The sequence below is a fragment of the Hyperolius riggenbachi genome, chromosome 2 (assembly GCF_040937935.1).
Source record: "Hyperolius riggenbachi isolate aHypRig1 chromosome 2, aHypRig1.pri, whole genome shotgun sequence".
Taxonomy (NCBI): domain Eukaryota; kingdom Metazoa; phylum Chordata; class Amphibia; order Anura; family Hyperoliidae; genus Hyperolius; species Hyperolius riggenbachi.
This window is the reverse complement of record NC_090647.1, coordinates 518,945,162-519,233,519: the sequence shown is the minus strand read 5'-3', so window position 1 is coordinate 519,233,519 and position 288,358 is coordinate 518,945,162. Positions and strand designations below refer to the sequence as shown.

Sequence of the window (288,358 nt, the reverse complement as noted above, 5' to 3'; positions counted from 1 at the left end):
GGCTCTGTGTGACTAACACACTCTGCTTAGCTGAGCCTATTAGAAGCTGGTTAGTTTGTTTGTAAACACTGCCTAAAACTGGCAATTACAAGCCAGGTTTGCAGCAGAGAATGGCAGAAACAGCACAGAGGGGACCAGGAGCACATAATGAATAGAATGGTATGCTTTTTATTGTAAGAATTTCAGAGTACAGATTCTCTTTAAATCACACCAGTGAATTCCATCATACAAATATTTGTTTATTGATATGCAGTCTGTTCAGGATTTGTACAAATGTGTTGCCTCTTACCCCCAGTTGTGTGCTCCTTCCTATAATTGCCTGATGAAGCGGGTTTGACCTGCGAAACGCGTTGCGACCTTATTTGGAGTATACCAATAAATGTCCCTTTTGTGAATACACAGTTGTTGTGTCTGCTTGTGGGAGGTGAGTCCACCACTGCCTCCTAAGCAATAATTTTAAAACTTTTAAATATTGTTTTTATCCTTTTGGCGCCTCTGTTCTCTACCATAATACGTATTCAGTATTTTGTGTTTTTTTCTTTTCTAAAAAAAATCAATAAAAGTCCCCTGTTATATTCTGTCCATCTGTCCCCAGGCCCACACACACGTATTGACTGTAAAAATCAGCGCACTTTCTCCACCTTGAAATTTTGTGCATACAACATGTCTGGCAGGGGTCATGGGTGTGGCAGGAGAGGGAGTAGTGCCATTGCCTCCGCCACTTCTGGGACTAGTCCACGGCCAGGGAGAGAGCGTTCAGCTGTAGGGGGTGCAGCAGAGAGCCGTCTATCAGCAGCACAGCCTGGGCCGAGTCAGCCGACACCGGTGGCACCCATTTTCTGACCACTTTAGTCTGCTTTAGTCCTCCTCCTGCTTCCGCTGAGTTTCACCACCAGGGTCCACGGATGCATCTAATTTTTGGGGCAGCATTATCATACTGTGGTACCACCAGTGAGGTGCCATGGTCATTCTGTGCTGCCTTGCTGACCACTGTAGTCCTCCTGCTGCCGCTGAGGCTCTAATCAGTAATTGTAATCAATGATAGACTTTCCTGAGTTTCGTAAGTACTTAGCTACTATTAAAAACAAATTACATCCATTTTTGTAATTAAAATGACTGTTTCTGTAGAAAACACGAAATTGCGAAATTTTGCGTTAAACACGAATTTGCGCTGAAACGTGAAATTATGTGATGAAATTCCGAATTACTGTTTGCGTAGCAATTACAAAATTTGTGATGTAGTGGCAAAATTTGCGTCCGTAATTACAGAAACACGAAATTACGCATATTTCGGCTCAACACTACTAGCATGTGTATGAGACGGTGTATCCGGATTTTGATACTGCCGTGGCCGGATTTACTCTAATTCATGATCTGGGTTAATCAAGCAACACTGATATTAGGTACAACTTTTGATCTGAGTAGTATTTAGTTAACCAGACTTTCTTCTACACTTTCTTCTTCTATGCAGTCTTTTACTTTCAATGCAAAAGCTCAAAGTCCTAAAATAATAACATAAAGTCTTATCCATCTGTAACACTAACAGTGACAGATGTACATTTAATTAGACTGATGTACTCAGGGTAAAATAAATTACGGATCCCAGACCAAATTAATCTGGTATTATATGCATAAAATAGTTCTATTTTCTGTAATTTCCAGTCCCCAAAAAAGGACGTGTTTGAATTATTCACAATATTGGCATGTTAGGAACATGTGCCTTCCTTATAACTGTAACTAATGCTAATGCTTTCCAGAGAAGCTGAGTAATTTATTTTAATCAAAACAAGGAGAAGACGGCTGAAAGCAAATCGACAAACTACATTGCCGAGATACACACAAGAGATGAGCAAGTGTTTCGTGCAAAATCAATTTTGTAGCCAAACTGCCATTACAGGGGAGGTGAAAGTGAAATGAAATTGGTACATTTTTATTCAGCTTTCTTTGTCAAAAATTATAGCTGTGAGGGATCTTTTAACCCCTTCCCTACTAAGGGTTTTTTCCCCTTCTGTACCATAGCAATTTTCACCTGTAAGCACTCCTCCCATTTATTCACCAATAACTTTATAGCTACTTATCACAATTAAATGATCTATAGCTTGTTTTTTTTCACCAGCAATTAAGTTTTTTGGGGTTGTACATTTTGCTAAGAATTATTTTATTCTACGAGCAGTTTAATGGGAATTGTAAGAAAAAAAATAATTATTTCTCTATTTTCGGCTATAATAGTTGTTAAATAAAATGTTCTATTGTAGATAAAATCCACACATTATATTTGCCAATTTGCCCCAGTTATTGCAATGTTTAAAATATTCCCGAGTACTAAGTATGGTGACAAAATTTTTATTTGGAAATAAATGTGTATTTTTTTCTGTTTTGCGTCCATCACTAATTACAAGCCCATAATTGCGAAAATAACAGTAATACACCCTCAAGACATAGATATTTAAAAAAGTTGTATCCCTAAGGTAACTATTTATGTATTTTTTTTTACTGCCTTTTTTTTTTAAATGCAAATATTTAATTTCAGTAACTATGGGAGAGTCGTGGAGGTAAGGGGTTAATTTTAATGGCATGTGCATGTTTGTTTATTTTAAAAAAATGTATGTAGGTGTAATTTTACTATTTGGCCACAAGATGTCCTCACACCTTTTCTTCCTGTGCGTACTCTTAGTACATGAACAGGAAGTAATACGTGTATGTGTTACTTTGTTTGCTACAATGACCGCAGGCATTTCATTGATGTTGGTAATCATTGAAATGGGGACTTAGATCAATGAGTAGGAACTTCATTCCCATTCACTGATCTTCACATTAACAGGCCGCGATGAAACCACACACAATAGCGAGTGCAAGGTGCACGCAGCGGCTGTCCAATTCAAAATAGAATATCTATGTCCCTGGGCAGGAACTGAAGTCCCGCGGGATGTAGATACACTGTCTCAAATTACATAAGTGGTTAAAGTGGGTTAGTATAGGCAAGCTTGCTACACATGCTACTGTGCAATAGCTGCTAGTAGATCTACTTGTTTTACAAGTGGTTGTTTTTAACATCATTCAAATCTATTTAGTTGACCAACTGCTATCAAATATTAAAATGGACCTGAACTCAGAACTTCCTTTCTGCTCTAAAAGATAAGCAACACAATAATAACCTTTAAAGAAAAGAATCTATTTGTTACAGCTAATACAACTCCTGCAATACATCTGCAGTGTTTCTACTTCCTGCTTTCATGCAAGCAGACATAGGGTTAACATCCTGCATTTACAAATTAGCTGCTCTGCCATGGCAGCCAGCTGACACAGCTAAGAGATCAAATTACAGTTGTGATTATTCACAGATGAGGGGGAATTAAACAGGCTAAATGTCCTTAATACACAGATACAACACTTTTTTCTTGATTTTTCATCAACATCACACTGTAGATGCAAAATTCATATTAAAAATAGAAAAAGATAGTGACTATGGCCTCAATTCACTAAGATCATGCTGGAGATAATAAGGCAAGTAAGAGAGTTATCTTATCTCTTCATTCCTTACGTTACCTCTTCTGTAGTTAATTTACCTCCTCTGTAGTTAATTTACCTCCTCTGTAGTTAATTTACCTCCTCTGTAGTTAAGTTATCTCCTCTGTAGTTATTTTCACATGCAGTTAATGAACAGCCTGTCTTTAACTCTGAAGTTATTTTAAGGATTAAAGAGTTAACTTAAAGACAGAAGAGTTAACTTTAGGTTTGCCTGAGGTAAAATGTTTCCTGAATACTACATGCCTTATCACCATGGTAACAACTCTAGAAGAGTTATTAAAGACAGGAGATAAGCTTAGTGAATTGACGCCTATGTAATTTATTTTAAAGCTATTTCTAATGAAAGAAGACTAATATACCATCTAAACTCAGAACTTCCTCTCTGCTATAAAACAATTAGGCACAGCATGATAACCTTTAGGGCAAAAATAAAATCTTCATTAAAATTCCCTCATTACAATTCACAGAAATCCTGAAAAAACTGCTCAGACTTTATCCAGTTAATATTTCAAATTTTTATTCCTAATTGTTGTCATTTTTCTGTATTCATTAGAAAATAAATGATTAAAAATAATTTGTCTAAGCACTTTTTTAGAGTATCCTCTGCAAAAAATCCTGCCTTACGGGGAGAAGATTACCATAACTCTTTTTACTAATAAATATTGTTATATCTAGTGAGGTTGTCAAAATAACCTTTTTCTTTTCTATAGAGCTAGCTAGAGTTAGAATTGTGTCTTGGCTAATGCAAAGTGGTGGCAGCTTACTTAATTTCTATACAAGATCGCAGTTTTGATTGTACATACAATTGATATTGTCATGAAAAGAAGCATCAGTTCGGCACTAGCATTCCATGTGTAGCAAAAGAAGCTTTAATAAATCCGGCTTTAAAACATCAGAAGTAACGTGCATCACAAATACATACAGTTCCTACTCGATCTTGTATAGCTGTGGGGTGAAGTGGGAGTGGTAGTTAGCCTGATGACCGTTTCGCTCTATTGAGCTTCTTCAGAGGCTCCGTGAACGTGGATACACGTTGATACACGTAGAATGCTAGTGCCGAACTGTTGCTTCTTTTCATGATGGCTAATTGGCTATATTAAGTGTTGCTTCTGAGTTCTGAGCACGCATTGGGAACGTGTTGGCTATACCTGATCAGGTCCTCCAGAAATACATTGAATTACCCCATTCTGCATGCACTAGCAATTGTAGTGCCTGTTGCTGTTTTTTTGTTACATAATTGAACAATTGATATTGTACTCTGTGTGAGCTCACAAACTAATCCAGAAGGTTACTTTGTATGCAGTGCTGAATTCCTTCAGAATACCCTCAGTGCCTGAGGACTGAATTGTAATCTATGACAAAGGTAAAAGGAATTGGAGGGTGACATTACAGTGGCTGACACATACAGCCATGCAGGACAAGCACAACGTGTGTAGAGTGGACAAAGCATTCACCCTTGAGCTCTGACCAGAACTAAGAACAGAGGCTACACTGGGCAGCATGGTAGCATAGTGGTTAGCACTCTTGCCTTGCATCACTGGGTCCCCAAATTCAAATCCCAGCTAGGACAACATCTGCAAGGAGTTTATATGTTCTCCCCATGTCTATATGCATTTCTCTGGGTACTCTGGTTTCCTCCAACATCCCAAAAAACATACAAATAATTGACTTAAATTGGCCTAGACTACGATACATACACTACACAATACATACATAGACAATATGACTATGGTAGGGACTAGATTGTGCGCCCCTCTGAAGGACAGTTAAGTGACAAGACAATACACTCTGTACAGCGTAGTGATGAGCCTAATGACCTAATTATGATTATACGAAATGCTGCATAATTTGCAAAATTACGATTATGGCCGTAATCAAAAATGCGAAATTTTGCATTTATGCGAAATTTTATAATTACGATAATTTTTCGTAACTATGGTCATTTTTGTAACGGAAACAAAAAGGAATTTTGGATTTAATACGGAAATTTGGCCATTCCCTAAATTGTGTTCCAAGTTCAGAGCTGAGTCCTAATACATTTAAAGCGGATCCGAGATGAAAAACTAACTATAACAAGTAACTTGTCTATATATCTTATCTAAAGTTTAGATGGTTTACACAGCAAATCTAGCTGCAAACAGTTTTAATAGAATATGATTATTTATTTCTGTGATACGACAGCAGCCATGTTGTTTGTAAACATTACACAGAGGCAGGCTTATCTGCATCTTGAGCCATCAGCCTAATCCTCTCTCCTCCCCTCTGCCTCTGAAATCAATGGCTAGTAACACCTCCCTCTCCTCCTGCCCAGACTGAGCTCCCATCAGCCCTTGCTACTGCCAAGGCTCTCTGAAGACCTGTGGGCGCGGCTTTTTTAGTTTTTAGGGAATTAGAGTATTAAAACAAAAACAAAAAAGTATTTGGCTTGAGGAATGCAGTATATACAATAGGAAAGGAACACAATTATGCAATGTGTAAAAGTTCACTTCGGATCCACTTGAAAGTGACAACACATGCAGGGACCTTTGCATTATCAGATATTGCAAGGCCCAAAACCTGTGTCTCAGCATGCATGACCGCTAAGTGCACCTTGGCAAAGAGCACCTGTCTTAGAAGTGGCTGCAGGTAGAGCCTCCTGATTCATGTAAAGCGACAGCACGGGCAGATAGATACTGCAAGGTCCAAATCACTAAATAATACTAGAACAATATCAATACAAAGGCAGCATGGAGGCAAACTGCCCTATAAGGGCCGGGGTCTGGGGACCTTACAGATTACGCAAGCATGCATAGCTTTTACATTTTGTCTCACCTCAGGTGTACTTCAATGATTAACAACAGAAGAAAAATGAAAGAAGAAACAAAAGGCTCCTTCTTTTGATGATGTTTTCCTTCCAGTATTTGAAAGGCGCACTGTACTGCTTACTGCCAACACACAATACAGATTAGCTCCAAAGGCTTTCTGATAATTCTTGTTGCAAGAAAGATAACATTGTTTCTACTTGGCAGGTGTATTGAAATGTATGATTTCAAATAAGCCAACTAAAAGAATAAAAAAGACTGATTGGGAAATCTAATTACACTATAGAAAGCGCAGCAGATTTGTATTGCACTGTTATTTTTCCTCTGTGGTTTACACGTATTATTTCATTTTTATAGTTTTTTCTTTCTTTCCTTTTGTTTCTAAATTCTTTTGCAGGGAAACTTAAAAGGAACAGCACAAGGGTATATGAGCACTGATGGGTTTTTAAGGCCAACTCCATCTGAATCAGTTTTCTTTGGGGTCTCACAGGAACCTCTTCGCAGAATTGTCAATATCTCCTTTCCCCTGCTACTGAATATATTACAGATGCTTATGATGTAAAGTCTGTTTCAAAGCAAAGGATGTGCAGCTAAATAGCTGCAAATTACCACCTTCTAAAAAAAAACAAAAAAAAAAACAATGCAAAATCCAATTCCCTTCTTAAAGTAGGACACCAGTTAGTGTGGGATAAAGCTCTGACATAACATTCAGTTAAACATTTTGTCCGACTTTTTTTTTTGTTACCCATACAGTTCTCATATTTGTTTTTGCATAAGAAATATCATCTGTTTACATATTACAAGTTTACAAAGTACAGTTTATCTTCTCAGAAAGCTGCAATTGCATTTTATTGCATAGCTGCTGTATTTATATATTATAAATTATCTAGTGACCATTTCTTGCTTCTTCTGTTAGCATGCGATTGAGATACAGCATGGGTAGGAATATTTACTAATTGTGGCTGATAATAAAATGTAATTAAAAGAAAATGTAATCACTTTCTCAGCATTAGAAACAAGCTTTCTACTCAAGAAGCAAATGTTGTGGTTAACTGTTTGAATGCTATTCTGCTACCAATTTTTATGGTAGTATGTTTTATGCCGTAAATAGTCTTTTACAGCAAAGAAGATATGCTGAGTTTCATACAACTTTAATGACAGTGCACACACACACACAAAAATTCCAACTTTTTGAGATAAGAAACAGGGACATGTTAACCTCTTGAGGACCGCAGTGTTAAACTCCCCTAAAGGCCAGGCCATTTTGCTTAAAAAGGGCCACTGCAGCTTTAAGACCTCGTTGCAGGGCCGCACAACTCAGCACACAAGTGACTCCCACAATTTTCTCCCCACCAACAGAGCTCTCTGTTGGTGGGGTCTGATCGCTCCCCCAGTGTTTGGTGTTTTTATATAAATATTTATTGTATTTATTTTGTAATAAATGTCCTTATTTTTTTCTCCCAAACCGCCCTCCCTCCCCTCGCCAGCCAATTACTGTGATCGGTTGTCATAGGCCTCAGCCTATGACAGCTGACCACCTCTGATCCCCTGGAGGGGACAGCCGTGTCACACATACTAGCTAGCCTAGTGCTAGCTAAAGCTTTTACAAGCGTGCAATCTGTTAAAATTATATTGGGGGACTCTGAGGCTGCAAAACCTCCTGAGCGGGGTAACCCCTTAAGGTTCCTGACAATTTTGGCATACCAGCTGTGTTGCTTTTCATACATAAATAACTTGTTATTACCTATGCCATCACAGTGATACATATTTTGATTTTTTTTCAAGATATCCTAGGCTTTCTTAGGGCAAAGGCGTAGCTGTAGGGGGGAAGGGGGATATGTGTCCTCGGGCACAGCCCGGTGAGGTTGCTCATGGCCGCTGCAGCCCCATGTGCATGAGAGGTGGCTCGCTGACTGCCCAAAGTGCCCCTGCTTCTCTTCCTCTCTCCGTCTGGATATGAGTGCCGAAGCATTAACAGCAGCAGAAAACGTGGGGCACATCTGGCTATCTAAAGGGGGCACGCTGGATATCTATAGGGAGGCACATCTGGCTATCTAAAAGGGGAAAGGGGGCACATATGGCTATCTATAGGGAGAAGGAGGGACATCTGACTATCTAACTTATGTTTGAACAAGATGGGCGTATGTCTTTTTTCAACCCAAATAACTATGTAAACAACATTTGACTCCACCCATAACCATGACCAAATACTGATGTGTGGCCACACTAATTTTGTCAAGAGGGGGGGGGGTGCAAAAACTGTCTTTGCCTCCGGACACTGAAAACCCTAGCTACACCTCTATTTTAGGGTAATATAATTTTTTTAAGTATTATTTAATTTCACTAGCAATTTATCAAGAAAAATTAGGCTTAAACGCAAAAATTACACTTTTTTTTATGTTTCCCCTTCCTAACTTTCACATAGCAAGAGCCACAGTCTTAAAACACCTCAAAATTCATTATTTGGCTTGTTCCAGTTAAAACAATACCATACATGCCATATGTCATCGCTAGTCGGGCATGTAGTTCACCATTATAACCAGCCTATGTGTCTGTATCAACTGCATGGAATCGCTAGAGTGCGCAGTTTGGGGACTGCAGTGCTGTATAGATGCATTGCTAGGCAACAACATTTCAATGCATCTATACAGCGTTGATTCCCCGAGCTGTCGCCATAGTGATTACATCCCATCGCTATGGGTGGCAGCCATTACGGGTGTCTATACATCTTAAGGGCAAGTATAGGTGACACAAGGGGTTAATCAGTTTATTTTTTTAACACTTTATTCAGGGCAGGTCCTAGACTTTTTTGCTGCCTGAGGCAAACCTGTGAGGATGCGCGCCCCTTCTCGATTTGGAATGATCGCACAGCATCCGACAATTGATTTATTTAATTCAAATGAAACACTGCTGCTCTCCTGCCTCCCTTCTCCTCATTCACCGTCAGACCCCTCCCACAGCACAACAAGCTGCTTTTCTCCAATGATGACCTCTTCCCCTCACTCACAGTACAAAAATGTTGCCCCTGTAATCTCTGCGCCTGATGCAAGTGTTTCACCTTGCTTCATAACAGAACCGGCCCTGACTATATTTTATTATTTTACACTGTCACTTTTAATTGTTTTTTTTTTTTTTTTTCTTTAAGTGAATGACTGCTGCTAGCAGCAAACATTCACAATGGGATTAGTGCACAAGCTCATACACGTGCACGAATTTCACTTCCAGGAACAAACAATGTAACAAATTTGAATGTAAGACCACATGTGGTTAAAAAACATTGTTCTCAAAAACGACATGACAACGGGGGTCTTGCTATTAACTGCAAAAGTCGGAATGGAATTATGCGAAAATTACGCAAAATTACAGTTCTTGATTACATTTCCAAACAAAATGAATTACAAATTTTCCCCAAATTTCACATTATGATATTGCATCATAATTGGGCATTACATTGCGAAATTACAATTATGGAACATTTTTGTTCATCACTGCGTGATGATATGTCTTGTACAGGTTGATGTTTCTGTAATTTATCATGTTTGTTTTATGTTCAGTTTGGATGTCAGCTATTGCAATAGAGATCATATATTGGTGCGCTGCTTCAGGTTTTTCTTTGTGTGTTGTTCTAGACAAAATTATTATTGTTGTTGCTATACTTCTTACTTACCGTATTCTTAAAGGGACTCAGAGTTCTAGCAAATAGAAAAATGTATATATACCCGGGGCTTCCTCCAGCCCCATATGCTCCAATCGCTGCCACACTGCTGTCCTCAGTCCTCTGCAGTGCCGGTACCAGGTCCCCGCATTTCTTTCAGTCGGCTTCAGTCTACACAGAAGAAGTGTGCTCTTTGAGTATCTCTCCAGCAGCTGCTGGAGAGATACGTAGAGGGCGCACTTCTCTTACGTCAGACTGGCTCCGACTGACAGAACCCGGAACTGGCGCTGCAGCAGACTGAGGACGGGAGCGTGGAGCAATCGGAGTGTATGGGACTGGAGAAAGCCTCAGTTATGTAAAAATCTTTCTATTTGCTAGAGCTCTGGTACACTTTAAAAAACACATTTTTTGCAGTTCATATACACATAGTTGGGTAAATAAATGTATACACAGTTCATGCTGCATAGCACAAATACATATGCAAATGGCAGTTGTGTATTATGCACTGTTGTAGGAGACTGAACACATTGAGCAGTGACTGAAAACAATAGGGGTACAAATCACTTACGTGTTAGTACACTGTTGAGTTGGGCGCAAGGTGAGCCAAAAGACGGCTCTCCCTGCTGCCGCTAAATTCCACTGCAGCGTTAAATACTATTCCCCCTCTGAAACTTTGCAACTCCTCCCCAGTGGCGTTAAATACTATTCCCTCTTTTAAATCACCACAACTCCTCCCCAACAGCATTAACCATTTCAGCCTGTGGGGATTTTTCACCTTATGCATCAGAGCAATTTTCACCTCCCATTCATTCGCCAATAACTTTATCACTAATTATCACAATATCACAATGAATTGATCTATATCTTGTTTTTTCAACCACCAATTAGACTTTCTTTGGGTAGTACATTTTGCTAAAAATTATTTTTTTATAAATGCGTTTTAACAGGAATATTAAGGAAATAATGGATAAAAAATTCATTATTTCTCAGTTTTCAGCCATTCTAGCTTTAAAACAATACATGCTACCATAATTAAAACCTATGTATTGTATTTGCCCATTTGTCTTGGTTATTACACCATTTAAATGATGTCCCTATCACAATGTATGGCACCAATATTTTATTTGGAAATTAAAGGTGAATTTTTTTCAGATTTGCGTCCATCACTATTTACAAGCTTATAATTTAAAAAATGTTCGAAATATACTCTCTTTACATGCATATATACAAAGTTCAGACCCTTAGGTAACTATTTATGTTTTGTTTTTGTTTTTTTTATTTGTATTTGTATTTTGTATTTGTATTTTTTTTTTCATTAAAAATTTTATTTCGGTAATTTTTGGTGTGGTAGGTAAACAGTTAATTTTAAATAATATAATATAGGTTTATTTCATTAAAAAGTGGATGTAGATGTAGTATTACTATTTGGCCACAAGATGGCCACTGGGAGCATTTTCTCTTTTTTCTCTCGCTTCCAGGATGTACTAGAAAGACGGAGATTTTTTTTTTTGTCAGAAAGACTGTGGTTTTTGAAAAGAAACCGTCAGTCTTTCTAGCAGGCACTTAGATGAATGGGAATTATATTCCCATTCATTGGTCGCTGGGCTAACTGGAGGCACCACGTGCATGCGCGGGAGCGCCACGGCACAGCAGCAGCTGCCTGGACGTGAGCTTCACGTCCAGGTGGCATAAATGGTTAATTACCATTCCCCCTCCGAGTCGTCGCAACTCAAGGGAGGTGTAATTTGGGTTCCGGTAATCGCCGGTGCCCCAAATTACTCTTACGCGCCTCATTCAGCATAACATTGTTGTCATGGGGGTGCCTGGTTTTGGTGAATGGCACTCACCTGCTTCAGTTAGGACCCTGCTTTTACAAGCTTATTAAAACTCTATAGTAGCCATCATTTATACTCAACGCTAGTCTATAAAATAATTATATGTAATTTGCTCCTAAAATGATTAAAAATCCCTTCTCAAGCTCTTACGAGGGTGGTTAATACAGAATACCAAAACACTGTGTTTTGCTTGGAGCTCGTACTAATGTGATTATTTCAGGTCTTTTTTTTATCATTGACTCCATTTCTCTTTCAAGGTATGACCGTTGTGTGCTTACAGGTAAGGCAATTTACCGCTTCAGTGAGACAGTTGAACAAAATGTAAAAACTAATTTTTAATGAATATGCTTTGCCGCTAAGCCTAAAGAGTTTTCTTCTTTGAATATCTGAAATGTTAAAACAACAATGAATATTAGCCCAGGCTGATTGCCAAATGAAATTCCTAATTATATTCCCCAAATGTTAATGTGTGGAGAAACTATCGCAAACTAACTTAATGCATAACAGACAAGCAGATGTTCCGAAAAACATACTGGTCGATAAAGCTGTCAAATTGTTTTTTAAATATTTTTCACTTTTAATGTCTCAATATTGTCATCATTTTAAATGTCTAGGTTTTGCTACACAATGAAGAATAGAGGCTTTTTTTCTATCGTTTGTGATTGGATTTAGAGATGGCTCGAACCTACGATTTTAGGTTCGCAAACCTCGAACGCGAAATTCCGCAAAAGTTTGCGAACATGCAAACTTTGCGAACCGCAATAGACTTCAATGGGCAGACGAACTTTCAAAACTACAAACACTATTTCTGGCCACAAAAGTGATAAAAAAGATGTTTCAAGGGGTCTAAAACCTGGAGAGGGGCACGGTGGTGTAGGATATAGAGATGGCTCGAATCTCCGATTTTGGTTCATGAACCTTGAATGTGAACCTTCGCCAAAAGTTCGGGCCGCGCGAACTTTCGCGAACCACAATAGACTTCAATGGGGAGGCGAACTTTGAAAACTAGAAACATTTATGCTGGCCACAAAAGTGATGGAAAAGATGTTTTAAGGGGTCTAACATCTGAGTTTTTGCATGGAGGAGTGGGATACACACCAAAAGTCCTGGGGAAAAATCTGGATTTGATGCACAACAGCGTTTTAAGGGCAAAAATCACATTGCATGCTAAATTGGAGGCCTAAAGTGCTTTAAAACATCTTACATGTATATACATCAATCAGGGAGTGTAATTAGAGTACTGCTTCACACTGACAAACCAAACTCACTGTGTAACGCACCGCAAACAGCTGTTTGTGTAGTGATGGCCGTGCTGGACTGGTGCGCACCATGGCGAGAGTGGAGGCTAGTGTTGGGCGAACAGTGTTCGCCACTGTTCGGGTTCTGCAGAACATCACCCTGTTCGGGTGATGTTCGAGTTCGGCCGAACACCTGACGGTGCTCGGCCAAACCGTTCGGCCACATGGCCGAACTAAGAGCGCATGGCCGAACGTTCCCCGAACGTTCGGCTAGCGCTGTGATTGGCCGAACGGGTCACGTGGTTCGGACCCGAACGCGCTCTGATTGGCCGAACGGTCACGTGGTTCGGGTAAATAAATACCCGAACCACGTCATATCTCCGCCATTTGTCTGTGGGTTTAGCTTTGGGTAGGCAGGCAGGGTAGTTCGCGCTCCAGCCACGCTAGCCAGGGTCCCCCCCAGTCATTGTGTGTCGCAGCTGGGAACAGTAGTACACCGCTCGCTCAGCCACACTATATATAGCATTGTTTACTGCCACTGTGTACCTCGCTCAGCCACACTATATAGCATTCTGTGTACTGTTCTGTGTCTGCTGGGAACAGTAGTACACCGCTCGTTCAGCCACACTATATAGCATTCTGTGTACTGTTCTGTGTCTGCTGGGAACAGTAGTACACCGCTCGTTCAGCCACACTATATAGCATTCTGTGTACTGTTCTGTGTCTGCTGGGAATAGTGGTACACCGCTCGTTCAGCCACACTATATAGCATTCTGTGTACTGTTCTGTGTCTGCTGGGAACAGTAGTACACCGCTCGTTCAGCCACACTATATAGCATTCTGTGTACTGTTCTGTGTCTGCTGGGAACAGTAGTACACCGCTCGTTCAGCCACACTATATAGCATTCTGTGTACTGTTCTGTGTCTGCTGGGAATAGTGGTACACCGCTCGTTCAGCCACACTATATAGCATTCTGTGTACTGTTCTGTGTCTGCTGGGAACAGTAGTACACCGCTCGTTCAGCCACACTATATAGCATTCTGTGTACTGTTCTGTGTCTGCTGGGAATAGTGGTACACCGCTCGTTCAGCCACACTATATAGCATTCTGTGTACTGTTCTGTGTCTGCTGGGAACAGTAGTACACCGCTCGTTCAGCCACACTATATAGCATTCTGTGTACTGTTCTGTGTCTGCTGGGAATAGTGGTACACCGCTCGTTCAGCCACACTATATAGCATTCTGTGTACTGTTCTGTGTCTGCTGGGAACAGTAGTACACCGCTCGTTCAGCCACACTATATAGCATTCTGTGTACTGTTCTGTGTCTGCTGGGAATAGTGGTACACCGCTCGTTCAGCCACACTATATAGCATTCTGTGTACTGTTCTGTGTCTGCTGGGAACAGTAGTACACCGCTCGTTCAGCCACACTATATAGCATTCTGTGTACAGTTCTGTGTCTGCTGGGAATAGTGGTACACCGCTCGTTCAGCCACACTATATAGCATTCTGTGTACTGTTCTGTGTCTGCTGGGAATAGTGGTACACCGCTCACCCGCCACTGTATAGCATTGTGCACTGTGTCGCTGCTGGGAATAGTGGTACACCGCTCACCCGTCACTGTATAGCATTGTGCTCTGTGTCGCTGCTGGGAATAGTGGTACTGTATAGCATTTCTGTACTGCCACTGTACTGCTGCCAGTCAGCGTGTACTGTAAGGATAAGTGAAATGAGGAAGAAATCCGGTGAAAGAGGGAGGGGCAAGGGAAGAGGTGTTTCCCCTGACGGTTCACGTACAGGCCACAGGGGAGCACCCAAGAAAACCCACTCAATACCGCCCATGTTGTCCAGGACAACAACCCTCACAAATCCAAAAGAACAGGACCAGATAATTACTTGGATGACCTCTCAAGCGTCCAGCAGTGGGTTAAGCAGCACCAGCACATCACGCACGAGGTCCGAGTCCTCAGCCAGTTACAAGGAGCCAGTGGGCACAAAGCTGACACAACCGGCAGCGACACCACGCACACAACTGCCAGATAACCAGTCCGATGAATTACCTCAGGACACAATGGGGTATTCGCAGGAGCTATTCCCAGCCCAACAAACTTCCACCTTTCAAAGGTCAATGGAGGAACAGCCAGAAATGTTGTGCCTGGATTCACAACCGTTAACTGTGGGAAATGCACCGCGCACTGAAATACAAGGCGAGTCCGAAGAGGACTCGGAAACCCAAATCCCAGAGCAATTTGGGCAGGAGGGGTTGCAATTGCAGGAGGTCGGCCGACAAGATCTGGAAGACGACGTTGGAGTGTGCTGCGCAGAGGTTGTTGTGGGGAGCTCTACTCCACGGCGGCGGCCCACAATGACATATGACGAGTTTGAGGAGATGGAAGAGGAGGGTATGGACAATGTGGACAGAGACCCAGATTTTGTTTGTGAACGAGAACATCGCCGTCGTAGCAGCAGCACAGATGAGTCTGTTGAAGAACCCACTGCTGCACGAGCTCACCTTGTGCCACAAGGTAGGCGGCGCGCAATTTCAGGCACCACAAGCGTGGAAGTTCAAGTGAGAGGCAAAAGAGGAGCAAACAGAAATCGCCAGCAAGGAGGCAGGTGCTCCAAAGTCTGGGCTTTCTTTGAAGACTGCACTGAGGATGTTACCATGGCGATTTGCAAGGTGTGCAAGACCCGCCTGAGCAGGGGGAAAAGTATTAACAACCTCTCCACCACCAGCATGAGCCGTCACATGCTATCCAAACATCCCACTCTTTGGGCAAACGCGTCAGGACAGGGTACCAGAAACAACACTGCCTCCCTTGGGTTCACCAGACCCGCCTCAGCAGCAGCAGTAGCCCAGCCATTGCGTGGTTCACAACATTCACAAACATCAGACGACGCTGACACTGTCACTTTCCGGAGTAGTGCTCTTGAGGTCTCCCAGTGTTCTTCAAACACAACAACCAACAGCCCTTCCGTGTGCAGCGCTACGGTTCAGTTGTCTGTGTCGGAGATGTTTGAGCGCAAGAGGAAATTGCCAGCAAATGACCCCCGGGCCGTGGCAGTAACAGCCAGCATAGCCAAGCTTCTGGCCTGCGAAATGCTGCCATATCGATTGGTGGAGACAAACAGCTTCAAGGGCATGATGTCAGTGGCCATCCCACGTTACGTGGTTCCCAGCCGCTACCACTTTGCACGCTCTGCAGTGCCTGAGTTGCATGAGCACGTGGTCAGCAAAATAACCCGAAGCTTGAAGAATGCCGTTGCCTGCAAGGTTCACCTCACCACTGACACCTGGACGAGTGCGTTCGGCCAGGGTCGATACATCTCCCTTACCGCGCACTGGATGAACCTTGTGGAGCCTGGCAGCGATTCCTCACCTGCTACGGCACGGGTGTTGCCCACGCCACAAACAGCTGCACCGCCGTCCCTCACACTGGATAACAGCAGCACCTACCTCTCTGACTCCTTCTCCTCCAACGCATCTCAAAGCTGTACCTCATCCGGAAACGCTAACCCAGCAGCAGTAGGATCGTGGAAGCAGTGCAGCACAGCTGTTGGCATGCGTCAGCAAGCGTTGCTGAAGCTAATCTGCCTTGGGGATAAGCAGCACACAGGGGAGGAAATTTGGAAGGGAATAAAGGAACAGACGGATTTGTGGCTGGCACCGCTGGACCTGAAACCGGGCATGGTTGTGTGTGATAATGGGAGTAATCTCATTCGCGCTTTAAGGTTGGCTAAGCTGACACACATCCCTTGCCTGGCGCACGTGATGAACCTAGTAGTTCAGCGGTTCCTGAGGACATACCCAGGCGTGGCCGATCTTCTGTTGAAGGTGCGTCGAGTGGCCAAACATTGTAGAACTTCCAGTACTGCTTCGGGGGCACTCGCCAAGATGCAGGAGCGCTTCAATCTCCCCCACCATCGCTTGCTGTGTGATGTCCCTACGCGCTGGAATTCTACGCTGCACATGCTAGCCCGCTTTTGCGAGCAGAAGAGTGCAGTGGTCCAGTACATGACGGCGCAGTACCGAGGCGCATCCGGCCAGCTGCCAAGCTTCTGTGGATCCGATTGGGCCAACATGTTGGACCTCTGCCAAGTCCTCCAAAATTTTGAGCAATCCACGTTGCTTGTGAGCAGTGACAACTCTTCAGTCAGCATTACCATACCACTGCTGTGTTTACTGAAGAGGTCGATGTTAAAAATCAAGGAAACAGCTGTCATGATGCAACTGGGGGAATCTGAAGGAGAAAACGATCAGCGTGATGGTACCAACATCAGGCCATCCGCCTCAGGGAACGCTGGCCCCAGCAGCTATGACGAAGAAGAGGAGGAGGAACAGCTGGAGTTGGAGCAGGAGTTTCATGCCACCACTGACGAGGGCCAGAGCGGTGCACGTTGGACTTCCACAATTCAACGCGAATGGTCAGCAGAAGCAGACCAGGAGGAAGGTGACGACTATGATGCATCACAACAACTATCACAACGCTCACAAGAGGATGATGAGGATTCTGGTAGGACTCTGGCACACATGGCTCAATTCATGCTAGACTGCATTGAACGTGACCCACGCATTGTGCGCATTCTGGACAACACCAATTACTGGGTTTATACCCTTCTGGATCCACGGTACAAACACAATGTTCCAAAACTGCTTGAAGAAAGAGTCAGACAGGTCAAAATGGAAGAATACCAGCAGGCCCTTGTGGAGACTTTAGAGAGGAGATTGACATCCTCCCCCTCCTCTAGCCAGTTGTACGCAGACAGACTGACTTCCGCAAACCCAGGACGACCAGGAGGGCAGCAAACAACGCAAGCCGCAGCTAGTACCCAAAAGGGAATGGTATCGGCAGTGTCCTTGGAGTGGGAAAATTTTCTGACACCCATGCAGCAGCAGCCCACTGAACAGCAAGCGTGCAGATCCACCTCCAACACCGATCGCCTGGAGAAGATGGTCAAGGACTACATGTCAGATGACGTAGCTGTGTCTAACAATCCATCTGCACCCTTCAACTATTGGGTATCGAAGCTAGACACCTGGCACGAACTGGCAATGTACGCAATAGAGGTGCTGGCTTGCCCGGCAGCCAGCGTTATGTCGGAACGCTGTTTCAGTGCTGCCGGAGGCATCGTCACAGATCGGCGTATCCGCCTCTCCACAGAAAATGCAGACCGTCTGACTCAAATTAAAATGAATCAATCCTGGATTGGAAACGACTATGCAACACTCCAGGACCCCAACCAAGTAACATGACCAATGAACATCTGGGATGGTTTAGCGTTTCCGGTCCCTGTTTATTGAACCTCTCATCTGTATTACACTTATGACTGCATGGCGGCAAAAAGCATTGCTATATCCGCACGCTTTTTGTCCTCATGCAAGGCCTGTGTTGTTGTGTCTCAAAAAGCTTGGCCTTCTCCTCCTGCGCCTGCTCCTGTTCCATCACGTCTGCTGCTGCTGGGTTAGCATTTCCAGTCCCTGTTTATTGAACCTCTCATCTGTATTACATTTATGACTGCATGGCGGCAAAAAGCATTGCTATATCCGCACGCTTTTTGTCCTCATGCAAGGCCTGGGTTGCGTCTCAAAAAGCGTGGCCTTCTCCTCCTGCGCCTCCTCCTGTTCCATCATGTGTGCTGCTGCTGGGTTAGCGTTTCCAGTCCCTGTTTATTGAACCTCTCATCTGTATTACATTTATGACTGCATGGCGGCAAAAAGCATTGCTATATCCGCACGCTTTTTGTCCTCATGCAAGGCCTGGGTTGTTGTGTCTCAAAGCGTGGCCTTCTCCTCCTGCGCCTCCTCCTGTTCCATCACGTGTGCTCTGTGCTGCTGCTGGGTTAGCGTTACCGGTCCCTGTTTATGGAACCTCTTCTCTTTATTACATTTATGACTGCATGGCGGCAAAAAGCATTGCTGCTATATCCGCACGCTTCTTGTCCTCATGCAAGGCCTGGGTTGTTGTGTCTCAAAAAGCGTGGCCTTCTCCTCCTGCGCCTCCTCCTGTTCCATCACGTGTGCTGCTGCTGCTGCTGGGTTAGCGTTACCGGTCCCTGTTTATTGAACCTCTTATCTTTATTACATTTATGACTGCCTGGCGGTAAAAACCATGTTACCTGTGCAAAGAAACATGACATTTTCAGCATTTAAAAGACAATTTTTCCTTTGAAACTTTACAATCAATTTTCTCAAAAACTATAAGCTCTTTTTGCTAAAATTTTTTTCCTCTTGTACCCACTCCCAAGGTGCACATACCCTGTAAATTTGGGGTATGTAGCATGTAAGGAGGCTTTACAAAGCACAAAAGTTCGGGTCCCCATTGACTTCCATTATGTTCGGAGTTCGGGTCGAACACCCGAACATCGCGGCCATGTTCGGCCTGTTCGGCCCGAACCCGAACATCTAGATGTTCGCCCAACACTAGTGGAGGCCATGGTGGTTTTCAAGCCCATATGGTCGCCGGGCTGAGGTAGCTCAATGACAGAACAACAGTGACTGTCCAGCTGATCAAATTTTGGTTTGTCCACAATGAAGCAATGACCTTATTATCTTGGGTGTGCCCCCCCATTCATTGCTTCATTGTGATACGCAAGCCTCTTCACGGCGGCAAGGTAACAATCACGAAGGGGAATTGACACATGTACATGCCTTTTATTTTGTTGTTGCAGCTGCAGTGCAGCCAGAAAATTAGGCAGGCATGTACACGCACCAGAAAAATTATTATAGCGGCTGCTGCTAGCAGTGGCCTTAAAAATTCAGGAATCCGCCTGGAGTCCTGGACCCTGTTGGTGGTGGTGGAGAAGGCATTCAAGCGGCCTGCAAGCAGAGATGCTGTGTGGGGACCGACGTAGTCTTGGGGCAGGCAGTCACACGGCGTGCAGGCAGAGATGCTGTGTGTGGGGACTGACTTAGTCTTCGGGCAGGCCTGACCGTGCTTTGCAGACCAGGCATCCGTGGTCAGATGGACCCTTGACCCAACGCTGTGTGCCAGAGATGTCACCACTTGCCTTTCAACATCGCGGTACAGTTTAGGTATTGCCTTTTTTGAGAAATAATTGCGGCCTGGTATCTTCCACTGCGGTGTGTGGCTTTGCTTTTGTGTGCTGCTTTTCCTCAGATGGTCATCCTATTGCAGTTTGTGCTTTGTAATCATGTGCCTTCGTAAGGTAGTTGTCCCTGCGCGGATCTTGGTCTTTCCATGGCTCAATTTTCAGTGGCAGAGAGCACAGATGGCATTGCTCTAATCTGAGGAAGACACACAAAAAAATTTCCACACCGCTGAGCCCTGTGATGATGGCACTTTGGTGATGGCTGCCTACGGAATGTTAAGTGTGGTGCCAGAATCAGAGCAGGAGGAGGAAGATATGTCACACTTCCGTGCAGAAGCTGAGAATGATGAGGTCTGTGTTAACCTTCCTGGCGGTAACCCCGAACTATGTACTAACTAAGCCGCGCAGGAGGTTTTCTCAGGCCCTGCTGGGCCGATTTGAGTAATTTTTTTTTTGCTGAACGCAGCTAGCACTTTGCTAGCTGCGTCAGCACTTCGATCGCCGCTGCCCCGCACTCGATCACCGCTATCCGCGTCGCAACACAGCCCTCCCCCCCCTAGACCCCTGCGCTGCCTGAACTATCAGCGCCAGGCAGCGGCAAGGGGTGGATCGGGACTCCCTTAGACGTCACGACGTCCATGACGTCGGTGACGTCATCCCGCCCCGTCGCCATGGCGACGGGGGAAGCCCTCCAGGAAGTCCCGTTCTTTGAATGGGATTTCCTGATCGCCTATCGCCGGAGGCGATCGGCGGGGCTGGGGGGATGCCGCTATCATGTAGCGAGCCTTAGGCTCGCTACATGATTTAAAAAAAAAAATCAAAAAAACGGCTGCGCTGCCCCCTGGCGGTTTTTAATATACCGCCAGGAGGGTTAAATAGTCAACTATGTCCTGACAATATTGGGGGTTGATGGCAGGTGCCTTCTTCTGAACCTTCTGAGCCTTCTTCTGAACACTGTACTTTGGTCGAGGGCCGCACAAAATCACGACAGCGCAACCTCAAACAGAGCTGTCAGGTGGCCTGCCTCTGGCTCTGCCTCTTGTTTTGTCCATATTGGGGGGATGAAGTGAAAGGTATGTGCAATGACGCAAAAGTGACTGCTGGTACAACAATGTGCGGTTACACAGTTGCAGTGAACAGGTTGCAGTGACTGCTAGTACAACAATGTGCGGTTACACAGGTGCAGTGAACAGGTTGCAGTGACTTGGTACAATAATGTGCGGTTACACATGTGCAGTTAACAGATATGCACGGACTGGTATATGAAACAGCTTGCGGTCACACAGGTGCAGTGAACAGGTATGCAGTGACTGGTATTACAAATGTGCAGCTGTCACACACACACAGGTACCGTGAACAGGTGCAGTAACTGGTGGTATAGAACACTGCGTGCGCTCATGTACCTGTAGGTAGGTAGGTGCACTGAACAGGTGGGTATGCAGTGATTGGTATTACAAATGTTCAGCTGTCACACACACAGGTACCGTGAACAGGTTCAGCGACTGGTGGTGGTATACAAAACTGCGTGCGCTCACGTAGGTAGGTAGGTAGGTGCACTGAACAGGTGGGTATGCAGTGATTGGTATTACAAATGTGCAGCTGTCACACACACACACACACACACACACACACAGGTACCGTGAACAGGTGCAGCGAATGGTGGTGGTATATAAAACTGCGTGAGCTCACGTAGGTAGGTAGGTAGGTGCACTGAACAGGTGGGTATGCAGTGATTGGTATTACAAATGTGCAGCTTTCACACATACAGGTAGTCACTGAATGTGCTGGGCCTGGCAGAGGCACAGTAGGAATGACTGGACTGACAGGGCTGTATATGCAACACAAGTGTCTGTGGGACACACACAAAAAAAAAATATAGATCTCAAGAACAACATTAGCTCTCAAAAGAGCTGTTAAGGGTTGAGGAGTGCATGAAAGCAATTGCATGATTGCAATTCCAAAGCATGAAAGGAATTGCAATCACATTCCTCAGGGGAAAACAGCCCTAAAGGGGCACTATTTAGGCTAGTTGCACAGGAACATATGGACAACCAGTAACAAAATAAGTGGTATAGAGGTACACCTGACCTGATGGAGAAGTAGTTAAAAGAACTAAAAATGAAAAAAGCACATAAGTACATTTACTTACCGCCCGTGTGCAAAGTGGTTAGTATAATGAGGAGGAAAGCTTAATTGCACCAAACAACATGTTTTGTGGGTCTGTGCATGTTTCCTCAGATACAGTGCTTAAACCGGTTTCATCATAGGCCACTTACATGCAAAACCATAAACATCAATTGCTAAGGTAATTTCCTCAAGAAATCCAATTTTTATCTTATTGATTACAATACAATACAATAACATTTCTATAGCGCTTCTCTCCCATAGGACTCAAGGGGCTTGATTCACAAAACTATGCTAGCTGTTAGCACGGCTGTTACCACAGCTTTGCACGTGTTTTCAAAAAAAGGTTATCGCACAAAAAAAAAATTGTGCGTTAACGTTCACGCGATAACGCAAATTTATTGCACGAACGTGACCATTTTTGTGCACAATAACCGTTATCACGTGAAATTTTGCACGAAGCACTTTTCACAGTGTGCTAACAGTTAGCACTGTTTTGTGAATCAAGCCCAAAGCGTTTAGGCTCTCTCAGATTCAGTAGTTGGTAGTAGGATGAAGTATTCACACAACAAAAGTTATATATCTGCAAATGCCAAATTGAACATGTGGGTTTTCAGTCTAGATTTAAACACGTCCAGGGATGGAGCTGTCCTGATCTGCTGAGGTAAGGAGTTCCAAACCGTACGGTAGGAGCAGCATGACAGAAAGCTCTGGGACCAAAAGTTCTAAAATTATTAGAACCTGTGAACCTGAGATTGCAGGGTTTATTACGCAGCTGTAACATTTTATTTAGTGATTTAAATCTAAGTAGGCTGATCTTGAATAGGACCCTCCATTTTATAGGTAGCAAATGAAGGAAGTGCAGGACTGCCGTTATGTGGCAGTGATGGGGTTGGTTGGTTAACAGTCTGGTAGTCTGGCAGCAGTATTCTGTATCAGCTCTAAGTGGTACAAGTCCTTTTTTGGAAGGCCAGTGTAGAGAGCATTGCAGTAGTCCAGTTGGGATGTAATGAAGACATGAAGTAAGGTTGGTAGATCTTCTGGGGGGATGAGGTGCTTGATTTTTGCAATGTTCTGATCTGAGGGCAGCACATGACAACAAAACACCTTAACTTGCAGTCTTCACCACTGAGAATAGGAGGCACGGATCTACACAGTTCTGATCATGTGCGTAGTCAATAAGATAAAAATTGGATTTCCTGACGAAATTACCTTATCGATTGATGATGTATATGGTTTTGCATGTAAGTGACCTATGATATGTGTGTGTGTGTGTGTGTGTGTGTGTGTGTATGTATATATATATATATATAGGTATATAGGTATATATATATATATATATATATATATATATATATATATATATATATATATATATATATATATATATATATATATATATATATATATATATATATATATATATATATATATATATATATATATATATAGGTATATATGTATATATATATATATATATATATATATAGGTATATATGTATATATATATATATATATATATATATGTATATATATATATATATTATTTTTTTTGTTTCTTGTTTTTTGTTTGTGTTTATAAGTGACCTATGATGGTATAAATGTGTAGGTTGATCAAAGAACACCCTGGAGTAAAAAAAGAACACAGAGGCAATGGGTGCCCCAATGGAGTAGTAAGTAACAACAATGAGTAGGATTAAGTAATAGATGGTGGTACTCAAAAAAGAGAGTTGCAAATGAGCGACCGACCACTGAAGGCAAATGACGATGAACGAATCCGACTCCACTCGGGTGTCTAGATGAACTGGACTTGGTCGCTCTCTAGTTAAAAGATTCCAGATGGTTGTTGTAAGGGCTAGCGGACCCGCTGCCAGTATGCATGTGGCAGCGGGCTCTGCTTCCCAGGCTCTCATCTCTGCTGTGCCGCTGAGCGGGGCAGTGCGGACGGCGGAGTCCGCATGCTCGGCGGACTCCGCCATGCAGTTGCTTCCTGTGGGGTCTCCTTCACCGGCCCTCAGTCTTCGCATGACGCGCGCGAGGAGGCGGGATCTTTATGCCTCTAGACGGGGAGTCAACTGACCAGGCCGGTCAGCTGACTCCGGCTCTGGAGCGGCGCTGGGCAGCTCTTTGGCTACATATAGGACTTGCTTGTCAGTAGCAAGTTGTCTGCTGTCGTAAATACATCCGTGTTAGCGCTCAGACCTTAGTTCAGTTCCCTGGTGTTGATGCTAAGGATTTCACACCTTAGTTTAGGATTGTATTTGATATTGTATCCATGTTTTGACTCTGGCTATCCCTGACTATTCTCTGTGCTAATCGCTATTGTACCTCTGCCTATCTGATTCTTGTTGCCGATCCTGCCTGTTTACCGACTCTGCTCTTGCCTTCAGTTCCTGTACTGCTGCCGCCTTCTCTGTTGCCGAAACTTTGCTTGTCTGACCTTCCTCCTGTCAGTGGAACGTCTCCCACTGGAGGGTTATCTCTAAGGCTTGCCTCTCCGAGACGCCTGCCCTAGCAGACGATTACTGCTAGTGGCTGAGATTCCTCGTTTCTGCCTGGTTTGAGGATCTCACGCTCGGGGTTCCCACTTTCAGAGGTAACCACACCTCTGAGGAATCGCCGGGTGGTGGATATTTCCACGGTCTTGTGTATTATTTACTGTATTTATTGTCTTTACTGTTTAGGTGTCCAGAGGTTAGTCACACTTGTATTATTGGTGATTCTGCAGATCATCAATAATCAGGTTACATCTGTATTCTTGGTGATACTGCAGATCATCAACAATCAGATTCTCTCTGTTCACTGACACCGATCCTGACAGTTGTAGAAGTAGTAAACACTTAACCAAATAGAACAACCCTCCCAAGGGAGGGTGGGTAACACAAGAGGGGGGCAAGGGGCACCCAATGGGTAATAAAACTGTGTTACAAACAGCTAAAATAGAAAAGATGAGGTATTAGATAATAGATAGTAATTATTAAAAGTTTATTATCTGTTATACAAATGTGTCGTCTTTTGAGGAAAGCTACCTTATCTTTTCTATTTTAGCTTTTTTTTAAACAAAGTTTTATTACCCTTTGGGCACCTCTTTCCTCCTTGTCTATGATGGTATAACACCCCTGTTTCAGGTACTGTACCTGACAAAGTAAGCACAGACCTGTAAAACGTGTTGACAACAATTAGTATAAGAACGTTAAAGATCTGCATCAACTTTGTAAAACGCGCGCTGTTTATGGAAATGTTTTTAAGTCCCACATGGACAAAATGCTGTGTGGCCGCTACAGCCCACTGCTTCAGATGAGTGCCTGTTTACGGGCCAGCCAGCAACTCATGGGCGGCTCGTAGAAAGGCACTCACCCAAAACAGTGGGCTGAAGCAGCCACACAGCCTTTTGTCCATGTAGGACTTTTAATGTTTTCAATAAACAGAGTGTTAGCATGGATCTTTCAAGTTCTTATTATCATTGTTGGCATGGATATATTAAAAAGAAACAGCTACTACCCAATAATATAATGCATGACTGCGCAACAGTCAAAAAGGCCCTCAGCGATAGAAATAGCTTTTATTAAATTGCTGTTAGAAATGTTCTTACACATATATAATATAATAAAAAGCAGCAAAGGTGCAGGAAAAATGTACTGCTGTCCCCTGTGCTGCTTTTAATTACATCATGTATAAGTAGGAGAATTTTTAACAGCAGTTTAATAAAAGTTACATTTTATTGCTGAGGGCTTTTGGTTGTCAAACAGTCACAGGTTATCTGGTTAATTTCCCAGATCAGCATGCCAGTGGTTTTGCTTTTGTACTACTCAACAAAAGTCAACAATGTTGTTCTTTCACCTAACATTCCTTAATGAGAATATGTATTTTCATTTTCAAAAATTGCCACAAGCACAGATGGGTGCTGTACAACTTTTTATTAAAACATGATATTCCATTTCAAACTGTAGCCAGTTAGGAATTCTCAGAGACTAATAATAAGCTGAAATTGCTTATCTTTGCAACCTTGACATTTGTAACCTCTGAACATTATTTGGCTGTTCACACCTTCATGTTTGCAGACTCCAGAGGCACCAGCAACTTCAAATACATGTTTGCTGCTTTGTAATGGCATTTTAGCAGCTGCTCTCTAATTTCAGTGGGCTTGATTCACTAAGATAAATAGCATGCCTTATCAGAGTTAGCATGCCTTATCAGAGTAGCACAGGAGCGCTACACACTTATGCCTGCTAATTGGCAATGATGAGAGCTCCACTCGTCCTGCCGTGAGCCCCTGCGGGTCCAATTGCTTTACAGGACATTATCCCTGCACGTTAATTGGCCCAATAGGCTGCCTGTTATTTGACAGGAAACTTCACAGATGGCCTATTGGGCCAATCAAAGTGCGGAGATAAAATTTAAAATGAATGGACCCACAGGGGCTCAGGGCAGGATGAGTGGAGCTCTCATCATTGCCGATTAGCAGGCATAAGTTCGTAGCACTCGCTATGCTACTCTGATAAAGTTGTGTCAACTCTGATAAGGTGTGGCAACTCTGGTAAGGCATGCTATTTGTCTTAGTGGATCAAACCCAATGCATTTGTGTGGCAGAAACCTTCCTCCTGTTGCCTTTATCTGCACAAATCCGTGTGTGCTTTGAGTCTCTTAAGTTTTCTTGAAATAGCAAAGGTTTTCTTGTTCAAGGTATGCAATTATTTTATGTTTTTCTGTGATCGCACATGTGATATACTGTGTGTTCTGGCACCTTTCTCTCATGGCAATCATACATTTTGTTAAAGTGAACCTGAGATGTATTGAAAGCAAGATTTCATACTTACATGGGGCTTCCTCCAGCCACATGAGGGGTTCGTTCACAGTTAAGTGGGAATCGCACGATTCCCGCTCACCGCAAACCGCTAGCGTTTTTTTTAAAACATCTAGCCCATTTAATCCTATGGCAGTGTTCTCACTACTGCAATCACGGCATTTTGTGGTTAGCGTTAACCACAAATGCGTTACATGCAGCGTTTTTAGGTTGATTCCTGAGCAATCACGATTTACATGTATAGAACCACTAATCACAATCGCTTCCAAAATGCTACAGTGTCCAGTGATTTTTCCACGTTAATCGCTAGCGTTTCGCGTTTTTAGATGTGAACGGAGCCTTAGCCTGATCTGTCCATCGCCACGATCTTCCACCTTCTGGATCCTCAGCTACAGTCACAGTAACTTCAGCCAGTCGGGGCTTACTGCGCATGTGTGGCCTGGCTGCATGAGCCCCCCCGTTGTGCTCCCGTGGCCGGGAGTGTTCTGCACTGCTCATGCGCCAGCTGGCCCTGACTGGTCGATGTTAGTGAGACCAGGGGCGTAACAATAGCCCATGCAAGGGATGCAGGCACAGGGGGGCCCCGGGCCTGGTTGGGGGACACCCAGGGAAATTTGCAGTGGAAGGAGAGGGGTACAGCACAGGAGAGGGGGCAGTGGGCACACAGCGGTGCACGGTGGGCACACAGAGCTCACTTCAGAGCATTTGGCTCCCCCCTCCAGAAATTATGGCAGTGGGACAGCGGGTGGGAAACACACCTCTGACTTTCACGTTCCAGATGGTGACAGAGCTCTGTATGCCTATATCTTCTATGTCTCCACTGCTGTTGACTCTACTTCCAGCCAGCAGCGTTGGAGACATACAAGATGCAGGCACGCAGGGGGGTGGGGTGTCATCCAAAGTTCCCCAGGAGGGCCCAGTGATTTCTAGTTACACCTCTGACCGGGACCATATCGGAGGATCCAGAAGATGGAGGACGGTGGTGAGGGAGTAATCAGGCTGAAGGCAGCTGGAAGAACCCCTAGGTATATATACATTTTTTCTTTCAGGTCATCTCAGGTACACTTTAAGCAAATTCATTCTGCAGTAGGTCTTTTGTGAGATTGGACCAGACATGCTTACTTTTATGTCTCACACACAGCTATGAACCCTTGTATGCCAACCCATCATCCTGTTGCCACTTCACTGGTTGTCCTCGGTTGGACCTTGATAGATAGTAATTACTGCATACTAGGAACAACCCACAAAACCTATTTTTTTTGAGAGGCTCTGACCCAGTCATCTAATCGATCACAGTTTGATCCATGTCACAATTACTAAATTCCTTATATTTGCCCAATTTTCCTGATTTGGACGCATCATCTTCATGAACTGGAAATTCACTTGCTGCCTAATAAATCCTATTTATTGACAGGTGCCCTTGTAATGAGATAATCACTTCCCCTATTCACTCCATCTATCAGTGGTTTTTATGTTGTGGCCAGAAAATGTAATCTGCCGGCAGCTCAGTGTGCATGAATCCGATCAATGACCATCTGCATTAAAAATTAAGTACTACGCTAATTCCAACCTGCTGACTTTAGGGTACCTTCAGAAAAAATGGTATCGTAATACAATTTAATCAACATCTTCTTTTTCTACTTATATATGCCATCAGGCCACATTAAGAGAAATGAATGTTTTGCTGGAGCAGTTGCAGCAGGATTTGAGAGGCAAATAAGGTCAACATTGTATTTAGTTCTTTTTCTACTCTAGTTTAGAGTTTTTTTGTTTTTTCATTCCAAACCTGTTGACCATATTTTAACTTCTTGAAAACGTTTATTCCATGTTTCCGTGGGTAAACAAGTAATTTTTTCTCCTCCGAGATATTAAGCATTTCAGCCTATTGCTCTATGCAGTTTATAACTCCCCAATTGTTCCCTATGTATACATAACATTTACATGTTATTAGCTTTGTGTTTTCTCAAGAGATCAACAAAATATTGTTCTGTGTATTCCTCAGCTTCTACTATAATTATGTATGTTGCCTTGAGTCAGAAAGAATGGATGGACTCCAGCGCTCTTCAAGTCAAGCTTCCTTTATACAAGCCATGAAGCACAGGTACAACAAATGCCCCTACAGTCTACAGCAGTTTCTCATGCTCTTCACTCCTCCTCAGGACACATGGGGGCTGCCAATCACAGCTCACACTCCACAGGTATCTAACTGCCACACCTCCTCAACAGAGGGTGAGGGGAGGAAGAACAAAGGAGGGGATACAAATGTAATACATTTTTATAATCCTAACCCAGACAATCACTTAAAAAAAAAATTGGCCTCATCTCTCTCATTGAAACTCAGATTCCCCAGTGCATTGGTACATGAAATCATCAAGACTTCTCTCTTAGAAGTTCATCATCTCTCGATCCACCTCTGTTATCATTTTCCACTATCTCCAGTCCAGCAAAAGAGAGACAACCAGCATGGCCCATGTGGGTCATCCTTGCTTGTTCAATCAAGTGGAAAGCTCCTACACCACTTTTGATAGATCTCTTATTCTGGGGGAAAGGCTTCTTTAAAGAGACACTGAAGCGAAAAAAAAATGATGATATTATGATTTGTATGTGTAGTACAGCTAAGAAAAAAAACATTAAGGTCAGATACATCAGTCTAATTGTTTCCAGTACAGGAAGAGTTGAGAAACTCCAGTTGTTATCTCTATGCAAAAAAGCTATTAAGCTCTCCAACTAACTTAAGGTGCCCATACACTCGTCAGATTGGCAGCAGATAGATAAGAAATGCATCTGATGATCTATCTGATGCGTTTTTAGAACATTTTTTACCAGGATAGAATTCCAATAGATTTCAGTTTGAAATCTATTGAAATTCGATCTGATGGCATTATTTTGCCATCAGATTTCCATTAAGGCCAATGCAAACTGATAAGCAATCTCATCAGATCGACCTAAATTTTCCACCCTGCAAGTTCGATGGAAATCCATCGAAATCGATCGAAATCGGCCGTCGATCGGTCGATTGGCCAACCGATTTGCGATCGATCGATCGATCGGGATCAATCGGTCGGCCAGAAAATCGGCTGAGTGTATGGGCTGCTTTAGTCGTGGAGAGGGCTGTTATCTGACTTTTATTATCTCAACTGTAATTGAACTGTTTACTTTTCCTCTGGCAGAGGAGAGTTCATTACTTCACAGACTGCTCTGAAAGACTAATTTTGAATGCTGAGTGTTGTGTAATCTGCACATATTATAGAGTGATGCAATGTTAGAAAAAACACTATATACCTGAAAATAAAAATATGAGAATATTTTCTTTGCTGCTAATCTTCTAGTAATTATTCATAGTACACAACCAATTCATTATATCATATATTTTTTTCGCTTCAGTGTCTCTTTAAAGGCTTAACCTTTTTCCTGAATAGAATATCATCCACAAAGACACAACGCACAATATACAATGTATTTTGTACGGCAGCGAATTAATTGCTGGATTTTGCAGGTAATCCCACCTATCTGAACACTATTCCCTTTCGATACGGAGTAGCAAGCGCCACAACGTCCACTACAAATATTGCCTTTCATTGTTTATTTGTAGCAGAAATGAGATGAAAAACTAACTATAGCAAGTAACTTGTCTATATATCTTATCTAACATTTAGATGGTTTACACAGTAAATCTAGCTGCACACAGCTTCAACAGTATATGATTATTTCTTCCTGTGATACAAAGAGAGCAGCCATATTCTGCTTGTCATTACACAGGCAAGCTGTTCTGCATCTCCACCCCTCAGCCTGTAAAAACTCCACTCCTCTCACCCTCTCTCCACCCCTCTCCGCCCCCTTACCTCTATAATGTGCATGCTTCAGCAAAAGCCTCCTCCTCCCCAGGCTGAGCTCCCATGAGCACTTGCAGCAGGGGACTCAGAATGCCTAGGTGCTGGAGGAGCTGGGGGCGTGGATACATTCATTTACATCAGGCCCGGATTAACTTTGCTGGAGCCTATAGGCACGGATGTCTTGGCACCCTAGAATTCGCCCTCCATGAACCAACGAACACACACTGAACCACGCCGCAAGTGGGCTGGCTGGCCCTGCTGTCACTTCTCCCTTACTTCCCTTGCCCATCACAGGTGGCTACAGGAGGTGTCCCTTAGCATAAGGTATCCAGAAGAACCCTCAGCATTAAGTAGCTAAAAGGCGCCCTCAACTGATGGGAGATCTCGTCAGTGGAATGCCAAGAGCTGGGTGAGAAACCTCACATTTATGCTCCGCTAGGGACTCTGCATAGGGAAGGAGGGTAGGGAACGCTGGAGTAGGGGAATGAGCTGCCTTTCCATCACCAGGCGCCTGTAGGCACGTGCCTACAGTGCCTTATGGTAAATCCGGCCCTGTTTATATGCAATTAGGTAATAAATAAAATTAAAAAAAGCATTTGGGGGAAGAATGCCCTATAAACTATATGTAAGGGGCAGAAAGCAGCAAAAGTGTGTCTTTTATCCACTTTAACAAATTGCCCAAATCCACATTGACTTTCTTACCTACATCACTATGTACTAGTACTTTTCTAATGGTTTCCCCCCTTTGAAAGCTATCCCTGGGGGGCTACAATGGCCACCCTTGTTAGTAGATGCCACTGATTTCGAATGGCTTGTCGGATCCTTTCAGAGGGTGGGGAATAATCAGACAAAATTAAATCTGCATTCTTTGGAACATTTTCTTTTACTTTCCTAACTGACAACTGTTCTCTAGGTACCTCCCGAGCTCTAGCAAGAGCTCTTAGGATTGAGCCCCATTCATAACCTCTATTCTTCAGACGTTCACGTAACTCCTCCGCCTGTATTTCAAATCTAGGTTACTCTCTTGTTATTTCTTTTAAGTCATAAAAATCGACCGTACGGGATAGCATCCTTGACATCCAAACCAGGGGCGTGACAATAGACCCTGCAAGGGATGCAGCAACAGGGGGGCCCTGTGGGTGGAGAAGTTTATTTTCCCTGTCCTGAGAGACTGACATCTAAGGGCACTTTCTGCTTCTGCACAATTGTTCTAATGACTGCTTCTGCTCAGCAACTGATAAGTAATAATACAACGTTTTGTAGACAAAGATTTGCATACAGTCCCTATTCAGTGTGCAGCAGGCTCTTGTGTACAGTGCCCATCCCCCAACCTCTCTACCCCTTCCCAAGTGCTCTGTACTGTAGTGATGGTGGAGAAGTCTGCAGAGCCAGTTCTGCTCCATCAGAGGTGGAGAGAGTGAGTGTAATAAGCTGAGGCTGGGAGCACTCTCATCTGTTGGTTTTCTGTGTGCGGTTTCTGCACACCATGGCCTCGATTCATCATTGTCTTTGAGATAATTTTTTCCAGTTTGTTAAATTACCGAATTCGAAGTTTAGCGATTTCTAGTTGTATTCATCAAGGTTTTTCGGCATTCGGTGTGAATTCGATAACAATTCGGTAAACATTCGGTAACGTGTCGATATTTCCATTTTACAGTGGTAATTTAACACAAGGCCATAAGATTCCCATGGAATTGTGGGTAAAAGGCAGTCCTTTGAGCACTACGTAGCAACATTCTGAATAGGGCGTAACACCTGGACCAGGATTCTGGAAGTGGTTGGGACAATCCCACAATTTGATAGGAGCCTTTTCTAAAAAAATATAGTGCAGCTAGCAAAATTAGTTAACCCTGGCACTGCCTGTGTTCTCTTACAAGATGATTCAAGAGAAATGCAGATGTCGTGTTATAGCAAATAAATCTATTCTCTTACAAATTGATCTGGTTCTAGACCTTATTCTTGCCCTTCTGCACCTTTGAATCTCTCTCGGCTGATACATAACCACTTCAAATGGCTCCATCTTCTCTGTCAGCAATGATCTGACAGGAATAACGACAGAGCAGTGAAGGAGATAACTAATCCTAAATGTAACACTAAACCACGCCCACTTTCTTTTTCATGAATTGCACTTTCTTCCGTTTTAGCGAATCGTTAACGAATGTCCGCTAACAGCTGTAGATAACTTTGATGAATCCTGAAATGAAGTTAACAAATTTGGTATTTTACCAAACTGTTGTTAACAAATTTGCTAAGTGTTGATGAATCGAGGCCCATGTGTGTCTGTATGTGTGAAAACATCACAGGAGCTAATGTAATTGACTGCTGTCTCTTTTTGTCTGCATGGGGGAAACACATTCAAGTGCGCAAAAGCCAATTGAATAACAATGGTTTTGGAGGGGGGGGGGAGCATCCCAAGTTTTGCAGGGGGGGTGGGGGGGCAGTGATTTCTAGTTACGCCCCTGAACCAAACTATTGGTTGTGGTATTCTTTCTATACCCCTTAGTAACCACCAAATAGGCCTCATTTATCACTCTTAGGTCCAGGCACTCCACTTCCCAGTCCCCAAAGTAAGACATGAACTCTACATTTTTTTTTGGGTTGGAATTGAAAAATTGAAAATGTTACCTAGTCTCTGAAACTTTTTATTCATGTTTCCGTGTGTAAACAAGTAATTTTTTTTTCTCAGAGATATTAAGCATTTCAGCCTATAGCTCTATGCAGTTAATAACCCCCCAATTGTTCCCTATGTACACATAAAATCTACATGTTATTAGCTTTGTGTTTTCTCAAGAGATCAACAAAATATTGTTCTGTGTACGCCTCAGCTTCTACTATAATTATGTATGTTGCCGACCACCATATACTGTATGGTAAACAACCTTTTGTTTTCTATTTATAGGGTCATTGCATAACAAGTATACAAGTTACTGGTGCATAGTGCATAAATTGCATTAGTCTTTGTCACGCTTTACTGTTAGTCTACTGTTTGTGTTTCCAAGCGGGACTATGGTCATATTCTATGATGAAACATTTTTACAGTGAAGTGTATTACTAAGTGATGGTGAATAGAGAACATCTGTGCTCCACTATAACCTCAAGCCCACTCATTGCCTGCTTTGTAAGGTATAAAAGTTGGAATTGATTTGTTGGTGTTCTTGTTGTGGAATTGTTTACTGGCCAACTTAAAGAGACTCTGTAACAAAATTTTCATCAATATTTCTTCTATCCTATAAGTTCCTATACCTGTTCTAATGTGGTCTGGCTTACTGCAGCCTTTCCTACTTGCACAGTGACTGTATTATCTCTGTTATATGATCTAATCTTCTCTCCTCTGTCGGCTCTGTCGGGCTGAGGCACTCAGACTGGAATGTGCAGGGCTGCTTGTGATTGGATAGAAGCTATACATACCCTCTCCAGGCCCCCTGCAGGCTCTGTGACTCACACACTCTGCTTATGTGAGCCTATCACAAGCTGGTTAGTTTGTTTGTAAACACTGCCTAAAACTGGCAATTACAAGCCAGGTCTGCAGCAGGGAGTGGCAGAAACAGCACAGAGGGGCCCAGGAGAACATAATGAATAGAATGGTATGCTTTTTGTTGTAAGAATTTTAGAGTACAGATTCTCTTTAAAGAGGAACTGTAGCGAAAATAACATAATGAATAAAATTGCTTATTTTTTATAATATTCATTTATAAATTATTTAGTCAGTGCTTGCCCATTATAAAATCTTTATTCTCCCTGATTTACATTGTGAAATTGTTCACTGGTGGTGACATATTTAGTTCTGCCAGGTGGTTTGTACGGAATGTTCGTTACTGAGAGTTTTATGCATAGAGAGATATCGCTTGCTTGACAGTTGGAAAAAAATACTTTATTTCCCATAATGCAGTGAGGTTCAGACAGCAAACTGTCAGGACCTTGGTCATGACATCTACACTGACCACATAAGGGGACAAAGGAACAGCCAATTTCCCCCTATATGGTCAGTGCATGACATCACACCGTAGGAGGGGTTTCATCACAATATCAGCCATACAGGCCCCCTTGATGATCTAATCGAAAACATGGTAAAGATTTCTCATGCGAAAGGATGTATTAGCTACTGATTGGAATGAAGTTCAATTCTTAAAGTTCCTATAGAAAGTGCCCAAAAGATTCATCAGCTTCTCTTATCAAATTGTGTAAAGATGTGTTTATAGAAAAGATACCCCTGGAACCCTGAGATGTAGTTATAGAGCCATGGGCCTTACTAACACCCCCTATTCCCCAGTCCTGCATGTTTAATAATTTAATAATACAGACCACCAACATTAGCTTACTATAAAGCAGTGAAAAAGGAATAGTTTGCAAAAGATTACCAATGTTCAAAGCAGATACAGAGGTGGTCAAACTACTATATATCAAACAAAAATCTAATGTATCATCCGGAGGAGGGTCCAATGGGCACCTTTTAGGTCTAGGGGACCTGGTAGCGAGGCCAGATTTATACTTTTTGTTCCCCTAGGCCATGTATGCTGAGACCTTACATTAATGTGCAGCAATACCCCTCCAAGCCCTCTCTTTCATGCATTTCATTCAAGTATAGTAGCCCCTCTCTTTCATTCAGTTCCCTTGGGCATCAGCTTCCCTTTTTCATGTGTTGGTCCCCATTTCATCCTCCTCTTTCATATGTAGCAACCCCTATATAATTTACAGGTGTCCGCCCATTGGGCTGCAGCAACCCAAGGCCCTGGCCTTTGTGACCTTTCCTAAAATCCAGCCCTGCCTGGTACCAAAGGAATCTCTGCATTCGCTATTGCTCCATTAGTGCTGATTCCTTGTCCTTGATTCAAAAAACTGTGGTAAGATTAACCAGCAGGTAGTGCACAACACTTTTACCATTACTACGCAATGCTCAATTAACTTAGGTAATGAAGATCACACCAGTAAAGCAACTTGCACTATACTACACATGGTAGGAATGGTAATATTTCTCTGCTCTGCCTGCACATTGAAATCTTACCACAGTACACTGGGCCCATAGAGTGTGCATAATGTGTGTTAGTGTGTGCATAGTGTGTGATTGTGTGAACACAGGAGTCTGAGCGAGTGAGCGTACTTTGGCATTGCTGAGTGGATATCATTGTGTCATATACAAGGACATCAGACAGTGTATAGACAAAGTAGTAATTAGAGATGGCCAGAACTGTTCGCCGGCGGGCAGTATTCTGTGAACATAGGCTGTTCGCATTTGCAGTGATTTGAATAGCAAACATTTGGCATGCCTAAGCATTATCATTGAGCTAAACCATAACCCCTTACCTCACAGTCAGCAGACACATGGCAGCTAATCAGCTAGCATCCCTTCCTGGACCCCCCACTCCCTATCAAAAAGCAGTAGCGGTGGCCATATTGGATCAATGCTCTGCTGGCTGATGGCTGTTAGTGAGAGCAGGGTCAGACTTGCTGCAGATAGGTAGGGAAAGCATTAGCTGGGCCTGTGTTTTTGTTCCTCACTTGCTGTGAAAGCACTTCAAACAGCCCTATTGAGGGATAGTACATCAGTCTCCTGTGGTTCTTTTGTGTGTGACACTCCACAGCTCACTGACACCCAGAGCTGTGTGCACACTACTGCTGTTGCCTCATTTTGTTGCAGGCCCAGAACCACTCCAGTGCATTATTATTTCACTGTATTCTGATAGTACTATTGCGTTTCTCTGTTTGTGACACGCCACAGGCCACTGACACCCAGAGCTGTGCATAATGGGATTCCTGCCCTTTAGGGATTAAAAATCCGACTTTGCGTTAACTCCGTAATTTTTGTTGAGACTTTCGGCATGGATCCCCCTCTGGCATGCCACAGTCTAGGTGATGGACGGTCCCACAACTTTTTCATCACTTTTGCAGCCATAAACAGTTTTTGTTGGTTTTAAAATTTGTCTGCCCATTTAAGTCTATTGCAGTTCGTGAACAGTTTTCGGAAGTTCGCGTTCGCTGTTCGCTAACAAAAAATTCTATGTTCGCAACATCTCTAGTAGTGATGCATGCATTTCTGTGTACAGTGCAGCGCTGTGGCATTCAGTCTAGTTCAATGGGGTCTGCTGGTGGGGTGGATGGGAGGGATAAGTTGTTAAGGTATTAGTCAGATACATCATAAGCAGTCATCCTCTAGGTCCACAGTGTGGAAAGAGCTTTAACTATCTGTATAGGGATAAATACCCTGTGGAGTTAAATTCTTGTATTCTGACCTCTTTGAGTTCTCTTGGCTAACATTTCATCATCACAGGCTGGCTGGCAGTAGCAAGAGAAGACGAGCCTTAGAGAATATGGAATATGAAACATGGCAGCTTTTCCATGAGAGAAGTGACCTTTGTCTCTTGAGTACAGAAACTGGACTGTGATCAGCCTGGGAGAGAAGACTGGGGAATTACACTTATACAGAGATGATCAATTAACAAAAACAACTACAAAAAATGTATACATAATATAGACATGGATGTGATTTCAATGTAATTTTAAACAGAAGAACGAACCTGAAACACCAACAACCAATCATTGTCAGAGAATACCAAAAATCTTTATTAGGCACTGGTCCCTTAATAAAGCAAATTAAAACATACAGCAGCAAGCAGCAAACAGGATTGTCCTACTGACATTTAAAGGAGTACTGTAGGGGGATGGGGGAAAAAAGAGTTGAACTTACCTGAGGCTTCTAATGGTCACCCACAGATGTCCTGTGCCCACGCAGCCACTCACCAATGCTCCGGTCCCCACCTCTGGTTCACCTCTGAAAATTCCACCTTTAAACTCGGAAAACCACTGCGCCTGTGCGGCCTTGTCCTTGCTCCCGCTGACGTCCCCAGGAGCGTAGTGCGCAGGTGCAGACTGTACTGGGCTTGCACAATGCACTCCTGGTGACGTCAGCGGGAGAGAGGATGCAGCCACGCTGGCACCGTGGTTTTCCAACTTTAAAGTCACAAATTCTGGAAGTGAATCGGAGTATCGGTGAGTGGCTGCGTGAGCACAGGATGTCTGCGGGGGACCATTAGAAGCCCCGGGTAAGTTCAACTCTTTTTTCCCCTACCCACCTAAAGAACTCCTTTAAATCACTACATAATCTAGGCCCTGGATACATGAAAGAAATGTTGCAGCTGCAAAGCAATCCCTGCACTCTCAGATCCACAGGTTCTAATAATCTAGTCATACCCAGAGTCCACCTGAAAACTTTTGGTCCCAGAGCCTTCTGTCATGCCGCTCCTACACTGTGGAACTCCTTACCTCAGCAGATCTGAACAGCTCCATCTCTCGATGTGATTAAATCCAGACTGAAAATCAACCTGTTCAGTTTTGCATTTAAGGAAATAAAATGTTATCCTCTGTTTCAATACTTCATGCTACTGCCAATCACTGGATCTGAGAGAGCCAAGGTGCTTTGAGTCCTATGCGAGAACCCGCTATGGAAATGTTATTGTTATTGTTAATACAATAATGTCAATCACATGAATATACTAAATAAACCTGAAAGAAGGATGCTGCAGCATAACCTGTGTAATCTGTAATAGAGCATACATCAAAATTCAATGCAGAATAAGAACCCACTTACCCAGGGATCAATGTCAGCTGTCCGTCCAGTAGCAGCCCGCTACACCTGTTTCAGGCGTACTGCAGCACTGCTGCTTCTTCGGAGCGCAAATCATTCTGACTTCCTTGTAAATTTCATGCAGCTTGAAACTGGACCAATGAGATGCGCTTCCTGACAATTTTGATTGCCCAAATTTAAATCTATATACCATTTGCATTAAGTTATAACTACTTTGATCTCATTCACAAAGCTTGCATTATAAATGGTTATTCAAAGAAAAGGTTTGCCTCAGTAGAGGAATACACTGGAGTGATGCACATTTCATTCTGAAATCTATTGGAAACATGTTCTTAGTGTGTGGCACACATCAGATAGATTCCTGTCAGATTGGACTTGACAGGCATCTGCCAGAAATCTATCTGATGATCGAATCTGCTGCAAATCTATAAGTGTATGGCCACCTTAAAGAGACACTGAAGCGAAAAAAAGTATGATATAATGATTTGTATGTGTAGTACAGCTAAGAATTAACACATATAAGGTGGCCATACACTGGTCGATGTGCCATTAGATCGACCAGCTGACAGATCCCTATCTGATCGAATCTGATCAGAGAGGGATCGTATGGCTGCCTTTACTGCAAACAGATTGTGAATCGATTTCAGCCTGAAACCGATTCACCATCTGCTGAGCTGCTCCTGCCGCCTGCCCCCCCCCCCCCCTCCCCGTATACATTACCTGATGCTGGCTCCCGGGCATCTTCTCCGCATTGCACGGCTCTGTTCCGGCTCCATCCCAGCGCTTCCTGTGTTACTCCGTGACCAGGAAGTTCAAATAGAGCGCCCTCTATTTGAACTTCCTGGTCACTGCAGTGACACAGGAAGCGCCGGGATGGATGGAGCCGGAACAGAGCCGTACAGTGCCGAGAAGACGCGTGGGAGCCAGCCTCAGGTAATGTATACTTGATCGGATCGGCCGCCGCTAGCGACGCGCACTTTACCCGCGGGCGATCGAGGGTAATTTCCCGCACGGCGCGATCGATGGACCGATCCGATTTCGGGAGGAAATCGGATTGGCGGCTGCGTTTACCGTGAACGATTGGCAGCAGATTCGATCCCAGGATTGAATCTGCTGTCGAAACGGCCGCGAATCGAGCCAGTGTATGGCCTGCTTAAGATCAGATACATCAGTCTAATTGTTTCCAGTACAGGAAGAGTTAAGAAACTCCAGTTGTTATCTCTATGCAAAAAAGTCATTAAGCTCTATGACTTTCAATGTCATGGAGAGGGCTGTTTTCTGACTTTTATTATCTCAACTGTTCCTGAACTATTTACTTTTTCTCTGCCAGAGGAGAGGTCATTAGTTCACAGACTGCTCTGAAAGAATCATTTTGAATGCTGAGTGTTGTGTAATCTGCACATATTATAGATTGATGCAATGTTATAAAAAACACTATATACCTGAAAATAGAAATATGAGAATATTTCCTTTGCTGCTAATCTTCTAGTAATTATTCATAGTACACAACCAATTCACTGTATCATATTTTGTTTTTTGCTTCAGTGTCTCTTTAAGGCAAGCTTCTTTAGTGAGTTAACACTGAAAAAACCATCAATGTGTGGAGGTAAGTTTTCTCTTGTCTTATTATCTCCAGCCTGATCTTAGTGAATTGAGGCCCTGGAATATGTGCAGGTTTAGGATGGTGTTTTTTTAGTTTTTTTGTTTGTTTTTTTCTGGTTGGACTTTCAACCAAACTAACTATGTAACGATAAAAAATGAATAAAATGCATAGTAAATGTGACTTTTTCCCAAATCCAAACAGCAAAACTAATAGTAGTAATAATAGTCACCCTCTTTATTCATTTGTTTCAGCGATTTTATTATATGTTCCTCATGAAACCTACAATCCGCATATCATTCATTTTCTCTACACAATATACTCTTCTTCTAGGTTCAAAACACGTCTGGAAATTACACTTTAAACATGGTGATTCCCTGCAGCCTTTATATTGAACAGACTTGCAAAATTATAATGCCAAATCACCTACTACAAATATTTATGATAAAATAATGCTGAACAAACTTAGCAACAAATGAAGTATAAATTAAAAATAAAGAAATAAAAAAAACCCGAAACCTTCATAAAAATGCCACTTGCACAGAACGGTCTGGCAGGCTTAAAGTTCATGTTCATTATATATTAATTTCTGAGCCAGCTCATAGACTAGAATATTGTAATTATCCATGATATAGACAATGCTTGTGTCATACAATGAAGTTAATGAATACTAAACTCATACCTAATTCATACCTAAGTGAGCATATTATAATTTCAATAACTCCTGTGTTTATATTGGGAAAATTACAATAAAGGAGCTTACTACAGGCAATTATACACGGCTGGTCTTAGAATGAATGTAAATGACACCGAGCTGTCAAGGCTGCATGTGAAATGGGGCTGCTATACTCACAAAAAAAACAAATTGTGCAACAAAGGGGAAGTCAAAGTGGAAATGAGTCTTCATTATGAACTAATTAAGCATTATCTGATGCATGTAGTAAGAACACTGAGATTTTAACGTTTTTACAATCATTTTTATAAGATACCAGTAAACCTCTGAATCTCAAAAGAATTGCGCTCCACACTAAACCACCACTAACACTAAGCTGCCACCCACAACTGTGATGCCCATCAGGGATGGTCGTAACCAACCAACTTCGCTACACTGGAACTACGCGTAGTTTTATGCAATTACGCTTCGCCAAACTACAGCTTTGAAATCAAATATTCACTTCGTATGCATTTTGTAGACTACGTGTTAAAATACACAATTACGCGTAGTGCGAAGCGTACTGTATGCGGATGCTTATGCCCGTTTGCAGAAAATTTAATGCATGAATTCCTCTTTAAATGCTTATACCTGGAACTCTTCTATGCGTACATTCCCTTTCCAATGCGTAAATTGCATACAATCGCACGCAGAAAATTAGACACGAGTAACGCATTCGTAGTTCACTACGCAATACACATGGTAACTACGCATAGCGGGCGTAAGCTACGCGTAGCGGTACTTTGCTACGAGTAAATTCGTGAGCGTAGTTTTAAAACTTCACCTACGAACTACGATGCGTAGATGCGAACTACGATGCGTAAATTTGTATTTTCTGGCGTATTTTCTGCTCATCCCTGATGCCCATACTTAAGTATGCACAGACGCAGACTGCGACACTAAACTGCTGCCCACACTAAGCTGCCGCCCTCAACAGCACTGTCCACACTAAGCTGTCACCCACACTAAGCTTCCGCCCACAACACCACTGTCCACACTAAGTTGCTGCCCACACTAAGCCACCGCCCACAAATGCGCCGCCCACATTAAGGCCTCTTTTAACTGATGCCTTTTAACTTTCCTTAGCAGTGCATTGTGAAAAAGGTTTCAGTTTTTTAGTGTACATTGAGAAAGAGGCCATAGGGACAGGTCCTTTTGGTGGGCTCTTACAGCAGTGTTGCACCTTATAGTCATAATGTTATTATGGCTATAGCGGCGAAGCAGGAATTTCAATGTGATTTGGGCTGGACTCCAAATAACTTGTCGCTCCGAGTAGCTACAACTCAGAGGGGTAATAGTATTTGGCCCACCTTGTACCCAACTGACTGAGTGACGATCTAAAAAACAGGGTATGTGTGAAACATGGACATTGCCTTGCACATCACCTATCCTTCCAGTTATAACTGACAGTAACTGTTTTAGTGTAAAAGGACCCTAAGCCCTAACCCAAAGGTCCCATGCACAGTTATAATCTTCAGTTAGTATATAAGATAATTCTCCATTAGTGATGGGCAACTTTCATCCATGCAGTTCACCAGGTGAGTCATAAACACACTAAGGGCTTGGTCACACCACAAGAGCTTTTCTAAGTGCTTTGTGATTTGAAAAGCTCCTGCTAATGTTATCCCATGTGTCTGTTCACACTGGAGCGATGTGATTTTGTAAAAATCCCCCATAGCATTGCATTAGCAAGAGCTTTTTGAATCTCTAGCACTTAAAAAGCTCTTGCAGTATGAAACAGCCCTAAGGCCCATTTGTGGACTAGCCTGTTTGCAGACAGGTTTATCCCGATGTGAACACACATTTGTGCTCAAACTTATTTATTATTGTGAGAGAACGCGGAAAAGCCGCCGCGTGTGCTGCTGAGGAGGCGGTGGATTCCACGTCCAATGCGGCGGTTTGCACGCGGCTGGTAACAGGGCAGAACGCGGAAAAGCCGCCGCATGCAACAACAGTAAGGCAGCTGGTTCCGCGTCCAGCACGGCGGTTTGCACGCGGCAGCATGTGTCTGGTGTGGCTGAGTCTGTTAGTGCACACAGGCTAAGAAATACGCGTGCGCGCGCTGAGAGGCAGAACTCTTATACTGGGCAAGGAGAGATCAGCTGATCACGCCGATCAGCTGACTCCAGAGCAGGTTACTATTGGTTGATCAATTAGGGGTGGTGCCGGAGAGCACTACTTCATATATAGTTACTGCTGGCCAGTCTCAAGTTGTCTGCCGTTGCGAACACTATGTGGAAGCACTCAGACCTTAGTCAGATCCAACAGTGTGTTTGAACCAGGTGGAGCTGGGAATTCACACTGAGCCAGATTACTTGTACTGTTATTCTGTTTATGCTTAGACTAGTTCCAGGGTGTAGAGACCACGGACCTCACACCCAGACTAGGGAACTTGTGTTATCTATCTGTTATACTTCAGACTAGTTCCAGGGTGTAGAGACCACGGACCTCACACCCAGACTAGGGAACTTGCGTTATCATCTGTTATACTTCAGACTAGTTCCAGGGTGTAGAGACCACGGACCTCACACCCAGACTAGGGAACTTGCGTTATCAATCTGTTATACTTCAGACTAGTTCCAGGGTGTAGAGACCACGGACCTCACACCAGACTAGGGAACTTGTGTTATTCTTCAGACTAGTTCCAGGATGTAGAGACCAAGGACCTCACACCCAGACTAGGCATTGTTGATATCTGTTATGACTTACTGCTTTCCTGACTATCCCTTTGATCTCTGATTCGGTACCTCGCATATCTGATATTCCGTTGCCAGACCCTGCTTGCCTTGGATACCGAATCAGCCTTCTGTCTTTATACTTTATCTGTCCGTGTGTTGCCGACCAGGCATGCCCGACCTCGAGAGCTATCTCTCCTCTTAAGAGATAGTCTCCAGATCAGATAGTGACATCCACCTTCAGGTGTCACTCACTCTCTGGTCCTTCCTATCTCCAGCCTGACTTCACCCCTTGGAGAGTCTCAGGCTGCTGGAAGGTTCCTGTGCCCTCAAGAGCAGTATTCCTTTACTGCCTATGATCATCTTCTCAGCAGGTGCATTACTCAAAGTACTACTGTTACACCAAACACTCACATACCTATAGGTGTCCAGAGGTTAGCAATATATCTGTATTATTGGTGATTCTGCAGATCATCAATAATCAGGTATATATCTGCATTCTTGGTGATACTGCAGATCACCAATAATCAGATTCTCTCTGTGTGCTGACACCGATCATTACAATTATAAATACAAATAAATATGGAAATTTTAACTACCATGTTGTTTAGTGTTCAAAATAGCACATACATGAAAAAAATATAACAATAAAATATGCACTCCCTTTATTAATGAACATAGCAAGTGAACACATAATAATAATAATAATAATAATAATAATAATAATAATAATAATAATAATTAATGTTCCACTTAAAACAAACATAAGTTTAAAGAAAATCTGTAACTTCATAAAACACTTGGAGAAAAAAAAACATACTCCCGGGTTCTGTGTTTCTGGCTGGTTCCATCTGCTTTATTTTTTACGCTCTTCGCTGTGATTTTCAGTTTTTATTTCATTTTTATTTGTCTGTTCTTTACTGGCAAGGTGGCCACATTCTCGGAACCACTTCCGTGCACTTTCTTGAAGAGCTGTGCACGAGTGGACATTGAGTACTGAGCATGCCTTTATGTCTTCTTAGGCCCAGAGGGACCAGCAATGGGAGGAGAGAGGGTAGATACGACTAGCAAAGGACAGAGAGACAGACAGAGAAGCTCAGACTCTTCCTGCCTGTGAGGACCTGACTTTTATGTTGGCAGTAGCTGCAGTAACAAATGCAACCATCACAAAGGTATTTCAGTCTTAAAAGCACATACCTCTCAACTACTGCACAAAAAAATGACTTCAAGTACCCCATAAGCAAATAATTCTTCAGAATTGTGTTTATTTTAAAACTACAACTGTATATTTGTTATAAAGAAAAAAGAAAAAGTGAAATACAGGTTGACACTGCTGCTGTTTGCTTTTTAATTCAAATCACCTTGCATACATGCATACATAATCAATATTCAGTGGCATAAATGTAGCATAGTATAAAAAATAGTCTCTTAGCATTTGGCATCAGACACTGTTAGCATCAGACACTGTCTCGTATTGACCCGAGGAAGCGGGAGGGTACCGTGAAATGTGTTGTCGTTTTATTGGTGTCTAACTAAAAAAATCTTAACCTCTTATCATGAGGTAAGACTATTTTTATGTTATTTACCTCCACTCACTACACACTGTATCACAATTGGGGTGCCTCCTCCCATCCTGCAGTATAAACATTAGTGCACATATCAGCTGTGGTGGATGGATAAGGTGCGCTGGGTGCAGGTCACTGATTAGCCCTGATTAGCCCTATGGCCACTTCACACTATTGGCACTTCTATGGAGGATGTATATTTGTTATATTTCATGCATTTCTGATATAATCAAATACATTTTTAACTATGTTGTTATGTTAAGTGTTAAAGTCAGGGCCGGCCCGCCCATGAGGCGGGGTGAAACCTTTGCCTCAGGCGGCACTTCTGGGGGGGTGGCACCCGCCCCGTGGGTGTGGGGGGGCCGCCCGAGCTGGAGAGGATAGCGGGCAGGAAGGGGGTATTGTGCCTAGCGGTGGGGAGGGGGGTCGGACCCCCCCTCCCTCGCCTGGGTCCCCCGTCCTCCGCTCCCCTCCTGCTTTAAAGAGTTACGTCGCTGGCTGCATTGTAAGAGGCAACGGGCGGGGATCACTTACCTCTTCAACAATTTTTTCAAAATTTGCCTCAGGCGGCAAAAAGTCTAGGGCCGGCCCTGGTTAAAGTGGATCCAAGATGAAAAATTAACTATAACAAGTAACTTGTCTATACATCTTATCTAAAGTTTAGACAGTTTACACAGCATATCTAGCTGTAAACAGCTTCAAAAGTTTATGATTATTAATTCTAGTGATACAATGAGGGCAGCCATGTTCTAATTGTCACATTGTCACAGGCTGGAGATGCTATCAGCTTGCCTGTGTTTAAATTCAGTCCCCTCTCCTCCTCCCTCCTCCCCTCTGCCTCTGAAATCAATGGCTAGTAACCTCCTCCTCTTCCTGCCCAGACTGAGCTCCCATAAGCCCTTGCCACAGTGCCAAGGCACAAAAGGAGCTGTGGGCGAGGCTTTTTTAGTTTATAGGGAATGCCCTATAAACTATATGAAAGGAACACAATTATGCAATGAGTAAAAGTTTATCTCGTATCCACTTAAAACGTAAGTAAATAAAATGTAATACAAAAATACATCTGCATTTTTTTTTATTAATGAACATAACAACTAAATAAGTAATCATGAAAAAAGTTCAAATTTAAATTTTTGTTTGCTTCATAAACTAGAAGTGTATTTATAAGGGAAAAAGTTGGCTGACAAGACATGCAGATATCTTTTGACGGAGAGCTCAGGCAAGGGCATTTTATCGAGGTTTATGGTGTTACTATTCTTCATCTAATGAGACTAAAATGCTTAATTTGTTTTGAGCGGAAAAGCAGGCTGCAGATATCCAATTCTGCAGAGGCTGGTGACTAAGCAAATTGATGCATGCTCCATTGCAAGCAGCAGGCACAAATATCTGTTTTGCATAGGACTGTCTTTCCCTACAAAGAAACTAATGCATGCTTAAGGCACACTTAAATATTCCTCTTTAAACACCCATGGATTTAATTAATCTGGTGTCAACGTTTATTGCCTTTTTAGAATCTATAGTTCTGCCAGCAGACATTTAAATCTTCATCACCATGTTTGTGGGAATACAGCAAATGTAAGCACAAAAATCATTTTCATCGTATCAGAAGCAATAGCAGCAATAGCTACACTGTGTAGGAGAGTTTTATTAAAGAGGAGCTGTAATCCATACTATCTCAGAAAAAAAACACATATATAAGTAGATAAGTACTTGCTCTACTTACTTAACATATGTATTCCACTGTCCATGTTTTGATTTTAGTGATTTTTGTACAGTAAAAAAAGAGAAAATCCTTCTTAGCAATTCCCATTTTAAGTGTAGCTATTTTGAAGCCAGTCCCGATGTCATTTCCTCCCTTACTCTCCTCTGCCTGATTGTGTATGCATTGCCCGTCCTTCACTATAGCAAGCGCATTGTCTCAGCATGAGAAATATTGACCAATCAGAGAGGAACAGAGGTGTGGGTGGAGAAAAGAGGCTTCAGCCAATCAGGCTGCATTAGTTAAGTCTTAAGGGAAGTAGAGAAGCAAAAAAAGGACAACCCAGCATGCCCTGCAACTTCCTTTTTGTGTACCAAATTTTGTGTGTGCCAAATAAGTCAGGTAAACTGGGGAATGATCATTTATCAACAAGAAAAGTAATAGTGATTTTAACTTTTGGATTGCCTGGTTAGCATCCTTATTACTTGTTTACCAGATAAAAATAAAGAATATATTTTAGTTTTTATGCTCAACAGTTATACTTTAACAGCACAGCATGTAAACTGTCCTGTCCTCTGTAGAACATATACACCTTGGGTGTGTAGGACAAATAAATGTGTACATGTAAAAAGGTGCTTCACAACACTCTTAATGTACCCATACATCTAGTGATTTTGGCGGCAGAATGACCAAGAAACTGATCTCTCTTTGATCGAATCTGATCGGAAAGAAATCTGTTGGTCGCCATTAATGGAAGGCCGATTACAGATCGATTTCAGCATGAAATCTTGCTGCAATTGACCTTGTGACACCGCCTCACCACCGCCTCATCTATCTGCTGTCCCCCTAATGGTTTATGCTCCCCGTGCAGGTATACTTTACCTGCCGCCATCTGTGCTGAGTGTCCTCTAGTGATGGGTTCACAAGACTAGTCATGAGTCCATAAGGACTAGAATTCAGGGTTTAAATGAAGCTTAGTTGCCTCAGTTGTGCAGCTGGATGACAAAAGGTTAATTACCCATAAGTCCCTCGTCCTCCCTGCGCTCCCGGCTTGAAGGAGGAAGTGTGCATCGTGAGGTTTACAACGCATCCAATAGGACGAGTGCAAGCTGTTTAAAGCACAGGGAGGACGACGGACTTATGGGTAACTAACCCCTTGTCATCCAGCCACGCAGCTTAGGCAACTAAGCGTCATTTAAATCACGAATTCGAGTCCTTAGGGACTTGTGACTACTCGTGAGCCCATCACTGTTGTCCTCATACTTCTGCATTTATGACCCAACGTGGGTGCTGGTATTATAGCACATGGGACATCACACACGCCCCACGTATTATATGCCGGTAGTCACGAGAGGTTTGAATGCAGAAATAGGGCAGAGACACATCTGCTGACACTGGGCAGATAAAGTATTAATGCATGGATGCCGGGGGGAGGCGGACAGACACATAAAACATTAGGGAGGACAGTGGCACGGGTTTCCTTTGTGTCCGCGATTATCACACGCCATTAGTAGAGCACACCTGATCGAGCATGTCGACCCAAGATCCTCCAGCATTTCCGATCAATACATGCAACCGATTTCTTTTACTGAAACCTCTAAAGCTAGTAGAAAAAGTTGCTGCTCTCGTACAATGCTGGGGGTCGGTGTTTCAAAAATTCCACACAATACTCCTCTTATTCTAAACCTTAGTGGGAGGACAGGGCTACACACCAATATGCAGCAATATACAGCTATAGCAAGAGTTTGTGATGCTTAAACCAGGATCATTTACTTAAAAGTGGTAATCCTGAATAGTTTACTGCATTCTATTATATGTCTTTTCAGTTCCTCTTTGTATAAAATAAACAGATGCTTGACAAGAGCACCTGATTGAAGCAAGCATACAGTTTAAAGGACCACTATCACAAAAAAGTAGGCGTGTGCATGAAAAAGGGCGCCAAGAAGGGCACGGCTGGATAACAAAATGGCGCCGGTGGATAACGAAATCTCAGTAACGATATACATTGTTAACGAAATTGGTTAACCATAAATACAGTTTTAAAACAGATGGGAGTTTATAACGAAAATATATTAACGTTAAAAATCGTAACCTAATTCAACAATACAGCTTAACCCAACCCTACTCTCACACAGAACTGGTGGTGCTTAAAACTAGCCACTTACCTGTAGTGCCTAACCCTAATGACCCACCCCCAGTGGTGCCTAACTCTAAGCACCCCCCTGGTGGTGTCTAACCCTAACCACCCCCCTTGTGATGTTGCCTAACTCTAACTGCCCCAGGTGGTGCCTAAATCTAACCACTCCCCCTGGTGGTGCCTAACCCTAACCCCCCAGTGGTGCCTAACCCTAACCACCCCCCTCGTGGTGTTGCCTAACTCTAACTGCCCCAGGTGGTGCCTAAATCTAACCACTCCCCCTGGTGGTGCCTAACTCTAACCACTCCCTCTGCAGAAACACCTTTTTACACACAGAAACAATAATATCTTTGATAACGTCAAAGTCTGTACATATAAACAACATAATATGAAAAAAACTATAATGTTGCAAGTTTCTAAATTGATAACATACTTCAAAAACTTTAATGTTCTAATGCTGTTAACTATATTTATCGGGCACCCTTTTTTTCTGTGTTTTTTTTTTTTTTTTGCCGTATTAACGATAATTGCATTAGAGTCTATGGTGGTGCCCTTTTCATCCACTAGCTGCTGGCACTCTTTTTTCCTGATTCCAAGTAGGCAGTTAAAGGGAACCAGAGAGGAACGGGGGGTGAAAAAAGGAAAAGATTTCATACATACCTTGGGCTTCTTCAAGCCCCATAAGCCTGAATCACTCCCACGCCGCCATCCTTAGCTTCCTGGATCCGCCGGTACCGAGCCCGTCACTTCCGGCGGACTCGGCCAATTGTTCGCATCACAGGGGCTCCCTCCATACACGTACGCATGCGGCTGCGCAGTAGGCAGCCACATGCGTATCTGTATGGAGAGAGCACCCTGTGATGCGGAGAATTGGCCGCGTCCGCCGGCCGACTCGCCGACTCGCGGCAATGACGGGACCCGGTGGCGGCAGATCCAGGCAGCGGAGGACGGCGGCGTGGGAGCGATCCGTGCGTATGGGGCTGGAGGAAGCCCCAGGTATGTATGTGTCATCCTCTCTGGTTCCCTTTAAAATCTGACAGAACCAACAGGTTTTGGGCCAGTCCATCTCCTCATGGGGGATTTTCAGGATTTTCATTGTTTTCAACAGCATTTCCTGAACAGCAGTTTAACTGCCAAAATAGTAAGATACCAGCCAGCCTCCCTACCTACTTGCATGCTATTTTGTCAGTTAGACTTTGCAACTGCTGTTCAGTAAATGCTGTTGAAAACAAAGAAAATCCTGAGAATCCCCCATGAGGAGATGGACTGGCCCAAAACCTGTTTGTTCTGTCAGATTTTAACTGCCTACTTTTTTCGCGTTAGTGGTCCTTTAAAGAGTGTAGGAGCATTTGACCCATCTATGTTTTTGATTGCGACATCACTCACTGTTTGTCAAAGCCATTCATCACTTTGCTCGTCTGTTGTCTAATCACTTTTCATCAATTGTTTGTCTTTATTCATAATTGAATGCAAACAGATAATTACTTCTTCTCTTCTATTTATCCTAATGTGCGTGCTTTGATGATATCATCTGATACAACATGACATTCTTTTCTCTGAATTTAAAGATTAATCCTGCAGGTCATTTGGCATATATAATACAACATATACATTCGGTAGCTAGTTTGTGCACTGAAGTCTGCATAACGCTGCATAAGGAATGCTGCAAGGGCAATTTAACTGGAAATTATTTAGTGCAATATGGTGCCAGTGAGGCGCATGAAAATCACAGAGCCATCGTTCCGCTGTCACTGCGAAGGAGCGACGATGTGATTCCTGTCTGGGGTCTCATTTATTTAATTGTACTAACCAGTCCTTTTATTTATTTATTTTATAGGGCAGCTTATTATAAGTCTATCTAGCACATAAAAAATAGCGTTGCCAGATCACCAGTTAATATGTTGCGGGAAAAGTGCCTTTCCAGCTTAAAGAGGAACTTCAGCCTAAACAAACATACTGTCATTAAGTTACATTAGTTATGTTAATTAAAATAGATAGGTAATATATGTAATATAATCTCTTACCCACACTGTTTTAAAAGAACAGGCAAATGTTTGATTTCATGAGGGCAGCCATCTTTTTGGTTGAAAGGAGGTGACAGGGAGCATGAGACACAGTTCCAACTGTCCTGTGTCCTGAGCATCTCTCCCAGTTGATAGGCAACGTGATTAACAACTTAGGAAATCCCATCATGCTCTGCACAGCATCAGGGAAAAAAAGGCCAGACTTTTTTTCTTTGATGGGTGGAGCTTAGCTAAAATGCAGCAAAAAATGATGCTTGGCTAAGAAAAACAAGTTCTGATGCTGTGAAACTGTTAAAGAAACCCCAAGCCTTTTCAGTTCTGCTGAGTAGATTTTTAGTCCGGAGGTTCACTTTAAGAAAATGATTATATTGCCATGAATAATACACTGCATCAGGGATGGTCGGAAATGTCGATTTCCAAATTCATGGAAATTTCCCCCAGCGCAGATTACCGATTTCCGAGGAGTCTTTTTTTTTGGGGTGGGGGTCATTTTTTTGTATTCTCTGATTGGCCAAATACTTCTGAGTTGACTCTGAATTCTCGGATTGTTCCAATGCTGAGTTCTGTGATTGGGCTAAAATTACCGAGTTGCAGTAATGGGGTATTTACACAGGTATTCAATTTCCAATTTCCGATCAGAAAGGCAGACATTTCAATGTTCTTGTATTATAAGAAGCAGATTGGTGTGGCACTCCCTTTATGCATGGAAGATCATGTGGGCAGATACTTGGTTATGCAAAGAAACACTCACCGCTTCCGCAGATCCCCTAGAAACTAGATAGCTGCAGACGTGTGCTCCGTTTGGGAACATAGAAGGAAGAACTGTGCAGAAACTCCAAAACAAAGAAGCAGCAACGTGCACCAGCAGTGTCTGTGCTCAGCTTAATTTATTGCCTCTGGTAAAGGCTGTATCAATACAGGGGTGTTACATCAATAAACATATAACTTGTACATGCTGTGCCGCGGTAGCGGGAGTGGGTGCCTCAGGCTCAGGTGGGAACGGCGACGGCCATTTTGCGTCCAACAGGCCGCTTGGCCACGCTGCGTTCCACATTTTCATTTCTGTAAAATCTGAATGAGCATCCCTACACTGCATTATTTTATGAAAGTAGGTGATTGGAGTTCAAGGAAGGGTAGGGGTTGGACTATGTAGATCGGTATCACTATATCCTCTTCACAGAAAAAGAAAAAATTACCTACCAACGCATATAATGCTCCATACAGAAATTCCCAAATAGTACTCTCGTATTAGTAGTTGCTGTTGGTCATCTCCATGGTTTTCATGCTGTGTCACATGGGTAGATTCTCAGCTCAGTTTCATAATAGGTTTATATAGGGATACCTCTTAGGCACTTCCTAAGGGGAACATAAACTAAGAGGAATATGGATGTTTCCTTCTAAACAATGCCAGTTTCCTGGCAGTCATGCTGATCTCCTTGGCTACAGTAGTGGTTGGATCACAGAGCTGAAACAAGCATGCAGCTAATCCAGTCTTACTTCAGCCAGAGCACCTGTTGATGGGTTGTGGCTAAAAGTATTAGAGGCACAGGATCAACAGGAGAGTCAGGCAACTGGTATTATTTTAACCTCTTGAGGACTGCAGTGCTAAACCCCCCTAGTGACCAGGCCATCTTTAGTAAAATAGGCCACTGCAGCTTTAAGGCCAAGTTGCAGGGCCACACAACACAGCACACAAGTGATCCCCCCCCCCTTTTTTTCCCCACCAACAGAGCTCTCTGTTGGTGGGGTCTGATTGCCCCCAGATGTTTGTTTTTTTGTACAAATATTATTATCAGTGTTTCTTTAAATATCTTCCCTCTCTCCCCACAGCCAGCCAATCATGGCGATCGGCTGTCATAGGCTTCTGCCTATGAGAGCCGATCGCTCTCCAGTGTCCCAGTGTCCCCAGTACAGCGCTGCTGCTGATTGCAGCGCTGTACATGTAAATAGACGGCGATTGCCGCTTGGAGACTGGCAATCGCTGTCTATTTACATGTACAGCGCTGCCAAGCAGGAGCTGGCCCCAGGACTTTATGCCGATCGGCGTTAGGCGGTCCTGGGGCTGCCGCCGCGGCCACGCCCATCGGGGTGACGTGCTCGGCAGGAGGTTAAAAAGGAAATCCATATCCTTCTCAGTTTAGGTTCCCTTTTAAAGAGTACTTAAAGATGGGGGTTTGGGGATTCTAAAGGTTAAATACTTACCTGTTGAAATGTAATTCCTCCCGGAAGGTGAGATGAAGGTGAGAGCTCTTTTTTGGCCTGCTCCAGGTCAGCAGCCACATCCAAAACTGGTGACTGTCAAGCTAGGTGCAGGCCATGGCAAAGCAGGAGGAAGTTTACAAATGCTGAAATCTATGCTGACGTCTATGCTGGCATCCTCTGGCTCCCGATGCATGATCAGGAATCGCAGGATGTCAGCATACAGCGTAGGGCCCCTGTCAAGAAGAAGACAGGTCTAGCACTGCCATAGAAACAAAGGAGGCATTTGCCCCAGGGCCCCAGAGCATGTAGATGAAGCAGGCTTTTTCGGCACATGAAGCTCAGTACCGAAAGTAATGTAATGCTGCTCGGGGCACGTAAGGGTAATTTGTGACTCTGGCGGTCCTGGACCCCGAATTACATCTCCATCTGAGTTAAGACAACTTGGAGGGGGAATGTTATTTAACACTGCCTGGGAGTTTTGCCGCAGCATGGAGAGCCATCATTCGGCTCACCCTGTGCCTAACTCATCGGTGATGCATACATACGTACACCCTGTAGGCACCTCCCAAGGTGTCTCCCCCCCAACTTGACTGTGCTCCCTGGGACCCCTGCAATGTCTTCAGCAGAATAGAATCTCCCCTGACCCTGCAGGCTCCTCTATTAGTCCATAGCTCCATGCACCTTTCAACTTCAACCTCGCAAGGGCGCCTCTCCTCCATGACCAGAGGAACCCCTGTGAGGATGAAGACGGGGAGTGAACAGAGCCATGGACCGACAGAGAAAAGCATCTGCTGTGACAGGTGAGATGCTACTTTGCCGAATACATTGCAGGGGCCCTGGGGAGCACAGTTAAGTGGGGGGTTATCTGGGAGGGACAGAAGCCGGCTTGAATCCTGGATGGATATTTTGCTGCAACAAAGGGTATCTAATGCTGTTTTTTGGTCTGGTGTCTGTCAGAGGGGGGGAGCCCAGGTTGTTTATTCCCAGGGGTCCCAATGTTACTTGAACCGGTTCTGGAAGAGGAGACCAGAGATAGCCTGGACTTGATAAATGTAAAAGTTGGGGGTTGTAGTGCATGGGGCCCCTCAATAATCTTCCTGGGGGTCCTGGTACACTCATATTTTTCCCCTGTTATGAGCATGGGAATACAGGGGTTACATTTAAAAAGTTATTGCTGGCTGTGCAATGTACAACCCACTCCAGCGTAAGTATTTTATGATTTGTTTTTTTCCCAAATAATTACTTTGAATTAAATTGTTATTTTTTCTATGTTTGCCTTTGGTTTAACATTACTAATTATTGTAAAATAATCCTTAAAATGAAGCAGCAAATCTGGATGAGCATCTGTTTTATGCTGAAGGATGAAAAAATCTACACTTTATCGTTAGACAATACACAGTTATTGTAAAAGTTTGAAATCATTTGCATCCAGGAGGCAACTGTCTGCATGATAAATGGAAACTATTGACATACAGTAAGCAGGGGGATCAACAAAGCTCATTAGAAAACAGAGAAAACTGAATGTAATGCCATATTGAGTACCAGAGATTAAGAGTTTTAAAAAGTGTGAGCTAATAGAGTCTATGTCCCCTTTGTGTGTAAGAAATGCTTGAGAATGGATATTTAATCATGTATTTAACTGCAACATTCTTATTATACTGTTTGAATAAAAATACTAGCATTCAAAGAAAGTAACTTAAAACACAATAATGTTCCTTCTCTATTTGGCGTATAAATTATTTTGTATTGATAGGTCTGATGATAGTTTAGACACTACACCTAAACATTGACAAATTAAAGGGACTCCGAGCACCTCTCATGGGCATACCTTTAAGCCAGACGACTTCCAACAAAGTCGTGCTATGACCCCTCTGGAGGAGCCTCTTGCAATGGCCATGCAAGGCACTTCCTCTTCCTGCTTCATTCAGTGACGCACTTCTCTAGCAGAGAAGATAGAGGTGACCCGGAAGTTATAACATAGCCAAGATGGCAGCCGCGATATTTAAATTGAAATCAAATGAAAACTATTTAGTGTAGAACGGTGATTCAGGCACCAAATGAAAGAGGATATGCATCTTTAAGTACTTTGCAGTACTGGTCGGAGTCTTAAAGGCATTCCCAGGAGAGGTGCTCGGAGTCTCTTTAAAGTGTAACTGCAGTCACAGAGAGGGGACAATACAGCTTTTTAGAGCTGCCTAGCCAATCAGATCGTGCTTTCCGTGAACTCTAACTAATTAGAATTTTTTCTTATAAAATGAGTATCCAATCATAGGCTTTGAGAAATTCTGAAAGGCCATCTTCAGGAAAACTATCAATTTACCTTTAAAGAGAAACTCCGACCAAGAATTGAACTTTATCCCAATCAGTAGCTGATACCCACTTTTACATGAAAAATATAATGATTTTCACAAACAGACCATCAGGGGGCGCTGTATGACTGATTTTGTGCTGAAACCCCTCCCACAAGAGGCTCTGGTACCGTACGGTACTCTGGGCAAACTGCCACAATGTAACAATGACACACACAGGAAATGGCTGTTTATAGCTGTCTGTTAAAGCCAGAACAGCTACATAATCTGCCCACAGTAACAATGTCACCATGTAATACATGTCAGAATGTGAATCTGGGAGAGGAAAGATTTTACAATGAGCAAACTCTGACTAAATCATGTATACATAATTATTGTAAAAATTAAGCACCTTTTTATATTAAATTATTTTCACTGGAGTTCCTCTTTAAGCTCTGTTTGCTCATATTTCTGTTTTCGAAAGTACCTCTTCGCCTTACTCGTGTGTACAAAGAGTTAAAGTGTATATTAAATTGCAACCACAACACTTTAATGTTCTTAAATTAACAATAAATACTTACCTTTTGTTGATTTTGACTGAAGAATCCCACACCTGTCACACTCCCGTTGCTAACTGCTGAAGTCCTCCCTTCACAGGAAGGTTTCCAGCAGCCTGAGGTCTTATATAGGCAGTGACCTCATCAATATGGCCACCAGGGACCATGTGGGCACAGACGATTCCCGGGAGACTTCATGCTGAAAATAAGCGGGAATAGGCCTGCGGTGTATGGCCAGCCGACAGATCTCTCTGAACAGATCCGATCAGAGAGAGATTTGTCTCTTGGTTGAATCTGCCCATCATCGCTAGATGTATGGCCACCTTTAGTGGATGGGATAGGGATAGAGAGAGTTAACTTTCAGGGAGGAGAGTAGGGTTAGGCATATAGGAGTTGATTCACTATCACTATATCTCCCCTTACTGCGCTCTTAGCGTGCCTTCTCATAGTTAGCATGCCTTCTCAGAGTTAGCGTGTCTTCTCAGAGTTAATGTGCCTGATCAGAGTTAGCGTGCCTTATTAGAGTAGCATAGCGAGCGCTACAAACTCATGTCTGCTAATTGGCAATGACGAGAGCTCCACTCGTCCTGCCCTGAGTCCCTGCGGGCCCAATCACTTTAAAGGACATTATCCCTGCACTTTGATTGGCCCAATAGGCTGACTATCAAGTTTACTGTCAAGTGACAGGCAGCCTATTGAGCCAATCAAAGTGCAGGGCTAAATGAACAAATCCACTGCGCTCAATCAGTCACGATGTCCACACGTTAGATCACCATTGAGTGCTGCTCCAATATTACTCAGGAATCAGAGAAAAAAGACTGGTAAAATACAGAAAAAAGAAAAGAGAGGAGCGTTCTCTGGTGCATTAACCTTTTAATTGTGCTTCTAAGCGCAAGGTGATAAAATAACACTTACAATGTGTATATAAAATCAAAGCTCATCACTAAAATGTAGTACGTCACCGCGTCCTGATGTACATTCGACCGCTGGGTTCACCTCCGTACTATGGCCAGTACTGCGGGGAATCCTGGGATTAAGAAACGCCGGCGGGATCTGGGACACGGAGACTCGGCAGCTGCCCTGCGTCTATTGCGTCATGACGCGTTTCGGCGTTCCACACCTTCGTCAGATGACGCAATGACGCATAGGGCATGGGGAAATAGACGGCTGGTTGCCATGGTGCTCTGGCGGCTACTGTGGCCGCCAGGAGCCAAAATGGACTAGATGCTGCCTGCACGGGCGGGTGTATATCGTTGCTAGGCAGTACAATAATAAACAACTAGTTGCCAAGATGCTCTAACGCTCTGGCGGCGGGGGTGGCCATGTACTACATTTTAGTGATGAGCTTTGATTTTATATACACATTGTAAGTGTTATTTTATCACCTTGTGCTTAGAAGCACAATTAAAAGGTTAATGCACCAGAGAGCGCTCCTCTCTTTTCTTTTTTCTGTATTTTACCAAAGTGCAGGGCTAATGTCCTTTAAAGTGATTGGACCCACAGGGGCTCAGGGCGGGACGGGTGAAGCTCTCGTTATTGCCAATTAGCAGGCATAATTTCGTAGCGCTCGCTATGCTACTCTGATAAGGCACGCTAACTCTGATAAGGCACGCTATAGTGATAGTGAATCAACCCATTAGGAAGGGGCTTGCTTTGGGAGGAGAGTTAGGGTTAGACATCAAGCAGGCCAGTAGTAGAATATTTGTAATAGAACATTTAGCAATAGTGATTATTTTAATAAGAGTCTATTTAAAATGTTTGCACCTATGTGCTTCTTATTTGCTCCCTGCATTATGTTGTCTTACACTGTCAGGTAAAGCAACTGGACCTCTGTTTACAATTACAATTACAGGCATCACATTTGGCTTTCCGGCACTTACCGGCTTTCTTCAGATGAATAAAACTACAGCGTAAGAACTAATCATGTTTGTTTTCTGGTGCAGGAGCTCTGAAGTAGTGCATTAAGCCATACTGGACTGGTGGGGAAAGGATCAGGCAGTTTGTACTTGCAGACAAGTGCCAGACTGTAATCATTGTTCATTTATGCAGAACTTCATCCATAAGTGCCATTAGAAGGGTCAAACAGGGAAGTCAGGCTGGCGTAGTCATCTAAAGCCAATATGCATGTGCATGCAGGCATGACATTATAGACAAATCTGCAAATCACTCTCTAATAATAACCCACTATACCCTTTTAGAACTGACTAATGACTTTAGGAATTTCATTATGTTTGATGCTGGTGGAGTGACCTCTGGCATAGTAAGGTTATCATCAACAAACTCTTAGATGACTGCTGCGGTAATTCAGTTTGACAAGTCAGCTATGTCCGTAATTTTCACTGGGTTATTTTTGGGCAATTCACAAACAATTAGGGACTTGCGAGGGTTAATTGCACATTGCATTGTCATTTGATGTTCTGTGTTTCTCCCAAATAACCAACCTTCTTTGATGCTGCAGCTGGACCTTCATCTGTTGCTTGCAGCATTGATCAGCAGAACGGCGTTGATGTATAAGGTGGCTAGGAGTCATCAAATCAGGATTCATTCCCATGCATGTGTTGCTTTAGCGTGGTGAAGAACATCAGTCAGTGCAGCTTTGTATCTTATGCTTGTAAGATATGGTAGAGCACATCGAGGGTCAGGTTCTTTTGTAACTATAGAACTAGGCTGAATAATTTTAAGCTTAACCATTTACTGGCATCCTGACTTATTAAAAAGTCCTGCTTGAGCCTGTTAGCGGCAACAGGACCTGTTAGCACACAGTCCTCTTCCCCAATCGCTGAATACGGAATCCCAACAGAAACGACGGCGGGAGCGGCGCGCACACGTGTGGAGCAGCGGCGGGAACGCGTGACTTATTAAAACGTCCTGTTGCCGGTAAATGGTTAAGCTTAAAATTATTCAGCCTATTTCTATAGTTACAAAAGAACCTGGCCCTCGATGTGCCATACCATATCTTACAAGCATAAGATACAAAGCAGCACTGACTGATGTTCTTCACCACACTAAGGCAACACATGCATGTGAATGAATCTTGATTTGATGACTCCTAGCCACCTTATACATCAACGCCGTTCTGCTGATCAATGCTGCAAGCAACAGCTGAATGTCCAGCTGCAGCATCAAAGGGTGGTTATTTGGGAGAAACACAGAACATCAAATGACAATGCAATGTGCAATTAACCCCTGTGTCCTCTGGTCCCCTCTGTGGTCGCCCTCTCTGGCCCCCCCCTCTGCCCTGTGGTTGCCCCCTGTGTCCTCTGGTCCCCTCCTGTGCCCTGTGGTTGCCCCCCTGTGTCCTATCAATGCGTGGGAATTTGAAAGCTATGTAGTTTATTTTCACGCTTTTAGACCCTAAAAATCATACCGCTTGATAGATCTGCAGCAGCCTTGCACATTACACATAGAGATGGCCCGAACAGTTCGCCGGCGAGCAGTATTCTGCGAACATCGGCTGTTCGCATTTACGGCGAACAGCGAACATTTGGTGTGTTCGACTTGCCCCCTATAGATATCTAGCCACTGGTACTCTTTGATTGGTTGCTTTATTTTCTCAATACCCATGATCAGCGTGCCGACAACCCTGAGACCCACTCTCACTGAGCGGACTTGTTGAACAGACTGTATAACAATACATAGGAATTTATGGATGGCAAGAGGTCAGGGGATCCTCATTGTTTTTAATTGTTTTTAATCATGATAAACATGAATTGTTATCTGGCACTACTGTGGTTTTGAGTATTATCTTTATTATAGATATGATGGGGACCACTTTTTTTCTCTCATTTGTGAATAGATTGTCTGTGGATCGATGATCCTGGTTCCTAGAAATGATTATTCCTTACAGGGTATGGCTGTCAGTGGATTAGACTAGACAGTGAGTGTTTTGGGCTTGATTTTGGGAAAATAACTTGCCCCCTATACATCATCATTGAGCAAAACTTTGACCCCTTAGGGGGGCGTGGCCTGAACCTAATGGCGTGAGGACGTGCTGCGAGAGAGCTCCCGTCCGCTGGTATCCTGAAACCCACATCTACTGCAGCTAACTATCTCATCTCCACTCACCACACACTCAGCAAGCCTCCGTGTTATATCTGAGTATCAATATGGCTACTCCTCGCCCGTCAGAAGCTCTCCAAAAGCTTCAAAAGTTCCGCCATGAGGATCAAGATGGCGCCGATTCGGCCTCGCAGCCAGCTTCGGATGATGACTCTGTCTCCTCCGCCAGGCAAAAACGCCCAACACTAACTCAAGTCCTGAAAGCTATTACAGCCTGTCAATCAAGCCTTTCTCAAATCACCTCCACTCTTGATGAAGTGAAGACGGACGTCTCCTTCCTCCGGCAGGATCTCCGTAACCTAAAGAGTAAGGTATCGGATGCTGAAGCTAGAATCAGCTCCCTAGAAGACTCCGTCAGACCGCTTCACATAGAAATGGGCAAATCCCAGAAAGGCCTGAAAACAGTCTGTCACGATTGTGGAACTTTCTCCGTGATCAGCGCACAACGCGTGCGCTGACACGGCGGAAATCCTCCACAAACGTATATTTGCAGGCACCCAGCAAAAGGTGCTACGCACCTGTAGAGGGAAATTCCTGTCGGCAGATGGCGCTGGGGAGTGCAGAGGAAACAATCCTCTGTACCTCCACAAGTGCCAGACAGGTATTGTACGAAGCGCAGAACGCAATCGCAAGAGAGGCGATTGCGAATGAGATTGAGCAAAGGGATAGGTTGTATGTGTGTGCGCCAATCCAGTCGCCACCCCGCGACCGCGCACACACAACAGCAGATACGAAATAGGAACGCGATCGCGAGAGGTGCGGTCGCCAGACGTGACACAAGGCAGAACAGAATAGAATACGAGGGTAGCAAAGGCGCAGCAAATACAATAAGGAGATACGGAAAATAACAACCGCTAGCTAACCGCGAACACCGCACTCATTCGCAACAGTGCACGCGGTTATGCGCGATCTCCACGTGATAAGTACAATAGAGACAAGCAGGCCTAACTAACCATAAACAGACAAACATGAAACAGAGGACGCGAGCGCTTGCTTAACGGTTACCTCACCGAGCCTGCAGCAAGCGTAGCGGACAAGACAGACACACGAAAAACAGGAACTAGGCAGAAAGGATCCACCGCTCTTCCGCCAGGGCAAGTGTGATCCAAGCAGGAACACAGATCAGAAAGATCCACAGCCGCTAATGCTAGCGGCTAGTGCGATCTAAACAAGACAGAGCGATTCGCTATCAACCACCGCTGGTGACAGCGCAATCGCGACAGACAAGACAGAACAGAAGGATCCCCAGCGCTCGCAAAAAGTAGCTAGCGCGATCCCAGGAGACAGAACAGAAGGATCCCCAGCGCTAGCAAAAAGTAGCTAGCGCGATCCCAGGAGACAGAACAGAAGAGATAGCTGGTAGCAACCGCTGCACCAGCTATACTCCAAGAACAGAGATCAGAACCATTTCCTGTCAACCACCATAGGGACAGGACAATGGAAAACAGACAAGACAAGACAGAACAGGCAATACAGATAATACAACCTGACTGGGCTAGCAGGGGAGCCTAAAGCAACCCCCAGGAATTAACTATACTAGATAGCAATGGCTGACACTCCAGCAGTGTCCATCAGGAACAGAGCATGAAAGGGAAATGTCCAGCAAAGCATTCTGGGAAACATAAAGCTCTTATAGTGCCAGTCATCAAAGAAGGCAGGTAGGGGATTTGCATAACGAATGTATGCAAATTCCCCAGCAAGAGAACAGACCAGAAACTTGCAATGGAAAGACAGGTCTCTGTTCCAGAGACCTGCAGCCCACAGACTAGAGGAATGGACAAACAGCTGTCTGCCTGTGCAGCCAGCTGAGCGGATCATCACACAGTCATAGACCAGCAAGAGGACCAAGAAAACCGGCAACGCCGCTCGAACATACGAATTGTGGGCCTCCCCGAAAAGGCAGAGGGAAGTGATCCCGAGAAATTCACGGAAACTCTCCTAACATCCATCTTCAGCGTGGACACCTTTTCTAAAGCCTTTATAGTGGAGCGGGCCCACAGAATATCTCCTAAGATCCCTCCACCGGGGGCTCCTCCGCGTACATTCATATTTAAACTCCTGAACTACCGCGACAGGGATACCGTCCTGAGGGCTGCCAGGGCCAAAGAGTCGATTGCTTATGAGAACACCGTGATATCTTTCTACCCGGACTTCTCTTTGGAGGTCCAGAAGCAACGCGCCAAGTTTGCCACGGCTAAAAGGAAGCTGAGAGATGTCCAACTTTCCTACGCCATGCTCTACCCTGCAAAACTCCGGATTGCGGATAAGGGTAAAGTACACTTCTTTACCGAGCCTGAAGATATAATCCGCTGGCTTGAAAACCGCCCTAAGAACGCGGGTTCAGCTTCACCGGAATAATGAGGTCAGAGCCGGGACAAGGTCCTTCAGCACCCAAGGCTGAGACAGCAAAGTGCGCCCCTCCATCCCTCCCACCCCAGCTGTCACACACAGATTGCTATTAGATAAATAGGTGCCCCAGAGCCCCCAACCTCCCCAACACCTTAATCTCTAGTTATCTGGCTTGCAGTCACTGTCATGTATCCCCTTTTCTTATTTCTTTCTGCTTTAAACACAATTGGGAATGACAGCTGAATGAGTTGTGCGCCCCCTCCTTCACTGCGCCCTGAGGCTGGAGCCTCTCCAGCCTCTGCCTCGGCCCGGCCCTGAATGAGGTACTGTAATCTTTTATTGGTTTTTGCACCAGATCCCCACCTGGGAATACACTAGCCCATATCCCCCCTCTACTCATCCAGGCCCTGCGTACATATTCCCCATTGGTTTCCCCCGTCACAACAGGTAGCCATGTTTTCTCCTCTGCTGCGTCACTACCCTTTGCTATTTTCTGAAGATGGATTCTACAGACTCCTGGAAGGTAACAACTCCTGCTCAGGGATCCCCCTGAACTTAACTACATATCATGTTGGGTACATGGGTCTCCGACTCGTACCAGCGCCCAGTAACGGGAGGTTGTTTGGACTATCTTTCCGTCTACATTATACTGTGAACTAACACTATGTCACTACAGGAGTCTGTCACCAGGTCTACATGGTATGCAAGAATGGAACCCATCGAGACATCCTCTCTCCATGCTTGTGGGTAATTTTGATGCCGGAGACTGAATATTACATACTTAGACCCGGATACCCATACATGGCTACCTCTAAACTGTACGTTATTACCTTTAAATGATGCACGTAATCCACCTATATCTCTACCTCTATTAAGTGTGTTAAAGAAGAAATCCTGTATAACAATATGGTGTAACTTGTGTCAATACCCCCTGCTCTTTTATTTTACTTTTATAAAAGTTACCCAGTCTGCAGTTACATAATATGGTCGGGACTCACCTGCAGTGTTCCGCCACAACCCCACATTATTAAGAATCCGTGCACCTTTGTGCTCACTATCTAGACCTTAGTGTAAATAAACGTGTCTGACTAGCCGTGATGCTCCAGCTCGTTTATCCCATACCGTTGTACTGTTGGGTATAAGGTTCCACATGTCGGTTGCTGTGGAACAGGGTGTTTTGTTGGGATGGCAGCCACGTTGGCAGCTGAGTTATGTTAATTGCATTAACCACACTTGTGTTTACAATTTACTGTACTCCATACACTTGGTCTCATACATCCTTCCAACCTACCTACATATATCTCCCCTCTCCCTGAAATATAAATGGCAACCAATGATAGAAATGTTAAAATAATATGTTGGAATACACGTGGTCTCAATGATCACATTAAACGCTCTCTGGTCATGAACTTCATGAGGAAACAAAGACCAGATATACTGGCACTCCTTGAAACTCACATTACAGGCAATAAGACCAAAGCCCTTGAGAGGGGATGGGTCGGTAAAGCTTTTCATTCATCATTTTCCCAATACTCTTGTGGTGTCTCCCTGTTGATCAGTCGCACCCTCCCATTCCTTCCTCTGAAGGTTAGGACAGATCAGTACGGAAGATTTATCTTTGTCCATGGTCTTTTGGACAATAAACGTATAAACCTGTTGGCCTTCTACATCCCTCCTCCGTATTCGTCTGTCTTGCTTAGAGAGGGAATACAGATTACAACTAAACTCCCTACCTGTCCAAATATCTGGATGGGAGACTTTAACTCTTTATGTGACCCTGCCATAGATAAATTTCCACCCGCCCCTTCAAGAAAAACTCCGTTTGTTAATTTGCTCTCTGAAAATGCACTGTATGACGCATGGAGATATTTCCACCCATCCACTAGACGACAATTTACATGCTTCTCTGCCTCATATAACGTCTTATCCAGACTCGACTACTTCTTAGTTTCAGCTAATGTGCTCCCCCTAGTGAGTTCTACGGGCACACTACCAAGAATCACCTCTGACCACTCTCCAATTTATATTCTCATCCAGTGGTAAGATACCCCCAAATATTTCCTATGGAAATTACACCCCTTTTGGTTATCGCTGTTTACCTCGGAGGAATGGCTAATTGACAAACTACAAACCTTTTTACTCATTCATAGAGACACTGAAGACCACTCTCTTACCTGGGACAGCTTTAAGGCCCACTTGAGAGGTCTCTTGATCAGTGCAGTTTCCCATCTTAAAAAAGAAACTAATGCAACTATATCCTCACTCCAAAACCAAATTCCAATCCTTGAACAAAACTATCAGGCGGACTCCTCCGGGGTGAACTTTGATGCATGGAAAGGAGCACAAGCTCGGCTAACAGATATCCTTACAGAGAAGGTCCGGGCAAAAAACTTCTTCCATAAACAATCATTCTATGAACAAGGTGAAAAAACGGGTACAATACTTGCCAGGATGGCCCGGGATATCCCGACCATCAGGGATTCTGCTGGCACTCTCCTCACTGGTTCTTCAGTAATAAATAATAGATTTGCTGAATATTTTAAAGATTTATACTCCGCAAAATCCCTCTTCAGTCAGAATGAAGCAGAGATTTTCCTATCAGAAATCGACCTCCCCAGACTTGCTCCAGAACACAGGGAAATGCTCGAGGGCCCTATTACACTTGAAGATATAGAAACCGCCATTCACTCACTCCCCAAATGGCAAAGCCTCAGGACTAGATGGCCTCCCAGGCGAAATCTATAAAAGATTCGCCGAAATTATAGCTCCGCACCTACTCCAGACATTTGAATATGCATTCAAAGAAGGTATACTCCCTACCTCCATGAGGACAGCCTTAATTATCTTACTAGCCAAACCAGGCAAAGATGCTACTCTTTGTGACTCATATAGACCCATTTCCCTGCTGCCACAAGATGTTAAAATCTTAGCCAAAATTCGGGCTAACAGGTTAAATCAGGTAATACTTACCCTTATCCACAATGATCAGACAGGCTTTATGCCGGGGAAAAAGACTTCTCTAAACATTAGACGCCTATTCGCAAACCTACAGGCATCCCACATAAACAAAGGTCAAAGGGTGGTGGTGTCCCTGGAACGCCGCCAAGGCATTCGATGCTGTTGAATGGCCCTTCCTTCTTGCTACATTGGCACGTTTTGGCTTTGGGGACAACTTTATTAATTGGGTTCGTATTCTATATAACCAGCCAATGGCCCAAGTCTGCTCTAACTCTACCTTCTCAGCTCCCTTCTTAATAAACAGAGGAACTAGACAGGGCTGTCCTCTATCCCCACTGCTGTACGCCTTATCTGCTGAGCCTCTGGCTTGCAAAATTAGATCTGACCCTAGAATCAAAGGCCTATGTATAGGTAGTATTGAAGAAAAAATAAGCCAGTATGCTGACGATACCATTCTTTTTTTAGCTGACCCTAATGAATCCCTGCAAACTGCGTTTGACCTAATAAGCGAGATGGGTTGTTATTCAGGGCTTTCCGTGAACTGGAGTAAGTCTGCTATTTTGGGCTTGGACAATCCCAAAGTCTCGGCTTCCCCCCTGCCCTGCCCGCTGCAAATTGTCACATCATTTACATATCTAGGGGTGATTGTAACAGTAGACCCTCAATTATACTACCAAAACAATATTGCTCCTCTTCTGTCCCTGACCCAATCTAAAATATCAGCCTGGACTAGACTCCCACTCTCGGTAGCTGGACGTGTCAACCTAATAAAGATGGTCCTATTCCCCAAAATTCTGTACATAATTCACAATTCTCCAATTTATATCCTTATGCCTTTTTTCAAAAAACTTAGGTCACTGTTCCTCTCCCTGGTCTGGGGTAGGTCTAGAGCCAGGCTGAGATATAGTATCCTGCACTGCCCGACCTCCTTGGGAGGTCTGGCACTTCCAGACCCATACCTATACTACATTGCCTCCCAACTGGAACATATTGCTTACTGGTTTGTCTCTAACTCTCTACAACCCCCCGAATTATTAGGCTTTTCTCCCACCTCCATCTCCAATAATTTACCCTTTGCTCTACTAAAAGATAGCCTCACTGCTAACTCCCCCAACAATACAATACTTATTCAGGCTTCCAGGATATGGCAGGCGGCGAATAAAATGATTCCCTCCCTCAGTAGAGAATTCCACACCCCCCTCTGGCACAATCCCCAGTTACCTGAACTAAATCATTTAGATAACACTAACCTCTGGTCTACCAAAGGTATCCAATACTTAGGCCAAATTCTTCACAACACCAATTTCATTCCTTATCAAACCCTCCAAGAACACTTTGATCTTCCTCCCATATGCCAATACATGTACATGCAACTTCAACATGCCATCAAAGCACAATTTCCTTCTGGCCTGCCCTTAACCAATACTTCCCTGATCATGGAAACTCTCAAAGATGGCCCTATGAAACACCAAATAGGCATAGTATACTCCCTGTTATTGGAGTATCGCTCTGCCCACACAATAAAGGAATCTTTATCCAAGTGGACCCGAATTGGGGTTCAACTGGACGAGGAGGAATGGGAAGACTGCCTCTCTACTCCTAAACAGATCTCTCCATGTGTTAGTGAGCGTCTCACACAAATTTATACCCTACACCAAAGTTACTTAACTCCCTCCCAACTTCTAAAATTCTCCCCCTCTGCATCAGCGTTGTGCCCTAAATGCCAAGCATTAAACCCTTCCTTTCTCCACCTCATTTGGCAATGCCCACCCATTGCAGACTTCTGGAAGCAAGTCACAGATTTTCTGCATGATTTAATGGGGTCCCCAGTAGACCCAGACATCAAAACTTGTATACTTAATCTCCTACATGAAGATACACCGAAATTTGATAAAATTTTGATTATGGAATCCTTATTTGCGGCCAAACAATGTATCACCTTCAGGTGGCTATCCCCAATCCTCCCTACACTGGAAGCCTGGAAATCCAGAGTCCGCAAACACTTACCTTTTAAAAAACTGGTTTATTCCCATAGAAAATGCCCCAACAAATTCCACCAAGTTTGGGACAAATGGTTAAACTCTTGATCTCACACTTCTAAGTCCACACAAAACCCGTTGTGTCTATGGGTTATATGTTACCCTAGGTAATGTCAGAAGTTTTTTAGACTTGGTTTTTGTTACCTTGAACTACTCTAACTTAATGTGAAGACCACCTACGTTGTACACTGTGTATTGTTTCTCTTTCTTTATTGCCAATACTTAATCCGTATAAATTCTCCCTTGTCTGTATACTTGTACCTGTATTTTATATTGTACCAACCTTTTCTATCAATAAACACCTTTGGTTGATGAAAAAAAAAAAAAACTTTGACCCCTTACCTCACAGTCAGCAGACACATGGCAGCCAATCAGCTAGCACCCCTTCCTGGACCCCCCATCCCCCGATCAAAAAGCAGTTGTGGTGGACATATTGGATTAATTCTCTGCTGGCTGCTGACTGTTAGTGAGAGCAGGGTCAGACTTGCGGCAGAGAGGTAGGGAAAGTATTAGCGTGTTCCTTACTTGCTGTGAAAGCACCCCAAACAGGCCTTTTCAGGGCTAGCACACCGGTCTCCTGTGTTTTTTTGTGTGTGACATTCCACAGACCACTGACACCCAGAGCTGTGTGCACACTACTGCTGTTGCCTCATTAATTTGCAGACACAGAACCACTCCAATGCATTATTATTTCACTGTATTCTGATAGTACTGTTGTATCTCTCTATGTGAGACACTCCACAGCCCACTGATATATACCTGATTACATGGTGATCTGCAGAATCACCTATAATGCAGATATACAAGAGCTGATGTGGCAACCAATAGCAATGAGTGTTAGATAAGGTATAGTGCTTGGTGCAACAATAGTACTGATTGGTATGACTATGTGGGCACTAACAGTACCAGACCCCTCACCAGAGACTAGGGCCCTCTGGTGAGAGTAGAGAGGTCAGACTAACAGAGTTTGGCAACAGGCTGGCAGATACGGTACAAAGTCAGAAAGCAAAGGCAAGAAGGTTATAACAGGCTGAGTCGGCAACAAGATCAGATGGGCAGAAGTACAGAATCACTGAGAGTAAGAATAGTCAGAACGAGCAAGAGTCATAAACAGATAATACAATATTCAATTATAATTATGGCTATCAAACAATCCTATCACTGTGTGAAATCCCTGGTTTCCTCCTGGATCAAAGCACACTGGATCTATCTAAGGTCTGAGCGCTAACACAAAGTATTCGCAACAGCAGACAAAGAGCAACTCACAGCTCTCTGCCTTTATGCTGACAGGGACTCTCCAAGCCCTGCCCAACTAGCCAGACCAATCAGCGGCGAGAAGCGCTCCCTGTGACGTCAGCCGACCCGCAGGTCAGCTGACCCGCCTTCGGGAAGCGTAAAGGTCCCGTCGCTGGGCACGCGCACGTGTAGCTCTGAGCCTGTGTGCTGACGAGAGCCCTGTGCGTGGCGTGCGACCCAGCTGAGCGGCGGGGATGGCGGCGGCGGTCATGCTGCTTTCCGTGATCGCCGCTGCTTCCTCCAGCCCCTGGCAGCTTATGTGTCCCTCGCCGCAGTTGCGCTCCCGTCCGGTGGCCCGGGGTGCTCTCCATTGCAGCAGTTGACCTGGCAAGGTGCTGACCTTCTGAGCCTGCACGAGTTCACGGCCCTGCCGCTCGTGGCCGTGTTCCCACAGCTGGGAAAAATTCCGTGCAGGCACAGAGGCTGACGACCCCTTCAGGTCGGCTGCTGTAATGGAGGGGACCCTGTTTCCCCGGATGGGAGCAGAGTTGCGGCGATGGACACATACGTTTCCAGGAGCTAGAGGAAGCTCCAGGTGCTTTTTTTTTTTTTTTTTTTAAACACCCCGGATTTACCCTTTAACTACAGTAGGAACAAACTCTACAAATCTAAAAATATTTGCAGTTTTCAGTAGATATTTGTCTTGTTTCATAAAAAAGGTTAAAAGCAGAGATGACAATGAAATATAAAAAATACAAAAATAAAGAGTGACAGGAACATAATTCCTTTCTGCAATGCAATAAACTGAATTTAGATTGAGAATAAACACACGGTACAAGTGAAATGCTTGGCAAGCCCATTCAGCAGAATGACAACTGACAAGAGAAAAAAAAATAAGTTACCAGTGGAATAAAAGAACTAAGAAGCTTTCAAGATAGTTAGTTTCTAGGTGCCAACATCTGAAGAAAAGTGATCTTTAAATGTAACTAGCAGCAGGAGGTAAATTGCCTGTTTCTGAAGGGTCTGTACACTATGGATGCTGGTCGGTTCAGCTTTTCAATGCGCTTGGCCAAGAGTTCCAAGACATTATCTTTGAGAACATTTCTTGGCAAAACTTAGCAGAGAACATGCTGTTCCTAACAGTGTCCTTTGGCAAGTTAATTCACATGGTCAGTTAGACAAGGAAGAAGTTGTTCATTGCTCTTACAGAACTTAATATAAAATATGTGTACCTTTATGAGGTCAACTTTTTTAAAGGCTGAAAAGAACATACTTTCCAAGTATAGCAATGTAAAGTTTTCAAAGGTCGTGCAATCCTATATTGTTAATGTAGAAAAGCTAAATCTACCCTATAATATCAGGAAACATGATCAAAATAACAATTTTGCTAGAGTGGCCAAAATCGACTGCATCGCAAAATGTAACCAACCAATACTTTGTGCCGTTCTCATTTATCTGCAGTTATGTTTAGCTACATTCTCAACTCTGTGCACTTGAAAAGTTTAGTATACTGATTCTTACTTGGCTTGCAGTTTCTGTGCAGTTCTATGGGCATTGCTGATTTAGGTCTGTTTTAAAACACAGGCATCTCAATCCTGTTAATGCCAATAACAACAGTTATATTCTACACAATCATCATCACCAAACACCAGAGGAAAGTTGAAAACCTTACAAAAACAAACAGAAAAACACTGTGTTAACCAACTTTCTTTAAAGGAAACCAGAGCTCACATAACTAAAAAGATTTATACATACCTGGGGCTTCCTCCAGCCCCATCCGCTCGGAACACTCCTACGACGCTGTCCTCCGATGTCTGCAGCTCCGGTACTGGGTCCTGCCACTTCCCACCAGTCGGAGCCAGTCTGAGATAAAAGAAGTGCGCCCTCCACGTATCTCTCCAGCAGCTGTTGGAGAGATACGCAAAGAGCGCACTTCTCCTGCGTAGACTGGAGCCGACTGACAGAAGTGTGGGGGCCCGGTAGAGGAGCTGCAGACATCGGAGGAAGGTGGTGTAGGAGCGATCTGAGCAGATGGGGCTGGAGGAAGCCCCAGGTATGTATAAATCTTTTTAGTTATGTGAGCACTGGTACACTTTAAATTTCACCTGAACTGGAATAAAAAAATGGGGATTTTAACTTAGCTGAGGCTTCTTCCAGCCCTCACTTGCCTACTAGTCCATCAGGTTCCTCGGCATCCTTTGGGTCCCCTCTGTTGTGTAGCTGCAAGCTCTGAAAGATCCTGGACTAGAACTCTACTATGCATTCATGGTCCTGTCCATGCACCCTTCTGGATTCTGCTCTCATTGAAGAATGAATCACACATATGCAGAACACTCTGTCCTGTTCACAAAAGTGTGATTGAGAAAGGCATGTGGACAGGACTACTCAAGCCCCGTAGTCACGGCTCGAGTTGCAGTGCTGGAAAAAGCCCCAGGTAAGTTAAAATCCCACTTTTTTTTATTCAGTTCAGGTATCCTTTAACTGCATGTTCAGTTGTGAAAGTTACTTTGCATGTATCTCAGCTGTAACTGAAATGGGAGGGATTTCATTCAATTGTGCATATGCAGAATCCACATCTCTTTTCTATTTAGTTATTTTATGTGTCTTTTTAGTAAAACCTGGAAACTGGCCCTGCAAAAACCGCACCACAAGGAATTAGAGTACAATCATTATAGACATGTTGTTGAATCATGACAAGAACCTCCTTCCTGTTTTAAAAAGAAAATCAGTGAACTTTTCGCCAAACTTAATGATTTTGATTCTGTAAGCCTGGTGCAACCCTTCTTAAAGCAACTACAGGATGAGGTCACCAAGGTGGAACAAAAAACCACTGAGGGTAAAAAGACCAAATTATTGAGAGATCGAGGGGATTACACAACGGGCCAAGCCTTCAGGTGGAAACATGGGGGCAACAGGAAAGGGAAAAGATACAGGAAGAAATATCCCAGGCACCCGAAACCAGATCAACCCACCCCCCGCCCCACAGGGACACCAGGCATCCCCACTTACACCTCGGCCTCAGAAACGAGTACTGATTTTTTAGAATCGGACAGCGAGGTGGAAGGAGGAGGAGGAGGGGGGGTCGGGCCTATCAAAGGAAGAGGCTTAGGGGGCATCAGGGACCTGAAGAGAAAACGTTACGAAGGGAATCACGAGACAACAGCACTGTAGATGCCCTGAAGATCATTAATTTAACCTCAGTAGAACTTTCTTCTTCTGAGCAAACAGTTTTGGCCAGGGGATTGACTTTCTCATCCACCAAAAAGATCGATATTTTTGAAACCATCAAGGACCTGTACCTTTTCTGCCGAAGACTTACATTGAAAAGGATGTAACACAATGATTCCACCACGCCACAGATGAGGGATTTGATCAATTTGCCAGACGCTGTTGACAGACAGGTATTCCAAGATCTCATGGAATTGCTTGATGAAAACGAAAATGGGAGTGAATCTGAGCCAGCTGAAAACCGCCGCAAGGGTAAGTTTAGACCTCAATCCTCCTTTCTTCCCAATCTATCCATGTACCCAGCCATAAAAATCTTCTTTGAGTTGGTTTCCAAGGATATTGAAAAGCTTAGGGACATTGGGGGTTGTGGGAATAACCTGACCAGGGATGAGCGGCTAGCCATTACCAATCTATCAAAGCGGGTGGATCTTGTTATTCGTGAGGCCGACAAGGGAGGCAACGTGGTCCTGTGGCCGGTAGAGAGTTACATCAAAGAGGCCAAAAGACAATTGGGCAACTGTCTCCAGATACTACAGGACCCTTCACTCTAACCCGAGTGAGGTCTTTAAAACAAAATTAGACCGCCTACTTGATCAAGGGAAGTCAGCTGGAGTCATTTCACAGAGGGAACATGCTTTTTTAACAGTCAACAAACCAATAACACCGACGTTTTATTTGCTGCCCAAGGTGCACAAAAATAAGGATCAGCCACCAGGTAGACCTATAGTCTCGGGGATTGGGAGTTTAATTGAGAAGAGCTGCTCTTTCATTGATTTCTTTTTGCAGGAACATGTTTGCTCACTTGACTCTTATGTGAGGGACTCTCTGGATTTGATTACTAAATTAAATCATGTTCATATTCCCACAGGCACAATCATGATTTCATTGGACGTTGAGTCATTATACACCAATATAGGACATCATTATGCGGTGGAAGCAGTACGATACTTTTTGTCTTCAACCACGATTTCCAGATCTGAATTCAATGACTTCTTGCTATCACTCCTGGACTATGTGTTAAAACACAATTTCTTCACCTTTGATGGTAGGTTGTACCTACAAGTGCATGGCATCTCTATGGGAGCCAAATGTGCCCCATCAGTGGCTAATCTATTCTTGGGCTGGTGGGAGCGAGAAGTAGTCTGGGGGCCGGGTCTTGAACAATTTCACCCACACATATGGGGCTGGTATCGTTTCATTGATGATATCTTATTGCTCTGGGATGGACCAGAGCCCCTAGCTCTTGAGTTCATCCGGGCACTGGGCGAAAATGATCTCAATATTGTACTTACCTCGCAAATGTCTCCTGAGTCCTTGGACTTCCTGGATCTCCATCTCTCTTTTTCAGGTACAGGACAGATAGAGACCACACTTTATCGGAAGGAAACGGCGGTCAACAGCTTGCTACACTACGATTCATTCCACACTAAAAGTTTGAAAAGCAACATTCCGGTGGGACAGTTTTTAAGACTGAGGAGGAATTGTTCCAATGAGACTGACTTCCAGGCACAATCCATTTTATTGAAGGAGAGGTTCAGGAGCCGGGGTTATCCCAGGCATGTAGTCGAACAGGCATATCAAAGAGCAACCAAGACAAACAGGGAGAGATTACTGTATTCCACGTGAAAGAAATCTAGTGATCTGGTAAGATTCTGTACACCGTACAATAGCAGCTGGAATACACTGAGAGACATAGTTACTAAGCATTGGCCTGTTTTACAAACGGACTCTATCCTAAATAGGTATTTACCAGTGAGACCATCAATCACAACAAAGAGGGCCACTAACCTTAAAGACCGTCTTTGTCAGAGCCACTTCCAGCGGCGACACAGGAGGAGGCCGGCTGTGTGTGGCAGCTTCCCCTGTGGAAGATGCAACATCTGTGAAATGATGATACCCACCAGAGAAGTACAGAGTGACAAAACGAATAAAATATTCAAATTAAGGGATTATATCAACTGCCAATCTGAGGGGGTAATATACTTATTGTGGTGCCCGTGCAACAAACGATATGTGGGACAAACCAAAAACATGCTGAAGAGTCGTATCCAAAAACACATGTCCACCATACGATTAGCCAACCGCGACCATGCTGATGGTAAGCAATTGACTCTGGTGGCTGAACATGCCCTCAAAGCCCATGGTGGCAGCACCCGAGGTTGGAGGGTATGTGGTTTATCTAAGGTGTACCTCTCTTCTAGGGGCGGGGATGTTACTCAGCTTCTTTTGAGGCAGGAGGATCTTTGACCTCGGCACCTTAGCACCGGTAGGTCTCAATGAGGAATTTTCATTCCTTGGTTTTTTACATTAATTGGTTTTCTCTGGAGCACACCTCTCGTCTCCCCCTGTGTTTGCAGTGTGTTTTTCTGTACCCCCTTTCTTAGGGAGGGACACTCAGTGAGTAGGTGACCTCCTTCACTGTGGAGCTCCACCTTTGTGAGTAGGGTGCAGCCCTTTCTATGTTTAGTTGTGCAATGACACTCTATTTTGCACCTTTAACATGTTGTGCATGGGCACTTTACTGATATGGGCACACGCACGTTTTCCCGGTTATTTGATCCCTCTAGATCGTTGGTGAGTTCGATCATTGGGCATTTATCAGTTATAGTAACCTATTGCACCTTAGCATGTGGTTTGTCTATCTGTGTGCACACTCCTTTGTGTGGGGGGTACGTGTTTATCGGCTGCATGTGCGTACCGGAATTGTATTTATCTGTCACTGTCTCCAGTTGGTCTTGGTAAGTTGACCACTGCATTGCTTGTGCACTCAATAATTAGGCCTCATGTACTGTACCTGTATTTCTCAGATGGAGTCACTTAAATGTGATATATCCCTTATGTGCTGATACATCTTCTATGCTGATTTTTAATACAGTTGTGTCTTATCTCTTATTTCTAGATTGATGATCTTTTTCTCCCCCCTTTCTTTTGCCTGTTCTTACGATACGGTTGGGGTCACATGAACTCTTGGCTCACTCAATACCTCTTCTGGCCACCATCTGAAGATCCATCATCTACCTCATTCGTTTCATCTGATTGCTGATCCATTGATTGACAACTGGAACAGAACTTAGTTGTGCATTCATGTGATGGACTGTAGCTCTCTATGGGTCCTGGACATATGGTTGTGTTTTGTACAACTGTCTCATGTACATATGTATATGGATTTGGCACAGTGAATCTGCAGTATCTGTTCTGCCCAGCAGGTGTCAGCAGCACTCCTGCTGTTTATATAGGTGGTGTTATTTATTGTGATACAGTATATTTGTGCTTGCCAGTATTTTATTATTAATAATAATATTTTCTTATATATTTTTTATTTCTGTATGTTTTTGTACTCAGAGCCCCCTGTTTTTGGCTCACCTGTCAGGCAGCCATCTTTTGTGCTAATTTAATGATTCCCTTACAACTATTTTTCTAAACTATATGCAATTTTAATTCTAAATGCCCATTTTTTGATCTTCATCAAGATGGCCGCGGCTCTGGTGGGCGGATACAGGGGCAGGGATGGCCGACCACGTCATACAGTACGTGGAGTCCAGTCCCCATGCGTGGCCACGCACGATTGATCACCCCCGACTCCGCCTTGCCTGCCGCCGCCCCCTTGCGTCACGTTATGTGACTATTTAGCCACTCGGAGAACGGGTGGTTACATGCCCGGAAGAAGCCGCTTGCAGCGGCGAATCGCAATGGCCTCCACACACTAGTCCCTCCGCACAGATGCCTGCCGGTAAGCCTTTCATTCACGGTTGATTCTTCGCATCTTATTTCTTTCACTTGGCCCAATCTGGCCCCTACCACTCTGAATTCCGTTGCATCTCGGACACTGGCACCCATTTCACATCATTTTTCCCTACTCGGTGCACGTCACTTTCACAGGTTGGTTAATTTCCATCCTCGGATCTTCCCTGTATTCACCCCTTCACCTTTATTTTGTTACTGGCTTGCAGCGGTATGATTACATCATAAACAATTTATAATACGCATTTACTACTGCACCACTGAGCATTTACAGTGCAATGTTTGAGGGCATTATCCATTCAGTGTGATTGTTTTTAACTGGTTTTATTGTTGGTATGGTTTGAATAAAGGCTATATATTTTTTGTACTCTAATTCCTTGTGGTGCGGTTTTTGCAGGGCCAGCTTCTTTTTCTTTTTTTTCTCTATATTGCTGCAGCTATGGCCGGCCTTTCTGCACACAATGGTTGTTATATTGCTATATTATAATTACCTGATATTTAATACTAGCCGACCCGCGGCGTAATATACGCCGCATAAGAGGGTAGAGGGCAGGGAGGGGGTATTGGGCACAGCGGTGGGGAGGGGGGTTGGACCCCCCTCAACTGGGTCCCCCATGTGTGCTCTACCTCCAGCTTAAGCTCAGCAGGAACCCCCCTCATCTGGGTCCCCCATGTGCACTCCCCCTCCTGCTTAAGCACAGTAGCAGCCACCACTATTAGTAAGAGGCAGCGGGCGGGGATGACTCACCTCTTCCGTGTTCCATCGTGCGTTCCACTGTTGTCACTTCCTGCAATGCCGCACACTGTATTGGTGTAATTTGCCTTTTTAAAACAGAAGGACATCTGCAATAATTCAGCTATAAGTGAACATTTACGGTTACCCACAATGCACAGCTACTAAATATGCAAATTACCCCTTTTCCTCCTTGATAAGCCAAGCAAGCATTCAGAGCCGCTGGTGTATAGCATGCATATAGCTTTAAATTTTACACAGTCATATCAAACCCACATGTAGACAGTCTGTTTCAGACTTTTGGTCCTCATCAGTACATGGCAGGGATTGATACGGCTGTATGAGATAGGGCTTTGACCAGTACAACAGATTAACCAAGCAGCTCAGGGTGACCCAAACCACTCGGAATGTATAGGGGGATAAAAGGTACCAAAAAGACCTCCTACTAAAAAAAGCAAAGCTTGGTGTAATTTGCCTTCCTAAAACAGAAGGAAATATGCAATAATTCAGCTATAAGTGAACATTTGTGGTTACCCACAATGCACTGCTACTAAATATGCAAATAATTCCTTTTCACCCTTAGTAAGGGCCCGTTTCCACTGTAGCGTTACGAAATCGCCGGCGAATCACCGCAGGCAAATCGCATGCGGGTGCGATTCCGCATGCGTTTTTTGCCGCGATTTCGCATGCGATTTCGCATAGGTAAGGCTGTATGCGATTTTAACCATGTCACTGCCTGTGTGAATTAACATGGGTACCTATGCGAAATCGCATGCGAAATCGCGGCAAAAAACGCATGGGGAAAACGCATGCGATTTCCCTATTAAATACATTGTGTGCGATTCGCCTGCATTCCACACGCAGGCGAATTCTGAGGCCCCTACCCTGCAGATTTTTTCTGCACAGAAAAACGTGCGGGGAAACGCACAAGTGGAAACAGTCCCATCTACTGACTGTGCGGATCCGCATGCGTTGCCCGCATGCGGATTCGCGATAGTGGAAACGGGCCCTAAGCCTAGCAAGCATCCAGAACCACTGGTGTATAGCAAGCCTATAGCTTTAAATTTTACACAGCCATATCAAACCCACATGTGACAGCCTGTTTCAGACTTTTGGTCCTCATCTGTACATGGCAAGGATTGATTAGGCTGTATGAGATAAGGCTTGGACCAGTACAACAGAGAAACCAAGCAGCTCAGGGTGACCCAAACCACTCAGAATGTATAGGGGGATAAAAGGAACCAAAAAGACCTCCTACTAAAAAAATCTAAGCTTGGTGTAATTTGCCTTTTAAAACAGAAGTAACTATGCAATAATTCAGCTATAAGTGAACATTTGTGATTACCCACATTGCACCACTACTAAATATGCAAATCAGTCTTTTTCATCCTTGGTAAGTCAAGCAAGCCTATAGCTTTACGTTTTACACAGTCATATCAAACCCACATGTGATAGTCTGTTTCAGCCATTTGATCTTCATCAGTACATAGCAGGGATTGATAAGGTTGTATGAGATAGGGCTTGGACCAGTACAACAGAGTAACCAAGCAGCTCAGGGTGACCTAAACTACTAAGAATGTATAGGAGGATAAAAGAGACCAAAAACCCCTCCTACTAAAAAAAGCAAAGCTTGGTGTGATTTTCCTTCTTAAAACAGAAGCAAATTTGCAATAATTCAGCTATAAGTGAACATTTGTGTTTACTCACAATGCACTGCTACTGAATATGCACATTATCCCTCTTTGCCCTTGGTTTGATTTGACACTACTTCTTCTTCTTGCTTAGACCAGCCCCTTCTTTTTGCTTGGACCGGCCCTGGGGGCAGGGCACTACTTCTTCTTCTTGCTTGAAGGTTGAGGCACTTACTCTATTATATATATAGATTATTTTCTGATGGTGCTTGTCCACTTTTCCGTTTTGTTTTTAGTAAAACCTGTCTGAAGCCATAGAGATGAAAAATAATGCAATGTGGTCAGCTTTCTGTTGTGTGCACACTCAAAAACCATGTTTTCCAAAGTTAAAGTCGCTGTAAGCGGAAGTTAACCACCCTGGCGTTCTGATTAAATCGCCAGGGTGGCTGCGGGAGGGTTTTTTTTAAATAAAAAAAAAACTATTTCATGCAGCCAACTGAAAGTTGGCTGCATGAAAGCCCACTAGAGGGCGCTCCGGAGGCGATCTTCCGATCGCCTCCGGCGCCCAGAATAAACAAGGAAGGCCGCAATGAGCGGCCTTCCTTGTTTTGCTTATATCGTCGCCATAGCGACGAGCGGAGTGACGTCATCGACGTCAGCCGACGTCCTGACGTCAGCCGCCTCCGATCCAGCCCTTAGCGCTGGCCGGAACTTTTTGTTCCGGCTACGCTGGGCTCAGGCGGCTGGGGGGACCCTCTTTCGCCGCTGCTCGCGGCGAATCGCCGCAGAGCGGCGGCGATCAGGCAGCACACGCGGCTGGCAAAGTGCCGGCTGCGTGTGCTGCTTTTTATTTCATTCAAATCGGCCCAGCAGGGCCTGAGCGGCAGCCGCTGGCGGTGTTGGACGAGCTGAGCTCGTCCAGACCGCTCAGCTGGTTAAAACCTAAATTGACCTGCAGAAACGAACCTCTTGACCTGAAGAAACGGGTGGGTGTCTCTTCTGGGAAACACATTGTCTATTAGTCTAATAAAGTGACTTTTAATCACTTTCTGTTCCCCTGTAGTCCTGTGACTAGTCATGGTAAGCATTGCCTAGCAACCATGGGACTTCTCAGCCCTCCTTACAGCTGCCATCCGCTATTATTATTATTATTTAGTATTTATATAGCGCCAACATCTTACACAGCACTGTACAGAGTATATATTGTCTTGTCACTAACTGTCCATCAGAGGGGCTCACAATCTAATACCTGCTATAGTCTTATGTCTATGTATGTATCGTGTAGCATATGGATGGTAGTCTAGGGCCAATTTAGGGGGGAAGCTAATTAACTTTTCTGTGTGTTTTGGGGATGTGGGAGGAAACCAGAGTGCCCGGGGGAAACCCAGACAGACAGGGGAAGAACATACAAACTCCTTGCAGATGTTGACCTGGCTGGGATTTGAACCGGGGACCCAGCGTTGCAAGGCGAGAGCACTAACCACTATGCCACCGTGCACCGTGGCACTGTGACAGGCTGAAACCTTTCCCTCTGCTGTATATTCTCTCCAAGAAGACCAACGGTCACGTCTTGCTACACCGCACTTCCCTTCCTGTATCCTGGACTCTTTGCTGAGGTCTCTTGCCCACTGCTGACTGGAGAGCCCGGTCACCAGCTGCCCTCTAAGAGGGACACAAGCTGATTTTGGCTGATCCTTACCGAAAGCCACTACAATCCAGGTGAGACCTGTCCTGGATAGGACAGTGTGATTGCTACTTTCTGCCAATTTCAGAGCGCTCTTTTTGTTTGTTTTTAGCCATATTTCCATGAAAGATGTCCACAACCCAAGAACTACTTCCAGAGCAAGGATGCATTGTTGGCATGGGACAGACAGGAGTGCAGAAGCAGGAGGTAGAGAGGTGTGCATCTTTAGCTGCAACAGGTGCCCACTGGGCATCCCCATTGCAGCTGATGGCTCTTTTTTCCTGTTTGGATGTTGACAAGCAGCAACATAACATGCTTAACATGGCACAGCAGAGACCCGGGTAACCTAAGAGTAGCAAAACAGGGGCCGAGGGCATTGTCAGACATGAAGATGCAAGGAACCAGCAAGAAAACAAGCCCTTGCAACTACTCCAGGTACCCTATAAACAGGCATACTTCTTTGATGAAACAGAAAAGTAGTTCCACTTGATCTGTCACTGAACAGATATCAGAGACTTATCATTCTGAACATGGATGTAAAATACTTAGGAATGGACAGAGATTACGTGAGGCCTAAAGCAAGGTATTATTGCCTTCACTTTCGTCTATTGTCTTTTTGGTATGCTGAAGTGGGAGAGTGGTCAGAGAAGAAAGCTGGCAGACAGGCAGTTGCCTAGTTTGCTTTGTGAAGTAATGGTAGTTTTATTGCAGCTGTAAAAGACAGAATAACAACAAAATAACTCTCAAAAACCCAGTGCCCCAAAGTTGACAGCATTAAAGAGACATTGATGCGGAAATAATGTATGTGTAGTACAGCTAAGAAATAAAACATTACAGAGACATAAGTCTAATATTGTTTCCAGTAAGGGAAGAGTGAAGAAACTCCAGTTGTTATCTATGCAAAAGAGCCATTGAGCTCCACGACTTTCAAAGTCGCATAGAGCTCTGTCTTCTGAGGCTGTCAGTCACTGTATTTTTTTTTTTGCTTTCCAGAGGACAATTCAAAAGTTTACTGGTCTGCTCTGTAAAATCATTTAGAATGCTGCGTAGTGCGTAAACTGCAAATATTAGAGAATGATGCAATGTTATAAAAAAATACTATATAACTGAAAATAAAATAATGAGAACATTTTGAAGAACAAAATTCAAGCATGCATTTCAAAAGAGCTACAGTACGGTTTTTTTTTTTCAAGTCAAGCTAGTTGGTAAATTCAATAAATTCAAAAGCCTGCAGAGTTGAACTTTCTACTTCCTTAATGTGGAGAATTCTAATTCAGAATGAAATGGATACACTCAAATGTGCATGTGTAGCCGCTGGTTTTGGTAAGCTCTCGTTATTCTCATGGAGTCCATGCCCAAAATAAATTATGCACAGCTTCGTAAACAGCAGAATTCCCTTTTTGCGCTGCTAAATGGTATTACAACCTATGACAAATCTAATCTCTTGCCTGTCAGCTTAGATTTATTTCACTTATGAAATCCAAGTGTCCACACTTATTCACTGTGTATATATCATATTGTGTTTGCTACTCACAATCCGCTGAAGTGATGAATCAAACACTCTCCGGAGTAGGAAAAGCAATTTTTACTTTCATTTTTTTTCACATTTTAATGCTTTTCTTTATAACCTGGGGATCTTTATTTTGTTTGATTTTTTTTCCAATCTGACCACCTAATATAACCCTAAAACAACTTCATAAAAATATTAAATCAGGACTTCGGAGTTGATCTACCACTGTGTGTGCTGACTTTTAAAGGATACCCGAAGTGACATGTGACATGATGAGATAGACATGTGTATGTACAGTGCCTATCAAACAAATAACTATGCTGTGTTCCTTTTTTTTTCTTTCTCTGCCTGAAATAGTTAAATATCAGGTATGTAAGTGGCTGACTCAGTCCTGACTCAGACAGGAAGTGACTACAGTGTGACCCTCACTGATAAGAAATTCCAACTATTCCAAATAGATAATCTTGCTTATGATAAGAGAAGGTATCAAAATAGTTCTTCTATGTTCATTTACTTAGGTACAATCAGTCTGATTTACTGATGTTCTTCCAGCATGGGGATTGAAATGATTTACAATATATAGCAGCACGGTGGTGTAGTGGTTAATAGTTAGCGCCTTCACCTTGCAACGATGGGTCCCCGGTTTGAATCCCAGCCAGGTCAACACCTGCATGGAGTTTGTATGTTCTCCCTGTGTCTGCGTGGGTTTCCTCTGGGCACTCCGGTTTCCTCCCACATACCATACCAAAAACATACAGATCAGTTAATTAGCTTTCCCCTAAATTGTCCCTAGACTATGACACATGCACTGTCACCTCCGCTCCCCTCCGCTGTCCCGCTCTCGCCGCACAGTGCAGAGGACAACCTCGAGGTCACCCTTACTGCGCCGCTGTCAATCACCGCCATGTTGTCCATGGCTTACTGTGCAGGTGCAGAACTATTTCGCCTGCGCAGTGAGCCGTGGACAACGTGATGGTGATTGACAGCTGTGATTTTTACTTCTTATAACCAATTAGTAGATAGTATCTCAGTCAGAGTTATTCACCAACCTTTGCTCCTCCAACACTTCACCACTGCTTACCCGCCATCATCATAGCTCTAATTCCCTCCTTTGGAAATACACCGCTCCTTATGTGTCCCTCTAAACCTCCACTTACATTTTAAGCCTATTTGGCAGCCCCCTCCTCCCCATGGGCTCTTCTCTGCCACCATATAGACTCAGTGACTCTATACTGCCATATTTATCCCCACATTGCAAATTGCAAACGTTGTTTATTGTTACATCACTATTTTGTATACCATTGTTTAATAATGCAATGCCCTTGCGTAATATTGTTTAATGTTATAATGTCTTCTCTATTTATTGTACAGCTGATGACGTGACCAGGTACAGTTTGTAATGTTAACTCATTACACATAGACAGGTGCACTACAGGAATACTTTAGGACCAGTGCACACCAAAAATTGCTAGCGTAATCGTGAACGCTCTGCACTTTTTGAAGTGATTTTTCAGAGTGATTCTAGGCATGTGTCTATCAACTTTCTAAGCATGCCTAGCGATTTTTGGAGCATTTTGGTGTAGCATTTTTTATTTTTTGTTACAATACAAAAACGCTTGGAAAATTGCTCTGTTCTAGCACTTTTTAGCGCGTTTTTCCACTTTCATATACTTAACATTGAGGCTGAATTGCCTCATAACAGTGCAGAAATGCTGCACAAATAGCTATGCTAATTTATAAAACCTATAAGAATAAGATAGTGGGGCTGCCTTATTTGTCAGTCGGTATCTGATGCAGCTTTTTGTATTGTGAACTGTGGATCTTGCCATTTTACAATTTACTGCACACAAGAGTATTAACCCCCCAGGCGTTCAGTTTCTGTGGGATTTGTGTGCAAAAAGTGATCCATTTTGTTTTCCTAACCCATTCTATCCCCCGTGTGTCCCCTTCTGTCCCTAGTGTGCCGCTTTCTGTCCCCTGTGTGTCCTCCTCTGCCCTGGTTTGTATTCTGCTACCCCTCATTTGTCCTCCACCCCCCACCCCATTTTGTCCTCCACTCCCCCGTCCTTCATGGCTCCCCTAGTTCCGGCTTCTGCTGATCGTGTCATCAGCAGAAGCCGCCACTAGAGGCGCAGTGATGGAGAGGAGACGTCCATGATTGCCCCTGGGGCAGTTGAATAGGTGAGCCGCACCTCAAAGTACAGACAAAGTAAGACAGAAGAGGACTCACTGGGGAGGACATGGAGGACAAATGGGGGGGGGAGCGGAGGACAAAGGGGAGGGGGAAGTGGGGGAAAAATGGGGGGGGGGCAGAGGAGGACACATGGGGGAGCGGTGAGGCTCTGAACTGCAACCCAACACAATGTCGTGCATACCACTTTCAGGGTTTGTTTTTGACCAACACAGTGTCAGGCATACCACTCAGGAGGTTAAAAAACATATATTATTATTATTTAGTATTTATATAGTGCCAACATCTCTAGCAGCATTGCACACAGTATATAGTCTTGTCACTTAACTGTCCCTTGCGGGGGTTTATAATCAAATCCCTACCATAGTCATATGACTATGTATACATCATGTAGTATATACGCTTCTCCTGTACTCACACTGAACCTTGAAACAAGATCAGTTTAATGTAACTGTAAGAGAAATCGACTCTTGCAGCTTATGTAAAAAACCTTTACCAAGTTAGGTCAGAAACAGTTGATAAAATATCATCAGTAATCAGAGTTATAAATGATATCTATGTAATTGAAAACTTTTTTTCAAGGTTGTTGCAAGGGAACTTTGCCTAGGCAACCATCCATGACAAGTTGTATCAAACCATTTATATTTTTTTAAATCTCCTTCGGCTTTTCCCACTCACAGCAAAATTGCCGGCTTATTTTGCGGACAAGCTGATAAACGGCTAGCTCCTTTGCAGTTATGTTCTGCTGTTATCCATACTATTGGTACTTTGTTAGCCTTTTCCTGCTGAGATGATTAGGGAATGGCTTCAGCCTCTGGGGTTTATATCAATGGTATTTTGTACTTTCTTTTGCTTGAATAATACTGACATTTTTTGGGCCTTATCGGTATTGTGATTTTTTTAATAAGTATTGCTATAGGCAGACATGATAGCAAAATTAAAACCCTGTAACATATGAGGAAGGGCCTTTACTGTTCGCTAACATTCTCATAAAGTGTGAAAATGAGCTTCAAAACATGGTCAGGGCCAGAGCTACCATAGGAAAAAATTGCAATTGCCTCAGGGCCCTAGAGCCTGTAGGGGCCCTCAAGGTGTCCCTCCCCCATCTTAACTGTTGCTCCCCAGGGACTCTGCAGAGTCTGTTAAGTTGGGAGGTGATTGGGGGAGGGTCAGCAGCCAGCTCTTGGGCCCAGGAGGAAAATTTGGCTGCAACAAAGGGCCTCTAATGACACTTTTTGGTCGGGGGTGTCTGTTGGGGGGCCCCCTAGGGCCCAATTGTTACTTGAACCGGCCCTGAACATGGTATAAAACAGATTCAAAGGACCTTTAGCATAGGATTGACAGGTGTGCGCCACCACCAGGCCCACACTGGGTTCACACTGCACCCCAGCCCTGCCAAGGACGGCCACAGTGAATCTGATGTAAGGTTTGCTGTGACTATCACATTGTTCCCATCAGTCCACTGGTGCCCATAGTAATAAATAGCATGACATCTATGATAGGTTCAATGTCTTTCTTGCTTCCACAAAGTTGTGCAGGATGAGACTTAACCTTCCATCACTGCAAGGCACAAAACGGTCATCTCAGAACATGTCTAAATGGAGCATATACTTAACATAGGATCCATCAAAGTCCTACTTTGTTACAATAAACTGTAAACATTTTATTGAGCAGTTGTCATTACTAGAAGGTAAGCCAATACCGGCCTTCTCTTTTAAATGGATTTTAATTGTTTCGGTTTTTTTTGGGTGCCTCCAGCTTGTAGAATTCTTGCGCTTGCTTCCACCCCGGGCAGAGGGAAGAGGAAGGGGAGGGGACTGAAGGTTCCTCTCTAAATGGGAAAGGTTATTTGGACAGAGGTTAGGGATTGTACAGGAGGCTGAATTGCTGCCAATCTTTGACTTGTGAAAAAAGCATGCATATACGGGTCAGTACTGTCATGGTTAACCAGCTCCCGACCGCCTAATGCCGATGCGTGGTGGGAGTGTGGCTGCTGGGAGACCGCTTAATGTCAATAGGCATTGAAGTTCGGTGGGAAGGGTTAGCAGGGAACGCGCACTCGCGTGTGCGTTCCATGCTAGTAAACAGAGCAGGGATCCGTCAACAGCCTGCCCGCCATGATTGGAGCTGGCAGGCTGAATCAAATGAAAAAAAGGCTATTTACATTTGTACAGCACTGCTGTCTAGTAGCTCTATTAGTGGCAAGAAGAGGAGGTAAAATTCAATTGGGTTATAAATTGTATGGCCGAGCATTAAATTGTTAAAGTGTCGAAAGGCTGAATTGTAAAAAAAATTGCCTGGTGACTAGTGGTGTATAAACCTCTGGTCTTCAAGTGGTTGAACTAGTTATAGGCATTAGTGTAAACACAGTACAAACATGCTGTCCCTGTAATCTCTGCACCTGATACAAATGTTTCACCTTGCTTTATGAAAGAACCAGCCCTGCTGACACGCGTCTGTATAGGCCAGCCCAGCAATGTCAGCCAAGGGGATTGGGTCCTGATGCCTGACGGGCAACATAAGTCAAAAATGTGTATGCACCAATGGGAACTACAGTGAAAATAATGTAATGAAAAAAAGTGCTTATTTTTTACAATAATTATGTATACATTATTTAGTCAGTGTTTGCCCATTGTAAAATCTTTCATCTCCCTGATTTACATTCTAAAATGTATCACATGGCGACCTCTTTACTGCTGGCAGGTCACTTCTGTGGAAGGAGAAGCTGCTTTTTTGGCAGTTAGAAACAGCTGCAATTTCCCACAGTGCAACAAGGCCCATTGTGATGTCAGTACCTAGGTCATGACATCACACTGTGGGAGGGGTTTCACCACAATATCAGCCATGCAGCGGCCCCTGATGATCCGTTTGAGAAAAGGTAAACATTTCTCATGGGAAAGGGGGTATCAGCTACTGATTGAGATGAAGGTTAATCCTGGGTTACAGTTTCTCTTTAAAGGGAACCTGAAGCAAGAAAAATTATTTAAAATAAACACATGATCTACCTGCAAATGAATATTACATACTTACCTCGCTATCAGTTCCACTCAGAAGCTCACCATTTTCTTCTCACAGTGATCCCTTCCAGTTCTTACAATATTTTGTCAGAACTGAAATATACCAGTTGCTGTCAGTTACAACTGAATGTGCAAGGTAATATCCACGTTTCCCTATGGTTCAAGTGGGTGATATTACAGTTTCCCAATGTGCTGGCCAAGAAGCTGTTATGGGGTAATGGCCTTTTTTAAAATGGAGGATGAAGAAATCTATTGATCACAGTGGACAAACAGGACACAGAAGAGGAGAAAGATATTGAATAGTAGACTACACAGGAGGTAAGTATGACCTGTGTATGGTTATTTTGACTTTTTATTTTCAGTTCAGGTTCTGTTTAAGGAGAAAGAAGTGTACGTCGGAGCCGGGTTTGTTGTTTCCACCTGCTTCCTGTGGTCGGTTGCCGCTCTGCAAACTGCCTTTGTGAGTAGTACAATTACCTTACCTGTTGATATCCCGTATATGAAAACATTGTGCTACTGGCCTCCCATTTTTTTTTCTCCTGTGTCTTTTTCTCTACGGTACTGAGACACCACTACTACTCTATATAGCTAAAGAAATTAGGCATACAAAGGTAGAAATCATCCTTTTTTTTTTTTATTTGGTCACTTTTTAGCAACTTTCTTTAAAGGAGGAACAGCAAAGAAACTTAACAATGCTGGGGGGGGGGGGGGGGGGGGGGGAGTGGGCGGATAAGACTGTAAAAGTGCCTTACCAACAATTAATTTCACAGCCTTGCTATTGGTTTAAGAAAATAAGTGCTGTATTAGGTTAAAAACTGGTGCGCTTTATAGATGAATAGCATCTTTTAAGCCGTTTAAGAGTTTTGGAAGTACAGTAAAGTCAGCAGAAACACATAAGAAGGGCACATAAGGGGAGCTTTGGTTTTCATTTAGACAGGAGGCTGCTAAAGGTAGGATTACGGTTGCATTGTAAATGCAGACAGCCTGATTCCCGAAGAGGGATTGAGAGGAAGCATTCTGTAGATATTATACTGTAACCGAGAGCTTTAAAGAGGCTCCCCACTATTATCCTGGTTTATTGATTTTTACATATACTCGTATCGCTTCTGCAAATTGTATCAACAGACCTTTGGAAACCTTACCACAAAAGAAAAAGGTGACTGGCCTTATATGAAGTAAAAACAGTATTTTTGCAGCAACTATGTTTTTCTACTGAGAAATGCAACTTTGTGAAAGTCACAAGATAAGGTCAGCGATTACTCATGTCTCTGTGTCATGTCATGTTGAATCGAAATACGGTTTTATAAATGTGCAAAAGCATCCTTATACAATCATATTGTACAACTTTTTGAGAGAATACCGCTAGAGATGGTCATTGAGATGCAAATAAGCTACACCTGCTATTGCCGAAATTCTGTTTTGTCCCCACTTTTATTGCCTGATGAAGCGGGCTGGGCTTGCGAAACGCATTGCACTGTTTTTGGGGTACCGTATAATAAATGTATTGATTTATATGAAGACAGGATCTCGTGTCTGCTTTTGGGAGGCAAGCCCACCACTTCCTAAAAGCAATTTTTAAAATGTTATTGACTTTTATCCTGCTGGCGCCTCTGTTCTACATACAAATATCAACTCAAAATTGTTTGCATATCTTTGACCATCCCCAGAGCCTAACACCTCCCCCCTCCCCCCCTTATTACCACTGATCAACAACCTGACACACTTTTGCTAGTATATTCCGGCGTATAAGACGACTGGGCGTATAAGACAACCCCCCATTTTTTTAGTTAAAATATAGGATGTACTCGCTGTATAAGACTACCCCTCTTCCAATGCACGCCAAATTTAAAAAAAAAATCATATACTGGTGCTATGTATAAACAAATACTGGTGCTGTACTGTATGTGGTACCCAGTATATAGCAGTATATAGGCGATTGACTGGTTGGATTGGTCACCTCTCCCTAAGTGCATAGGTCAGCTCTCCTTGTCTACCTGTTTATCAGAGCGGTATGGAAGAATAGATTGTGCTGTGCCCATAAAACACGCCTTTTTCACCCTTCTGGCCCACCCTTGCATTCTATTTACCTCCTTCTCTGCCTCTCAGATCTCACACATGTGCGCCTGTCGGTAACAGGATAGGGCATATCACCCGGCATCAATGATACCCGGCATATAAGACGACCCCTGACTTTTCAAATTATTTTGAAGGGTTAAAAAGTAGTCTTAGATACTTTAAAGGGAGCCTAAAGTGGAAAGAAAAAGTTGATAATTTAACCCACCTGGGACTTCCTCCAGCCCCCTGCAGTCCTTCTAAACCCTTGCTACCATTCCACCTCCTCCGCTTAACAGCAGCACCCCTTTGCATGAATGACCACAAAGACACAGAAGAACTGCAGGGAACTGAAAAAAACCCTAAGTGAATTAAACTGCCAACTTATTTTTCACTTCAGGTTCCCTTTAAGTAAATGTTCATAAGACACTGTACAGTGGGTTGCAAAAGTATTCGGCCCCCTTGAAGTTTTCCACATTTTGACACATTACTGCCACAAACATGCATCAATTTTATTGGAATTCCACGTGAAAGACCAATACAAAGTGGTGTACATGTGAGAAGTGGATCGAAAATCATACATGATTCCAAACATTTTTTTACAAATAAATAACTGCAAAGTGGGGTGTGCGAAATTATTCAGCCCCCTGAGTCAATACTTTGTAGAACCACCTTTTGCTGCAATTACAGCTGCCAGTCTTTTAGGGTATGTCTCTACCAGCTTTGCACATCTAGAGACTGAAATCCTTGCCCATTCTTCTTTGCAAAACAGCTCCAGCTCAGTCAGATTAGATGGACAGCGGTTGTGAACAGCAGTTTTCAGATCTTGCCACAGATTATTGATTGGATTTAGATCTGGACTTTGACTGGGCCATTCTAACACATAGATATGTTTTGCTTTAAACCATTCCATTGTTGCCCTGGCTTTATGTTTAGGGTCATTGTCCTGCTGGAAGGTGAACCTCCGCCCCAGTCTCAAGTCTTTTGCAGTCTCCAAAAAGGTTTTCTTCCAAATTTGCCCTGTACTTGGCTCCATCCATCTTCCCATCAACTCTGACCAGCTTCCCAGTCCCTGCTGAAGAGAAGCACTCCCCGAGCATGATGCTGCCACCACCATATTTGACAGTGGGGATGGTGTGTTCCATTTTGGTCTCATCTGACCAGAGCACCTTCTTCCACATGGTTGCTGTGTCCCCCACATGGCTTGTGGCAAACTGCAAACAGGACTTCTTATGCTTTCTGTTAACAATGCTTTTCTTCTTGCCACTCTTCCATAAAGGCCAACTTTGTACAGTGCATGACTAATAGTTGTCCTATGGACAGAGTCTCCCACCTGAGCTGTAGATCTCTGCAGCTCATCCAGAGTCACCATGGGCCTCTTGACTGCATTTCTGATCAGCGCTCTCCTTGTTCGGCCTGTGAGTTTAGGTGGATGGCCTTGTCATGGTAGGTTTACAGTTGTGCCATACTCCTTCCATTTCTGAATGATCGCTTGAACAGTGCTCCATGGGATGTTCAATGCTTTGGAAATCTTCTTGTAGCCTAAGCCTGCTTTAAATTTCTCAATAACTTGATCCCTGACCTGTCTTGTGTGTTCTTTGGACTTCACAGTGTTGTTGCTCCCAATATTCTCTTGGACAACCCCTGAGGGCCTCACAGAGCACCTGTATTTGTACTGACATTAGATCACACACAGGTGCACTCTAATTAGTCATTAGCACTCATCCGGCAATGTCTATAGGCAACTGACTGCACTCAGATCAAATGGGCCGAATAATTATGCACACACCACTTTGCAGTTATTTATTTGTAAAACATGTTTGGAATCATGTATGATTTTCATTCCACTTCTCATGTGTACAGCACTTTGTGTTGGTCTTTCATGTGGAATTCCAATAAAATTGATTCATGTTTGTGGCAGTAATATGACATAATGTGGAAAACTTTAAGAGGGCCGAATACTTTTGCAACCCACTGTAGATATGATGGGTGTTCATGCAAACTTCCTTTGGAAAATGTTGGAGTCTAAGCTGCACAGCTGATCCTCTGCCTATAACACTTTCTAAACCACTAAAACCAGTATGCAGATCAGGCAACACAACACAATGGGTCATATTAAAAAAAGTGCAGTATATTTTCCGTGCTCATGGAGTGCACAGCAATTTTTCTGTTGCCAAACTCTGGCTCCCAAATTACTTTATAGGCCATAGCCAGAAATGAAGCAACGAGTCTGACAATATCCAGTTAGCCCTTCCTGCTGGAGTTTGGCAACTCTGGTGCCCAAATTACTGTCATTGCCATTAAGGTGTATCCAGTGTTAATTTTACCTAATTACATGCTTTGTTGTAAGACAAGTCACTGTATAATGAAGAAAAAGGTCCACACTGCCCGAAATATCCAAAGCAACAATCTTTACTGTGAATGTATCCAATAAAAGCAACAGCACTCACCAACAGCTTACATGTTTTAGAACAACATGGTCCATAGCATAGCCGGCCTTTGACCTGTGCGACCAGAGCGGTCGCTCAGGGCGCCGGCTTCCAAGGGGGCGCCTAATAGCTGGTTACCTATACTGAGGACACCTACACCTGATTTCCTATACTGGGGCCACTTATAGCTGTCTACCTTTACTGAGGGCACCAACATATGGCTACCTATACTGGAGGCTCCTACGCTTGGCTCCCTATGGGGGCAATGGAGACCTTCAACTGACTTCCTATACTGGGGGCACCTATGCTTGGCAACCTATATTGAGGGCACCTACACGTGAGATCAGGGTGCATTTTTTTTGGGGGGGGGGGCGCACTGCAGCTATAACGCGTGAGGCAAATTGTCGGTGCTGTGCTATCATTCTAAATGGGGGGAGGGGAGGCGGCTAACTGTCCCACTGACTGTTTTTATTAATATTCCTGAAAGGTTCTAGACTTCATTTTTACGTATATTCACGACAATGCACTCTTTCCATCCATTCGTGGTTATTAATAGTATTTTTCCTATTATACATATGTGACGTGTCACAGAGATCTGAGCATTTTGCATGATGTGTCATGACGTCAAAAAAGTTAAGAATCAATGTCCTAGGAGATAATTCAGGAGAAAAGATGAGTTGCATATGGGCCTGTGTGTGTGAGTGCGTGTGTGTGTGCGCATGCGTGAAGAGGATGAAGGGAGGCACAAAAATCCGGTTTCGCTCAGGGCGCTGTGAAACCTAAGGCCGTCCCTGGTCCATAGTCATAGCTCATGCTAATGTCACTTATCCTCAACAATTATACACATAGGCCCTACCCCCGTGGTGTCAAATGGCCCACCCACATAGAAAAAGGAGCCACCCTTAAGTGAAATCCAAGGAGAATCTGAAATGACATCCTCCAGAAAGGCTTGGAAAAAATTAGGGTAAAAAGAGATGTAACTCAAAGAGAACCTGAACTGAAAATAAAAAGTCAAAATAACCATACATAGGTCATACTTACCTGTGTAGTCTACTCCTCAATCTCTTTCTCCTCTCCTGCATCCCATTTGTCCACTGTGATCAATGGATTTCTCTGTCCTCCATTTTAAAAATGGCCATTACCTCCTAAGTGCTTCCTGCTCTGCACACTGTTAAACTGTAATATCACCATAGGGCTGTATGCTGACGACACGATCCTCTACCTTGCTGACCCGGGAACTTCCCTAATTAACGCACTTGCCACTATTGAGGAATCAGGCTACTACTCAGGTCTTAAACTCAATAAATCCAAATCAGTCCTTATGTACATAGATCAAGAGCCAAATGTCACCCAACTTAACATCCAAGAGCTCTCCATTGCTCACTCCTTCAAATATTTAGGTGTAAACATAAGTCTTCCCCCCCATAGGTACTTGCACACAGAAGTTTTCCCTCTGCTGCAACTAGTCCAATCTAAATGTAAAACATGTCCAAGTTGTATCTTTCCATTACAGGCAGAATCAGTCTTGTTAAGATGGTACTGCTACCCAAAATTTTATACATTTTGCACCAATCCCCTATATACATTCCAATGCACTTCTTTAAACGGCTACGCTCTCTCATTTCTACATTCGTGTGGAACAATAAACGTGTTAGAATTAAGCATTCATTACTTATTAACCCCAAAGACATGGGCGGTCTTGCCCTACCGTCAATGCATCACTACTATTTAGCAGCTCAATTACAGCACACAGCCCCCTGGTTTGTGTCAGGCGACCTACACAATTCTGAGGCTCTGGGATACAACCTGGACCATGCCAAAGATAGCGTAGCTTTGGATATGCTCAAAGGAATAAAACACCCCACCCACGCCACTAACACTATTCTAACACAAGCCCACAACATCTGGAAGCGTGTCTCCAAGGTCTACTCACCAAATAAATATGATCCACACACCCCAATATGGGGCAACCCACAGCTTCCAGAGTTTGCTACCATACCAGACCCACACTACTGGAAGAGAGAGGGTATATTTTTCTTGGGACAAATAATTGACCGAGGGAAATTGATATCTATAGAAAATCTCAAAAAACAATTCCCGGCTTTCACCCCTCAGCAATTCCGCTATGCTCATGTAATGATCGCTGCTGCAGCAGCTATTACTGGAAGTAGTAGTGCTGCAGCTCAGGCAGTTCTGATCTATTTCCATGCAAGCTGCATAGCTTTGTCTGTCTTTCCCTGCTGTCAGCTTGTGACTGATTATCATTCACCTGTGTGGGAATCTGCATGTCTGCTCCCATTGGATGACCTCAGTATAAAGATCTGCTTCCTGCAGGGTTTCCTTGGGTTTTCATAGCTTCAGCTTAAGCCTGTCTTGCTGTCGCTTCAGCCCTCGATCGTGTTTCTTGTTCTAAAAGATACTTTGCTGGTCTTTGCATCATATATTGGTTCATTGCCAATATATATGCATACCAGCACGTTTATTATTTTCCTTGTATTTGTGTTACGTTGATACATCAGTGTTGCTGATGTATACGTACACGAACTGTTTATATCCTGTGTGCAGTTAGTCAGCTTTCCAGCACGTTTTGGTAGGTTGTGCGTACCGTGACCACCCGTGCTGAGGTAGTTACCCTGCTCCTGGTTCTGTTTGTGGATTGCGTTCATCTCTGCGAAGAGATAACGAATCCTTCTGAATCCTGTTCTGTTACTGTTTGTGGATTGCGTTCATCTCTGCGAAGAGATAACGAATCCTTCTGAATCCTGTTCTGTTACCGTTTGTGGATTGCGTTCATCTCTGCGAAGAGATAGCGAATCCTTCTGAGTCCTGTTCCCTGTGTTACTCCATTCCTAGTCAGCGTTCCTGCTTATGTCATATATCGGTTCATTGCCGATATATACATATGTTAGTCAGACGTTACAAATAGTTTCATTGATAGCTGTAATTGTAATACGCTAGGAAAACATACTTATTGTATATTTATCTGTGTTACGTTCATCTATCTTAATCCTGCTATTTTCTGACTATCCTGTCCTGTCTTTGTGAGGCACGCCATCGCCGCAGCGCATTGGCTGCCTCATTCCAGTCTGTCTGGTTTTGGACGCTTGCTGTCGCTAAGTGCCGCTAGCTAGCAAGCGTTCATTCTGTCTACCTGTCCTGATCTCCTCAGTTCTGGTTTATGCGCTCAGCGCTACTTTGCGCTGAGACGTTACAACGAAAGCATTGTTTGTGGCTGTCAGATCTGCACTGGCTCTGTGCGCCACAATCTCCTATTGGAGTCAGTCCTCCCCTCCACTATACTAGGGATAGCCTGTTTCCTGGTGCTAGTGTGTGTACCTCCTCCACGCCAGCTCATGCGTTGCATGCTGACTGTGGAGAATACACCACCAAGCCTTACATTATGAAAACCCCATTACCAATCCCCATTGTGGGGGGGGATTCCCAGAAAGTATGACACTGTTAATTATGGTTCCTGTTCCTTTAAGAAATTTGAAGAACTTAGCTCTGAAACAGAAAATGAGTTTTTCTCTGAATGTGCCAGGTTCCTGACCAATCCTGATCTCCAAGCGACTCCTGTTTCAACCTGGGCACTCCAACTAAGTTATATTTTGTTTAAAGGGGAATTATTCCAGTGGGCATTTGATGTTCTCAATCATTCCGATTTGAAAGATAGACCGCTGGAATTTCTAGCGTTTGTGATCCATAACTGGTTGCGCATAGATCCATTGCCTTTTCCTCTTAATGAACTCCTGGCAGCAGGCCAATCAGCTGCTCCTTCAATTGCTTGCAAGAATGAGCAGCAAGCAGAAAGTGTTACTGATAATTTTCCTGCAGCTTTGAATAAATCACCAAAAACCGCAAGGTCAAAGGCAAAACGCAAACGTTCTAAGAAACGTGTCCAATCTGCAGAATCGTTATCCTTAGCGACTGAGACCTATAATGAGATTCTGCCATTAACAGATAATGAAATGCAATTGTCTTTCAGGGGAGTTAAATGGACTTATGAAACTACTAATGAACTTTCCTCCCTGGCTAGGGAAAATAAAGATTTTTGTTTAAAAGAATTATCTGAGTATGATTATGATGAGATATTACAGAGTATTGAACAAATCAACTTATTTGTGAACCAAGGGAAGTTTGCATACACTACAGTTCAACACTTGCTACAGGTATTGGAGATTCTTAAGAATAAGGAATCTGCCAATCACCTGCTAATTAACCCTATACATGTGCCTGCCACAATCATATCTGCAGACTGTGATCAGCCTAAATGTTTCGCTGTTAAGTATGCATGGGATCCTCCATTCGAGAGGGGAGAGATGGAAGCCCTGGTCTGTGAATGGAAGAATGATTCAAGTTCATTTTGTCAATTTTACAGTGCAAAAAGTGAAATGGTATTGAACGCATGCATTAAGTCAGCCTATAACCTAATAGAGGCTGGTGTGTGTAGGTATGACTGTGTGGCTCCTTTGATTGATGTGTGGGAACTGATTTTGGATGATTTTTATGTGACTCCGAATTCGCAAATTTGGCGTTCTGACCCGCCTGCTTCAGCACCTTTGGCTGATTCAGCAGGTGATTCGGAGCTCTTTTTGTGTGAAATTGAAGTTCCTGCAATTCCACCCTGTACCATGGATAACTCAGTGTTACTTCCCAGTAAAACAGAAGCCACTGATACATTCTTAACCTTGCCCTGCGCAAATTTCTCAGCAGAGAATCCAGAGGTCCTGCTGACTTCCGAGTCCAGCCTAGCCAGTTCTCATGACTCTTTGTTTAGTGAAACAGACACCAGAAAAATCTTGCCTGTCTCTGCAAACACTTCTGCAGAAATTACCTGTGTTAATAAAGTTCAACTCCTGTCTGATCCAGCAGATGCCAATAGATGCACTACATCAGTTTCCGAGTCCCAGCAATCCTGTCTAGTAAACTCAGAACCCCAGCATCTGAATTTTCCAATTTTACAAATGAATGGTGATTCAGATGCGCAAACATTGTGTCTTGATCTTCCTGTTTCTACACCTCGCTCTAGTTTCGTGAATAGCTCAGAGCATCTGCTATGTGAACCTGAAATCGCAGAATTATTACCTTGTTCAGAAAATTTTCCAATAAATTTGCCCTGTACCATGAATTGTGCAGTAGATCTCTCCAATGAAACTCAGGTCACAGAATCATTATGCTGTCCAGCAGGTGCTTCCATGGTTTTGCCCTGCAATATGGACTGTTCAGTGATCCTGTCCAGTGAAGCTGTGGTCGCAGAGTCTTATGCTTCACCCAGTACTTTGGATACTTTAAACCCTCTAGCAGAGGAGGCTGAAGCACTGCTTACCTCAGTTGGTGTTGCAGTAATATTCACTTGTCTAGCAGCTGTTTTGGAATTACAGTCTGCTCTAATAAAACTTGATGAATTTCTGCCCAGCAAAGCAGAAGCCATTGAAATATTGTCCTCGTCAGCAAGTGTGTCAGATACCTTGTCCTGTACACAGTCTGATTTAACCAATGTTGTTGAGTCCCTCTCCAGTGTTGTAACAGCCGAGGAACTCCAGCCCTGTCCTCTGAATGTTTCAGAGGTCTTGCCCTGTAACATGGATAATTCTGATTCTCTGGTCAAAATAATAGAAATCTCAGAATTTCAGTCCGGTCTGATGAGTGTTCCTGAAACCCAGCCCTGTATCCTGAAAGATTCTGGTTCTCTGGCCGCTGTGGCAGAGGTTCCAGAGTCCCCTTCCTGTCCAGGGAATTCCTCAGTTTTGCCTAGTCCAGTGGGGGCTGCTGCAATACTGACTTGTTCTGCAGCGCCTCATGAGCTCCAATCCAGTGTATTAAATGAGTCTCTGTCCAGTCCAGAGGTAGTTGTGGAGTCCCTGTCTGGTTCAGTGCATACATCAGAAGATTTGTCCTGTCTTGTTAGTGCCCCTGAATCTGATTTGTTACTGACTTTGCTGGAATCAGCGACATCTAAGTCTGATCCAGCATTCTCGTGTAAAAGTCCAGTAGTTGCGAAGTTTAGTCATGATGATTTTTTTTTGGCCAGTCCTGGTTTTGGTCCTGTCTTGGCTGACCCTGAGGCTCACAGTTCCTTGACATGCCCAGAGGTTTCTCTTGTGCCGGTGTGCCCAGATGTTCTTTGTGTGCCAGAATGCCCAAGTGTGTCTAAGGTGTTAGCGTGCTCTGATGCTTCCTTAGTGGGAACACGTTCTGATATTGCCAGTCTGCCTGCATGCCCAGAGATGGTTCTGGTCCCTGAAAGCCCTGATATTGATGTTTGTCCTTGTGGCCCTGACTCGGGAATTGCCCTAGGTTCCATAGGGGTTCTTGATGGTTCTCCATGTGAGCCTAAGGGGCATTCTGACTTATGGGGATCTCTTTGGAGCTTCAAGGTGTTCTGGGAGGTCTCTGAGAAAACTTGTCCTGGTGCCTTGGACTGGTTCAACAGTGGGTTTTGTGTTGGTAAAGACAGTACCGGTGGGCATTGCAAAGGCTTTGGCGTTTCTGAACGGTTCCTGGAAGGCGGTGGGTATCGCTCAGGGAGTTTCGGAGGGCTTTCTTCTGGAAATCATGGTTCTGATGGGTGTCATACTGGGGCTTGTAGTACTGATGGGCATGGTTCTGTAGGTTCTGGTTCTGATGGGTCCAGTCTTGTGGGGACTGATTCTGGAATTCGGTCTTGCCGGGCTGTCCCGGTCATCATGAATTATCAGTCAGACTGTTTTGTTGGGAATTTCAGTTTTGAAAAGCGTCTGGAATCCGCTTTTAAAGGCGGGGGTACTGTAATGATCGCTGCTGCAGCAGCTATTACTGGAAGTAGTAGTGCTGCAGCTCAGGCAGTTCTGATCTATTTCCATGCAAGCTGCATAGCTTTGTCTGTCTTTCCCTGCTGTCAGCTTGTGACTGATTATCATTCACCTGTGTGGGAATCTGCATGTCTGCTCCCATTGGATGACCTCAGTATAAAGATCTGCTTCCTGCAGGGTTTCCTTGGGTTTTCATAGCTTCAGCTTAAGCCTGTCTTGCTGTCGCTTCAGCCCTCGATCGTGTTTCTTGTTCTAAAAGATACTTTGCTGGTCTTTGCATCATATATTGGTTCATTGCCAATATATATGCATACCAGCACGTTTATTATTTTCCTTGTATTTGTGTTACGTTGATACATCAGTGTTGCTGATGTATACGTACACGAACTGTTTATATCCTGTGTGCAGTTAGTCAGCTTTCCAGCACGTTTTGGTAGGTTGCGCGTACCGTGACCACCCGTGCTGAGGTAGTTACCCTGCTCCTGGTTCTGTTTGTGGATTGCGTTCATCTCTGCGAAGAGATAACGAATCCTTCTGAATCCTGTTCTGTTACTGTTTGTGGATTGCGTTCATCTCTGCGAAGAGATAACGAATCCTTCTGAATCCTGTTCTGTTACCGTTTGTGGATTGCGTTCATCTCTGCGAAGAGATAGCGAATCCTTCTGAGTCCTGTTCCCTGTGTTACTCCATTCCTAGTCAGCGTTCCTGCTTATGTCATATATCGGTGTATTGCCGATATATACATATGTTAGTCAGACGTTACAAATAGTTTCATTGATAGCTGTAATTGTAATACGCTAGGAAAACATACTTATTGTATATTTATCTGTGTTACGTTCATCTATCTTAATCCTGCTATTTTCTGACTATCCTGTCCTGTCTTTGTGAGGCACGCCATCGCCGCAGCGCATTGGCTGCCTCATTCCAGTCTGTCTGGTTTTGGACGCTTGCTGTCGCTAAGTGCCGCTAGCTAGCAAGCGTTCATTCTGTCTACCTGTCCTGATCTCCTCAGTTCTGGTTTATGCGCTCAGCGCTACTTTGCGCTGAGACGTTACAACGAAAGCATTGTTTGTGGCTGTCAGATCTGCACTGGCTCTGTGCGCCACAATCTCCTATTGGAGTCAGTCCTCCCCTCCACTATACTAGGGATAGCCTGTTTCCTGGTGCTAGTGTGTGTACCTCCTCCACGCCAGCTCATGCGTTGCATGCTGACTGTGGAGAATACACCACCAAGCCTTACAGCTCAACTGCTCCAAGCCTTTCGTAGTCAATTTGCAAGCACGTCCGTCTGCATTGCGCCGCATCCTCTCCTAACACTTCTTAAGAAAGGTCCGGCCAAGCACCTTATTGGTGATCTATATAAGGAGATGGTGTTGTACAATGCACTCGACCGCATGGAGCCAGTAAAAGAAAAATGGTTGAAAGACGGGTTGACACTACAAAACGATGATTGGGAAGATGCGTTGGAAGCCCCCCAAAAGGTATCAGTATGCATTAAAGATAGAGCCACCCAGGTATATATTCTGCACCAAGCATACCTCACCCCCAGCAGACTAATTAAATATAAACGTGATACCTCAGATACGTGTCCTAAGTGTAGAGCTCAATCACCTTCATTCTTTCATTTAATATGGCAGTGCCCCCTAATTAAATCCTTCTGGCTACAAGTTGTAAACTTTATGCATGACAAAATGGGCTGCCCAGTAACCCTTGACCCTCACCTATGCGTACTGAGTATTATCTCAGATGAAGGTCTACAACCAAACATTAAAACATTTATGCATGAAGCTCTGTTTGCAGCCAGGCAGGAGATTGCACTTGACTGGCTAGCAACCACATCCCCCACTTTTGCACGGTGGCAGAAGAGGCTAAACAGGGGACTGCCTTACAAAAAACTGGTATACCAGCACAGAGACCGCCTGAAACAGTTTCATTTAATCTGGGACAGATGGAAAGATCAATAATTTTGATATCCAAACAACATCATCATTAGATGTGACATTCCAACGATGCCTTACTGTTAATATAAGTTACACCCACGTACCTCCCAGCTCTCCATCCCCATAGCATGTACCAGCTAGCATGCCCTTAATTGTAAAATGTATCGTATTCGTACACTCAAGTGTACATGCTAGGGCACACTTTTTTATTAATAATGCATCTTTGTAACTCGTTTACATAAGCTTCTGGACATCCATGTAATACTCGCTTGTGTTCGTTTTGCTATGTATCTGTAATGTGAATACATCCATTGCATTGTATACTGTATACCATGTTATACCTGTTTTGACCAATAAAACCTTTCTTTGTTTAAAAAAAAAACTGTAATATCACCCACTTGAGCCATAGGGAAACATGAACTTTACCTTTCACATTCAGTTGTAACTGACAGCAGCTGATATATAACTGACAGCAACTAGTATATTTCAGTTCTGACAAAATCTTGTCAGAACTGGAAGGGATCACTGTAAGAAGAAATGGTGAGCCTCTGACAGGAACTGACTGACTGATGTTAGTATGTAATACTCATTTGCAGCTACGTCATGTGTTTATTTTAAATGACTTTCCTCGCTTCAGGTTCCCTTTAAACCATCAGCAATATACAAAAAACCCCTAAACAGATACAATTGTACATATATAACTTCTTCTATATTAAGATCAAAATGGATAACCACAGATGCTGCCATTTTAAAAAAACATACATGGGGTCAAGACCAGAATCCACCGGGAATTTAATCCCAGGGGGACCTAATACCAAGTCTAAAGATCCACAGGGCTTCTTTACTTAGCAGCTGCCTATATTGATCCCCTCTCCTTCGAGAGGGACAAATCCTTTCCAGATGATGAAATATAATGAGCCAAGAGGCCCGCGATATCGTCCTGATGGACTTGACAAAAATGCTTGGCCTCATTAGAAATATTAGTAGTTTGCCAAGAGGGTGAGTGGTGTTGCTGATTTTATTGGATGAGTCCACAATAAAGAGTGTCACTTGGATATTTGGGGTAAAGTGCAGACTTTTTACTTCACTGTATTACTTGTGGACTGGCTGTCTGTGATCAGGCACTGCCTAGCTCCAGGAGTGAGAATGTTATACCCACACTTGTTTGTTTTGTATGGATCTTTAGTTTGTAAAGTAGTCTGTGATACATTAAACATTATAAGGAAAATTGCAGGCTGCTATGCTTAATGTGTTGTTACTTGACAGCTTTGGTAATTTCTTACAGTAATATAGAAGCAGTAAAGTGTTGTACCGCGTTAGCCATGAGTAAAAGCAAGACGTTTTGAATCAGGATGATACCATTTATTGGCTAACTTAGAGATGGATAAACAGTGAGCTTTCGACTTATAAAAAGCCTTCGTCGGACTGGTTCCTGACCAGAACTGAAAAACACAGCTTATATACACTGACATACAGAGGAGAAACATTCTTTAGCAAACATAAATGTAATTAGATGCCTTAACTGTTACTGAGGAGACTTTCCCAGGCATCCTATCTAAATTGATAAGATCAATAGAATCCTCAACATGACATAAAGCAGACTCTGGTGATGAAGAGACATCGTAAATTCCGAATTCAAATGGTAACTGGCCTGGTTACATGCACCATTAATTCTAAGCTTAAGAGAATTGTGGCATTTAAAGCCAGCACCTGAAAGCAAATAAAATGAATAGTGACAGTGAATTCCATCTTACACAGCATATGGCACAAAAATGAATGAAAAGATAGAAAAATTAAAATTAAAAGAACTGTGGCATTTAAAACCCATCGTACCAGCACAAGAAGTTGGAGTCCTTGTTTAAACCATCTTGTACAGTTTTGAACCAATGTATAAACTTAGTTTCTTGTGTTAGTCTCATGTTTCCCGATTTGAAGCCACCCATTAATACAGTGACGCGAAAATCGCTTAAACTGTGTCCAGGTAAACAAAAGTGTGTTGGTATTGGGAGATCAGTATAATTTGTAATATCCTTTTTCCTGCTGTTAATAGTGGATCTGTGGTGTGTCATGCGATCCCGCAGTGGTTGACTTGTTTCTCCCACATAAATTCCTTTGGGGCATTTTGCACACATGATCAGGTATACCACATTAGATGAGTCGCAGGAAAAGGTGCCTTGTACTTTGTATTCCTGTTGTGTACCCGGTATTAGTATCCTGTCAGTGGAATGGATGTATTCACAGGTCCCACATGTTTTCCCTCGGCAGGGGAATGTTCCATTCTGTTCTTGCCTATTTAAGGCACTCCTCACTATCATCTGCTTAAGATTGGGTGGCTGTCGGAACGCAAGGAGGGGAGGTTCAGGGAATATACTCCCTGAACCTCCCCTCCTTGCGTTCCGACAGCCACCCAATCTTAAGCAGATGATAGTGAGGAGTGCCTTAAATAGGCAAGAACAGAATGGAACATTCCCCTGCCGAGGGAAAACATGTGGGACCTGTGAATACATCCATTCCACTGACAGGATACTAATACCGGGTACACAACAGGAATACAAAGTACAAGGCACCTTTTCCTGCGACTCATCTAATGTGGTATACCTGATCATGTGTGCAAAATGCCCCAAAGGAATTTATGTGGGAGAAACAAGTCAACCACTGCGGGATCGCATGACACACCACAGATCCACTATTAACAGCAGGAAAAAGGATATTACAAATTATACTGATCTCCCAATACCAACACACTTTTGTTTACCTGGACACAGTTTAAGCGATTTTCGCGTCACTGTATTAATGGGTGGCTTCAAATCGGGAAACATGAGACTAACACAAGAAACTAAGTTTATACATTGGTTCAAAACTGTACAAGATGGTTTAAACAAGGACTCCAACTTCTTGTGCTGGTACGATGGGTTTTAAATGCCACAGTTCTTTTAATTTTAATTTTTCTATCTTTTCATTCATTTTTGTGCCATATGCTGTGTAAGATGGAATTCACTGTCACTATTCATTTTATTTGCTTTCAGGTGCTGGCTTTAAATGCCACAATTCTCTTAAGCTTAGAATTAATGGTGCATGTAACCAGGCCAGTTACCATTTGAATTCGGAATTTACGATGTCTCTTCATCACCAGAGTCTGCTTTATGTCATGTTGAGGATTCTATTGATCTTATCAATTTAGATAGGATGCCTGGGAAAGTCTCCTCAGTAACAGTTAAGGCATCTAATTACATTTATGTTTGCTAAAGAATGTTTCTCCTCTGTATGTCAGTGTATATAAGCTGTGTTTTTCAGTTCTGGTCAGGAACCAGTCCGACGAAGGCTTTTTATAAGTCGAAAGCTCACTGTTTATCCATCTCTAAGTTAGCCAATAAATGGTATCATCCTGATTCAAAACTTCTTACAGTAATATATATTACTTTTGTAATTGCATAAAGTATCAATATACTGTAATTACATTTGAATATTTTATTACCAAGGAAACTTGTAACTTATTATTAGTATTACTATTATTATTATTATTATTATTATTATTACTATTGTTGTTGTTTATATCACTGACATCTTCTGCAGTACTTTATCGTATCGAGTCCACCAACTTGTTGGACAATTTTCAAAAGTCCAGCCAGCATTCTCAGTTTCATAAAAGCTCCTAAAATCATAAAATTGGTGTATTTTTTTTAAATAACTATTACTTAAACTCTTATGTGTACAAAGACACTAAATGTGACAACTGGTAAATGAAGACTCAAGCTAACATTGAATATAATAAAATATATATAAAAATATGTAAATATATACCATATAATATCAATAAAAGCTCAATTTCATGCATTTATAGTATGTAATAATACAAATTATAGCTCTAACTGTGCTACAAAGCTTGCACACATACTGTAGCTAGCTAACACACGTGTGTGTGTGTCTGTGTGTGTGTGCGTGCGTGCATGTGTGTGTGTGTGTGTGTGTGTGTGTGTAGGGGTGTGTGTGTGTGTGTGTAGGGGTGTGTGTGTGTGTGTGTGTGTGTGTGAGTGTGTGTGTGTGTGTGTGTGTGTGTGTGCGTAGGTGTAGGTGTGTGTGTGTGTGTGTGTGTGTGTGTGTGTGCGTAGGTGTAGGTGTTTGTGTGTAGGTGTAGGTGTTTGTGTGTGTGTATAGGTGTGTGTGTGTGTGTGTGTGTGTGTATAGGTGTGTGTGTGTGTGTGTGTGTGTGTGTGTGTGTGTGTGTGTGTGTAGGTGTGTGTAGGGGTGTGTGTGTATGTGTATGTGTATGGGTGTCTGCATTACCTGAGTTTTGCAAGGTCATGCATAGCTAAAAGATCCATGCAGTGTTTTCAGGTATGGATTAATGATAGAAATGGATGTACAGTTAAAAGCTCACTATAAGAATGTATGGGTTTATTTGGATGGTTATGGTGGAAGGCCTTGCTTCCGAAGGACTCTGAGTTATCATGCAAAGTGTGGTGTATATTCTGGTGTCTCTAGTGTGTAGTCAGAGGCAGGACTTCTCTCCACCCACTGCCACGCAAGGGCACTTTCTGACAACTGGTGCATTTGCTGACCGAGGTAGAAATAGTGGTCACTGCAGATTTAACCACTTTACCCCCGCCCGTACGACTTTCTCCGTCCCTTTTTCCATCCTTTAACCCCCAGGGACGGAGAAATCCGTACTTTCCGCGCTCCCGCCGCTGCCCGCGCTCCCGCTCGTAAACACGCCACCGCCCACTCGCCCGGAGATCAATGAACGGGAAAATCTATCCCCGTTCGTTGATCTAAGCCCCACAATGATCCGCTGCTCTCCGATGGGCAGCGCGATCATTGTGAGAAAAAACAAACACTCACAGCCTCCTACTACGTCCTGCGAGCGTCCGTAAGGACGCTCGCAGGTCACAATACACAAAAAGTTACTGTTGCCATCTTGTGGCCAAATAGTAAAACTACACCCTAAGCATTTTTTACATAGAAATAAATTAGTGTTACACAAAAAATTAACTCATTACCTCCCACACTCCCCATTTTTTTTTTTGTAATTAAAAAAAAATTCAAAATGTACAATTCAAAAAAATACATAAATAGTTACCTTTGGGACTGAACTTTTTAAATATTTATGTCAAGAGGGTTTAACACTGTTACTTTATAAACTATGGGCTTGTAATTAGGGATGGACGCAAAACTGAAAAAAATGCACCTTTATTTCCAAATAAAATATTGGCACCAAATATTGTGATAGGGACATAGTTTAAACGGTTTTATAACCGGGACAAAAGGGCAAATAAATTTCAGGGGTTTTAATTACAGTAGCATGCATTATTTAAAAACTATAATGGCCGAAAACTGAAAAATAATTAATTTTTTTCCCACATTTTTCCTATTTTCCCATTAAAACACATTTAGAATAAAATAATTATTGGCATAATGTCCCACCTAAAGAAAGCCTAATTGGTGGCGGAAAAAACAAGATATAGTTCATTTCATTGCGATAAGTAATGATAAAGTTATAGACGAATGAATGGAAGGAGCGCTGAAAGGTGAAAATTGCTCTGGTGCTCAGGGGGTAAAACCCCTCAGTGGTGAAGTGGTTAAATAGGGACTGTAGCCAAAAAAAAAAAACATAATGAATAAAATTGTTTTTTTCTTTTTTACAATATATATATTTATACATTATTTAATCAGTGTTCGCTCATTGCAAAATCTTTCCTCTTCCTGATTTACTTACTGAAATGTATTGCAAGCATCAACATATATAGTCCTGTCAAGTGATCTCTGTAGAATGTTCACTTACTGAGAGTTCTAAAGCCAGTAGAAAAGAGCCCTGGTCTCCCAGAATGTTATAGTGGGGAGAATTCTACATAATAAAAAGCCTAGGCTAAACCTGGCAAGAAGGAGTCAGGGGACTACATACCAATATACAGCAATATATAGCTATAAGAAGTGTTTCTGATGTTGTTGAAACCATTATTATTTAGTATTTATATAGTACCAACGTCTTCCACAGTGCTGTACAGAGTAAATATTCCTGTCACTAGGTCTTCTCACTCGAAGGAGCTCACCATCTAATCTCTACCATAGTCTTATGTCAGTTGTAGTCTAGGACAAATTTTATTAGCTGGACGCCAAATAACTTTAATGTAATGTTACAACTTAACTTAAATGTTTTGGGGATGTGGGCAGAAGCCAAAGTGCATGGAGTAAACCCACACAGACACGGCGAGAACATACAAACACCATGAAGATAGTGCTCCAGGATTAAAACCCAGTGCTGAAAGGCAACCATATTTGAATAATTTACTACATTCTATGTAATTATGCTTTCTTTTTAATAATATTATATCATGGATGACTTTGCAATTGAATGCAAAGGGTTAATTACTAGCAATGTTTAATTTTAATAAATAAAAAAACTTAAAAAATAGATAGAAGTATAATAATCAGGCATGGGCTTACGAGTATTCTAACAAATACGTAATTTAAATGAGGCTTAATTGCCACAGCTGTGCGGCAGGGAAACAAGGGGTTATTTACCCATCAGTCCGTCGTACATCATGTGCTCCAAAGAGCTTGCACGCGTTCTATTGCACGCATTACAAGACTCACACCGCGCACTTCCTCCTTCAAGCCGGAAGCTATTAGGAGCGCACGATACATGACGGACTTATGGGTAAATAACCCCTTGTTTCCCCGTCGCACAGCTGCGGCAGTTAAGCCTCATTTAAATCACGTATTCGAGTGCGTACTCGTGAGCCCATGCTTGATAATAATTGCAACTTTTCTTTAAACAAACTTGTAAACTGCAAAGCTCATTTATTTGTATTTGGTAGATTGGGTAGAGACCAGCCTTTTTTTTTTCAAAGTAAATTTTTTTTCCGTCTACAACATGAGTAGCTAAGATTGTATATCAAGGGACAAGGCAACAAAACAATAATACATTTTATGCAGCTCAAATTTTAATATATATGCAAATTGATTTTTAAGTTCCACTTCACATTTCATTTGAGCAAATTATTTATAGGGCATGAACGGAGAAGGGTAAAAATACAGAAATATAAATTTTGTAGGTACAAACATCTTATGTGTACACTGCAATGCATTGTAACATAATTAACAAGAATGTTATAAGAAAACACAATTAATCTTGACTCTTCTTTAATATTTGAATAGTTAAGGTCAAAAAAGTAATCTGGTATTCTGTTAAAGAACATGAATGCGTTCTGTAGAGGTTGAATAGGAGACCTTGATGCATTGGTGTTTTGCTTTACAATATTATTTAAAGCATATATAGTTCAGTAAATAGTGTTCTTTATATTGAGACGCTATACCCTTTGACTGACAGACATGAATTCAATAATAGAATGCATGAATGTAAATCACATGACTCTGGTAACATATAACTCTTCAAATAATATGTAATTTTTGGCCATTGATGCGCACAAAGAAGAAAGTTATCCAGACCAGAACCACACTTGACTCTGAAACAGAAATCCACAGCTCAGAAACTGTCTCATATTGACCTGATGAAGAGGGCAGGTCCAGTAAAACGCGTTTGTCTTTTTATTGGTGTCTAACTATAGAAATCTTAACCCCTTATCACCAGGTATTACTTACCTCTGCTCACGACACATTGTATAAGTTGGAGCGCCTCCTCCCATGTTGCATGAATTTAATAATAGAACACATGAAAGCAAATTGAATGACTGTGGTAATATATAACTCTAACCTAATCTGCAATTTTTGAACACTGATACGCACAAAGAGGAAATTTATTCAGAACCACACTTGACACAGTTTTTGTAAAATCCTAGTAACCCGCACATTCTTCATCGATTTCTGCAGCATCTTTTCGTAGATTCTCTGCATCAGCATGTGAAAAAATGTACTTAAATGACAACTGTAGTGAGAGATATATGGAGGCAGCCATATTAATTTCCTTTTAAGCAACACCAGTTGACTGGCTGTCCTGCTGATCCCCTGCCTCTAATACTTTTAGCCATAGACCCTGAACAAGCATGCAGCAGATCAGGTGTTTCTGACATTATTGTCAGATCTGACAAGATTAGCTGCATTCTTGTTTCTGGCGTTATTCAGACACAACTTCAGCCAAATAGATCAGCAGAGCTGCCAGGCAACTGGAATTGTTAGGCAGCCTCCATAGCCCTATTGCTACAGTTGTCCTTACACATGAGAAAAATACATATCTTACTACATGCATCCCAACCTTTCCCCCCTTCCCTCAGCATATTTCAAAAGCAGCATGGCGGCATAGTGGTTAGCACTCTTTCCTTGCAGTGCTGGGTCCCCACTGTGAATCCCAGCCAGGGCACTATCTGCAAGGAGTTTGTATGTTCTCCCTGTGTTTTTTGTGGGTTTCCACGTCCCGAAAATATACAGAGATGCTAACTGGCTTCCCCTAAATTGGGCTTAGACTATGACACATACACTACATGATACATATATAGACATGGGGGTCTTGGAGTTAAGCATCACCAACGGGGATGTTAGGATTAGGCACCACCAGTTTAGTTTTAGGATTAGGCAGCACCGGGAAGGGGGAGGGGGGGTTCTAGGGGTTGGGTACCACCAGGGGAGGTCCTAGGATTCAGCATTACCAGGGGAGGTCTTAGGCTTAGGAACCACCAGGGGGGGGGGGGGGGTAGGGTTAGGCACCTTGTATTTTTGCAATATGGAAAAAATTCATTAAATCATGAAAAATCATTATTTTTCATGTGAAAAATATGCGGAAAAATCCACAAACTTTGTACAACATGATTTTCAATGGCATTTTCACTCAAAAGTCAAATGTGTTTCAAGAAAAATTGATACAAAAAAATGTGCAGTTTTGCTCAACACTGGTGAGGACGCCAACCAGCATACATTTAATAAAAGCTCTCATTCAAAAAAAAAAAACAGTGCAGGAAATAGTTGTTAATTTAATATCTGTAAAGTTACCAATATTCTACTACTTAATTAATATGGTAACATTTTGGAAATATTTAGCAATATTTTACTATATCGCAGAAAAGGCTGGCAGCCTGGCACCACAACAAAAATGACGAAAGTAAAAATAGCTCTTTATTAAACCATCATTAAAATGACAGCATAGTCAATCTATATATATAATAGAGTAAGTGCCTCAACCTTCAAGCAAGAAGAAGAAGTAGTGCCCTGCCCCCAGGGCCGGTCCAAGCAAGAAGAAGGGGCTGGTCCAAGCAAGAAGAAGAAGTAGTGTCATATCAAACCAAGGGCAAAGAGGGATAATTTGCATATTCAGTAGCAGTGCATTGTGGGTTACCACAAATGTTCACTTATAGCTGAATTATTGCAGATTTGCTTCTGTTTTAAGAAGGACAAATCACACCAAGCTTTGCTTTTTTTTAGTAGGAGGGCTTTTTGGTCTCTTTTATCCTCCTATACATTCTTAGTAGTTTGGGTCACCCTGAGCTGCTTGGTTACTCTGTTGTACTAGTGCAAGCCCTATCTCATACAGCCTTATCAATCCCTGCTATTTACTGATGAGGATCAAATGTCTGAAATAGGCTGTCACATGTGGGTTTGATATGACTGTGTAAAATGTAAAGCTATAGGCTTGCTTGACTTACCAAGGGTGAAAAGGAATAATTTGCATAATTAGCAGTGGTGCAATGTGGGTATTCACAAATGTTCACTTATAGCTGAATTATTGCATAGTTACTTCTGTTTTAAAAAGGCAAATTACACCAAGCTTTGATTTTTTTAGTAGGAGGTCTTTTTGGTCCCTTTTATCCTCCTATACATTCCGAGTGGTTTGGGTCACCCTGAGCTGCTTGGTTACTCTGTTGTACTGGTCCAAGCCCTATCTCATACAGCCATATCAATCCTTGCCATGTACAGATGAGGACCAAAAGTCTGAAACAGGCTGTCACATGTGGGTTTGATATGACTGTGTAAAATTTAAAGCTATATGCTTGCTATACACCAGCGGCTCTGGATGCTTGCTTGACTTACCAAGGAGGAAAAGTGGTAATTTGCATATTTAGTAGCCGTGCATTGTGGGTAACCACAAATGTTCACTTATAGCTGAATTATTGCAGATGTCCTTCTGTTTTAAAAAGGCAAATTACACCAATACAGTGTGCGGCATTGCAGAAAGTGACAACAGTGTAACGCACGATGGAACACGGAAGAGGTGAGTCATCCCCGCCCGCTGCCTCTTACTAATAGTAGTGTCTGCTACTGTGCTTAAAGTGAACCTAAAGTCACTTAAAAAAAACGAGATTAACTCACCTGGGGCTTCCCTCAGACCCCTGCAGACGATCGGTGCCCTCGCAGCTCCGCTCCGATGTCCCAGGACCCGCCGGCGAGCACTTCCGGTTTGGCCGCAATAGCAGCATAGGGGGCGATATACAGGTTGGGAACGCGAACAATCACTCGCGTTCCCATCCCTGTTGGCCGGTGACGGCCAAACCGGAAGTGCTCGCCGGCGGGTCCTGGGACATCGGAGCGGAGCTGCGAGGGCACCGATCGTCTGCAGGGGGCTGAGGGAAGCCCCAGGTGAGTTAATCTCGTTTTTTTTAAGTGACTTTAGGTTCACTTTAAGCAGGAGGGGGAGCGCACCTAGGGGACCCGGGGGAGGGGGGGTTTCCTGCTGAGCTTAAGCTGGAGGTAGAGCACACATGGGGGACCCAGGTGAGGGGGGGTTCCTGCTGAGCTTAAGCTGGAGGTAGAGCACACATGGGGACCCAGTTGAGGAGGGGTCCAACCCCCCTCCCTGCTGCTGTGCCTAATACCCCCCCCCCTGTCCTCTACCCTCTTATGCGGCGTATGCTACGCCGCGGGTCGGCTAGTAAAAAATATTAGGCTCAGGTGGCTGCTATAGCCTTTTCTCAAGCCACTCAGCCCATCAAACATCAAACACTGATCACAGGTTTATATAATGCCATTTCAAATGAATAACCAATCAATTCAAACCTATTGGAACCAATCAGTAACCAGGAACACACAAGAGGACCTGATGGGGAACTATTCAGCAATTTTTGAAATGGCATTATATAAACCTGTGATCAGTGTTTGATGTTTGATGGGCTGAGTGGCTTGAGAAAGAGCTATAGCAGCTCGAAACAGCGGGCTGTCGCCGCCTGAGCCTAATATTTTTTATTGACTATGCTGTCATTTTAATGATGGTTTAATAAAGAGCTATTTTTACTTTCGTCATTTTTGTTGTGGTGCCAGCCTTTTCTGCGATATGACATATGGACCCTGAGGATACTGGGATCTAAGGCTTAGGCACACGAAAATTCCTCCTTATTTGGGAGTGCTCCTCCACTTGCATCTGAGCAATATTTTACTATGACCTAACCTAACCCTATGCACACACAGAGCCCTACTTCTACCAATGCCTAACCCTAAGACCCCCTGGTGAGGCCTTACCCTAAGCCTTCCTAGTGGTGCTTAGCCGTAAAATCCTCCCCTGGTGGTACCTAACCTTAAGACCCCCTTGGTGGTGCATTAAGACTTTAACCCCCCCCCCAATGCCTAACATAACAGTCCCCCCTCCCACCCACTGCTAACACCAACCTCCCCTCCCCCACTGAGGCCTAACACTAAAGACGACTTTCCCCCTATTTGATGGGCCTCCTGGTGAAAAGGCCAACTGATAAAATAGCTATTTGTAGCCGTAGTTTGCATAGTGTGTGGCTATTATTGTTTTTGGAGTCCTTTTCAATGGGACGCATCTTGCGCCATTTTCAACTGTTCCACACCAACCAGGCCATGCTGCCCTGCAGGGTGGTTTTGATTACAGAAGCCTAGCCGAACAGAAATTACAAACGCATCAATGTTTTTCTAAGTCGGACAGATCGCATTTGTATTTTACAGCGGTCTATATGGCTGTTTGCCTAGACGCAGCTTTTAATATGCACTCAATGACAGTGCAATTCCCTCAGCTTGTAAATGCGTGCACACATCTGTCACAGATCTTAAGGTAGGTTTTTTTTTTTTTTTGCTATTAATGAAAGTGGTTAAAGGTTTGGCATTGTCACATATTAGCTGAAACACAGTGTGAATCTGTATCATCTTAGCTACTTCTAAATCTGCCCATTAATGACCTGTCAGACACCAGCCTTCCTCCTGGTAGAAATAGATTACTCTTAAAACTTGATGGCAGGAAACATTCAGGCAATTCATCACGGCTACTTGTGAATCTTAAATTATTTTTAAAAAATCTTTACTCAGATAATCAATGTACTATTACCCTGTTTTGTCATTTATTACCCTCATTATTTATGGCCCACATTGGAGTGAATAGCAGAGCTGAGGGCCGGCAGCGCATTATGTTGAAAATAGTGGAACATGGAATAAACTTTAGCCACTTTGACAAAGCACAGCAGAAGCTGTATAGGGAATTCTCACTCACATCCCCATTGTCAAACTAGTCTAAGATGCCTGACAAGTATACTGAGGGCTGACAGTAACACGAACCCTTATCATGAGATGTTAAAACGCATGCATCATGTTTTTAGCATGTGTGTTTTTATTTGTTTACTATGATAAGCTCTAAAGTATACAATTACTACGGTATGTTTTTTCCCCCTTAATATATTTTTTTTTTAGTTTTTGGATTCATTACAAGCGATACAGTTAAATATCTATACACATATATATTAAACATAACATTAGAAAAGGAAAACCCTTTGTTACCATGGGTGCTCGGATACCCCTTTTCAAAATCCGAATTGATCCGGATCCAGATACCCAGATATCCAGATCCGGATCGGATATCTGAATCCGAACGTTCAGATATCCGAATAGAATCGGATATATCTGAACCCAGTATCCGAGATATCCACCCGGATTCGGATTTCCGGATAGAAAACCCGGAAGTGGCCTTTAAATTGTTTTTTAAAACGTTTTTTAGGGTAAATGAGGTAGCATCATGTTTTTTTTAAAAGGAAACACTAATTGATGATGTGGGGACTTAAAATCCCCCCTCCCCCCAAAAAATGGCTGTTAATCAACATCAAGACTAGGTTCCAGACAGCGGTCGTGCAGCTCACATTGTTTCCAAAGTCCAACCGCACAACTGGGACATGGCAGTTTTTAGCCCAGACACCTCCAAAAAATAATGCAGCAATTGTGTTTTGGGTTAAATATAGGTGGTATTAGCACAGCAGCAGTGGCCTGTGGCACCCTGGTTGTGGGAGCAGTAAAGGCAGCAGGAGCAGGGCAATGCAGCAGCAGCAGGTGTAACATTTGCCAGGAGCATGTCAGACGTGGCTCTTGGCAGTGGCACGTGGCATTTGGCACATGACACACGTGACACGTGCCAAGTGCCACCTGCCAAGTGCCACTTGCCAAGTGGCAAGTGCCAAGTGGCAAGTGCCACGTGCGACGTGCCGAGTGACAGTCAGACAGCAGATGAGAAGACACTAGTGCACACTAACTGTCACACTGGCACTGCTCAGCAGCACAGCAGTTATGTAGTAAGCTAACACAGCACTACTACTACTCTAACAACTAACTAGCACTGACTGCAGTACTACAGTACTAACTACACAATAACACAGTAATCCTATTTCCTAACCTAACCTATAATGTAGCTAAGGCTAGCAGGCCAGCAGGCAGCAGCTGGCCTGGTCTGTGCACAGCACACACACAGACACATAGCAGCTGCCTGCAGCAGCCCTGCAGCACACACTCTGACTGTCACTGAATGAAATCAAGCTAGCTACCTAATAAACAATATAACAATTGTGTAGTGATAGTGAAGGTGTTAATCCCTGAACAGCTTTAGGTTTATCACTGTATACAGCACTTGCTAGGCCAGCAGCACTGGAGCATGCCTCTCAGTGAGCAGTGACAAGAAAGGATGATATTTCTCATCATGACAGCCCTCCTTATTATACAGGGGGACCTGGCCAGGGTTCCTTTCTGTGATTGGGTGTTAGGGCTGGGAGCCCTCTGAATGGCTCAATGAGGTCAGGTGGGGCTGACCAGGGTTCCCTACTGTGATTGGTTGCTAGGGCTTCTGCTGGGATCCCTCTGATAGGCTCAATGAGGTCAGGTGGGGCTGACCAGGGTTCCCTTCTGTGATTGGTTGCTGGGGCTTCTGCTGGGAGCCCTCTCATTGGCTCAATCACGTCATCTCCTTAGTTACAGTATTCGGATTCAGATATCCACCGGATATCCGCGGATATCCGGTTATGCGACCAAATATCGACATAGTGCTAATCGGATTTGGGCCCACTATCCGAATCCGGTCGGATAGTGGAAAAAAGTTTGGATATCTGGGTAATCCGGATATCCGGAATCCAGTTGAGCACCACTGTTTGTTACTACTTAAAGTGTATCTGAGAAGGGGAGGGGGAAAAATTATACATACCTGGGACAGCCAGCCCCCTCCAGGCTTTTCACACCCTCACTAGAGATGGCCCAAACCTCAGATTTTTGGTTCACAAACTTCCGAAAAAGTTTGGTTCACGCAAACTTTCGCAAACCGCAATAGACTTCAATGGGGAGACAAACTTTGAAAACTAGAAACACTTATGCTGGCCCCTTCCAGGGGTCTAACACCTGGAAGGGGGCATGGCGGAGTGGGATAGACGCCAAAAGTCCCGTGGAAAAATCTGGATTTGACGCAAAGCAGCGCTTTAAGGGCAGAAATCACATTGAATGATAAATTGCAGATCTAAAGTGCTTTAAAACATCTTGCATGTGTATACATCAATCAGTGAGTGTAATTAGAGTACTGCTTCACACTGACACACCAAACTCACTGTGTAACGCACCACAAACAGCTGTTTGTGTTGTGACGGCCGTGCTGGACTGGTGCGCACCATGGCGAGATTGCTCTTCCTCAGTGATATCAGGTAATGTCTGTCTGCCTTATCAACTTTCAATGGTTCTTTCTCTAATATTGTTAAAGCTTACATCTATTTTTCTTAAATTACATTTTCTGCTGGCTGTTCAGTACCTGTAACGAGAATCTGTTATGGAGGGCAAGTCTGTCAACGTTAGTGACACTGACCATGGGTAATGGCCAGGGAATCAGGGTTTCAATTCCGGTCTGGAGTGGGAGCCTGAGAACCGGCTACCACCACCACACATCCAAGTAAGGACCCATTTGCTGTATAAGTAATGTACCTGCCCTGACCGTGCTTTGCAGACCAGGCATCTGTGGTCAGATGGGCCCTTGACCCAATGCTGTGTGCCGGAGATGACTCCACTTGCCTTTAATGAGAATGTGTTATGAAGGGCAAGTCTGCCATTCATTCAACTGTGTGAAACTTTCGATGGTACTTTCTCAGTAGCATGGTGACCACGGGTAATGGCCGGGAAATCCCGGTCCGGAGTGGGAGTGTCAAAATTTTAGCGGTTTTATTTATGCAGGAAAAGCTGTCATATGTATAGGTTTTAAGTTTTAATGTTATATGCAAAATTATACTGTAAACTGTAAAGTTAGAGTACTTTTTTAAAATACTGCTCTGTGACATCTCAGCATATTCCAAGCAGAGAAACTCATAATTGGATTATTCTAGTTACAAAAAGCCAGAACATTTTTGTTTATGTTAGTATGTTTGTCTGTGGCCTTGACATTTGAAAGATGCTTCTGTGTAAAGACTGGGAACAAGTTAAACTCACATTACTGCAGTAATTATATATGTACAATTTCTTAATTGTTACACATATATATTATTAATCTAATTCTTAATAATCAATACAGTCCTTCTAAAGAAATAAATAGTTATTGTTAAACCCTATATAATATAATTTAATACTTTGAAATATATTTAAAAGCTGGTGATGCTTTGAGACAGTAAAACGTTCTCGTGAGATTGTTATGATTCTGGAGGGTTGTTGACGTGTTCTAGTCTCAGCTAGCTGATAACACATGATGTTTTGGGAACAGGCCATATAAAAAATATAAAACAAGGAGTTTTCCCAATTAGTTAAAGATGATTCAATTATGCCACCTGGCGGTTTCATAGTCTTATAAAATTAATATTATTAATACAGATTGTTATGAAATGCTGACATCTGCCGGTTGGAGTTATTATATTTATTCATAAAAAAGGCAAATATATAGAACATGATTTTATTATATTGAGATTTAATATGCAATTATTTCTTATATGAGTAATTGTTTTAAGAAGAATTATACAATAACCTTTATATTTAAATAAGTATATTAGAAGCCCTGTGTATTTCAATAAGCATTACATTACTATATCTGTAATTCACAGATTGTTTGGGTCAACATGCCCTATTTCTTGTCTGGGAAAGTACAGACACATTCCAACCTAACTAGCAGAGAACACTTTATCAAAAATGCGTCATGAATGACATTGTTTAGTCTCAATGTCTGGGGCAAAAAAGTCAACCAGCAGACAAGATGGCTGGTGACGTCCATTTTTAATTAACTGCGTCAGAAATGACCCTATATCAAATGTAAAGCACTCCAAATGATGTTAATTCCCACAAGATAAGGTAATTATGGAATTTATAAACAATAATATTATGATTTAGGTATCCAAACATGATAAAGCATTGACACATGGAAGCTTTAGCCAATCAGAACCTGGGAATTAGGGAAATTCCAGATAAGGCAGCCATATTGCATCCAAACACTATAAAAGTAGGAGCTGAAATCTCATAGTTTGCAGAAGCCCAACAATCTCCTGAGAAGACACATGAGGAAGAAGCTACCTTCCTACACGTGGTTCTAGATGCTGAGGAGATGACAGAGAAGGGTTTATATGCTTAATATTCTGGTGATTTACTTTATCAATTTTTCAGCAATACGTTTTGTTAAGATGTTAGCAAGAAGTTTTTTTAGAAGCTATTTTTTATGCTATTTCTTTAAGAAGATTACTACAAGTTTTACACAGCTACTAGATGCACAGCTATTGATACAGATGAGACTATTTTTTATCTTATTCTACATAACACAACTGTTATATTCTTTTTTGAATGTACTTCAAAGCCTTGATGAGATGGAATACTGTTAGAAAGAAACACTACTTGGAACTGTTCATATTTTGTATATATGCTGTATGATAAGCAAATACAATTTTTTATATAAAATCATATACTGAGTGCTCTGATTCATTTCAAGGTACACCGTCAATCTATAATTAGTGTTACAGAGGATTCAGACCCCGCTATGCCGGATTTATATGATAGCAACGTTTTAAAGGCTGGTCCTTTACTGAGTTAGCAATCATGAAAAAGGCAAGAACCGCTCAGGTTTTTGACAGGAGCCTAAGAAACGACTACCCCCACCACACATCCAAGGAAGGCAGCAGGCACGCTGTGGGCAAAGGAGCAGGAATGGCTACCACCACACATCCAAGGAAGGCAGCAGGCACGCTGTGGGTAAAGGAGCAGGAACGGCTACCACACATCCAAGGAAGGCAGCAGGCATGACATGCACGTCCCAAGGTAGTGACCAAAAATAACAATACAGGAGTACTTTCGAGGCCCTGCTGTATATGAGATGAATCAACTTTAAATCCTTTAAATCCTTTAAAGGGAACCAGAGAGGAATGGAGCCTGGAAAATGAAAAAAAGCTTTTATACATACCTGGGGCTTCTACCAGCCCCATAAGCCTGGATCGCTCCCACGCCGCCATCCTCCGCTTCCTGGAACCGCCGTTACCGGGCCCGTCACTTCCGGCGGACGTGGACAATTGTCCGCATCACAGGGGCTCCCTCCATACCCGTACGCATGCGGCTGCGCAGTAGGCAGCCTCATGCGTACTTGTATAGAGGGAGCTCCGTGTGATGCGGCGAATCGGCCGCATCCGCCGGCCGACTGGCCAACTCGCGGCAATGACGGGACCCGGTGGCGGCGGTTCCAGGCAGCAGAGGACGGCGGCGTGGCAGCGATCCGTGCGTATGGGGCTGGAGGAAGCCCCAGGTATGTATAAAACTTTTTTTGAACCCCTCTGGTTCCCTTTAACGAGAATCTGTTATGAAGGGCAAGTCTGCCATGCATTCAAGTGAAAGGTATGCACTGACTGCCAGGTATAATACAATAATACTGTGCAGTCAAAGATGCAGTGAAAGGTATGCAGTGACTTCAAACAGCTGTTTGTGTAGTGATGGCCGTGCTGGACTGGTGCGCACCATGGCGATTGGAGTGTAGGCCGTGGCAGTTTTCAAGCCCATATGGTCGCCGGGCTGTGGTAGCTCAATGATAGAACAACAGTGACTGTCCAGCTGATCAAATTTGGTCTGTCCACGATGGAGCAACAACCTTATTATCTCTTATTATCTTTGGTGTGCCCCCCACCCCCCCCACCCCCACCCCGAGACAATCATATAGCTGTCGGTCATTGCTTCATTTTGATACGCAAGGTAATGATCACGAAGGGGAATTGGCACATGTACATGCCTTCTGTTTTGTTGTTGCAGCTGCAGTGCAGCCAGAAGAATTAGGCAGGCATGTACATGCACCAGAAGAATTAGTATAGCTGCTGCTGCTAGCAGCGGCCTTAAAGATTCAGGAATCCACCTGGAGTCCTGGACCCTGTTGGTGGTGGCAGAGAAGGCAGTCAAGCGGCCTGCAGGCAGAGATGCTGTGTGGGGAGTGACTTAGTCTTGGGGCAGGCAGTCAAACTGCATGCAGGCAGAGATGCTGTGTGTGGGGACTGTCTTTGGGCAGGCATCCGTGGTCAGTTGGACCCTTGACCGAACACTGTGTGCAAGAGATGTCACCACTTGCCTTTCAACATCACGGTAAAGTTTAGGTATCGCCTTTTTTAAGAAAACATTGTGTGATGGTATCTTACACTGCGGTGTGTGGATTTGCTTTTGTGTGCTGCTTTTCCTCAGGTGCTCATTCCATTGCAGTGTGTGCTTTGTAATCATGTGCCTTCATAAGGTAGTTGTCCCTACGCGGGTCTTGGTCTTTCCACGGCTCAATTTTCGGTGGCAGAGAGTACAGATGGCATTGCACTCATCTGAGGCAGACACACAAAAAAATGTCCACACCGCTGAGCCCTGGGGTGATGGCACTTTGGTGGTGGCGGCTGACTGAGCATTAAGTGGGGTGCCAGAATCAGAGCAGGAGGAGGAAGATATGTCACGCTTCCGTGCGGAAGCTGAGAAAGATGAGGTGTTCTGTGTTAAATAGTCAACTATGTCCTGACAATATTGGGGGTTGATGGCACATACCTTCTTCTGAACACTGTACTTTGGTCGAGGGCCGCACAAAATCATGACAGCGCGACCTCAAACAGACCTGCCAGGTGGCCTGCCTCTGCCTTTTGTTTTGTCCATATTGGGGGGGGGGGGGATGAAGTGAAAGGTATGCACTGACTTGACTAATACAATGTGCAGTCACACAGGTGCAGTTAACAGGTATGCACGGAGTGGTATATCACACTGCGTGCACTCACGTAGGTAGGTGGGTGCACTGAACACAACAGGTAGGTATATGCAGTGATGGGTATTATAATGTGCACCTGTCACACACAGACAGGTACCGGACAGGCAAAGTGACACTGCATGCGCTCACGTAGGTAGGTGGATGCACTGAAGTGAACAACAGGTAGGTTTATGCAGTGATGGGTATTACAATGTGCACATGTCACACACAGACAGGTACCAGACAGGCACAGTGACACTGCGTGTGCTCACGTAGGTAGGTGGGTGCACTGAAGTGAACAACAGGTAGTAGGTATATGCAGTGATGGGTATTACAATGTGCACCTCTCACACACACAGGTAGTCACTGAATGTGCTGGGCCTGGCAGTGGCACACACAGTAGGAATTACCAAGGCTGTCTATGCAACACAAGTGTCTGTGGGACACACACACAAAAAAAAATAGATGACAAGAACAAGATTAGCTCTCAAAAGAGCTGTTGAGGGGTGCTTTTTAGCAATAAGAATCAGCAAGGAACAAGCTAAGAAGCCTACAAGAGCCTAACTAAGCTTTCCCTATGTGAGTCTGCACAGCAGCTCTCCCTTCTCTAATTAATACAGGCACACGAGTGAGTGAAAAGCCTGACGCTGCCTGCCTTTTATAAGGGGGGGGAGTGGCTCCAGGAGGGAGTGTAGCCTGATTGGCTACAATGTGCCTGCTGACTGTGATGTAGAGGGTCTAAGTTGACCCTCATGATGCACTATGGGGGTGAACCGAACTTCCGGAAAAGTTTGCAGTTCTCCGCGATCGCGAACCCCGGAAGTTCGCCGGGAACCATTCGCCAGCGAACCGTTTGGGCCATCTCTAACCCTCACTGTCCTCCTCCGACTCCTGGATCTGCTGCAACTAGCTGGGAGTAGTACTGCATAGGCACAGATCTCTTCCGGCCCTGGAAGCGTGATAGAGGCATGTGCAGTATGCCCTGGACCGGAGGACTTTCTGGGACATATTGAAGAAAATCCAGGAGTTGGAGGAGAACAGTGAGGGAGCGATAAGCCTTGACGGGGCTGGAGGAAGCCCCAGGTATGTATAATTTGTCTCTCCCATGCCATCTTAGGTTCTCTTTAACATCTAAAGATTGTCTTTTCTAGAAGTAGAGAGTTGAGCAACAACTAAAATATTCCAAACCAACTTTGACAACTGTCATAAAACTAAGTGAATACAAACAACCTCAACTGAAAGGTGGTTCAAACTGCAGGGACTCAGGCCTTCATGCTACAGTATATGGCTTGGGTATGCAGATAGTAGAGGCACATGAACCAGCGGGAAAGTTGGGGTATAGGTAGTAAGGGAGGGGGTTTATAGGATCTTATTGGAGTTTTCTGTTGTAAGAATTCAAGTTAAGTAATTCATTTTTGACAAATGTAGTGAATTATGAGTTTTCAATTCGGCACATGTGAAATAAACATATTTAGGTGTGTATCTGGAATGTTTTGGTTTTTTTTTATTCAAAAGATAGTGTGACGGAACCGCTTGCTAGACCCCGACCCGGGCCACTCCGTCAAGACAACGCTTCCAGAACCTTAGGAATCAACTCAGCTGCAGGGTGGTACTGGAATAAACCTATGCATTGGGCAGAACCAATGTCATTAAGCAAGCCCGCAAAGAGGCATGAGACAGCACTCTGAACTTCTGTGATTCCAAACAGTAACTCACTTTATTCAGTCAAACAAAACAATTTATACGCTTAACAGCAGAGCCCCCACCTTTGGGAAGGATTGCCCATCCCAACCATGTGGTACTCACTATACAAGGTTAAACAGTTTATAAGACGTTGGGCGTGCTAACTAGGGTGCTAAGTAGTTAGCACGCACCAAGCTAAATCAGTTTGCGTGCTAAGTTTAGCGCTGCTCGGTGCGCGCGAAACATCGCACTGGGTGTGATGAAAATGGCTGGATGCGCCCTAAATGTCACCCCCATGCAACATTGCGATGTTTTGCGCACACGGGGCAGCACTAAACTTGGCGTACGAATGCGAAACTTAACGCGCAAGTGCAAATTACCATGTGCAAAGGATGTTTAGGCATGCTAAGGGGCTTTTTACAAGCGTGCAAACAGCTCAGTTAGCACCGCTTGGTGAATCAAGCCCATGATGTATTGACATTTTATAAAATGCTCTGAGAAATCAGCTGTTTTCAGCATTACTGAATGCGGTATTGCTTGATGAACTGAGGCCATATTCTTTAGAGGCATTATCATAAACAATCCTACAATCCTGGACTTGATTATTTAGAAATTGTCTACTATTGCTACCAGGGCCGGATTTGTACTCTTAACCGCCCAAGGCCACTGTCATCAGGTGCCCCCTTTAATATAGGTAATGAGATGAACCCTCCCCCCTTCCCTTTAGTACAGGTAGCCCAGATGACCCTTCCCTCAGTATAGGTAGCCTGATGAGCCCCACCCCTCCAGTATAATAAGCCAGATAACACCCTTATTCCCTCCCTTTCCCTCTCCCCCCTTCAGTATAGGTAGCCAGCTCGCTTCCACACTGCAGCAGCAATCAGTGTGACTGACCTCTCTGCACATCTCCAGTGCAGAAGCTTCCTCTCCCCCTCCATTTCCATCAGCCACCGTGGTCAGGCACTTGCGCAATCTCCCTACACTGCAGCATTTGCAAGCTTGCAAATGATGCACCAGTTTAGCCTGCTGCCCATCCGCCTTGGCCAAAATCCGGCCCTGATTGCTACCATCACCTGAGTAATATCATGCCGCAGTCAGGATTGATAAGAGAGATGTTAATGAGTGGCTATGTGCTTGCAGTTGAAAAAAAAAAAATTTTCTTCTAATCTCTGCATAAATCCAGGACAACTTGTGTGTATTAAAAAAAAGACAGTTGTCACTGTCACAGAAGTAGGAGGAGTGCTCAAAGGAACCACAATAGGGTCCTTGTTTCAGAAATTCAAAGTAATTAGAAGAGCAAGTTAGGCATGGGAAGTGGGAGTTGGGGGGTTAGGGCGAATTCACACATGAAAGTAGCAATGGTATCGCTTAGGACCCGTTTCCACTAGAAGCGGTGCGATGCGGCTACATAGCCGCACCGCACTGCGGTTGTCCTGATCCCAATGCACGACAGTGGAAAAGTTTCCATTGTGTGCATTGCATGCAAAGCAGTGCCATCTGATAATCTGCAGCATGCTGCAGATTCTCGCATGGCCACATCCGCATGCATCCGCCCACCGTCCCCTCCATACACTTCCGCATCGGGAAATGCGGAAGTGATGCGGACGCCAGCGGAAGTGGTGCGATGAGGCTAGGTAGCTGCACTCGCATCACTTGTCAGTGGAAATGGGTGCATAGCGCTACCTTTTTTTCACGGGTGATCTTACAGCGAATAGTGTGGTAAAATCAATGGACACTCTTGCGATTCCCAACGATCACAATCAGCGCTTGTTTAAACAGTTTACATCCCGCATACAGTATAATCACGTCATTGCAAGTGGCTCCTGAAAGCCACATGACGTGATTATAAGTTGCTGTCATTTAATGAGCACAGCGGGCGTGCTAGCACGCTCCTGGGCTCATTAACCCCCCTCCCCCTAACTACACTACTCTGGCATCCCTTCCCGGGTCTCCGATCCTCCCACCCCCCCCGCCTGATCCTCTGTAATACCCCCTCCCCCTCCATGCTGCGATCGGGCAGCATGGAGGATTACAATGTAACAATATTTACCTGAACTTGTTCCAGCGCCGATCGCAATCCTCTCCCTGTAGTCCCGCTGTCAGCCTCACTATGCTAAGTGAATCGGGTCCCGGCCAGGACCCGATCCGGTCAGCATAGTGAGGCTGCCAGCGGTACTGCAGGGAGGAGATCGTGATCTCCGGTGGAACAAGGTCAGGTAAATATTGTTACATTGCAATCCTCCATGCTGCCCGATCGCAGCATGGAGGGGGAGGGGGGTATTACAGAGGATCGGCAATATCTTAAAGGGCCAACACCCGGCTATCCATGGGGAGGGGGATGCAAATTAAAAGGGGCACAGCTGGCTATAAATGGGGGAGGGGGAGGCATAAAGGGCATACACCTGGCTATGAATGGGGGGGGGGGGGGGGGGTAATAAAAAACACATCTAGCTAACTATGGGGGGGGAGAGATAAACAGGCACATCTGGTTTACTGAAGTGGGGGGGGGGGGTTACAGAGGCACATCAGGGGCTGGAGAAGGGTAACTGGCACATCTGGCCAAGTATGGGGGAGGGGGGGTATAAAGGAGCACATCTTGCTAACTAGGGAGCGGGGAGGATTAAAAAGTGCCACAACAATTAAAAAATCTGCAAAGCCGCAAAATGGAAAAAAATGCACCGTTATTTCCAAATCATATATTGTCGCCATACATTGTACTAGGATCATACTTTAAACCCTGTAATAACCAGGACAAGCCGGCAAATCAAATGTGTAGGTTTAATCTACAGTACCACTTATTATTTTCAAATTATAATTGCTGAAAACTGAGAAATAATTCCTTTTTTCATTTTTTTCCCCTTATTACCATTAAAATCTGTACAAAATTAAATAATTCTAAGCAAAATGTACCACCCAAAAAAAGCCTAATTGGTGGCAAAAAAACAAGGTATAGATCATTTATGTGTGATACGTAGTGATAAAGTTATTGGCTAATGAATGGGAAGAGTGTGAAATGTAGAAAATTGTTCTGTTTTTTTAGGGGGAAAACCCCAGGGACGCGAAGTGGTTAAGCACTGTACCGATATCGGTCAAGAATCGCGGCAAAATGCTGCAGGTGACAAATTTTGCAATTGCCGCTAATCGCGAAACGCCCCAATATAGGCTTATAATTACACCAGTGCTTTAAAAAGTGCTAGCGGTTCAGCAATTAGCGGGAATCACCCGCTAATCGCCGTAGTGTGAGTAGGCCCTAAAGTTTAGGCACCACCAGGGGGGCTTGTAAGCACATTCTCTCTCTATGGCTCCTGATTAGATTCTCTCTCTATGGCTCCTGATTAGAGCTACCCATTCAGTTACCTAATAATAATACTTTCTAGGGCCCACGCATGGCACAAGAACGTGCACTGCTTGCATCTTGCGACTGATACAGGCCATTCGCGCTCGCTCTATACTTTCCTGTAGTGCCATTTTTCACTTCTCACCCTGAAGTCTGGTGGGGCAGGATGGCCAGTCAGACATGATCACCATCTGGCCACTCCTCTCCCCTCGCCTCCCCCATCCTTTTGACCCCCTACCAGCTCTTGTTCCATTCACGGATCATTATAGGTGTGTTTTATGTGAACTGATTGCATAAATATTATTTTTGTTTAGGCTAATTCTCATATTCATTACAAAAATATTGTAAATGTACCAAAAATATTTAGCTTCTGCCTTCATTTGAAATTTAAATGTTCATAATCCTATAAGAAATTATTATTATTATTATTATTATTATTACCGCTTCTGCTGCCGTTGCTGTTGCTACTTAGAATTTCTTAGCTCATAAACATTTCTTTTTGAAGTAATTAAATTCTATAATCTTGATCCAGTAGCAGTTTTGTAGCTTTTTATCTGTAGAATAATACACTTCAAGTAGGTCTACACATAAAAATTTATTTATTTTATCATTAATAAAACTTTCTACCTTTTATACCTTTCAGTTATAATTATCTTTTTTGTTGAGTTAATCATGGTACATAATTCATAGGCCTTCTACTCTGCAAGCCATCGGCGTATTAAGGCTTCGGCAAGGTCTGATATTATGTACTGTACAATGAAATTAAACTGTTCTGATTACCAACAATTACCTAGAACACGTAGGTTCACTTTTAACTGGTACATGACATTTTTCAATTACAAATACCCCATTCCATACCACTTGGTGGCTATTGAAAGGCAACATTCATTCAATCAAGTAGCTAATTTAAGTCAGTCCTTAACTTCAGAACACTTCAATAATGTAAAAAAAAGTGTTTTTGAAAGGGTAGTGAAGTGTTTTAAAATATAACAATAACAGACAATATGTTTTCTTGCGAAGTACATTTTATTTTAGCTCTATAAGCACCAGATGCTTTCAAAAGCAAAACATGTGTGCTCAAATCTATTGACGGTGGTGGAGTGGTTTTCTTAGGTTTCAAAAAAAAAAGTCAACTTTATTATATTTTATATAACCCCTCACCCCACCCCCTACACACACACACACACACACACACACACACACACACACACACACACACACACACACACACACACACACACACACACCCTACACACCTACACGCCTACACATACACACACACACACACACACACACACATACTCTCACACACTCTCTCTCTCACACACACACACACACACACACACCTACACACACACACACACCTACACACACACCTACACACACCTACAAACACACACACACACATTTTATTTTAGCTCCATAAGAAGCACCAGATGCTTTCAAATGCAAAACACGTGTGCTCAAATCTATTGATGGTGGTGGAGTGGTTTTCTTAGGTTTCAAAAAATGTCAACTTTATTTTATTTTATATAATCCCCCACCCCACCCCACCCGACACACACACACACACACACACACACACACACACACGCACACACACACACACACACACACACACACACACACCTACACACACACACACATACTCTCACACACACACACACGCACACACACACACACCTACACACACCTACAGACACACACCTACACATACACATACACACACACATTTTATTTTAGCTCCATAAGCACCAGATGCTTTCAAAAGCAAAACACGTGTGCTCAAATCTATTAATGGTGGTGGAGTGGTTTTCTTAGGTTTTGGTGACTTCAATATACAACACAAAGGAGATCATGTTGAGATGCAGGCTGATACGGTAGCTGCTATCTAATATTCCTAAATATGAGAATCAGAATCATTTATTTTGCCAAGTAGGAATGGGGGTTGTACCCGGAATTGGTTTAGACTCATACAGGTTCTGGAAAGATTGGGGGCCATAATGTCCGAAAGTTAAGAGCCGAGGCTGCCATACTATGGCGCCACCAGTCTCACTTGAAAGTCATCTGTCATCCCTAAGGAGACATGGGGGGAGAGGGACAGAGGCAGTGATGGCTGACGCTGCTGAGGATCCCGATTGCTGACTTCTGGCAGTGTTGGCCAAGGAGTTCCAGTTTAAAAGGTGAAGTAGTGTTAATTTCTGTGGTGGGTCCCGACTCCTGGGTAGCATTCAGCAGAGCTGGTCAAGATAATCTGGCTGTTACAGAAGTGTCCGGCCCTTACTTCCGGTTTAGTGGCTGGCATCATAGAGGGGCTGAACCAGAGGTGTCCCTGCTGCATTGGAGCAGCTGCAGCTTATAGATAGATGGAGCTGGCATCCAGGAAGGCCAAAGGTTTCCCGATTAGCGTGGTGCCGTACCTCAGTGGAGCCCTGGCTTCCTGGGTAGCAACGGTGGACTCCACAAAGCCTGAATCTGCACAGACAATGGACCCAGGCAGCGGCATGGTGGAAAAAACTCTAGGTCCCGGACTCCCCCCCACTAGAGATGTCGCAAACATTAAATTTCCCCTTGGCGAACGCGAACTTCTGGAAAAGTTTGAGTTTGCGCGAACCAGGCGAACCTCCATAGACTTCAATGGGCAGGCCACAAAAGTGATGGAAAACTTGTTTCAAAGAGTCAGGTTTTAATCCCTAAAGGGCAGAAATCACAGTACATTCCCACATTTGAGGAAAAGGGCTGCTTTAAAATGTCTAGAGTGGTAATGTAAGGGTTATGCCCGCTTCACACTGACAGACCAAACTCTGACAGACCACACTCAGCATTTAACGCACCACAAAGAGTTGTTAACAGTTGGGACTCTCAGGACTTAAACGTTAGGCCTCTCAGCCACAATATTTGTGTAGTGGTCACCGTGCTAATGTGCGCATGTTGGCGAGAGTGCAGGCCATGGTGGTTTTCCAGCCCCTATGGTCAGGCTGGGGTAGCTCAATGACAGTAAAGTGACCCAGAAAACAGTGGTTTTGCAGCGTGGGCCCAGTGTTGGCCTAGTAGGCTTTATTGAATGATCACCTGAGGTGACCGAATGTTTTGCCAAAACATATGCAGCCGATTGATCGGATTTGGTCTGTCCACAATGAAGCAATTACCTGTGCTTTTATTTGGAACACAATTCAATATCACTACAAGTGGGCACAGGTGTTGCTCAGTGCCAGTGAGCTCTGTCTGCGCACTATCAGACAGACACTGAAGCCCCATACACATGCTAAACAGCTGTCTCTTATGCAGCACAATTATCAATCAACTTTTGTTGTAAAACAAGTTGAACAACCCAAAAAAAAAGTTGCTTGCAACTGTTGGATTGATGTCTTATCAGTTTTATCAGTTGTGTGAACAATAGCAAGCAACTTTTTTTGGGTTGTTCAACTTGTTTCACAACAAAAGTTGTTTGATAATTGTGCTGCATAAAAGACTGCTGTTGACCCTGTGCATGGGGCTTGAGAATATACTGCAACAGTTCAAACACAATTTAGTGATAATAACAGAGGCCCTGGAGCACTATTGTGCTTGGAGTGGGCACTGGGCACAATAAATGTAATAAAGATAAGTGGTTCAATAAACAGGGACCACGCGGCAACGCTAACCCAGCAGCAGCAGCAGACGTGATGGAACAGGAGGAGGCGCAGGAGGAGAAGGCCACGCTTTGTGAGACACAACAACCCAGGCCTTGCATGAGGACAAGAAGCGTGCGGATAGCATGCTTTGTACCGCCATGCAGTCATAAATGTAATAAAGATAAGAGGTTCCATAAACAGGGACCGGCAACGCTAACCCAGCAGCAGCAGCACATGTGATGGAACAGGAGCAGGCGCAGGAGGAGAAGGCCATGCTTTTTGAGACACAACAACCCAGGCCTTGCATGAGGACAAAAAGCGTGTGCATAGCATGCTTTGTACCGCCATGCAGTCATAAATGTAATAAAGATAAGTGGTTCAATAAACAGGGACCACGCGGCAACGCTAACCCAGCAGCAGCAGACGTGATGGAACAGGAGGAGGCGCAGGAGGAGAAGGCCACGCTTTGTGAGACACAACAACCCAGGCCTTGCATGAGGACAAGAAGCGTGCGGATAGCATGCTTTGTACCACCATGCAGTCATAAATGTAATAAAGATAAGCGGTTCAATAAACAGGGACCACGCGGCAACGCTAACCCAGCAGCAGCAGACATGATGGAACAGGAGGAGGCGCAGGAGGAGAAGGCCACGCTTTGTGAGACACAACAACCCAAGCCTTGCATGAGGACAAGAAGCGTGCGGATAGCATGCTTTGTACCGCCATGCAGTCATAAATGTAATAAAGATAAGTGGTTCAATAAACAGGGACCACGCGGCAACGCTAACCCAGCAGCAGCAGACGTGATGGAACAGGAGGAGGCGCAGGAGGAGAAGGCCATGCTTTTTGAGACACAACAACCCAGGCCTTGCATGAGGACAAAAAGCGTGCGGATATAGCAGCAATGCTTTTTGCCGCCATGCAGTCATAAATGTAATACAGATGAGAGGTTCAATAAACAGGGACCGGAAACGCTACACCATCACAGATGTTCATTGGTCATGTTACTTGGTTGGGGTCCTGGAGTGTTGCGTAGTCATTTCCAATCCAGGATTGATTCATTTTAATTTGAGTCAGACGGTCTGCATTTTCTGTGGAGAGGCGGATACGCCGATCTGTGATGATGCCTCCGGCAGCACTGAAACAGCGTTCTGACATAACGCTGGCTGCCGGGCAAGCCAGCACCTCTATTGTGTACATTGCCAGTTCGTGCCAGGTGTCTAGCTTCGATACCCAATAGTTAAAGGGTGCAGATGGATTGTTCGACACAGCTACGTCATCTGACATGTAGTCCTTGACCATCTTCTCCAGGCGATCGGTGTTGGAGGTGGATCTGCACGCTTGCTGTTCAGTGGGCTGCTGCTGCATGGGTGTCAGAAAATTTTCCCACTCCAAGGACACTGCCGATACCATTCCCTTTTGGGCACTAGCTGCGGCTTGCGTTGTTTGCTGCCCTCCTGGTCGTCCTGGGTTTGCGGAAGTCAGTCTGTCGGCGTACAACTGGCTAGAGGAGGGGGAGGATGTCAATCTTCTCTCTAAAGTCTCCACAAGGGCCTGCTGGTATTCTTCCATTTTGACCTGTCTGACTCTTTCTTCAAGCAGTTTTGGAACATTGTGTTTGTACCGTGGATCCAGAAGGGTATAAACCCAGTAATTGGTGTTGTCCAGAATGCGCACAATGCGTGGGTCACGTTCAATGCAGTCTAGCATGAATTGAGCCATGTGTGCCAGAGTCCTACCAGAATCCTCATCATCCTCTTGTGAGCGTTGTGATAGTTGTTGTGATGCATCATAGTCGTCACCTTCCTCCTGGTCTGCTTCTGCTGACCATTCGCGCTGAATTGTGGAAGTCCAACGTGCACCGCTCTGGCCCTCGTCAGTGGTGGCATGAAATTCCTGCTCCAACTCCAGCTGTTCATCCTCCTCTTCTTCGTCATAGCTGCTGGGGCCAGCGTTCCCTGAGGCGGATGGCCTGATGTTGGTACCATCACGCTGATCGTTTTCTCCTTCAGATTCCCCCAGTTGCATCATGACAGCTGTTTCCTTGATTTTCAACATTGACCTCTTCAGTAAACACAGCAGTGGTATGGTAATGCTGACTGAAGAGTTGTCACTGCTCACAAGCAACGTGGATTGCTCAAAATTTTGGAGGACTTGGCAGAGGTCCAACATGTTGGCCCAATCGGATCCACAGAAGCTTGGCAGCTGTCCGGATGCGCCTCGGTACTGCGCCATCATGTACTGGACCATTGCACTCTTCTGCTCACAAAAGCGGGCTAGCATGTGCAGTGTAGAATTCCAGCGCGTAGGGACATCACACAGCAAGCGATGGTGGGGGAGATTGAAGCGCTCCTGCATCTTGGCGATTGCCCCCGAAGCAGTACTGGAATTTCTACTATGTTTGGCCACTCGACGCACCTTCAACAGAAGATCGGCCACGCCTGGGTATGTCCTCAGGAACCGCTGAACTACTAGGTTCATCACGTGCGCCAGGCAAGGGATGTGTGTCAGCTTAGCCAACCTTAAAGCGCGAATGAGATTACTCCCATTATCACACACAACCATGCCCGGTTTCAGGTCCAGCGGTGCCAGCCACAAATCCGTCTGTTCCTTTATTCCCTTCCAAATTTCCTCCCCTGTGTGCTGCTTATCCCCAAGGCAGATCAGCTTCAGCAACGCTTGCTGACGCATGCCAACAGCTGTGCTGCACTGCTTCCACGATCCTACTGCTGCTGGGTTAGCGTTTCCGGATGAGGTACAGCTTTGAGATGCGTTGGAGGAGAAGGAGTCAGAGAGGTAGGTGCTGCTGTTGTTATCCAGTGGGAGGGACGGCGGTGCAGCTGTTTGCGGCGTGGGCAACACCCGCGCCGTAGCAGGTGAGGAATCGCTGCCAGGCTCCACAAGGTTCACCCAGTGCGCGGTAAGGGAGATGTATCGACCCTGGGCGAACGCACTCGTCCAGGTGTCAGTGGTGAGGTGAACCTTGCAGGCAACGGCATTCTTCAAGCTTCGGGTTATTTTGCTGACCACGTGCTCATGCAACTCAGGCACTGCAGAGCGCGCAAAGTGCTAGCGGCTGGGAACCACGTAACGTGGGATGGCCACTGACATCATGCCCTTGAAGCTGTTTGTCTCCACCACTCGATATGGCAGCATTTCGCAGGCCAGAAGCTTGGCTATGCTGGCTGTTACTGCCACGGCCCGGGGGTCATTTGCTGGCAATTTCCTCTTGCGCTCAAACATCTCCGACACAGACAACTGAACCGTAGCGCTGCACACGGAAGGGCTGTTGGTTGTTGTGTTTGATGAACACTGGGAGACCTCAAGAGCACTACTCCGGAAAGTGACAGTGTCAGCGTCGTCTGATGTTTGTGAATGTTGTGAACCACGCAATGGCTGGGCTACTGCTGCTGCTGAGGCGGGTCTGGTGGTGAGTATGGTGAACCCAAGGGAGGCAGTGTTGCTGGTACCCTGTCCTGACGCGTTTGCCCACAGAGTGGGATGTTTGGATAGCATGTGGCGGCTCATGCTGGTGGTGGAGAGGTTGTTAATACTTTTCCCCCTGCTCAGGCGGGTCTTGCACACCTTGCAAATCGCCATGGTAACATCCTCAGTGCAGTCTTCAAAGAAAGCCCAGACTTTGGAGCACCTGCCTTGCTGGCGATTTCTGTTTGCTCCTCTTTTGCCTCTCACTTGAACTTCCACGCTTGTGGTGCCTGAAATTGCGCGCCGCCTACCTTGTGGCACAAGGCGAACTCGTGCAGCAGTGGGTTCTTCAACAGACTCATCTGTGCTGCTGCTACGACGGCGATGTTCTCGTTCACAAACAAAATCTGGGTCTCTGTCCACATTGTCCATACCCTCCTCTTCCATCTCCTCATACTCGTCATATGTCATTGTGGGGGGCCGCCGCCGTGGAGTAGAGCTCCCCAGAACAACCTCTGCGCAGCTCACTCCAACGTCGTCTTCCAGATCTTGTCGGCCGACCTCCTGCAATTGCAACCCCTCCTGCCCAACTTGCTCTGGGATTTGGGTTTCCGAGTCCTCCTCGGACTCGCCTTGTATTTCAGTGCGCGGTGCATTTCCCACAGTTAATGGTTTTGAATCCGGGCACAACATTTCTGGCTGTTCCTCCATTGACCTTTGAAAGGTGGAAGTTTGTTGGGCTGGGAATATCTCCTGCGAATACCCCATTGTGTCCTGAGGTAATTCATTGGACTGGTTATCTGGCAGTTGTGTGCGTGGTGTCGCTGCCGGTTGTGTCAGCTTTGTGCCCACTGGCTCCTTGTAACTGGCTGAGGACTCGGACCTCGTGCGTGATGTGCTGGTGCTGCTTAACCCACTGCTGGACGCTTGAGAGGTCATCCAAGTAATTATCTGGTCCTGTTCTTTTGGATTTGTGAGGGTTGTTGTCCTGGACAACATGGGCGGTATTGAGTGGGTTTTCTTGGGTGCTCCCCTGTGGCCTGTACGTGAACCGTCAGGGGAAACACCTCTTCCCTTGCCCCTCCCTCTTTCACCGGATTTCTTCCTCATTTCACTTATCCTTACAGTACACGCTGACTGGCAGCAGTACAGTGGCAGTACAGAAATGCTATACAGTACCACTATTCCCAGCAGCGACACAGAGCACAATGCTATACAGTGGCGGGTGAGAGGTGTACCACTATTCCCAGCAGCGACACAGAGCACAATGCTATACAGTGGCGGGTGAGCGGTGTACCACTATTCCCAGCAGCGACACAGAGCACAATGCTATACAGTGGCGGGTGAGCAGTGTACCACTATTCCCAGCAGCCACACAGAGCACAATGCTATACAGTGGCGGGTGAGCGGTGTACTACTATTCCCAGCAGACACAGAGTGGCAGTAAAAAGAATGCTATATAGTGTGGCTGAGCGAGGTACACAGAGTGGCAGTAAACAGAATGCTATATAGTGTGGCTGAGCGAGCGGTGTACTACTATTCCCAGCAGACACAGAACAGTAAACAGAATGCTATATAGTGTGGCTGAGCGAGGTACACAGAGTGGCAGTAAACAGAATGCTATATAGTGTGGCTGAGCGAGCGGTGTACTACTATTCCCAGCAGACACAGAACAGTAAACAGAATGCTATATAGTGTGGCTGAGCGAGGTACACAGAGTGGCAGTAAACAGAATGCTATATAGTGTGGCTGAGCGAGCAGTGTACTACTATTCCCAGCAGACACAGAACAGTAAACAGAATGCTATATAGTGTGGATGAGCGGTGTACCACTATTCCCAGCAGCGACACACAGCACAATGCTTTACAGTGGCGGGTGAGCGGTGTACCACTATTCCCAGCAGCGACACAGAGCACAATGCTATACAGTGGCGGGTGAGCGGTGTACTACTATTCCCAGAAGACACAGAGTGGCAGTAAACAGAATGCTATATAGTGTGGCTGAGCGAGGTACACAGAGTGGCAGTAAACAGAATGCTATATAGTGTGGCTGAGCGAGCGGTGTACTACTATTCCCAGCAGACACAGAACAGTAAGCAGAATGCTATATAGTGTGGCTGAGCGAGGTACACGGAGTGGCAGTAAACAGAATGCTATATAGTGTGGCTGAGCGAGCGGTGTACTACTATTCCCAGCAGACACAGAACAGTAAACAGAATGCTATATAGTGTGGATGAGCGGTGTACCACTATTCCCAGCAGCGACACACAGCACAATGCTATACAGTGGCGGGTGAGCGGTGTACCACTATTCCCAGCAGCGACACAGAGCACAATGCTATACAGTGGCGGGTGAGCGGTGTACTACTATTCCCAGAAGACACAGAGTGGCAGTAAACAGAATGCTATATAGTGTGGCTGAGCGAGGTACACAGAGTGGCAGTAAACAGAATGCTATATAGTGTGGCTGAGCGAGCGGTGTACTACTATTCCCAGCAGACACAGAACAGTAAAGAGAATGCTATATAGTGTGGCTGAGCGGTGTACCACTATTCCCAGCAGCGACACACAGCACAATGCTATACAGTGGCGGGTGAGCGGTGTACCACTATTCCCAGCAGCGACACAGAGCACAATGCTATACAGTGGCGGGTGAGCGGTGTACTACTATTCCCAGAAGGCACAGAGTGGCAGTAAACAGAATGCTATATAGTGTGGCTGAGTGAGGTACACAGAGTGGCAGTAAACAGAATGCTATATAGTGTGGCTGAGCGAGCGGTGTACTACTATTCCCAGCAGACACAGAACAGTAAACAGAATGCTATATAGTGTGGCTGAGCGGTGTACCACTATTCCCAGCAGCGGCACAGAGCACAATGCTATACAGTGGCGGGTGAGCGGTGTACCACTATTCCCAGCAGCGACACAGAGCACAATGCTATACAGTGGCGGGTGAGCGGTGTACCACTATTCCCAGCAGCGACACAGAGCACAATGCTATACAGTGGCGGGTGAGCGGTGTACCACTATTCCCAGAAGACACAGAGTGGCAGTAAACAGAATGCTATATAGTGTGGCTGAGCGAGCGGTGTACTACTATTCCCAGCAGACACAGAACAGTAAACAGAATGCTATATAGTGTGGCTGAGCGAGGTACACAGAGTGGCAGTAAACAGAATGCTATATAGTGTGGCTGAGCGAGCGGTGTACTACTATTCCCAGCAGACACAGAACAGTAAACAGAATGCTATATAGTGTGGCTGAGCGAGGTACACAGAGTGGCAGTAAACAGAATGCTATATAGTGTGGCTGAGCGAGCGGTGTACTACTATTCCCAGCAGTGACACAATGACTGGGGGGACCCTGGCTAGCGTGGCTGGAGCGCGAACTACCCTGCCTGCCTACCCAAAGCTAAACCCACAGACAAATGGCGGAAATATGACGTGGTTCGGGTATTTATTTACCCGAACCACGTGACAGTTCGGCCAATCAGAGCGCGTTCGGGTCCGAACCACGTGACCCGTTCGGCCAATCACAGCGCTAGCCGAACGTTCGGGGAACGTTCGGCCATGCGCTCTTAGTTCGGCCATGCGGCCGAACGGTTTGGCCGAACACCATCAGGTGTTCGGCCGAACTCGAACATCACCCGAACAGGGTGATGTTCTGCAGAACCCGAACAGTGGCGAACACTGTTCGCCCAACACTAGCTGCCATGTGCCTGCTGACTGTGATGTAATGGGTCAAAGTTTAGCCCAATAATGATGTATGGTGGTGGGTCAAATAGCGCCATGTGCTCATGGCGAGAGCGAATAGCTAATCTTCGACGAATACTGCTTGCTGGTGAAGTGTCCGGGACATCTCTACTCCCCACGACCCGCACCAATGTACCAGGCTACACCGGACCATACTGCACACCTTCAGGGGGGGAAACAAAGCAGGGAAAAGGGAAGAAAAACAAGAAAAAGCTAGAATCCCGTGGCCATGGCTGCCAACTAAGGCGCCATCTTCTAGGTATTTCAGCAGCAGCAGGGCTGATTGGCACACTTTCCATGGGAACACCCAGAGAGCTTCCCCCCCTGCACCCTACTTAGTACACCACAGAGGGGATCATGTAAATAAAGTCTAGGAAGCTCAAAATCCTGAAATGTATTAGCTAAAATTGTCAAAATATACAGAGCTAATCTGGAAGGAATTGGATTATTACTGAGTATGAATTTCAGTTTACAAATGTAAATGTGCATTTCATATCTTAAGTAATGTTCATACTTAGGGCTTTAGGTAAATAATATTAATAATATATCTAACAAAGGACTATCAGACTGCTTTTTAACCCTTGAAAATCATCTGAAAAGTCAGGGGTCATCTTATACGCCGGGTGTCATTGATGGTGATACGCCCTATCCTGTTACCAACAGGCGCACATGTGCGAGATCTGAGAGGCAGGGAAGGAGGTAAATATGATACACGGGTGGGCCAGAAGGGGGAAAGAGGCATGTTTTATGGGCATAGCACGATCTATTCTCCCGTACCGCTCTGATAAACAGGTAGACAAGGAGAGCTGACCAATCCACTGAGGGAGAGGGAGAATTGACCAATCCAACCAGTCAATCGCCTATTTACTGTTATATACTTGGTACCACATACAGTACAGCACCAGTATCTGTTCATACATAGCACCAGTATATGATTTTTAAAAAAATGTTATTTGGTGTGCATTGGAAGAGGGGTAGTCTTATACGCAAGTATATCCCAAACTCTATATTTTATCTGGAAAAGTTGGGGGTTTTGACTTATACACCCAGTCGTCTTATACGTCAGAATATACGGTATTTGTTTTAAAATATGGTTTGTATAATGAAGGAATGTGAGCACAAGAAAAATCAGTTTCCAAATGCAGAAAATTCAAAACAACTTTTGAAGTGATATTAACATTTTTTATGGAAATACAATTATCAGCTAAATTGTACCGTTAAACCATTAATTCAATTTAGCTTAATTTTTGTGATTGGTCTGACAAGGCATAATTGACTTGTGTAATTGTGAGGATAATTTGCAATGATATCATAATTTAATTCATTTTTAATAGCTGCTCTATTTTTTCTTTTTTTGTGCTACATGTGATGTGTTAGCTCAGTCTAAATCAAAACGATGCAAATTTACATTATTTTATGAAGAAAAAAATATGTTCACTTTTAGGACTGATGACTCAAACTAGTGGATTATGCATATGAATGTTGGTGCAGAGCACACAGAACAAAAATACATTTTCAATTTTCACCTGGTCTTTGCTGTTGAAACACAACAGTAGGTTAACCTCGCAGAATGCCTAATACTAATGTAATTTTCAACAAAATTATAAAAGCAAAAAACCTTGAAATAAACCTGTAAACAAGTGATCCTGACCCCTACTGCCATACTCACCTTACACTATTATGCACACATACTGTATAAAGTATTGTGACACCTTTTTAAAAAAAATGCTGCCGTCTTAAAGAGAGCCCGAGGTGGAGTTCTAACAATGCTATCTGCAGACAGAGGCTGGCTGGGTCTGCTTATATTGCCCAGCCTCTGTTGCTATCTCAATCCCCCCTAAGTTCCCCCTGCGCTCTGCTGTCCCCCATAAATTACAGCCACGCCGTCAACATGCAGTGTGTTGCAACGGGCTGTGTTTACCTCTGTACTGTCAGTCTCAGCGCTCCCCCACCTCCGGGCCAAATCAGGCCTCAGAGCCATCAAATTTGCCCCTCAAGTGGTTTTCCCACTTTGCATTATGTTTGGCTCACTCTAGACCGCCAGGGAAGCTATATTGGAGGTAAAGCCCTAGATCACCAGAGAAGTCATATAGAGGAGGGAGGGGGAAAACACTAGACACCAGGGAGCTGTATAGGCAAGGGAGGGTGGTCACTAGACCCTGAGGTTGGCCCACGACAATTTCAGCCCACTTTGTATTTCAGTTTGACAATATACTCTAAGGGATCCAGAGCCTCCCCTCCTTTTAAAATGAACCCGAGGTGAACATAAACTGATGAGATAAACAATTGGATCTGTCCTCCTACTCCTAAAAATAAAAGTTTTTTTAGATATCCCATGTTTTTTTTTATCTTTAAACATTTACAAGGTAGATTGAATGTTTTATTTTCTCTGCTCATTAGCAGTCTATTAAGTGTCCCAGTGTTAAAATACATGAAATTATTGACCCTTTTCTATCTCTCCTCTGCCCTCAGAAGTTGTATTCTGCCAGGAAAACTTGTATGGCTTTAATTTGCTTATCGGCGAGGTTTGCTATATTCCCGACAAGGTACTGACAAAAGAGAAGCTGTCACTTGCATGTCTGAAAATGAACTCTTTTAAAATAAAAAAATAAAAACAGCCTGGTTGTTTATATGTGTTGCACTGTACATATACATGTTTACCTCATCTTTATCTCGTGTCACCTTGGGTACACTTTAACCTTCCTGGCAGTAAGCCCGAGCTGAGCTCGGGGTATGCCACTGGAAGGCACCACTCAGGCCCCGCTGGGCCGATTTGCATATTTTTTTTTTTGCTACACGCAGCTAGAACTTTGCTAGCTGCGTGTGCAATCCGATTGCCGCTGCTTCCCGCCGATCCGCCGCTATCTGTCTTACCTCAGCCGCCCCCCACTCCTAGACCCTGTGCACTGCCTGGCCAATCAGTGCCAGGCAACGCTAAGGGGTGGATCGGAGGACGTCGGTGACGTCATCCCTCCCATCGCCATGGCAATGGGGGAAGCCCTCCAGGAGATCCCGTTCTTTGAACGGGATCTCCTGATCTCCTGACCTTGTCTCGCTACATGATATAAAAATTTTTTTTTTTAAACGGCTGTGCTACCCCCTGGCAGATTTTAACAAACCACCGGGAGGGTTAAAGGGATACTGTAGGGGGTCGGGGGAAAATGAGTTGAACTTACCCGTGGCTTGTAATGGTCCCCCGCAGACATCCTGTGCCCGCGCAGCCACTCCCCGATGCTCCGGCCCCGCCTCTGGCTCACTTCTGTAATTTCTGACTTTAAAGTCAGAAAACCCCTGCGCCTGCATTGCCGTGTCCTCGCTTCCCCTGATGTCACCAGGAGCGTACTGCGCAGGCACAGACCATACTGGGCTTGTGCTATACACTCCTGGTGACATCAGCGGGAACGAGGACACGGCAACGCAGGCGCAGGGGTTTTCTGACTTTAAAGTCAGAAATTACAGAAGTGAGCCAGAGGCGGGGCCGGAGCATCGGGGAGTGGCTGCGCGGGCACAGGATGTCTGCGGGGGACCATTATAAGCCACGGGTAAGTTCAACTCATTTTACCCCGACCCCCCTACAGTATTCCTTTAAGTGAGTATCTTACTTTTTTCTAACTTCTAACTATGAGTTTATAAAGTACATAACAGCAATTTTCTCTTCTTTCTTCTTTTTTATTGTACAATATAAATGAAGATGAAAATCTATGACCATTTTTTATATATGCAGAGAATAATAATAGAGTCTTTGTGAACTGATAATGAAACTATTTTTATGGCCTCTCTTTAAACATATTCTTTATAATAAATAATCATACCTTGTCACATATACAATTGCGGCTTCTTCTATAACTGATGCAAAACATTTCATTTAAAGCGGTTTACCCAGGACATGTTTTGAAGCTAACTTTAGTTTTAACACCCAGCACTTAAAAAAAAGAGAAAGAAAGAAAGAAAAAAGAAAATCAATACTGTCTCGTAAAATTGATTGTCTGGTATCAACAGGTTTAATGGAAATGCCAGTAGAAGATTGATCATCTGTGATCATTGGTTGTGAATTTGAGAATGGAGCAACTTGCAATGTGCTGCTGATGTGATGTTATTAAAATGTAAGATGTTCCCAATGAAATCTGCCAGTGGATAAAGGTGTTTTCGCCAGACCAGATGAAAACAGGCCACCAATGAAATCTCAATCGTTTCTCCTGCTGTATTTAAACACACATGGCACTTTTAATGACAAAGGGACTTGTTAACAACATTGTAAATACAATCCTCATTGATCTTCATTTTCTCAAAGGCTGTTCCAACAGCCATAGGCGTCAGAGGGAGGGACAGGTAGCATAGTCAGAATAGGTTACTCAATGCTGCAACCCAAACCAATAGCAGGAGATGGGAGTCAACCAGCTAAACACACGTATCCACCAAGTGTGAGAACTGCATACAGACAAAGGAACAAGGCTGGGTCTCAACCTGGATTTAGGCTTACTGGTCGATTTATTGCAAGTACCAAAGTGCAGAGCACGACATTTTGACCAACGCGGTCTTCCCCAAGCACTTGAGAAAGACTGCATTGGTTGAAATTTCCTGCTCTGTGCCAGGCAGCCTGATCATTGCCTTGCACCCACTCCTGCACAGTTTACCACTGCACACTGTTTTGTTATGCTATTTGGGTTTGTGCTATTGAAGTACAATAAAGGCCTGAATTTTGGACAGTGCCTAGACAATGTATTCCTCCTGTTTGCATGCAGGGATGAGCAGAAACTACGCCAGTGTGAATTTGCGCATCGTAGTTCGCCTCTACGCATCGTAGTTCATAGGTGAAGTTTCAAAACTACGCTTACGAATTTACGCATAGCGAAGTACCGCTATGCATAGCTTACGTCCACTATGTGTAGTTAACATGTGTATTGCGTAGTTAACTATGAATTCGTTACTCGCGTCTAATTTTCCGCGTGCAATCGTATGCTTACAAATGTACGCATTGGAAAGGGGAATGTACGCATAGAAGAGTTCCCGGTATAAGCATCTAAAGAGGAATTAATGCGTAACATTTTCTGCATACGGGCATAAGCATCCGCATACACTACACTTCGCACTACGCGTAATTGCGTAGTTTAACGAGTAGTCTACGAAATGCATACCAAGCAAATATTTGATTTCGAAGCCGTAGTTTGGCGAAGCGTAATTGTGTAAAACTACGCATAGTTGCAGCGTAGCAAAGTTGGCTGACTACGACCATCCCCGTTTACATGTATGTTCAAAGTCACTTTACATAATTTTTCCAAATAAGTCATTCTACTGAAACCCAAAGTTAAAGGCCATGGTGCAGTAAACTTATATTATACATTATCTCCCCTTTATCTTTTCCCAAGAAGTTCAGAATTAGGATGATACCATTTATTTGCTAACTTAGAGGTACATGAAAAGTAAGCTTTCGGCTAATAAGCCTTCTTCAGACTTAGTTCCTGTATAGTAATAAGATGTTAAAACACACAGCTTCTGTTTTTTTTTTTTTTTATTTTATTATTATTACTTATATAGCATTGAAGTACACAGGTAGAAATTAAATAAATAAATTGTGTCTCAATAATTAAGGTTTGGTATATCTTTCTTACCCTCATTTCTACTATTTTTCAAGACTTGATCTTAATAGGTTATTATACAGACAGAAGCCCTGAGGCAACTAGCTTTTTATAATAGTCTAATTGGATTGGATGTTCTCTTGTTTTACCTTCTCAGCACCTAGTCAGTGAAAAAAAAACTAAAAAAAAAACAGTTCACAACAGATCAAAAATGATTTGAAATTGTTTTAATGAAAAAAAAATAAAAATAAATGAAATATGCTGTGGAAATGTTTTATAAATAAAAAAGCAAGGTACTGTGTTTTAAAAAACGTACTGTACACTGTGAGCTCTTGGGTGCAGCGCTTGCTATTGAGTAGGTGAGTAGCAAAGTTTAGCTTAGTGAGTTTCAGTATTACGGTAGTTTGCTTATTTTATGTGCTTACACCCATTTTTTCCATATGTATAGTATGTATGTATAGTACATACAGTATAGGCTACCCTGGACAGACAATGGGGCATATGCATAAAGCTAAGAGCCCACAGCCATTTCACAGATACTTCTGACAGTTGGGTAGTGTGCATTTGCATATCTAGTGTGACCTAGGTAAAGCAGGTTATGCTAATTGCGCAATGCACACTGCCTCTCCCAAATACCATTAAAATTACAGTGTACTCCCTACGCATGCCAGTTTTATCAATGTTTTTGGCTTTGGTATTCTCATTCTGTGTTCTTAGCAGTGCTTGTTCTCACTTCTACAGTCAGTCATATCCACTCATGTCCACTGATGAGACCTCAAGTCAAAATTAATTGTCCTGTTATCCAATCAGTGCCATTGTGTACATCCTCAGGGGTTTACCTCTTACTGAGTACAAAACAGAGATGGATTAGGATGTAATGAGGCCCTAGGCAAGGTAGTAAATTTGGTGGCCCATTGTGGTCCTTTTGGTAAGCTGAAGTGAAAAGAGGTCAAAAGGTGTCAGGTGGGTCACTTTACACCCACTAGGCCCCAGACACCTGCCTAGGGTGTCTGGTGGATTATCCTGCTCTGGAACAAAATGGCAGTGTTTAATTAATAACAGCTCCAAGAATCATCCACATACATTGAAAGGAAGATGATGGCTTTGTGAAAAACATAAAAAAGTGTTTTTTTTTTTTATCTGTGAGGAGTGCTATTACATTACGTAGGGCAGCATGGTGGCGTAGTGGTTAGCGCTCTCGCCTTGCAGCGCTGGGTCCCTGGTTCAAATCCCAGCCAGGTCAACAGCTGCAAGGAGTTTTTATGTTCTCCCTGTGCCTGTGTGGGTTTCCTCCAGGCACTCTGGTTTCCTCTAGTGATGACCCGAACGGTTCGCTGGCGAACTTGTTCTTGGGAACAATGGTGGTTCGCGATCGAATGCAAACTTTATGCGAGTTCATCCCCCGCCCCCTATACTACATCATTGGGCTAAACTTTGACCCTCTACATCACACTCAGCAGACACATGGCAGCCAATCAGGCTGCACTCCGTCCTGGAGCCCCCCCCCCCCCCACCCCCTTATAAAAGGCAGCATCGTCTGCCATTTTCTCACTCTGTGTGCTGCTGCTATTAGAGAGAGAAGGGAGAAAGGTTGCTGCAGAGATAGGGAAAGCTTAGTTAGGCTCTTGTTAGCCTGCTCTTTGCTGATATTTATTGCTAAAAAGCACCCAGAAAACAGCTCTTTTTAGAGTTAACATTCTTGTGATGTGTTTTTTTTTTTTGTGTGTGACCCACTGACACTTACATATACAGCCCTGTCTGTCGCAGCTAATTGCTATACTGTGCAAGGCCCAACACATTCAGTGCCTACCTTTTCACTGCACCACTTGACCTGTGTGACTGCTGCACTGCACATTGTATTTTAATATAAGTCACTGCATACCTTTAACTGCACCTGTGTGACTGACCCCACGCTGTTTTATATACCAGTCTGTACATACCTGTTCACTGCATCTGTGTGTGTGACAGCTGCACATTGTATTGTAATACCAGTCACTGCATACCTGTTCACTGCACCTGTGTGACCGCACACTGTTTTGTATACCAGTCCGTGCATACCTGTTAACTGCACCTGTGTGTGTGACAGCTGCACATTGTATTGTAATACCAGTCACTGCATACCTGTTCACTGCACCTGTGTGACCGCACACTGTTTTGTATACCAGTCCGTGCATACCTGTTAACTGCACCTGTGTGTGTGACAGCTGCACATTGTATTGTAATACCAGTCACTGCATACCTTTTCACTGCACCTGTGTGACTGCACATTGTTATACCCTACCAGCAGTCCCTGCATACCTTTTCACTGCACCTGTGTGACTGCACATTGTTATACCAGCAGTCACTGCATACCTTTCACTGCACCTGTGTGACTGCACATTGTTATACCAACAGTCACAGCATACCTTTTACTGCACCTGTGTGACTTCACATTGTAATATTCAATTCAGTGCATACCTTTCACTTCATCCCCCCAATATGGAAAAATAGGCAGAGGCAGAGCCAAAGGCAGGCTACCCGGCAGGTCTGTTCAAGGTCATGCTGTTGTGATTTCATTTGGCCCTGGACCAAAATACAGTGTTCAGAAGGCACGTGCCATCAACCCCCAAGATTGTCTGGACGTAGTTGACTATTTAACACAGAACACCTCATCTTCCTCAGCCGTGACATATCTTCCTCCTCCTGCTCAGATTCTGGCACCCCAATTAACACTCAGTTGGCAGCAATCAAAGTGCCATCATCCCAGGGCTCAGCGTTGACGACATTTTTGTGTGTGTCTGACTCAGATGATAGCAATGCAATCTGTACTCTATGCCACCAAAAATTGAGCCGTGGAATGGCCAAGACCCACGTAGGGACAACTTCCTTACGACGGCACATGATGAAAAAGCACAAACTGCAATGGGATGGCCACCTGAGGAAAAGCAGCACACAAAAGCAAAGCCACACACCATAGTGGAAAATACCAGGCCGCAATTATTTCTCAAAAAGGGTGATACCCAAACTGTACTGTGATGTTGAAAGGCAAGTGGTGTCATCTCTGGCACACAACGTTGGGTCAAGTGTCCATCTGACCATGCATGCCTGGTCTGCAAAGCACGGTCAGGCCTGCCTGAAGACTAAGTCAGTCCCCACACACAGCATCTCTGCCTGAATGCCATGTGACTGCCTGACCCAAGACTAAGTCGGTTCCCAGTCCCCACACAGCATCTCTGACTGCAGGCTGCTTGACTGCCTTCTCCACCACCACCAACAGGGTCCAGGACTCCAGGTGGATTCCTGAATTTTTAAGGCTGCTGCTAGCAGCGGCCCCTAACAAAAACAATAACAATTTTTTCTGGTGCGTGTACATGCCTGCCTAATTTTTCTGGCTGCACTGCAGCTGAACAACAAAACAAAAGGCATGTACATGTGTCAATTTCCCTTTGTTATCGTTACCTTTCAGCGGTGAAGGGGCTTGCGTATCACAATGGAGCAATGACCGGCTATATGAGTTTGTTGGGTGGCACACCTGACCCAAGATAATAAGGTCATTGCTTCATTGTGGACAGACCAAATTCGATCAGCTGGACAGTCACTGTTGTTCTGTCATTGAGCTACCTCAGCCCGGCGACCATATGGGCTTGAAAACCGCCATGGCCTGCACTCTCGCCATGGTGGGCACTAGTCCAGCATGGCCATCACTACACAAACAGCTGTTTGCCATGTGTTACACAGTGAGTTTGGTCTGTCAGTGTGAAGCAATACACTAATTACACTACCTGATTGATGTATAGACATGCAAGATGTTTTAAAGCACTTTATGCCTCCAATTTAGCATTGCAATGTGCCTCCAATTTAGCATTGCAATGTGATTTCTGCCCTTAAAACCCTGATGTGCGTCAAATCTGTAATTTCCCCGGGGCTTTTGGCATGTATACCACTCTGCCATGCCCCCTCCAGGTGTTAGACCCCGTGAAACATCTTTTCCATCACTTTTGTGGCCAGAATTAGTGTTTGAAGTTTTGAAAGTTTGCCTCCACATTGAAGTCTATTGCGGTTCACAAAGTTTGCGCAAACCCAAACGTTTCCTCCCACATCCCAAAAACATACAAATAAATTAATTGGCTTCCTCCTAAAATTGGCCCTAGACTATGATACATACACTTCACCATACATACATAGACAAAAGACTATGGTAGGGATTAGATCAGCCTTTCTCAAACTTTTTTACCCTGGAGGAACCCTGCAGATAACTTTTGAATCGCAAGGAACCCCTGCAAACAATTTTTTGATCTCGAGGAACCCCAGCATTTAATTAGCAGGAGGCATGGTCTTTAAAAGTATGTGTGGCTGTTTATTTCACTATCTCCTATTACACTGCCACTCATTCTACTGTCTCCTGAGCCCCCAATTTAGTGCTTCTTGTTACAGTACCACCTATTATAATGTGCTCTATTATACTTTTCCCACGATGGGGTAAAATGCCAAGGAACCCCTGCAGAGTGCTCAAGGAACCCTGGGGTTCCTGGGAACCCTTGTTGAGAAAGCCTGGATTAGATTGTGAGCCCCTCTGAGGGACAGGTAAGTGACAAGACAATATATACTCTGTACAGCGCTGCGGAAGATGTCGACGCTGTATAAATACAAAAAATAATAATAATTACTTAGCTGTGATCCTTTATGAAAAACATATGCAACTGATCCGCTTAACTCTAACACATATGCATCATATATCACTCATTAAAAACAACTGAAGCTTTTTGCCATTATTCTAGTTTATATTATTAACGTAAAGTGGCTCAAGAAACCTGAATACTTTTTTTTTCAGATGATATGCTGCAATTATATCGAACACCTAAAGCTAGTTAATGTTGAAAAACTCTTTGAATCTCTCGCTCTTCTCTCTACAAACTCATTGCTTTAATGAGATATGTGGATAATAGCCATTGCTTCCTAGACGAGGTGTTTAAGACTGCTGTGATTACTGTAGCTTTGTAGACAGTCGTTTGGCTTTTTTTTCAAGTTGCCTCTTGATTTCGTTCATGTTCCAAGCTTCCACTAGTCAATATGTAGCAATTTGCTATCACTCACCTGCTAACTTCACTTATTCCCAATAAAACCTTCTCCCTCGCATTCATTAGTTCCGTTGTAGTCTTCATGTCACATTCTGTAAGTTGCCCACATCCAGTGCGCTTCCCTTAACAATCCCCTTCCTGTTCTTTCTCGTGTAAAGCTGTATCTCATTTCCTATGCTCAATTTACCGCACATGACAGCTCACATGTCAGATAAAATAGATCTTTATGTGCATTTAGTATGCATATATGCACGCATTAACTTTTATGGTCTTTGACATTAATCTGTGTTTGACAGCACAGATTCAAGCATTACACTGATTTTTATTTTATTTTTTTTAAATGCCAGAGATATAAGTGTTGCAGGTGTTCTGACGGGGAATTCCCATTTGGATTGTTTACAAACAATTTAACAGTGCCAGAGCTGAGGTCCTGGCTGGGCACACTGTCATGTTGCTAAGCTAATTTCAGCAGTGTGCATCAGTGTGTAATACGCAGTGATATCACCCAGGGCATAGAAAGCACTATAGGATGGGCACACTTATGACCCGCAGCAGTGCATTCTGATAACACATTGGTGCACATGCACAAAATATCGGAAAAGTTACAAATTTAATGTAAAGCGTGTGAACCAATTCGCAGCTTCAATAGAGTTATCCTGTTTGAGATAAGTGCACTGCTTTTGACCTCAGTCAGTAGAACTTGTGCTGTAAATTCTTGGAATGCTTTCATCTCTCTTTACTAGTAGAAAATATATAAACTTAAAGCAGAAGTCCTCTGTCATTGTCTCACATTTCCCCCTAGTGACAAGTGGCCATAAATACACAATACAGAAGTACTAATTAGAAGCAAGAAAATTTAACAAATACGAAATTTAAAAATATGTGCTAAAATAAATTGGCCTGGAGCACTTGCAAATCTCTAAAAAAATTGTCTGCTAAAGGATTAAATAGGTAATGCACATTACGCTACTTGTTTAGCATGGGCTGCTCCTACAACATTTTCCGTATCTAAGTGGTGTGGGTCCTGCTAATAGCGCAATGCACACTACCTTGTCAGCATAATTACTTTTACTAACATTGTTGGGCATTTACTGACGTCTTGTGCATATGTCCCTTTGAGTGCACTTGACTACCCCATTCAAGTGCACTCAAAAGGACATATGCACAAGACGTCAGTGCAAAAGAGAGCAACACAAATGCCATGAATTTCTGTAAAAAAAAGGGGGGGGGGGGCACTTGCATTGTATTACTACACAAAAGTGTGTTCTAAGTCTTTATAATAACATTACTCTCTTTGTTAGTGTATTTATATTGATGTGTGCCCAAAAGGTATCAACATGGGAAGGAAGACATAGACATGGATCTCGATCCTGATAAAGAAAAAAAATTCTAACTTTATTGAAAATGGTCTCTTTAAGTTCCAAACTTCAGGAAATAAACATAAAATGACTAATAACATGGCACCAAACTCCTCAGAAGATCAATATATTTTCCCCAGACAATGTTGGAGGGATTGTGTCTCAATAAGAACACATTTGCACACTTAGGGCTTGATTCACAAAAGACTGCTAACTGTTAGCATGGCCGTTTTCACGCGAATTTTCACGTTTGCGCGCGATCACGAATTTTAAAGCGCAATTAAACGTTTTTGTGTGCAAAATCGTTATCGGTTTCATGCACAAACGATAAAAATTTTGCACGAAAAATTATGTTTGCACGCAAAACCGTTTAATTGCGCGTGAAAATTTGTGATCGCGCGCGAAATCGGCTGTGCTAACAGCACTCTTTTGTGAATCAAGCCCTTAGGGCTTGCTTCACAAAAGAGTGCTAACTGTTAGCACGGCCGTTTTCACGCAAATTTTCAAGTTTGCGCGCGATCACGAATTTTCATGCGCAGCTAAATGTTTTTGCGCACAAACGCACATTTTCACGCGAAAACGGCCGTGCTAACAGTTAACACTCTTTTGTGAATCAAGCCCTTAGTGGGAATGTCCAAGAATGATTCCATATTGGAAAGAGATAGCATCTATGACAAACAAGATATTGGGCTTGATTCACAAAGCGGTGCTAACCTAGTTAGCACGCCTAAAGACTTTTGGGCGTGATAAGCATTGCACTAAGTAGGTTAGCACTGCTTTGAGGGAAAAACTCGCGCGCAAAGTTTTGCGCACAAACTTTTGCACGCGCACCGTCCGGTGTGCGCAAAACGTCGCATAGGGTTTAATGGCGTTGCGCACATAAACATTGCGCGCGAGTTTATTTTATCACGCCTAAACTGAGTTTAGGCGTGAAAATGGGCTTTTCACCAGCGTGCTAACTGTTAGCACGGCTTTGTGACTCAAGCCCATTGTCAACAAACCAATTTTTAAAAATACCATTTCACAGTCTCAGGGAAAATACAACAGTACCATTATTATTTATGTCTGCAAAAGGTTTATTGCCCAGATAGTGAAGGAGCCCGCAAGTCTCTATCACTAGGAATAGTTAATTACTATACAGGCAGTACCCTACTAACAACTCGAGTTACAATTTTTCATACATACAAACAAAATTGTCTCTATGTACAACATATGCAATGCTGTTTTTAATACATATTTTATTATTACATCTTACAGTATTGTATAAACTGTTGCAAGTATTTTAAAACAACCAAAAAACATTGTTTATGCTATATTGTCCAAATCCAGAGTTGTCCAAAAGTAAATCATTTATCCAAGTTTCCCTATTTATAACACATGATTCAACTTACAATCTCCCAGAAAGTAACCTGTTTGTATGTAGGGGACCACCTGTACGCCATACCTTCATAAATGCTGTGAAATCATAAACAAGAGGGGGCATGGCTTGGCGCTGGACTGAGATGGCTGCGTGTTAGAAGAGCTCCTGCTGAGACTCCCATAAACCGGCTGTTCGCTGACTCCTAACATAGCCAAAATGAAGGATAACAAGACTATGCCATCAAGTAAGCAACCCGGAGACACCGGTGCACTCGCCACCAAACAATCAATTGATTGATTGGAAATCGATTCCATCTATTTCCAATCAATCCATTTACGGCTGATTTCAATTTATTTCAATGATCTATCTGACTGGATGGAAAATCTAGGTCGATCTGCTGCTGGCATTGGATCTAATGGTGCAATAATGCATTTAGATCGATTTCCAATAGATTTAATTCTAAAAGCTATTGGAAATCTTTTCTTAGTGTGTGGCACACATCAGATAGATACCTGTCAGATTCGACTTGACAGACATCTGACAGAAATCTATCTGGTGGTCAAATCTGCTGCAAATCTCTAAGTGTATGGCCACCTGTAATTACACAGAAGGGACTTGCGGCGAGAAGCGGCGGGTGATTAGCGGTAGTATGTAAATTGCTAATGGGTGACAGTACAGCTGCATGGGGGACTTCGGTTATTTGTTGCGACCCGACGTGGAGTAATGCTCCCTAACGATTGGTCATTATGCAAAGGAAACCGACAATAGCATTTGACAGTGCTCATGCCATGGCAAGGTGATAAGAAGCTTGCACCTGAAAGCTACTTATCACCTTGAATAGAATCATGCCCAAGGTAAGAATTGTTAGAGTTGCTCCGAGTTGAAGGAGTAGTGATGCAGAACGTGACATGTAGCAGGAAGCAGGGAGTGACGTGGAACAAGACACGGAGCAGGAAGCAGGGAGTGACACGGAACGCAACATGGACCGGGAAGCATGGGAGTGACACGCAACATGGAGCACATCATCTAACAGTGGCGGCATGGGTAAGTTAATCCCCCCTCTCCCGCAGTCAGTGCTGCCTAATTTACATTTTGATTCTAAGTAGCTCCCAGTAGCTATTTGATAAGCACAACCTTACTTGGAATTGAACTGCTTTACAGTGCACAAAACATTAACAAACATTACAAAATTAGTGTGAAAGTACCCTAAGAGTTTGCAGAAGAAGAAAATGTTCTGAATGCTATAAAATTGAGTTTCAGGACTTGAGTGTAGGTGAGGCAGGAAGTTGCGGGGCTTAATACATTAAGAATTAAAGAGACTCTGAAGTGAGATTAAGAATTGCTTTTTACCTTATCGTTTGCCCCGGCTAAAACGTCGATATCCCGCGGCAGAACGAGGGGTCTTTTCCCCCAAATCCTCTCTGTGGTGCCCGGGGAGCACTTCCTGTTGAGGCAGAGCTAATGGCTGTAGCTCTGCCTCTCAGCGCGTCTATCAGCGCTGATCGCCACCTCTCCCCGCCCCTCTCATTCTTCCTTCACTGATAGGGGCGGGGAGAGGCGGAGATCCACTGGCTGATATACGCGCATGGAGGCAGAGCTGCGGCTCATAGCTCTGCCTCCCTGAGCAGCAAAATCCATGACCAAGAAAGTCATGAACTTTGCAGTGGAGGATTTGGGGGTAAAGACACCTCGTTCTGCCGCGGGATAGCGACGTTTTAGCAGGGGCAAACATGCCCATGTTGAATATAAGGTAAAAAGCGATTTTTAATCTCACTTCAGAGTCTCTTTAAGCCTTATTAATTCCATAACAGCATGGGCAGCATTAAGAAACTCCCAAAAAAACTGTAAGTTGAAGGATTTTTCTCCGATCCATGTTGTCCATCAGAGTAGCTTGGAACAGCCACAGGTATAATTTCTCAGAACACTGATGGTGCAAGCATATGGTCTGTATTCAAAAAACCCAGGCAATCAGCCAATGCTGGCAACCTGCTGCACACTATTTCAGCCCACTTTTCCTATAGTTTCTTAAAACAAATGAATGTTAAAAGAATAAAAAAAAACCAAACTATTATAAAAGAGTGGCCTTGGACCACAGGTCCTAATCAATAAGACAGCAAGAAGCAACTAGCAGACAGCGCAGCAAGAAAAGTAGAACTATGGTGAAATAAATCGATAGAACTAAGTGGCGCACAACCTGTTTAGAGCTCCGCTCAGCAATATGCATTACATTACAGCACATTCATGATTTTACTATTATTATTTTTTTCACTCAGAATAAAGATCAATAAAAAGTTGAAAGTCTCATTTTTGTGAAATATAAAACCAACCTGTGGGAAGATAACTACATGGGTTTCTCTCAAGTTGCTCTAAGGATGTATCCCAATATTGCCTCATGTAAATAAAAAGTAACACGTAGATTCATTTTGAAATGGTGATAAGGGCTGTATTAGTCTTCAGCATGCATCTTTTTACATCGTTGAAGGGTCAGGCCCTTTTCACGAGGGGGTGTTTTCATTGTGTCGCAGTACCGCACGGTAATGCTCGGCGATGAAAGTCTATGGGGCCTTTCATACCTGTGCATTGTGATGTGCCCTGGCAGAAGTGATGTTTTTGATGCTTGAGCACTGCAGGCGCATCACTGCACTGTTGGTGTTGGGCATCTTGCACAGAGACATGCAGTGGAGGCTGCCATATTTATTTCCTTTTAACCACTTTACGACTGCCTAAGGCAGGATGGTGGCCGCAGAGTGGCTTCCTCGTTCCTCGATCATTACATATCATGCCACTTAACTGTCCCTCCAAATGGCTCACAATATAGTCCCTATCATAGGCTGAAGCCTATGTATGTATCATGTAGTGTATGCACACAATCTAGGGCTAATTTAAGAGGGGGGGGGGGGGAGTTATTTAAAATAGTTTTTTTTTAATCATTTTTAAATAATAAAAAAATGCAGCAGCAATCAGATACCTCCCAAAAAAACCTCCATTAGGGGGAAGAAAAGGAGGTAAAATTAATTTGGGTGCTAACGTGTATGACCAAGCAATAAACTGTTAAAGTTGTGAAGTGCTGAATTGTAACAAATGGCCTGGTCACTAGGGGGTTATAAACCTCTGGTCCTCAAGAGGTTAAACAATACCAGTTGCCTGGATGTCCTGCTGATCCCTCTGCCTCTAGCATTTAGCCATAGATGCGGAACAAGCATGCAGGTCAAATGTTTCTGACAAAAACTTCACAAGATTGGTTCAGGTGTCTGTTTCAGACACTACAGCAGACAAAGAGAGCATCAGGATGCAGGGTAAGTGGTATAATTTAAAAGGAAATAAGTATGGCACCCTCCATATATCTCTTACTGCAGGCTCTCTTTAATTTATGCAGTCTGTATTTAATTTTTCCTAAAATGAAAAGTGACATGTCCCTTTAAAGAGACACTGAAGCGAAAAAAAAATATGATATAGTGAATTGGTTGTGTACTATGAATAATTACTAGAAGATTAGCAGCAAAGAAAATATTCTCATATTTTTATTTTCAGGTATATAGTGTTTTTTCTAACATTGCATCATTCTATAATATGTGCACATTACACAACACTCAGCATTCAAAATGATTCTTTCAGAGCAGTCTGTGAACTAATGACCTTTCCTCTGGCAGATAAAAAGTAAATAGTTCACTTACAGTTGAGATAATAAAAGTCAGATAACAGCCCACTCCAGGACTTTGAAAGTCGTAGAGCTTAATGGCTTTTTTGTATAGAGATAACAACTGGAGTTTCTTAAATCTTCCTGTACTGGAAACAATTAGACTGATGTATCTGATCTTAATGTTTTATTTGTTAGCTGTACTACACATACAAATCATAATATCATAATTTTTTTTTCGCTTCAGTGTCTCTTTAAATGTGGATTAGTGCGTTGAAAAATAATTGTTCCCATAGAAAACAGATAAAGAATAGATAACAGTGTTTTTTGTCACAGCGCAGTAATTTTTCCTAATAAGCAATATGCTTGTTAGGCAGATTCTCCACGCAACTTATCTCTTCAAACATTCTGTTGACAGCTGAGATATCTGCAGAAAGTTGTGCAGACAGCACATCAACCACAGAGATTTCAACTTTTGCCATTGGATCTAATTAACACTTCAGCACTAAATTCAGACATAATACAATCAGATCAGAATGTGATTTGCAAACATTGGATAAAAGATTAGATGTTGAATGGTTGTAATATATTCCAGCTACCAGCTTGATTATTCCCTAAACACACACACTTTCGTCATCTGAGTGTGCTAAGGAATAATTAGAGTTATCAGCTTTTGATTTGAAAATGAATCACCATGAAAACGGTGTGTGCTTCTTTATTAACAAGGGCTAAGAGTTTAACTTAAAGCGGGATTGTCAGACACAAAATCAAATTCCATTTTTCCACTGCTCTGTGTTTATTGACTAGTCTACATCCTGAACATGCATTGCAAGCATTCCAATATAATCATAAATGTTTCAGCTGCAATGAATCTTATCTCAGTCAGCCTGTCTCTTTTCTCATACATTGCCAGGGACAGGCAAGCTTGTTATCTCCCCTCCCACATTCCTGCTCCACACTGATTGGCTGAGGGCAGTTCAGTGTGACACAAGGCTGAGAAGGAAATACACCTCACCCCACTGCAGAAGCATCTGAAATATGAGCTATGCTGTGCTCGCATGTGTTTACAAAGTAGGCAAGATATGGCAGTATCTAGGAAATAAAAAGAATAAGGTAGGAAATGACATCAGGATTGGCTTCAGTCAGAGGCAGTAAAGATGGAAAATGGCTGGAACAGTTTTCTTTTTATTTACTAAATACAATTCACTGAAATAAAAACATGGACAGTAAAATACATATTTTATGTACGTATGTATCTACTTATATATGTTGTTGTTGTTTTTCCTTGGATAGTATGGCTGTCCCTGCTACTTTAAAGGACCACTATTGGGAAAAAAAATCTAAAATGTAAAATACACGTGTACACATACTTAATTACTTGTAAGCAGTACATTTCTCCCAGTTAGAAATGCACTGTAAATGATTTTTCTCCTATGTCCCTGTTTAACTTCCTAGTTATGAGTTTAACTTAAGGACCGCTATTGTGCAAAATGTTTAAATGTAAAATACACATTTCCACTTTTTGGCAGTTGGTCTAAGCAACTACTGTTCAGTAAGTGCTTTTGAAAAGAAAGTCCTGAGAATCTCCCATGGGGAAATTGACTAGTCCAAAACATGTCAGATCTGGCAGATGTTTACTACCTACTTTAAGTGACAGGAGCATAGGAGAAAAGTAATTTATAGTGCATTTTACTCTAGGAGAAATGCACTAATTATAAGTATATGTACACATTTTACAATTTTTCACAATGGTCCTTTAACGTAAACCACTCATGCCCAGCAAGTAATAAAATGTAGCATATGTGGTATCATTTCAACCGGGAAGTTCCAAAGAATATAGGTTTATACTTTATATTTGTGGAACTTGTTGTCATGTGAACGTTAAGAACGGTGGAAAATGAAAAAAAATGTATTTTCTGCAATTTCGCCTCATTTTCCCTCCAAAATTTTAAAAATAAAATCATTTTTGGAAAAAAAAAATATTACCCAAAGAAAGTCTAGATTGTACTAAAAAACAAAACAAAAGGTATATCACTACGATGGTATGAGTACTTAAAAATGTACTGCTGTATAAAAAGCGACAGTGTCAAAGTATAAAAAATGACAGGTTGAACCGGACCTGAACGTCCAGATACACAACAGCATAATAACCTTTAAACAAAAACATGTCTTTGTTACAGCTGATACAAACGCTGCAATCAATCTGCACAGTTTCTACTTCCCGATTCATGGAAGCAGTCATATTGTAATATCCTGTGCTTTCAAATGAGCTGCCATCTCTGCCGTGGAAGTCATGTGACACAGTGGGGAGATCAAATTACAACTTGTGAATAGACACAAATGAGGGGGAATTAAACAGGCTGAACTCTGTAAATACATACAGGGTGCATTTCTCTGTTTTCCTTCTGTCCTTTGCAAGAGTTCAGTTCCACGTTAAAACCTTGTAACATGAACTGGTTAAATACACATTGAGGGTTATTATAAACATTTTCCATGTGAAAATCCATGTTCTTATGCTTCTTTTCTGCTATATCCTGGGAACTTAAAATATCCCTCTGTGTAAAGATACTAATTAGACTTTTTCTGATTCATTATTTCAGCTAAAGAGGTAAATTCACCTTTTAATGTGATCTAATCCGCTGTCATAATCACCTCAGGTATTAGTAGCTTCAGCTTCATTTATGCACACGCCTAATTATGTAAACGGCATGGTTTTTTTCTCTTTTTTTTTTTACTTTCACTGTACCATCTGAAATAAATACATCTTGTAGACCTCAGCTGTGTGGAAAATCACCAGCTTTTTTCATATTTCATTGCAAGACAAGACAAACAACATTTATATTGTGCTTTTCTCCTGGTGGGAGTCTTGCACAACGTCTCCTGTTGAATAGGCACTGGCTTACTGGACAGGAAGAGCCAAGATTCGAACCCAGGTCTCCTGTGTCAGCGGCAAGAGCCCTTAAAGGACAACCGAGGTGACATGTGACACAATGAGATAGACATGTGTATGTACAGTGCCAAGCACACAAATAACTAGGCTTGTTCCTTTTTTTTTTCTTTCTCTGCCTGAAAAAGTTAAATATTAGGTATGCAAGTGACAGTTTCTGCCCAGGTCGGGGCCGGGTCAGACTGGGTCAGACCAGGGGCGTTGCTAGGATCCTAAGAGATCCGGGGCACTTTTGGCACCCCAGATGAAAAATGGGTGTGGCCATGTAACAGAATGTGGGTGTGGTCATGGGTGGGGCCAAATTTACATGAACGTAACAGTTATCCGAGTAGGCCTGCTCAGCAAAATGTTGGATGAAGCCCCCCTCTCCATTAATACAATAAGTAAATAAATGCAGCATATCACATAAATAGGCAGTGACACTTAAACATAACTAGGCACAGTTACCGGGGCTTCTGTGCTGGCTTTCTGATGGGTGTCCTGGCCTGTTGCCAGGTTGTCTGGCAGTCCAACCATAGCGTCCCCTATACTTTTAGTGGACCCAGCCTATGCTCCCACGGGCCTCCCGTTGAGGTAGCACAACTCTCAGCATTCCCCCACAGTAGAACCACAGCTCCCTGCATGCTCCCATAAAGGCATCACAGCAGCCAGCATGGCACCACAGCACCTAGTAGACCCACAAACAGGGGTTGGACAAAATAATGGAAACACCTTGAAAATCAACAAAATATATTTTAATATGGCGTAGGTCCGCCTTCTGTGGCAATTACAGCCTCAATTCTCTGAGGTATTGATTCATACAAATTGTGAATTGTTTCCAAAGGAATTTGAGCCCATTCCTCAGTTAAAACACCCTCCAGTTCTTTTAGAGACGATGGCGACGGAAATCGACTTCTTACTTGAATCTCTAATAACGACCCTAAATGCTCAATAATGTTGAGGTCTGGGAATTGTGGTGGGCAGATGAGATGCTCAACTTCATTAGAATGTTCCTCGTGCCATTCTTTAACAATTCTAGCTGTATAAATTGGGGCATTATCATCTTGAAAGATGGCATTTCCATCCAGAAACAGTTCTTGAACCATAGGATAAACTTGGTTGCCCAAAATTCCTAAATAGTCTCTGCTGTTGATTCTTCCATGAAGGGAAATCATTGGCCGGTGGATTTCCAAGAAATAGCACCCCAGATCATCACAGAACCCCCGCCATGTTTTACGGTTGGGAGAAGGCAATCTGGATGAAGTGCTTCTTTCGGCTGTCTTCAAACGTACACTTGGCCGGAGGTCAGAAATAAGGTAAATGATGATTCGTCAGAGAAAATCACATTTTCCCACTGCTCGAGGGACCAATTCTAAACGCTTTGAAACATTTGTCTTTGAGAGCTGAGGTTTTCTAATTGCAGTTCTTCCGTGGAATCCAGATTTGTGCAGCTCCCGATGAACAGTTTTTGTGTAAATTGGGTTCTGTAGGCGTTCATTCAGCTCTGCAGTGATTTTAGGAGCCGTGGTCTTGCAAGCTTTTCTAACAATTCGATTTAGAGTCCGAAGGTCTCTCTCAGACAACTTCGACTTTTGACCACAACTGTGCTTTGCTGAAGACATTTTTCCTTCTCTTTCAAAGGCAGTCATTACTTTTGAGACAGTAGCTCTTGAAATGCCAAGCATTCGGGCAGTTTCTGTTACAGTAGCGCCTGCCATACAAGCACCAACAATTTAGCCTCTTTGAAAGTCTGAGAGATCTGCCATTTTTATAAATTATAACCAACTTTGCTTTCAATATCTTTAAAAAAACAATTATTTTAATTAAACATATCAAATAACAAAAATAATAAACAAAAAATAATTGAACATATGTCAAGTTTTGATTGCTTAAAACATGTTCAAAGATTATAATACTGTAACGATCGGTGTCAGCACACAGAGAGAATCTGATTATTGGTGATCTGCTGTATCACCAAGAATACAGATATATACCTGATTATTGATGATCTGCAGACTCACTGATAATCCAAGTATAACTAACCTCTGGACACCTATATAGTGTGAGTGTTTGGTGCAACCGTAATGACTTTGAGTTGGACCATCCGAGGAGCCGGTGATCTTTGGCAGTATGATCGATACCGCCCTCTGGGAAGTGTAAAAAACTTTCCAGCAGCCTGAGACCTCCAAAGGGGTGGAGCCCCTGGTTGACGTAGGAAGGACCTGTGAGTGAGTGACACCTGAAAGGTGGTTGTCACTAGCAGGTCTGGAGACTATCTCTAAAGGAGAGGGATAGCTTTCAAGGTCGGGCAAGCCGGGTCGGCAACACACGGACAGACAAGGTACAGAGACAGACGGCTGATTCGGTATCCAAAGGCAGGCAGGGTTGGCAACAGATAATCAGATATGTGTAGGTACAGAATCAGAAAGCAGAGGGATAGTCAGAAATGCAATAGGTCATAACAGATATCAAAACAATGCCTAGTCTTGGGTGTGAGGTCCGTGGTCTCGACACCCTGGAACTAGTCTGAAGTATAACACAATGAACACAGAGTCCCTAATCTTGGTTGTGAGATCCGTGGTCTCGACACCCTGGAACTAGTCTGAAGTATAACACAATGATACACAGAAGTAATCTGGCTCAGTGTGAATTCCCAGGTCCTCCTGGTTCTAACACACTGTAGGATCTGACTAAGGTCTGAGTGCTTTCACGTAAGTGTTCGCAATGGCAGACAACTTGAGACTGACCAGCAGTGACTGTATATAGAGCGGCGCTCTCCGGCGCCACTCATCAATGATGAACCAATAGTCACTTGCTCTGGGTGCAGTGGTGCCTCTATTGGGCATATTGGGTGTTGTGGTGGAGAAGGGAAAGAAGTCCGGAAGAGGAGATGTCTGCAGAATCTGGAGACCAATGGCTGGAGGTGAGTACTGCTGTCCGCTGCCTGACTGAGGGACATTGGGGGCACCCCAGAATAGATCCGGGGCATGTGCCACTGATCTTTGGGGCTAGCAACGCCCCTGGGTCAGACTATAGCATAACCCTCACTAATAAGAAATTACAACCATAAAACACTTGTTTTTACTGTCAGTAAATGGCATCTGATAGCAGGAAAGAGATACAAAGGGTCAATTATACATACGTCAATGAAGGTGTCTTTGATGAATTTTGAATGAAAAACTTAAAAAAATAGATAAAATAAAACTGTGGGATATCTAAAAAAAAGTCATTTTTAGGAGACTGAGGATAGATAAAATTGTTTTTTCTCATTAGTTTATTTTTTACCTCAGTTGTCCTTTAACCAGTACACTATCCAACTACATTGCACCTAACTATAGTCTAAAATATCTTTGCTACTTTGACGTTTTTATATTTAGCCATAAGGAATAAAAAATATTGACCTCCTGCCACTCTCTCAAGCCCCCCCACGTTGATTTCTCACTAGGCCCAGTGAAAGAGCAGTGATTAAAATGAGTGATTTACAAAAAGTCAGCGGTAGTTTCATTGCTAATTTATAACAGTAGCTAAAGTCCTGACGTACCGGGCTAGGCACTATGGCCTCGGTAAACCTCAGACATCTATTAAAATTGCCTACTGTAAATCCAGCATTTTGCCTAATGGGCCAAGGAATTGGTATGCAGAAGCACGATTAACATTTTTTTTTTAAGTGTTCTGGGTTTTCATTCCCAAATTACACAAGGCAGAGTAATGCTTGATAACGCCTTCATGGTTTCATCTGCAGAGTGTTAATTATTGCGATACTGTAGGAGCCATATAATTAAAGAGGCAACATAATTAAAATAATTTCTGATAGGCTGTTAAAATAACTGAACTTTGCAATCACTTCATTACTTTACAGTGATTTTTTCTGTAAGTATTTCTACAAAATATTACTTATTATAATGTTACTTATTTAAGGTAAACTGAAGGATACAGTATGTAGGGATGCTGAAACACTGCTTCCTACATAATATATTTAAGTGGAACTGAAGTCAGTTTATTTAATATCTATTTGATTTCCTATGAGAGCACAGTTAATAACTTACACAAAAATCATTAATGTTTAAAATGTAAAAATGTATTTTTACTTTCACTAAGTCAAATTTAAAGCTCTGGCCGGCACCCTTTCTGTCCCCAGCTTCTATTGCACCTATTTCAGATGTCAGTAAAATAAATAATACACGCAAAGGTTTGGAGAAGATAAATTATACGGATGCTGTCAGTGATTATACTGTAACTAATAAAGAAATTATATCCAAAATGTATAAGAGTATACATTTTATATTTAAATAAATAAATAACTTGTCAGCAACAGTGCCAACTTGTAGTTATCTGGAATAATAACATATGCTAACACAGTTGTAACTGAAGAATGATTTTAATACTGTACAATAATAAATGGGAGTTCAAAGCCCTTTAAATCCTTGACTCATTCAGCAAAGTTATGAACATGGTTCAAAGTGATAACCCATAAAAACTTCTCGCCAATAAATTTTCAGATCACAGATACATAATGCCACGGGTCATTCTCTGGACTCGTCACCACTGTTGCTATGTATGCTCCATCCAGTATTGAATGAGCCCTGATAAACCCTGATATCAACTTCAGTATTTGAGTCTGCTTTACATCTTTATGACTAGGATTCTTAGCACCTTATGCAGTTTCTTCTGATTACTAAACTAGGACAGTTAGGTATAGTATACAAGGGGATTTGACTTCAGATTATGTTCAGTTACACAAATTCATGTCAGAACTGTACAAGTAAAAGGGATGCTGGATTTCAGCTGAATTCAGATTGAGCTTTAACTGAAGACCAATTTCCGCAAATACTGCTGACTTTTAGCTGAGCTGCAGTTATAAGCATCTACATAAAATATGAAGACCACTAGTAAAATGCCATCCTTATCCCTCTAAGCATTCATTGTCCATCAATGAAGAAGAACAGAAAATAAGTAGGATGCTGATGGATGGGTCTTCCTGGGTTAGAAACATTAGTCAAGTCAGTATACTGACTGAGCACTACCCATCATAAGAAAATCCTCCTTGCAGCATCTCCATTGTCCTGCTTCAAGTAATTGACTGCCAATATATTTATACCTTTTTTCTGGTCTGTCCCTGAGTGCAGGGCCATTTCTTGGGCAGTACGGGCAGGGCCCTGGGCGCAGACCAGCAAGTAGAAGAAGGGGGAGCTCAGGCAGAAGGACATAACCGCTAGGGAGCTGCGTGGTGCAGCCATATTAACTTGACTCTTCCTGGACTGCCTGCATTAGAAGTCAAGTCATCCTCACGTCACCACCACGTGATGACACCTGATGTCCTGTAGTGGTACTGCAGGCATTCAGTGCGCGGCGCCCATGGAGGAGTCGGCTTTCCAGGTTCTCTTCACCTGTGTGTCTTCCTGGTCCCTGCTTCCTCCTGGATGAGCATGTGTAATACATATGTATGTGTAAATACACACACACGCACACACACACAGACACACACACACACACACACAGTCACACACACACACACACACACACACACACACACACACACACACACACACACACACACACAGTCACACACACAGTCACACACACAGTCATACACACACACACACACACACACACAGTCATACACACACAGTCATACACACACAGTCATACACACACAGTCATACACACACAGTCATTCACACACACACACACACACACACACACACACACACACACACACACACACACACACACACACACACACACACACACACACACACACACACACACACACACACACACACACACACACACACACACACACACACACTGTACACACACACACACACAGACACACTTCTCTAACCTATCCTGCATCTCTATCCCTTTGGTGACATATTGTGTTATTTGGGCTCCTGTTGTCTCTTTGCTTCTTTTTTCAAGGTGTACAGCCACACTATCTCTGTTTATAACATAAAGGCTATCATTCATAAAGCATTACCGCATGTGGTAATGCAAAAAAACAGCTGACTTTACTAAGTACTTAGCAAAATGTAAATTCTTAAAGGCAGTTACCGCATGAAAAGATGAAATTCCCGAGCAGTGATGTAAATTACCGACACATGTCAGTAAATGTCAATTCATAAAGATTAGAGCAGGCGGTAATGGCACGGAACATACCGCCTGCTTTCAAGAGGTGATAAGACAGAGATAAGAGCAAAGGTAATGGAGACTCACAAGCAGAAGCAGTGAGGTCTCTCCAGGCAGCAGCAACGAGAGCAGAACAAACAAGGCTTCCCCCAAATACCTTAGGCAGTGTGTTTAACCTTTTGAGTTCCTGCTTTTAAGATGTGTATTTCACATCAGAAAGAATGGCATGTGTAAAGTTTCTTGAAGTTCTTCTACACTGTGGCAAATAAATAGATTGTTTAGAAATTCTAATAGACAGATACAGAGCAGATTCAGGGCAAGCAGATGCAGTATAACAAAACATGCACATCTAAATTGGAGTTGGGATGCCTCTTTTATTGTAATGCTGTCTCTGCCCGGAGAACAGGAATGTAACAATGTTCTAACAATGTTGCCGACAGTTGGGTTTCGGTAAAACACTGTACATCTATCGCACCTGTGAAAATGTTTATGCATTAGCACACAAAAGTCTAAAATACCGAATGCTGTATTTTCCCGACCACATTTTAGACCAGAGATTACCACACATGCTTTTATGAATGATAGCCAAATAATAAAGACAGTAAAAAAAGCAAATTGATCAGCTACGCAGAGCGTTTTCTCAGTTATCTAAATAAAACAAGTCATTATCATCTGAAATTCCTCTTCTTTGTATTCTACATTTTTCCACATTTTAGACAAGTGGCTCAGTATTTTGTGTGATTGATTCAGCAAGTTAAGGTTTAAGGTTATGCAATTTATAGGCTAATTATAGTAGCTTTTGAAACATTAGATTCTTCTTCAGATGCTCAATGGCATACATGGTAAAACACTCTGCTGCTCTATTTATTGGTGTAAACTATAACAATATAGTGACGTGAAGATTGAAGCCTGTGTTCAGACATCTGAGCTTCACTTCTGGCAAGTTGAACCACTATGGAATATTTTGTTTTCAGCTGTAAAGTGAACAGGAACATCACCTGAAGTCCCAAAGTGCTCCGGGGAAGGTGGTTTCAATATATCATAGCCTGAGAGTGTGGGGCTACTTACCACCAATACAGTATGTAGATATATACAAAAACAAGGTTTGTGACCCTAAAGCCAGGATAATTACGGTAAAATGGGTATTCTATTTTTTATGTTCCCACCATCATTAGGGTTCCTCTTTATTTAAATCAACCCCAATGATTAGCAGGCAAAGAGTAGGTTATATGAACTATTAAGTACTTGTATTTAGCTTAGACAGCTGAACTCATCAACAACAGCGCTAAGAAATGATCCCTTGGAGAATTCAGCTGTGAATTACACTTGCTGAAAATGGAGGCTGGAGTTCACATCAGTGTGATTAATAGCTCCCAGTGTAAGGTAGGCTTATCTTGATAGGATTAGTATTATGTGCCTGTCCAGATAAACCCACCCATGCCAGCAGGTGCCCTTAATTACACTGATGTCACAATCGAAAGTCTTTCAAGTATAGCCATGTCACATTGCAGCACTTCTGAAAAGTGCACTGATTTAAAAACAATTTGGGGGGAAAAAAAACCTTTTATTTTTTTCATAAATTGTTTTTTATTAATTTTAGTGAATACAAAGAACCGAGTCTAATTATACAACATAGAATGTAACAAGAGATCTACTGAAACCTCAGTAGGTGGCTTAGAATACAAAACTTAGTTTAAACCAATGCTTAAGGGACAACAGTAAGTGTTGATACATAGATGGTAAATTTCATTTAGCAACTACAGAACAGGTAACCAGTGCTGCTCAACAGGATTCCGGATATCCGGGTAGACTCGGATATCCAAACTTTTTTCAGGTATCCGATTCAGATTCGGATTTCGGATTTTTTTTAAAATCCGGAAAACTATCTGTGGATTGTTTCACCTTTGATCCGGATATCCGCGGATTTCCCACCACCTCTCTCTCTCTCTCTCTCTCTCTCTCTCTCTCTCTCTCTCTCTCTCATTTGGGTTATAATTTGTAGGATGTCAAAAGCCGGCTCACATACATTGGCCTAGCATGAAGCCTAGCATGAAGCCGTCCTAGCATGTTCTATTGTGATATACCCAAGAGAAACATGAGCTTGCTTATTTGCCTTCAGAAAGATCATGTGCCCCCTGGATGATGCTGCCGTAACACACACAGCAAAGGACAGCAATTTGAAGTCTGGAAGATTCCAGGGCAAGGGTGGGAAGGATGAAAAGCTAGGTGGCCATGCAACCATTCCTGATAACCTAAAGCTTACTTGTGTCTTACAACACATTGGCATAAAACTTTACCAAATCCAATGCTCTAATATGGGGAAGCTTCGCTGTTTGCTGTTTTTTTTTTTTTAAGTGTGGTGTCACAGTTCACTCATCTCTTCAACTACAAGAAAGGCCCAGGAGTAGTCAGCTACCGTAATATCTACTTTACAGCAGGGCCCTTATTATACTTTCTCTTACAGGGCTATGGAAACCATTTTCCCCATGCGATAAACCGAGGTGCAAAAAGGAAATGTGTTGTAAGACACAAGTAAGCTTTAGGTTAGCAGGAATGGTTGCATGGCCACCTAGCTTTTCATCCTTCCCACCCGAGCCCTGGAATCTTCCAGACTTCAAATTGCTGCCCTTTGCTGTGTGTGTTACACCAGCATCATCCAGGGGGGCACATGATCTTTCTGAAGGCAAATAAGCAAGCTCATTTTTCTCTTGGGTATATCACAATAGTACATGCTAGGCCAGCTTCATGCTAGGCTTCATGATAGGCTTCATGCTAGGCAGGCTCTAGTGGTATAATGGTGAGCACAGCTGCTTTCAGAGCAGGTGACTTGGGTTTGATTCCTGGCCAATGTATGTGAGCTGGATTTTTACATCCTACAAATTCTAACGAGAGCGAGAGTGAGTGGTGGTGGTATTGTTTTTAGCTTCTAAAATGGTTAAATGATGTTTAAAATCCGGATATCCGAATCCGGCCGGATACTAGGGTTGGATATACGACCTAGATTCGGATTGAAAATGTTTTAATCCAGATATCCGACCCGGATCGGATAGAGGGGTATCCGGACCAGAATTAGTTCCAGATAGTGAAAAGTGGTATCCGAGCAGCACTACAGGTAACTTAATAAAGTCTTTGATCTTAAAGGAGGTCTGTACAGCTCATATGGTAGAGTATATATTACAATAGTATGTATCTTGCTAGTGTTCAATGGTACGCAACTACAGAGGTCTTAGTCTGCTAACTCTATGACTAGGGCTTGAAGTATTTAGGATGGTCAAGTCAGGTGGACATGGGGGGAAGTGTCGGGGGGTTGGGTGGGTAAAGGCTGTTAATGGAGCCATTCTAATCTTTTAAAATTCTTGTTTTATGCAGAGTATATCTGTCAATTGAGGGTTCAGGGATTCAGCAACTTGCTAATGAGGATCAGTTGAAGGATCATTTATCAATCATAAGGTTTTGACCGTTTCTGCATTTCAGTAGATATTGGAAAAAAAAACTTTTAAACAACGGACAGCCTAGAGCCTAGGTAGGTTCTCAAACCACCCAGCACATCATTTGGGGGGTTACTAAAGTTGAGTTTGGGTGTTACTTAAACATAATCCATCAATTAGAGTACATCTGGAAATCTGGATATTAAACACATGGTAAGTTGTGTATATATAAACTTGAAAAAGTACAGTAAAATGACAGAGTTATGATAGTTATAACTAAGCTGCCCACTTTGAGCTCATTTATTATCCACATGGGAAATTTTGGCACAGATTGAAACCAAATAACTGCTCTCCCAGCTCCTGCACAACCTTCGGGCCCACAATGATTACAGGGTTGTACCTGTAATTCGGGCACTGGCTATTGCTGGCAGCCAAACTACTATTTGTTTTTGTTTTACTTATTTGTGTGGTGCCCAGATAAAACTCTAGATGCCCAATTCAGGCACGCAGGGCTAGCAACAAAATGATTGGTGTAGCAATGGGCTGAAATCAGCTGCCTTGGCCCACTTTATGCTCCACACAGTGAGCTGTTGTTAACCACTTCGTCCACAGGTCAGTAGATATACGTCCTCTGGGACTTCATCTAAGCCACAGGTCAGTAGATATACGTCTTGTAGCAGAAGCAGTGCTGTGCAGGATTGGGCTTGCTCCTGTGCACATTTCTGGCACTATCTGATGCAGCACTAATTGGTGAACGGGAATATAAGTTTCCTGAGCTAATGAGATTGATTTATACTATTAAAAATACTTGTATTTTCTCATTTCATAGTGAAAAATACACTCTGTAGCATTATTTCAGAATCAAATATCTTCACCATAAATTGTGACCGGAACATAATCTAAGTTTTGTGATAAGCAGTAAGAATAGCCAAACAAAATTTGTGTTTTTTATCTACAGTAGCACTTTTTATTTTTAAACTGGAATTGGTAAAACTGAAAAATACATGTTTTTTTCTATTTTTTTCTTTGTTTTCCCATTAAAATTCATAGAAAACAAAATAGTTTGAGGGAAAAAATGGCATACAATGAAAGCCTAGTTTGTCTTGAAAAAAACAATATATATTTCATTTCTGTTTCATAAGTAGGGATAAAGTTATTTCTGATTAAATAGGGACATAGCTAAACTGTCAAAACTGCTCTGGTCAATAAGTACAAAACAAGGTCTGGATGCGAAGTGGTTAACAAAGAAGCCACGAATCATGATTTTGTGATATTGTAGAACCGAGTGTTCAAAAAGTTGCGGCAAGAGAGAAAAACATCAGAGAATGCTAATTTTTAGACTTGCTGGAAACTACATACCAAGCAAATTATAAATTTCTGGCGCTCATATCTGCATTTCATTTTCACAATTAAATACAGGGAAAAAAAATAATTGTTGATAGCATATTGTCAAAGGGGTTTTTACAGTCATTGTTCACTATGAAGTCTTGACTCCACCCCCTAGGGACTGGAAAGGAGAGATACCACTGGAGCCAAGAAAACAGAGTACATTAAGTTTCTATGCTAATAAGTTTGGCACAATTGGCAGGTAGTTTGATAGTACTGATATTACACTATTAAAATGCGAGTTTGCTCATGCCAAATTTATCCAAATCCCATCTCTCACACAAACCATTCTAATCCCACTACACCTAACACTAACCCTCATATTCCCAGGTCAACATCTGCAAGGAGTTTGTATGTTCTCCCCATGTCTGTGTGGGTTTCCTCTGGGCACTCTGGTTTCCTACCAAATCCCCAAAAACATAGAGATAAGTTAACTGGATTCCCCTAAAATTGGCCCTAGACTTTGATACATGCACTACACGATACATACATAGACATATGACTCTGTTAGGAACTAGATTGTGAGCCCCTCTGAGGGACGGTTAGTGACAATTCAATATACTCTATACAGCGCTGCATAATATGTTGGCGCTATATACATATTTAAAATAAATACCACTACACCTACCACTAAATTTCCTACCCCTTCACAAAATACTTAATAAATAGTTGGCACTCCAAACTCACTGTAAATGATTTGTTCAATGTTGCGTAATTCCATGAATCCAACCTTTCGAGGTGACATGGCGCCTCTTTATCAAGAAACAACCAAAGCTGGAATATCAATGCTAAGGCATTTCTTTCCATTGTAGCAGGGCCCAGACACACTGGGGTATGATCGTTCATGTAAGAGACAGCAAACGTTCAATCTTTGTAAAAATCAGGCTCCTGCCTGGTTTATTAAATCAGAAATAGTCAGCAAACAAAAATACTGCAATAAGGTAAACAAAACACTGGCTCGACTGAGCAACTAACTGACTCACTGTAATTTCCCTAACTCACTAATAGAGCAGTACAGCAGGTAATAGTCCATTCAATAGTACGCAACTCACATAACAATTTGAACAAGCAGCTTTCCTTTTCCCCAAAGCCTCTGGGCAGAGCTCTGCTCCCTCCAGTGTGTAGGAACACTCTGAGCTACTTCCTGGTCAGGCTAGCTCATCTTTATTCAACAGCATGACCACACCCTGCTTAAGGTAATACCTGGACTGGGCCAGGTGGCCAGGAAACCCACCCACTCTTCCTCTGACCAGCTCCAGGACCCTTCAGCCAGCTCTTAAAAGAGCCCAAAATACAGATTCAAATTCATATTTTTTTTCTCTGGAGCTTTACTTTGCAAGATAAAAGTGAGAAAAGTGATTTTGGAGTGCTGACTGTTTTCTTTAAATATTGAACTGTACATTGGCAGGGTCACAATTTATTTATTTAAGTATTTATATATATAGTGCCAACATATTATGCAGCACTGCACAGAGTATATTGTCTTGTCACTAACTATCCATCAGAGGGGCTCACAGTCTAATCCCAACCATAGTCATATGTCTATGTATGTATTGTGTAGTGTGTGTATTGTAGTCTAGGGCCAATTTTAGGGGGAAGCCAATGAACTTATCTGTATGTTTTTTGTAATGTTGGAGGAAACCGGAGTGCCCTGAGGAAACCCACACAGACACATGGAGAACATACACCTTGGAGATGTTAACCTGGCTGGGTTTTGAACTGGGAAGGTGAGAGCACTAACCACTATGCTACCATGCTGCCCAAATGCACCCTCATTAATGGCCTCTACTATAAGGTGTGTTGTGTGGCTCCAAATCCAATTGCATTATTTGTGGACAAGATTACATTACTGCACCCACTGATCACAGTCCTCAGTCCACATTCCTCAGTCCACATTAAGCAGAAGGATCATCATTTACAGTCCTTTGGTGTAGCAAAGTAAACCCAGTAAGATGGTTTTACACCACTCACCAATCTATGAATCAGGGCGTAACTAGAAATCACTGTGCCACCCTGAAAAACTGCAGTGATAGGGCCCCATCACTACAGTACACAGCACTTGGGGAGGGGTAGAAAGGCTGGGAGTAGAACAGCACTGTACACAAGACTCTGCTGAACACTGAATAGGGACTGTCTACAAATCTACAAGTCTGCAAAACTTTGTATGATTCCTTATCTGTGGCTGAGCAGATGCGGTCATTGGAATAATTGTGCAGAGAGCTGAAAGATTTTTCTCTCCTTGCCCTTAGTTGTCAGTCTCTCAGGATAGGGCCCCCTGTAGCTTCTAGTCCCCCCTGCAGCTGCATCCCTCGCAGGGTCTATTGTTACGCCCCTGCTATGAATATCTATCCACATAACTGCATTGTTTTATTCAAGAAGCAACACACAAGGACCAAAAATACATTTAAGAAACATACTAAAATAATTATAAATTGTAGATTTTAAAGACTCTGGGAAAAAAGTAAAAATAAAAAAAAGTTACATGTTGCACCCATAAATGTGCAAAGCTAAATCAAGATATTGTTATACATTTAGTTATTTATAATGCTATGCCTTGTATTTTTCTGTAAATAAATCAGAAGATTTACACTTTCTGGTGGGATGGCACAAGTAGTTAGTTACTCTTATTTACTTTGTTTAGGATAGCTGCAAAGTGAAATTTACTAGATCAAAGTACCACTATTTAATGATTGTAAAATGTAAAATATGCAGGGGAGGACTGGCCCAGGGGGACGGAGGGCAATTGCCCCCCGGGCCGCCCAAATCTTAAGTAATTAGGGCCAGCCGCTGCTATAGGCAGCGGCCGCAGACACACCACAGGTGACAGGTTCGTAGTGGGGATCGCAACCTCGCACGATATTTCCCGGCAAGTTGAAGTATCCAATCAGAGAAGGGGCTGAGGCGGCCGGCTGTGGTGTGCCCTTGTGCGTGGCTGCGCCTGCGGTGTATGTGAGCAGCACAAGGACACAAATAGCTTAGGTCCTCTCCGGCCCGGTGGGTTGACCCTGCTTGACTTCACCCCCCGCCTGGAGCCATTGCCGCCCGCAACGTGCTGCTGTGCCTGCGGTGTCATCGGAGAGAGCTGTCTCACTCTTCAGCTTTCTGTGCTGGGGGGCCTGGGGGCCTGGAGCTGCAGCTACGTGTGGCTGGCCTGGCTGGAGGAGTCGGACACAGTCCTCCCCTGTGCTGCTGTGCCTGAGGTGTCGTCGGAGTAAGCTGTATCACTCTTCAGCTTTCTGTGCTGGGGGGGCTGGGGCCCTGGAGCTGCGGCTACGAGTGGCTGGCTGTCCTGGCTGGAGGAGTCGGACACTCGGGGGGGGGGGGGGGGGGCTGGGAGTCGGAGATGCCACCTATAGCTGCTTGCTGCTGTGGAGGAGGAGGAGGTGTAGGACTGAGGAGACAGGAGGATAGAGGAGGTCGGGTCCAGGTCGCCAGAGGATAAGGTGGTTTTTATACATTTTGTTTCTGTACTTCTTCTCCCTTCTTGTCACTGAGTTACTCACACTTTGCTGCCTGCCTGCTACTGCTGTCAAATTCAATTCTCTGCCCAGGCCAGTGCCCTCTGAGTTTTTTTTTGTGTGATAATCATCCCCATTCTGACCCTGGCCTGAGGGGGAACGTTTTTTCTTCTTGTGGTGTGATTGGCGGCAGGGGAGGGGGGAGGCAGGCAGTTAGGCACTGTCAAACAGGTAGTTGGAGGGGGGGGGTAGGTGTCAGACAAGAAGTTTGTATGGTGGGTGGGCAGGAGTGGGGTTAGGCATCACCAGGTAGGTAGGTTTGTGTGTGTGTGTGTGTGTGTGGGGGGGGGGGGGGGTTGTTTAAAGGAGTTATCAGGCATTTTTAATGAAATAAGTGCTACTTACCCGGGGCTTCCTCCAGCCCCACGCTCCCAGCATGTCCCTCGCCGCAGCTCTGCAGTCAGCAATTCGCTGCCGTTGCCTCCCAGTCCCCGGCGATGGCACCAGTCCGACCTGGATGACGGCCTGTACTGCGCCTGTGCGAGCAGCACTGTCAATCACATCCACGTGGACCGGAGTGTACTGCGCAGGCGCAGTAGTTCTGCGTCTGCACAGTACGCTCTGGTCCATGTGGCAGTGATTGACAGCGCCGCTCGCACAGGCGCAGTCAGCCTGACGTCATCGCCGGGGGCTGGGAGGCAGCAGCAGCGAACAGCTGACTGCAGAGCTGCGGCGAGGGAAAAAAAGCCTGATAAAAGAAAAAAAGCCTGATAACTCCTTTAAGGCTAGGCATCAGACACAGACAGGTAGATTGTGCGGAGAAATGGGGTTAGGCATCAGGTACATAATGTGTGTGTGTGTGTGTGTGTGTGTGTGTGTGTGTGTGTGTGTGTGTGTGTGTATCTGTGTGTGTGTGTGTGTGTGTGTGTCTGTGTGTGTCTGTGTGTGTGTGTGTGTGTCTGTCTGTGTGTGTGTGTGTCTGTCTGTGTGTGTGTGTGTGTGTGTGTGTGTCTGTGGCTGGGGCTGTTAGTCATCACAATTTGAAGATTTGCACACAAGAAAGATATAGCTTTGGGCTGGGGATGCCGTGAAACGGGCCTCTAGTTTGTGTTGTCCCCCCAGGCCAAAAGGTCCCAGTCCTCCCCTGAAAATATGTTTATATAAACTGTATATTTCTCCCAGAATAAAATGCACTATGCAATACTTTTCTCCTATGCTGCTGCCACTTACAATAGGCTGTAAAAATCTGACAGGTTTTGAACTACGACATTTTCTCAGGGGTGATTCCCAGTATCTTCATTATTCTTTACAAAGGCAATCCCTGGAAAGGATCTATGCAAAGATGTTAGCTATCATTTGTTCAACATTCTTTTTTTTTTTTTTTTCTCTGAATTTTTATAAAAGAAAAGAAAATGTGTTACATAGGATTGCATACATAATATACCACATATAGGTTAAGCCAATTCAATCAGAAGAGCATCACAAAACAATAGTAGCACATTCTCCATATTCAGTTGGCATTCACACATCATCAACATAGAGAATGCAAATCAGGCACTTACTGCATTAAAGAAGAAGATAACATGTAAACACAGGTCATGGATTTCCACATTATTCTGGCAGTTGGAATGAGCAACTGCCATTCAGTAAGTGTTTTTGAAAATAAAGAAAACACCATAGGATGCCTAATGAGCAGATGAATCAGTCCAAAAACTGTCAAATCTGTCAGATTTTTACTGCTTAGGGTAAGAGACAGAAACAAAGGAGAAAAATAATTTATAATGCATTTTAACCCCCTTGCCGGTCCAATTCCCGCCGGCAAGGGGGCAGTGCAGCACTTAAAAAAAAAAAAATAATTTAAATCATGTAGCGAGCCCAGGGCTCGCTACATGATAGCCGCTGAGCAGTGACAGCTCTGCAGCCACTCCGATCGCCTCCGGCGATCGGAGTAAGCAGGAAATCCTGTTTAGAACGGGATTTCCTGCTGGGCTTCCCCGGTCGCCATGGCGACGGGGCGGGATGACGTCACCGACGTCATGGACATCGGGACATCAGAGGGAATCCCGATCCACCCCTCAGCGCTGCCTGGCACTGATTGGCCAGGCTGTGCAAGGGGTCTGGGGGGGGGGGGGGGTCGGCGCGGCGGATAGCAGCGAATCGGCGACGAGCGGCGGCGATCGAATGTTACAATCAGCTAGCAAAGTGCTAGCTTCATGTAACAAAAAAAAAATATGCAAATCAACCCAGCGGGCCTGAGAAATCCTCCTGCGCAGATTACCCTGAGCTGAGCTCGGGATAACTGGCAAGGAGGTTAAACAGTGAAAAATGGACTACTTGTACACATGCATTTTAAATGTTACTTTTTTCGTGATCTAAGGGTCAAAGCTAAGGATTATGGGAAATGTAATCCTGCATCCAACAGGCAGTCGATGCAGGCAGAAGCATCACCCCCACCCAGTAGCCCTGCAGCTCCAAAAGTGGTGCAGGGCCAGTATGATAATGAGTTCAGGCTTTTCAAAAGTATTTTAAAGTGGGATTGTTAGCCATAAAACCAAATCCCATTTACCCACTGCTCTGTATTTATTATGCCATCTGGAACCTGGCCCTGTATTGCGAGCACTCCAATTTAATCAGAAATGTTTCTGCTGTAATAAATCTTATCTCAGCCAGCCTGGCACTATTTGGTACATTGCCGACGAGAAGGAAGCTTGTCATCTTCCCTCCGACATCCCTACGCCTCACTGATTGGCTGAGGGCAGTTCAGTGAGCTGCTGTAATACATTCTATGCTGTGCTCACATATCAAAATCTGGACAGTACAATACATATGTTATGTAAGTAGAACAAGTATTTATCTATTTATCTACTTATATATGTGTTGTTGTTTTTTTTTTCCTGGGATAGTATGGCTTTCCCTTCTGCTTCAGGGCATCTGAAAGCTTTATTTTGTTACAGTTTTTAAGTGAATGTCATCAGAAGAGAGGGAGAAATGGGCATGAGATATTTTCTGGTGCATTTTAAATGCATAAGCCATTGACATAGGGACTTCTGACACTCTGTATATGTTTGAAACGCTGCCTGAAGTGCGGTAAAAAGAGTATCAGTCGTGACAGCTTTGATGTTAGACTTCTCTGGCCTTCCATCTCTCAGGACTGACTGTGAAGCTGCTTAAATCATTTTCTGGTAGGAAATTACTTTGTATAACTTTATTGATTTTCTATTTAAAACATAACTTTTTTTTTTCTTTTCCCTTCTGAAATGTCACAAAACTGCTATTGATTCTTTCATACATGTAAGACTTTTCCTTTCAGAGAGTCAGACCCCACAATGTTATGGGACTCAGTGAACATGCAGTAATGCATCTACACCGTGGAGAGCTTATGTAAGCAAATGGACATGAGGAAAAAAGTAACAGGTGTTTATACAGATGCCATGCTATGCTCTCCGCATTCATCAGGCTCCCGTCTTTGTCGAGAAAATTGAATTTGTGCACTTTTATGTTTTTGTCTCATTAATCTCTATGTAGGGCTTTCTCTGATTGTTTGAACAGATCAGAATTTTCCTGGTTGTTTTTTTTTTTTTTTTTCTCTGCTCACCTGCTCACCGGTGGGGGGTTCCTATGGACTCCTTACTGGTTTATTAAAAAACCTACTCTTCACTAAAAGTTAGCACTTTGAATGCAAAAAAATACCAAAAATGACTTCTCAGAACTTGGAAAACAGAAATCGGATTTCTGCAGAAATATCGCACTACTGCAACTCGGTAATTTTAGTCCAATCACAGAACTCTGAAGTATTTGGCCAAACAGAGAATGCAAAAAATTACCAAAAAAGACCTCTCGGAAAAATTCTATATCTGCATTTAAGGGTGGCTTATATGCTTTCCTTGTATCGATAGACATCCATGGCTATAATTACTTGGTAATTCCAGGTGGTGTTGATCCAGGGATTTTATCAGAATCAGAATCAGAATCAAATTTATCTGGAGTCGGGAAGGATGTTTGTTTCCTTTTGGGGCTAATTGGATCTTGAATTACAATGGTTTTTCACTTCCCTCTGAATCAACAGGGATATATGAGGGTTCAGGCTTATGTTGTACTTTATTTTCTAGTTGAACTCGATAGACGTATGACTTTTGTCAAGTTTAATAACTATGTAACTATATTAGCACCCTTAGAGATCACTGAAAAAGTGGTTTAAAGGACTTTGAGCAGGGTATAACCCCATTTTCCCTACTCATTTGATGAGTTCCTCATTTGCAGGTCATAACACAACCCTGGCCTTAAATGACTGTATCATAATATAAAGGTGTAAATATTATATACTTAAAGGGACTCTGTAACAAAAATGTCATTGTGTTTTCTACCATCCTACAGGTTCCTAAACCTATTATAATGTGCTCTGGCTTACTGCAGCACTTTATACTATCACCATCTCTGTAATAAATCAGCTTATCTTTCCCCTGTCGGACTTGTCATCCTGTGCCTGGAAGGCTGCCAACTCTTCAGTGTGATCTGCTATGCATGCCCCCTCTATGCACACTCCCCTGTGTGTGTGTGTTATTTACATTAGCCAGCTTTTCTCTGCTCTCTTATCTTATACAAGTTGGATAAATCCTCTGCTCACATACTGATGAGTCACATACTGCAGAATTACAGACAACCAGGCAGAGCTGTCTGCAAGAGTAAACAAACAATCAGCTTGTAACTCTTCAGTGAGCTGCAGGGGGAAAGAAACACACAAATGATCTCTTGAGATTCAAAAGGAAGGCTGTATACAGCCTGCTTGTGTATGGATGTATTTTCTATGTGTGGACATACTGTACATCATCCTACTCCCTGTTTTGGTGGCCATTTTGTTTGTTTACAAACAAACTTTTTAAAACTGTTTTTGACTACTTTTAATGCGGCAGGGAGCGGCGAAATTGTGACAGAGGGTAATAGGAGATGTCCCCTAACACACTGGTATGTTTACTTTTGTGTGATTTTAACAATACAGATTCTCTTTAAGCCCATTCTACAGCTATTTTAAGAATTTTACAAATCTCTTTATCTTCAAATGTTTGAACAGCCTTGGGCAAAGTTTTACATTAATTAAGCACTAATTATGTGCATACATTAACACATTTGTGTATGTGGAATGTAAACTAATGTTCTTAAAATAACTGAGTGATTAATTAGAAATTTGCAACCACTGCTAACTCCTGGCTTGGGGCAGTTGAGTTAAAGGGGCACTACAGCGAAAAACTGGAAAATGTAAAATATGTGCAAACATATACAAATAAGAAATACATTTTTTCCAGAGTAAAATGATCCATAAATTACTTTTCTCCTATAATGCTGTCACTTACAGTAGGCAGTAGAAATCTGAGAATATAAAGAGATGGACTAGTCCAAAACCTGTCACTTCTGTCAGATTTCTTCTATTTACTGTAAGTGACAGCAACATAGGAGAAAAGTAATGTATGGCTCATTTTACTCGGGAAAAAATGTACTTCTTATTTGTATATGTTTGCACATATTTTAAATTTTACAGTTTTTTGTTGTAGTGCTCCTTTAAGGGCCTGTTTCTACTACACGCAGATTGGATGCAGAATGGATGCAGAAAAACTGACTCCAATGAATGCCTATGGGCCTGTTTCCATTAAACAGAATTTTTCTGATGCAGATTTTCCCATAGGCATTCATTAGAGTCAGTTTTTCTGCATCCGTTCTGCATCCAATCTGCGTGTAGTGGAAACAGGCCCTTAGGCTTACAATGCTCTTGTTATTTACAGGCAAACATATATATCTGAGACACCTGTTAATTTGGGTGTGAGATGTTGCCAATAGTAGAATGTTGTCTTTCATTAAGTAATCCTTGTAGCAACTCTACCCTACCTACAACTAACATTACCCCCTCTAACTATGCCTTTCACTAACCTCCACGCTACCTAGGCTATAGTTAAACGGCAATCTCCAAAACTAGCTAGCTTTATTATAGCTAAGCCAGGGCCAGATTTACCATAAGACACTGTAGGCACGTGCCTACAGGCGCCTGATGATGGAAAGGCGACTCACTCCCCTCCCTGAGCTCCCCCCTCCCTCCGTTCCTATGCATAATCCTGATGAGAGTGTAAGTTACTCATCCTGCTCTTTCCACTGACGAGATCACCCTTCAGTCAGGGGCACCTCTAGCTACTTAATACAAAGATTCTTCCAACTACCTAATACTTGGGGTAACCTCTAGCTACTTATTTTTGAGGGTACTTCTGTCTGCCTAATACTTAGGGGCACCTGTAGCTACCTATGATGGGCAAGGGGATTAAGGGAGAAGTGACACAGCTGGGCCAGCCAGTAAAGATGGCCCGAACAGTTCGACCGCGAACTTAGTTGCGTGAACTTCGGTGGTTCGACCCGCCCCTATACTACATCATTAGGCCCTATACATCACAGTCAGCAGACACATGGTAGCCAATCAGGCTACACTCCCTCCTGGAGCCCCCCACCCCTTATATAAGGCAGCTGCATCTGCCATTTTCCTCACTCGGTGTTGCTGCAGTAAATAGAGAAGGGGCAGCTGCTGTAGAATCCCTCATAGGGAAAGCTTAGTTAGGCTCTTGTTAGGCTTGTTAGCTTGCTCCTTGCTGATACTTATTGCTAAAAAGCACCCCACAACAGCTCTTTTGAGAGCTAATGTTGTTCTTGTGATTCCTATACTGTGCAAGTTCCAGCACATTCAGTGACTACCTTTTCACTACACGTGTGTGACAGCTGCACATTTGTAATACTAGTCACTGCATACCTGTTCAGTGCACCTGCGTGACATCACACAGGGTTATATTATATAGCAGTCACTGCATACCTGTTCACAGTACATGTGTGTGTGACAGCTGCACATTTGTAATACTAATCACTACATACCTATTTATTGCACCTGCGTGACAGTACGCAGTGTTATATTATATAGCAGTCACTGCATACCTGTTCACGGTACCTGCGTGTGTGTGTGTGTGTGTGACAGCTGCACATTTGTAGTACTAGCCACTGCATACCTGTTCAGTGCACTTGCGTGACAGTACGCAGTGTTATATTATATAGCAGTCACTGCATACCTGTTCACGGTACCTGTGTGTGTGACAGCTGCACATTTGTAATACTAGTCACGCATACCTATTCACGGTACCTGTGTGACTGCACATTGTATTAGTCAAGTCAGTGCATACCTTTCACTTCATCCCCCCCGCCAATATGGGCAAAACAGGCAGAGGCAGGGGCAGGCCACTCGGCAGGTCTGTTCGAGGTCGTGCTGTCATGATTTTGTGCGGCCCTGGACCAAAGTACAGTGTTCAGAAGGCGCGTGCCATCAACCCCCAAGATTGTCAGGACATAGTTGACTATATAACACAGAACACCTCATCTTCCTCAGCTTCCGCACAGAACCGTGACATATCTTCCTCCTCCTGCTCTGATTTTGGCACCCCACTTAACACTCAGTCGTCCGACACCACCAATGTGCCATCATCCCAGGGCTCAGCGGTGTGGACATTTTTTTGTGTGTCTGCCTCAGATGAGTGCAATGCCATCTGTACTCTCTGCCACCAAAAATTGAGCCGTGGAAAGACCAGGACCAGCATAGGGTCAACTTTCTTACAAAGGCACATGATGACAAAGCACAAACTGCAATGGGATGACCACCTGAGGAAAACCAGCACACAAAAGCAAACCCACACAACGCAGTGGAAGATACCAGGCCACAATTATTTCTCAAAAAAGGTGATACCCAAACTGTAAAGTGATGTTGAAACAAGGCAAGTGGTGTCCTCTCTGGCACACAGAGTTGGGTTAAGGGTCCATCTGACCACGGATGCCTGGTCTGCAAAGCACGCTCAGGCCTGCCCAAAGACTAAGTCAGTCCCCACACACAGCATCTCTGCCTGCACGCCGTGTGACTGCCTGCCCCAAGACTAAGTCGGCCCTCACACAGCATCTCTGCCTGAAGGCCGCTTGACTGTCTTCTCAGCCACCACCACCGACAGGGTCCAGGACTCCAGGTGAATTCCTGAATTTTTAAGGCTGCTGCAAGCAGTGGCCGCTATAATCATTTTTCTGGTGCGTGTACATGCCTGCCTATTTTTTCTGGCTGCACTGTGGCTGCAACAACAACGCAAAAGGCATGTACATGTGTCAATTCCCTTTCGTGATCGTTACCTTGCCACAGTGAAGGGGCTTGCGTATTACAATGAAGCAATGACCGCCGGCTATATGAGTGTGTCGGGGGTGGGGCACACCTGACCCAAGATAATAAGGTCATTGCTTCATTGTGGACAGACCAAATTTGATCAGCGGGACAGTCACTGTTGTTCTATAATTGAGCTACCACAGCCCGGCGACCATATGGGCTTGAAAACCATGGCCTGCACTCTCGCTATGGTACGCACCAGTCCAGCAAGGCCATCACTACACAAACAGCTGTGTGCGGTGCGTTACACAGTGAGTTTGGTGTGTCAGTGTGAAGCAGTACACAAGGCCGTCACTACACAAACAGCTATGTGCCGTGCGTTACACAGTGAGTTTAACAGTACACTAATTACACCACCTGATTTATGTATACACATGCAAGATGTTTTAAAGCACTTTATGCCTGCAATTTAGCATTGCAATGTGATTTCTGCCCTTAAAACGCTGCTGTGCATCAAATCCAGATATTTCCCCGGGACTTTTGCCATGTATCCCACTCCGCCATGGCAAAACTCAGGTGATAGACCCCTTGAAACATCCTTTCCATCACTTTTGTGGCCAGCATAAATGTTTGCAGTTTTCAAAGTTCGCCTCCCCATTGAAGTCTATTGCGGTTCGCAAAGTTCGCGCAAACCTGAACTTTTGCGGAAGTTCGCGTTCGAGGTTCACCAACCTAAGATCGGAGGTTCGAGCCATCACTACCAGCCAGCACACTTGCGGTGCTGTAAGGCTGGGGTTTGTAGATTCATGGAGTGCAAAGTCTAGGGTGCCACGACATCTGTGCCTATAGGCTCCTGTGATGTAAATCCGGGCCTGAGCTAAGCACCCATTTGAAAAATGGAACTGCCGGTGCCAGCAGATGAACCTGCAGATGGGTCATAGTAGCCAAACAGCCATCGGCTATACTATTTTGCCACAGCATCATCTGTATTGCCAGGCAGCCATAATTCAACTATTCAGTAGCCAGCCTCCTCCATGTTACTAGAGCATTCAACATCATTAGCTGGAGTCGGGGCACCCAAATTTACCTATCAACACAGAAATAGCCACAAGTTGTGGCCTGTGACAGTGCCCAGTTTGCCAGGCATGCATTGTGCCCAATTTCCCTGCTTTGAGGGAACCCTCCTGCAGCTTGGAGCTAAGCATATAAATGAAAAACAGAATATTTGCCCTTCCCTAAGAAAGATGCCCATTAGCAGTGAGATAATCAGATATGTACCCACAAGGTTGGTAATGCATACACAGGCCTACTGAGACACCATACACATTGGTCTATTGCATAAAAATCTACAAAGCACATCATTTGTGGTAGTATTTCATTTTGTAATTAATTTTTTTCTCCAGGACCTCCATTTTCATCAGCTGCCTTAAATGATGTGTCTCCTTACTTGTTGATTGCTGCTGTCTGCTCATTTTGATTGCAGCCTGACTCCTGTTTTGGTGGTTATGTTCTTGTCAGCTTTCTTTATTTCTAGATTCAGAAGAGCCATGTTGAGGGCTGATGTGGCTGAGCTGATAAAAAGAGGTGGCTTGAATGGACTTCTTCCCAAAGGCTCTTTGTGCCAGCAGTCGAGACGCCTTTTTGCCTCAACCTTATGAAATGCTATGCACTTGCTTGTAGTAAATTGACTCCAAAAGTTTTGGAATCAAACCATTAGATTAAGAGTTCCATTATTTTTATCCATGCAATTTTTTTTAATTTGTGTTAGCTTTTGAAATATTCAGTCAATTAAAGAAATTCTATTTTTGTTACATACTGGATAAGCAATGTAGTTGCCATGTTTCAAATTCTGTGTTTTTAAATATCATCGCTAAAAAGTAAATACATTTTTCTTCTACTTACAGCCAAAGCTTAGACAAGCAAAAAACGTAAAAGATTAAAAAATGTTTATGTGCTGTTCTCAATACTGTCAAGTGTCTTTTTGGCACTGTTGTATGTCTGCATGGTAAACCCATTAACTACCTTTTGATAATCATCATCAGTATTGCTTTGTGATCTGTTGGTAATTCTGCTATTGGCAAAGCAACTTTGAAAAAAAATGAATCAAACACAAAATATGGTGTGTGTACATTTTTCGTCACGCAGTCCATCTAGTACTAAGTGCCTGTCATTTAATTTATCTCTTTTACAAGTCTTTTTTATTGTTTGTAAAAATAAAGTACCTCAATTAGTGTGTGTACATTTACTTTTACACAGTCATAAAGGTGTCAGTCATTTTTTGAGTTTTAACTTCAAGATGAAGTTATAAAAAGATAAATATATACTCAGCTTAGTTCAGATTTGTATTTGCATGGTCTTTCCAGTCATACAGCGAGTCTGTAATTCCTTAAAGGAATACGATCGATTCACATATTTTTTTCAATTAACACAGGAATTGTTTGGGAAGTGCTGCTAAGTACTGGTGTATACATTTTAGTAGCAACTTCTTTGTTTACTGTTATCAAAATACATTCAAACTTTACTGACGCCAAAACTGACGGCTGACTGAGCCATGAGGAGAGGGGAAATTCCCCTCACACGTGATCAGTGTAGCTCTGTGTGTGACAGAGGGAGAGAGTTCCTAACAGCTGCAGCTCCTGTGTCCTGTGTTTCTGACTGACTGTCTGAAGAGAGAAGAGGAAATGTAACAAATTGTCACAGCTTTTTCATACTGTTTTTGCTTTCAGAGTTTGATATGTTTGATATTTGCTTTCTGTAGTCTGATATGCAACTCTGGCTGTGCATTGAAGCAGACACCCCTTCTGCAATTGATTTGTCCCAATATAGCTAAATCTTACCCTCAATAAATTACAGCTTTTGCCTCTGATATTTAACATGAAAAGTAGGAAAATGTTTACACAGCTACTTAGACATTTGCACACTGTCATTTTAGAACACTTGAGCATCAATAGTATTCCTTTAAGTGTCTCACTTACAAGTTAAAGGAAACTTGAGATGTCCGAAATTTAAAAAAAAAATATACATACCTGGGGCTTCCTCCAGCCCCCTTAAGGCTAATTGTGCCCCCACCATCCTACTCCACCGCCTGTAGCCTCTGCCATCCATCCCGGGAACTACTGCGCATGGAATGCCCAGCTGCGCACGCTCCCCATTGTGCGCGGCTAACTGCGCATGCGCCAACTGACTGGAATAACCAGATGGATTGCGGAGGCTACAGGCGGTGGAGGATAACGGCAAGGATCCAATTGGCCTGAAGGTGGCTGGAGGAAGCCCCAGATATGTACAATTATTTTAATTTCTGCCATCTCAGGTACACTTTAAAGGCCATCCATTTGTAAATTTGATCTGTTTTCCTTTTGTTACTGGCTGCTATAACAGGTAAGTAATACTGATAAAAAAAAAATATGAAGTGCCCATGCTATTTTTCGTGCAAATTCAATACAGAGCATACTTTTTAATGGATACCAAACTGAAGGCTGGGTACGATATAGGCAAAAGAGAAGACCAGCAAGAGGAAAAGAACCGAGACATCACATTCGGTTGCCAGGTAAAACTTCCTGGCCGATCTGGAGGAGAAGTGAAGGATGTTCAGGTGTGACCCAACATACATATAAGCATTAAGATAAGGACATGGAGTTAAGATAAGAACCAGCACAGCAACAAGCAGTGAGGGAGAAGAGGCAAGTTACGTAGCCAAAGATTCTGAGCGGGAGAGTATGATGCCCAAAAACAATGACTATGTCAAAAATATTGTTATCTGCCACCAGTGTGCTAAGAAAGCATGTGAAAGTGTCAGGTACAGCAATGTTACCTCAGCGGCGGAGAAGACTTTGTCCGCCGCTCCTTCCTCTGACGTCACCGTGACGGCCGCCGCATCCTCTCAGACATCTTGCACAGCTCCGGGCTCTGGAAGGACAGGCCTCTCCTCTGCACATCAGATTAAGTCAGCACGCTCGAGGGTGGGGCGGCAGGACCTTTTTAACTTGAGGAGGCGGGTCAGCTGATCTTACGGTCAGCTGACACCGATCTGCCAATCACACACTGCTGACTGGTTCAGCCCTCTGGGCAGGCAGTTAGAATTTGCTTTCTGTATTGAAGCTTGGAGATGTCATTTGTTCATTGTCTGTAGTTGCGAATACTTCACCGCGCTAGCGCTCAGACTTTAGTCAGATCCTTGTGTGCTTTGATCCAGCAGGACCCCGGGGATTTCACACTAGACTAGGATTATTATTAATATTATTGTAATTATCGTAAATTAATTATTACTGTGTATGACCTTTTGTCTGTACTTCTGATTACTCTCTGCCTTATGATTCTGTACCTTGCCTATCTGATCTGCTGCCAACTTCTGCCTGTATACTCACCACGATTTTGTACCGCTAAAACGACCGATCTGTTACCGACTCTGACTGAACGACCACTCTCTCTGCTAAGTGATAGCCCCTGCCATTTAGGGCTATCACTTCCTTCAGTACTGAAGAATACTGTGCACTAATACACGTGTGATCACACTCTGAATGAAATACTGACTATTGTGTTGTAAGAGCTAGTACTGATTATTAGATCCATTACGGATCATTACAGAAAGACTGTCAATGTTTGCACCATATTTAAGTTTAATTAAGTGAATGGCCACCACTCCAGCTCTGTGGATGGCCTTTTTTAACCAAGAGGCAGAGTAGTTGGCTCACAATGCTCACTGTCTGCTGGCATATCTACATATTCCCCTCTACTCTCCTCACTGGTACTGCAAATAACAATAATAATAATAATAATAATAAAAAAGGTGGCCACTAATATTACAATTTACTGAATGATCAATTATGAACATTTCTTCATATGAACAATCGTAAATGGTCGCTTGGGACCACTAATGGACAAGCTAACCAATCCAATCAGATTGCTATGATCAAACCAAAATTCAGATTGATTTCATTAAATCTTATCGGATTGGTTAGGAGACTTTTGTCCATTAGTGGTCCCAAGCGATCATTTACGATCATTCATATGAAGAATCGTTGGTAATCGATCGTTCAGAAAATTGTATCATTAGTGGCCAACTTAAGGCTCAGTTTCCACTTGTTGCAAAAACATTTTGGCAAGCTCCGCTTAGTGCAGGAAGCACTTCCTAATGTCAAAAATGGGATCCACTTCCACATGTAAATAGAACACAAACGCCAAACTTGTCACATTTTTCCAGAATGGTGCAATGAAAGCCTATGAGAGTGGACAGTGTCCCACTAGAGTGTTAGTCACCACATCTGATTCATCCACTTTAATTGCCACCATCATGTAAACACTCTCGTCACCCCCCCCCCCCCCCCCCGTTCCACTGCTGCTGACTCCTCCACTCGGTGCTATGTGGAGCCCAATGCTTACCAGCTTTAAGAGGGACTGAGAGGAAGAGTCAGCAGTGGTAAAGCCAAAGACACATGACTAGTGGGGATCGCCATCAAAGCAGATGGAGGGAACAGGCGTGTGCAGCAGCTGCAAAAATAACTATGCAGAAAAACGCATAACTAGACTTAATAGAGCCTCCTGCAAAAATTATAGCATGTCCCCCCCCCCCCCTGGTCCCCAAACCCCATGAGGGGCACATGATTGTAAGCCGACGAATGGCAGCAGACAGTGTTCTGCTATGAAGCAACATCTAGAAGCAGGAAAAATTTACAGATGCTCCCACTACATGCTACTCTGCAGGGCAGGAGGAGGTGCCAGGAACGGTTTTGGTGAGCGAGCAGGAGTTTTTCTACTAATTGGCTGCACTAGCGGTTGGGGAGAGGGAGGAGGAGGGGCCCCCAAAGCCTCCTGAGCTTCCTGCGATGGGGTTGCAGGGGTGATTGCTACGCCCATGCATGTAGACCTACAACGGGGCAAATCACATACCATCCCATTGTGCTTTTGCTGCAAGTGGAAATCGATCCTTAGTGTGCTTTGTGCTCCTGATTTTTGAGAGACACCTCCAAGGGTTTTCTACCATTGCTCTAAGGCTTTTTTTGTTATTTCAATGGTGTTCAGATTTGGAGTCATCCGAAACCCTACCGTTTTGTATTGTTTGGTCTGAAACCAAACTAAAGCATATTCAAGCAATGCTAATCATAAACATAAGCATTTATTTTTTAAAGCCATTTTTACAGAAGTCTTACCTAATAGCAGTATTGATCTGTGTACATCCCTTTCACACCGGCATTATCACATTAGGCGATTATTGTTTTCGGATCGATATTCTTATAAGATGATATTTTTACTCTCCGGACTGAGTGTTTGGCTTGGGAAATTACGGAAGATATTAAATATAAGTGGTATTGAGCTCGGCACATTGATCTGCATACATTGATAGCCTGTGCACTGCGCCAGTCAGATTTATTCCGCTTAGAAATAACAAGGTTAATTGTTAACACAAACTGGTTTGAAGTGATAAACACTTTGCTGCAAATAGCTTTGCACTTTAAAATATATTAATGCTCCATGTGGCAGGCAACACATTGGCATACATATAATTAACGCATCATTCTACTTGATCAAATTTGCTGTGCTGTGTCATCTTTATCTATCTGAAAGCTCAGTGCACCTACCTGTATGAACCTCTTTATATAGAAATGAGAGCTGCTTTTGTCGTTTTTTTAGGAGTTAGTTGTTTTCTGGCCATCATCATCATCTTTATATCACAGATGGACCTGAGCTACAAAGGGTGGAGCACCTAAGAAAATGTCTGTGTTCTAGCAAGCCAGGATAGATTATTGTAAGAATAGCTTGTAATTAAAAGACAGCTATAATTAAACGTGTTGCTTTAAATAGTGCAAAATGCAACAGGCCTGTTAAAACCTCCAAAGATAACTTCATCCTCCTTTTTTTTTCACCTTAAAGAGAACTCGAGGTTGGGTTCTGACAATGCAATCCACATACAGAGGCTGGGTCTGCCTATACTGCCCAGCCTCTGTTGCTATTTCAATCCCCCCTAAGCCCCCCCCCCTGCGCTCTGCTATCCCCCATAAATCACAGCCGCGCTGCCGACACGCAGTGTGTCACAGAGGCTGTGTTTACCTCTGTACTGTCAGTCTGTCACTCCCGCTCCCTCCTGCATAGCTCCGGTCCCCGTCCGCATCCCTTTCCTTCCCACTGTTTGGAGGGGAGGGATGCGGGCGTGAACGGAGCTATGCAGGAGGTGGGGGGGCATGCAGAGTGACAGAACAGATGTAAACACAGCCCGCACAGCGTGGCTGTGATTTATGGGGGATTGCAGAACGCAGGGGGAACTTAGGGGGGATTGAAATAGCACGGGGATTGCATTGTCAGAACACCGCCTCGGGTTCTCTTTAAAGGAAACCTAAAGTAAAAAAAAATGATAATAATAATAAACCTGGGGCTTCTTTCAGCCCCCGCAGTCTTTCTGTGCCCTTGCCATCACTTCACTATCCTCTTGTCAGCTGCAGTGCTCTTTGATCAGCTGTATAATAATAACATTTCTATAGCGGGTACTCCCATAGGACTCTAAGCACTTAGGCTATCTCAGATCCAGTAGTTAGTAGTAGGATAAAGTATTCACACAATTATATTTCTGCAAATGCCAAACTGAACAGGTGGGTTTTCAGTCTGCATTTAAATACATCCAGAGATGGAGCTGTCCTGATCTGCTGAGTTAAGGAATTCCATAACGTAGAAGCAGCATGACAGAAGGCTCTGGGACCAAAAGTTTTTCAGGTGGACTCTGGGTATGACAAGATTTTTAGAACCTGTGGATCTGAGATTGCTGTAACATTTATTTTGTGTATCCAGGGCCCAGATTATGTATTAATTTAAAGGTCAGTAGACCGATCTTGAATAGGACCCTTCATTTTATAGTTAGCCAGTGAAGGGAGTGCAGGACTGGTGTTATGTGGCAGTGACGTAGTTGGTTGGTCTAGCAGCAGTATTCTGTATCAGCTGTAGGCAATACTAGTCCTTTTTTGGAAGGCTGGTGTAGAACTAAGGTTGGCACATCTTCTAGGGGTAGGAGGTGCTTGATTTTTGCAATATTTTCCCCTGCATGGCAGTGTTCTGTGCATGCATAGTATGCCCTGCTGGTCTCTGTCTCCTGTAGTGAGGCTGTCCATTCTCCGCTCGCTGCTGGCTGCACTTCTGGAGGAGGGGGGTGCATGGTAGGGGGGCCCCTAGGTGAGGGAGCGGAGGAGGCTTCCCCCTCTCCCCGCCGCTCTTTGCCCAACTCCCCCCTTCCAAGCTGTGCCCCCTCCCTCTTAGCTCTGGGGCCCCCAGGAGGCGGGGCAGTCGGGGCCCACCGATGGGACCATCGGTGGTTCGGTGGCTCAGTCCGAGCCTGGATACACGCCAAAAGTCTCAATAAAAAACCTAGATTTGACGCAAACCACTGTTTTAAGGTCAGAAATCACATTGAATGTTGAATTGCAGGCCTAAACTGCTTTACAACATCTTGCATGTGTATAGATCTATGAGGAAGTGTAATTCCTATCTCCTCCTCTGGTGGAGGATCTTGTCTTTCAGGAATTTGTAGGATGTCAAAAGCACGCTCATATACAGTGGCCAGGAATCGAACCCAGGTCAACTGTTTGGAGGGTAACTATGCTCACCACTATACCACCAACACTACAGGCTGAAGCCGCAACCATTCCTGCTAACCTAAAGCTTACTTGTGTCTTACAACACATTGGCTTAAGACTTTACCAAATCCAATGCTCCAATATGGGGAAGCTTCTCTGTTTGCAGTTTTTTTAACATAGATATTACGGTAGCTAAGACTACTCCTGGGCCTTTCTTGTAGTTGAAGAGATGAGTGAACTGTGACACCACACTTAAAAAAAACAAAACAAAAAAAACCAGCAAACAGAGGTGGAGTTCCTCTTTAAGTTTTGTGGGCCCTATTTCTGAGAATTATTGCTGGACCACATTAACCACTTCTCTACCACAGGGTTTTTCACCTAAGAACCACAGCAATTTTAACATTTCAGGGAGGCAAGGGTTAATGGGCTTAATGGGGGTATAATTTATTTTAAAAAACCCTCACTGATGCTGATCACTCACTAATGCTGTATTGGTTATCTGAGATCCTCTCACGAGTGATCTCAGTAACTGTAACAGCATAGTGACTGATTCAATGTTTACACACATTCTGAATGAATGAGCACTGTCATTGGCTTTGGCAGTGCTCATTCAAACTTGTAAGCACTTTGATTGGCTGACCAGCGGGTGCCGAACGCGGCCGCACATCCGCGTGCACGCGACCGCGCATCCGCGTGCACGCGATCGCGCACGCGAACGCTCACAGCGGAAAAACAAACAGGAGTTGCCTATCTACGCCCCTGTGCCCCAGGTGAATTTTAAAGGGGCGTAGATAAGCGTGGCAAGGGTTGCTAAGTGGTTAAAGAGTACCTAAATGATACATTTCAGCTTGCTTTAAATCAGTTTCCAAAATATAAAAAAAAATCACACATAAGTGTGATTTTCTCTCCCCAGAGTCCGTAATCCCTGCCCCCAGTGTAAAATTACGCAAGGGTGATTTTTTTCTTTCCATACTATCGGTGCAAAGGATGCTGGCCGATCAATGTCTCTTCTTTCTCCTACACACTGTGAAAAGAGATGTAATTTGATCCACTCAGGCAGAGTGCAGGGGAGGGAACCAGGCTGGGGTAGGATACAAGGCTTCAGCATGAAGAGAAAGAAGGAAGTGCTACTACAGATATAAATGTGTGTCTGTTCTATCCACTACTATGTACCAGATGTAAACTTTATATGTGTATCTAACTGTGCACAGTGCATAGACTACATATATGTATTTCCATTCAAACCTTTTTTTGGCCGGAGGTGCTCTTTATAGTGTATCAAAGATGGGAAATACAAAGCTTTTTTTACTTACCTGGGGCTTTCTCCAGCCCCATAAGCATGGATGCGTCCCTCCTCCCGCACTTCTCCATTTAGCATTAATCAGCTCCAGTATACGGCCGGTGACGTCAGCTGGGCTTTTCTGCACACACGCAGGAGGTTCGTGCATGTGCAGAAGACCCCGGCTGACTCAGAGTGGAGCCAACTGAGCCCGTTACCGGGGCTCATTGCCAACAAATGGAGGACAACGGGAGGATGGCAAGGGACACATCCATGCTTATGGAGGTGGAAGATGCCCTGGGCAAGTAAAAATCTTTACACTTTGTCATCTCTAGGTCACTTTAAGCCTCAAAAAAATCATAATAATTCATTAACCTCCAAGGCGGTAAGCCCGAACTGAGCCCGAACTGAGCCGCCACTCAGGATTTCTCAGGCCCTGGTGGGCCGATTTGCATATTTTTTTTTTGGTACACACAGCTAGCACTTTGTCAGCTGCATGTACAAACCGATCGCCCACTATCCGCGCCGATTTGCCGCTACCCGCCGCACCGCCCCCACCCCAGACCCCTTGCGCAGCCTGGCCTTACAGCGCCAGGCAGCACTAAGGGGTGGATCGGAACTCCCCCGTGCGCCATGACATGCATAACGTTGACAATGTCATCCCGAACGTCGCCATGGCGACGGGGGAAGCCAAGCAGGAAATCTCATTCTGAACGGGATTTCCTGTTTGCTCTGATCACCGGAGGAGATCGGAAGGGGATGGGGATGGCGCTGCACAGCGGCTATTATGTTGCTAGTGCTAGGCTAGCTACATGATTTAAAAAAAAAAATGTAATGTGCTGCGCTGCCCCCTGGCGGTTTTAAGGGAGGTTAAATAATAGGTAGCTGAATTTCAGCCTCGTAACACTAACATTGTTTTGGTCCTTTTCTGAGAATGGCAATACACTTTAAATGAACGTGTACATCTCCTGATGTTCTTATTCCTTGCATTGTGGTAAACAAAGGAACAGAAAAATAAACAAGCTGTTTGATTTATGTTCAGTTCCCGTTGTTAATTTGACCTAAAACATGATCTGATCTTCGTCAAAGCCCTAATTATAGATAAAAAGGATTTAATTGAGGAAAAGGCAGGAAGAGTTGTTCTTTCTTGTTGTTATTGAACGCACTGAGCTAAAGTTCACTGTCTCTGCTGGTAGAAGAATGTGGGCCGACGAGATTATCAGATCAATTAAAAGAACAATTTCAAGCAGATGTCTGGACCAATGAGATTACAATCATGCATGGGATTAAATTGTAGCTCGCACGATTTCACGCTCATTGCAGTAGGCGCTCTACAATGTTATTTACTTCATCTCAACCAGCAGACATACATAGCTGGACAACCCAGCTGTTCATGTTGATGATAAGAAAGTTTTGAAGGATGTTACTAAATAATGCTATAATTGATTAGAATATATTATGAAATACATGCGAAATGTTGAAAATATGGTCCATGCTATTTTAGCTCTATTTAGATCAACAGATGGATGAAAGAAATATACAGGAAACAGTCTGAGAGGCCTGAAAAACTGGGTAGCTACTGTTCTAATTAGTCCTAAAATATTTTTGCTCATCTAGATGGCTGACATACAACAATTTAACGTGCACCTAAACTCTTGCACAGGACAGAAGGAAAACAGAGAAATGCACCCTGTGTGTATTTAGAGAGTTTAGCCTGTTTAATCCTCCCTCAACTGTGACTAATCACAAGTTGTAATTTGATCTCTCACCTGTGTCAGCGGACTGTCCGGGTAGAGCAGCTAATTTGTAAACACAAAAAGAGGGACACAGAGAGCTCAATATAGTGTAGTATGCACTGGTAAATGAAGGTGTGTGGATAGACACAGGAGTTTGGCATAGTACCAGACCTGTTTTGTATGTGCTCCCTCTGAGGAAGCGAGTCACTCCCGTGAAACACATTGTATTTTATTGGAGTATGTAAATAAATTGTTTGGCTGAAAATTGATTGGCATTCTTTTGTGTCTGCCTGGAGAAGGTAAGTCCACCACTACCTCCTCATTTTTAAATGTTTTAGATCTTTTTATTCTTCTGGCGCCTCTGTATCTATACTACGTCAATTTGTAACTACAGGATGTTAACAATATGTAAGAAAAGACACAAAAGATGTATTGCAGAATTTGTGTCAGCTGCAACAAGGAATGTTTTTCTTTAAAGGTTATTATGTTGTTGCCTACCTTTTAGAGCAGAGAGGAAGTTCTGAGTTCAGGTCCACTTTAACCACCCTGGCGTTCTATTAGAACGGCCAGGGCAGCGGCGCAGCACATTTTAAAAAAATGTTTTTGGTTAAATCATGTAGCTTACCTAGCGCTAGCTACATGATAGCAGCTGTGCAGCGGCATCCCCCCGCCCCTTCCGATTGCCTCCGGTGATCAGAGCAAACAGGAAATCCCGTTCAGAGCGGGATTTCCTGTTTGGCTTCCCCCATCGCCATGGCGACGATCGGGATGACGTCATCAATGTCATCCATGGCATGGCATCGGAGGGAGTCCCGATCCACCCCTCAGCGCTGCCTGGCGCTGATTGGGTAGGCTGCGCAGGGGTCTCAAGGGGGCCCTGTAGCGCGGCGGGTATCGGTCCATCGGCGGTGAGCGGCAGCGAACGATAACAACACGCAGCTAGCAAAGTGCTAGCTGCGTGTTTTTTTTTAAAAATTGTGAAAATCGGCCCACCAGGGCCTGAGCAATCCAGCGCGGCGGTCTTGGATGAGCTGAGGTTGTCCATACTGCTAAGCTGGTTAATACACATGAATACAGCAAGATGGGGGGGGGGAGGTTTAGTGAGGAAGGGCTTATGCAATGCACATAACCTGTCTGCACCGAGGAGTCCTAATATATAAACTCAATTATTGTTCCTACTACTTGTCACTCAGGAAGCAGGATCCCTCTTGAATCTCCTCCCTCTAGTTGCACATATATGAATATGAACACAACACCACAATTCATTCAACATGTTTTGTCCTCCAATGAGGGCTTTATCAGGGATGTACATATAAAAGGAAAGCGAAAAAAGGGGCAAGTGTGCATCACAGTGTTAATGCAGTCATCTTTCAAATAACTCAAATAAGCTCTCCCCTCTCCTGGAGGTATCTACCGCCCACTGGAGTAGTGTGCGTTTGTTGATCAATAGGGAGGTAAATAGATGCGTGCCATATTTTAGTAGTTGGGTAGATTCCCAACACTCACATATGGGACAACACTCTCTGTATATGTTAAATGCAAAAGGCAAAATTCCACAGAATTATGAATTCCACATTGAAAATTTGGATTGCCAAATTCCGACGCAAAATTTGGAATTTAGAACTATGCAGAATTTGATAACTTATCCCTACTCTTTAGCTCCCTCCAGTTATCAGAAGCATTTGTTCAGCCAGATACAAGTGTTTCGGCTTATAATAGCTTTTCAGGAGAGCTGCCGCTGCTATCCGACTTTCTATGGCTGTGCAGATAAAGCAATGATTTATTGTCCCTTGCAATAAAAAAAAAAAAAAAGAATTAAACTTTTGTTTGCACATTATTATTTTAAACAGTAACATAGAAGAGAAAGAAATAGATAGAAATAGAAGCGATCTCAATAAATGATTGATATACGCCATGTAATGTATTCATATTGTTTGATGCACAGAGGGACTGGTTGCTTGGCAGTTGGAAACAGCTGTTATTTCCCACAATGCAACAAGGCTCCTACAGTATGATGTCAGGACCTAGGTCCTGACATCATACTGTGGGAGGGTTTTCACCACGACAATATCAGCCATACAGTGTCCCCTGATGATCCCTTTGAGAAAAGGTAAAGATTTCTCATGGGAAAGGGGGTATCAGCTACTTATTGAGATGTCGTCCAATCCTTGGTCACAGTTCAACTTTAAGAAGTAACTTTTGTGAATTAAATTGTATTTTGTATTCATACATATTTGTGTAGGCAATTAAGAAACACGTAACTATGTCAGCTTTTGGAGCCATATTTGCTTGTTTGACCAGCAACTGTATTAAGCAGAAAACCCCATGTTTAGTATGATAGAGTGGATGATGTATGACAGTATATTTTACTGCTTCCACGGAAAGAGATTTCCTTGGGAATGATGAGATTAAAGTATAGACAGGCAGGTACTGCACAAGATATTATTTGGATTGTAGGCTAGCTTTAAGGAAAATGAAAGCTTCTCTAAAAGCTAATTCTATAAAGGTTCTTTAAAAGCTAATTCTATAAAGACTTGTCATTTTTGCTGCTCATGATCTGAAATGTAGGATGATCTCAGTAATGCAACATGACATGGATTGAATGTACCAGAAGAAAATGTCACCTCATTAAATGGCTGACACAAAGGGACCCTGGCCCAAAATTAAATGTTATTGATAATACTGAATGACCTGGGGAGTTCATGAGAAACATAGAGAAGAATATAGGAGATCTGAAGAATCACAGCAGTGATAAACTTCATTAACTTCTTTAAGACACTGAAGTGAAAAACAAAAAAAATATATGATATAATGAATTGGTTGTGTAGTACAAATACTTACTAGAACATTAGTAGCAAAGAAAGTATTCTCATATTTTTATTTTCAGTTATATAGTGTTTTTGTATAACATTGCATCATTCTCTAATATTTGCAGTTTACACACTACTCAGCATTCTAAATGATTTTACAGAGCAGGCCAGTGAACTATTGACCTGTTCTCTGGAAAGAAAGATAAAATACAGTAACTGACAGTTGAGATAATAAACTTCAGAAGACAGAGGTCTTGGCGACTTTGAAAATCCTGGAGCTCAATGGCTCTTTTGCATAGATAACAACTGGAGTTTCTTAACTCTTCCAGTACTAGAAACAATATTAGACTTATGTCTCTGCTCCTAATCTTTTATTTCTTAGCTGAACTTCACATACAAATCATTATATCATATATACTGTATATATATATATATATATGTATATATATATATATATATATACAGTGGAGGAAATAATTATTTGACTCCTCACTGATTTTGTAAGTTTGTCCAATGACAAAGAAATGAAAAGTCTCAGAACAGTATCATTTCAATGGTAGGTTTATTTTAACAGTGGCAGATAGCACATCAAAAGGAAAATCGAAAAAATAACCTTAAATAAAAGATAGCAACTGATTTGCATTTCATTGAGTGAAATAAGTTTTTGAACCCCTACCAACCATTAAGAGTTCTGGCTCCCAAAGAGTGGTTAGACACTTCTACTCAATTAGTGTAACGATCGGTGAAGCACAGAGAGGATCTGATTACCAGTGATCTGCAGAATCACTGGGAATACAGATGTATACCAGATTATACGTGATCTGCAGTATCACTGATAATCCGATATACTAACTAACCTCTGTTCACCTGAGTAGAGTGTAGTGTTAGGTGTAACAGTAACACTTAGAGGACTAGGCCTCAGTGCAGCAAGGAGTACTGCACAGATTCCTTCCGCAGACCTGAGCTCTCCAAGACGGGAGGAGTCAGACTGACAGTAGGAAGGACAGACTGGAAGTAACCTTCAGGAGGAAGGATTACTAACAGAGCGAGGAACCGCCTCTAACAGTAAGGTCGGTTCTCGAGGTCGGAAGAGCCAGGTCGTACACACACGGACAGATAAAGTACAAGATCAGGAGGCAAAGGCGGAGTCAAAGTACAGGCAGGGTTCAGCAACGGGGTATCAGATATATCGAGGTACAAAATCAGGAGGCAGAAGCAGAGTCAAGGAACGAGCCGGGGTTCGGCAACAGAGTATCAGAAATATCGAGGTACAAGATCAGAGTTCAGAAGGGTAGTCAAGGCAGGCAAAAGTCATAACAGATAATCACAATCAAACTAGTACTTTAGCTATCAACAGAATCTAGCTAAGTGTAGCATTACAGCTCCAGCTGGTCCCGGCACACTTGCGGATCTGACTACGGATCTGGGTGCTCCCACATATGTGATCGTACGCCAGACAAAGAGCAAGTGAACAACCAGCAGTATATATACTCTAGGACCTTTCCAGGACCTCCCTAATTGCTGGTCCAATGGGAGCAGTGGAATTTGTCAGCTGACCCAGCTGGTCAGCCGACTCCCTTTTAACTGCTATTTAAACTCTGCCTCTGTGCTCGCGCGCGTGTAAGTCTGAATCTTGGTGGACTATCAGCCCCAGCCACACCAGTACTGTCATGCAATGTATCTAGTGCGGGGGCTGCCTCTGATGCGGATTCCGCAGTTACCAATGCGGATTCCGCTGTTACCAATGCGGATTCCGCCGCACTGCCTATGTGGCATGCAGCGTTTTTTCCGCGTTGTGACGCCATGCTGGACGCGGAAACAGCCGCCTCACCTCGAGAGACGGCGGCCTTTCTGCGTTTCCTTACAGTACCCCCCCCCCCCCCTGAGGAGTGGAATCCGGACAACTCCCACCAGGTTTCTCGGGGTGTAAGGCATGAAACTCCCTCACCAACTCATCCGCATGCATACGGTTCCCAGGTACCCATTGCCTCTCCTCGATGCCATACCCTTTCCGATGTACGAGGTACTGTACCGGGTTTTGTACTTTGCGAGAATCTAATATTTTTTCCACTTCATATTCGGGTTGGGTATCTACCAACACGGGAGGAGGAGGAGTAGGACCCACCTGGACTGCAGGTTTAAGAAGGGACACGTGGAAGGACTTTACCCCCCGCATGCTGGTGGGAAGGTCAATGCTATTAGTAACATTGTTAATTCTTTTGGTCACGGAAAATGGGCCCACAAACCTGGGACCCAGTTTGGTAGATGGTTGCTTCAGGGTCAAGTGACGTGTGGACACCCAAACTAGATCCCCTGGCTGAAACTTCCATTCTACGGACCATCTCTTATCTGCTTGACCCTTCTGACACTGAAACGCCTTCTGCAAATTCCCCTTAACAATTCCCCAATTGTCCCTAAGTGACCTCTGCCAATCCTCCAGTGCAGGAAATGGAGACGAGATAACTGGAAAAGGAGAGAAGTTGGGTGACCTCCCTGTTACAATCTGAAATGGGGAAAACCCAGACGAGGAATTCTTTAAATTATTTTGGGCGAATTCCGCGAAGGGCAAAAATTTCACCCAGTCACTTTGTGCCTCCGCAACGTAACATCTCAGGAATTGCTCCAGAGATTGGTTAATGCGTTCTGTCTGCCCATTCGTCTGTGGGTGGTAGCCTGACGAGAACGACAATTTCATGCCCATTTGGTGACAAAATGCCCTCCAGAATCCAGACACTGTTGGTGACAATGATCGGACCACCTGGTTACCTGACTCGTAGCCCAGTCTATCTGTGGAGAGTGGGCTTGTAACCATGGCATGCCTAGGATAATAGTGGAGTTTGACATATGCAAAACGAAAAACTGAAGTTGTTCCCCATGCAGTACCCCTATCGTAACCTTCATCAGCGGAGTCTGGGACAGGGGACGATCCCGTTGCAGAGGGAAATCGTCTACTGCCATGACCTAAATGGAGGGACTTACTGGAGTGAGAGGAATACCCAACTCCTGAGCAAATTCAAGGTTCATAAAATTGGCCGCTGAGCCAGAATCAATAAAAGCCTCAGTGGCTACAGACTTATTATCCCATGTAATAGTACAGGGGAGAAGTAACTTCTTCTCTTTTTGGGGTGAGAATGATGTGCCTAGGGTGTCACCCCCCACTACTCCTAGGCAGACACGTTTCCCGACTTGTTAGGGCAGTTTCGCACTCTATGCCCTGCTTCTGCACAATACAGGCACAGTTGTTCTGTTGTTCTCCGCCTACGTTCCACCTGGGTCAGTTTTGATCGACCAATTTGCATTGGTTCGGGTGGAGGTACGGCCGGAGAGGGTGACACAGGCGGAGATGCCGTTACTGAGGATGTAGCAGAAGGTGCCACATACGAGGTCACCCTGACCCGGTGACTGCCCCTAGTCTGCCTCTGATGGCGTAGTCGACGATCGACTCGGATGGCCGATGATATGGCCTCATCGACTGTCCTGGGCTCGGGTAAGGTTAACATCAAGTCAGAGACCTCCTCCGACAACCCAGACAGGAAATAATCCATCAGAGCAAAATTGTCAAATCTGGTGGTAACAGACCACCTACGAAATTCTGCCGCGTAATCCTCGACTGACCCTCTGCCTTGCCGCAAAAGTTTGAGCTTCCGCTCAGAAGTTGCCGCAAGGTCAGGGTCGTCGTATATCACGGCCATAGCCTTAAAAAATTCCTCTACTGAGATCAGAGCTGTATCTGTGGGAGACAGGTTGTATGCCCAGGATTGGGAATCCCCAGTTAACAGTGCTTTAATAAAAATAACCCGTTGGGTCTCAGTCCCCGAGGATCGGGGTCTCAACTCAAAGTATGACAACACTCTACTCCTGAAATTTCGGAAGTCAGACTTGTGGCCGGAAAATTTATCAGGTACAGGCATACGTATGTCATCACTAGGAGGGGATCGCACTGAATCAACTGACATCTGGAGGGTTCGCACAGAGCCCGATAGGGAATCAATCAAAGCTTTGTGCTGGCCCAGTGCTTGATGAATGCTATCCACCGAAGTGGCAAGCACAGTCAGAGGATCAGCGCGTTCCATCTGTTTTATGGTCTGGCGTTCTGTAACGATCGGTGAAGCACAGAGAGGATCTGATTACCAGGTATCTGCAGAATCACTGGGAATACAGATGTATACCAGATTATACGTGATCTGCAGTATCACTGATAATCCGATATACTAACTAACCTCTGTTCACCTGAGTAGAGTGTAGTGTTAGGTGTAACAGTAACACTTAGAGGACTAGGCCTCAGTGCAGCAAGGAGTACTGCACAGATTCCTTCCGCAGACCTGAGCTCTCCAAGACGGGAGGAGTCAGACTGACAGTAGGAAGGACAGACTGGAAGTAACCTTCAGGAGGAAGGATTACTAACAGAGCGAGGAACCGCCTCTAACAGTAAGGTCGGTTCTCGAGGTCGGACAAGCCAGGTCTTACACACACGGACAGATAAAGTACAAGATCAGGAGGCAAAGGCGGAGTCAAAGTACAGGCAGGGTTCAGCAACGGGGTATCAGATATATCGGGGTGCAAAATCAGGAGGCAGAAGCAGAGTCAAGGAACGAGCCGGGGTTCGGCAACAGAGTATCAGAAATATCGAGGTACAAGATCAGAGTTCAGAAGGGTAGTCAAGGCAGGCAAAAGTCATAACAGATAATCACAATCAAACTAGCACTTTAGCTATCAACAGAATCTAGCTAAGTGTAGGATTACAGCTCCAGCTGGTCCCGGCACACTTGCGGATCTGACTACGGATCTGGGTGCTCCCACATATGTGATCGCACGCCAGACAAAGAGCAAGTGAACAACCAGCAGTATATATACTCTAGGACCTTTCCAGGACCTCCCTAATTGCTGGTCCAATGGGAGCAGTGGAATTTGTCAGCTGACCCAGCTGGTCAGCCGACTCCCTTTTAACTGCTATTTAAACTCTGCCTCTGTGCTCGCGCGCGTGTAAGTCTGAATCTTGGTGGACTATCAGTCCCAGCCACACCAGTACTGTCATGCAATGTATCTAGTGCGGGGGCCGCCTCTGATGCGGATTCCGCAGTTACCAATGCGGATTCCGCCGTTACCAATGCGGATTCCGCCGCACTGCCTATGCGGCATGCGGCGTTTTTTCCGCGTTGTGACGCCATGCTGGACGCGGAAACAGCCGCCTCACCTCGAGAGACGGCGGCCTTTCCGCGTTTCCTTACAATTAGTCACCCTCATTAAGGACACCTGTCTTCACTAGTCACCTGTATAAAAGACACCTGTCCACAGAATCAATCAAAATCAAGCAGACTCCAAACTCTCCAACATGGGAAAGTGATGGGAAAGGAAACCAAAGAGCTGTCCAAGGATGTCAGAGACAAAATTGTAGACCTGCACAAGGCTGGAATGGGCTACAAAACCATTAGCAAGAAGCTGGGAGAGAAGGTGACAACTGTTGGTGCGATTGTTCGAAAATGGAAGGAGCACAAAATGACCATCAATCGACCTCGCTCTGGGGCTCCACGCAAGATCTCACCTCGTGGGGTGTCAATGGTTCTGAGAAAGGTGAAAAAGCATCCTAGAACTACACGGGAGGAGTTAGTGAATGACCTCAAATTAGCAGGGACCACAGTCACCAAAAAAACCATTGGAAACACATTACACCGCAATGGATTAAAATCCTGCAGGGCTCGCAAGGTCCCCCTGCTCAAGAAGGCACATGTGCAGGCCCGTCTGAAGTTTGCCAATGAACACCTGAATGATTCTGTGAGTGACTGGGAGAAGGTGCTGTGGTCTGATGAGACCAAAATAGAGCTCTTTGGCATTAACTCAACTCGCTGTGTTTGGAGGAAGAAAAATGCTGCCTATGACCCCCAAAACACCGTCCCCACCCTCAAGCATGGGGTTGGAAACATTTTGCTTTGGGGGTGTTTTTCTGCTAAGGGCACAGGACAACTTAATCGCATTAACAGGAAAATGGACGGAGCCATGTATCGTGAAATCCTGAACGACAACCTCCTTCTCTCTGCCAGGAAACTGAAAATGGGTCGTGCATGGGTGTTCTAGCACGACAATGACCCAAAACATACAGCAAAGGAAACAAAGGAGTGGCTCAAGAAGAAGCACATTAATGTCATGGAGTGGCCTAGTCAGTCTCCGGACCTTAATCCAATAGAAAACCTATGGAGGGAGCTCAAGCTCAGAGTTGCACAGAGACAGCCTCGAAACCTTAGGGATTTAGAGATAATCTGCAAAAAGGAGTGGACCAACATTCCTCCTAAAATGTGTGCAAACTTGGTCATCAATTACAAGAAACGTTTGACCTCTGTGCTTGCAAACAAGGGTTTTTCCACTAAGTATTAAGTCTTTTATTGTTAGAGGGTTCAAAAACTTATTTCACTCAATGAAATGCAAATCAGTTGCTATCTTTTATTTAAAGTTATTTTTTCGATTTTCCTTTTGATGTGCTATCTGCCACTGTTAAAATAAACCTACCATTGAAATGATACTGTTCTGAGACTTTTCATTTCTTTGTCATTGGACAAACTTACAAAATCAGTGAGGGGTCAAATAATTATTTCCTCCACTGTATATATATATATATATATATATATATATATATATATATATATATATACTTTTTTTTTTTTGCTTTAGTGTCTCTTTAAAGTGATAAGAGAGAGAGAGAAAACCAATCTTGCACTGCTCCAAGGTTTTTAATTGGTCAGTTCAATCTTCATATACATGTTCAAACAGAGCATTCCATCAATGTAAAAATTCTGACATACCCTTCAAGTCCTGGCTGTGGGGCAATGTGGGGGCGGCAGCGGCCTGCCTGACGACCGTTTCGCTCAGTGCGAGCTTCCTCTGAGGCTCCGTGCGCACGGAGCCTCAGAGGAAGCTCGCACTGAGCGAAACGGTCGTCAGGCAGGCCGCTGCCACCCCCACATTGCCCCACAGCCAGGACTTGAAGGGTATGTCAGAATTTTTACATTGATGGAATGCTCTGTTTGAACATGTATATGAAGATTGAACTGACCAATTAAAAACCTTGGAGCAGTGCAAGATTGGTTTTCTCTCTCTCTCTTATCATTATATTGCATCTACTTTCTACGATCTGAGCACGCTAAAGGTGATACCCTGTACTCCAATACCATTAAGTGGAACCCTCCCCAGTAGTGGATATCCACAGTGCCCACCCGTTTTAAATCTATGTACCAGTAACATCTCTTTAAAGTGAACCAGAGACGAAGCACCCTCATGTATTTTATCATATATATCAGTGGGAACATTACAGTTCAGTCAGGGATTTTAACAGGGCTGATAAGAAGCAAGCTGAACAATTAAAAATGAAAAAGAGAGCAGGGTAGGTGTTTTCTGTAATGTTCCCACTGATATATATGGTAAAATACACGAGGGTGCTTCTTTTCTGGTTCACTTTAAGGTGGCCTCACACCATACAATTTTTGAAATTTATTTTCACCTCAAGGATCACAATCAGTTTTTCTGATTGATTGTAACATTTGAAAAATCTGATCACACGTGTTAATTTTTTTCCCCAATTATAAAAAATAAATGATTGAAAACGCTCATTGCTTGGGTATATATATTAATAAATTGACAATCTACCCTACACTATTCAGTTTTCATAAAAATTTGTCAGAAAAATCCACCACTCTCGATCGACTCACATTAAATTAAAATGAGAAATCTGATCATATTTCTTGCTCGAATAAAAAAAAAATTTGATTTTTCAGGAAATCTGATGTTTGTGTGAGTTTTATAACAGTTTTCACACCTTATTAACAACATAACTACTTAAGGACCACCGTAGTTGAAATCTGTTTTGATCTGGCTGGCAGGGCATAGATTTCAACTCAATTCCGATGTGCGCATCCGCCATTTTTTGTCACTACCGCTGATCTCACCTCTGAATCCCCACCGTTTCCCGCTGCAGCTCACTCACTCGGCCTGTCTCTATGATGGCAGAGACCTGTGAGTGGTTTCATTTCCTCCTGGCCCTGTCTTTCAATGTAAGTAACTCCCATTGGCTTACATTGAAAGACAGGGTCAGGAGCCAATGAAAGCGGCTCCTGACTGGCTCAAAGGAACTCTGCTGTCATAGAGACAACATAGTGGGTGGACCAGGTTCCCGACCTGCGGCGGTGATGGCGGTTGCGGCGGGTATGTGTGGCGATCGCCGGGATTCCGCCGTTTCTGTACCAGCGGTCTCTGGTCCTTAAGGGGGCAGAGACCGCTAGTACTTAAGTGGTTAACAGTGAAATGGACATTTCTAAAGGTCCTATTTGTGCACTAATAACACCCATCAATGGAGCAGTGTTAAGTTGTTAAACAAATACTTTGTGTGTCCCCACAAAGCAAGAAAAATACTCAAAATAAGTTTAATAATAATATCTACCCACTTTTTGTTACTTTTTTATTTGCTAGGAGCTGAGCTGTTATTTTTTCAGATAAAAAGAAAAAATGATCTCCTTGGAGAAAAAAACACAAGAGAAAAGATTTCATTTTCTGTTTAAAATAATTTTTCAGCACTCTGCAACCGAAAACGTACAGAAGAGTAGGTGAAAAAGTACTGTCAAAATTATTTAGAGTATGTTTTTGCTTGCTGGTGATTTAAAAGGCATTTTATCTGTTTATGGATTTATTTTTACTTCCTTACCCACTGTACAGTCTAAGTATCCATATATGGACTTTCAGGATATGTTTGTGTGGGTAATATCACATACACACATATTGAGGCATGCACTTGAAACAAAAAGAAAAACCGAGAGCCCAATATAGTGCAGTAAGTCTAACAATTGTTGGCGAAATAATTAACAGATGTGGATATACTCACAAACACGGGTTACCACATAGGCAACCACTTGAACTGCAGGTGGGGAGTATTAGAACCTGACCCCACTCAGGTTTAAGAAGTCGCTCTCTGTAGATAGAAAGAAGGGGACAGTCCCCTCCACCCAAGGTGGACTATATACTGTGCAAATTTGGACAGAGGCGCCAGGCAGGTTAAACTGATCTAAAAACAACTAAAAAGGAGGAGTACAGGTGGACTTACCTCCTGAAATGATGGACAATCAAGATTGTTCAAATCGCAAATAACAATTTATTTTGGCACTCCGCAACGCGTTTTGCAGGTATAACCCGCTTCATCAGGCAAGGAGTGCAAGCTCAAAAAGGTCCAATAGTGGCAATGCGCCTCTGTCCAAATCAGAGGCGCATTGCCACTATTGGACCTTTTTGAGCTTGCACTCCTTGCCTGATGAAGCGGGTTATACCTGCGAAACGCGTTGCGGAGTGCCAAAATAAATTGTTATTTGCGATTTGAACAATCTTGATTGTCCATCATTTCAGGAGGTAAGTCCACCTGTACTCCTCCTTTTTAGTTGTTTTTAGATCATTTTAACCTGCCTGGTGCCTCTGTCCAAATTTGCACATATTGAGGCATGTTCCATATACACATATATACCTAATGGTTCTTTGCACTAGATGTTAACTCGAATAATTGAAGAATTTTATCTGGAGAGGAACAGGGGAAAAGGGGGAGGTATGAAGGAAGGAGGAAGAGGAGGATCCTATAGGATTTATAAAGATGGAAGCCACTAGTGAACAGGAGGTACTGATTCTGAGGAAGACAATAGTTATTGTCGAAACATGTCAATCAAAGTCAGTCTGCAGGGGCGCCCCATTGACTGCTGAAGTACCGAGCACTAGGAGGTTCGACTGACATCTGAAGAGTGATGCTAAAAATCTGCCTGTTTACTCCAACTTTCGCAATCCAGGAAGCGCTGTGGAACGCATCTAATCCAGGAAGCGCCGTGGAACGCATAACAGCAAGGTGAAAACCCGGATCTTAATACAAAATAGAGCGGACCAATACGCAGCTCCATACCACTAGGAAAATACGTGACGTCACCGCGCAGGAGCGCTCTGAGTTGTACGACTGGAGAGTTCGGCGAGTTCCCGGGGAACTCGGCCGGCGACACCGTCCAATACCTACGTGGAGCCACGGAGATCATAGCGTAGCTCGCTACTACCCAGGTTGGGAGACTACAACGTACAAGCATCAGGAATACTACAGTGGCAGGTGATATCAACCTTTTTTTTTTCAACACACACCAAACAGTATATACAGTGCACATTTGTGGACAACAATTTGTTTGGGATACATATAAAGGGAAATTTGACAACAGCCACGGAACTGTGGGATTGATCAGAGATACTTTTTCAGTTTTTAAGTACTTTTTAAAGAAAACCCCGCAGAGTCTCCAAGTATATGCGGAATTTACATATTTTTATTGGACACCATATGACTCCCATGCATGTGTGGATATAGTGTGATTGAGGGTAATGCATGTGGATTATGTATGTAATTCTGACTTTTACAATAAAATATTGATCCATTTATTATTGATTAATTCTTCATTTATATTATTTAGCACCTGTGCGCCCATAATCAGGATTTGAAAGTAGTGTTTTTCAAGGTGGGAGGAGGGGGATACCCACCTTATCTGGGAAGCAGCAGGTGGGCAGTATTAGGATTCTTTGTAGCTATATTCAGGCAGCGCCATCTAACCTTTGTTGTGTGATTTTATAGGTAAGGTTTGAAAATATCAACAAGGAGAAGACTTAGGAAAAAAAAGTTAATTGAAGAAGGGTGTTAAAGCACACACACGTGCAACTTTTTCCACCCAACTATATTTCCAACTTATTGCTTTGGACAATAGACTAGATGACTAAATAATATCGAGCAGTTTGCCCGATCCAACCGGCAGTTCAACTGACTAACTATCCTGCAGGTTGGCCGTGTGTATAAGTTGTTTGAATGACTTGTTATTTGAATGTGGATGTGACGCACATGCAGCATTTAAATGAGTTGTTTGTTTAGTTGGTCAACGTGTGTGTAAGTACTTGTCGTGTAAAATAGTCATGCCAATCGTCATGTTGTGCGGTTGGTCGTGCATTAAGTTGTATGTGTGTATGAGTCTTAAAGGGAACCTCAACTGAATGGGGGTAAAGAGTTTCACTTACCTGGGGCTATTACCAGCCCCCTGCAGCAGTCCTGTGCCCTCAGAGCCGCTCTGGAATCCTCCGGTCCTCGCTGTCACTTAGTTTCGTTTTCGACGACTCACCAGTCGGCCGGCCGCCCGCCATGCGTATTATTGTATGCATTCCCTACTGCAATTAGCGCTGTTGTGAACCGCAACACGTACAAAGACACGCATTGCCACGTATCTACGCGTGCGGAATGCAGCAACGCGTATTTTTGTATGCGTTGCAGTCCGCAACAGTGCTAATTGCAGTAGGGAATGCATCCAATAATACGCATGGCGGCCGGTCGACTGGTGAGTCGTCAAAAACGAAACTAAGTGACAGCGGGGGACTCGAGGATTCCAAAGTGGCTCTGAGGGCACAAGACTGCTGCAGGGGGCTGGTAATAGCCCCAGGCAAGTGAAACTCTTTACCCCCCCCCCCCCATGCAGTTAAGGTTCCCTTTACGGGAGAGAGAGTGAGAGAGAGAGAGAGAAAGAGGGGAGAGAGAGATAACATAATGTTCCTCTGTATTTGTGTTTTTGAAAACTGTATTAAATAACTTAGATGAGGATGTAGAGTGCAACACACACAAAATAAATATTCCTCCATTTATCAAGAGGATATTTGCCAGCTTACCTGATCCCAGAGCATTATCTGCCATCGCAGTCAAACTTCACAGTTTAATCAGACATTAATTTCATTAGTCTGCCTTGCAGATGACTGAGCATAGCTAATTGTTGATTGGCTGCCCTGGGTTAATGTATTTTGCAACTTCTGCCCTTTATCTTTGCCCATAAATAGCCCTTAAATTATCCTTATTGCATACTAACAACTGCTTGAGTCTAACAAGCAAAAAAATTAAGAAATAAAAAAAGAAATATATAATAATAATTTTATATGAGTTAATTGGCACAACATTACCTTTTGGTTTGTTAATTAAAAGCTTTTTGCTGCATGGGTAAATCATGCTTAGTGAGGTGACACTGAAAGCGCAAATCCATTTAAGACTTAATAAATGTGTTAGTATACCCTTTGGAAGGGGTCCAACATTAGGAAGGGGGGTTATGTAATGCTTGTTCTTGAAAGCGAATTTATAATAATTTTACAATGTTACTTTCTGACTTTTAAGGCGCTATTAGTTATTCTTATAAATCACATATTGCTATGTGCTGTACAATAGGTATGATCGGAAATGCAGATTTATGATTCTGCGGAAATTCAGATTACCGAAAATGCCAAATACCGATATTTTCAATACCGATTTCCATGCAAAGGTGGTTTTATTTTTGCATTTTTGTTAATAAGGTTGTTTACTTAGTTAGTTATTTACTAATTTAAAAAAGTTGTTTTGTAGGATCCGTCATATTTTCCGGATGTCCGCTATTATGCGGAAGTCTTTGATACACTACCAAATTCTCTGATTGGCCAAACACTTCCTATTTGGAAGCATTGTACCAATCACAAACAAAGAAAAGAGACGGCACTCCACTGGCTGCAATTCAAATTGCTATATTCAGGAACAAGACATTACATGTTACAGATAAACTCCTTCATCAGATGTCAAACAGCGATTGAATGCAATTGCACAGGTATATATACTCTCATTCCAAGTGCTCCACCCGAGTAACTGCAAACCCCACCCCTGTTACAATTAACCCTAGAAAGTCCATGTTCTCCACAGTGATTCAATTTATAAGGTCAAACCGTGTGAGCGGTCTGGTTTGAGACTTGGCACCAGCAAAATATCAGGTTGCGTACACCTGAAATAGCTGTAGTCATGGCAACTACACACAATAAGGATTGTACAAATCACAGCCTGCAGAAGTTTTCCATATTCTGAGGTAAACCTTTGCATTCTCTGACTGGTGCAATACGACCAAGAATTTCCAATCCTGTAATTGGTCTTAAATTTCTGATTTTTTTTCACAACACTCGAAATTTGGAAATACTTGGTAGTATTGGACCAATCAGAGAATATGGTAGTTTATGGCAGAAATTGGAATATCACACAAATTTTAGACCAATCACAAAAAAAAAAATATTTTTGGATCGTAATTTTGTGGGCTAGATGATCCTTGTTGTAATAGTAATGAAGTCAAAGTTTATGGTTTACTATTTCAACTGTTTTATGCTATGGTATATGTACTTTTTGATCCTGTCCATAAAAAAACTCACTTCTTTTACAGTATATCTTGCTTAGAAAATAGTATTGAGTAGGTAGGGTAAATTATAATTGGCTAATTAATGGCAGTTGAAAGAGAGAGGAAGATGGATGGGCAAATGTAATGACATCTAGTGACATCTGATTTGATATCCAGTAGAGTAATTTGGTCTTCCCATTAATAACATTTGGCTGTGAAAGTTGGACTATTAATACAGTTATGTGTATAAAAAAATGATGATTTTGAATTGAGGGTGTGGAGAAAGCTACCGAGAGTTGCCGAAATTTCTAACATTTCTTACCAGTCAATACTTAATAAGTGCTTAGGTGAAATAAGGCCAGAGTGTGACTAGAAGGTTTGATACTACTATTAAACTAAAATACTTTGGTCACAAAATGAGAAGACCAGATTTTTTGGAGAAATCATTGCACTTGGAAAATAAAGGGCAAAAGAAGAAGAGGTTGGCAGAGGCAAAGATCGGTAGGCAGCATATGTAAAGCTATAAACATGCCTATGCAACAGTTTAAAGAAGTAGTAATTGAAAGACACACAGGGGTCGCATCCCCTATTGGTACGCCAGTGTTTGCCATATCATACAAGTAGAACACTGTTGAACGAGGTACTCGGTATATAAAACACTTCAAAAATAATCTAAAAAGAGAGGAAATATTAATCTTACCTCTCCTGAAGAAAACGAGCCAGTGATACTGGAATATGGTTTTTATTTGAGCACTATAAGTAGACTTATTTTATCATACAAGTGTGTGTCTAACTTAAAGGACAATTGTAAGGAGAGAGATATGGAGGTTGCCATATTTATTTTCTTTTTCAACAACACCAGTTGCCTGGCAGCCCTGTTGATCTATGTGACTGCAGTAGTGTCTGAATCACACACCTGAAACAAGCATGCCATGGAAATCCCAATTTCAACCAAAGCCACTCTCCTATTTCCACTTTTCCGATTTTCCCTCTTCCCGATTTTTGTTTTTTCCAATTTCCATTTTTCAGGTTTTCCAATTTTATAGTGTCCGAGGAGTATTTTTTTGTCCTCTTTGCATCAGAGAATGCAAAAATGACAAAAAAAAAAGAAAATCGGAAAATCGGAAATCAGAAAAATGTTATCTTATGATTTGTCTAAAATTACAGCAGTAATCCAATTTTTGCTGAAAAATGCTGCATTCTCTGATTGAGTCAATGCTTCTGAGTTCTGTGATTGGTCTAAAATTACTGAATTGCAGTAAAATGGATTTCTGCAGAATTCCTCTTTTTAATTTCAGAGCAGAAATGCAGAAATTTCAGTTCCACGGAATTTGATTGTGCATCCCTATAAACCAGTCAGATCTGACAATAATGTCAGAAACACCTGATCTACCTGATCTAAGAAATACCAGTTGCCTGGCTACCCTGCTGATCCTCCGCTTCTAATCCTTTTAGCCTTAGACCCTGAACAAGCATGCAGTAGCATGCTTGTTCGCATGCTTGTTCAGGGTCTAAGGCTAAAAGGATTAGAAGCGGAGGATCAGCAGGGTAGCCAGGCAACTGGTATTTCTTAAAGGGAAATAAATATGGCATCCTCCATATCCCTATCGTTACAGTTGTCCTTTAAAAGAATACTGTAGGGGGGTCAGGGGAAAATCAGTTAAACTTGCCGGGGCTTCTAATGGTCTATCGCAGACATCCTGTGCCCGCACAGCCGTTCACCGATGCTATAGGCCCCGCCTCTGGTTTACTGCTGAAATTTCATCTTTAAAGTCTGAAAACCACTGCGCTTGCGTTGCTGTGTCCTCGCTCCCACTGATGTCACCAGGAGCGTACTAAACAGGCCCAGTATGGTCTGTGCCTGCGCAGTACGCTCCTGGTGACATCAGCGGGAGTGAGGACACGGCAACGCAGGCGCAGTGGTTTTTAGAGGCGGGGCCGGAGCATCGGTGAGTGAGTGGCTGCGCAGGCACAGGATGTCTGCAGGGGACCATTAGAAGCACTGGGTAGGTTCAAGTCATTTTCAAAGAACCCCCCTACAGTATTCCTTTAAGGTGTCCTAGATTAACTGGACTTGCTAGTAATTTTTTTTACACCACATTTTAGCACTTTCTAGCTTGCTGGGGAGATATTGCATAGAAAAAGTGCATGATCAGTAATTAAGACCCCACTATTACTTCAAAATATTAAAACATCTAAAATGAGAACCCCTAGAAATGTTTGTATATTATTGTGCACTTGGTACACAGAAAAATAGCCTGGACTGCACTCCTGCTTTGCTGAAAATGCTGTACATGACACAAATGTATAATATTTTCCTTTCTTATTCACTGTCCATGCTTATTATCCAATTTGTGTGTGAGGACAACTCATTAATATTTCTGCCTGGAGTCCTACGATAACAAACAGAACAAGCTGTAAATTCACTAAAAACCATAACTCAATGCATCTCGGTCCCTTCAATACTCCCACACATTTTCATTTGTTATGATTCCGAATCAGAGCGGCAGTGTTAGGATGTGGGTGGCTGTCGGAGTATCACAAGTGACTGGAGCTCATTTTCTACTGAGAAGTGTTTAGATCAAAAGATTACTCGACCTTGTTACAGCGTTGGGTGATGCTATAACTCTTCTTATCTGAGACTGAATTTCTGTTTTCTTGATACTTTCACAACTATAAAATATAAAGATGCAGCACTATTGCAAGACTATTGAAAGGGGCTCGTAGTATGTTGTGCTAGATCATTTTACTCTCAATAAGCAGGGGAAATAGAGCAATTATTTTTACTGCATCAGATAAAATAATATGTAAAATATATAGCTATCTTTAATGTTCAAAACTATTGTTATTGCCACACTATTGTCTTTGTTTTGTCAATTAACCTTTTCTAATCCTTTTTCCTGATCAGCCCCTTGCCCTCAGCACCTCCAGGGTGCTGTGGTGGTCATGAGTGATCCGGATAAAGGACTGGTGGCAGCTATCCAAAGGTTTCATACCATCTTGCTCTAGAGCGGGGAGGTGTCGTGTGTGTGTGTGTGTGTGTGTGTGTGTGTGTGTGTGTGTGTGTGTGTGTGTGTGTGTGTGCGTGCGTGTGCGTGTGCGTGTGCGTGTGTGTGTGTTTGGATAAAGCACCAGCGCGTAGCTCCACCCCATTGCGCAAGTGCCAGGGTAACATCGTTATTACATGGAGCCCTGTTCTCCTGGAGGAGGTCGAAATGTCAGACTTGTCCATCACTTTGGCTTCAAAATTTTTATTGAACATTTCAATCATAACAATAGTACAGAAGTGTCCAAAGGCAGGGGAGCCAAAAGTATTAACAGCAAAGGCTTAATGGAGACTCCAGGCCAGTAGCTGACAAGCTTCTAACACTGGAGAAACCTGAGACATTTTATAAAAACTTATAACAACTATACATTTATAACAACTATACAAATAAGTAAAAAAAAATAAAGAAAAAAGAAAAGATTCATTGGGTCAGTGGCCAGCAGTGCCACGGACCTGCAGTTCTGAAAGTACACTAATAACTATGCTGTGTTCCTTTTTTCTTTCTCCGCCTGAAATAGTTAAACATCAGGTATGCAAATGAGAGTTTCTATCCGTGTTGGGACCGGGTCGGACTGAGTCAGACTATAGCATAACCCTCACTGATAAGTAATTAAAGGCCTAAAATACTTTCCCATCAGTAAATGGCTTCCTGGAGCAGGAAAGAGATACAAAGGGTCAATCATTAATTGATTTGAGCGCTAGCATACTTCAATGAAAATAAGAGGTTTTGAATCAGGATGATACCATTTATTGGCTAACTTAAAAGAATAAGAATAAGCAAGCTTTCGGCTGTATAGCCTTCATTAGGCTTCAATTCTGTTAAAGCCTGACGAAGGCTATACAGCCGAAAGCTTGCTTACTCTTATTCTTTTAAGTTAGCCATTAAATGGTACCATCCTGATTCAAAACGTATTGCTTTTACTGATAGCTAACATGTACTGTTTTAGCTAGCAGTAAAAGCAAGAAGTTTTGAATACCCTACTGTTACTTAAATGAAAGCATCATTGAGTAGGGAGAATGATGAAACAGTAAAAACTTAACCACTTAGGACCACAGTCTTAAATGCCCCTAGAGACCAGGCAATTTTTTACAATTAAAGCCATTACAGCTTTAGGGGCTCGCTGCAGGGCCGCACAACTCAGCACACAAGTGATCCCCCCTTTTCAGAAATCTCTGTTGGTGGGCTATAATTACTCCCAGGATGTTTATTTATTTATTTTTTAGAATATAAATATAATAAATATGTCTATTTTATATTTTTTTAATGTATCCCCCCCCCCCCAGCCAATCAGCGTGATCGGCTGTCATAGGCTTCAGCCTATGACAGCAGATCGCTTCCCTGCCACCCAGGGGGACAGACAGTACAGTGCTGCTGTAGATCACAGCACTGTACAGAGTAAAATAGATGGTGTTGTCACCATCTAACAGCTTCCTAGCAGCGATTGCCACTGGGAGACTGATGACGGAGCATTGCTCCATCATTCAAGCAGAGTGGTCCTGGGGCTGCCGCCGCTTTCACACCAGTTGGTGTTACGCCGTCGGCAACAGGTTAAAAATTAGCTTTCAATAAAAAATAAATCTGTGGGATATCTAAAAAAGTCATTTTTTTATGAGAAGGAGGATAGATACAATTGTTTTTCTCATGATTTTATTTTCACCTCGGATGTCTTTTAACCTCTTGCTGACAGCGTCACGCCAATGGGCGTGAACACGGCGGAAGCCCCAGGACCGCCTAACGCCGATCGGCGCAAGATCCTTGGGCGGGAATTGCAGGAGATCGGTAGGAGACTGTTAGATGGCGAAACCATCATCTATTTACTTAGTACAGCGCTGCGATCTACAGCATCACTGTACTGGGGACAGCCATGTGACACATATACACCTATCTTGCGTTGTAGGGGAAGAATGACACTTACCTGGAAAGAGAGTGCACAGGAGAATCTTCACAAATAGCAGGCTGTATTCTCATCAATGCTGGTACATTCCACCTAATGGTGATGCCGACTGTGTATAGGCTGCAGGAGTTCCTCCATTATATTTCACATCTTTACAAAATGCAGCCTTTACTTTCATCTGTGTTAAAGAACATTGTCAGCAAATAGTCTCACCTTAACCTCAGAGTCTCTATTTTTACTTAGTGGCAATGACAGTACAGTACTCTTCTGTTTCAAAAACTACAAAGTTCTAATGTGCCACTTCAGTCGTAAATGATAGAAAGAGTTCATATCTGTTATACTTACTTTATGCCCAGTCCCTAGCTATTCATCTAGAATGTGCAAATCACATTTTTCACATATTCATTTTTGGGGGCTAAAATAACTCCAGTAAAAATGATGCAATATATGTGAATATGGATAAGGAAAATAAATACTATTATTTAGTATTTAAATATCACTTACATCTAGGGATAGTCGAAAATGTCCATTTCTAATTCTGCAGAAATTCTGATTTCCGCCCATGCCAATTTCTGATTTCCGTTTTTCCGATTTTCTGTTTGTCCGATTTTCCAATTTTGCAATTTGTCAATTTCCATTGCCAGAAAGATCTGTGCTGTTCTTGACTTGGGCACCACCATAGACTATAATGTTAAACGGCCTACAGCAGCGCAGGGTAATCCCTGTAATTTGGGTGCTGGCAATTACGGCAAAATCAAAAAGACCTTGTACTTTTTGAGAAAATCAATGTTAAATTCGGCGAAATTTCTGTGAAACTCCACATCGGGATGCGGAAATCGGTAGTGGTAATCGGCAATGGCGGAAAGTGGAATTTCCGTGAAATCGGAAATTAGCAACTCCGACCATCCCTATAGTTTCAGTGGGAGCAGGGGGAGAAGTGGGGGCTGTCTTTTGGCACATCCTGCGCCCAACTGAGCAGCGATAACCCAAAACACATCCTCTTACATGGGTGCATATTCAGTAAATGCCGGTTGCACACTCAGTAAAACTCTGGCTAGCTTGGTAACACATGCATTACTGAATTAAAGGAATTATTCTACTTGAGCAACAAGTGTTTACTTAGCAGTGCATTCATCACTTAAGTAACCTGGGTCATGCTAATTGCGCAAAGCACGCTATGTAACTGGAGTCATGTTAATAGTATTTGCTAAATATGCCCCACAATGTCTTTCGCAGATGTGGTTGTTTGCTGCAAAGTATTTTATTTCCTGTGCTATGGGGAAAGCATGGATTAACAATGATGTGACTGCTTCCACACTGTAAGTAGTATTAAGTGTTTAAACCATGCCCTGTGATTTCACGTTAGTAGGTTTCTCAGAGTGCATTTTTTATTTATTTTTTAATTCTCGTTTTTGCTGTTCTTGCACGTCCAGTCACCCTTAAGTGCCTGAAGCCAGCTTTAGGCAAAAAAAAAAAAATATGTTATTGGTTACATTTAAAGATCTAAGCATCTCTGCTATTGATTCTATAAACCCCTGATGACAACCTTATTTCAATCCCCCGCTTGAATTACTCATTTTTTCTTAACAATCTGTTAATTCCCAATGCTTGTTATTCTTCTATCGCAAACACTTCTGCTGTTTAGCTACATTTTACTGCATTATTGTATTGTTCAATAAATAGATCTGCAACGCACTACACATCACTCCTTACCAAACACTGATCCATGCGAAACCTTACACATGATTCAGTGGGAGACATTGAGTATTGTACTTTCCGATAGTAAAGTGTTTTGCTATTGTTGACTAAATTTTATTGGACTGCGTAATTGAACAGAAATAAAATTTGTTGTTTACATCCTTTTTTTTTTTTTTTTTTTTACGAAAAAAGTTTTGAAAATTGCTCTAAGTTTAAAGTGGACCTGAACTCAGAACTTCCTCTCTGCTCTATACGATAAGCATACTAATCTTTAAAGAAAAAACATGTCTTCGTTACAGCTGATACAAATCCTGAGATAAAGCTGCACTGTTTCTGCTTACTGCTTTCATGGAAGCAAATTGTGAACATCATGTGTTTATCAATTAGCTCTGTGTCGTGGCAGTCAGCTGACATAGCTGAGGGATCAAATTACAACTTGTGCTTAGTTACAGATGAGGGGGAATTAGACAGGTTAAACTCTCTAACTACATACAGGGTGCATTGCTATATGTTTTCTTTTTGTCTTGCGCAAGAGTTCAGGTCCACTTTAAAGGGAACCTGATGCAAGAGGTATATGGAGGCTGCCATATCAGATTTTTGTCTACATCTAATCTGCAGGCTTCTTCAGTGGTTTTGGATAAAAGTATTAAAGTGAACTGAGCACAATTTTTAGCACCCAGGACATCTCAATAACACATTTAGGGCTTGATTCACTAACCAGCGCTAAGTCAGTTAGTGTGCCTTATCTGAGGTTAGTGTGCCTTATGTGAGTTAGTGTGCCTTATCTGAGGTTAGTGTGCCTTATCTGAGGTTAGTGTGCCTTATCTGAGGTTAGTGCGCCTTATCTGAGGTTAGTGCGCCTTATCTGAGTTAGTGTGCCTTATCTGAGTTAGTGTGCCTTATCTGAGTTAGTGTGCCTTATCTAAGGTTAGTGTGCCTTATCTGAACTTAGTGCCCCTTAAGTAGCTTTGTGCACACTAAAAGATGCACAAAGCTACATCGCGCAGTGCATGATAACATCGCACCCGCTATACTGTACATGATGCGACCTTAACCACTTGCCGACCGTCTACTTCATATTGGCGGCGGCAAAGTGGCAGCCCCAGGACCACGTAACGCAGAATGGCGTCAGGTCCTGGGGCACTGTTTTGCCGGGGATCGCGCGCTGGGATGCGCGCGCATCCGCCGGCAATAGGCTCCGCCCACCCGCGACGTCAACCCGCCGGCCAATCGGAAGCGCCGGCGGGTTGTTAACCCGACGATCGCCGGATAGGAAGTGTATAATACGCTTTGTAATGTTTACAAAGTGTATTATACAGGCTGCCTCCTGCCCTGGTGGTCCCAGTGTCCGAGGGACCACCAGGGCAGGCTGCAGCCACCCTAGTCTGCACCCAAACACACTGATCTGCCCCCCCTGCCCCCTGATCACCCACAGCACCCCTCAGACCCCCCCCCCTGCCCACCCCCCAGACCACTGTTTGCACACAATCACCCCCCTAATCACCCATCAATCGCTCCCTGTCACTATCTATCAACGCTATTTTTTTTTTAGTCCCTAAACTGCCCCCTGGGTACTCCTGATCACCCCCCCACCCTTCAGTTTCTCCCCAGACCCCCCCCCCCCCCAGAACCCCCCCCCCCCTGTGTACTGTATGCATCTATCCCCCCTGATCACTTGTCAATCACCTGTCAATCACCTGTCAATTAGAGTTGGGCCGAACCTCCGATTTTAGGTTCGCGAACCGGGTTCGCGAACTTCCGCGGAACGTTCGGTTCGCGGAAAAGTTTGCGAACCGCAAAAGACTTCAATGGGGAGGCGAACTTTGGAAAAAAAAAATCTGCTGGCCACAAAAGTGATGGAAAAGATGTTTCAAGGGGTCTAACACCTGGAGGGGGGCATGGCGGAGTGGGATACACGCCAAAAGTCCCCGGGAAAAATCTGGATTTGACGCAAAGCAGCGTTTTAAGGGCAGAAATCACAATGAATGCTAAATGACAGGCCTAAAGTGCTTTAAAACATCTTGCACGTGTATACATCAATCAGGTAGTGTAATTAAGGTACTGCTTCACACTGACACACCAAACTCACCGTGTAACGCACCGCAAACAGCTGTTTGTATAGTGAAGGCCGTGCTGGACTGGTGCGCACCATGGCGAGAGTGCAGGTTTTGGTGGCCTTACAGCCCATATGGTCGCCTGGCTGATGTAGCTGAATGACAGAACAGTGACTGTCCAGCTGATCAAATTTGGTCTGACCACAATGAAGCAACGACCTTATTATCTTTTGTGTGCCCCCCGAGACACTCATCTAGGCTCTGGTCATTGCTTCATTGTGATACGCAAGCCCCTTCACCACGGCAAGGTAATGATCACGAAGGGGAATGGGCGCATGTACATGCCTTTTCTTTTGTTGTTGCAGCTGCCCGCAGTGCAGCCAGAAAAATTAGGCAGTCATGTACACGCACCAGAAAAATTATTACAGCGACCGCTGGTAGCAGCGGCCTAAAAAATTCAGCAATCCGCCTGGAGTCCCGGACCCTGTTGGTGGTGGCGGAGAAGGTAGTCAAGCGGCCTGCAGGCAGACATGCTGTGTGGAGGGACTGGGAGCGACTTAGTCTTCTTGGGGCAGGCCAGGCAGCCAGTCACACGGCGTGCAGGCAGAGATGCTGTGTGTGCGGGGACTGACTTAGTCTTGGGGCGGGCAGCAGCCCTCCGGGATCCATGCCTCATTCATTTTGATAAAGGTGAGGTACTTAACACTTTTGTGACTTAGGCGACTTCTCTTCTCAGTGACAATGCCTCCAGCTGCGCTGAAGGTCCTTTCTGACAGGACGCTTGCGGCAGGGCAGGAGAGAAGTTGGATGGCAAATTGGGACAGCTCTGGCCACAGGTCAAGCCTGCGCACCCAGTAGTTCAAGGGTTCCTCATCGCTGTTCACAGCAGTGTCTACATCCACACTTAAGGCCAGGTAGTCGGCTACCTGCCGTTCCAGGCGTTGGTGGAGGGTGGATCCGGAAGGGCTACGGTGAGGCGTTGGACTAAAGAACGTCCGCATGTCCGACATCACCATGAGATCACTGGAGCGTCCTGTCTTTGACTGCGTGGACACGGGAGGAGGATTAGTGGCAGTGGTACCTTGCTGGCGTTGTGCTGTCAGATCACCCTTAAAGGCATTGTAAAGCATAGTTGACAGCTGGTTCTGCATGTGCTGCATCCTTTCCACCTTCAGGTGAGTTGGTAACAGGTCCGCCACTTTGTGCCTGTACCGAGGGTCTAGTAGTGTGGCCACCCAGTACAGCTCATTCCCCTTGAGGTTTTTTATACGGGGGTCCCTCAACAGGCAGGACAGCATAAAAGACGACATCTTCACAAAGTCGGATCCAGTACCCTCCATCTCCTCTTGCTCTTCCTCAGTGACGTCACGTAAGTCAACCTCCTCCCCCCAGCCGCGAACAATACCACGGGAAGGTTGAGCAGCCCAAGCCCCCTGCGACGCATGCTGCGGTTGTACTCCTGCCGCCGTCCCCTCCTCCTCCTCCTCCCCCAAAGAAACACCTTGCTCATCATCCTCTGAGTCTGACTCGTCTTCTGCACATGACTTCTCTTCTTCCTCCTCCTCCCCCCTCTGTGCTGCCGCAGGTGTTGAGGAAACAGCTGGGTCTGATGAAAATTGGTCCCATGCCTGTTCCTGCCGTAACGGTTCCTGGTCACGCTCATTCGCAGCTTCATCCGCCACTCTACGCACAGCACGCTCCAAGAAGTAAGCGTAGGGAATTAAGTCGCTGATGGTGCCCTCACTGCGGCTCACCAGGTTGGTCACCTCCTCAAACGGCCGCATGAGCCTGCATGCATTTTTCATCAGTGTCCAGTTGTCGGGCCAGAACATCCCCATCTTCCCAGACTGTTTCATTCTACTGTAGTTGTAGAGGTACTGGGTGACGGCTTTCTTCTGTTCTAGCAGGCGGGAGAACATGAGCAGGGTCGAATTCCAGCGAGTCGGGCTATCGCAAATCAGGCGTCTCACCGGCATGTTGTTTTTCCGCTGAATTTCCGCAAAGCGTGCCATGGCTGTGTAAGACCGCCTCAAATGCCCACAGAACTTCCTGGCCTGCTTCAGGACATCCGCTAAGCCAGGGTACTTTGCCACAAATCTTTGAACAACTAGATTCATGACATGTGCCATGCAGGGTATGTGTGTCAGCTTCCCCATATGCAAAGCGGCAAGCAGATTGCTGCCGTTGTCGCACACCACGTTGCCTATCTCCAGGTGGTGCAGGGTCAGCCACTCATCCACCTGTTTCTTAAGAGCAGCCAGGAGAGCTGCTCCAGTGTGACTCTCCGCTTTGAGACAAGACATGTCTAAGATGGCGTGACACCGTCGTACCTGGCATGCAGCATAGGCCCTGCAGAGCTGGGGCTGTGTAGCTGGAGAGGAGAACTGCAACTCAGCCAAGGAGGAGGAGGACAGCGAAGAGCATGTAGCAGGAGGAGAGGAGGTGGTAGGAGGCCTGCCTGCAAGCCGTGGAGGTGTCACAATTTGGTCCGCTGCGCCCTGCTTTCCATCGTTCACCACCAGGTTGACCCAATGGGCTGTGTACGTAATGTAGCGGCCCTGCCCGTGCTTGGCAGACCAGGCATCCGTGGTCAGGTGTACCCTTGACTCAACGCTCTTCGCAAGAGATGACACCACTTGCCTCTCAACTTCACGGTGCAGTTGGGGTATGGCCTTTCTCGAAAAATAAGTGCGGCCTGGCATCTTCCACTGCGGTGTTCCGATGGCCACAAATTTACGGAAGGCCTCAGAGTCCACCAGCCGGTATGGTAACAGCTGGCGAGCTAACAGTTCCGCCACGCCAGCTGTCAGACGCCGGGCAAGGGGGTGACTGGCCGAAATTGGCTTCTTCCGCTCAAACATTTCCTTCACGGACACCTGACTGCTGCTGTGGGCAGAGGAGCAGGAAGCGCTCAAGGGCAGAGGCGGAGTGGAGGAGGGTGCCTGTGAAGGTGAAAGGTAGAAAGCGGCAGAAGCAGATGATGCACCTGAAGGAGGAAGAGGAGAAGGAGGGTGACTTTTCTTTTGTGTGCTGCTGCTGCTTTTGCTCAGGTGGCCATCCCATTGCTGTTTGTGCCTTTTCTTCAGGTGCCTTCGTAAGGCACTTGTCCCTACGTAAGTGTTGGCCTTTCCACGGCTCAATTTTTGTTGGCAGAGCGAACAGATGGCTTTGGTCCGATCTGAGGCACACACATTAAAAAATTTCCACACCGCTGAGCCACCCTGGGATGTGGACACTATGGGGACCTCAGCAGCTGATGCTGAAGGGCAAGTTGGCTGGCTGTACATAAGTGGCGATACATGGTGCCGGACACTGCCACCAGCTGTTTCTGACGAAGAGCTGCCCCGGCTTCTTTCAGCAACTTCTCTCCTCCTACTACTCTCTGACTCCCCCTCTGAACTGTCCCCCTCTTCATCTCCTCTATTGGGAACATACAGAGGATCCCTATCATCGTCATCATCGTAATCATCCTGCCCAGCTTCGCTTGCCTCAGAAAAATCCAAACATGCACCATCAGTAGGTCCTTCATCCTCCTTACACGTTACATCCATAGTGTTGCCGCGTAACTCAGACATATGAGCTGGTAAAATTCATCTGGCTGTAACAACAATGGCTGTGCATCAGTGATTTCAACACTAAATAATTCTTGCGAAGTGTCAAATGCAGCTGAAGTGGTGCTAGTAGTAGCGCTGGTGGCTGAGCAAGATGAGGTGTTCTGTGTCACTAAATACTCAACCACGTCCTGACAATCTTGGAAGGTGATAGGACGTGCCTTCTTCCGAGCACTGTACTGTGGGCCAGGTCCACACGAAATTACATTTACACAACCTCGCGCAGACCTGCCGGGTGGCCTACCTCTGGCTCTGGCACTACCTCTTCCTCTACCTGTTTTGTCCATATCGGGTATGCAGTGGTATATCACACTGCATGCACTCACGTAGGTAGGTGGGTTCACTTAACTGCACAGGTATGCGCACTGATGCGGTGGGTTCACTGAACAGAACAGGTATGCAGTGGCGGGTTCACTGAACAGTACAGGTATACAGTGGCGGGTTCACTGAACACAACAGGTATGCAGTGGCGGGTTCACTGAACAGGTATACAGTGGCGGGTTCACTGAACAGAACAGGTATACAGTGGCGGGTTCACTGAACAGAACAGGTATACAGTGGCAGGTTCACTGAACAGAACAGGTATGCAGTGGCGGGTTCACTGAACAGTACAGGTATAAAGTGGCGGGTTCACTGAACACAACAGGTATGCAGTGGCGGGTTCACTGAACAGAACAGGTATACAGTAGCGGGTTCACTGAACACAACAGGTATGCAGTGGCGGGTTCACTGAACAGAACAGGTATACAGTGGCAGGTTCACTTAACAGAACAGGTATACAGTGGCGGGTTCACTGAACAGTACAGGTATACAGTGGCGGGTTCACTGAACACAACAGGTATGCAGTGGCGGGTTCACTGAACAGAACAGGTATACAGTGGCGGGTTCACTGAACACAACAGGTATGCAGTGGCGGGTTCACTGAACAGAACAGGTATACAGTGGCGGGTTCACTGAACACTACAGGTATGCAGTGGCGGGTTCACTGAACAGGTATACAGTGGCAGGTTCACTGAACAGAACAGGTATACAGTGGCGGGTTCACTGAACAGTACAGGTATACAGTGGCGGGTTCACTGAACACAACAGGTATGCAGTGGCGGGTTCACTGAACAGAACAGGTATACAGTGGCGGGTTCACTGAACACAAGAGGTATGCAGTGGCGGGTTCACTGAACAGGTATACAGTGGCGGGTTCACTGAACAGAACAGGTATACAGTGGCGGGTTCACTGAACACAACAGGTATGCAGTGGCGGGTTCACTGAACAGGTATACAGTGGCGGGTTCACTGAACAGAACAGGTATACAGTGGCGGATTCACTGAACACAACAGGTATGCAGTGGCGGGTTCACTGAACAGGTATACAGTGGCGGGTCCACTGAACAGAACAGGTATGCAGTGGCGGGTTCACTGAACACAACAGGTATGCAGTGGTGGGTTCACTGAACAGGTATGCAGTGGTGGGTTCACAGAACAGGTATGCAGTGGTGGCTTCACAGAACAGGTATGCAGTGGCAGGTTCACTGAACAGGTATGCAGTGGTGGGTTCACTGAACAGGTATGCAGTGGTGGGTTCACTGAACAGGTATGCAGTGGTGGGTTCACAGTACAGGTATGCAGTGGTGGGTTCACAGAACAGGTATGCAGTGGGCTCACTGAACAGAACAGGTATGGTGGGCTCACTGAACAGAACAGGTATGCAGCCAGGAACAAGCTAAGCCTAACTAATCTTTCCCTATGAGAGACAGTCTGCAGCAGCTCGCCCTACTCTCACTAATGCAGGCACACGAGTGACCGTAATGGCCGCCGCCGCCTGCCTTATATAAGGGGGGTGGGGCTCCAGGGGCTAGTGTAGCCTAATTGGCTACACTGGGCCTGCTGACTGTGATGTAGATGGTGCATTATGGGGCGAACCGAACTTCCGCAAACGTTCGCCTGCGGGACGCGAACCACGGAAGTTCGCATGGAACCGTTCGCAGGCGAACCGTTCGGCCCAACTCTACTGTATTGTGCATGCGCAAGTATGGTTGACGCTTGTCCAGTAGCATCCCTTGAAGTGAATACCTGTAGAATGAATTGATCATCTAATCAGAAGTCCTTTGCAGCTGTTTGGAAAATAAGATTTTCCTTTTGTGTTTCCTGTAGTAGTTCAGTCTAACCAAGACGATAACAGAAATGATAACAAGCAGGAGGCGGAACAGGAAGATGTGAAGAAGATAACAAAGGTAGACAAGGAGGACAAAGCAGCCAGTGCCCCGAATGACAGCAAAGAGGTGACTGTGAAAGGGCTCAGTAACCTGGGGAACACGTGTTTCTTCAATGCTGTAATGCAGGTGTGTAGGAGAGCTGTGTATACATTGTAAGGCCGGACGTACACACTTATTCCATGCTCATTATAATGTATGATCCTTTCTGCTGCATTTTACAGAACTTGTCACAGACGCCAACTCTACGAGAACTTCTAAGTGAGGTGAAACATCTGGAAAGAGCTATAACGGTCCAAGTACCTAGCAATTCTCAAGCGGTAAGTCTTCAAGGAGGACCTGTTGCCTAGACCCTGGGATATTTTGTTCAATCGTTGTGAGGAGCAAACGTTTCCTAACATACAAATATCCCAAGCCAGGAAGATAATTAATTTGAGCCTATCAGAGCCAGTGGCTGCCTGTTAGCGGCTAGATGCTTTGCTTGGCTAAATTTAATAGCTTTATTATAGCCAAAGGCTGACTTATCGGCTAGAGGCTTTGCTTGGCTAAATTTAATTCCACACCTGGGTCAAGGGACATTGGTACGTTAGGAAAATAGTTCATTTTTGGCGAGATGTAGGTAAACTGTGGTGGTGATATTATTGTTTAGTATTTACTGTATTTTTTTGGGACTATAATACTCGCTTTTTCTAACCCAAAAGTGGGGGAAAAAGTCACTGCGTCTTTTTATAGCCCAAATGCAGGGAGTTCCTGACTTGTGAACGCCTACCAATACGAACCTCCAACCTGCTGCAATGTCGAGTACTCCCTGTACTGTGCCCATGCAGAGGAGGGCACATGGATGACACAAAGGGGCATAGAGGAGGACAGAGGTGGACACATGGGGGACACAAGGTGGACAGAGGAGGACACAGGGAGACACAAAGGGGCATAGAGGAGGACACGGGGAGACACAAAGGGGCATAGAGGAGGACACGGGGAGACACAAAGGGGCATAGAGGAGGACACAAGGGAGATAGAGGAGGACACAGGGAGACACAAGAGGTACACGGGGGCATAATCCACAAGATGCCACTTCACCATGGATGCACCAGGGTTAGTATATATTTTCTCCCCTGGTTTTTGTCCTCTACACCTAGGTGCCTCTTATGGTCTAGACTAGAGCATCTTAGTCCAAAAATATGTTATATAGCGCTGACATCTTCTGCAGGGTGGGGGCAGATCTTGGGAAATCCTGACGTGCGCATGGGAGTGGGAAATGGGCAGGGCAGTTAGCAAGGTGTAGGTAGGGCAGGTTTTGTGCACAGATTTATAGGAGAGATCTATCCATTTTTTAAAAACCTATTATTCAGGAGGTATGGAGGAGGTATGACAATCCTGTCATTAATAAGCTGGAGCCTGTCATGACAGATTCTGTCATTCCTAGCTTAGGTTTTCTTTAAAGTGATGTCCGCATACACCTGGCTATGTGATGTTTGTGCCGCCTTCTTTATAGTTGTGGTTAACGTGAGGGTTGTTTGTGTGTTTTTCAGTTCCCCCGGGAAGTTAAGCTGGAGCAGCCGCCAGGACCCCTGACTTCAGCCATGTGACAGTTTGTCACTGAGATGCAGGAAACCAAGAAAGGGGTAGTGACGCCTAAAGAGCTCTTCACTCAGGTCTGTAAAAAGTGAGTATGGACTGCAGCGCCAGCAGTAACATGGAAATACTGGGGGCACATCTAGCTACCTATAGTAGGGGCATACAGGGGGCTGATGTGGCTACCTCTACTGAGGGGGTGAAACCTAATACTGTAGAAACATCTAATACTGGGGAAATGTCTACTATCTATACTGGAGCAGGCAGAATTTGGGGAAGGGGCACAGTTTGAAATATCTGGTGTTGGAGAATCTTGGCCGACCCCACCAGGGGAGCATATGGGGATGCCGTTAATCTTTCAGGGAAAATGTTTTGAGAATTGGACCACGGGTCAAATAGGGAAATGTTATACGGGAAAAAGGAATTACGGGGATGCAGTGAAAACTATTATAATAAAATATACTATTGAACCACACCTACTGTAAGGCCATGCCTAGTTTTAAGACCACACTCTCTACAGAATACAATTATTAATTCACCTCCCCCAACAACCTTTTCTCCCTAATTTTTTACCTTTATTATTTTCTAATTTCAAAGTGAAAAGTACACATTGTAGCAAAAATCCACCTCTATTTCAGAACCAAATATCATCACCAGTTGTGATAACTGGGAGAAATAGCCATATAAAATAAGTGCTTTTTTATCTACAGTAGCACTTTTTATTTTTAAACTGGAATTGGGAAAAACTGAGAAATAATGTTTTTTTTTCTATTTTTTTCCCCTCTCCTGTTAAAATATGTGTAATAAATATTTGTTGGTTGCTATGGGCAACAACACTACACCTTTGTTCGACACCATATCACAGAACGTGTGATAACTTGACACTCATCACAGCAACAGCAAAGGACATAGAACTGTTAGAGGTCTTCAAAGTTTAAGGAGTTTATTCAGCAAAACAGATATACAGGTGTGTTCAGCAGCAATCTTCGTTACATGTTCGTTACCTCAGCAAAGCAATAAATCTTTAGTAAGTCATCTTAAGCGTTTTATGTTGTTGGTCCATCCCTTGTGAATTGACCAGGCTTTATCTTACGAACATCTATGCTACGTTGTGGAAAGTCAGCACTTGGCTATATACAGCATACGGATAAATAATGTTACAAGAAGTTAGGTAGCGAATAGAAGTAAAGTGGAAGTGGCTCTCTGGAGCCCATGTCAGCTATTTTATACTAACCTCTAAAGAGTTAACCTCCTTAGCGGTAACCCCGAGCTGAGCTCGGGGTAAGCTGCCTCGGAGGATATCCCAGCCCCTGGTGGGGCGATTTAAATTTGGTAAAGTGCTGTACGCGCAGCTAGCAGTTTGCTAGCCACGCATACAGCTTGATCGGCGCCGCCGCGCGGCGATCGGCCGCACGCAGCGGCAGAAGAGGGCCCCTCCCGCCAGAGCCCTGCGCTGCCCGGACCAATCACTCCCGGGCAGCGCAAAGGGCTGGATCCAGTGCGCCTGACGTCAGGATGTCGGCTGACGTCTATGATGTCATTCCGATCGTCGCCATGGCAACAGGAGAAGCCAAACAGGAGATTGCGTTCTATACGCGATCTCCTGTTTGCTGTTGTTGCCGGCGGCGATCGGACTAGAGGGACACACGCGCCCTCTAGTGGTTTTTCATGTAGCTACCACTCGGGTAGCTACATGAAACAGAAAAAAAAAATACAAAAAATGTGTAATGCAGCCTCCTTGGTGAAAAATTGAACCGCCAAGGAGGTTAACTTTGACATCACCTGGCATGACACTGTCCGCGCCTGCTTAGATGGGAAAAGACAAATATGGTGTTTCCTCCCCTAATAACCCAAAAATGAGGTAATATGTCCCATGGATCAGTGAATAATGGCGCACAGCGCCTATGCATAAAAATGGCGCCGCATTAAAAAGATACGCTTATCGCTATTTATCGTTAGTACTGCATAATAATGGCGCACAGGGAAAAAAAGAAGAAAAATGGCACACACTAACGTTATTTATCAATAGTGGCACACACTAACATTATTTATCAATAGTGCCGTTCATTTGCCAAACAGCAGACGTTATTGCCCACAGTAACGTTATTTATCAATAGCGCCCTACATAAGCCAAACTGCAGATGTTATTTAACTGCAAAACGGTGAATGAATTTAATGTGACACTGTCAAGGTTAGGCACCATCAGGGGGGTCTTAGGGTTAGGCACCACCAGGGGGATGGTTAGGGTTAGGCACCATCAGGGGGGTCTTAGGGTTAGGCACCACCAGGGGGATGGTTAGGCACCACCAGGGGGATGGTTAGGGTTAGGCACCACCAGGGGTATGGTTAGGGTTAGGCACCACCAGGGGGATGGTTAGGGTTAGGCACCACCAGGGGGGTCTTAGCGTTAGGCATAGGCACCACCAGGGGGGTTTAGGGGTTAGGGATAGGTACAGAGAGGGTTCTGTGTGTTAACACCAAATAACAATAAGGCTTTAACGCTAAATAACAATAAGGCTTTAACGTTAAATAGCGATAAGCGGCAAACGGATTAGCGGCAACACCGTACGCCATTATTCGCAGGCGCCATTTTCAGATGGATCCATGTCCCAAGACCATTTTTTAATGTACTGTAAGAATGTTTTCATAGCAGTGGCTCATGGTTTCTGGTGCTTGCCATCAGCTTGTCTGGCCTATGCAGTGGATCTCTCTTCTACGGCCTTGTAGAAGACCCAGCACAATGTTCTACATTGTGCTTCTAGAAATGCCTCTATTTCTCTCTAAGACAAATCCTCAAAGAGAAACTCTGCAGAGCAAGTCCTTTTACTAAGGCCTGTTATCTAAAGTAACTGTGAGCTCCGAAGTCACGCATATAATACTTAAACTCCAACAATATGTATAAAACAATTCTTCTTAGGGAAAAAATACATTCCAATGAAAATCTAATTTGTCTTGAAAAAAAACAATATATATCATTTAGGTGTCATAAGTAGAGATACAGTTATTGATTAAATATGGCTGAAACTTCAAAACTGTTCTGTTCCATAAGGGGAAAACAAGGTCTGGATGAGAAGTGGATAATGATGTGTCTGGTGGTGACGGGTTTGTGTCCTCACTGTATGAGCAGCATCTGCATTGCTTTCTCTTCCAGAGCCGTTCGTTTCAGAGGATACCAGCAGCAGGACAGCCAAGAGCTTCTCCGCTACCTCCTGGATGGAATGAGAGGAGAGGAGATACAGGTACTGTCAGCTCTGTGACTAACACTGCAGCTATACAGTGCTTAGGTCCACATGGAGAAAAGCTCTATAAAAAAATTATTATTCTAAACCAGGCGGAGGCAGCTGATATCTCCCAACCTTTAAGGTGGAATTTTTGGTGTTCTTTTAGACTTGAGAGAGGTTATAATGTCTCTCGGGTTTTCATTACTGCATGCTTTCCCAGTGAAAGGAGCTGATGGATTTAGTCTCAGCTGTAAGCTTCAGTGATGAGCAAAAATGCAAATATTCTTTTTGCCGAATATTTTTGCATTAATTTTCGCCTAAAGTCCGTTTTTTCGCGTTGAATATCTGAGCCCCCTTACAAGCTAGAATCAACAAATTTGCAGGGTATATTAAGGAGATATGTGGGTACAAGAGGAAAAAGAAATTTTTCAAAAAGACCTTATAGTTTTTGAGAAAATCGATTTTAAAGTGTCAAAGGAAAAAAGTATACATTTAAATGCAGTAAATGACAGTTACTGTAGCAAACCTAGCAGTGTAAATTTACTAATATCAAAAGAAAAGGCCAAGTGTAAGTGCCATGGGCTAAGTGCAAAGGGCCAAGTGCCAAGTGCAAAGGGCCAAGTGCAAAGGGCCAAGTGCAAGTGCAAAGGGCCAAGGGTCAAATGAAAAGGGCCAAGTGCAAAGGGCCAAGTGCAAAGGGCCCTTGGCTCTTGGCCCTTTGCCTTTGCACTTGGCCCTTTTCATTTGACACTTGGCCCTTTGCACTTGCACTTGGCCCTTTGCACTTGGCCCTTTGCCTTTGCACTTTGCCCTTGCACTTGGCCCATTGCACTTGCACTTGGCCCTTTGCCTTTGCACTTGGCCTTTTGCACTTGCAATTGGTCATTTGCCTTTGCACTTGGCCCTTTGCCTTTGCACTTTGCCTTTGCACTTGGCCCTTTGCACTTGGCCCTTTGCACTTGGCCCTTTGCACTTGCACTTGGCCCTTTGTACTTGGCCCTTTGCACTTGCACTTGGCCCTTTGCACTTGGCCCTTTGAACCTGCACTTGGTCCTTTGCACTTGGCCCTTTGCCTTTGCACTTGGCCCTTTGCCTTTGCACTTTGCCTTTGCACTAGGTCCTTTGCACTTGGCCCTTTGCACTTGCACTTGGCCCTTTGCACTTGGCCCTTTGCACTTGCACTTGGCCCTTTGCACTTGGCCCTTTGCACTTGCACTTGGCCCTTTGCACTTGGCCCTTTGAACCTGCACGTGGTCCTTTGCACTTGGCCCTTTGCCTTTGCACTTGGCCCTTTGCCTTTGCACTTAGCCTTTGCACTAGGTCCTTTGCACTTGGCCCTTTGCACTTGCACTTGGCCCTTTGCACTTGGCCCTTTGCACTTGCAATTGGCCCTTTGCACTTGGCCCTTTGCCCTTGGCCCTTTCCCCTTGCACTTGGCCCTTGCACTTGGCCCTTTGCACTTGGCCCTTTGCCCTTGCACTTGGCCCTTTGCACTTGGCACTTGGCAGTTTGCACTTGGCAGTTGGCCCTTTCTTTTGCTATTAGTACATTTACACTACCTCTAGGTTTGCTTAAGTAACTGTCATTTACTGCATTTAAATTTATACTTTTTTCCTTTGAAACTTTAAAATCGATTTTCTCAAAAACTATAAGGTCTTTTTGAAAAATTTCTTTTTCCTCTTGTACCCACATATCTCTTTAATATACCCTGCAAATGGTGATTCTAGCTTTTAAGGGGGCTTAGATATTCAACGCGAAAAAAAAAACGGACTTTAGGCGAAAATTAATGCGAAAATATCATTGCGAAATTTCGCCTTTTGAAGCGAAAATAGTACCTATTTTCGCGAAAATTCGGCGAAATCGAAAATAGGATTTTCGATGTGAAAATGGCTTTGGCGAAAATTCGCAAGCAACACTGGTAAGCTTTGGGTGCTGGAACATTTCAGAGCAAGGAACCCTAAATTGTCAGTCTAGGGTTAGGATTGTGGTTAGGATGGATTTCTGCAAGGCTTTGAAAAGTGACCTTGGCATTAAGACTTTATAAGGCAAATGATACCTGCTGGAAACTTGGCTTACCTAATAGCTGTAGGTATCTATATATATAAAATCGGATGGATGTATGTGTGTGTGTGTGTGTGTGTGTGTGTGTGTGTGAATGTGCCGCGATCACTCGAAAACGGCTTGACCGATTTGAACGAAACTTGGTACACAGATCCCTTTACTACCTGGGATGATAGGTTCTGGGGGTCTCGCGGCCCCCCTGCACACCTGGGCGGAGCTACAAACAGCAAATCAGATTTCACCCATTCAAGTCAATGGAAAAAATGTAAAAGGCTGCAATTCTCACAGTAATCAAGCCAGAGTCCCCACACTTGGCACAGTTGGTCACTTGGTGACCGAGGTTACACATCCAGGAAAAGCGGGCGGAGCATAAAACAGCCAATCAAAATTCAGCCATTCATTTTAAATGGGAAAATGTAAACTGCAGCCATTCTTACACTGTTAATCGCAGGGTTCTCAAACTTGCCACATTTGGTCACTGGGTGAATAAGATTAAGATTTAGGAAAGTGGGTGGAGCCTACAACAGCCAATCAAAATTCACCTATTGCGTTTAAAGGGGAATATTTAAACTGCTGCCATTCTTGCACTGTTTTTCGCAGAGGCTTCAGACTTGCTGCAGTCAGTCATTGGGTGACTGGGGTCCAAATTCACTAAAGGGGCGGGGCCACAAACAGCCAATCAGATTTCTTTGCTGGATAAACTGCTTCCATTCACACATTTTTGATGCCAGGAATCTGAAAGCTCGCAAAATTGGTCAATGAGTGACTGTGTGACAAGGTTACACAAAGTGGACGGAGCCAAAAACTAATTTTACTGAGAAAATATAAACTGCAGCCATTCTTACAATGTTGGCAGGGTTGTCAAACTTTGCACAGTTGGTCATTGGGTGAATGAGATTAAGATTTCGGAAAGTGGGTGGAGCCTACAACAGCCAATCAAAATTCAACTTTTGATTTTCAAAGGGAATATTTAAACTGCTATCATTCTTATACTGTTAATAGCAGATGCCTCAACCCTGGTACAGTTGGTCACTGGGTGACTGGGGTTCAAATTCAGAAAGGGGCAGAGCCACAAACAGCCAATCAGATATACAAAGTATTGATACCAAGAACCCCAAAGCTGATAAACTTGGTAATTGAGTGACTATATGTCAAGGTTAGAAAAAGTGGGCGGTGCCAGAAACTTAATTTTTTACATGGCAGGGTTCCCAAACTTGACACACTTGGCCACTGGGTGCCTGGGATTATTATTCAGAAATGTGGGTGGAGCCTACAACAGCCAATCAAAATTCACCTATTGATTTTCATGGGAAATATTTACATTGCTACCATTCTTACACTGTTAATGGCAGAGGCCTCAAACCTGATACAGTCAGTAATTGGGTGACTGGGGACCAAATTCACTAAAGGGGGTGGAGCCACAAACAGCCAATCATATTTGTTAGATTGATTTCAGCCATTCTGTTATTGGCAGGGTTCTCAAACTTGACACAGTTGGCCACTGGGTGACTAGGATTAATATTCAGGAAAGTGGGTGGAGCGTACAGCAGCTAATCAAAATTCATCTTTTGATTTTCAAGGGGAATATTTACATTGCTGCCATTCTTGCACTGCTAGTGGCACAGATTATTATACAGATAAGTGGGTGGAGCCTAAAAAAGCTAATCAAAATTCACCAGTTGATTTTCAAGGGGAATATTAAAATTGCTGCCATTCTAACTTAATGGCACAAGCCTCAAACCTGATACAGTTGGTCATTTGGTCACTGGGGTTCAAATTCAGAAAAGGGGATAGAGCAGGCATGGGCAAACTTGGCCCTCCAGCTGTTGAGGAACTACAAGTCCCACAATGCATTGCAGGAGTCTGACAGCCACAGTCATGACTCATAAAGGCAAATGCATTGTGGGATTTGTAGTTCCTTAACAGCTGGAGGGCCAAGTTTGCCCATGCCTGGGATAGAGCCACAAACAGCTGTCTTTCATTTTACTGGGAAAATACAAATTATTGATGCCAAGGACCCAAAGCTCACAAACATGGTCACGGAGTGACTGTGTGTCCAGGTTACAAAAAGTGGGCAGAGCCAAAAACAAATTTCACTGGGAAAATGTAAACTGCAGCCCTTCTTCACTGTTAATGGCAGGGATCTCAAACATTGCCAAGATGGTCACTGGGTGACTGAGATTAATATTCAGGGAAGTGGGTGGAGCCTATCATAGCCAATCAAAATTCACCTGTTGATTTTCAAGGGGAATATTTAAATTGCCACCATTTTTACACTGGTAATAGCAGATGCCTCAAATCTGCTATAGTTGGTCATTGGGTGACTGGGATTCAAATGTTGGAGAGGGGCGCAGCCACAAACAGCCAATCTGATTTGTTTAATTTCTATGGGAATATACAAATTATTGATGCCAAAGACCCCAAAGCTCACAAACTTGGTCATTGAGTGTTCGTGCATTAGGGCTGGGAAAAGTGGGCGGAGCCAAAACCGGTCAAATACATACATGGGCAGGCAGTTCCAGGTCATTAGTGGACGGAGACAAATACAAATTTCACTGGGAAAATGTATACTGCAGCCATTCAAACTTTGCACTGGGTGACTGGGTTTAATATTCAGAAAAGTGTGTGGAGCCTACAAAAGTGAATCAAACTTCACCTATTGCTTCTCAAGGGGAATATTTAATTGCTGCTATTTTTGCACTGTTAATGGCACAGGCCTCAAACCTGCTACAGTTGGTCATTGGGTGACTGAGGTTAAAATTCAGAAAAGGAGGTGGAGCCACAAACAGCCAATCAGGTTTTTTTTTTCATTTCAATGCAAATTATTGATTCCAAAGACCGCAAAGCTCACAAACTTGGTCATTGAGTAATTGTGTGTTAGGGTTAGAAAAAGTGGGCAGAGCCAACACTAGCCAAATACATTCCCGGGCAACGCCGGGCAATCAGCTAGTGATTCCTATTACAGTGAAGGCAGTAGGGTATTGTACCGTGTTAGCCATCAGTAAAAGCAAGAAGTTTTAAATCAGGATGATACCATTTATTGGCTAACTACAAATGAATAAGAATAAACAAGCTTTCGGCCTTGCATCCTTTACATCCAGATTTACATCCTGTTAGTTTGCAAGCTGGTGGTACAGACAGCTTATATACATGCAACATCAAAAGGGAAAACAGATATTTTTTTCAAGCATAAATACGTCATTAAGATGCCTTAATACAAACAGACCATCTAAATGGGGTAAGATAAGGATCCTTGTTTACTCCATTGCTCACAGACCTGGTATTTAGGATTAGCCCAGAGGTATCGTAAATTCTTAGTTCACAAGTTCAGCTAGAGTGGCTGAGACAGTTCATATATCATCAATCTCATACCAATATAGAAAGTTGTTGTCCTTATTCAAACCCTTCTGCACAGCTTTGAACCAATTTATAAATTTTGTTTCTGCTATTAATCGGTCATTTGATGTTTTGAAGCCGCCCTTCAGGGCAGTGACACGAAGATCATCCATGCTGTGTCCGTTGGACCGAAAGTGTGTAGCAACTGGGAGTCCAGATTTGGTATCATTAATAGTGTGCCTGTGTCCATTCATACGTTTGCGCAGTGTTTGTCCAGTTTCTCCCACGTACATAACATTGGGGCATTTAGCACACATGATCAGATATACCAGATTGGTGGACCCACAGGAAAATTTACCTTGTGCTCTGTACTCCTGTTGTGAACCTGGTATCGTTACCCTGTCAGTGGAGTAAATGTTTGGGTGTCTGGGTGATGCGGGGGGGGGGGCGTCGGGCGAAGTTCATTGGAGGAGCGGAGTGTGTACCTCTGAGTAAGCATTACATCTGAGCACTGCATACTGTAGCGCAGGGGTGCCCATTAGGTAGATCGTGATCTACTGGTATATCGCAAAGGACTTATGGGTAGATCCCGCCTACCTGAGTGACGGACGCATCGCCCTCTGTCTCTTTAGTGCAATATACTGTCCTGAAGATTTTCACAGTAGTGTAGAGGATTATGGTGTTACAAGGTGGGGAGCCATACATTTAAAAGCAAGGTGGGGGGGGGGGGGTGACCATCCGGGTCGCAGTGAGGGAGGGGAGACCAGCAGCACAATGGGATGAATGTGGGGCTACCTATACTGCTTTTATTATGATAGAATGAGGCTCTGCTTTGGGGGAGGGGTGCCATTTTAGTGTTTGCCATAGGCGCGATTTTACCCAGGCTCCCCGTGAATTCAGGTGTAACAACATACAGAATTAGCCTAAGCGCTAAACATAATTGGTAATTACAGATCACTTCTCTATCCCCACCCATAACATGGCTGCCTCCATTCATGGCTGACAATTTAAAGTGTAGTCTAAAAAGAAAAAAATAACTGGACTGATGGATAAAAACATTGATTCTGGCTTTCTCTCCCTCCCATTAGAGTGTGAAAAGAGAAGAGCGATCCCCAATTTCGTGGATCGGTTATTCGGTGGTGAGCTGACGAGCACCATAATGTGTGAGACGTGTCACACGGTAAGTTCACAGCCTGAGGATGGTCCTAGTTGCATTCCGCTCCCCTTCTCCCTCCCGCCATTCCTGAAAAATAACTGCAGCGCACATACAAGTAGTAACTCACACAATCGCTTGTTCCAGCGACAATCTCCATGGCAACGGCGGCATCCTGTTACCTTCGATCATTATGTACCAGCATGTCACATGATGCCACCACCGACATGGAGATTGCTGCTGGAACGAGCAATTGGATGAGTTAAACTCAATTATTCACGGCCACAGAAGTCGTGATGGAGGAAAGGAGGGAGACACAAACATATGCAGCGGCGTTGAACTGAAAAAAAATAAAATAAACATTGTGTGGGGGATCAGACCCCACCAACAGGAAGCTCTGTTGGTGGGGGGAAAAGGGGGGTGGAGTCACTCAGCACTCGTGTGCTGAGTTTACACAATTCACATAGGCAAGTAACCATGCCCACTTTTCCTGACAGAAATTAGACCATCTCATTTCTGACAGTAAAGTATTGCTGTGAGGGATCAGTGAATAATGGCGCATAGTACCTATGCATAGAAATGGCGCCGCATTAAAAAGATACGCTTATCGCTATTTATCGTTAGTACTGCATAATAATTGCGCACAGGGAAAAAAAGAAGAAAAATGGCACACACTAACGTTATTTATCAATAGTGGCACACACTAATGTTATTTATCAATAGTGGCACACACTAACGTTATTTATCAATAGTGGCACACACTAACGTTATTTATCAATTACGCCCTACATAAGCCAAACTGCAGACGTTATTTAACTGCAAAACGATGAATGGACTAAATGTAACACTGTCAAGGTTACGGTTAGGCACCACCAGGGGGGTCTTAGGGTTAGGCACCACCAGGGGGGTGGTTAGGGTTAGGCACCACCAGGGGGGTGGTTAGGGTTAGACACCACCAGGGGGGTGGTTAGGGTTAGGCACTACCGGGGGGGTTAGGGATAGGTACAGAGAGGGTTCTGTGTGTTAACGCTAAATAACAATAAGGCTTTAACGCTTAATAACAATAAGGCTTTAACGTTAAATAGCGATAAGCGGCAAACGGATTAGCGGCAACACTGTGCGCCATTATTCACAGGTGCCATTTTCAGATGGATGCTTTCTGTGAGGTATTTTAGATATGAGAATGGAACCTTTTTAAATGAATTTATGCAGGAGGAGAGCTCGTCAGAGGAGAAGGATGTCCGTCATTGCTACTCGTATCTTTAGACCTAGTACGGTAATTAGACCTAATTACCGAATGTTTCAGACCAGGTCTAAAACATTCGGTAATTATTAGTGAATTCCCTTTTGATGTGACTGATTGCTGCTTTACACCAAACCATCAGTAGAGTAAAACCATCAGTACAAAAGGAACATCGAGAGCCTAATATAGTGTAGTATGTACTAGAAAATGGTGAATGTTAAAGTGTGAGAAAGATATACTCACAAACCAGGGTTACCTTTCAGGTACCCACTGTCAATACAGGTAAGGAGATAAGACCTGTCCTCACTCAGGATGAAGAAGATGCTCTCTGTAGATAAGAAAGAAGGGGGTAAAACACCCCTCCACCAGGGGTGGACACCGTATTCGTAGAGAAGGAACAGAGGCGCCAACAGGATAAAATAAACTAAAATTCTTAAAAATGCTTGGGAGGCAGTGGTGGACTTATCTCCTAGAAGCAGACACAATAACTGTAAATTTCAAAAATACATGAATTTATTGTATACTCCCAAAAGGTGCTACAACGTGTTTTGCAGGCATAATCCGCTTCATCGGGCAATAAACAGCATATAGTCAGTGATGCATCAGGTGCCTCTGTCTGTTACAGAGGCTGCTGGTGCATCACTGACTATATACTGTTTATACCCCTGTTTATTGCCTGATGAAGCGGGTTATGCCTACGAAACATGTTGCAGCACTTTTTGGGAGTATACACTAAATTTGTCTTTTCGAAATTGACAGTTATCGTGTCTGCTTCTAAGAGGTAAGTCCACCACTGCCTCCCAAGCATTTTTAAGAACTTTTGTTTATTTTATCCTGTTGGCTGTTCTTTCTCTACGTAAAACATCGGTAGACTAGTCCTAAACTGCTTAGTGAATTGAGGCCCATATATGTGCTTCCAGCTTACCAACCTTGACCAGCTGTGGCCTGAGTCATAAGCATGCCCCTGATAACTGTCTAAAGCACAGAAGGTGGAATCATGTCGCTATGGGTAACACAAAGCAGGGGGATTTTTTTGGATATTATGCATGAATTCTGGTGAAATGATGTAAATGAATTCTTACATTCACAAGTGAACAGCTTGTAATGTGTCTCTCATGTTGTCTCTCTCCTTAGGTGTCTTTAGTCCATGAGCCTTTTCTGGATCTTTCCCTGCCTGTCCTAGATGACTCGGTAGGAATTTGCTCGAAAGAGAACCTGTCTTGTCTTAACAATGTACCCCAATCTCGCAAAACTCCCAAATTACTTCTGCGCATCCTGAGAGCTTATTATTTCTCATTTTTATGCAATTTTTTTTCTGTTTTTTAAATGTTTAGAATTTTAAACTGACATCTCCAGGCTGAGTGAAATAGTGTGTATGGAAAAGGCATTTCTGGCCGTCCATATAATACTTTTATTTGACCAGTCTCTTCAGACTGCCAATTAAAACCTTGAAAACCACCCTATTTCTTAGCCACTCCTGCAGCTAAAAGTTTATTTTCATAGGACCGAGGACATAACCTTTATCAAAACGCCAAAAGTTGGTGATATTTTGAGCAGTCTGCTTGCTTGTCCAAACTGTGGAACTTTTAATATAAGCATTGATTCACCTGGTCTTGTGGAACTTTGGAAATCAGATGCATTGTCCTGCTATTGCTTACTAACTACCTGCTGCAGCGCTGTATGCAGGGTACCTTGTTTACCCAGTCTGCCTCTGCCTACATGAATTTCCGCATTTAGTGCAAGTTTATGCAGTTTGAAGTGTGTGTGCAGCTGCTGGTGTGCATGTGGTTTTTTTTGTATCTGCATCAGCTGAGGTTACATTTGATATACGGCCGTGTATCATTATTTTTAAGGTGGAGGGTAAGGGGATTTTCTATGGTTGTTGTACGATTTTTTTCAATAAATTTTGATACCTGTTTCAGGAGACACTCATGGTTTTTTTGGTTCATTCTGATATTTCACAACTTGTCAATAAAATGCCTTTTAAATCAGCAGCAAGCAGGAAAACACTCGAAAATTTTTTTTTTATTGCAAAGTGCTGGGAAGCAATTTTAAAGTAAACTTAAGTTGGGGCAAGAGAGAATGTATACATACCTGGGGCTTCCTCCAGCCTGATCGTTCCCTCGATGTCCTCCGCCGCCTCCCAGTTCTTCTGCAATCATCTCTGGTAAGTCCGCTGGTCTGAGGCCAACTGTGCATGTGCGGCCTGGCCGCGTGCCCCCATCGTGCTCTCCTTGCTGGGAGCGTTCTGCACCTGAGTTGACTGACCCGAATGGGCAATTTACTTGTGCTCATTGCAGATAAATGGGGAGGCAGTGGAGAGGACGTCGGGGGAGAGATCAGGCCAGAGAGGGGTTGGAGGAAGCCCCAGGTATGTATATATTTTTTTCTCTTCTGGGGATCACCACAAGTAAATCCTACACCGCACTTGTGGCTGCCTAATGGATGCGGCGTAGAATTTACGTCACCTGCTGTTTCCGCTCCCGCTGCAATTGTGCGCACCCGAGACAGCTGACATCTCCCCTCAGTGATCAGGAGCCATGGCGATTGGCTCCTGATCATGTGATCACTGCGATTGCTGGCCAATTGTAGTGATCACTGTTGAGCAGCGGCGGTAGGAGGGGAAGAAGGGGACGGGACTCACCTGCCTAACGTTCCCCCGGCGATAGTCACATGCCTCCGCTCTGCCCGGCATCCCTGCTAGAGCTGCTCATTGCAAGACTGTGGGAAGTGAGTAATGGCTGCTAGCTATATCGGGGACACCTGGCTATACTGGGGACACCAATGCTTAGCTAGCTATAGTGGGGATACGGTTCCCTGGCTAACGCCATCCACTTACCTCTTCCCCCGGCCTGTAAACTGTTCTGGTCCCCATGGAGAGGTTAGGCAGCCGGTCCTCCGAAGGTTAAAACAAAAGGTAAAAACGTATCTCCTAGGATAAAACTCAGAAGAAAATGTTATGTTAATTGCATATGGGACCCTATTTAAAGAGACTCTGTAACAAATGTTTCAGCCTTATGTCTTCTATCCTATAAGTTCCTTATACCTGTTCTAATGTGGTCTGTCTTACTGCAGCCTTTCTAAGTGGAACATTGGCTGTATTATCTCTGTTATATAATCTAATCTTCTTTCCTTTGTCGGCTCAGGCAAGAATTTGCTGCTCTGCTGTGATAGGTAGAAGTTATACATACCCTCTCCACGCCCCCTCCAGGCTCTGTATGAGTCACAGACTGAGCTTCTCTCAGCCTATTACATGCTGGTTAGCAGCCATGTGTTTTGTTTGTAAACACTGCCTAAAACTGGCAATTGCAAGCCAGGATTGCAGCAGGGAGTGGCAGAAACAGCAAAGAGGGGCCCAGGAGAACATAATGAATAGCATGGTATGCTTTATATTGTAATAATTTTAGAGTACAGATTATCTTTAAGTAATGAGCAGTTGTTTCATTCAACCCATGCTGGCCTTGGCACAGTGGGTGACTAACAATCTTTCCACTGTATATTAACTTCTCAGTATGGTCATTAAGTTGTCACCAGGCTGTTCATGTACACTAATATTTGTTAACACCTGCCGTAGTAGTCCGGTCAGTCTCTGTTATTGGCTGCCTGGAGATATCAGACTCTTTCTCACAGTTTGTATCATACACTATTGTGCTTTTATTTCAGCCTGCCAAGAAGAATACCCCCAAATCAGCAAAAGCAGTGTATGAAAAGAAGGATGAGGATGCTAATGATGACAGTTATGTGAAGGAGAAAAATGAGGTTACTTCAGGGCCAAGTAAACACCTTCAAAAGAAAGCAAAAAAGCAAGCCAAAAAACAAGCCAAGGTCAGCAACTCATGAAGACAGTGTTGTTGTCACATTCAGGGCGCCACCTCCACTTTCATTATTATATATTTTTGAATCACTGACGTCTTTCAAAGTAATTTTCGAAGTACCGTTCAGTCATATCACTACCTGTCCTTTAAAGAGACACTGAAGCAAAAACAAAATATGATATTATGATTTGTATGTGTAGTACAGCTAAGAAATAAAACATTAAGATCAGATATGTCAGATATGTCAGTCTAATTGTTTCCAGTACAGGAAGAGTTAAGAAACTCCAGTTGTTATCTCTATGCAAAAAAGCCATTCATTTCTACGACTTTCAAAAGTCGTGGAGAGGGCTGTTATCTGACTTTTATTATCTCAACTGTTTACTTTTCCTCTGCTAGAGGAGAGGTCATTAGTTCACAGACTGCTCTGAAAGAATCATTTTGAATGCTGAGTATTGTGTAATCTGCACATATTAGAGAATGATGCAATGTTAGAAAAAACACCATATACCTGAAAATAAAAATATGAGAATATTTTCTTTGCTACTAATCATCTAGTAATTATTCATAGTACACAACCAATTCATTATATCATATTTTTTTTTTCGCTTCAGTGTCTCTTTAAAGCATAGTTCCCCAACCCTGTCCTCAAGGCCCACCAACAGTACATGTCTTGCATAAGACTACAAACATTCACATGTGAGGTAATTAGTGCCTCAGCAGAGCTAATTAACTACCTATGTGGCTTTCCACAAAACATGCACTGTTGGTGGGCCTTGAGGACAGGGTTGGGGAACACTGCAAAGGATATCCAAGCTGAAAGAAAAAAGCTAAGCTTAACTTACCTCTGACTTCCTCTATTCCCTAGTAGTCTATCAGGTCCAATGCTGTAGTTCCGCTACACTCCAGTGCGCTGGAATCCCCTCCAAAAGGTCCCCACACCTCTTATCATTGCGTACCGGTGGAGGGAGCATTCTGCGATTGCGCAGTTCACAAACTTACTGGGCAGTTGCCGAATACTCCTAGCCAGTGCGATCACCAGAGGTGTGCATATGCGTAGAAGCTTGCAGCCACAGGGATCTTTCAGAGAGGCTAGCAGCGCACTGGAGGGAAGCAGGTAAGTTAGGCTTACCTTTTTTCTTTCAGGTTGAATATCCTTTAAGTGAAGCTCACTATCTAATACCTGCAATAGTCATAGTCTAATGCCTCTACTTTGCGTGGACATCACCTCTGGTCTGCTTTTCTTTCATATGCTAGTTTGTTCCTTTTCTTGTTCAGTAGCTTCAGTAGTTACTTGTTTACTTTTTTAAAAGAGAAGATAAAAACTTTACAAGTACAATCCTCTCGGGTTTACTTTAGGCCGTATACTTGAGTAAATCAGTACTAGTTTAAGGATCCAGACAATGAAAGTCAGCGGAAGGTGGCGAGTAAATGTTATGATCTATTATCTACTTAAGTCCTTTTTACTGAAAAATGTGTCATCTTCCAACAGACTCAACGGCGGCAGCAGAAAATACAAGGCAAGACGTTAGTGTTGACTGATCTCAATGTGAGCCAACGGGACGACGAGGAATCCAGCAGCACCAATGGGCAGCACGGTGGCATAGTGGTTAGCTCTCTCGCCTTGCAGCGCTGGGTCCCTGGTTCGAATCCCAGCCAGGGCACTATCTGCAAAGAGTTTGTATGTTCTCTCCGTGTCTGCGTGGGTTTCCCCCGGGTACTCCGGTTTCCTCCCACATTCCAAAAACATACGGATAAGTTAATTGGCTCCCCCTAAAAAAAAAAATTGGCCCTAGACTACAGTACTTACACTACATAATATAGACATATGGCAATGGTAGGGATTAGATTGTGAGCTCCTTTGAGGGACAGTTAGTGACAAGATATATATATACACTGTACAGCGCTGCGTAATATGTCGGCGCTATATAAATACTAAATAATAATAATAATAATAATAATCCATCCCTGACAACAACACGCTGGACAACAATTGTGAGCCACAAGAGCAGACCACAGCTGAGGCATTGTCTCCGGAGTTAACCAGTGACAATGATGTGGAGAAGAACGAGGAAGATCTCGATTGTTCTAAACACAACAAAGATTTGTGTTTGACAAACTTGGAAAATAATGCTGAGGCTAGTCTTGAAAACAACCATAATTCAGCAGTAGAAGATCAGGAGAATCATAATGAACTGAACAAGAGAGTTACAGAACTAGCTGGATTCAATAATGAAAATATTGACAACAAAACTCAACTCGGCAGTGAAACAACTGAGGTTCTTCTAGAGAATGGAAACCTCCCTGAAGTGAACATGGATATTGTCGAGGTCCAAGATGAGATGTCTTCGAGTCCTCAAGCAGAAGAGGATGATGTAGATAATCAACTAACGGAAAACCTGAACAGACTCAATCTCAACTCAAACCTTGAACTCATCGATATTGAGATTGAAATAGTAAATGACGTGCCCACTAACCAGGTCTATGAAGTGGTGAACGAAGACCCCAAAACTGCCTCTTGTGCCCTCTCAGACAGAAAGGAGCTTCAGCTGGATAAGTGGTCAGTCCTTAGTTGTCTTTATCAGTTTACCCGCAAGGAGAACCTGGTTGGAAATAATCAGCTACTGTGCAATACCTGCACCCAGAGGCAGGCAAAGATGCAGAAACATAATAACAAAGGTAAGTAAGGCTAATAAAACACCTACCTTGATGCCATAAGGTTTCAGTGTTAGAGCTGGGTTTTCATGCGCAAGCTGTGATTAGTGACTGCCCTGACCTTTTCCGAAACAAGAAGAGGAAGGGATTATGATGACACTGCCCCACTGTCCATTGCCCTGTTAAAGTGACCCAGTAAAGACTCAAAAGAAAATTAACCAAACACGACTCTACATAATTACAACTTTTTCATACTTAAAAAGATAGAAATTTTGCCTCTTCTTTTGAAGAACGCCCTTAAAAACCTGCATCACGTTTATAAATGTTCCCAGCTCTCAGTAATGAAATGAAGAGAAATCTTGCACCGTTCTGATGCTCAGTCACATGATCAGTTGTCAGGTAGTCATCACATGGGCTATAGCGTAGGTTTTAACTGCAGGAGTCCAGCATTTTTAGAAGCCATCTGAACCCAATCCTCTTGGGGACAACCCTGGGTTGTCAGGTAGTCATCACATGATCTGAAATGTAGGTTTTGACTGCAGGTGTCCAGGATTTTTAAAGCTCCCTGAATCCCCCCTCTCAGTCAGTAGCGTCCCTACCATAGGGTGGCAGGGGGCGCCCCACACCGGGTGTCGGGCGCCCCAGGGGGTGACATCAAGGCCTCCCACAGAGGCCTGTGCAGGACAGGAGGGGGAAGCAGCACGGAAAGGAGGGGTGGCGGGGAAAGCGGCGGGGAGGGAGGCCGGACCCCCCACTTCCCTCACCTGGGTCCCCTCCTTCTGGCGCTTCCCCCTCCTAATTAGTAGCAGCGGGCAGCAGCGGGCAAGAGGACTTACTCACCTCCTTCCTGCGTTCCAGGCGATGGCAAATAGCGTCATTGTCCCGTGACGCTGGTCTCTGCCTTCTCCACCGCTCACTGTGCTTCCTGATTGGCGGAAGCACAGTGAGCAACAGAAAAGTCGGAGACCAGCGTCGCGTGAGGATGACGCTATGCGCCGCCGGTATCGCTAGAAGCAGGTGAGTGAGTCTTCTTCGCCGCTCCTGCTCGCTGCTGCTAATTAGGAGGGGGAAGCGCCAGAAGGAGGGGACCCAGGTGAGGGAGGTGGGGGGTCCGGCCCCCCTCCCCGCCACCCCTCCTTCCAGGCTTTCCTCACACTGGGGGCAACTAAACTAGCTATACTGGGGGCAACTATACTGGGGGCAATTATATTAGCTATTCTGGGGGCAATTATACTAGCTATTCTGGGGGCAATTATACTAGCTATTCTGGGGGCAATTATACTAGCTATTCTGGGGGCAACTGTACTGGCTATACTGGGGGCAACTAAACTAGCTATACTGGGGGCAACTAAACTAGCTATACTGGGGGCAGCTATACTGGGGGGCAGCTATACTAGCTATACTGGGGGGCAGCTATACTAGCTATACTGGGGGCAGCTATACTAGCTATACTGGGGGCAGCTATACTAGCTATACTGGGGGCAGCTATACTGGGGGCAGCTATACTAGCTATACTGGGGGCAGCTATACTGGGGGCAGCTATACTAGCTATACTTGGGGCAGCTATACTGGGGGCAACTATACTAGCTATACTGGGGGCAGCTATACTAGCTATACTGGGGGCAGCTATACTGGGGGCAGCTATACTGGGGGCAGCTATACTAGCTATACTGGGGGCAGCTATACTAGCTATACTGGGGGCAGCTATACTAGCTATACTGGGGGCAGCTATACTAGCTATACTGGGGCAAATATACTAGCTACACTGGGGGCAAATATACTAGCTACACTGGGGGAAACTAAACTAGCTATATTGGGGGCAACTGAACTAGCTATACTGGGGGCAACTAAACTAGCTATACTAGGGGCAACTATACTAGCTCCACTGGGGGCAGCTATACTGGGGGAAACTGTACTAGCTCCACTGGGGGCAGCTATACTGGGGGAAACTGTACTAGCTAATACTTTAAAATACAGTTAGCTCCGCCCTCATCTGGTCATGACCACGCCCATTTTTGCTGTGAAGCACGCCACAGGTTGTGGCCACGCCCATTTTTTAGGGGGGGGGTGTCTTTTAATACCCAGCACCGGGTGCCAAATGCCCTAGGTACGCCACTGCTCTCAGTACAGCTCTGGGTTACTGTGTGTAACATAAAGTCTGTAAATCCTATCTTCATATGGAAACTGGCATGAAGGAGCACCCAATGACGCCCAGAAATGTGTGCCACAACCCGCACCCTAGTACCACTAGGGTCATATAGCAACGGATCCAACAAAGGGAAGGCACCATAAGCAGTAATTATAGCTCTTTAGACTTTATTTGTAAAACTACAATGTGAAAATAAAACAAACATGACAGCATTGACAGACTTCTGTTTCAACCTTTTATAGGTCTTTCTTAAGCTGTAAATAAAGTGCACCTTACTGACTATTGCAGCTTGAGAAAGACCTATGGAGGCTGAAAAGGCAATCTGTCACTGCAGTCATTTTTGTTACACAGTTGTGTGCAACTAAAGTCTAAAGAGCTATAATTACTGCTTTGGTGCAGACATGTTGTTGGATTTCGTATCTTGATATGACAGTCATGTGACAGCCATTGGCCCTCCTTCCATCCCCCCCCCCCCCTCATTGGAGGGGGGTTACTGTGTCCTGCATAAAAAAAAACAATCACAATGCCCTGCTTTTGGGGGAGATTTATGGGAGGGGCTTTCCCAGACTACCACTCAGCCTAGCAGAGCCATATGAGAGGGGCGTGTCCCAGACCCCCTGCCTCGCTAGGAGTGCATGAAGATTGTTGTGTTTGGGTGAGAAGAGTGCAGAGGTCGTCATGTGATCCCCAAGTGAATGCGGTTTACATGTTTTCTTCTTTTAAACCTAGTAGTGTATGAGTGTTTATAGCGAGGGAATTGAATAACTTATAATTCCTGTCAACATTTAACTTTTTGATTCACACAATTCTTCAAACTCCCTTTTGTTTTCAGTGGAGAAGAAGTTTGTCTACACTAATGGCAAGAAGCAGATGTTGGTGTCGGCTCCGCCTCCCATCCTGACTCTCCATTTAAAGAGATTCCAACAGGTATATTTTTCTTGCATTTCGTATATTGCAGGACCATGATAAAAGGGGTCCCTTCTGCATGTAACACAAACACACACTTCCTCCCTACTATGTCACTCCTATTGTAGCCTTGTAACCAGGTGATCTCCACCACCAGTAATCAGAATGGTAGGAGTAGATTAGTGACTGTAAAGATGCGTACACACGCACTACAAGAGGCAATGACGGGTCCGCCGGACCCTCTCGCTGGGCGGTCTTTTAGCTGACAGCACTGGGCAGATCATTCAGAAACAGCCTTATCAGTCCGCCGACAGCACGTGCACACGCGCTACTGTCGGCTAAGAGACCACCCAGCGGGCGGGTCCGGAGGACCCGTCGTTGCCTCTTGTAGTGCGCGTGTACGCACCTTAACAGTCATGTGAGCCCCCACCCACAACTCTCTTGAGCATGCTCCTCTGGTGGGAGCGTTCTGTGCTTGCGCATCTCACAAAGACTTAAACTGGGCAGGTGCACAATACTCCCAGCCACTGGAGTGCGATCAAGAGGGGCGCAAGCATGTGTAGAAGCCCACAACCACAGCTATGATCCGTGATATTTCAGAGAGGTTAGCAGCACACTGGAGCGCAGCAGAACTGCAGTGCTGGACTAGATAGACTTCTAGGGGCTGGATGAAGCCACAGGTAAGTTGAGTTTAACTTTTTTTCTTTCAGCTCAGATATGCTTTAAGTGGAGTCTTGGTAGGTGAGATCTTCCATCCCTCTGATTCATTTAGTTGCCCGTCTTTGTCAGGGCCGGCCCGCCCATGAGGCGGGGTGAGGCGGGTTCCTCAGGCGGCAGGAAGTGGAGGGGCGGCACCAGATGAAGTGGCTGTGACTGAGCGGGGGGAGCCAGAGCCGCGGTGAGGGCAGCCTGACCTCTCCCTCCCTCTCCCCGGGCCGCCCTCCATGCTCCCCCCTCGGACTTTAGGCAGCAGAGTTAGCGCGCAGGGAAGCGCTGCTGTACACAGCCTGTTACTCACCTCCCTGGATCCGATCGCCTCTCCCACCCTGCTGGTCTCCTCTCTGCAATGTAGCCGCTGATACATTACACACGCTGCTTCCTGTTTACACAGGAAGCAGCCGCGTGTGTATCAGCCGGCTAGGCAGAGAGGAGACCAGCAGGGCGGGAGCGGCGATCGGATCCAGGGAGGTGAGTAACAGGCTGTGTACAGCAGCGCTTCCCTGCGCGCTAACTCTGCTGCCTAAAGTCCGAGGGGGGAGCATGGAGGGCGGCCCGGGGAGAGGGAGGGAGAGGTCGGGCTGCCCTCACCGCGGCTCCGGCTCCCCCCTCCGCCATTATGAGGGGGCACCTACCTGGGCAAGCTACCTATCTATCCTATACTGGGGGGCACCTACCTAATCTAACCTGTTTTGGGGGCAGCTACCTATCTATCCTATACTGGGGGGCACCTACCTAATCTAACCTGTTTTGGGGGCAGCTACCTATCTATCCTATACTGGTGGGCACCTACCTAATCTAACCTGTTTTGGGGGCAGCTACCTATCTATCCTATACTGGGGGGCACCTACCTAATCTAACCTGTTTTGGGGGCAGCTACCTATCTATCCTATACTGGGGGGCACCTACCTAATCTAACCTGTTTTGGGGGCAGCTACCTATCTATCCTATACTGGGGGGCACCTACCTAATCTAACCTGTTTTGGGGGCAGCTACCTATCTATCCTATACTGGGGGGCACCTACCTAATCTAACCTGTACTAGGGGCAGCTACCTATTTATCCTATACTGGGGGGCACCTACCTAATCTAACCTGTTTTGGGGGCAGCTACCTATCTATCCTATACTGGGGGGCACCTACCTAATCTAACCTGTACTAGGGGCAGCTACCTATCTATCCTATACTGGGGGGCACCTACCTAATCTAACCTGTTTTGGGGGCAGCTACCTATCTATCCTATACTGGGGGGCACCTACCTAATCTAACCTGTTTTGGGGGCAGCTACCTATCTATCCTATACTGGGGGGCACCTACCTAATCTAACCTGTTTTGGGGGCAGCTACCTATCTATCCTATACTGGGGGGCACCTACCTAATCTAACCTGTACTAGGGGCAGCTACCTATTTATCCTATACTGGGGGGCACCTACCTAATCTAACCTATACTGGGGGCCAGCTACCTATCTATCCTATACTGGGGGGCAGCTACCTATCTAACCTATACTGGGGGGCAGCTACCTATCTAACCTATACTGGGGGGCACCTACCTAATCTAACCTGTACTGGGGGGCAGCTACCTATCTAACCTATACTGGGGGGCAGCTACCTATCTAACCTATGCTGGGGGGCAGCTACCTATCTAACCTATGCTGGGGGGCAGCTACCTGTCTAACCTATGCTGGGGGCAGCTACCTATCTAATCTATACTGGGGGCACCTACCTAATCTAACCTGTACTGGGGGCACCTACCTAATCTAACCTATACTGAAGGGCAGCGACCTAATATAACCTATACTGGGGGGAAGCTACCTATCTAACCTATACTGGGGGCACTTATCTAACCTGTATTGGGGGCACCTACCTACCTAGCTAGCCTATACAGGTGGCAACTATACTGGCTACCTATACTGGGGGCACCTACCTATCTAACCTATGCTGGGGGCAACTATACTGGCTACCTATACAGGTGGCAACTATACTGGCTACCTATACTGGGGGCACCTACCTATCTAACCTATGCTGGGGGCAACTATACTGGCTACCTATATTGGAGGCACCTACCTAGCTAACCTGTACTGGGGGCACCTACTTATCTAACTTATACCGGGGGGGGGGGTGCCTGCCTATCTAACATACTGGGGGCAACTATACTGGCTACCTATACTGGAGGCAACTACCTGGCTAACCTATACTGGGGGCAACTTTACTGGCTCACCCATGCCTGGCCACCTATACTCGGGGGGGACCTATAGCTGGTTACCTATACCGGGGGGGGCGCAATTTTTACACCCTCGCCCTGGGTGCATTTTAGCCTAGAAACTGCACTGTTGCCGCCGGCCTCCGAGTCCGATGACTCTGAGCTCTGCGGCCTCTCCTGTCTCCTCCAAGGCTGCATGCTGGTGACGCTGCCTAGTGCCTAAGCCTGCTGATTTGATGGCGGCAGCTGCCGCCCGCTCTGCTGCTCTGGCTGCGGCTGATTGTCACGGTCAGTCACTGAGCAGCGAGCGCCGCCGACGTGACGATGATGATGATGATAAGGCTGGCTGGCTGCCGCCGGCCGCCGCTCATGTTATGTAGAAATATTGGGGGGGCGCCTTTACGATCTTTGCCTCAGGCAGCAGAAAGTCCAGGACCGGCCCTGGTCTTTGTACCCTTTCTAGAAGTACATAGCAAGGAAATGAACAGCGCTACTTAAAAACAGGTAAGTGCCTACCTGCAAGAGAGTGCAAACCCCACTTGTGGGATAAAATACACACCTAGAATACACATGACCTGTCTACCACTGAAGGATGTTGGTTTCCTGTAACAGCTTGCATGCAACTTGTTAAGTATTCGTCCCTCCCACTGCGGAGAAGTCATCCCCCTATGGGAGGGGACCTAACACCTAACTAAAACCTAACCAATGCATATGCATAGCCTGGGTGCGGCTAACCAAGTAAAACTGAAAATTGCGCAAAAGGTGGATCAGCGCATCACCAGGCCGCCTCCGAATGGCCTCCAATCAGAGGTGCGCTGAGCCCCCCCAGAAACTGCAAACGCACCTTGAACCCAAACAGAAGCTCTGCAAATACACCAAAAGCAAAGCTGTTAAGTGGGAGCAGCTGACCAAAAATGAATTAAATTAGTACATGGCAAGGAAATGTACAGCGCTACTTAAAAACAGGTAAGTGCCTACCTGCAAAAGAGTGCAAGCCCCACTTGTGGGATAAAATACACACCTAGAATACACATGACCTGTCTACCACTGAAGGATGTTGGCAGTTTCTGGGGGGGCTCAGCGCACCTCTGATTGGAGGCCATTCGGAGGCGGCCTGGTGATGCGCTGATCCACCTTTTGCGCCCTTTCTAGAAGGTCAATGTCCTTTCTATAGTGTGGTGCCCAAAACTGTATCCCATACGCCAGATGTGGCCTCACAAGTGAGTTATACAGAGGGAGTAGAATACTAGCATTTCGCGATTTCATTTCCCATTTTATGCATCCCCGATTTTTATTTGCTTTAGTTACCACTGCTTAGAATTTTATATGATTACTTAACTTATCAACCAGTATTCCAAGTCTGATGTTCCCAGCTGTATGCCATTTATTTTATATGGTGCTTTACCATTGGTACATCCAAGGGGCATGACTTTAAATTTAGCAGCATTACATTTTTATCTGTCATGTTGTTAAGATCCTGTTGTAACATGTCACTATCTTGGTGTTTATAATTCTGCATCATTTTGTTTCATCTGCAAAGTTTGCTACATCGCTCTATATTTACTATTGAAAAGATTGGAGAGGAGGCAGAACTATGGGCAATCCAAGTGAAAATAACAATATATTATGGCTAGTATCAAAAATTGTATTAAATATCTCTAGTAATCTAAAAACACATTTGGTTAAAATACCATGAGATGGCCATCCCACCACACACAGGTCCACCCAACACACTCACACTACTACAGGGAAATCATGTGGTATGCTATGGAAAACCACTCCAAGATGTTTTATATCCACATTGCTTTAATGTAGCTGGATGAGCCCCAAAGTAATCAGAGTTCCACCATGATGTGCAATATTAAACTGCAGCAAGATCCAGTACGTGCCTGATTGTGCATCAAAGGTATACACCAACTCCAGCAGTAGAGTCTATACACATGTATGCGTAGCTTGCATGCTTATAAGAACAAACAGCGAGGGACAGCTGCAACCGCCCGGGTCAAATCATGCAATGATACACGAGACAGCTAGCAGATAGAGCAAAAGCAAGCAAAGTTCCCAGCACAGGCATAAATTGCACGTAGCTACAGTGAGCTTAGTCCCTGTGCAGTTGAGACTGGAAAGACGCCTCCCAGGAGCAGCAAGTCACTGGGGGCAACAATGGAGCAAGCATGAACAGTTTATGGGAATGCTCACCATGCGGCTACAGGAGCATCCACGGTGGAGAGGATCCGACCTGATGGAGTGGAGTGCGAGTCCCGTTCTAGATGGTAAGATGACCGGGGAGGCGCGGACCGAGTGGTGGGACGGCGTCTCATGAGGGTCACAGCCCTGACATGTTTCGCCTGCTTCTGGCGTCTTCAGAAGGGGTGTCCCAATACGCACACCGTGTATCCTTATCCGATTCGAGGTTGATGTATTTAGTTTATTAAATCATTCAACAATACATTAAAAAGAATTGGACCGAGTCCTGACCCTTGTGGTACCCCACTGCTAACCGATTCCCATTTTGAGTTCCGTTTACCCCGTCTGTAATGTGCTCTGCCATCTTTTTATTTTATAGGCAGACTGCAAGTGCCGCAATTTGAAGTGCCCACGTTCATTTGCTTTATTGCTAAGATTTATTCCCTTTCATTTGTAGAATGGTTTCAGTCTTCACAAGATCAATAAGCACATAAAGTTCCCAGAAGTGATAGACTTGGCTCCCTTCTGTACAGCAAAGTGTTAGGTAAGTAGCCGTTAAGGTCTTTTAATAAAATAACTGGTTCCAATTGGAACGGCCATTAATAAATGTGAGGGGACCTTCAACACCACTTGTCATCAACTTCCAATTATGCTAATTTGCATGAGAAAGAGGGAACAATCCACTTGTTCTTCATACCAGGCACGCTCAAGGTGGCAAGGGGGAAACACAGGATCAATATTGTGCAGTAGTAGAAGTAAATGGCCACAGTTTGCATACATGATTAGTCCTTCCAACATCAATACACAGTCGTGGACATACCGGAGTCAAACAGTGGATGCTTCTTCCAAAATATATAAAATGATTAAAAACCATTTAAAAAGGAGAGGTTTAGTTGGCTTACCTCCACTGTAGATTTAAAAGTAGCCAATATGACTCAATATCAATTCAAGAGTTTATTACACACAGTGGGCAATAAAGTCTTGAGTTTATATCAAGTCATATTGGCTATTTTGAAATCTACGGGAGTGGTCAACTATACCTCTCCTTTTCTTTTTTAACTGTTTTTTAATGTTATGTTTTTGGTTTCCTCCATCCACCAATTACCATTGTCTACACCTCTGTTGGTATATTGCATTTTAGTGTAGTTTTAGTAGCTTTTAGCCCTCAGGACGACCTACCTAACCAGGAGTGCGACCTCTGAGGACTCTCGCAAGCTTGAGTGGGTTTGGTAATTCATATGTAAGCCTAATTAGTGCTTGCAGTTTCATCACAACCAGAAATTTGTGAGTTATTCTCTTAACCTCATATATCCTGGTGTTTACAGATTGCACTATTGGCTTCTGGTTTTTGTCTCCCTTGTGTTTTATTGGTCCACGAATAACCTTGGTCCACCGCTCTCCAGTTGAAGCCAAGATTACCCTCAAGCTCTGTCCTGTGAATCAGATTGATTCGGCTCCAGGACTGAAATATCGGCAATCGGGCACCCAGCTGGTCATTTGGGCACCCCATGTGAGTAGTAGCCTATTGGCTACTACATAGAATTTAATGGTAAAAAAAAAAAAAGAATTTAATGGCTGTACCACTATCGGTACTTTCGGCGCCTAAAACTAATTAGTGTTAGGCACGTTTTTAGAGGGGTTAAGGTTAGGCATTAGGTGAGGGGGCTTAGGCTAGGTACTACCGGGGGAAAGGGGGGGTATTTAAGGTTAGCCACCTTAACGGGAGGATTAAGGTTAGAATTGGTTAGCCAATATTTTACTCATAGCGGCTTATCTCGGCACCCAGCTGATGCAACAGGACAATAATATGTACTCCTCTGCTGTAGATGCCTCTGGAAGGGATGAGCGGAGTGGCAGGCCAGTGGGTGTGAACTGAGTTTGGATTGCCGTATTGCAATTGAAAATGTCAGAGCCTGTCGTGATTTGGCTCTGTGTTAATGATGGTGCATCGGGGTGTTCTCAGGTTTAAATAATTACCTGATCCAACATCATCAGGTCCCAGGTGACTCTCCACCCTCCTCCATGGGAACGCAATCGCGGCCATGTTTTTGAAGACTTCCAAAGCTCTAGGGACACCTCCGCCTGCATTGCTGCAGACCACCCCCAGCTCAGCAGCTACCAGTTACGCAGAGGCTGCCAAGCTGGGTCAGGCCGCAATAATGCTGATGGGAGTGGCTGGAGACTCTACAGCAATTTTGAAAGAAAATTACCAGGGCCACATCTCCGAGAGGGGCAAATCAGCCACCTGCCTGGGGGGATGGTGCCAGAACAGGTAAGTATTTAACTCCACCTCTATCATGACAGGCTCTATCATTTTTACCTGCGGTACTTTTTAACCCTGTAATATATAGAACTGAGCTGCAGACCACTGGCGAACTCAGGGGGCTATTCCGGGTGTCTGGAACCTCCCCCCTGCACTGAGCTGTGTATTCAGCCAGGGAAGCCCGCATAATATAAACAGCCTCATTCTCCCTCCCTTCTTATTTCTGGTGCCTCCCTCCAGCTAATAGAATGAGAGAGGCAGCCGAGCTTCCCTCACAAGTCACAACCATCACAAGAAGATGCAGCCTGCAGTGAGAGAATGTTGATTATGGAGTCCTGGACTCTCCACAGCACAGAAGTGTCAGACATGATGAAATTAGAGTGCAGGCAAGCTGGTAAATATGCACAGCATGATGCAGAGCTTGCCTGGACTCAGGGTCTGTGGGCAAACATCTGTCTGGTCTCTCCCCATTGTTATAATGACTGCATGTGCGGATAAGGTGTGGATAACAAGCTGAAAAGTTTTTGACAGTCCCTAGACTCCAGGAGGGCTTCTTTCTGACTTGTGTGAGAGACTGACAGGGACAGGAGTCCGATTACAGGCAAGTAGCCTGTCTGATGTGGGACTGCAATACAGATAAGTTCTCTGCTCCATCTCAGGCTATTCTCAATTTCTCCACTCCTCTCTCTGGGCTAGTGCAACGCCAAAATGACAATAGCAATCGCTAGCAATTTGTGAGTGTGATTTTGTGAAGTAATTTTCAGAGCGATTTTTGAATGAATTGCTCAAAAACATGCTACATGCAGTATACCTGCGATTTTGAAAAAATCACAACGCTGCTGTGGGAACACCCACATAGGGTAACATTAGCCAAGCGCTTTTCAAATCACTGTTGATTTGAAAAACGCTCAGAAGCACTCTTGGTGTGCACCAGCCCTCCCTCATTCACCTTTGTTTCCCTCTTCCCCTAGAGCTGACTGTGTGTTCTTGTCTTACAGGAAAGCTAAATAAAAGTGCAATCCTGGTGAGGCAAAATATTATTATTTAGTATTTATGTAGCGCCGACATCTTCCGCAGATGCATATATCCCTGCATCATATGGGTATCGCTTGCGCTATGTGAAACTATGTAGCATATTCCACTGAATTGTCCAAACTAAGTCTATCTCCTGTTCCTCTCTTGGGGAGTTGTTCCAGCGCTGTACCCCGTTCACATTTGCTGCTACCAGAAGCCCTCAGAAACACTAGTGTCCTTGAGTACTTCCAAAGATAGGCAGCTCCGTAATATGCCAGCGCACTTTTGTGCATGGGCAGTATGGAGCCACCTGTATTCGGAAGCACTCGGGACATACGTGCTTCTGGACCTTTCAGGAACCCCCCCCCTTAAAAATCCTGCGTTTGCCCCTGCTGCAGACATTTTTAAAAGTGTCATTTCCCTGCAGAAGAACAAGCCCAGTAGGTCAGATAGAGTTCAGTTTTACAGGATAATCCTTGTCCTTGTTCTTCTTGCAGAACATCTGTGATGGAGAGTCCAGCTTGCTATACTCCTTATATGGTGTGATTGAGCACAGCGGCACCATGCGCTCTGGACACTACACCGCCTACGTGAAGTCACGAGTCCCGAACCCTGGTCTGTGTGACCTTGTGCTGCGGGGAGCGCTTCCCGAGGGTGAGACAAGTTCAGGGATAGCTCCATGTACTCTCCCATCACTCCATCAGTACACACATTAATTCACATTTTCTGTCTTCGCAGCACCGAGTGCAGAGCCTACAAAGGGCCACTGGTTCTACATCAGCGACAGCCATGTACAAGTCGTGCCAGTCACTAAAGTCCTCAATGCCCAGGCCTACCTCCTGTTTTATGAGAGGATACTGTAACTGGAGGATACTCCTATCCGCCACAATCTCCATTGCCAAGGAATAATATTTATTTTCGTTAAACTTCTAAAGTGCACCTGTCATTTCATGCTGTAAAGAGGGTGGCTTGGGAAGGGCAGAAGCTGCCTTTTTTCCAGCATTTGTAGGAAAGTTCAATGCAATAGGAAATATAGGAAATCTTAAAGGTGAACTGAAGTAAGAGGTATACGGAGGCTGCCATATTTATTTCCTTTTAATCAATACCAGTTGCCTGGCAGCCCTGCTGGTCTATTTCTCTGCAGTAGTCTCTGAATAACACAAGAAACAAGGCTGTAGCTAGTCTTGTCAGATCTGACTTTAAAGAGACTCCGTAACAAAAATTGCATCCTGTTTTTTATCATCCTACAAGTTCCAAAAGCTATTCTAATGTGTTCTGGCTTACTGCAGCACTTTGTACTATCACAGTCTCTGTAATAAATCAACTTATCTCTCTCTTGTCAGACTTGTCAGCCTGTGTCTGGAAGGCTGCCAAGTTCTTCAGTGTTGTGGTTCTGCTATGAACTCCCCCTTCCAGGCCCCTCTATGCATACTGTCTGTGTGTTATTTAGATTAGAGCAGCTTCTCTCTTCTCTCTTATCTTTTACAAGCTGGATAAAATCGTCCTCTGAGCTGGCTGGGCTTTCACATAGTGAGGAATTACAGACAAGGGCAAAGCTGTTTGCAGGAAGAAAAGAGCAGCCTAAAACTTCAGTGCATGAGAGATGCAGGGGGAAAGAAACACACAAATGATCTCTTGAGATTCAAAAGGAAGGCTGTATACAGCCTGCTTGTGTATGGATGTATTTTCTATGTGTGGACATACTGTACATCAACCTACTTCCTGTTTTGGTGGCCATTTTGTTTGTTTATAAACAAACTTTTTAAAACTGTTTTTAAACACTTTTAATGCGGCGGGGAGCGGCGAAATTGTGACAGAGGGTAATAGGAGATGTCCCCTAACGCACTGGTATGTTTACTTTTGTGTGATTTTAACAATACAGATTCTCTTTAAGATCTGATACACCTGATCTGCTGCATGCTTGTTCAGGGGCTATGGCTAATAGTATTAGAGGCAGAGGATCAGCAGGGCTGCCAGGCAACTGGTATTGCTTAAAAGGAAATAAACATGGCAGCCTCCATATACCTCTCTCTTCAGTTCCCCTGTTAAAAAAAATGCACTTACCTGGAGCTTCTTGCAACCCCCTCAAGACATCCTGTGCATGCACCGTCCTTCCACAACCCTCCAGCCAGCAGTGGCGGCCGTGTAAAGCTGGCCGGCCACGCGCCTTCTCATTTCTACTGAGCATGCGCAGAACACTCCCAGCAACGGGAGCACAATCAGGGTGTGCGCAGCTCGGGGGCTGTGCATGCGCAGTAGCCAGCGACTGGCTGTGATCGAGCAGCTTTGAGGGGGTCGCCACTGCTTTCTGGAGGGTTGCGGAACGATGGCGTGGGCACAGGATGACTGCAGGGGGGCTGCAAGAAGCCCCAGGTAAGTTAAACTGTTCTTATTTTTCTAATTAAGTTACTCTTTAAATTAAGACTTTTCTAAAGTCATTAAAACAATCTAGGTTATCAGATGAAGGGTAAGAGATTTGCATCTGTCCACAGTTCATCTTTAGAATGGGTGTGCTTATTCTATAGGAAAGCCTGGCCAGTGGCGGTATGAAAGCTTTATGTAGCAGTGTGCACTACTTGGCACCCCCGCTAGTGTGAGCTGGCCATAATGCTGGTGTAAGAGTAGACAACACACTATGGCTTCACTCTCCTGTGTACTTCCTGCACTGGAAGCCCCTCCCCCATCCCTGTCCAATCCTGGCTACCAAAGACTGCAAACTAGACAACAAGCACAACTTTTCCTACAACTTTTTCCAAAAGAAAAAAAAAATATATATTGGCTTTTAATGTTTGCGTTCAAATTTGACATAATGAATTCAGAATACATAAGCACTGCCGATCTCCATGCTCCAGTATTACTAAAGTAAGGAACAAGCAGGCAGGGTCAGGGGGAGGACACTACTCGCACTTCACAATGTGTTTCGTGTAACTCCGATACTTCCTCCTCCCGGCTTGAGAAGGAGGAAGCAGTGAAGTACTGAAATGGTGCTGAAGCGTGGCGGTCGAAGTATTTCTGTGTGTTCTGAATTCAATATGCTGAATTCAAACATCAATGCTATTGGCTTTTTGACACAGAATAGAGAAGGGTCTCTTTGCAGTGTTAGTTTTGTTGGGAAACTTTGGTTCCACTTAGTGTTTTACAACCTTTGGTAGAAAATGTACAGATAGAAATTTCTGCTCTAACAAAGAAGCAGCAACGTCATAAACTTTACAGAAAAACATATCCTTTTTACAGCTTAGAACTCCTACTGATATTCTGCAGAGTGGTTGCTTCCTGGTTTGCTGGGAGCACAGAAAGGGTTAACCTCCGGTGTTAGCACAGTTGGCAGAGAGCCGACAGCTCAAATTACACTAGCTCATTACTTGCTGAGAAGGGAGAATCGGACAGGATCTTCTCTTTAAACGCACACAGATTTCTCTGTGTTTCCCTTCACCTGTGCAAGAGTTCAGGTTCGCTTTAAAAACATCTTCCTTCAAAATAGTAAAGATGTTCCCTCTGCATTACCTTCCCGAAAAATGAATGCATGCGGCCTACGGAGTGCCTGGATACCTTCCATCTGCTGTGTAATTAGGTGTGTGTAATCTATATGGATGTAATAAACACCCAAACTGCTGGAGGTACTGAACTGCTGTACACGTGCCTGGCCACACGGTAATTAGTTTGTGAGGAAGGCAGCTGAGGAGATAATATCTCTACTACTATAATGGAGGGGACCCTGTGAATTTTTCACCAAAGGTAGCAATACACTTCAAAGTCGCTCAGGCCCTGTTGGGCCGATTTGTTTAAATTTTTTTTTTTGCTGGACGCAGCTAGCACTTTGCTAGCTGCGCCAGCACACTGATCGCCGCCGCCCCGCGCATGATCGCCGCTATCCGTCGCGCCGCACCCCCCCACCAGACCCCGTGCGCTGCCTGGACAATCAGTGCCAGGCAGCGCCGAGGGGTGGCCCGGGACTCCCAATGACATCCCGACGTCAGTGACGTCGGTGACGTCATCCCGCCCCGGGGGAAGCCCTCCAGGAAATCCCGTTCTTTGAACGGGATTTCCTGATCGGAGATCGCCGAAGGCGATCGAAGAGGGCGGGAGGATGCCGCTGAGCAGCGGCTATCATGTAGCGAGCCCTGGGCTCGCTACATGATATAGGGAAAAAAAAAAAAAAACTGCTGCGCTCCCTCCTGGCAGATTTTTTATACCGCCAGGAGGGTTAAGGCCCATTTCCAGTGAGCGTGAACTCTCATTGCGAAACTTCACATTAGTACTGCATCCAATGCAACTTGAATGGAATAGTTTCCATTGACTGCGGTTTTTGTGGTCCTTTTTTTGTACCATGCAGATAGTCAGTTACGCTAGAGGAATAGGAACATTTTCATATGAAAAAAAATGCATGCAAGAGGTAACATCCCTGTGGAAATGGGGCCTTAATGTACCACTATCGTGAAAAAGTAGGCAGTTAAAATCTGACAGAACCGGTTTTGGGCGATCCCATCTCTTCATGGGGGGACTGGCCAAATTACCAGGACCTGTAGCGGAAGATCCAGGCGGCAGAGGAGGACGGCAAGGGAACGATTAGCCTGAAGGGGGCTGGAGGAAGCCCCAGGTATGTATATATTTTTTCTTTATCTCAGGTACACTTTAATCTCCATACTTCTTGAGAAAAACACTATGTTTGTTATTATAATAAGTATTTAATATATTATTAGTAAGTTAATAAATATGAAAGTACAATCCTTACTGCTAAGATACCAGTGTCTACTTGCCCTCCCCACCCCTGCACAAGTGACAGGTGCACTTAAAGGGAAGGTTCAGGGAGGGAGATAAAAAAATAAAAATCAATATCCACTTACCTGAGGCTTCCTCCAGCCCGTGGCATGCAGGAGGTGCCCTCGCCGTCGCTCCGCAGGCTCCCGGTGGTCTCCAGTGGCCGACCTGACCTGGCCAGGCCGGCTGCCAGGTCGGGCTCTGCTGCGCTCCAAGGCCTGGCACTTCTGCGTCCCACGTGGGCACGCTGACGTCATCGGACGTCCGCCGGGCTGTACTGCGCAGGCACAGTAGTTCTGCGCATGCGCAGTACAGCCCAGCGGACGTCCGACGGCGAGGGCATCTACTGCATGCCACGGGCTGGAGGAAGCCCCAGGTAAGTGGATATTGATTTTTATTTTTTTACCTCCCTCCCTGAACCTTCCCTTTAAAGCAATATCTGCCCGTTCTACACTGGAGGCAATTACTCTGTGCCTAAATCTCTCCTCATTTCTTACTGCAGTCAGCCAGCTCCTAACAGACCAGTATTTCTGAATAACAGCCCAGCAAAATGGCTTCCTCCATTGCCTGTGGAAGGGTGCACTTTCAGGAACTGCCTATTTTTTTTTTTGGGGGGGGGGGGGGAGAGGAGGGGAATGTATGAAATCTGTATATATATATATATATATATATATATATATATATATATATATATATATATATATATATATATATATATATATATATAAAGCACAGCTATAAGCATTTTATTTTCAGGGACCATTTGGGATGTCTCTGTATTACCAGACATCAGTACTTGTGCAATAAAAAATATGCAATTATCGGTACAATAAATGTCTATTTATGATGTTTTATACAGAGAGGTGTAAAAAAAAACGATTGATCTTGCCGTGAATGTCAGCCTTGCTAAGATAATGGGGTCGGTTTATAAAGCATTACCGCATGCGCTAATGCTGAAAACAGCTGACTTTTCTGAGCACTTAGCAAAATGTCAATTCATAAAAGCTGTTACCACATGAAAAGCTGAAATTCCCGAGCAGTGCGGTAAATTACCGACTTGTGCTGTAAACACCTCCAACACATGTTAATTCATAAAGATTAGAGCAGGCGGTAATGACACGGAGAATACTGCTCGCTTTGAAGAGGTGATAAGGGAGCAATAAGAACAAAGTTAGTGGAGACAGGTCTCCCAGGCAGCAGTGGTGACCGGAACAAGGCTTCCCCTGAATACCCTAAGCTGTGTTTTTAACCTCTTGGGTACCTGTTTCAGATATGTATTTCACATCAGAAAACCTGCATGTGTAAAATTTGTTGAAGTTCTTCTAAGCTGTGACAATTAAATAGATTGTTTAGAAAGACTAAAGACAGGTTCAGAGCAGATTCAGAGCAAGCAGAGACAGTATAACAAAACATGCACATCTAAAGGGAAGTTGGGGATGCCTCTTTTATTGTAATGCTGTCTCTGCACAGAGAACAGCAATGTAACAACTCGGCCAGCTACTCTTCTCATGTTACCGACACTTTAGCTCAGTAAACACCGCATTTCTTCCGCACCTGTGAAGATTTTTATGAACTAGCACACAGAAGTCTAAAATACAGAATGCGGTATTTTCCCGAAGAGATTCTCACGCATGCGCAGTACAGAGCCACCCGTCTTTGGGAGCACTCGGTTTCCGAAGCCCGGCGGGGAATTCAAACGGGAGGCAGCACTTTTTTTTTCTTTTTTAACCTGAGTGACACACTACTGGCATTATCTAGTATCCGACCACTATTGCCCCCTGTATTGCGAGTTCTTGTTACAGTCAGATAGCATTATATAAATCCTATTGGTCACCCGACCTGCGCCGCGTGACATTCACTTCCCACCCCCACCAAAAAATATCACCTGAGTGAAACACTTCTGGCATCATCTAGTATTCAACCACTACTGCCCCGTCTTGAGCCTATATTGTGAGTGATTGTTACAGATAGCATTATATAAAGCCTATTGGTCATCTGACCTGCACAGAGTGACATTCACTTTCCAAAAGAATAGCAGTGTATAAACCCTATCACCCCCCACTAGTGTTGGGCGAACAGTGTTCGCCACTGTTCGGGTTCTGCAGAACATCACCCTGTTCGGGTGATGTTCGAGTTCGGCCGAACACCTGACGGTGCTCGGCCAAACCGTTCGGCCATATGGCCGAACTAAGAGCGCATGGCCGAACGTTCCCCGAACGTTCGGCTAGCGCTGTGATTGGCCGAACGGGTCACGTGGTTCGGACCCGAACGCGCTCTGATTGGCCGAACTGTCACGTGGTTCGGGTAAATAAATACCCGAACCACGTCATATCTCCGCCATTTGTCTGTGGGTTTAGCTTTGGGTAGGCAGGCAGGGTAGTTCGCGCTCCAGCCACGCTAGCCAGGGTCCCCCCCAGTCATTGTGTGTCGCTGCTGGGAATAGTAGTACACCGCTCGCTCAGCATTCTGTTTACTGCCACTCTGTGTACCTCGCTCAGCCACACTATATAGCATTCTGTTTACTGCCACTCTGTGTCTGCTGGGAATAGTAGTACACCGCTTGCACAGCCACACTATATAGCATTCTGTTTACTGCCACTCTGTGTACCTCGCTCAGCCACACTATATAGCATTCTGTTTACTGCCACTCTGTGTCTGCTGGGAATAGTGGTACACCGCTCGCTCAGCCACACTATATAGCATTCTGTTCACTGTTCTGTGTCTGCTTGGAATAGTGGTACACCGCTCGTTCAGCCACACTATATAGCATTCTGTGTACTGTTCTGTGTCTGCTGGGAACAGTAGTACACCGCTCGTTCAGCCACACTATATAGCATTCTGTGTACTGTTCTGTGTCTGCTGGGAACAGTAGTACACCGCTCGCTCAGCCACACTATATAGCATTCTGTTCACTGTTCTGTGTCTGCTGGGAATAGTGGTACACCGCTCGCTCAGCCACACTATATAGCATTCTGTTCACTGTTCTGTGTCTGCTGGGAATAGTGGTACACCGCTCGCTCAGCCACACTATATAGCATTCTGTTTACTGTTCTGTGTCTGCTGGGAATAGTGGTACACCGCTCGCTCATCCACACTATATAGCATTCTGTTCACTGTTCTGTGTCTGCTGGGAATAGTGGTACACCGCTCGCTCAGCCACACTATATAGCATTCTGTTCACTGTTCTGTGTCTGCTGGGAATAGTGGTACACCGCTCGCTCAGCCACACTATATAGCATTCTGTTTACTGCCACTCTGTGTACCTCGCTCAGCCACACTATATAGCATTCTGTTTACTGCCACTCTGTGTCTGCTGGGAATAGTGGTACACCGCTCGCTCAGCCACACTATATAGCATTCTGTTCACTGTTCTGTGTCTGCTTGGAATAGTGGTACACCGCTCGCTCAGCCACACTATATAGCATTCTGTTTACTGTTCTGTGTCTGCTGGGAATAGTGGTACACCGCTCGCTCAGCCACACTATATAGCATTCTGTTCACTGTTCTGTGTCTGCTGGGAATAGTGGTACACCGCTCGCTCAGCCACACTATATAGCATTCTGTTTACTGTTCTGTGTCTGCTGGGAACAGTAGTACACCGCTCGCTCAGCCAGAGTATATAGCATTGTGTTTACTGCCACTCTGTGTACACCGCTCAGCCAGACTATATACCATTGTTTACTGACACTCTGTGTACACCACTCAGCCACACTATATACCATTGTTTACTGACACTCTGTGTACACCGCTCAGCCAGACTATATACCATTGTTTACTGCCACTCTGATTCTGCTGGGAACAGTAGTACACCGCTCGCTCAGCCAGACTATATACCATTGTTTACTGACACTCTGTGTACACCGCTCAGCCAGACTATATACCATTGTTTACTGACACTCTGTGTACACCACTCAGCCACACTATATACCATTGTTTACTGACACTCTGTGTACACCGCTCAGCCAGACTATATACCATTGTTTACTGCCACTCTGATTCTGCTGGGAACAGTAGTACACCGCTCGCTCAGCCAGACTATATACCATTGTTTACTGACACTATATAGCAGACTATATAGCATTGTGTGTACACCGCTCAGCCAGACTATATACCATTGTTTACTGACACTCTGTGTACACCGCTCAGCCAGACTATATACCATTGTTTACTGCCACTCTGATTCTGCTGGGAACAGTAGTACACCGCTCGCTCAGCCAGACTATATACCATTGTTTACTGACACTCTGTGTACACCGCTCAGCCAGACTATATACCATTGTTTACTGACACTATATAGCAGACTATATAGCATTGTGTGTACACCGCTCAGCCAGACTATATACCATTGTTTACTGACACTCTGTGTACACCGCTCAGCCAGACTATATACCATTGTTTACTGCCACTCTGATTCTGCTGGGAACAGTAGTACACCGCTCGCTCAGCCAGACTATATACCATTGTTTACTGACACTCTATGTACACCGCTCAGCCAGACTATATACCATTGTTTACTGCCACTCTGATTCTGCTGGGAACAGTAGTACACCGCTCGCTCAGCCAGACTATATACCATTGTTTACTGACACTCTATGTACACCGCTCAGCCAGACTATATACCATTGTTTACTGCCACTCTGATTCTGCTGGGAACAGTAGTACACCGCTCGCTCAGCCAGACTATATAGCATTGTGTTTACTGCCACTCTGTGTACACCGCTCAGCCACACTATATAGCATTGCGTACTCTGCCAGTCAGTGTGTATATTGCTGGGATCAGTAATACTCCACTCACCGTCAACCACTATATGAGCTCAACATGAGTTCCCCAGAGACCTCCGCTGTGAGCAGCACTCCCAACAACAGCAACAGCCAACGCCCCACGCAAGCTATAACATCCACCCCAGCAGCCAGTGGTCAGCAGCAGCCCTCCCCGGAGGAGAACGTTGTGTCCATCAGTCCGTCGCCAGAGCGATTAATGAGGGCTGCCATTGAGGAGATGATGGGGCCTGATGTGGAGGAGGAGGTCTGGCTCAGGCCAGCATCCCAAGTTAATGTTGAGGACGATGAGGGGTCTGTGTCTGGGGATGTTGGGGTGGCAGAGGTGGTGGGTGGGTCAGACTCAGGAGAAGAGTTGTATGATGAGGATGATGATCGGGACCATCTGTATGTGCCTCAGAGTCCGACCCCGGAAAACATGTTGTATCGTGTGTTTAGGTACTAAAATCTGCGTTCCCTCCCAGTAGTGTTGGGCGAACAGTGTTTGCCACTGTTCGGGTTCTGCAGAACATCACCCTGTTCGGGGTGACTATATAGCAGACTATATAGCATTGTGTTTAATGCCACTCTGTGTACACGGCTCAGCCACACTATATAGCATTGTGTTTACTTCCACTCTGTGTCTGCTGGGAACAGTAGTACACCGCTCACCCGCCACTGTATAGCATTGTGCTCTGTGTCACTGCTGACAATAGTGGTACACCGCTCACCCACCACTGTATAGCATTTCTGTACTGCCACTGTACTGCTGCCAGTCAGCGTGTACTTTAAGGATAAGTGAAATGAGGAAGAAATCCGGTGAAAGAGGGAGGGGCAAGGGAAGAGGTGTTTCCCCTGACGGTTCACGTACAGGCCACAGGGGAGCACCCAAGAAAACCCACTCAATACTGCCCATGTTGTCCAGGACAACAACCCTCACAGATCCAAAAGAACAGGACCAGATAATTACTTGGATGACCTCTCAAGCGTCCAGCAGTGGGTTAAGCAGCACCAGCACATCACGCACGAGGTCCGAGTCCTCAGCCAGTTAAAGTCTGGGCTTTCTTTGAAGACTGCACTGAGGATGTTACCATGGCGATTTGCAAGGTGTGCAAGACCCGCCTGAGCAGGGGGAAAAGTATTAACAACCTCTCCACCACCAGCATGAGCCGCCACATTCTATCCAAACATCCCACTCTGTGGGCAAACGCGGCAGGACAGGGTACCACCAGCAACACTGCCTCCCTTGGGTTCACCAGACTCACCACCAGACCCGCCTCAGCAGCAGCAGTAGCCCAGCCATTGCGTGGTTCACAACATTCACAAACATCAGACGATGCTGACACTGTCACTTTCCGGACTAGTGCTCTTGAGGTCTCCCAGTGTTCATCAAACACAACAACCAACAGCCCTTCGGTGTGCAGCGCTACGGTTGAGTTGTCTGTTTCTGAGATGTTTGAGCACAAGAGGAAATTGCCAGCAAATGACCCCCGGGCCGTGGCAGTAACAGCCAGCCAGCATAGCCAAGCTTCTGGCCTGCGAAATGCTGCCATATCGAGTGGTGGAGACAAACAGCTTCAAGGGCATGATGTCAGTGGCCATCCCACGTTACGTGGTTCCCAGCCGCTACCACTTTGCGCGCTCTGCAGTGCCTGAGTTGCATGAGCACGTGGTCAGCTAAATAACCCGAAGCTTGAAGAATGCCGTTGCCTGCAAGGTTCACCTCACCACTGACACCTGGACGAGTGCGTTCGGCCAGGGTCGATACATCTCCCTTACCGCGCACTGGGTGAACCTTGTGGAGCCTGGCAGCGATTCCTCACCTGCTACGGCGCGGGTGTTGCCCACGCCGCAAACAGCTGGATAACAACAGCAGCACCTACCTCTCTGACTCCTTCTCCTCCAACGCATCTCAAAGCTGTACCTCATCCGGAAATGCTAACCCAGCACCAGCAGCAGTAGGATCGTGGAAGCAGTGCAGCACAGCTGTTGGCATGCGTCAGCAAGCGTTGCTGAAGCTGATCTGCCTTGGGGATAAGCAGCACACAGGGGAGGAAATTTGGAGGGGAATAAAGGAACAGACGGATTTGTGGCTGGCACCGCTGGACCTGAAACCGGGCATGAAGCTAGACACCTGGCACGAACTGGCAATGTACGCAATAGAGGTGCTGGCTTGCCCGGCAGCCAGCGTTATGTCGGAACGCTGTTTCAGTGCTGCCGGAGGCATCATCACAGATCGGCGTATCCGCCTCTCCACAGAAAATGCAGACCGTCTGACTCAAATTAAAATGAATCAATCCTGGATTGGAAACGACTACGCAACACTCCTGGACCCCAACCAAGTAACATGACCGATGAACATCTGGGATGGTTTAGCGTTTCCGGTCCCTGTTTATTGAACCTCTCATCTGTATTACATTTATGACTGCATGGCGGCAAAAAGCATTGCTGCTATATCCGCACGCTTTTTGTCCTCATGCAAGGCCTGGGTTGTTGTGTCTCACAAAGCGTGGCCTTCTCCTCCTGCGCCTCCTCCTGTTCCATCACGTGTGCTGCTGCTGCTGCTGGGTTACCGTTGCCGCGTGGTCCCTGTTTATTGAACCTCTTATCTTTATTACATTTATGACTACATGGCGGTACAAAGCATGCTATCCGCACGCTTTTTGTCCTCATGCAAGGCCTGGGTTGTTGTGTCTCACAAAGCGTGGCCTTCTCCTCCTGCGCCTCCTCCTGTTCCATCACGTGTGCTGCTGCTGCTGCTGCTGCTGGGTTAGCGTTGCCGCGTGGTCCCTGTTTATTGAACCTCTTATCTTTATTACATTTATGACTACATGGCGGTACAAAGCATGCTATCCGCACGCTTTTTGTCCTCATGCAAGGCCTGGGTTGTTGTGTCTCACAAAGCGTGGCCTTCTCCTCCTGCGCCTCCTCCTGTTCCATCACGTGTGCTGCTGCTGCTGCTGCTGCTGCTGGGTTACCGTTGCCGCGTGGTCCCTGTTTATTGAACCTCTTATCTTTATTACATTTATGACTACATGGCGGTACAAAGCATGCTATCCGCACGCTTTTTGTCCTCATGCAAGGCCTGGGTTGTTGTGTCTCACAAAGCGTGGCCTTCTCCTCCTGCGCCTCCTCCTGTTCCATCACGTGTGCTGCTGCTGCTGCTGGGTTACCGTTGCCGCGTGGTCACTGTTTATTGAACCTCTTATCTTTATTACATTTATGACTACATGGCGGTACAAAGCATGCTATCCGCACGCTTTTTGTCCTCATGCAAGGCCTGGGTTGTTGTGTCTCACAAAGCGTGGCCTTCTCCTCCTGCGCCTCCTCCTGTTCCATCACGTGTGCTGCTGCTGCTGCTGCTGCTGGGTTAGCGTTGCCGCGTGGTCCCTGTTTATTGAACCTCTTATCTTTATTACATTTATGACTACATGGCGGTACAAAGCATGCTATCCGCACGCTTTTTGTCCTCATGCAAGGCCTGGGTTGTTGTGTCTCACAAAGCGTGGCCTTCTCCTCCTGCGCCTCCTCCTGTTCCATCACGTGTGCTGCTGCTGGGTTAGCGTTGCCGCGTGGTCCCTGTTTATTGAACCACTTATCTTTATTACATTTATGACTGCATGGTGGTACAAAGCATGCTATCCGCACGCTTCTTGTCCTCATGCAAGGCCTGGGTTGTTGTGTCTCAAAGCGTGGCCTTCTCCTCCTGCGCCACCCTCCTCCTGTTCCATCACGTGTGCTGCTGCTGGGTTAGCATTACCGGTCCCTTTTCCTGGAACCTCTTATATGTATTACATTTATGACTGCATGCCGACAAAAAGCATGTTACCTGTGCAAAGAAAACAGACATTTCCCGCATTTAAAAGACAGTTTTCCCTTTGAAACTTTAAAATCGATTTTCTCAAAAACTATAAGCTCTTTTTGCTAAATTTTTTTTTCCTCTTGTACCCACTCCCAAGGTGCACATACCCTGTAAATTTGGGGTATGTAGCATATAAGGAGGCTTTACAAAGCACAAAAGTTCGGGTCCCCATTGACTTCCATTATGTTCGGAGTTCGGGTCGAACACCCGAACATCGCGGCCATGTTCGGCCTGTTCGGCCCGAACCCGAACATCTAGATGTTCGCCCAACACTACCCCCCACCACCACCCACCAAAACAAAAAACTGTAAACCTGTACCATCATGTGCAGAGCCAAGTCACTGCATCTCTTGTCACTCAGTGTCACCACGGCTGCAGAGCAGGGACAAGGTCCTCCAGCACCTAAGGCTGAGACACCAAAGTGCGCCCCCCCATCCCTCCCACTTCAGCTGTGACACACGGATTGCTATTAGACTAAGAGGGCCACAGGGCCCACAACCTCCCCAACACCTTAATATCTAGTTATTTGGCTTGCAGTCACTGCTATGTATCCCCTTTTCTTATTTCTTTCTGCTTCATACACAATTAGGAATGACAGCTGAATGAATTGTGCGCCCCCTCCTACACTGCGCCCTGAGGCTGGAGCCTCTCCAGCCTATGCCTCGGCCCGGCCCTGCACGGCTGTAATATACAGTGGTGTGAAAAATTATTTGCCCCCTTCCTGATTTCTTATTCTTTTGCATGTTTGTCACACTTAAATGTTTCTGCTCATCAAAAACCGTTAACTATTAGTCAAAGATAACATAATTGAACACAAAATGCAGTTTTAAATGATGGTTTTTATTATTTAGTGAGGAAAAAAAACCTCAAAACCTACATGGCCCTGTGTGAAAAAGTGATTGCCCCCCCTTGTTAAAAAATAACTTAACTGTGGTTTATCACACCTGAGTTCAATTTCTGTAGACACCTCCAGGCCTGATTACTGCCACACCTCTTTCAATCAAGAAATCACTTAAATAGGAGCTATCTGACACAGAGAAATAGACCAAAAGCACCTCAAAAGCTAGACATCATGCCAAGATCCAAAGAAATTCAGGAACAAATGAGAACAAAAGTACTGTAATTGAGATCTATCAGTCTGGTAAAGGTTATAAAGCCATTTCTAAAGCTTTGGGACTCCAGCGAACCACAGTGAGAGCCATTATCCACAAATGGCAAAAACATGGAACAGTGATGAACCTTCCCAGGAGTGGCTGGCTGACCAAAATTACCCCAAGAGCGCGGAGAAAACTCATCCGAGAGGCCACAAAAGGCCCCAGGACAACATCTAAAGAACTGCAGGCCTCACTTGCCTCAATTAAGGTCAGTGTTCACAACTCCACCATAAGGCCCGGTTCACACTTGCGGTTCTCTGCCAAACGGACCGGATGACCTGACCGGATCCGGATCGGAACCGTACGGTTCTGATCCGTATCCGATCCCGATCCGGTCAGGTTGCATCAGGTGTTCATCAGGATGCGATCCGGATCCGTTTGGCAAAAGATAGTAGAAATAGAATAAAAATGGTGGGGTCTGGGAGGTCAGCAGAAGGTGGACCTGTGGAATCAGGCCCTCCGCTGTTTAGCACTCACCTCCACCTCCGACATACTGCCAACATCTCCAGCACGTTTAAAGTCACTGCTGCTCCACTCCAAAATGCTTGCCCATGTGTCCCCATCCAAAATCGCCGCTACAATACGCATAGGAAGTGGGGTAGAACATCCGGATTTTTAGCCAGTGTGTTGTGCGCTCTCCGGTTCTCATTGGTTTGTATTGGCCGGATGGTGCAGTCCGGCTCCGCTCCGGATACGGCTGCCGGAGGAGCCGGACCACACAATAGCGCATGTTGGGTCTTATGCCGGAGTCCGGATCCGGTCCGGATCCGGTCCGGACGAAACGGACGCATGTGAACGGACGCATAGGCTTTCATTGCTATGCCGTGCGTCCGTTCCGTCCGTTCTGCATGCGGTCCGGCTCCGGCACGGCGATTCCGGACGGCGACCGCTAATGTGAACCGGGCCTAAGAAAGAGACTGGGCAAAAACAGCCTGCATGGCAGATATCCAAGGCGCAAACAACTTTTAAGCAAAAAGACTATTAAGGCTCGTCTTAATTTTGCTAAAAAAACATCTCAGTGATTGCCAAGACAAAAGTTGAACTTTTTGGAAGGTGCGTGTCCTGTTAAATCTGTCCTGTTAAAAAGTTGAACTTTTTGGAAGGTGCGTGTCCTGTTAAATCTGTCGTGGAAGTAACACAGCATTTCAGTAAAAGAACATCATACCAACAGTAAAATATGGTGGTGGTAGTGTGATGGTCTGGGGTTGTTTTGCTGCTTCAGGACCTGGAAGGCTTGCTGTGATAGATGGAACCATGAATTCTACTGTCTACCAAAAAATCCTGAAGGAGAATGTCCGGCCATCTGTTCATCAACTCAAGCTGAAGCGATCTTGGGTGCTGCAGCAGGACAATGACCCAAAAGACACCAGCAAATCCACCTCTGAATGGCTGAAGAAAAACAAAATGAAGACTTTGGAGTGGCCTAGTCAAAGCCCTGACCTGAATCCTATTGAGATGTTGTGGCATGACCTTAAAAAGGCAGTTCATGCTAGAAAACCCTCAAATAAAGCTGAATTACAACAATTCTGCAAAGATGAGTGGGCCAAAATTCCTCAAGAGCGCTGTAAAAGACTTGTTGCAAGTTATCGCAAACGCTTGATTGCAGTTATTGCTGCTAAGGGTGGCCCAACCAGTTATTAGGTTCAGGGGACAATCACTTTTTCACACAGGGCCATGTAGGTTTTGAGTTTTTTTTCCTCACTAAATAATAAAATCCATCATTTAAAACTGCATTTTGTGTTCAATTATGTTATCTTTAACTAATAGTTAACAGTTTTTGATGAGCAGAAACATTTAAGTGTGACAAACATGCAAAAGAATAAGAAATCAGGAAGGGGGCAAATAGTTTTTCACACCACTGTATATATATATCTACCGGGCCACACAGTGAATCAACGAAGAGGACCTGGGAGGACAGCAAAGGACCTACAAGACTATGAGGGTTGGAAGTTTCCAAATTTTGTCACATTACTGCCATAAACATGAATCAATTTTATTGGAATTCCAGGTGAAAGACCAATACAAAGTGGTGTACATGTGAGAAGTGGAACGAAAATCATACATTATTCCAAATATTTTTCACAAATCAATAACTGCAAAGTGGAGTGTGTAGTAATTATTAGTAATTATTCAACCCCGAGTCAATACTTTGTAGAACCACCTTTTGCTGCAATTACAGCTGCCAGTCTTTTAGGGTATGTCTCTACCAGCTTTGCACATCTAGAGACTGAAATCCTTGCCCATTCTTCTTTGCAAAACAGCTCCAGCTCAGTCAGATTAGATGTACAGCGTTTGTGAACAGCAGTTTTCAGATCCTGCCACAGATCTGGACTTTGACTGGGCCATTCTAACACATGGATATGTTTTGTTTTAAACCATTCCATTGTTGCCCAGGCTTTATGTTTAGGGTCGTTGTCCTGCTGGAAGGTAAACCTCTGCCCTAGTCTCAAGTTCTTTGCAGACTCCAAGAGGTTTTCCTCCAAGATTGAATATATAAAGTCAGCGCAGGTCTATAGTAATACAGCTTTCGTCATTTTCCGGTATACAGGATCTTCGAACAAAAAGGTAAAGAAGCAAGGCTTACCAGATTCCAACAACCCACATTATAAGGTTGTAAACGAGTTTGATAGATGGTCCGCAGAACTTTCAAATGGTGTTTCACCAGCGATGTTGCACACCACAGATTCCTCCGGAATATATTAGATATCCTGAGGTCGCAGAGACTCGCCAAAGAGGAGTCCAGTAGGATAGTGACATCAGGGGCGCTCCTGAGCATAAGCAGTACAGCCCTCTGCCTAGAGCGCCACAAAGGTCAAAGGGCGATGTATTTTGACCCTTTAACCTTCCCATTACATGGCCCCTTTAAGACAGGAGAGCTCCTTCGGCAGGGTCTCGCGCTGGCTGCGTGATACACTTCCCCTCTCAAGCAACGGCTGTTACCCTTGCCGCTGGCCAATCAGTGAAGAGGGTGGTAGGCTCCGCCCTCTGCACATGTTGTCGGAGGAGAGCGGGAAGGATGCTTGTGAGGCAGGGAAGGGAGAGAGAGGAGAGAGGCGCTCTGCAGGCATGGCTCACCCTGGCTCCAGTGAGCATACCTACAGTGAGTGCTTCTACCCGGTGGACCTGCAGGAGGGCCCTTTGAAGTAGGTGAAAATCGACAGTCACGGGCGAAGCCACGCCCCTGCCGTGAAAGCTCCGCCTCCATCCATCTTAGCTCCGCCTCCCCACCTGGTGAAAGCTCTGCCCACACCCAGTAAAAGCCTGTCACAGGAACATTGGAGCTATATGAAGAGTTGGGAAGCCCAGGCAGGTAAGATGGTGCCTCTCTAAAAACAGTATCTCACTCCCTGTGACCTCCCCCACCCCTGACAGCACCCTGTGACCTCTCCCCCTTGCCCAGCAGCACCCCGTGACCTTCTCCCCCACCCCTGACAGCACCCTGTGACCTCTCCCCCTTCCCCAGCAGCACCTCGTGACCTTCTCCCCCACCCCTGACAGCACCCTGTGACCTCTCCCCCTTCCCCAGCAGCACCCCGTGACCTTTTCCCCCCACCCCTGACAGCACCCTGTGACCTCTCCCCCTTCCCCAGCAGCACCCCACGTGACCTTCTCCCCCACCCCTGACAGCACCCTGTGACCTCTCCCCCTTCCCCAGCAGCACCCCGTGACCTTTTCCCCCTACCCCTGACAGCACCCTGTGACCTCTCCCCCTTCCCCAGCAGCACCCCACGTGACCTTCTCCCCCACCCCTGACAGCACCCTGTGACCTCTCCCCCTTCCCCAGCAGCACCCCACGTGACCTTCTCCCCCACCCCTGACAGCACCCTGTGACCTCTCCCCCTTCCCCAGCAGCACCCCGTGACCTTTTCCCCCCACCCCTGACAGCACCCTGTGACCTCTCCCCCTTCCCCAGCAGCACCGCGTGACCTTCTCCCCCACCCCTGACAGCACCCTGTGACCTCTCCCCCTTCCCCAGCAGCACCCCCTGACCTTCTCCCCCCACCCCTGACAGCACCCTGTGACCTCTCCCCCTTCCCCAGCAGTACCCTGTGACCTCCCCCCCACCACTGACAGCACCCTGTGACCTTCTCCCCCCACCCCTGACAGCACCCTGTGACCTCTCTCCCTTCCCCAGCAGCACCCTGTGACCTCCCCCCCCACCCCTGACAGCACCCTGTGACCTCTCCCCCTTCCCCAGCAGCACCCCGTGACCTTCTCCCCCACCCCTGACAGCACCCTGTGACCTCTCCCCCTTCCCCAGCAGCACCCTGTGACCTTTTCCCCCCACCCCTGACAGCACCCTGTGACCTCTCCCCCTTCCCCAGCAGCACCGCGTGACCTTCTCCCCCACCCCTGACAGCACCCTGTGACCTCTCCTCCTTCCCCAGCAGCACCCCGTGACCTTCTCCCCCCACCCCTGACAGCACCCGGTGACCTCTCCCCCTTCCCCAGCAGTACCCTGTGACCTCCCCCCACCACCACTGACAGCACTCCGTGACCTTCTCCCCCACCCCTGACAGCACCCTGTGACCTCTCCTTCCACCTCTTGAAGTACCCTGTGAACCCCCCACGCACATAGCAGTACCACATGACCTTCTCCCCCCACTCCCAGGCTGTACCCTGTGATCTCCCTTTACTCAGCAGCACCCAGTGATTTCTACCCTCTTAGCAGCACTCAGTGACCTCCCACTAACCATGGTAGCACCCAGTGACCTCTCCTCCTTACCCCCCAGCAGCACCTAGTGACCTCTCCCCCCCCCCTCCAAGCAGCTCCCAGTGTCCTTCCCTACCCCTTGGCAGCACCCAGTGACCTCTCCTCCTTACCCCCAGCAGCACCTAGTGACCTCTCCCCCTTACCCCCAGCAGCACCTAGTGACCTCTCCCCCCAGCAGCACCCAGTGTCCTCCCCCACCCCCTGGCAGCACCCAGTGACCTCTTCCTACCCCACAGCAGCAACCAGTGACCCCCCCCCCCTCCCCAACCATCTCCCCCCAGCTCCCAGTGACCACCTACTCCTTGGCATAACCTAGTGACCCCTCCCTCTAGCAGCACCCAGTGACCTCTTTCTACTTTCTATGCCCAGCAGTATCCTGTGACCTCTCCCTCCCTCCCCCCCCCCCCCAGTGACATTTCCCTACACCCTGGAAGCACAAATTGAGCCTTTCCCACTCTTACAGCAACCACAGTGACCTCTTCCCACCCACCCCCATCAGCCACCTCAACCACTCTCTTCCCCCAGCAGCAGCCGCAATGACCTCTCACACCTCCCAGCAGCACCCACAGGTGAATTTTCTCACCTTGACGCCTCCCACAGGTGACAGGATATCTGCAATTGATCTGTTCTGACATGGTATCTGCATTTGATCTGTAGGGGACATGGTACATGTAATTGAGCTGTGGGGACAGAATATCTGCATTTGATCTGTGGGGGACATGAATGATACCTGCATCTCATCTGTGGGGACATGGTATCTGCATTTGATCTGTGGGGACTTGGTATCTGCATTTGATCTGTGGGGGACATGAATGATACCTGCATCTCATCTGTGGGGACATGTTATTTGCATTTGATCTTTGGGGACATGGTATTTGCATTTGATCTGTGGGGGACATGATATCTGCATTTGATCTGTGGGGAAATGGTGTCTGCATTTGATCTGTGGGGGACAGGATACCTGCATTTGATCTGTGGGGGACATGATATCTGCATTTCATCTCTGGGGGACATGATATCTGCATTTGATCTGTGGGGGACAGGATACCTGCATCTGATCTGTGGGGAAATGGTGTCTGCATCTGATCTGTGGGGACATGATAACTGCATTGGATTTGTGGGGACATGGTATCTAATATCCAAACATGTTTTGAGGTGGCCATGTTATCTGCTGATTTGGCTGTTTTTATTTAATGACATTATTTTCATGGTATTATATTAAATGGGATGTGTTGTAGTTGATAAAATGTAATAAACCCACTTGCATATTCTATACTGTTTGGTACTGGGCCATTTAAAAATGGCAGGAAGTGCATTTGATGGACCCAGTTCAAATAAAAAGTACATGGAAAGTAAATATTAATATTGTAGCATTTCAGTGTCATGATACCCCCACTCCAGTCCTAGCCTAACAGGTGGTAACATATTTACATATCCCATAATGCTTGTGAAAAAAGTGTTCTGCAATGAAAACCGTCTTGCTTGATAATCTGATCCTGCAATGTGACTGACATGATACCTTACATTGTTCTGTGGGGACATGATGTTGGGACTTGTAGTGTGGGTGCTGTTTTTTGTTTTGTTTGAGGCACATCGTGGCAGCATGTGCCGTATGGCATACGGAGCTGAATCATCCACAAGGCAGCTGCCTAGGGCCTGGTGAGAGTCTAGGGGCCTGGTGGATGCAAGGTCCTACCAAACCTACCTAAATAAGCCAGGAGACAATCAGTGTAGGGCAAAATGTGTTATCTTGCCTAGGGCCCCAGTAAAGTGTTCTATAATGTGTGTTATTTATCCATTTTTTTATTATATGTGTGTGTGTGTGTGGGGGGGGGGGGCACCAAAGGATTTCTTGCCTGGAGTGACAAAAAGGCTAGAAGCGCCCCTGAGTGACATGAAAGAGATGTACGGCACATCTAAGTGTAAACCGTCTTTATTACATAACAAGTAAAACAATTTAAAAACAAGGATAAAAGAAACTCACATACAGGGCCCGTGCACTGGGAAACCCGAAAAAGTAGCGCGCATAAAATGGTCAATAGAAGACCTCAAATAAAATGGTGCCGCCTGTCGCCTTCCCATTTGCAGACTTGAAAGAGGTTTTCCTCCAAGATTGCCCTGTATTTGGCTCCATCTATCTTCCCATCAACTCTGCCCAGCTTCCCTGTCCCTGCTGAAGAGAAGCATCCCCAGAGCATGATGCTGCCGCCACCACCATATTTGACAGTGGGGATGGTGTGTTCTTAGTGATGTGCATTGTTAGTTTTCTGCCACATATCGCGTTTTGCATTTTGGCCAAAAAGTTCAATTTTTTTCTCATCTGACCAGAGCACCTTCTTCCACATGTTTGCTGTGTCCCCCACATGGCTTGTGGCAAACTGCAAACTGGACTTCTTATGCTTTTCTGTTCACAATGGCTTTCTTCTTGTCACTCTTCCATAAGAGCTAACTTTGTGCAGTGCACGACTAATAGTTGTCCTATGGACAGATTCCCCCACCTGAGCTGTAGATCTCTGCCATGGGCCTCTTGACTGCATTTCTGATCAGCGCTCTCCTTGTTCAGCCTGTGAGTTTAGGTACACGGCCTTGTCTTGGTAGGTTTACAGTTGTACCATACTCCTTCCATTTCTGAATTATCGCTTGAACAGTGCTCCATGGGATGTTCAAGGCTTTGGAAATCATTCTGTAGCCTAAGCCTGCTTTAAATTTCTCAATAACTTTATCCCTGACCTGTGTGATGTGTTCTTTGGACTTCATGGTGTTGTTGCTCCCAATATTCTCTTAGACAACCTCTGAGGCTGTCACAGAGCAGCTGTATTTGTACTGACATTAGATTACACACAGGTGCACTCTATTTAGTCATTAGCACTCATCAGGCAATGTCTATGGGCAACTGACTGCACCCAGACCAAAGGGGGCTGAATAATTACGCACACCCCACTTTGCAGTTATTTATTTGTAAAAAATATTTGGAGTAATGTACAGTGGCGTTTCTACCACAAGGCGCAGGGGGGCGCGGCGCACCGGGTGCCAGACAGCCAGGGGGGTGTCGCCACGACCCCCCATAGATGCCGGACTCAGGAGGGGAAGAGCAGCGCTAGGAGGAGGGCTGACAGCAGGGATAGTGGCGGGGAGGGAGGACATATCCCCCCCTCCCTCACCTGGGTCCCCTCCTTCTGCCTCTCTTCTCCCCCCTCAAAATGCGGGCAGCGGGCCGGGGGCAGTGGTCAGCGAGCAGGCGAGCGCGGAGAATACTCACGTTACGTCCGCGTATCAGCCTGGAATGCTGCATCGCCGTCACATGCCTCTTCTGCGCCTCCAATCATTGGAGGCGCAGTAGAGGCACGTGACGGCGACGCATGTTCCAGGCTCATACGCGGAAGTAATGTGAGTATTCTCCGCGCCTGTTTGCTGCCCGCTGCCCAAATTTTTTTGGGGGAGGGGAAGAGGCAGAAGGAGGGGACCCAGGTGAGGGAGGGGAGAGATATGTCCCCCCCCTCCCCACCGCTATCCCTGCTGTCACCCCTCCTTATAGCTACACGGAGGGTGGGGCACTATACTGGGGGCAGCTAAACTGGGGGCCACTATACTACCTAAACTGGGGGCCACTATACTGGGGCAGCTAAACTGGGGGCCACTATACTACCTAAACTGGGGGCCACTATACTGGGGGCAGCTAAACGGGGGGCCACTATACTACCTAAACTGGGGCCACTATACTGGGGGCCACTATACTACCTAAACTGGCGGCCACTATACTGGGGGCAGCTAAACGGGGGGCCACTATACTACCTAAACTGGGGGCCACTATACTGGGGGCAGCTAAACGGGGGGCCACTATACTACCTAAACTGGGGGCCACTATACTGGGGGCAGCTAAACTGGGGGCCACTATACTACCTAAACTGGGGGCCACTATACTGGGGGCAGCTAAACGGGGGGCCACTATACTACCTAAACTGGGGGCCACTATACTACCTAAACTGGGGGCCATTATACTACCTAAACTTGGGGCCACTATACTAGCTATACTGGGGCCACTATACGGGGGGGCACTATACTACACTGGGCCTGGGGGTCACTATACTAGCTATACTGGGGGCAACTATGGGGGCCAGTATATTACCTATACTGGGGGGGGGGCACCATACCAGCTACAATGGAGGCTACACTGGGGGCAACTATACTATCTAAACTGGAGGGCAGCTGTACGGGGGCCACTATACTAGCTACACTGGGGGCAGCAGCTATGCTGCCTATCCTGGGGGCAACTATACTAGCTATATTGGGGCAACTATACTACCTTCACCGGGGGCAACTAGCTACCTATACTGGGGGCAACTGCTAGCTACCTATACTGGGGGCAGTGGCGCCCTCTAAAATTCTCCAAGCACTCCCCCCCCCAGCGTGAACTGACTTTCAGCATCTAATAGATGCCGTGTCAGTTCACCGCAGCGGCAGAGCAGGGCTATAGTAAAATGTCTGAAGCCCTGCTCTGGAGACTTTGGGAGTTTCAGTTGCTGGCTGCAGAGAATCGTGGGAGCTGCGCACCAGACAGAGGCCGGAACAGGAGCTCTGCTGCAGGTGAGTAAATGTTTTTTTTTTTTTAATTTATATTAGCAGCCAGGTGTAGCGTTTATGTTCTGGCCAGGTCTGCTGCACGATTGAAGTGTTTTCTGGACTGGTCTGACACACGTTTGCATGTATTTTCTGGTCAAATCTGCTACATGATTGCATGTATTTTCTGGTCAAATCTGCCGACATGATTGCATGTATTTTCTGGGCAAATCTGCCGACATGATTGCATGTATTTTCTGGGCAAATCTGCCGACATGATTGCATGTATTTTCTGGGCAAATCTGCTGACATGATTGCATGTATTTTCTGGGCAAATCTGCCGACATGATTCCATGTATTTTCTGGGCAAATCTGCTGACATGATTGCATGTATTGTCTGGGCAAATCTGCTGACATGATTGCATGTATTGTCTGGGCAAATCTGCCGACATGATTGCATGTATTTTCTGGGCAAATCTGCCGACATGATTCCATATATTTTCTGGGCAAATCTGCCGACATGATTGAACGTATTCTCTGGGCAAATCTGCACACATTGCGTTTATTTTCTTGAGAAAACCTGCACAAGTATGTTAATTTTCTGGGGAAAGGGTCACCAAAACTTGGGTCCACTGTCTTTACGTTGCACTTTTAAAGGGAACCCGAGGTGAGAATAATATTGAGGCTGCCATATTTATCTCCTTTTAAGCAATATCAGTTGACTGGCTGCCGTGCTGGTCCTCTGCCTCTAATTCTTTTAACCATAGACCCTGAACAAGCATGCTTGTTTCTGGTGTGATTCAGTTCGCTACTGCAGCCAAATAGATCAGCAGGGCAACTAGTATTGTTTAAAAGGAAATAAATATGGCAGCCTCCATATCACTCTCACCCGGGTTCACGTGAAATTACAGTTAGCTCCGCCTTCATCCGGTCATGGCCACGCCCATTTTTTTTGCCGCGGCGCGCATGTTGTAGCGCCACCCATTTTTTGCCCCTTTACTTTTTTTGGGGGGGGGGGGGGGTCGTATAATACCCTGCACCGGGTGTCAAATGCCCTAGGTACGCCACTGATAATGTATGATTTTTGTTCCACTTCTCACGTGTACACCACTTTGTATTGGTCTTTCATGTGGAATTCTAATAAAATTAATTCATGTTTGTGGCAGTAATGTGACAAAATGTGGGAAACTTCAAGGGGGCCAAATACTTTTGCAAGCCACTGTATATATATATATATAAAAAAATTTAAACAATACTTTTTCTATGTAAAATGTACATGCCATGACAACATTGTTCTGGCCTCTGCTACAGTGGCTGCAAAAAATACAATTTATTTGAAAATAAATAACCTTTTTGTATGTGTAAAACTGTACCATCATGTGCAGAGCCAAGTCACCGCATTTCTTGTCACTCAGTGTCACTGCGGCTGTAAAATATATATATATATGTATGTATGTAAAATGTATATGCCATGACAACATTGATGTGGCTGCAATAATGCAATCAAAACTTTTTTTTTTCAAAATTCAAAAACTTTTTGTAGGTGTAAACCTGTACCATCATGTGCAGAGCCAAGTCACCACATCTCTTGTCTGTCAGTGTCAACGCGGATGCAACATACTTTTTTTTCAAAACAATACTTTTTTATGTAAAATGTTTATACCATGACAACATTGTTCTGGCCTCTGCTACAGTGGCTGCAATAAATAGATTTTTTTTTGTGAAAATAAATAACCATTTTGTATGTGTAAACCTGTACCATCATGTGCAGAGCCAAGTCACTGCATTTCTTATATTTTTTTTATTTTTCTAAAAACAATTTTTTTTTATGTAAGGCCAGAAACCCACTAGGAGCGAATTTCTGAGCACTTTGCGATTAGAAATCTCTCCTAGTGGGTTTCTGGCCTCACATGTATATACCATGACAACATTGTTCTGGCCTCTACCACAGTGGCTGCTAAAATAATGTTTTGGGGGGGAGATAAATAACCTTTTTGTATGTGTAAACCTGTACCATGTGCAGAACCAAGTCACTCACTGCATCTCTTGTCTGTCAGCATCCACGCAAATGCAACATATATATTTTTTTCATAAAACAATACTTTTTGTTATGTAAAATGTATATACCATGACAACATTGTTCTGGCCTCTGCTACAGTGGCTGCAAAAATACAATTGTTTTGGAAAAAAAAAAACTTTTTGAATGTGCAAACCTGTACCATGTGCAGAGCCAAGTCAATGCATCTCTCGTCACTCAGTGTCACTGCGGCTGCAACGTTTATATTTTTTTTCAAAAAACAATACTTTTTTTATTTAAAATGTATATGCCATGACAACATCATTCTGGCCTCTGCTGCAGACGTTCATACATGGCCACAACGTGCCTTGCAGAGATTCAGCAGCAAAACAACATGTTAGTGAGGTGTTTAAAGGGACTCCGACTCTGCATCACCTTGCATTGTTTTATTTTGTAAGAAAAGGGGTGTGATTTTGGGCCGTGGCCTGTGCTGATGGGCGGAGTTTAGGGCACAGGATCTTCTGTGCCTATAGATTCCTGAGCTGCAACTCTGGCCCTGTACATACCACAAACTCTGTATTACATGTTAAAATAAAGTAGCTGAAAGTATATTAATTAACCATGGGGGAGCTGTGTAACCCAGTCTTTAAGAACAGCAGAGCCTGCAAACAGCCTGAGAAGTTGGCCTTTACCACTGCGAGTACCGCCAGCAATTTGTGCTGGTTGGTGGAGACTGCTGGTTAGTTCAGTGCCGAGTAACTGGGACTCTACTGTATCTTGATATCTGACAGTGGTGGTTTTGTTCTGTGGGTTGTTTATGCATGGTTAAAAATACAAATTGCTCTTCCATATTACACCAGGTACCATCAGCTGGCAGGTGTAGCAGGACCTCATTTTTTTTTGTACTAAACCTGGACAAATCTGAACTAAATTGTCCTCAATTTTATCTTATCTCTGGCATTTTTATTCAGAATACGAATCAGAATAGATTTTATTCACCAAGTACAGGTTGTCGTACAAGGAATTATTTTTTTGCACACAGTTCAGCAGACTTGTTACATGGGCATAAAAAAAACACATACATGGGTACACATAACTCAAGGGGATAGTATATGTACATATTACAATTTACAGTTGGCATTGCACTGTGTGGAGTGTCACAGTGGAGGTTGCTAATTTGGGGGTCAATTGAGTTTAGGTCCAGGACAGCTTGGGGTAAGGAGTTTCTGTGTCTGCAGGTGCTGGTGGAGAGGCGACACGATGGAGGTAGGTTGAGGATAGCGGTTGCCAGGGTAGGAGGGATTGTTTTGCAATCCTGTCTGCCCTGGTTTGCAGTCTGGAGGAGTACAGGAGGTCTTGAGGTGGAAGGAGGGACCCGATGATCTTCTCAGTGGATTTGATGACTCTTCGGAGCTTGTCCCTGGCTGATGCTCCCACGTGCCATACAATGATGAAGCAGAGTATCGATGCGATGATGGCGGAGTAGAAGTGAGTCAGAAGGGAATGAGAGATGCCAAACTTTTTTTAGCTGGTGCAGGAAGAATAGCCCTTGCTGAGCATTTTTTCTGTGTTTTTGAGATGTTTGTGTCTTTAGGTTGCTTGAGATGGGGGTACCCAGGAGGTGAGTGTTAGGGTCTCTAGCAAACTCAAAGCCCTCAATGAGGACTGGGGAAAGTTTAGGTGGGTTACTCCTGAAGTTCATGGTCAGTTCCACAGTTTTTGTTCAGATGAGGACAAGTTTGTATTGTCCTTAAAAACCAGTTGCAGATCCTCTCAATCTCCTGGCGGTAGGCTTGTTCACCACTCTTGTCCAAGAGGCCTATGAAGGTGGTATCATCCATGAACTTGATAACCCTGATAGATACCTAAATAAGATCTTTTACTAATGCACATTCTCATCTCTCCTAGCTGACTAAAGTTGGAATAGTTATTATTTTCATGGGAGCTTTCATTTTAATTCCCCCCCCCCCCCACAAATTTGACCTTCCCTCATATCTAAGTAGGGATGGTCAATGAGATGCAAACAACCAACTGATGAAAATTTCATTTTAATGTTATGCAGCCTGCCTGTGGACCAATCAAATGCAGAGGGTATTGAATTGAACACTAAATGGTTATAACCGTCTCTGAGCTCCAGAAAGAGATCAATGTTTATACTATAGAATTATATAATTTTAAAGCACTGAGCCAGACCTGGTGAAGTCTACTTTCATGCGCACACACAGGCATACACGTGTACACACAGACACACGTTTGTACATATGTATTATATATGAGTGATTTTATGTTTTCTATTGATTGATGACAAAAGGGATATGGAGTTGATAGTCTGGGCTTACTATGCAGTTACTGAATAAAGTCATTACTCCTGAGAGTCTTTAAGAATGATGGTGATTTGATGAATGCCTATATGCATATGAAATGATGTATGGAGTCTGTAAAGGAGACTTACCCATATGCAATTTATTTTGTCTCCTGAGTTTTCTTCTAGGAGAAAATGTTCAACTTCTTTTTAAAATAACTTTTCTGTACTTTTCAATTGAAGGTAGAGTAAAATGTACTATCAAAATTAGTTTAAGTATTTGCTCGCTACCTGATGGTTTAAAAAGCATTTTATTGCCAAGGTGTGAAAATATCACCTGGGAGAAACCTCAAGAGATAAAGTTGTTTGTTTACACCTTCCTCCCAGGTCCTCCTATATTTGCCTGAGGAAGCAGATGGCATCCTGCAAAATGCGGCAGAGATATGGGCCCATATGCAATTTACTTTTTCTCCTGAGTTTTCTCTTAGGTGATATTTTTAAACTTATCAATAAAATGCCTTTCAAACTTACAGAGAGAAAGAAAATACTCTAAATAATTTTAATAGTACCTTTTCACCAACTTTTTGGTACTTTTTTTTTTAGTTGAAAAGTCCTGGAAAGATATTTTAAATCAAAGATGAAAAGTTATCTCTTAGGAGAAAACTCAGGTGAGAAAGTGATTTGCATACGGCCCCTGGAGTTCTTACATGTTCAGTAAAAATGTACCTTTTTTTCAAAGGCCTGTTTGGGTCATCAACCTGGAGGCAAGTACACCTCTACTATCTGTTTAACCAGTTTCTAATGTATTTTATCCTTGCTGGCACCTCTGATATATCAGTATTTGTAGCCCCTCCAGAGTTCTTCTAAGAGACACACAAAAGTGAAAAGGTTTAATATCTCCTGAAAACAGCAAGAGACGTGGGCCCATATGAAAGTCACTTTATCACCTCAGTTTTCACCTAGGTGATATTTTCTCAAGTTGTACATAAAATGCATTTTAAATTACCAGCAGGCAAAAAAATACTCAAAATGATTTTGATAGTTTTTCAACTGCTTTTTTTGTACTTTTCCAATTGCAAAATACTGAAAAGTTATTTTAGGTAGAAGATGAAAAAGTCTCTCCTAGGAGAAAAGGAGAAAAAGTGGATTGCATATGGGCCGTAATGTGCAAAAAATAGCTATGTGTGGAATTGTCTTTATTTTTTTTTTACACTCTGCTTTTTCTGGAATGATAAGAGTTGCTGTTAAGCACTAAAAGTTGGCCCTTTCCAGGATGACAACCAAAATCTAAATTTCCTATTTTAATATTTGTTACTGTCCGGACTTCGGCTTTACTCCAGCAGCTATAAGAAGGTCAGATAGCAGAAAATGACTAGCCCAACGACCAGGTGACTGGCAGCCAGTGCCACCTTTCTACTAGAATCCATTGCAGTGTTTGTGTCTAGTGTTCTGATTTATCCAGGACCATTAGTGCTAGATGTCTCTACCTCTGCACCCACCATCTGCAAGACAGACACATCCATTTTCCATGAAATATTCTGTGGCCAACCCACCTGCGTTGCCGTGGGCCACCCCAATTAAGTCACAAGTTCCAAGCTGGGGTGGGCCATGGCAAGCAGATGGGAGTGACCACAGAGCTTCAGAAGACTAGAAAAACTGCCACATCGGTTCTGCCGAGGACCACTGAGGAGGGAGGCAGAGATTTTAGCTTTATTAAATTACGTGTAAGCGAGCGAGTTATTAAACCTACCACCTGCCTATCCTTTCAGCAGTAAGAAAGCCTTATATTTCAGGCTCTGTATTCTTCATTTTGTTGTTCTTCTCTAAGAAAAATAAAGTCGCTTCTTCTGGAGACCTTTTTCTGTTTTTGAAAATGGTTCATCACTCCTGAAGAGTCTTCAGTTGTAAAAAGCAGTAGGGTAGCCATCAGTAAAAGCAAGAAGTTTTGATTCAGGATGATACCATTTATTGGTTAACTTAAGAGAATAAGAGCAAGCAAGTTTTGTGCGAGTGCTTGTTCCCTGCAAATCTCTCTTCTCGCTAGATGAGGCCTATTGGTGTGATGGAGCAACTAGGAAGCCACTCTGTGGCCTACGATTGGCGTTGGGTAGTCGCAAAGTGGTTCAGTTAGCTAATAAATGGTATCATCCTGATTCAAAACTTCTTGCTTTCAGTTGTTGTAAGTAAAGGCGAGTCTCAGACATTTCAAATGTACAAGTCAATTACCTAGACTGTTGGCTGAAGTAGGATGATTATCAAAACTTATTCCCAAGAATCAACTTCACTCATTATAATGAAGATGTTGCTCCCTGGGAGCAATGGGATATCCTCTAGAACAGAAAAAGGAGTCCAGCTGAAGCCACCTACTCATGTGGACAATTTTCTCACCTCATGTCTAACCAGGGCCAGTGCTAGACTTTTTGCTGCCTGTCTGAGGCAAACTTGTGAGGATGTTCCTCCTCCTCAGCCAGGACAGCAGTGCCACCTCATATCTTCTTCTGTGCAAGTCAAATGAAACACTGCTGATCTCCTGCCTCTCCCCTCCTCACTCACTGTCAGACTCTTCACACAGCACAACAAGCTGCTTTTCCCCAATGATGACCTCTTCACCTCGCTCTCCTCTCGCTTCTCCTCCTACTCTGGCTGCATGCTATTACAAAAATGCTGCCACTGTAATCTCTGCACCTGATGAAAATGTCACCTTGCTTTATGAGAGAACCGTCCCTGTGTCCAACTATTAAAGTGAGAGCTGCTCACAGACAGGTTTATTACGCTAGTATTGTCACCGATATACATTGTATATACATTTATCCTGAAAATGTTACTAATATAAACCCCACCTTTTAACCTGGTATAATCCGTTACTATTAAGTATAATACAGAAGAAATGAAACATAAAACAAAGTGAAGGCGACTGCATTTTATTGTAGATAATAAAAGAAGAGGGCAGAGCTGATGGTAACTCAATTAGGTGACAAAAGGAAGAGGTTGTTCACTGTGCTGAAAAAGTAGTCGGCGAAGCCCAATGGCCTCACCGGTTACATGAGTAAGGCCCAATGCATTTATCTCACCGTTTATATGGGTGAAGCTCAATGGAATGGGCTTACCGGTTATATGGGTGAGGGTCAATGCAATGGTCTCACCAGTTTTATGGGTAAAGCCAATTGGTCTCACCTAATGGGATGAGCTGTTTGTCAAAGATACCACTGAAAGCAGTATCCCAATTTAGGTTGGGTGTCTGCCAAGCATTCACTGTGTCTGGAGGACGAGAGCTGATTAAGGAAGGAGGAGGGAAGGGGAAGAAAGGATATGACTGACACAGTGAATAAGTAGAAGGAGCAGGCAATCGGGGATGTGTGGCTCTCTGACAATGCACAGAGAGGAGGGCGCAGTCAACAGGGAGCCCGAAGTGCCACTCGACTTCTAAGCACGGTGGTTGGGGAAGAGGAAGAACCGTAGGGCTTACAGCTGTTCCCACTCCACTTTTACCATGCCCAAAAGCCAGTGACACTCGGCAGCTGACTGCTTTCTCGTGCCAATGCCAGTGCCACACATCCCCGATTGCCCGTTTCTCTTGCTCATCCAGTGTGTCAATCGTATCCTCCCCCTTTTCCCTCCTCCCCCCCCAAATCAGCTAACACACTCCAGGCACAGTGAGAGGTTGGCAACCACCCAACAAGTCATAAATTGGGACAAAAAGCCCTCCCGCACAGTGAACCTTGTCTTCCTTTTGTCACTCAATTGGAGAGGAGAAATGATGTTATGGACTTTAGCACGGAGGAGAGGAAAAACCCCCTGTGGAGGAAACCTCTGAGGTACCAAGGCTAAAGTCCTGCCCCCTTCATGGGCTCTCCTCTGCTTCTGCCCTCTTCAGTCGCACTCATAGCCAATTGGGGGGGGGGATTTAGGTGTGCTCCATATGAACGGATGTTACGCCATCTGCCCTAATCCAGGAAGCGTCCATACTTCTTCACACACTGATTAGGACTAGAAGAGATCTAGAAGAAAGAGAAAAGATCAAACAGTTAGAACATTTCCATAGAGTTTGTTTGCAATAAAAGACATAAGCACGTCTAAAATACTAAAGTAGAGTGATTGGGTGACACAGTAAAGTCTGAAACAAACGTGCAACTGTGGTTGCCCCTAAACAGTCATTTGTGATTTTTCTGGCACCTTTTGTAAATGTCTATCCATGGATAGCCCATTCGCTATCCACTGCTGCAAGAGGTGGTAGCTTGCTCCTGCTGGGGGAAAGGCTGCCAAGAACGCTTATACAACACAATGTTTGTCAAAGTGTTGGTAGATCTGGCTAAATATATAAATAACTACTATCCAAACTCTGGTTAGTTTTTAGGAAACATTACCCAAAGTCTTCTACACAATAGCAAATGTGAGCATCCATAGCGTGGTTATGTGTGTACTGTCTACTCTACATAGTGTGTTTATAGCTCATTATAGGCATACCATGCATTCACATTACACACATCCCACCCACAATACTGCTCATGTTCTATTGGTCAGCCAATATATACTGTAGTGGTCATCCTCCTTACCTTATAGAATTCCCAGGTGTCTAGTGGTCCTCCTCCTTCCCCTATACAATTCCCTGGTGTCTAGTGGGTCTCACTTCCTACCCTACACAGTTCCCTGCTGTCTAGTGGTTCTTGTCCCCTACCCTATAAAGTTCCCTGGTGTCTAGTGGTTCTTGTCCCCTACCCTATACAGTTCCCTGGTGTCTAGTGGTTCTTGCCCCTATTCTATACAGTTCCCTGGTGTCTGTCTAATGGTTCTCACGCCCTACCCTGTAAAGTTCCCTGGTGTCTAGTGGTTCTTGTCCCCTACCCTATACAGTTCCCTGGTGTCTAGTGGTTCTTGTCCCCTCTTCTATACAGTTCCCTGGTGTCTGTCTAATGGTTCTCATGCCCTACCCTATAAAGTTCCCTGGTGTCTAGTGGTTCTCACGCCCTACCCTATACAGTTCCCTGGTGTCTTATGGTTCTTGCCCCCTATTCTATACAGTTCCCTGGTGTCTGTCTAATGGTTCTCATGCCCTACCCTATAAAGTTCCCTGGTGTCTAGTGGTTCTCGCTCCCTACCTTATACAGTTTCCTGGTGTCTAATGCCTCCTTCCTCCCCTATACAGTTCCCTGGTGTCTTATGGTCATCCCTCCCCTATACAGTTTCTCGGTGTCTAGTGGCCCTTTCCCTCCCCTATACAGTTCCCTGGTGTCTAGTACTTTCCCTCTCCCTCCAACATATGGCTTCCCTGGTGATGTAGGGTTTCATCTTCAATATATATTTCCTGATAATCAAGAGTGGACCAAACATAATGCTAAGTGAGGATACCACTTGGGTGCCAAATTTGATGGCTCTGCAGGCCTGCTTCTGAAGGGGGATTCGCTCTGGCTGGCGCTGGGCTGGCGGCGCAGAGGGGCGAAGTCACTAGCATGTCGTTCCGGATAGGATATGAGGGCTGTTAAAAGCAGCCGGTTACTGACTGCGGTGAGCCACGCCTCCTGAGGAAACGAGCAGACGCTCGTGAAACATTGAGGCTGTAAGTGGCATCACCGCTTGTTCGCTTGGCTGCCCGACCACCCCACTACACTGGACCCGGTGCTACCGAAGCATGTCTCCTCTCCCACCTACAGAAGGAACCACTGGGATCACATGGCAGCTTGCCTGAGGACATCAAGCAGCAGTCTATGGTGAGCAGCTTACTCCAATACATGCCAGCAAGCACTGGAACTGTTTATGCTTAGCTCGTGTTGTCGAGCTGATCTGCTTGTCTGTGCCTTAAACCAACGGACAGTGTTTTGACGTTTGGATTTGCTGTGTTTGCCAGCTACAGGCCTGCATGTGACAGTATTGCTTTCCAGTCTATGCTGCTGATTTCTACTTTGCACCACTTACGGCTGTGTCCCTTGAGGAGATAAACAGACTGTCACTCGTTATATGGAGTCTTAATGAACAGACTGCTTGTACAACAATTACTATGCTACACCGCTTCTGCTGCTTTTTGGCTTTAGCTACCTCTCTGCTGTAACGATATGGACCAGTGGCCGGACTTACATATTGAGGTTAATAGGTTGCAACCTGATTAGGCACATTTAGTGTCTTCTTGCTTTTGGAGCTCCACTAACATTATATCAATATTATTACGTTTTGTGTTGCCCGGTATATCTGGTCTAAGTACGTGTGGTTGGATGTTGAGTCTGCTTGATGGGTTGTTGGGATCAGTAGGGGTGGCGATTGGGATATGTGGCCAAGCCTTTTTAATAGATGCTTTTTTTGATACAATAAAGAATTATACGATTTTTACAAAGATTTGTATGATTTTGTTTATTGGTGTACCATTCACCGCTTATTTTCCTTCCTACTTGGTTTTTCCTGATTCTGGCATATATGTCCTAGAGGTTCAATTATTATTGTGTCATATGAAAATGTAACATAATTTTGAGAGACCATAATGATCACCAATGATTGTGCCGGGTGACAGTAATACACTGTACTATACTGGTCATCACTCATCAAGCTACTATGATTAATATAGGAAAGATCAGTAATAAAGGTCATAGCAACATACCTAGTCCTTGGATTGCACCTTAGTGCAGGGAAGGAGGAGGTTAAGCATCCTCCTCAAGGCTCCAGCTAACCTAGGGAAAAAAGAAAAAAAAAAAAAAAGGTAAGTTTGAGACACAAGAGAGACAACAAAATGGCTACAGATGATCAATGAGATGCAAATTATTTCACTTTGATATAAATCCTCTGTTAGTTTGCATAGCTTGGAATTGGACCTATGAAAGATAGTAGTAGTAGTAGTAGACAGTGTTGCTTGCAAATTGACCAAATGACCAAAGTCCTTTTCACATTGAAAACACCATTTTTGTTTTCACGTTTCTTCCTAAAAAAGTACGCAAATTTTTCTGCGTTTTCACCTAAATAGCAAATAAAAAAAAAAAAAAACAAGTGCCAAATTTTAGACCAAAATAGCAATTTTCAAAAATAACTGCAATATTCGAAATGTGCTTTGCACGAAAACGCAAAGTCATTTTTTTTCTCTTTAAAAAAAAAATAACATGAAAAGAATATGGGCATTTTGGCTCATCGCTGGCTGATGATTTTGCCTGGTCAGGTTCCCAGTGACATACTATTGCACAAAGTTATTACCATTTGCATCAGCTTGAAATATGCATCACACTCATCATCTCTACCAAACACAGCCGGCAGGAAACTACTGCAGAATAAAAGCTTCTCAGCAGCACCTCTGATACAGCAAAGTCCTCAGTATCCGGCACCGGCGGGGATCGCCTGTGCCAGATACATGTGCTTGCCGGTTGCTTGGGCAACCGGCTGAAATAGCACAAACCGCCCCCCCCTGAAGTACTTACTGAGCCTCCCGTGATGTCTGGCAGTCTCCCTCACAAACCTCCCCCCTGAAGTACTTACTGAGCCTCCCGCGATGTCTGCCAGTCTCCCTCACAAACCTCCCCCCTGAAGTATTTACTGAGCCTCCCGTGATGTCTGCCAGTCTCCCTCACAAACCTCCCCCCTGAAGTAATTACTGAGCCTCCCGCGATGTCTGGCAGTCTACCTCACAAACCTCCCCCCTGAAGTACTTATTGAGCCTCCTGTGATGTCTGGCAGTCTCCCTCACAAACCTCCCCCCAGAAGTACTTACTAAGCCTCCCGTGATGTCTGGCAGTCTCCCTCACAAACCTCCCCCCTGAAGTACTTACTGAGCCTCCCGTGATGTCTGGCAGTCTGCCTCACAAACCTCCCCCCTGAAGTACTTACTGAGCCTCCCGCGATGTCTGGCAGTCTCCCTCACAAACCTCCCCCGTGAAGTACTTACTGAGCCTCCCGTGATGTCTGGCAGTCTCCCTCACAAACCTCCCCCCTGAAGTAATTACTGAGCCTCCCGCGATGTCTGGCAGTCTACCTCACAAACCTCCCCCCTGAAGTACTTATTGAGCCTCCTGTGATGTCTGGCAGTCTCCCTCACAAACCTCCCCCCAGAAGTACTTACTAAGCCTCCCGTGATGTCTGGCAGTCTCCCTCACAAACCTCCCCCCTGAAGTACTTACTGAGCCTCCCGTGATGTCTGGCAGTCTGCCTCACAAACCTCCCCCGTGAAGTACTTACTGAGCCTCCCGCGATGTCTGGCAGTCTCCCTCACAAACCTCCCCCCTGAAGTACTTACTGAGCCTCCCGTGATGTCTGGCAGTCTCCCTCACAAACCTCCCCCCTGAAGTACTTACTGAGCCTACCGTGATGTCTGGCAGTCTCCCTCACAAACCTCCCCCCGGAAGTACTTACTGAGCCTCCAGTGATGTCTGGCAGTCTCCCTCACAAACCTCCCCCCTGAAGTACTTACTGAGCCTCCCATGATGTCTGCCAGTCTCCATCACAAACCTCCCCCCTGAAGTACTTACTGAGCCTCCAGTGATGTCTGGCAGTCTCCCTCACAAACCTCCCCCCTGAAGTACTTACTGAGCCTCCCATGATGTCGGGCAGTCGCCCTCACAAACCTCCCCCCTGAAGTACTTACTGAGCCTCCCGCAATTTCTGCCAGTCTCCCTCACAAACCTCCCCCGGAAGTACTTAATGAGCCTCCCGTGATGTCTGGCAGTCTCCCTCACAAACCTCCCCCCTGAAGTACTTACTGAGCCTCCCGCGATGTCTGCCAGTCTCCCTCACAAACCTCCCCCCGGAAGTACTTACTGAGCCTCCCGTGATGTCTGGCAGTCTCCCTCACAAACCTCCCCCCTGAAGTACTTACTGAGCCTCCAGTGATGTCTGGCAGTCTCCCTCACAAACCTCCCCCCTGAAGTACTTACTGAGCCTCCCGTGATGTCTGGCAGTCTCCCTCACAAACCTCCCCCGTGAAGTACTTACTGAGCCTCCTGTGATGTCTGGCAGTCTCCCTCACATACCTCCCCCTGAAGTACTTACTGAGCCTCCCGCGATGTCTGGCAGTCTCCTTCACAAACCTCCCCCCTGAAGTACTTACTGAGCCTCCCGTGATGTCTGGCAGTCTCCCTCACAAACCTCCCCCCTGAAGTACTTACTGAGCCTCCCGCGATGTCTGGCAGTGGCCCTCACAAACCTCCCCCCTGAAGTACTTACTGAGCCTCCTGCGATGTCTGGCAGTCTCCCTCACAAATCTCCCCCCTGAAGTACTTACTGAGCCTCCCGTGATGTCTGGCAGTCTCCCTCACATACCTCCCCCCTGAAGTACTTACTGAGCCTCCCGTGATGTCTGGCAGTCTCCCTCACAAACCTCCCCCCTGAAGTACTTACTGAGCCTCCCGTGATGTCTGGCAGTCTCCCTCACAAACCTCCCCCCTGAAGTACTTACTGAGCCTCCCGTGATGTCTGGCAGTCTCCCTCACAAACCTCCCCCCTGAAGTACTTACTGAGCCTCCAGTGATGTCTGGCAGTCTCCCTCACAAACCTCCCCCCTGAAGTACTTACTGAGCCTCCCGTGATGTCTGGCAGTCTCCCTCACAAACCTCCCCCGTGAAGTACTTACTGAGCCTCCCGTGATGTCTGGCAGTCTCCCTCACATACCTCCCCCTGAAGTACTTACTGAGCCTCCCGCGATGTCTGGCAGTCTCCTTCACAAACCTCCCCCCTGAAGTACTTACTGAGCCTCCCGTGATGTCTGGCAGTGGCCCTCACAAACCTCCCCCCCGAAAGTACTTACTGAGCCTCCCGCGATGTCTGGCAGTCTCCCTCACAAACCTCCCCCCTGAAGTACTTACTGAGCCTCCTGTGATGTCTGCCAGTCTCCCTCACGAACATCCCGGCCAATCTCATGAAATTGGCTCCTGACTGGCTCACAGAGCTCTGCCATCATAGAGAGGCTGGGGTGACGGGTGTGCGCCGTAATTGGCGGCAGCAGCGATTCCATGCAGCCAGACGTCAGCAGGCCCTGGTATTTGGCACCAATGGTCTCTGGTCCTTAAGGGGCCAGAGACCGCTGGCACTGAAGCGGTTAAGGTTTGCTTGCTATGCAGTTTTGTTCAGCTTTTTTTTTTTGGGGGGGGGGGGGGGACTTTTTATAAGTCTTGCTTTCTACACTATGTCATTATGCTTGCAAACCTTCCACCTCTTCACAAAGACCCTACATGAGAAGTATGTAAAGTCAATAGTATAAATGCTAATATGCTACTGGGGCAGAAATTGCAAGAAACATATTTACTTACTGGATCCTTGGTCTCCACCACGGACGTGGAGGATAAGGAGAGGGTAAAATGAGTGGGCTATCCCTAGATAAGGAGAAAAGAAATACATAAATGTTACTTAATGTAATTCAAGCAGCTCTTATGCACAAGTTATATTGTATTAGTAGTAAAGAAAATTCATTTTTATCTCAAACTCTTCCCACCTAACTTTAGCAGCAAACTATAGAGTTACAGGATCCCGTATGTTCCCCGGTGTATTCTAACCCTGGAGAATCTTTGCGAATCTCCCCCATTATGTCCTCTGTAACTAAACTGAGCATTAGGATTTCTTCATTTGACTATATGGTTCAAGCAA

At 44.4% G+C, this 288,358-nt stretch overlaps 1 long non-coding RNA gene and 1 pseudogene across 1 annotated transcript; one reads left to right on the top strand and one right to left on the bottom strand.

Annotated features, from left to right (window-relative positions):
- Window positions 1-71,964: 71,964 nt before the first annotated feature.
- Window positions 71,965-250,557, top strand: LOC137545262 (ubiquitin carboxyl-terminal hydrolase 16-like; annotated as a pseudogene).
- A 31,138-nt stretch (window positions 250,558-281,695) lies between these two features.
- Window positions 281,696-288,079, bottom strand: LOC137545023 (uncharacterized). Its single transcript, XR_011025970.1, has 3 exons — window positions 288,025-288,079; window positions 284,400-284,469; window positions 281,696-281,814 (listed from the first exon to the last, which is right to left on the bottom strand). It is a non-coding gene; the product is annotated as an uncharacterized lncRNA (long non-coding RNA).
- Between the last annotated feature and the right edge of the window lie 279 nt (window positions 288,080-288,358).